The following is a 262694-nucleotide window of genomic DNA, read 5'->3' as shown; positions in this document are numbered from 1 at the left end:
AGGGTGCCAACGATGCTGTTCGTGCCTTGGGCACCGATCTTGCTCATCTGCGTAGCGCAGGTGCCGGAAGCGCTAGTCGCGGCCTTGGTGCTGCCGACGCCGCTGAAGCCACAAGGATTGCCCTTGCCGTTCTTGTTCTTCTCGTAGTAGTTGTTCATGGCCCAAGCCAGCTGCTGCTCCAGAGAGCACATGCTGTAGGCGCCGTACACACCCAGAGTTCCGTTGTGCGCGACACCAGACACGTACTTCGCATTATCAAGGCCATAGAGGTAGCCGATATTGTTGATCATCAACTTTTGCGAGGTACCCGACTTGGGCACACAGGTGAGGCTGTCGTACATGCACGAACACAAGTCCGCGTCAGGCATCGGCGGAAGGCCGGTGGGGTTAGCGAGCCAGTCGGAGTTCGTGGCGGGGCAGCTGGCGCCAACGGTGGTCGTGGCGGAGTAGTCGGCGCTGTTCACGCCAGTCGGAGTGGCCGACTTGATCTCTTGCGACAGATAGGTGTAGTCTGGCAGCTCGCTGACCTTTCCGTTCTCCACTTGAACGAGACCGTAGTTGTTGTCAGTCTGGTAATACATGTACACGATACCACCGCTCCACACGTTTTCCATTTCAGGACCGTATAGGGTCGGGATGTCATAGAAGTGACGCGGAGACGGGGTGTTGCAGCCGTATTCCGAGAAGAAGGCAGGGACGGGATAGTTCTTAAACTCCTCCGTACGGGCCTGGTAGCCAGACGTCTGGTAGGTCGAATGTCCGCACCACTCGTAGATATTGTAGCCGAACATGTCAATCGAGTCAGACGGGTCATCGCAGACAAGGTAATTGGCAACATAGTCGCGAATGGCCGAATTGTCATCAGTCGCGTAACCGATGGCCAAAGAGCTGCGGTAGCCCTGATCCTTAATGTAGGTCTTCATATCACGAACAGCAGCCTTGACGAAGGGCATGGAATCCGTGTTACCAGGGTTGTCAGCCACTTCGTTTCCGGCGAAGAAACCAATGACGTTGGTGTAGTTTGCGAAAGCATCGACCACCTGAGAGTAGCGCGTGAAGAGGTCGGTGGTCCACTGGGGGTTGCTCTGGTCGATCGACTGCGAGGGCGACGCCAGATCGGTGATCACGTAGATACCGGCGTCCGCCAGAGCCGACATGCATTCATCGTGGTTCTCATCGGGGTTGACGGCGTAGGTACGGACGACGTTGGTGCGCAGCGCGGTCAGGTAAGGGATGTCACGCTTGCAGCTCTCCACATCGGCCAGGGGATCGGTGTAGTCAGAGGAGCTGGAACTCTGGCCATTGCGGGCGCTGTAATCGGGCTGGTAGGCAACACCACGGATGTAGAACTCGGTGCCGTTGTTGGAGTAGAAAAGTTTCTTGCCCTTGATCACAATCTCGGGCACGTCGGCAAAGGCGGTCCCGGCCAAGGCGAGGCCGGCAAGGAGAGAATACTTCATTGTGGAATGGGACGCTCTAGATGAGCCAAGCGAATGTCACACAAACAAAAAAAAATCACAGAGAATGACTGGAGAAGAATTAACGAAGGATGAAGGAAAGAGAGAAGAGAGGAAGAGACGGAGGGAAGAAAGGAAGAAGAGGGAATTGAAGAGAGCCAGGGGAAGCGAGTAGCGTGATTGGGCCGAGGAGTGGGTGGTTCCCCTGGCACACCAATTGGTGCAACTGACGCATCATCAGCCAGGCTGTGCTCTACATTTGATTGGCATTGGCTCCACCGGGCCATTGGGTGGGCCCCTTTCTTCTGAGACAGACCCTCCACCGTGTATTCGCTAGTACTCGCCTGGACAGATCCAACCCCCGGCCGGTCCCTCACTGGCCAGGCGTCCCGGCTCCACTGCGGTCAATACGGCTTCAATTCTTTTTTTCGGTCGATGCCTCCTGGACTGCGCGTATGGCCCTCCCCCCTCCCAGTGCGCTTTCACAAAAAAGCTTGTCTCTTGCGCTAGCGACGATCATTATGATTCCTCCGATGATGCGTGTATTGCTCGCTAGCAGCATGCAGGCAGCAGCGACCTTGCTGATAAATACCCCCTCGGCCACTCGCTTTGGATTGCTTACTCTAAAGCGAGTCGCGTTGCTTGGGATTGACTATAGCGTCTCCGGCCTACGCCTCCTTTGGGTCCGTGCCCCGGATATTACGCCGTCTCAAACATCTCCTTAGACAGCAATGGGCGGTCGGGAACACGAAGTGAAACCCTTTGTTCCAGTTGACGGGTAGACAGGCAGAGACGTTTTATGCTTCAACCCTCCACAGCGGCTAGCCGACTCCACTTCGCGCAGACTGCTGTACTGGGTCTGTGCTGCGAGTCAAGATGGCAACCGTGACCGTAAATAGACGGGGCCTGACATGCGTGACGTGCCGGACCAAATAACTCATTGTAACGATGTCTCATCCAGCGCGACCCAGGGTTCAGGGGCTGCAAAAATAGATCACTGCAGTCCAGTCTGACCCCTAGCTATCAAAATACGTCAGAAAGGAATTGGATCGTCTCGAGTTTATTGATCTGGTTGGACAACGGGGGTGGGTAGTGTCCATCAATAATTTCCTGCCCGCGACCAAGCTTTTTAGACCGAGCGGGCAGATCTCTACTATTTTTCTCGATTTTTACCCCGTTATGGAGTTGGACCAACTCCTTTTATTCCGCTGTGGACCCTGGGCACTTCGCTAGCGATTTGGTTTTCATTGTCGCGCTGAATATGTCAAATCTCTCGTCTCTGCAGATGGCCCAGAGGTCACCATGAGATATTTGCGAGACGCTTTGAAATCGCAGTTGCGGTTTCTTCGGTTCCAGACCTGGCATCTTTCGAAAACTGTACCTTTCGGTGGGATTTTGTTCGGCAGCGAATGGATCAACTAACTCCTGCATCATTCTCCTGAAGCATTTCTGCTATCCTTGATCCCTTAGTTCCTCTCAAAATAACTACATTTCCCAGCTTACTGATCTGATGTCCGACAAAAGATGCCTTTCCTGCTATCCCGAATGTTCATACAGCCACGATCATGTGGCCAGAAGGTACATGACTATTGAATGTTGTGGCTAAGCAAGTTGCTTCCAGTGACAATCGACGGACGTGGGATCTTGAATTCTTTCGTGGCAGGGTGAAAGAAGTCTAGATAATTTAGAGCTCATAGTTGGACCCTATAGTGTACAGCACTGGGTAAAGCGAAATATTTAGAAATATATAACTACCAGTTGTGTTCTAGCCTTCAGAGATCACAAAAGCGGAGATAGCAGAAAAGCTGCTGCCTGGGAATATATATAGCCAACAGGAGGCGACAGTTATTCCTGCACAGACTTCGTGTTTACATTCGTGGCAGCTTTTGAACCACCCTAACCTCGCCCCCGTCGCTGGAACGCATGTACACAGCCAGCTTTAATGCTGTCCAAGGACTACGAGACTTCCCCCCAGGCAGCTACCCGCAGCTGATCCAGTCGGGATCTGATACCTGATCCACCGGCTACTCGCCGAATGACGGGCAACGGATAGCTACCAAAAACCACAGCAGAGATATCCCAACGGCTATGTGGCTGATCCATACAGCAATATTCGAAATCAGATATACCACCGTTCTCTCACGGAGTGTTTCCCGAACCCTACTCCGAAACACGCTAATCCCAATGTAGTATGGTAGTGAAATCGTGAACGAACTTCTAACGCACTCTGCTATTTAAAAATGGTCTAGGAAAGAAGTGAAAAGATTGGCTAGCCAAGAGGTTTGCTCCCCTTTTAGCATCAAGCGTGGGCCTGTGCATCCCCTAACACCATAAGACCCCCAGGTCTTGACATTATTGGGGCGTTTTCGGATTACTCAAATACCTCCCCATTCTTCAGTCATTTCAAAGTCTGGTCTTTCCAAATATCCGGCGACTTTCTGATAGAATCGCCATGTGTGATCCCGCATTCAATATCAAAATAGGCAATCTTTGTCTTTCGCATCTATTGTGGAACAACTTGGAACATTGCCAGTTTCTTGCAAAGCTAGAAAATACTCTAGGGGTCCCTAATAGCCGTCCTTACAAGGACAGCACTACACCGTTGGAGAGTGCTAAGGAGAAGCTCCATCATGCCTACTAAGTCAACTAGCGTGGAGAATATTGTAAGGGAATATACCTGATCTCTCTAAAGACCACATCAACAAGTCTATCTGCTTCTACGGGCCTCAAGAATGCTAGCCGCAATGATCAATAGGGTAGAACGGAGGAAGGCGCGGTGATGATCGGCTGTATCAGCCTAACCAATTGGAATCGTTAGATTCCAACTCCCTCCGTGGAATTATTCGTCTCTATATTACCAGAATACCAAGGCTAGGAGAAGGGCACAGAGGCAGCTCGTGCATTGTTACAGTTCGCCAAACAAAAGTACGGACTCACAGAAATTTGGGCATTTATTCATTCCGTTGGCTATATTAGGGCACCTCGAGCATTCATGGACAAAATTGGTCTACAAGATAAGGGGTAGGCCAGACGGTATGGCTTACCGGGGGTTGTTTATGCAACAAGTAAGATGAACAAGGAGACAATTATGGCAGAAGGCTCTCCTATTCAATATGATGAAAATCTAATGGACTTAGGTACATAAGTGAAGCGCTCCTAATTGAGCAGTACTAGTCTCACCGTAAAGTCACCGCCTTCTGCGACCAGTTTCCGAGACACTCCCATAAACTTTCCTCGGAAAGCTTCGTGTAATTTAGCGGTACATATAGGGAGAGCATTTCCGAGCTGGATCTTCCATTTTTAATTTCATTGTCGAGTCGTATGTAAGGAGGCGTATGGCGTCCGTAGACGCAGAAAGAGTGGGTCAGTTGGTGTACCACATCTAAGAAGCCGCGTTGGGCGCTGTTAAGGCCAAGTCTCGAGTCTAGAGAACAACAATGGAGCATCTTCAACCAGATGAAGAACTAGGACACGACACTCTCTTTGGAACACAACAAGTGGGGATTGGATTTCGCCTAGTTTTGCATAGAACCTTCTAGTCATGAGACTTGTATTTCTACTCAAAAGTACAATAGCATGTATCTTTACAATGTACGTACGAGGGCGATTATTTACGCCAAATTCATATTAGGCTGAGCGTATAATGTGACTAGGGTTTGAGTCGGTATCTCTATATCGCGATATGGAAGGCAGTAACGGCCGCCACTGTACCAAATGAACTACTGCAACACATTGCAAAGGACCTGGAATGCGTGGAGCATATAAATGCATTTACTCGAACAAATGCCCGCCTTCACAATCTCATAAACCCCTATCTTTATCGTTATGATGTTCAAGAACTCGGAAGTTCGGCATTATCGTGGGCTGCAAAACATGTGCAAGAAGTGACAGCCCAAAGATCGCTAGATCGAGGAGCTCATGCCGAAACTCTGTCTAGAGTTGATCAAACGCCGCTATTGTTAGCAGCACAGAATGGACATGTGGCGGTAGTCAAGCTCCTACTAGCTATTGAAGGCGTCAACCCATACTCCCAGGATTCTGACAGAGGAACGCCGTTGTCGTTAGCAGCACTGAATGGACATGAGGCGGTAATCAAGCTCCTACTCGCTACGGAAGGTGTCAACCCAGATTCCCAGGATAATTGGGGAAATAATCCGTGAGAGTATGGTGGTATATCTGATTTCGAATATTGCTGTACACGAGCCAGCGAACCATGACGTCGCGCTGAAGAAACAGCCACAGCATCTATCCGATACCTGTCTGTGCGTCTGACCCGTTTTCACGATGGCAAGCCACCGACGTGGCACCGATGTGCTGCCTAACCCCCGCCCTGTCCGAGCCTCATCTCGGTAGGGAGGAATATGGAGCAAAGGCTGCAGTCCAACCTGGCGACAACAATAATGAGATGCACCCTCATCTCTAGGCCTCTGTTAGCCCAACACGTGACCACATCCAGACGCGCCACCCCTGCGTGGCTTGTCGGAGATTGAAGGAGGGATGAAAAGGGGTGACGGATGCCAAGAGCGGGCTATAACGTATAGCCACCCAATAATGCGCGCCCCATTGCTGTTGATTCGATCGATCAATTGTTACCCGCCCGTGCTACCGTCAACACCACATCCATGATCCTAGACGTCAATCATGCGGTGTGACAATAACTAATCCAGGTCGGAGCGGACAAAGCGGACAGAGTTCATCGACGCCAAGAGATGATGATCATTTCTGTTCGGCAGTTTGAACCCCAACGAGAGGGATGGTGGTTTGATGATCTATGGTTGTTATTACCCCAACAGGAGAACAAAAAAAACCCCCAATAATAATGAACGGGACGCCTCGATTCCTTCTATGCCTTTCAAACCAACCAACCCCCTGCCAAACGCCCGTGTTTCTTTCGCGGCCTGCCAAGCTTATAGTACTCCACCCGCTATCGCGATCGGCCTGGGGAGAGTGGCTGTGCAAAAGTTTTGGTGGTCTCAATTGGACTTTGCGCTCTCGAAGAACTCACCTGCGGATACTCGTCATTCTCTCTCTTCACACTCTCACGTTTTCCTGTTTTCCGTCTCTTATTTTCCCACCGACAAAGAATTGCTGGATTCAGGGTTCATTCAACTCCATTCCTCTTCCTCCCTTGCTAGTCCTCGACCCCTTTTTGGTACATGAATCATCCCGGGTCTCGCAACGAAAACCCTCCTAGCTGCCTCACATCTGCGCCGTGCTCTGTGCTCGCAACTGCTCGTGTGGCTTAATTGAGGCTGACGCTCCGCCTCGAGTTCTTTCATCTCGTGTGTCGCATCGCTAACCACAACCGGAGAATCTCGTTTGAAACTCAACAGTTGTCTTACAGCGGCCTAATGTCGTACGTGTTCCTGCTCAATGGGATTGGGCGAGTCCCCGTGGCGTACTCCATCAGAGCGTCTACCCTGCCCAGCCGCTCGTCTCCCAAATCCGGTTTAAAACGTCGAGGAAATAAATACTCATGGATCTCCTACAGAAACGCATTTAATTGATATCACCACATTTCCACCCATTAACTCACTCACTCACCATGCGTAAGTCGCCGCAGCTGTCTTCTTGCACTTGTTTTGGGTTCCGCCATACTGAACGCACTACGAACTAGACATCTATCGGCGTCAGGCTCGCACGCTGGCATGGTACGACGAGGAAGGCGAGCAGCCGTCGCATAACCCGTTCAAAAAGATCCGCGCTCGCCGCCGTCTCAACCGTGCGCAACAGGCGGATTCCATCCCGCTCGAGGAACAGCCTCGCGAACGGGATCTGGGCGAGTCCAGCGCGTTCCCTCCCCCGTCTGCAGGCAGTGGGATCCCTCCGTCGGAATCGATGCGCAGCCAGGAACCTATCAACAATACCTCGCGTTCTCTGAACGGCGAATCCCCGGACTCCCAGCCGCGTAAGCGTGCCGGATTCCTGGGCAAATTTGGGCACCATGATAGTAAGGATGATGCCTCGTCTGAGGTGGATAAGCCTGCGCCTCAAAAGTATACTCTTGGGAGTCAGCTGAAGGCGACTGTCTTTAACTCCTGGATCAATGTCCTGTTTATCGCGGCGCCTGTTGGGAGTATGTTGCCTGCTTTCCGCTCTTTCGTGGTGTGTGGATGTGTGCTGACGGCCGGGCCTCGATAGTTGCGCTGCATTTCGTCAAAGTCAACCCCATCGCTGTCTTCGTGGTGAACTTTATTGCCATCATGTATGTCGAACCCCTGTGTTCTGGCTAAATCAACGGCTGACTTTTTACAAAGTCCCCTCGCAGCCATGCTTAGTTATGCGACAGAAGAGATTGCCATACGGTATGCTCGTCCTCAGTGCGACTCGACACATTCAGACAGACTAACTAATGATGGCTATAGCACCGGTGAAACGATCGGTGGTCTCCTGAACGCCTCATTCGGGTATGTCCCGCACACTCGGTCCTTCGCACTGCAGGAATCCTCACTAACTCTCGCAGTAACGCGGTCGAACTGATCGTCGCCATCATCGCCCTGGCCCACAATCAAGTCCTCATCGTCCAGACCTCTCTCATCGGCAGCATGCTCTCCAATCTGCTGCTGGTCATGGGCATGTGCTTCTTCTTCGGTGGTGTCAACCGTCTGGAACAGCACTTCAACCCCATCGTCGCGCAGACGGCCGCCAGTCTGCTGGCTCTGGCGGTAGCCAGTCTGATCATCCCAACCGCGTTCCACTGGTCCGCAAACTCGGCCAAAGATAAAGTCACTCCTCTCTCGCGAGGTATGTATTCTATTATTAGTGTCATTCAACCTCCAGGTTTGAGCAACGCTCACGCCCTGAAAATCATATAGGCACCGCCATCCTCCTCCTAATCGTCTACGGCTGTTACCTCTTCTTCCAGCTCAAATCCCACACCGAGATCTACAACCGCCCCAGTCCCAAGGTTGAGAAGCGCGGGAAACGCGTCAGCGAGGGCGACGCCACTCGCGGCATTGCGCAGATGGGCAAGATGAGCGCCACCATGGGCGGCCAGGAAGCGCAGAACATGGCACTGAACGATCCCGACGACGAGCAGGAGGAGCCGCAGCTTAGTGTGTTGACGGCCATTTTGACGCTGTGCATTGCTACTGCGTTTGTGGGCGTGTGCGCCGAGTTCATGGTGAGTACTTACCGAGCTGTCCTGTCCCTGTTTTCGGAGGTGATTTACAGGCGGCGTATGATATTAATGTCTTCTGATCTAGGTCGGTTCAATTAACGATTTGGTTAAAACGACTATCATTGGAGAAACCTTTGTTGGATTGATTCTGCTGCCTATTGTCGGTAATGCGGCGGAGCATGCCACCGCCGTGACAGTTGCTTGCAAGGACAAGATGGATCTCGCGATCGGCGTGGCAGTTGGGTCGAGCATGCAGATTGCGCTGCTGGTGCTGCCTCTGGTTGTTGTTCTCGGCTGGATTCTTGGTATGTCGTTCTTGTTCTTGTTCTTGCTCTTTCTGGTGCCGTGTGTGACAAGGGCTAACTGTTTCGTCTGCAGGCAAAGAGGCAATGGTACGCAGCGAGGGATTTCGAATTCGATGTGGACCATATCACTTAGCTAACTACTGTCACAGACTCTCCAATTCGATGCGTTCCAGGTGGTCCTGCTGTTCGTGTCTGTTCTTCTCGTCAACTACCTCATTTCCGACGGCAAGTCGCACTGGCTGGAGGGTGTCCTGCTGATGACCATGTATCTGATCATCGCCGTTGCTGGCTGGTAAGCCTATCACCCCTGATTTCATGTTTGTGTTGCCTCTGATTCTGATCGTCTGCTAGGTTCTACGAGTAATCGCCGGCTGGACGCGGTGCTGGGATTGACGACAGTTAACTCCGCTTGCACGGATCTCAAAAGCAGTGGGTGGCCTGTGATGGTTCGATTTTTTATTTGCGGCCTCTTTTCTCTGCTCTTATTCTCGGTCCCAATCCCCCAATCACTTTTCTCTTCTCGGCATTGTATTATTTCCTTTTGTTGCTGCTTTACTTGATGACTACCTATACCCCCCTTGATGTGGTTTGTGTTGTGCTGTGTTGCAGGTCGAATACATAACAAGATCCAGTAGTGTCCATAGTATATTCAGTTTCCATAAAATCTTTATTTTTAATATTATTTCACAAAACACAGATAGACCTGGCCGGTTATACCAGTGAATACTGTAGACATTGATCGCGAGGGTTTTCCGATCAGGCTAAATGCAAGCCAAGAGCCCCGACCGAAAGAAAACCCAGCCCAAAGACGCCGAAGATAGCCTCAAGTCGCAGGAGGAAACCTCGTTATATCATCAATACGGCCCATCAGAGAGGCCAGAGACAAAGGGCTAAATGGAACTCTCAGTTGAACGTGGCCCGAAATTTAGTAATTGCTCGCGCCCCAGCGAGCCCAATTCCGACCCGGTCTCGGGATCCCTAGCGATAACCTTTTAACCGAACCGATGTGGGGATGGGCTCCGGACGAATTTTGCTTCTTGGACCGGGCCATCCTCATCACCAGCGCCACTAGTTGTATAAATACGAGGACGGTCACTTGTTAAATGTGTCTAGTGTTCCAGCCGGGCTGGATGTTTTAGCCTAATGCTTTGCCAACTACTTGATTGGTGGACTGGTCACATCCCGTTGAATTTCGGTCGGCCCTCTTTCCGCGGCGCGGAGGGCAAGGCTCCGGGTGACCCTCGACCGAGAGATCCTGTGTGGTCGGGATTGGAGTTAGTATCCATACGGGAGGCCCGGAAAGTTGAATTGGTGACCCATCCACTTCTGTGTTGATTTGCCCGCGGATGGCTTCAGAACCAGACGGCCTGGATGCGCACAACACCGATTCGGTGATCCGGATCGCGGCACGGCAGCCGAATGGTGATTGATGTGATCGGGTAATGAGGCGCGCAAAGGGGATCGGACGGAAAGGGGGAAGGAGGAAGAGAAAGGTCCGTGAGAAGGGGCCGGCGTGTTGTCCTTTCAGATCCAGAGGGTCAGCTCTCGGGCGCCTTTCGCCCAGGCCCGGCTGTATTTAATATTAATCACCTGTCGACGAGTGGCTCGCTCCCAGGGGAAGGAGAGTTAAAAGCCAAGGCCCCCGAGATGACGCCGTCGCACTGGGAGGTGGTACGGGACTTGGAAACTCTGCTAGGGCTTCCCTTTTAAGCTTCTCCACATGGCACACTCGGCGTGGATGTCCCTTTTTTGCGCCGGATATCCACCGGCGACGACTCCACCGACCGTCTGACACGAGGCAAGGAATTGCCGTGAGATCTGGGGGCACATCAATCACATCAATTGTGGAAGAATGCCCTGCAATAGTCATAGGGTTCGTCCAATTGATTGCTGTAACTCCTCTGCTGCTGCTGTCCTGGCCTTGCGCTGTCGGAGCTGTGCTCTGACCAGCCACGGTACGGAATCGGGCGATTTACCTAACGAAAAGCGAATGCGGGGTTGGCCGTCGGTTCGCCTGTCTCGGAGCCCAATCAGGGCCTAAGTCGGACGGGGCCGAACGCCCAGACGGAATGCTGGGAGGAAGGAAAAACTCGGTGTGCGACTTTCCCGGGTGCATGTGCTGCTGGCTGTCCAGATTCGCTAACCGTTGGCTGGCTGGGCTGGACGGCCCGTTCGCGAATACAGGCCGGATCACGATAATGGGCAGGATGATCGAGAAGATTCACAATGCTTGGGGGACAGAGTATACGGATCTCTGTTCCCCCGCGGGGAGCCCCGGGGGGGCGCATTCAGGGCCCGGCGATTGGACCGATGGGCTGGCTGGTGGAATACCCGAGGCGCGCCCTCGCCCCATGTGCACCGGCGGACAGGTCCTCCTCCTTGCCTATTCGGGCGTTCCCGAGAGGATAAGAGATCGGGAGGGAGCCGACTGAGGGACGGGCCAGACTAGAACCGTCGTGTTGCGTGTGGGTAACACACCTGTAGAGGGAGAGAAAAGGGTAGGGGAGAAAGAAACCGTAGGTTACTTCCTTCCTGGCTGTAGCAGTCTCGGCACCCGGAACCCCCGTCACTCCCCACGCCCTCCGCACTTTTCACGCTCCCCAGCGGCTCTTTTGCTCGGCCTGCCACTTGCTCGGCGTCTGGCCACACTCCGTTCCTTCCCGACTACCCATCGCTCTGTCTCGTCGCTCGCCATTCCCGGTCCGGTACCCCCGTGTATTATTCTGTCTTCCCCCACACTTTCGCTCTTTCCTCCCTTTTTCCCTGGATTTGTTCTTCTTCTTTCCCCAGACTCTCTCCCCTCCTCTCTCTCTCCCTCCCCCCCCCCCCCCTCCACCCCTTCCTCTCCATCCATGCGATTCATCTTCCCGGTACGTTTCTTGGATCCTTTCGGCCCCATTCAGTGCCTGCAATCCTGACCTGCTCGGCTTTAGTCCCGAGCACCACCTGAACCCTCTCCTTCCTTCGCTGAACCCCGGCGACACGCAAGCGGTAGATGGGCTTTGCAGCGCGCTCCCAGCGAACGATCCGAACCTTCGCACTGAAGTAGTGCACGCCCGCGTCTGCCTAAACATTACACTTACACCCACGATGCGGTCCAGCATCGCCTGCGCCCGCTGCCGGCGCAGCAAGATCAAATGCGTCAATGCCGGCATCGACACCACCTGTCGCGCATGCGAGTCCTCAGGTCGAGACTGTGTTTACCCAACCCCGGCCATCGGTGTGAGCGGCGGCGCCAAACGGGACCTGGCGGCATTAGCAGACGGCGAGGACCGAAATGGCGAGTGGGATGGCCCGAAGCGACAGCGCTCGCGCAAGACGATCGGCATGTCGGGCGCCTCAGCGGGCTCCAAGGCCGGCCTGGATGCGCTGGACTCGTCCATTCTCACGACCAAGGTCTGGGAAGCCGTCTTTGATCTCTTCCAGTCGCATTTCGCTACACTTCTCCCTTTCCTTCACCCTGCGACGTTCCTCGGCCAGATTCGCCAGCTGTCTGCGCCAGCTCCCCTGCCCTCGGTCCCGGTGATCGATGGGCAAGACCCCTCGCGGATCGTAGGATCCAAGTCAGATCCTTCGGCTTCGTTGATTCCGTTGGGAGTGCTGGCGCTCACTGCGCGCTTTCACCCGCCGCTGGTTTCCTACCACTCGCCAGCATCACCTGGTCACCCCTCCAATCCTCTTGCCGCATCCGAGTATTATGCGACGGCATTGCGCAGCCGGCTGGCCGGCATTGATGGCGCAAGTCTTGCCATCACCGATCTTGCGCGCACGCAGGCTCTCTTGATGCTGGCGCTGCACGAATGGGGCATGTGCCGCGGTAAGAGCGCCTGGGTTTACGTAGGAATGGCCATCCGGGTGGCGCAGGCCATGGGTCTGCCTTTTGAATTGGAAAACGAACTCCCATCGCGTGATGCGCCGCGCTTCTCGCCAAGCCTCAAAGCCGACATCGACCACTTTGGTATGTCGCGGCGCGTTGAACCCAAAGAGCAAACATCCGACGACATCATTGCCTTGGAGACCAAGCGCCGCACTTTTTGGGCTTGTTTCCTACTTGACCGATGCCTCAGCAGCGGCAAGTACCGTCCACGCATGATCGAAGTCAAGGAACTAGGCATTCAACTCCCCAGCGACAACGCATTTGCCTTCGGTGAGCGTGTACGAACCGCCCGGCTCAATGAGCCGACCGTGCGCCGTCCCCAGAGCTTTGGATCTCAGGGTGTTCAGATTCCCAGCATCCGACAAAGTTTAGGATTTGGTGATGAGAAACTCCCCGTTGCGAACGGCACGCCTGATGGCAAGTCATGGTCTCCCATTTCCCGTCGCAAGGATTCGAGCGAGGACGAGGTTGACCGGTGGGAGGTCGGCGCCGAAGAGTCGGTGCTCAGTCGAGTGATCCGGATCATTCGCATTTGGGGTAGCATCACTAAGTGGTCCTGCGCTGGTGGCCGCCGGACCGAACAATACCCGCCCTGGCATCCCGAGTCCCGTTTTGCATCGATTCGCATGCAGTTGAATGAGTTCCAGGATGGCCTCTCCCGCAATCTGCAGTATTCGCTGCGGAATACTGACACGCACATCATGTACAAGACCACGCTGGCATCGTACACGGTCATGCATGTTGTCTACTTTCTGTGTGTGATTGTCCTCCATCGTGCCTACGTCCCGTTCCTGCCCCTCCGCTGCAACGAACCAGTCGGCCCATTGGATGACCCCCTGCTCCCAAATGACAAGATGAGCGGGGCACCCGAGGACTTTTGGCGGGACAGCGCGCGCGAGCTCTTCAAGGCGGCGCGCCAGATGATCGACCTGGTGACCACCTGCCAAAGCCGCGGCGCGCTCGTTGACACTCCCCTGGTTGGTTTTGCTATCTACAACGCTGCGTTCATCGGTGTTTATGGCACTCACTTCCCGAACCTGGACCCAGACGGCCTCATGGGAGCCAAGCCGCCCCCAGCGAACCATGACAGTCACCAACCCGGGGCCGCGCAGGTTCGCAAATCTCTAGATATCCTGCGAGAGATGCGCCCACGCTTGAAGATGGCCACAGGCTGGTTCCGCACCCTGAACCGCCTTAACAGCTACTTCTCGAAGGCGAAGCGTGATCTCCGTCGACACTCACGCAATCGGGGTGACAGCATGTCCGATGCGTCAGATCACCCTGTCACCAACGGGTTCCGACAAGGCGGTGGCGGACCAGAAGAATTCAAGCTGCTCGAAAAACTCTTCCTTGATTTTGGGACGATGGAAGATCAGCTGCCAGATTCTGGGTTTGATGAGGATGGCACTGCGGCGCTCGCAGCCGGGGAACCGATGCCGGATCGGACCAACAACCTCAGTGATGCTGGCAGCAATGCTGTCAAGAGCGAAACGGGGGAGGCTGGAGATCCAATGGATGGTGCTGGTGGACGTCGCGAGTCCTGGGTGCCAATCAACAGCCCAGGGATGCCTCCTCCAGGTCATGAAGGAGACCGTCGCCCAAGCCTGCCGCTTCCGACCAGCCGTCCCATGCCATCTCAATCCCCTTACTCGCTCCCATCATTACAGCAGCACCATCCCGATGGACCTCTGTATACCTCGTCTCCTGGTTTACCCTCGCTGTCCGCAACGAGTAACCGCCTACAACCTATCAACTCGTGGCTCCCTTCACGCCCACAGGCGCCGCCACCACCGTACTCCCAGGCACTGCCGCCCATCAATGCTGCCACCTCGCACAGCGGGCCTCTCCTCCCACCGCCAGGCTCTGTGACCCAACTCGCTCCCTCACCCCCTCTGACATCAATGGAGGGTCCTGACACCAGTGCGTGGTCAACCAGCCTTGGCGGAGACGATATCCTCGCCTTCTTGGATGCAGGTGACTGGACACAGTTATCCTCAAATCTGCCCTCGGAAGTCGGCATCCCCTCTGGCTGGCTGAGCATGGTGTGGACTGAATTCGGTCGATAAAAAACTCGAGCTGGGCCGGGTTGGGGTGGAGTGTCGCACGCTCCCTCCCTCCTGTGTATGATTATTCTCATCTTTTCTTGTTACCCCTCGTCCGCTACGTGCTTACGTACTGTACGACTATATATGGCCGCGGGCGACCACAAAAAAAGGGTGATTTTGGGTTGGGTTGAGGAGTGCCAGTGGATCTGGGACCGGACTGGTCTCGCTAGTCGACGGACCATGATACCAGCATCATTGCGTTGCATGTCTCTCACTCTCTCATTGTGTTGCTATCTTGTTGTTTGTTTATGCTTATCTGCCATCCGGCGCATTGGTCTTTGTTTCCGTCAATGAGTGTGTGTATCTTATCTTTTCCAGCGAGCGACTATGGGAATGGGTGGTATGGAATTATCTCTTCATTCGGGCTGGTGATATTTTTTGATTCTTTTTGATTCTGTTCCTGTTTCTTGTTCGAACGATGCGCTTACGACCGGCCATGGCGTTGCACTGACTGTCTGCCAATTATCTGTTTCTCCTTGTTATCAACTTATCAACCTAGGAAGCTATTTCTGACAATATTGATTCCTGCGTTTGGATATCTTCATCCTTCCATCCTTCTACCTAAAATAGGAATCCGAGCACTCTGATGAATTCATAAAGCTCATAGCTGACTACTTTCGACAAGGATATCAAGAGTTGGAGTCCTCGTCATTTGTTGCTTTACAGATTTTTTTAGCGTGAGGGGGAGTGACGATCGGGGGCGGATCCCGCCTACATAAAACGTGTGTGACCACTAGCTTAGCGCCCTCAACTCGCTTCGAGGTACGATCGTCTCTAATCCTTGCTCGCTACCAGCCATTGTGCAGTTCGCCCGGGTTCTTGAAATGAATGATTTATTTTCTCTGTTAGTTACATGACTAGTGTACTTACTGCCACTTTGTTTGTAAATGTATTACCAGAGCTGGCTAGCATGATGGTAGGCAACTAACTTGCTCAGCCGCAGCGCGGACAGTGCATATGTGCCGCAGCGAAGATGGCTGTGTAAAACAAAACGAATGAAAAGGTACATCTGCACCCGGGTGATTGAGGCTGATACGGTGACTATGTGTTGGCTCCGGTGGGTTTTAGGGATGAGGCTCTCAACATCACAAGAGAACCAATATGGCAATGAAAGAAGGGTTGGTTGTGAGGTCCGGGGACGGTTTGTAGCTTATTGTGAATCAATACAATAACTGAGAAGAGTACTTGATGATATTAAATATTAGACTGTTGGATTTTTGCGCGCGTAAATTGATATCTGGGCATTCATGCACTTCGCAACTTTCAAATAAACTACGTATGTTGGCATCCCACAGTTTATTGCCTCAAGACGTTACTTAGATTTATTGCGGCCTCGTCTTGGACCATCCAATGTATCTGATGCACGGGGCACATACAGCCTGTCTCGGCAATGGGGGCATTGGGAGATGTAAACTGCCACGGCTAGATAGAAGCCAAATCAGCACTTATTTCAAGATAGGAAGAGAATCTGGACGTGCACATACTTCCGGTAGTGGTAGTTGCGTCGAGTTTTCTAATGGCGATAGTTCTGTCTTCATCTGATACATGATAGCTGAGTTGATGTCCTGAAAGGAAGAGACAGTCGTCGAGCCCCCTGGGCTGTAGCAGATGTCCTGTATCTGGCCAGCAAGGGCAAGAGATGTTTGGTCCACTACCTCTGGAAAGGCATCGTTGGGCAAGGAAGCAGGTTGCACCTCAAAAGGTGAAATTCGGGCGTCATATACTGGAATATTCTCAGTGGCATAGATTTGATTATTGATCCATTCAGCAGTGGCAATGGTCGGCGCATCTGTTTCATTGCTCCTGTTCGTGGTAATCCTAGGATGTGACGTAGGTGGTAAAGACGCCGATTCAGACCGTTCTTCGGAATTGGTTTGGCTGGATTCCACATGAGGGGATGCTCTCATAGACTGGCTATCTAGAGATTCATGCTGACTGTAATCATTGTGAGATTGGTATGTGAGATGAGGATGCGAAGTTGGCGGGAATCACTTACCTCAGATGCTGTATCAAGCTCTGGGGGTGTTCGAAAGCGACCGTGCATCCGATATGGGTACAGTGATAGAGCTTCTTAGCCCTATGGCGCATCTCGTGTCGTCTTTTGTGTTCCGCTCTGGTAAAGACCTATACATAGGACGGTCAGAACGTTGGCCAAATGTGCGAGTGCTCAGAACTTGCCTTGTCGCAATCCGGATATTTGCATCGATGAACTCGCTTCCCTTTCTTTGCTATGCTGACGCGTCGAGTTCTGGGTGTGTAAGTGACAGAAAGGGAATTTTCACTCGAGTCTTCCCCGTCACACTCGTTCTCGCAGACTATCCGCGTCATGGTATCGTGTTGGAGTTACTAGGTGGAGGCAGAGTCTTGTGAGGATATTGTGTAAGAATCAGGTATGAAAGAATTTCCTTGGAAGACTGGCAAAGGTGGCCCCGTCACAAAATGGGACGAGATTCGAAGCTTGAAGAGGGAAACAAGTTCAAGTGATCTGGTCCCACCCTTTCTTATAGAAGCGCCTGAAAATTTACTTTCCCTGATAAAGGTCTAGCCCTGACCGCCCTGTTGGTAAGACTTGGTCAGATGCTGTTGGGAGATCGACCGCGCCTCTGACACCCAATGATTCCATTTTGACCGGGGTAGTTGCCCCGTGCCGCATCTTAAACCTGTAGACCCAAGATAAATCGATACAGATTACAACCCGAATGGGGCCATTTCGCTCTTGAGACAAGCATCTAGTATAACGCCCCGTACAGTGAAGGGCAGATCCACTCCCATCCAAGGTTATCGGCTAGCCATAAGAGGCGGTAGGTACAGAATACATCAAAACTTTGCAAGCACAATACACATGGCTTGCAGGGATAGTGAAACACTCTAACATACATTACGCAAGTAGCCAACTTGCAGATCGACCAGCCGCACACGATGGGAATCGATGGCGACAGCAGTTCCCTCAACAAATTATACGGATAAAGACTTGTAGATGGCCTGTAGACAGCACAAAAGATATAGCATACACTTGGCCGAAAAATGTTTAGCCGCTAGTGGGAAACACTCTGATTATAAAACTGCTGGAGAGTAACAAAATGCTTCGATGAACATGTTTGAGGCTAATCTCAAGAAAGGATGTCCTTGCCACGTGGGAAGTGACTGCTCTTGCCTACTTAGTATTGCGCTGAATGGGGGCGATTGGGGGCGAGTGGAATTGACTGCGCCGTATGCCGCTGCTAGTAAAATATTGTCCTCAAGGCAAATTAACTGGCGGTGATCACGAACACCTTGATGTCAGCGCACGTTAGTCTTCCTAAAGGGGGTTGGCTGTGCCTATCCCAGTCCGATGTTCAAGTTGAATGAATCATGATGGGATCTCCTCTCCTCAATGGCAATTTAAAACTGAGGCTTTTCTCCATTAGCTATGTTCATGGCCGCTTTTGATTCAGCCCTACTACATACGCAGTTGGAAACGAATCTTCTGACCGATTATGATTAGTGTCCTTGCGGGCCGGAGGATGAAGTGCCTTCTAACTCAGATAGGTACATGTAAGTAAATGTAAGATTCCTTATGTGGTATTCTCCTTAGTGAAATACGTCACGTAGAGAGCTTGTATTGAGGGTGAAGTGAGGAGTGACTGTGCCGCATTTTTATGCGCAGCCAATGAGGTCCAACTGACTTACACTAAGGCCGCGGGAAGATTGAGGCTTGCAGATCTAGCCCCATAACCTACTCCTGATAGGATCGGATACACTGCGTCTTCCGCTTAGTCTCTTTACCCTCCAATCACCCGAGGCTTAATTCCCAGACGCCATGCTTTGACCTCCAACACTGAGTGCGGCTAAGTCGTTCCTATCACAAGTTGCAACAGTCTGAAACATCCGGCTTCAAAGCAGGGATGAATATCTTTCTCAGATCCACCGCTAAAGTCGCCACGCCCGCGCAACATGCGAGGGCAAGGCGCCAATCGTCAATTCTTGTATCAGTACATGCCACGTGCCAGCAGGCCCTTGTGTGTAGGGCATGCCCCTAAGCCCCGGATCTCCTTGAGAATCACCTGGCGCTAGGCTTATTGAGCAAGACGGCACTGCCACCAGTGTATGATCAACGAGACGAAAAAGACGCATGGAGGTTCGATGGCTAAAACCAAGGTGCTATATCAAACTAACCTGATCAGGTGTTCCTATTTTGGGCGCAATTGTTTGTAGTGCAGAGAGCATAGAAGGCTGCAAATACAGAAAATATGAGACATACAACGTGGTTTTTTCCAAGTATATCCCTTATTTTCATGGGCTGTTCTATTGATGCAGCTTTACCCGCCCCGAATGAATGCTGGAACCCGGGGACAGACTCTCAGGTGAAGCTTTTTTTTGTGATCGAGAACTTACGGATTATGTTTCTTTTCCTGTAAACCTCTACACACCGATCCAGCCCATGTTCCGGACGAACACAGGCCGCAGCATGGCGTCGCGTGATGGGCCGGCGTGGTCCGCAACCCTGGATGGGAGTGATATTATGTGTGTTGTGCCGACGGTCAAAGTGCACACTCCGAAGCAGCTTGTCTTCGACGACACGCTGCAGCGGGTGGGTGTACTTCACAGAAGATCCGCGAAGGCTTCAGCCTGCATCGATATAATGGAAACACCTACGAGATCTTGGTTCAGAACTGGTCCCTAATGGAAGTTTGTACTCGGTGTTGCCAGATGACGGGATGAAGACCGAGCTGGCGAACAATGATGGGTGTTATACGGTGATCACCTTGGTTTAGATGGCTTGCATGTAGTAGATATAGACGAAAGAATTATTTATGTAGCTATATACTCTTAGCCGAGCTGCTGGCTGCCGACTGCCGAGCTATTGCTCGCTTAGAGAGCTGCATTAGATAGTCCTAACATTGCGGCCCACTATTGGTTCAGCTACATACTGCCTTATATTTATGGGAATTGTCTTTCCCAAGTTGTTGTTAAATGAATCTCACATGACATCGCGAGCCCTATCTGGCGGCAGCAATGCCCATCTTTGATGTGACTATTCTGCTAAACTATTCTAGCGTTCGTTCGCAAGTACTAACTAACTAAATAACCATTGTACAACAGTCCAACTCCACAACAAACAACCCCCTTGACTCCCAACCCCTCCCAGTCACTCCACCTCCTCTCCACAATGATGCAACGCGGGGGGTGATCCATTCCGCACCTCCTACGGGCACGGACCGAGTCGCGTTGCAAGCCAAGCAAGCCAAGCAAGCATGGAGACTCGAGCTGGCTGATCTGTATGTAACCATCGACCGCGTTGATCATCCCACTCAACAACGCGCCCAGACATAGCATTCATTTTTATCCTACCCACTCCGCACGAGTTAACCGCGGCCCCCCCCCCCCCCCCCCCCTTCCTACCTGACTTCGGTCTTATTCTCGTCTCTATCTCTGTCTGTAGCTAGATGCAACATTGTTATTGTTGAATCCCCCAACCCAATGCATCTCCTCAACCATCTGCTGTGGACTCTCTCTGCAGCAGCAATAACAACAACAGCAGCACTCGCAGCTCCATCCCACCTCTGGGCAACACACTACAACGGCAATGTCTACACGCTGACCCTCTCCGGGGATGCCTTCTCCGTCACCGACACCCGCAAAACCTGCGGCGACTTGCCAAGCTGGCTGACCTTCGACTCCCACACGCGCACGCTGTACTGCTCCGACGAGAGCGGCACGTCCGACCCCTCGACGCACGGCTCTCTCACGGCGTACCACGCAGCTGCGGATGGCGTTCTGCATGAGCTTGCTACGACGGAGACGATAGGGGGTGGTGTGAATAGTGTTATCTATGAAGGGGATAATAGGAAGAAGTTTATTGCGATTGCGCATTAGTATGTTTCTCTCTTCTTCACTTACACACACACTCCCTCTCCCCCTCTAGGACACTCTTTTGTTCTTGTCTGAGATGCATACATTATTCGTTGAAGAATTGTCCAGTACTAACTCCAACCAGCGAAGGCTCCGCTGTATCAACATTCGCCCTCCCCCTCCACGATAACGCATCCACGCAGCAAGCGTTCCACTTTCACATGAAACACCCGGGCGCAGTGTCCCAACAAGATGCGCCGCACCCACACGAAGTGTTCCTTGACCCAACAGGAACATTCCTGATCAGCCCGGATCTAGGCATGGACGTACTGCACGTGTATGCGATCAACAGCGCGACGGGCCATTTAAGCAGCTGCCCAAGCGTGAAGATACAATTCGGCAGCGGGCCGCGCCACGGCGTCTTCTGGACTGACGGCACGGGCAAGGAGCCGTGGTGGGTATCTGCGGGAGACGGCGATGCGCAGAGACACATGTGGGCGCCGGTTGGGAAGACGATGATGTATCTTGTCAATGAGATTGGGGGCACGATGATGGTGTTTGATGTTGCGTATTCGCGGTCTGGGTGTATCAGCTTTTACAAGAAACAGACGCTCGTGCCGTACACCAACGGTGAGATGCCGGAGGGTGCAACGCCGGCTGAGATCAGGGAGATCGGAAATGCGTTTTATGTTTCGATTCGGAGTGATGGTGGATTCCCTGGAAAGAATGACTCCATGGTCATGCTAGACCGCTCGCCGCGCAGTGGACTGGTATCACTGCGCAATAAAACGCCGGCGCACGGCAAGGTACCGCGTACGTTTGCGATCAACCGCGCGGGTGATCTGGTGGCTATTGGCAACCAGGCATCCGCGACGGTAGCGATTGTGCGGAGAGATCGGGAGTCTGGGATTCTGGGTGAGCAGGTTGCCATCCTACAAGTTGGTGAGCCTGGGAAGGTTGGTACAACGGAGGGACTGAGCAGTGTGATCTGGGATGAGTAGGTAGACAAGATTGAGAAATCAAGAACTCGGATTGTGTGTGTGCGCGTGTGTGCCATGCTCTCACTTCTATAATAACAGCAAGATGGAAGGAAACCCCCCAGTTGCAAATATACTTCGCGTCAAAATGGGGAAGCAATCAAATACATCCGGAATCTGCACGTAACTCATAACATAACCAAAAAAAAAAAAAAAAAAATAGACAAAAAACCCCCCCAAAATGCTGCCGCAAGAATAGGTAAGAAATATATAAGAACCCTCCAACGAAAGAAGACCGGCTTGTTTCGTGTGTTTTGGACTGTCGGAAACCTGCACCGAGAAATAAATGCATGGGTAAATTTCCTGCCGCAGCCATGTTGGGACCATTGATCATGCCATGTCGTCGAGATCGATGAATCAGAAAATAAAGAAAAGGAACGTATTTTTCTCGAACGTAAGTCGTAACATCCGTAAAGGCATAGTCCGTCTTGAATCGGAATTATTTAAAGTCCAGTTGGAAGGCTTTCCATTTGCCTCCTACCGTTCGACATCGCGGACACCCACGTGCACTTGGATAGCTGGTCGGACCGTGGGGTGGCATGCTGTTCACGCCATTCCCCGGACTTCGGAACGAAACAGGCGGACTCGAAATGAACATGTTGACGCAGTCTCGACAGACGCCGCAGATGCACTCCGTACATGCATAACACTCGTTCAATGCCCAAGGGCGCTTGCAATTTGCGCAGAAAATTTGGATTTCCCGGTTGTGGTAGGATGCTGGAGTCGGATTGGAGAATCGATGGTGCTGTCGCTGGTTGATGGGGGGAATTAAATTCAGCACCGGACTGGAATCGGAATTCGAGGACGGTGCGAGCCCAGACGTGAAATTCTTGCCGGACGCTGTAGACATGGAATCGAGTGACGATTCAATGGATGGGAATGGTTCCAAATCGCTATCACGGCCCCTCTCAAAAGGCGGCGGTGTCAATGATTTGTGCAGGGGCGAGGCGGCGTAAGAATGGGGAGGGAATGGTGGCCGATGTGAGCCAAGAGGCGGTAGCCCAGATGTCGGCTGGAAAGCCGGTGGGAGCGAGGACCGATTCTTCGGCGCTGATGTCACGTTGGCAAACAGCGGGGCAATTGTGGGTGAACGACCAGCCTTGCGGGAGTTACATTAACATTTTATGGATTACATGGAATTTGTGGACAAAAAGCTCACCTCTGAATGTCGCTCATCATCTACTTCGGTAGCCGAGGTCGCTGCTTCAATGAGGTCCTCCCAGCGCTTGCCTTGCGCCCACGCAGCCGTTTGCGGCTCTGCGGAGAGGGCTTTGCGATCGCCCAAGCTCGGTCGCCTGCCCAAATCCTTCGATCGGGGCCGTTCATGCTTTGGTTTCCGCGCCGATTGCGAGATGGACGACTTGCGCTGGCGCGAAACCTTTTCTTTCCGCTGGATGGGAGGCAGAGTGGATGAGCGACCGGGCGGGGAGTGATTCAAGATAGATGGAAGAAGCTCCCGCGGGCGAGACGAAGCAAATGGCGGCAGAGATTCCTGTTTGAAATGGTCGCGCAGAGACGGTAATTCAATCGACGAGTGCATGCCGGGTCGGGTCACGTCGGTATCGGAATGAGTATCCTGAAAATTTCCCACAGGTTAATGGACAAAGCAGCCTGCGCAGAGAAGAAAAAAAGAAACCAACCATATCGGTATCCCAGTCCGAGGCGAGCCGGTGGTGGTGCAATTCTGCCAGAGCAACAGCCGCCGTAGCTGCGGATGGGTGAGGTTCATCTAGAGCTCGAGGAGTGGCCGGGGAGCTGGCGTCCCGGACGTAGATGTCCCGCTCCACTTCTGTGGGTAGCCGTCAGTATCCGGATCCGATCTTCCAAGAACAAAGATTCAGAAGCACACTAACCATTTCGGCGTCGGGGCTGGGGTTGTTCTGGGGGGGAGAGCTGTGCGCGTTGTTCGGGAGGGGTGGTGACCATCAGCAGGAAGCTCTCTTCGGTAGCCGGGAGCTTCGGGATATAGTGGTTCGGGTGCGCACGTCGAATGTGCTCCTGCATGGACCGATAGCGCTTTTCCTGGAGGGGAGCCGAGTCAGTTCCTGTGGGGGTTTGGTCTCTCTCCCGTGGTGCTCGGGGCTTGATCGCCATGCGCCGTTGCAGGAGGAGGGGGCTTGGGCTGTCGCCCAGAAAGAGGGGGGGGGGCAATGGTAACTTACTCCCAGACATCGCTTGCGACAATTGGAGCCGTCGTTATTCTTCAAGGGACACACCACCTCATTATTGGCGTCGGTGACCGAAAAAGAGCCGGTCAGGGAGCTTCGGGGAGGCATGGTGTATAGAAGCCGGTCGGATCCCTGGGGGGCGGGGCGAGAGGAGGGGGGAGTGCTCGAAAAGAGAAAGAGAGGGAGAGAGGGAAGACCCAAGCTGGAAAGTCTGGATTAAAGCAAAGCACGAAAAAATCCAGAAAAGCCCATGCTTCGGAGGTGGGGGTTGGGAAAGGGAAGATCCAAGCCGGGGGGGTTGAGAGGATGTGAGAAGAGAGGAAGAAGAGAGGGCCATGAAGAACGACAAGTACTCGGCGCCATTGGACGATGTACGATGCGGGTATTACGCGGTAATTTTACAAGCTTAGCTGCCGGCCCAGCTCGAGACCTAGTGCTTATACTCTGTCCACCTGCGTGTGAACTCGGTTCGGGAATACAAATTCGTAGAGCATCCTCTCGAGACGTTTCTTTTCCAGATCCCGTCCGTCTGAAGGACACAGGGGAGAGTTGGATCACGGGTAAGGTATGGTCCCGTACCATTCTCCCCAGCGAAACTCTGGAGATAATTCCGAGGGCAGAACTACTAGGTCCAAGGACGGATTTATTTATTATAGAAACTATAGAGAAAGAGCTACATAAATCTTCCAGAAGCATTCGGTTTAGCCGACACTCCCAGCCGTGTAGGGCAGGCGAGCACTTGCCCAACGATAGGCGCTATCAGCGGCCCCTCCAAAGCTCTCCGCAGCTCCGAAGCTCTAAGGTCGAAGGAGGGGAGCTCCGGTGGCGAACGCCACGTTACGGTACAATACAATCGGCCGGAGAAAAATGAACCTGTGGAATGTGCCTCAGGAGGTAGGGGTCGATGCCCTACGGGAGTGAAATGCTGTCCATAGAAACTAGCTTTCACTCCACAAAGGCCAGGAGTCAAAACGGCGCACTCCGGAGGCCGAGATACCCGTGACGTCCATGAGTGAGAGCCCGTTCAGCTCAATGTAACGCCCGCGCCGGTTGTAATACCTGGTCATGACAAGGCATGGAGAGCAGCAGCAAAGTAGCCTGATTGGCCCAAGTGGAGACTCGGGTTTCAATTGTCCGCGTTGTCATTGGCGTAGCGGCTGGGCGGCAACGGCGCCTTGCCGGATAAGGAGAGTCGTGCAGAGCGTGAAAAAAGTCTGCCTGAGACGACAGGGAGGGCGAGTAGGTCCATATTAAGTTGTGTAGGTAGTAGAAGTAGGTATGTACGTGACAATGTAGTTGACCCCCAGACGTGAAGTAGGTAGACTTGCATGCCGGCGTCGTCACGGCCATGCAAGGTTTATGTTTCAGTCTCTTCCATTGGGAGAGAGACGTCCGGATTGGACCCCTGGGTAATGGGTCAGGAACCTTTGGTAACCCTAAGCCAGGTTCAACCGGTGGTCGGGACAGGATTATCGATCTAGGATGTATATCTTCTCAACCCATGACATGTTCTTCCAGCGGAGGTGTGATCAGACCACTAGTCTCAACATGTTGCCCTACTTGACCGTTGGAAACGATATCCTCGCCCGCAAAGAACAGTAGCACCGCCTCCGCCGCAGCCTTGGAGTCATCATCATCCTCCTTGCCAGGGACAAAGGCACGGGAAATCCGCTCCAGATAGGAAGCCACCAACTCTGCCGGCCAGTTAGCCCGCCGCCCAAACTCCTGGCACAGCTCGCTGTTGACAAAAGTATCAAACTCGAAATGGCCCTGGTACGTCAGGATGCGGCCGGGGCAGTACAGACCCTGAATCGGGCACTGGGCACTGCTGCCGATGTTCATCCACGGTGTGGGCAGGGACACTAGGGAGCTCGTTCCTCTGGCTATGGCCAACGCCTCAGGTGTAGGCACCACCTGGTCGCCATGGATGAGTTGGATGCGGAATGGGGACTGGGATGATGCCCGCGCAAGAGGTGGGAAGTGCGCAGTGAAAGACGGGTGTAGGGTGATTGGTTCGATGCCCATCTCGTATCCCGTCTGCGCGTGCTCCACGTGGAACGCAGAGGATGGAGTCGTCAGTTTGGCAGAGAGTAGCGCCTGAGCGATGATCTGGTGGCCGAAGCAAGAACCGAAGATCTTGACGTGCGGGAAATCCGTATACACCGTCTGAATGAAAGATTCCAGGCCATGAATCCAGGGCTGGTCTTCATACGCCGATGCCGCGGAGCCGGTGATCAAGATTGCATCGATATGTCCCAAGGGCCCGCCAGCATGATGTTCGTTGAAGGATCGTGGGCTCGCGCGCAAAGACTCGAGAGGTGGCAACGATCTTCCCCAGGCGTCAAAGGCCGTGACATGCACGGCAAGCGGTCCTTTCTGGAGCGGGCTGGCCGGATTCTGGTTCAGACGCTCGGCAGCAGTCTGGAGAAGATCGCGGAATTGAGAACTATAGAGTCCCCGAGCTTTGTAAACGGACAGACATGGGATATCGGCGTCTAGGACGGCAACATGGATCTTGTGTGGTGCCATATGCTTTTTTGGACGCTGCAACAACCGAAATGAGTGCTGATTAAAAAGGAGTGAGAAAGAGAAGCCCTTTGCAAAAAGAGAGAATGTAAGAAGAGATGCTGAACGCTACAGGTTGAGTCATTGATGGCAGAAAAGAAACTGCATCTTTGATGCCACTGATAGGGCGTGGGGCCGGATCCAAATGCCCGATAAGGATTTTCGTTAATAATGCGGTGGAGTTTGCGCCTCCCAGATCAGGCAGCTGAATCCTTGTCTGCGTGAAGCGGTTTGTTCTTTTCATATAACTGCTGAAGGAGTGTAGAAGATGTCGAAAACAGTATTTTAAAGGCTGTCATTTTCTGCGATTAGTGAGCGTCCCTTGTCATCTCTTGTATGGGACTCGATTCGAGAGTGTGCTCGAGAAAGTGACCCGAGGAGGCGCAATGCCTCCAACTCCATTAGAATTGTGATAAAGCAGTTAGTAGTACAGCAAGCGTTTGCTATTGAATCAATGTTCAGCTCGGTCCACGTGTGTGTTATAAAAGGCGAGAGAAGAGCCGATCCCGAGGCCTGTTCAACCCCAACGGGCAATGCGAGGATTATTGACCAAAGGTTGACAGGCCAGCAACCCGGCCGAGACAACGGCTTCTAAATGATTGACACCATATCGAATTGCCTCACTCAGATGAACAGATCTGCCTGGAGTATTGCTCTTTTGGGCTATAATGGATCCCCTCGTGGCGGTTACTTGATGCAGGACCGACAGGCCTAGAAGATCCCTACATCCTGGTCAAGATCCTGGAGAGATGGAGATGTGGAACTATCGGCCGAGTGAAGAACTATCTACGCTTAGGATGGAGCAATAATAAGCATGGCGCTGTCATGGCAGTGCAACCCCACGGCCGAATTGTAACTACCGATATACAAATAGGGTTACTGTAACCATTCCTCCACCCAAGTATGATTAACATGTTTTTCCCTCGATCCCATCGTGCATGCAATGGCATCACCCTGTACCCCAGAGAAAGATAATTAAAGATCTTGCAGTGACGCACCATTAATTGCGTTCATGGAGGGAAAAAAAGGCGCCAAGTTGCGATCGGCCTATGGGCGGCCATCACAACATCAACCCCCGCAAATTGCGCCATCCTAGCCCCGACCCCCCAATCAGCCCACAACAGGCGCTCAGAACTTCAGAATAAGCGATTGTCCGTGCCACGGCTTTCATTCCGCCCCTCTATGCCCCTCATTGAAACTCGGGTCGTCGCCAAACGACTGTTATCGCCTATAGGATTGCGAATCACGGTCCTCGCACGCCATTTAGCCCACTCGCTTCCTCACTCTGGATATCAGGCATTAGGACCTTCTTTTTTTTGTGCCGCACTGACGATCTTGGCTTTCCTCCTAAAACATAAATAGAGCCATGTAACCCAACTTTCGGATAGTGTTCAATTAAGCAAAAGTTTCTCCCATCTTGTTCTTATCTCGCACCTGTACACACACCATGGCCCCCGCACTCACCGATTCCGCTACTACCGCATCCCACAGGCTCGATGCGCCGCTGGAACTCTTCCCCGATGGTCTGAGGACCACCGGCCAGCACCCCCCGCTATACGACCAAATCCACCCCTTTGACCGCTTCCCGCGCCAGATCACCGGCCCTACCGTCTGGAAAGCCGAGGACTACCACGATAACCCGGAGAAGTGGACGCATGCCTTCACCCCATCCCAGGTTGAGGAACTTAGCGCGGCGTCGGATGCTTTCCTTGCGTCCAAGACCCCGCTGACCGGCATTTCCAAGGTGAGCTTTAAGCTAGTTTTGTTTCCACAGGCAGTACTAACCAGAAGCAGAGCAACTTCCCTCTCCCCACTCTAGCGCCGTTCCTGGAGACACTGCGCAAAGACTTGGTTGACGGCAAGGGCTTTATCCTCTTCAAGGGCTTCCCCGTCGAGAAATGGGGCAACCACAAGTGTGCTATTGCATACATGGGTCTGGGCACGTACCTGGGCTACTTCGTCAGCCAGAACAGCCGCGGCCACGTTCTGGGTCACGTCAAGGATCTCGGAGAGGATGCGGAGCAGATTGATAAAGTGCGCATCTACCGGACCAATGCTCGGTATGTTAATTGCCTTTTTCCTGCTCATAAAACAGAGCAACAAGCTAACGAAAGGAAAATCTACAGCCAATTCTTCCACTCCGACGACTCCGACATTGTCGGTCTTCTCTGCATCGCCAAGGCCCTCGAGGGCGGCGAGTCCGACCTCGTCTCCTCGCATCACGTCTACAACACCCTGGCCGTCGAGCGGCCCGATATCCTCAAGACCTTGACCGAGCCGATCTGGTACTTCGACCGCAAGGGCGAGACCAGCAAGGGCGAGGACGAGTACATCCGCACGAGCGTGGTGTACCTGGAGCGCGGCGAGAACGGACGCGTGTACACCAAATGGGATCCCTACTACGTGCGCTCGTTGAACCGCTTCTCTGACGCGGGCATCATCCCGCCCATGTCCGACGCGCAGCAGGAAGCCCTGAAAGTGCTGGAGGAGACCTGCGTCCGCCTCTCGCTGCACATGGTCCTGGACGTCGGCGACATCCAGTTCCTTGCCAACTCGCATATCTTCCACGCGCGCACTGCCTACACGGACCATGCGCCCCCTATGCCCCGCCGCCATCTGATGCGTCTGTGGCTTGCGACTCCGGAGCATGAGGGTGGCTGGAAGCTGCCTTTCTGGGATAGCAATGAGAAGAAGCGCGGTGGTATCCAGGTTGATGACCAGCCGCCTGTGGCGCCGCTGGATGCGGAGTAAAAACGTGCTTTCTGATAGAGTAATGAGCTTATGTGTAGATAGATATCCATATTTGTTTAGTTAAATGTTTTCGTTTGTTCTGCTCCTATATCAATGTTCTAGATCGAGTCTCAAGCAGCGTAGCCGAGGAGTTATCTGAGACAACATGACCACAAGGAGAAAGGACATGGTACGTAGCTTCTATGACCGGCACAAGCAGCCGATATGACTTTTTTTGCGATTGGTCAGGTTTGATGATGGGGCAGCCTCGGCTTGACAAGGGTCCGCTCTCAGAATCTTAGCGATACTTACATTTGCCGGGGTGCGTGTTCAGCCTTATGAGCTGAATTGTATTAATGATCTAGAATGCGTCTATCAGTGATTGCAACGCTCTAGGCATAGTCGTGCTGTGGATTGACGCCTTCTACTAGGTGCAGCATTATTCTGGTAGTCTGTGATTCTTTATTTCATTTGCATTTTTCTCGGGGCCATTGATGTATTCATCCATTCATTCATTAGTCGCACCAAAATGACAATATAATCAACCCAATGTAAGCCCTTGCGCTTGAATGCAGGGTTCAAAACAATCTGGCCTCGCTTGATCGCTCCAAATAATGCGTTTACCACTCACCCGCCGACTCAGAGCCGTGGTCCTCACCTAGTTCAAACAGACTCCATGGTCTTCCTTGTGGAGAAACTCATTGTTCTGGTGGAGGTATTTGATTCACCCAGCGCAGGGTTCCGGCTTGAGCTCGCAGCAACCTTGGCCTGGAGCGCGGCACGGATGTCCTCCTTGCTCCGGTTCTTCCACGCAGGATAGCCATCCTGGCTGAGCGGGAACAGAACCAGGTTTTCTGGGCGGGCCATGAAGTCGTCCACATTTGGGGGTGGGGTGGCTGTGATGATATCAAGCTCCTGGGCAATCTGGCGACAGTATGTGGTGAGTTGGAGATCGTTAACATCCTGGCCGAAGGGGTTCTCGATCTCGCTGCCAATGGCAAGCAGGCCGAGGATAATGTACGCGGCAACTATTGTTATCAGCGACATTGCTTCTTGGATTTGACGCTCCGGCGTGCCTACCCATAGAAGCTGGGATGGTAATCCAGTTCAAGAAACCATACAGCTGGAAGGGGAGGACCGTAACATAAATCCATGAAATCTGGGAAATGGCGATGCTATATGCGGCGGGGAGAGGAGTGTCAAGCACCCGCTCCGTCCCGGTCAAGATCTCGGTTAGCGAGGTCATCATATTCACTATAAGATCTAGTAAGCACAGCATCTCGGCCTCGAGTGACTTCTTTCACTTACTGGACTGAGCCTGATATTGGGCCAGAGAGAGCGTGCCATTCTTCACACACGAATCGACATAGGCAGATAAGTGGTGGAGGATCTCAAGTGGAAGATGTCCTAGCGGCTTCTTGGACCGCTTAACCAGCTTGCGCGGGTTGGACTTGGCGAACGAAATGCCTAGGTACTCTCCTACGGATTTCCAAGGAGTTTTCGACTGGGGATACATGGAGCCGTGGTCATGGGCGTCGAGGGCAAACGTATCTAGATGGGCGATGAGGCCCGCCAAGTCCTCGTATGCGACATCAGGCTCAAAGCGGAGTTTGTGTTTGAGAGCCACGGCAAATGCGAGGATCAGGTTCATGGCAGTCCTATGGCATGCTGTAATTAATCATGGATCTCGTATGATCTCGATAGGCTGACTGCACATACAGTTTTCTCAAAAGATCCACCTTGCCTTCCTCTCCTTCCCGTTCGCCGAAGTGCACCCAAATGATGCGGGCCAGATTGCGCGAGGTCTGAACCAGCGAGGCCCAGTACTTGCGTCCATCTGCCCATCTTGATTCATGTCAACTCTTGCGAGATACTACTCCGGTCATACTCCTTGCAAGCCGGGGGCCCTACCTTTCGTATGCAGTCGAACCGCGGAACGACAATGACAAGCCCACCACGAAACCCAGAACTGTAAGCAGTATGTTGTTGATACCAACTGTTCCGCCCCATAAGATGCATCTCGGTCAATCTGAGCTAGCGTCATACCCTCGGGAGGAGACTTACGGTTATGATAAAAGTGAGAAATGCAGGTAATGAGAGTCGCCCAGGCCCCCACGATCAATAGCGGTATGATCATTTGAGGCATTATACTTCCCTGAACTCGCATGACGATAGGCCATTTCGAGTGTCGGGTCATGTTGCGGGGCCCGTGCTATGAAGTTGTTGCCATATCCAGTCAGGAATCAACCATTACTTGCCATCTTCTATCTCAAGCTTCCTTCTCGAGGCTCACATACAAAGTACCGCTCCAGCTCGCTGCGATCTCGCACATGGAATTGTGACTCCCGCGAGTCCGCCAGATGCCCCATGAAGCTCGCCCGCCGCGATAACGGCTCGATAAAGTCCCGCTCCGGCAAGCTGGAGAGGGGTGGAGTCGGGCCCTTTTTCTCGTCATGATGGTATACATCGGCGGGGACGGGAATAGGACCGCTGTTATTGGCTACGGCGGCTGGAGATGCGCTATGGACCGAAGCGGGGGCCTCGTCGTCCGACATGGTCAGCGAAAAATGAGACAGCGAAAGAAGTAAATAGTGAGAACAAAAATGGAGAAGTACTTGATGGAGTAGAGTATTGAAACTACGTCACGCCAACTCCGTTTCGCCGTTTCTCTCGATCTACAGTCGCGTGTGTAGATTGTTTCGACTGCCAAGTAGAGCTACAGCGCCACTTGCCGTCTTGGGAAGCAGCCACGTCAAGAGACCTATTCTTAAAACGAAGACGGACATCTGACTGAAAGAATCACATATGTTCCGAACTGCCTCTTGATCTTCGTTTTGTGCTGACCTGTCGATTTAATTTAGCGATAACTAATGCAGTTGAAGTTCTATTGATGAACCATTTACAAGATTCAATATTCTGCCTAAACAGCTATGTAGTCTCCGTCAAGCACCATACTGTCTGGTTAAAAAACGTGCTCTTTATACACTCGCGGATTCTTGGGGTCGAGTATACTTCGCGTGGATACCCGGACGGGTGAAAGCCAAGGGCGGATTGTTCCGCTTGACGTTTGTCTTGTTTGCATTTGTACGCGGATGAACGTTAAGCTTATCACTACTAATATCCACTCCTGCTTCAGACATGTAAGAGCGAATGGCTGGTATGGATCTCCAAAAACGCAGCAGGCCGGTAGCCATTGCCCCGGTACCGCCCCACCGAACTGGCGCGATCGATGTTGCTCTCATGCCGTATGCGTGCCAGACCTGTGCCAAACGCAAAGTAAAATGCGACAAGGCATCGCCTACATGTTCAGGCTGCCGCAAGGGAAAACTCGAGTGTCTCTATCGAAAATCTCGACCCCAATACCGGAAACGAAAGTTGAGCGGCGACCTTTGCGAAAAGCTTGCTCGGTACGAGCACATTCTGCAGCAACACGGTTTGCTGGAGGCTGTTGCATCGCCATCCGCTGGAGAGACACCGCCGTCACAGGAACTAATATCTCTCCGATGGGCTGACCCAGAAACAGCGAGAAATGGCAAGCTTCTTGTTGGACAGGGCAAGTCGCGATATATCTACAGCAATTTCTGGCGTAATCTCGAAGATGATGAGCTGCAGCATGCTTCCGATGAAGAAGAAGAGGATAACCAAGCAGTCTCCCATGTTGCATCAGGCCCTTTGACAGGCGCATTTATGGGCTATCAACAGAGCCTTTTCACGTATCACCCAACCCACGTGCAAGCCATGATACTGTGGGAGAACCACATCGAAAACGTCGAACCTCTCTGCAAAATCATACACATTCCATCGACTCGCAAGATGATTCAGATGGCTTCGCAGCAGCCTGAAATTATATCGAAAACTGACGAGTACCTGCTGTTTGCCATATACCACTTTGCGGTCTTCTCCATGACGGAAGAGGACTGTGTCGAGAAATTGGGGCAGTCGCGTGCTACACTGTTGCAACGATATCATTTCGCGACGCGGCAAGCTCTGGTCAATGCGTCTTTTCTCAAAACCACCGAGATGTCGGTTCTGCAATCCCTCGTCCTCTTCATTCTACCGTGCCGGCACTTCTACGATTCGCACACTTACTGGATATTGACGGGAGTTGCGGTCCGCATAGCGCAACGTATGGGGCTCCATCGGGACGGAGAGAAGCTGGGCTTGTCACCGTTTGATGTACAAATGAGACGACGACTATTTTATCAACTTCTGCCGCTGGACGGCAATGCCAGCGTACTGTCCGGCACAGGAATATCTGTTATGCCAGACGCCTGGGACACCCAGCCGCCCCTCAATATAAATGACGACCAGATATGGCCAGGAATGACGGAGACGCCGCAAGAACAAAGCGGCGCAACCGATATGATCTTCTGCTTGTCGCGCGCCTGTATTGGGAGATTCTTTACTAAGGCGACAAGACCGGCGGACGATGCAGCGCCCTGGCAGTTCAAAGACTACCCCAATGCCGAGCTGGCTATCATGGATGCCGAACGCCAAGTCGAGGAGAAATATATTCGCTATTGTGACATTGTCAATCCATTACATTTTCTGACTATCGGCCTGGCTAGATCGGGGATCACGGCTATGCGCGTTCGAACCAAGCTCCCCAAAGTACGGAACCAGACCGCCACGGACGCTGAGATGAAGGAGCTGTTTTATCTAGCGCAGAAAATCATGGATACTGACGCGGCCACCTGCACTAATACAGGCCTCAGGAAGTACCGCTGGCATGTGCGACCGTTTTTCTTGTGGGGTTTGTGGGACTCGATGATTTTCGTTCTGACGAGCCTGTGGAAGAGACTCAGCCTGCTCTCACCTGCAGAAACCGAAATCGCCTGGTCTCAGGTAGAGCAAGTCTACAACAACCACGACGAGCTCCTCAATTCAAGGCGAGCGCTGCACGTGGCGTTTGGGCGCCTCACGGTGAAAGCCTGGGATACCCATCGTCTGCCGAGCAGGGGTGTGCTGGAGCCAGCTTTCATCACTACATTACGTTCCCAGCGGAAAAGGAAAAGTCTGAATAGCAGTGCGAGTCCTCTTGACAGGAACACGGATACAATGACTCCTCCAATCGAACCGTCCCCCGCAAGTGACGCGAATGCATCATCGGATACGCCCTCGGTTGGCGTGAACCTTGATATAGATAGTGATTTCAGTCTCGCAGCCGCAGACTGGATGTTCTGGGATCAGTTGATCCGGGATTATCAGACGCAAGATGATTCCTAGAATCGTTCTATACCAAAATAGTGTCTCTTGATTGGTCAAAAGCTCGGGTTCCCGATGACCGAGAGCTGGGCCAATCAACTCCCGGCATTCGGGAGTCGAAGGCCCGAAACCTATACTCTCTATATAATCGACCCTTTTTCTCGTGCTTTGAATCAGATTCAAATTTGGCTGGCGCATTTATCTTGCAAAAGACTCATACGATGTCCCAACTCAAGGTTCTCATTGTGGGCGCATCCATCGCAGGCCCAACGGCGGCTTACTGGTTCGCCAAAGCCGGAGCAAACGTCACGGTCATAGAGCGCTTCCCACAATTACGCAGCAATGGGCACAACGTCGACATTCGCAACGTTGGCGTCTCGGTCATGCGAAAGATTCCTGGGATGGAGGCGGCCGTGCAAGCCAAGACGGTGCCGATGGAAGGTATCAGCTTCGTCCGCACCGACGGGAGATCGTATGGAATCATCCGGGCCACTGGAAATCCAGATAGACAGTCACTTGTTTCTGAGTATGAGATCTTCCGCGGCGACTTGGCGCAGATTCTATTTGATTTGACGAAAGACAACGAGAATATCTGCTATATTTTCGGTGAGCAGGTCGCCTTGATGCGGCAGGACGAACCAGACGACAATGGACCGGTTACAGTTGAATTCGCGAATGGCTTCCCGACTTCGAGCTTTGATCTCGTTGTCGCTTGTGACGGCGCCACCTCGAGGACTCGAGCGATCGGTCTTGGACGCGGTGTCCGAGACGACATCCAATCCACGAACAGCTGGGTGGCGTACTGTTCCATGCCGCAAGATCTACTCGCTGGAAGCAAACTGGGACACGCATACAGCGCGCCCGGCGGGCGGTTCATCGCTGCAGGAGCCGATCCGTCTGGCATGACTCGGGTTGCATTCATGGGAATCCACCCACGCGACGACCACGACGCCGCGCGGCCGTTCCGCGAGGCCATGGAGCGCGGAGACGACGCACTCAAACAACTCGTTGCCCAGCACTACCGTGGAGCCGGATGGAAATGCGACGAAGCTGTCGAGGGTATGCTTGAGGCCGAGGATTTCTACGCCACCGAGATCGTCCAGGTTAAACCGTCCTGTTTGTACAACGGACGCTTCGTGCTGGTCGGTGATGCGGGGTATGCGCCTGGCCCGACTGGCGCGGGGACGAGTCTTGCTCTCGCTGGCGCGTATGTGCTGGCGGGCGAGGTCGGCAGCAGATGCAAGGGCGATCTGGCTGCGGGACTCCGGGGTTATGAGGAGCGCATGCGGCCGCTCATTGACGACTTGCAGAAGATTCCGCCAGGCGTCCTGACTTTCCTTGCGCCACAGACGGCGTGGGGGATATGGTTACGAAACACCGTTTTTGCGCTGATCTGCTGGACTAGAGTTATGGAGTTTGTCCAGTTAGTCTTTATCGGCTCGTTTTCTAACCCGGATAAGTACGCACTGCCGGATTATCAATGGGTTAAATAGGTAGTCTAAGACAGTATAGTATAGAGAGACGAATAGACTCCGCTCATATATAGAGCCTTATGGGCTCGGATAATAGCATTGATAATCAAAGGATCAAGTTCAGGACAGGGACTAACAACCCTCCCCTTGAATCTCAGGAACGGCAGAACAACCTTGAAAGCCCGTTGTCGCGGTCACCCCTTCCTTTTTTATTTTGTTGGTCTTTCTATTAGGGCCTATGCTATTAATATCTTTTTAAATCTTTCATTAACCGCCTAGCCATTTCACCTCGGGCGGGGCTCATATCAACCTTTCCCAAAGCGCAGCATTGTTAGAAGAATGATTACATTGCTTCTTCATTCAGACATTACTTCTCAATCCACAAATACGCTCTTCCAGATGGCTTCATAACCGTGTTTGATTATGAATCACCATTCTTTTGCCGTTCAACTATGTTTAGAGTGGCCAATGTCCTCCCCCACCTCTTAACGCGCTGGTTAGTGGTGCTTATTATAGAAATCTTTCCTATTGGTATAGTATCTGCCGCCCACCACGTCTTAGTCTTAGCAGAAGGCCAATCCCATATCCCATGTCTAATGTTGTGTACCATGTTTCGTGGCTACCTGGATTGGGGCTAAAATGGCCATTCCGCTTGGCAGTCGGACTCGCTTGGCAGTGGAGTCGCTTGGCCGCTGTAACCACAAGCACGGGGAAATGCACTAGCGGCAAATATGCAACTATTAATATTAGCCGCTACTGCATAACTGGACTGGGCATTGTTGGTGTTCCGCTCTTCCGTGGGGTCCATAGGCACGTGCACACTGCCGAGTTTGCTAGGTAGGTGCTAGAGTAGCCTAGCATATCGATCCTTAGCCCCAGATTACCATCGGGATAGACGTCAATGGCGGGTCTTTACCCTGGGTCGCTTCTTTCCGAATCCTTGCAAGCGTGGCCCTAGGGGGACTAGGGTTATTCAGACCCTTAGACGGCGTCATCGCCAACTGCTGGATGATCTCCTGGTCTAATGTTGGGAGTTTAAAAATTCATTCGGTTTGATTGGTTTCGACAAGTTTCAGCTTTGCCTTCTGCCTCTTTACATAGTACTCTACCCAGTCAACATGTCAAGCCACCCAACACGGAGATCGCCGATTAGATCTACGGCCCTATCACGAGGATCATCAACCATCGCAAGTATACCTAGCTAGCTAATTGTGAGGGTCAACAGATACATCATTACGTCTCTGCGGGTCCTATGTTAGGGCGGCTTTGCGATCCACGAATTGTGCTTCATGATGTTTCAGTCTCAAAGCCAGCGTCGCGTCAGATATAAAACCCCAGAGAATTCCACTTAACCACGAATATTTCATTAAAGACAAGACTTCACAAGATCTCTTTTAATCTGACTCTAAGAACAACGTTCCTTCTGCAAAATGTTTTTTTCAAAGACCATTCCCGCCGCCTCGCTCGTCCTCTTCGGCCTCGCTCGAGCAGACTTCTATCTCGGTACTGCCTCTGGTCTAAATGAAGATGGAGGCGGCAACACCCCCTCTCTTGAATCCTACACCACCTATATCCTCCAAGTCGGTGACCAGGATATCTGCGACTCGTCGACCGTTGGCGGTGATCCCAGCCAGCCCTCGACGGATCCTACTGCCCCTTGGGTCAATTTCTGTGGACAGACCTTTAGCAACAATGGGTGGAATGTGCAACTAAACTCGGACGATACTGTGAGTTTCTATAAAGCAAAATCTGGCATCCCCTACGAAGCACACTAATCTGATTTATCTATATATAGTGCGGCTCGAACATGGCAGGCAACGAAGACGTCCCTGCAGGCACGTTCTACGCGGACGTGATCGACCAGGATGCAGCATCCAGCGGCTCTGCTGTCGTCGTCGGCCGCTGCGTCAGCGAGTACTCGAGTACCACGGATTGTGCCTCGTGGGGATCGACAGAAGCCGTGACTTATATCCACTGCTACACAGACGCACTTTCGAGCCCGAGGACTTCCTCTACCGCGCCTTACATCCCGGACCCCCAGCCCTCGTACTCATCTACTCCGACACCTTCTTTGCGTCGTGTTAAGCGGAGCTTTTAATTGTCATGTTTGCGTTGGTGTATATTTGTGATGATATTGCAAGATGGGGGCATTGTCATGATGGGGAATGCAACGTGTTTGGTGGATTGTCTCTTATCTATACATCTGTACCATGAACTGCAACGCGTTGTGCAGCAGACATTTGTTTGTGTACATTAAGAATTGAGAAGCATATTTGTTCAAATACTTTACTTCATTTATCTGTCCATTTCTCTATAGCATCTAAGACCCCAAGTATATACCCAGAGTGGCAAAAGTTATCTAATAGACCGAACCACCACCCCGCCCCCAGTGCAGGATGAAACTTGTGCCGGAGGCTCCGATGAGCTAGTTAGTAGGCCGGCCAATGGGCATAGCGATGGGAGTCATGCAAGCCACAGTCATGGGAATTAATCCTTCTTCCACTCATCTACAACCCCGGAGACCCGGAAGGATTTTCTGAAATCAGGGTTACGTGTATCACAACTCATTCATTTCCTGGGGTATACATCGCACATGGGAAGTTCACAGTAACCTAACGCCCGCCTGCCTAGAAAAAAAGCTTCGCCAAAATGCACCCCTGTCTAACTATCTAATCAATGCACGATTTTGTAATTGCCACCACTCACAATCTCCAATTTCCCCCGAGAAACCATTCCAGCCAGGAACTCGCGCAGCTCCTCATTGCTGTATGGAAAGCCGCCGGGAACGACCACTTTCAGCATCATGACAATGCGCGGCAGAGGGAGCGCGCCCTGGTTCGTGAGCATGCCAACAATAAACTGCCAGTAGAGATTCATTTTCTCCATCGTGGCAGCTTCGGCGGACTCCTTCGCGGCGGCTGCTGCCGCTGCTGCTGCCGCGGCCGCGGCGTCGTCCGAGGAACTGCCTGCCCCTTCGGTACCGGGTGCGCCAGAGCCGCTGGGGTCGCCGGGCTGCTGCTCGTCTTCGGTGGGGAGGACTTCCAATACGCGGAAGGTGTCGCGGGGGGATTCTGCGAGGATGCGCTTGCTCACCCAGAACAAGCACGCGCTGCGGACCAGCGTGGCTGTCATTTGGAGTTGGTTGGAGAGATCTGTGACTGTTTTTGTGACTTCTGGCTCTGATTCGGCCTGGAAGGCGTAGATCACCGTGGCCTGCCACGTTGTCACTTCATCTACGAAGACTCGGTCTTCTAGATCTAGCTCGACGGTGACTTGACCCAATCCGTTCCGCCACGTGAGCTTACGAGATTGCTTAAGGGCCTCGAAACCGGCCGAGTATCGCTGTTGCAGAGATATGATATGGTCGGGGACGTTGAATTCTTGATCTTGGATCTCTGGCCAGAAGAACCTCGATAGGATCTTCGCGTGGATCTCGGGCACATTTTGTTTGATGGTTGCCTTGGCCGCCTTACGAGGCTTGGATGATAGGCCTTGGTCGTTTCGCACAACTTGGTCAACACGTCGTGAGTCGAAGATATCCCGGAGCATGACTTCGCATGCCTGTAATGCTGAATCGCCGAACCGCACCTTCAGAAGCTCCAGAACCGACATTTCCTGGTCAAAGTCGGTGCGTTTCTGGAGAAGGCGGTCCGCCAGTAGCGTCTGCATCTCCTTGACAAACGTCTCCTTGGAGTCGAAAAGACTGACCAGGCTGTCGATGACATCTGAGCTCTTGCATTTGCGGTAATCTGGCGCCGCATCGACGGGATCTGGTGCCCAGTTCATATCGTCCCAGTCGAGTTCACCCCGTTGGTTTCTCAGGGAATTCTGATGCGCCTTGTTCAGCTCCGCAGCCAGTTCCACCAAGGTGTCACTGCTAGAGACAACAGGCTCGCCGGGGGCGGGCGGCTCAGCAAGAAGCCCACTGACGATTGCCTTGACTGTATCGTCGCGGTCCTTGAGGTATCGCCGGATTGGCCGAGCAATGCGGTCAAGAAGAACACCCTTAGGGTCCAGGAGGTGAAAGGCTCGAATGATAGAAATATACAGCTGCAAAATTTGAACTGTCGAGGCACCGGGATGTAGAAGCCGTCTGTTCAGGGTATGGATGAACCACTGCGTGACATGGTTCCGCGCCGCGGGATGCGTCGTGAAGTGCCGTAGATCTTCCACAGCGCCAATGCTGGCAGGCCACTCCACGATCACATCGAAGAACTCACTCGTCCGAAGGCTCCCAAGACGTGCAATGCCCATCTCTTGCCACTTTTCCACATCGCCAAAGCTCACATCCATACTGCTAGCCCCTTGAGTCGTGGACGGAGTGTGGATGATAGCCAGTACCTGCACCGCGAGGCGTGCATAAACATTTTCAATCCACTGTCGCAAATGCTGCGGTGCCGATGTCGGTGCCTGCCACTGTTCCGTGTAAGCGGCACGGACGAATTCTGTCATCATGATATCCATCACGCTGGCAAACACCTTCTGTGCTTTCTCGCCGCCAAGCCCGACAAGCTGTAAACCATTGAGAAAAGCCAGCAGCCGATCCCGCGCCATCGTGACACTAGCATCCTCGCCCTCCGTCATGATCTGTGCCCGGGCTTCGTCGGAGTCCTCCATCCTCCAGTCATGGTAGGAGACGGAGTATTTCCGATCCACTTCCATGTCATCTTGGCTCGCCTCACTCGAATCGTCGGTTAGGGTGTCAATCCCCAAAATAACGAGTGCATCCCGCGCAAGCTCTGCCGTGAGAAGTGGCGAGATCTGCGACCACGGTAGGGAGTATGAAACCACCGTGTGGAAGTTCCGCTGCAATTGGGTCAGTACGCGCCCTTGCTCGGGTGTGGCGAGTAATGGTAGTAGATAATGCACAATAGGAGCCAGGTAGATTCGGCGGGCGAGTTGCAAGCAATCCACAATTTTTCGGAGCAGTCCGTCCTTCTCGGGGCTGTTCAGAAGCTGCGCAACTCATCAGCATTTGAGAATACTAGGTTCCACAGATCTATATCACACCTCGTATAGCCCTGTTCGAAGATTCGTCAAGAAATGCCTCCGTATCTCATCGCCGTACCAGCTAAACAGACCCCACGGAACAGCATCATCTCGGAAATTCTGGGCATCCGAAGATGTCAGGAACGCCAATGCTTCTGCAGTATCCTTCGCCGGAGGACTGAGTCGGTTCCATTGCTTCAATATTTCACTGCCGTCGGTCTCCCTGTAATTATAGATCGGCGCAAAGCCCCCATCCGGCACAGCCAAGAATGCCGTCACCGCGTGCCATGCTTGGTTCCAGGTCTCTTGGTCTGGGCGAGGTTCCGTTGATTGATGGGAGTGCGAAGGAGTCACCTTCGGAGTCTGGTCGCGGTCGAAGGTGGGATGCGGCGGAGGGTGGGCGTCGAGCAACACGGGAGAAAAGACAGAGCCGAAGATGCGTCGGCGTCCCACCGTGAGGGGGGCTGTAGAGATCATTGTGTCAGAGAGGGAGCATGGCGAGGTGTAACAATGATGTCTGCCACGACGAAGAAGAAGAGTCGTGTTTGGGCGTTGCTGCTTTAGGTTATCGCTATCGCGTGTTCACGTGACCTGGATCAATCTGACTGTGCCTATAAAAGAACTAACTAGACCGATGTAGGAGTATGTACGGGTCGTTGTTGTAGAAATAGTAGTAGTAGGGTGTGGTTGATTCATATCTGCTAGCAGCACAAAGAGCATCTACACACGATGGGGTATCCAAAAATCAAAACACATGTACGGTCTCGCCGACTCCCACAACCCTACCGACAAACCAAAGCATCCAACACGAATACACCCTCACGAGGCTTGGTTGTCCACCTTCTCCCACTCGCTATCCGTACTAGCATACTCTGAGCCATCACCCGGTGTTCCGGGGCGCTTTCGCCCATCACGCTCGGTGGGCAGTTGCAGATCCGCAGCGGCAACCTTGCTCCCCGTTGCCGATGCCGTCGCAGCGGGCACGGATTTAGGTTTGCGGCCAGCCGTGACGGATTCCGTTTCCGTCTCAGAGTCAGGATTATCGCCCCGGGCGTCAGACGCTTCTTTCTGTTGAGCCAGCTGCACGGCGCGCACCTCGGCAGCGAACCAGTTGATGGCCCACCACAGGCCCGCGCTGATGATGGACAAGATCACGAAGTGGATACTGGTGGTGGCCACGAGGAGGACGAGGAGGACGACCTGCAGGGCGGCGAAGGAGACGTTGGTTGCGATCAGTAGTGTCGGAGTGGGGCCGGGGGTGAAGACGCTGGACCATAGGTCCTGCATGAAGGAGGCCATGATGGTGTCTGTTCCCGGGCAGGAACAAGAACAGGGACCCGAACGAGGGACGAACAGACAACGGGTGGTGTTGTTGTTGGTGATGGTGGTGGTGGTGTCGGAAAGCGGAATCCGACCCGCCTGAAAAACAAATGCCGACTAACTTTGGAGGCGGTGGATTAGGGTTATTGGTGATGCTCCACTCAGCGCCGAAAGTATGAAGAAATGACCGGGAAACCCCATGGGGGGATGAGCGATCATAATAGACGTCCCTAGGCATATACACTCGGACTATCCCCGAGTGAAGTGTTCAATGTAACTCTGGTCTCCACCCCGATCGTCTCCCGATTTGCCCAACCGGCACAGCCCGTCATCCATGGCTTCCCGAGGCCAAACCCGGCGATGGAGCTCCCCCGCAAAAAAATCAGGCTGATCGTCGCTGTGTAATTGAGGCGCTATGTAACCCTTAAATATGACTAGCTCCCTCGCTCACTTTTCCATACTCTCATCAGCTGTCTAACTGAAAATGGACACTGGCGAGGACAAGCTCACCAAAGATGCCTCGCCCGACCCGTCCACGGTGCAGGGCTTCTCGCACCATGCCGAGAACATCACCACAGACCGCGAGCCCTACGGCCCGCCCGGCCTGCGAGGACTGCTGAGCAATCCATTCGTGTTCCTCTGCGCCGCATGTTCGACATTGGGCGGATTGATCTTCGGCTACGACCAGGGCGTGGTGTCGGTGATTCTAGTCATGAAGCAGTTCCTCGACCACTTCCCGCGCGTGGCGGAGAGTCATGCTGGGTCGGGTTTCTGGAAGGGCCTGATGACTGCGATGATCGAGTTGGGTGCGCTGATAGGCGCCTTGAATCAGGGCTGGATTGCGGATCGCATTTCCCGGCGGTACTCGATTCTTGTTGCGGTGGCGGTCTTCATACTCGGCTCGGTGCTGCAGACGGCTGCGGTGGATTACCCCATGTTAACCGTGGCCCGGCTGATCGGTGGTATGGGAATTGGCATGCTCTCCATGGTGGCACCGTTGTATATCTCCGAAATCAGTACGTTGATTCATTCTTCCGATCTCTACAGTCAAACTAACCAACCGGCCAGGCCCGCCCGAATGCCGCGGCACGCTTCTCGTCCTAGAAGAATTCTGCATCGTCCTCGGCATCGTGATCGCCTTCTGGATCACTTTTGGGACCCGGTACATGGCCGGCGAATGGGCATGGCGGCTGCCATTTCTCCTGCAAATGGTCCCGGCCTTCATCCTTGCAGGCGGAGTACTAGCACTCCCATTCTCGCCGCGGTGGCTTGCCTCCAAGGGCCGAAACGACGAGGCCCTCGAGAGTCTCTGCAAGCTGCGCCGGCTGCCCGCGTCGGATAAGCGTGTGCGCCAGGAGTTGATGGATATCCAGGCCGAAACGCGCTTCCACCAGGAAATGAACGCGGAAAAGCACCCGGGCCTCCAGGGCGGCGGGGGCAAGAACACGGTCCTGCTGGAGCTGGCCTCGTGGGCAGACTGCTTTAAGAGTGGGTGCTGGCGCCGGACACATATTGGGATTATGATTATGTTCTTCCAGCAGGTGAGTACCTCCATCTCTATATACCATGGATGAGAGGCACAGTTGCTAACGGCGGTCGATATAGTTCGTCGGGATTAATGCCCTAATCTACTACTCCCCAACGCTTTTCAAGACCATGGGCCTGGATTACGACTTGCAACTCATCATGTCCGGTATTCTCAACGTGCTGCAGCTGGTCGGGGTCATCACCTCCGTGTGGACCATGGATACTCTCGGCCGCCGCAAGCTGCTGCTGGGCGGATCGGTGCTGATGGCCGTGTCGCACATTATCATCGCCGTCCTAGTCGGCCTGTATCATAAGGACTGGCCTCAGCATCAAACGCAAGGCTGGGTTAGCGTGGCCTTCCTTCTGTTCTACATGATTTCCTTTGGTGCTTCGTGGGGTCCCGTTCCCTGGGCGATGCCATCAGGTATGATCCAGTCACTCGGAAGCAATAGACCAAAAAAAAAGCTAACGATCTACCCAGAAATCTTCCCCTCCTCCCTCCGCGCCAAAGGCGTCGCCCTCGCAACCTGTTCCAACTGGCTGAACAACTTCATCATCGTAAGTGTTCTCCGGAGTGGAGTGGCAATCCATCAACTCACACTTTTTTTTCGTTATTAGGGCCTGATTACACCACCGCTCGTCGAAAACACAAACTACGGCGCGTATGTCTTCTTCGCCGTCTTCTGTATCCTCTCCGGGGTATGGACCTACTTCTTCATTCCCGAGACGAAGGGACGCACGCTGGAACAGATGGATCATGTCTTCGGAGACAATTCGAGTGAGGAGGAGCAGGCGCGCAGGAATGCGATTGAGGCGGAGCTGTTGCATGCGCAGAGGGAGGGAGTTTGACTTTTTTTTTCAAATATATATCCCTGTTCTTCTGCTACGAGTTGTATACGATGGACATAGTCATGATTACTTCTTTACTGCTACTGCCTAAATGTGTTCTGTCTATAACCCGACAGCTGGCCCCGCCCCCATTCCCTATCTCTGATCTAGCGCTGTTGTTACTGGAGGCAGCCCCACACGGGAGCTAGTTACGGGTAGTTAGCTAAGCCGTGTGGGCTTATTTATAAGCCCCCACGATCCCACCCATCCTGTTTTGTCTCGATCATGAGCTGAATGATTCGCCCCGAAGCATTCAATCGCCAAAATGTCCACACCTTCAGCCATCCAGCAATTCCACTCCCCCTCAACCCCAGACCGCAGCATAACCTACGTGCACCTAAACCCAGGAGCCCGCCACACCCTGCTATACTGCTACGGCGCAGCACACACCTCCCTGGTCCTAAACTCCTACTCCAGATTCCTAGCGTCGCATCCCGACCTCTCACTACTATGCGTCGACCGCTGGACACAAGGACCCAGCACCGCGCGCACGGGACCAGCCCTATTATCCGAGTTAAGCGCTATAACGCTCGAGCTCCTGGACTTGCTCGAGATTGAGCAGTTCAGCATCGCCTGCCACTCCGCTGGTGTGTATCAGATGTTTGATCTGGCGCGGGCCGCGCCGACGAGAGTCGGCCATGTTTTCCCGATTTCGTCGCATATCCCCGTTTCGTATACCGGGTCCAAGATGTTGGAGGCTATGTGCTCGATGCCGGGGTTTATGTTTCGGGGTATTACGAAGCTGGATTCTAGTCTGGGTGAGTCAAAGGTTGGGAAGGCGCTTGTTGGGCTTGTGGCGAAGACGATGGATGGCGAGGGCGAGGGCGAGGGCGAGGGGGTGGGAGTACTTGTTGTGTCGCAGGCGGATAGGAAGAGAGTTGCACAGCAGATTGAGGAGGATAATAGTCAGAGCACAGACAGGGCGACGGCGAGGGCTGAGCAGCTGGATCTCGATTATCGGTTGGGATACCGGCGCATCGAGGGAATAGACGATGATGTGCTCGCTGACTTTTATCGGGACTGTACGGTCGATGTGACATGGTATACATCTGATGGGGATGTGTTCTTTGGACCGAAGAGCGCGGAGCGGATTGCCAAGGAGATGAATAAGGTCCGGTCGAAGCAAATTGTCAATGTGTCTGAGGCGACGCATGCGGATATTTATCTAAGGACGAGGGTTTGGGAGGGGATGTATGCTTTGACCACTGGGTCAAGGTGTACTGGAGATGTGGTGATATGATATCGTGACGATATCTGCTACGAATCTACACTAAATACACGACCACTACAATCCCCCGATCCTGATGAATGGATGACTGAATGCATGTATTGTTATTGCATAGTAAGAATATCGCTATCCTACAAGTAAATGTAGGCGTTCCAGGTTTGGTTTGGTATCGTGCAGACGTGGTGTAGTTGTAGAAGCAGCGGCAGCCGTTCCATTCAACACCAGAAAAAAGAAAAACACATTCGACGCCATCAAATGACATGCAGGAAGAAAAGGAAAGTCAGAGCACACCATGACGCGCTTTGAAAATTGATATCTTATCATCGTAAAACAGGATCTCTTGCAATCGGAACCGAACCCGCGAAGCATACTCATCAGGCTCTGTGCCGTCGTCAGACCAGGAGTTGTTATCGCTTGAGATGAGATCTGTGTCGGAGTAGTGGAACCCGGGGATGCTGTCTTCGTCATCGTCGCTGGGCCCGACGTGGTCTGCATCTCCGTCGCCGTCGAAATTCGAGAGCCCGTCGCCGGTGTTCTCACCTGAGTGAGCCTCGTCGACATCTAGGTCCGCCTCGCCGTGGCCTGCTTCGAGAATCTGGTAACATTTCGATTGCAGACCGACGTAGGAGATCTTGAGTTCTGGGCGGATGCTGACGATGTCAAGGATCTGGAGCGCGAGTTCCTTGAGCTCACGATGCATGGTGTGGCCGATATGTGGGAGGTAGAGAGCACGGAGCTGGGGCATGTTGGGTAGTCGTTGGAGGAAATAGTGCTGGGACGAGGTTAGCGTGAGACGGAAAGAGAGAGAGAAAAGGGTATATACCCAGTCCCGATAGTGCATGGCCATGCCGAGCTCTTTCAGCTGCGGCATTCGGCCACTCGTGACGAACGAGATCATCTCGTGGTTGAACATCCACTTGTGCCATCGTGTGCTGTGCATATCAGTCCCACCGGCCAGTCGTTCGGTCGCGTCCACGAGAACCTTTCGCAGACTCAGCCGATGTTTGCGAAGAATATGTCGGTAAATGGCCTCGACCTGGACCACCGACTCGTAGAGTGGGGCTTCATGCAAAAACACGCTTTCCAGCGTATTCGGAGCCAGTGCATCCTTGATGAAAAGCATCAGGTACGGCGAAACGTTATCCGTTCGCAGGTGTTTGATTTGGAGACAATAATCGAGAGAACTGGTGCTCAGTCGCCGAGGTTCTCCATCCTGGGCTCGCCTCACCGGAACTGCAGGGGGAGCGTACTTCCGACGAAGGGCCCGCCAGAGTTTCTCATGGTCCTGACAGCGCATAATGGAAAGGGTGGTAAGACGGGTCCAGTCAATTGCTGGCAATATCGTCGAGACAGACAGGGGGACCCGTTCTAGTTCAAGAAGTTCCAATTTAAGCAACTCTCGGTCGGGCTGGAAAGCTGGCATTGGCGATGAGATTTTACTAAGCGGCGAGCTGGAGGAGACTGATTGCGTGGACTTGCCGTTTGGCAGCTCGGCAGTCTGCGAAGAAGCTTCGCCTGCCGGAGCAGATGAATTGCTAGATTTGGAAGCCTTCTCAGTCTCTACCGAGCCCTCTGAAGGCACGGGCATTGCTGTTGTCGAGGTTACCGTGGGAGTATCGTCCTGTTGCTGAGTCGGTTGTTCGTCCGCAGGTGGATCGCGTCTCGAAAGGATTTCAAGTATACCACCAGGTCGAGGCCAGCCCGCTGAAGGGTCGACTGGGAGGTTGTAGTCCTTTTCGCAAAGCAGCCACTCGGACAGGTATGCCTTGGCGGCAATACCAATCCGCAGTTCAGTCAAGCGGTGACGTGATCGCTCAACCAAGACAGCCAGCTCCTCCACATACGCGGGTTCATCGACGTCGAGAACGGCTATGCTCTTGAGCGGTGGTAGTACAGACAACGAGGGATGTTCCACATGTTTGTACTTCTGGGGCAGGCGGGCTGAGGCCGTGGATGAGTTGCGCACAGAATTCTCAGAGTTGTCATGCCAGCGCACCCAGACACGTTCCAGTCGGCAGTGGTGTCCTGGTCGATCCGCCAGAGATGCAAGTGCAAGCCATATCTCGCGAACCACTCCCGTAGGCATGTCCCAAACGAATGCCTCAAGGTTCACCATACGAGCAACAGCCAGAGCAACCAAGGTCCCGAGCATTTTGCCAATCTCTTTGGTCACTGAATACTCTTGGACCCAATGCAACGGCCCATTCCCGATCGAGAACGTGCGCGTATATTGCGCGTAATAGTTTCCTCGGCGCGACCGGGACGCGGTGCCACTCTCCTGGAGGTGGGCGCTCGAGTGGTGACCACGGTCATCACAACCGCAATGCGAGCAGGCGTCTGTAGAGCGGTCCGATCGGGGCAGCGGCAGTTGGTGGAACACATCTTCTCCCATCACCAAAGTGGACAAGCCGTATGACAGTGCATCCACTCCTGAGCAGTCATCCGTCGCCGAGTTGAGGGATTCGGGCCAGATAATGTCGAATCGAGAGTACATTTGCGGGATCGTCAAGGAATGGAGAACGGAGCACGTCAACGCCAGCGAGGTAAGGTCACTCGTATGTGTGACCTATGACAGGTGGTAATAGTTAGCAGTCAGTTCGTCAACAGATCTTAGGTTCCGTGGAAAAGGACTCGCGTTACCTCTTTGATAATATCTTTCAGAACATCCAGCGGCAGTTCAAGCAGATGCAGCGGTTGCCGCACATCCGATGTCTGCCCGCTATCCGTTCCATTCGTGCCCGGAGTAAAGACCCGAGTACCGTTCGATAGATCGGACGTCGACTGCGTGAGCTGTAGTCTTCCCAACGCAGTCGAGAGATGTTTCTTCGCCAGCGCATCGGGCTCAACGGACGCTGTACTTTGGCTGGAGACAAAATCCTCCTCGTCCGACGAGAGCCCCGCGAGGTTGGAGGGTCTCTCCTCCCAGGCCAAGCTGGCGTCCGCCATGGAAATGGATCGGCAGTAGCCTGAGGCGTAATGGAGATTACGGTTGATAGAGCTGGTGTGGGGCGGGCGCAAGAAGTCAACAGGGACGGCGGGCGGAAGGTAACATCTCCAGCTGCGAACAGCTGGAGACGAGCTGGAGACGTGAAAGGCAGTCCGAGAGGGCGCCTTGAGTTTGGAAGAGCGGACTAATGCAGGTCTAACAGCGACACAGTAAGAAAGAAAAGACGACGCGAAGCTGATCCGGGGGTTCTTTACGGATGGGAACTAAAGCAAATGGAGCTGACAGACGGATCGACCCGCCGGCGGTGAATGTGGTTACGTAAGACACTCTATAGATCAATTTAGATCAAAGAAACAAGAAGAACTTCATAAATATAAGTACTGGCAGCAACAAAATAACCAGCTTTTTACTCGTCTTCACGGCCCAGCTTCTCCAGGTTAATGGCCGCACTGACACACGCCAGGTGACTGAACGCCTGGGGCGTATTGCCCATCTGTTCACCGGAAATGGCCACTTCTTCGGAGAACATGCCCAGGTGGTTGGAGTAGGACAGGATGTTGTCAAAGTGCGACAGGGCGAGCTTCCAGATGTTCGGAATAGGCACATCATACTTAGCCGCCTGCATCCCTTGTTAAGAATGTCGCACCATGATTTGGGAGGATACATACTCGGGCCATGGCTTCAACCAGCCAAAAGGTAACCATGATAAAGGCCCCTTCGCCGCCGCCCACACCTGTAGAACAAGGGCATCAGCACAGTCAGAAGGAATAAAAAGCGTCAGGTGGCACACACCGTCGTTGGCTTTCAGATGGTCGTAACGGAAGACCATCTTGGCGCTCGACAGCCCCTCCTTCTCCGGGCTTTCGAGGATCTTCTTCAGCGTTTTTATGAACCGCGGATCATTGGGCGCCACAAAGAAGACCAGGGGTGCGATCAGGATGGACGCATCCAAGACCTCGCGGCTTTCAAAGCTCTGGCAGAAATGGCCGCGTTCGGAGTTGTAGCCCTTGTCCATGATTTGGTCGTACAGCTCGTCCCGCGCCTGGATCCAACGGAAGCGATCGGGACACGGCAGACTGGTACGCTTCTCGGCTAGGCGGACGCCACGGTCAAGGGCAACCCATAGCATGATCTTCGAGTAGATGAAGTTCTGGATCTGGCCACGCGATTCCCAAATAGACATGTCCTTTTGCTGGATCACGCCGCAGACGTAGTTCACCATGCGGCGGATGGCCGACCACTGATCATAGGTGATGGGGTTTCCGTGCTTGTTGTACAGGTAGATGCTGTCCAGTAGTTCACCGTAAATGTCCAGCTGCGTGTGGAAGACGGCCGCATTGCCTACGCGAACGGGTTTGCTGCCCTTGTATCCATCGAGGTGTTCGAGTTCCACCTCGGGAATGTCGTACTCGCCGCGAATGGTGAACATGAGCGGCAGGAAAGGGCGCTTGCTGCCAGCCTCAATGTCCTGGGCCGCGTGGGGGAAGATCCGATCAAAGATAAAGTTGACATACGATTCCGCCTCGCGGCTGTACCCCAATTTGAGGAAAACGTACAACGTGAACGCCGTATCACGCACCCAGGAGTACCGATAGTCCCAGTTCCGGGAGCCGCCCACGTTTTCGGGGAGCGAAAAGGTAGGCGATGCGACGATGGCCCCTGTCGGTTTGTAAGTTAGCAGCTTCAGGATCAAGAGACTGCGCTCGACCGTCTCGCGATAGTGACCGCGAAACTCGCACTTGCGGGTCCAATCCGTCCAGTAGTCGGAGGTCTCCTCTTCCATTCGGCTCAGGTGTGCGGCGATCATGGCCAAGCTGGGGGCTGCTTTCTCGGGGCTGTGCACCACCAGATGAACCGTTTGGCCCTCACACAAGCGTAGCCAAGCTACCAGGCCCCGGCCCTTCATGCCGGATCGCTCTTTCATGTTCAACATCGCCTTGGGATAGCCAAGCTTGTCAGGCTCCCGCGAGTCGGCGAAGATCTCGACTTGAAGCCGCTCGGTCTCGCTCTCAAAATGGATCGTCTGAAGGCGATGCTTGCTCAAGTCGTCCTCCAGCTTCGCACGAGCCGTATGCGGATCGCGTGCGTAGTTAAAAGCCGGGAACAGCTCCACCTGCAGTTCCATCGAGCCACGGCTGCACTCCAGTTTTCGAATCAGGCTCGAGTGTCGCAGTCCCGACTTGAATCGGTTGGCACCGGGCTCATTGCAGGGGCAGAAGCCAGACAACAGCCGGGACGACTGCGGCATCTGCTTGGGCGAGACGGGGAAATAGTCCAACATGGTCACTACGCCATCTTCATTGGCCCACCGAGTCTCCAGCAGGTTGGAGTACGGGAGGTATCGCTGCTTGCTGTGAGGATCCACCACGGTGTTGTAGGGTCCCACAGAGAAGAATCCCCCTTCTTGTCGTCCAGCAGGCGACCGAACACGGTGGGCGAGTCAAAGACCGGCCAACACATATAGTCAAGACTACCGGCCTTGCTGATGAGGGCACACGTGTGCATGTCCCCGATGAGGCCATAGTCCTCAATGGCACTGTACCCATTCTCTGGCATAGTGGCGACAGTGTAGATAACCGATGGGAAAAGAAGCAGATGCAAGACCAAGCGGCAAAGCAGGCTCGTGTCGTGGTCTGGCAATGAGAGACAATCAGACGGGACAGCACAATTGGCAGAAGAAGAGACAAGAAGTGAGGGCGATGTCCATTGCATTTCCATCATACGTCTGCTCCGGGGCACATGTGAGCGCACACGCTGGCCGGAAGTGCCAGGGACCACGACATGATGATGATCGAGGATGGTCTGAGGTCATTCCTATGGTGCATAGAAGAGGATGTTGGTGGTCAACTGTCCTGGAAAGGACATCATCATGAGTAACGGGTGGGTTGGCAATCGACAACCACCATGATGTTCAGGTCATCTCTTCACATGTTCACTAGACAGATAGCTCCCGGGTCTTATCACTAGCGCCAAAGTCAGTTGTTGTGGTCAGGCCCGATCGATCGCGGGCGTGAGTTCGTATACAATAATCTGCATCATTCCTCACCGGCTTAGAGAGGAAGGGAATGTTAGCAGGACCGGAGCGACAACCCGGAAGATCCAACCCGCCAATCATCCCCGACTTGCTGGCTGACTTGACCCCGGATCGCCCAGACGAGGTTATCCACCCGGCTGACTGATCTGTTTTCTTCACCTGACCCGACTCTGACTAACGCACTCATCTTCCTTTCTTTTACACTTCGACCTAGTCTTTTTTGTCTTTGTCGCTCCCCTATCGCTCGTTTTGCATCACTCTCGCTTCATTCCCTGGCTGGCTCTTTCCCACCACGGTCCCTCCCCTTTTCTTCTCTCCTCCGGGCCTGTCTATTTTCCTACGCCAAGCCAAGACGTGATTTCGAACTCGGACCCTCATGGGGCCGACGGATCGTGTCCTCGCTGTTTTCCCCTTCTCAATCCGATCGTAAACCCCTCGGCGGTTCACGATGGGGTTGTCTGCTCCTGGAAGTCATCACCGCCGGCGAAGCTCCGCCCTCACCAACGCAGCGCGGTCGTTTTTGCCCGGAGAGTATGGGGATGGAGCACACAAAAGGGAAGAGCAGGAGCCTCTGACGGCGGAGGATGCAGAGGTCTCGGATGGCTCGACGGGGGCAGATACACCTCTAGAGATGGACCCAATGAGCTCGGACGATGATCATCATGACGACGAGGAGACCGGTCTCACGGCACAGGAGAGACGCCAGCGACGACGGCGACGACGGAGACAACGCAGGAAGCTGGATGCTCGAATTGCGGATGTGAAATCGACACGGGGAGATATTCTGAAGTTGCATTTGACGGATCGCAATGTCGTCAAGAAGCTGTGTATCAACGCGTCCTTGATTCTCATGTGGTACTTTTTTTCCTTGTCGATTTCAATTGTGAGTGTTTCCCCCTTATGCAGTTGAATTGTAGAGGATGACTGACATGGACCGTTTTAGTATAACAAATGGATGTTTTCCGACGAAGAACCCGTTTTCCCCTTTCCGCTCTTCACCACCAGCCTGCATATGGCCGTGCAGTTTACTTTCTCTGCTCTTCTATTGTGGCTCATTCCTTCCTTGCGACCAGGAAATCCGGCTGGATCCGCTTCGAATTCGCCTGTGGATGGCACGCCGGCCGAGCCCCAGCCGATCATGACAAAACTCTTCTACTTGACTCGTCTCGTCCCTTGCGGTACCGCAACATCCCTCGATGTCGGACTCGGCAATATGTCTTTAAAATTCATCTCTCTCACTTTCCTCACTATGTGCAAATCGTCTGCGCTGGCCTTCGTTCTCCTCTTCGCTTTCATCTTTGGCCTCGAGACTCTTTCCGTGCGATTGGTTGTCATCATCGCCGCGATGACAGTGGGTGTGGTGATGATGGTCGCCGGAGAGACCGCGTTCAATGCTCTCGGGTTCACCCTTGTGATTGCGTCGGCATTTTTCTCGGGATTCCGATGGGGTCTCACTCAAATCCTGCTGCTGCGTCATCCGGCCACATCAAACCCGTTCTCGACTCTGTTTTTCCTCACTCCTGTGATGTTTTTCTCTCTTATCGTCATTGCCCTGAGCGTGGAAGGTCCTGCCGAGATCGCTCAGGGTTTCAACAAGCTTGCCGAAGTCCACGGAAGCGTGTTTGGCATCTGTCTGTTGGTGTTCCCCGGTGTTCTTGCGTTCTGCATGATCTCTTCCGAGTTTGCGCTCTTGAAGCGCTCCTCTGTTGTTACATTGAGCATTTGCGGCATTTTCAAAGAAGTGGTGACTATTAGCGCTGCGGGTGTTGTGTTCCACGACAAACTGACGGTCATCAATGTGTCCGGGTTGGTCATCACCATCGGCAGCATTGCCGCCTATAATTACATGAAGATCTCGACGATGCGGAACGAGGCTCAGAGAAGCGCGTGGGACAACAGCCCTATCCCGGACTCGGACGACACGGAAGACAGCGAGTTGATTGAAGGAGAGAACGGAGAATATTCCCGGGTTGCCGACCTAGAGACTGCGGAGCATTCGGATGGTGACCTCCATGCGTCTTCCTCGACGCGTCCTTCGCGCCCATTCTACGTCCGTACCAACAGCGCAAGGCGTGGCCTCATGATCTCCACGTCCCCTATACCCGAAGACGAAGATTCTCCCATCCGGTCCGCTCCTCCACACATTACGTCTATGAACGAAGCTCTTTCGTCTCATCTCCATGCCTCAAATCGAGAGGCCAGCCCGGGCGTGCACTCAGCCTCATCCTTCTCGCCCGTTCGGTATCACACCCCGACCTAGTCTTTCGAGCTTTGCGTTCTCTCTGCCTCCCTCCCATCTCTTCTCCTTTGCATCTTTCAAGTATGGCGGGGTTATCTGCACAACATCCACATGTTCCTTCTGTGTTTGGTATTTGCGGAACAAGCAATTTGACGCTTGGTCTCTGGAAGACGTCGGCTTTTTGACTTCGCATCGCATGGTGGCTGCTGGATTTATACCACGGAGCGGCTTCTTACTTGATACCATCAATTAGAACTTTTCTTGATTCTGTTGCCATATGTAGTATCTGGATAGACCTACCTAGCGCTGTATTTAAAACTCCAATAATGAGTTCGATCGAAAGCTGCGTCGACTGAGCTCGGACGCGCTCGTTGTGACCGCCGAGAGGTCACGAACAGACACGGGCTAACCACCAACCCAACCCTAATTAACTATCTATCATCCCTCTTCACGCTTTCTCCGCAGCCCCGCTCTTCATCATATCCACCAAACTCTTCTGCTTCCCTTTCCCCTTGGTCTTTTTCTTCTCCTCAGCCTCCATCTTCCGCTCATACTGCTCCTGATGCTTCTCACGCACCACGCGCCCTTCCTCCGCAAGCTTCGCCTCTAGATCCTTGAACTCTTCGGATTCGGGATCCATCCCAATCAGGGATTCCAGGAGCTTGATCTCTCGCGCCCACACGCCGAAATTAGACTCCTCAATCGGCGTCTCAAGGATCATAGGCAGATCCTCGAAGCGCGGTTCGTTCATGACATTGTGGAATGCGCGCAGGCCGAGGAATCCGGTGCCAATATTTGCATGCAAATCGCGCTTGCTACCTCGTGGTGCTTTGGAGTCGTTTAGGTGCAGGGCACGAAGGAATTGGAGGCCGATCAGCTCGTCGAACTCGGAAAGGAATAATTTGAACCCCGCTGGTGAGGTGAGATCGTACCCTGCTGCGAAACTGTGGCAGGTGTCAACGCAAATCCCGATTCGAGGGTGATGCTCTTTCGGGATTAGAGCTAGGAGATCTCGGAATTCGGATAGTGAGCCGCCGATTGTGCTCCCGTGACCGCACATTGTCTCTAGCACGGGGACGACGGTTTTGGTGGCGGATAGGGCTTGGGTGAGTGTGCCGGCAAGGCGGGATAGTGCTTCTGGGAATGGTGTTTGGTTTGCGCTTCCCGGGCTAGAGACGAAATCAGTATGATGTGTTTACATTGCAGCGTGCGTGCATGTCTGGCTCACTGGAAATTGTAGAGCGTGATACCAAGAGCTTCGCACCGGCGAAGGTCTTCCACGAAAGAGTCATAGGCCTGCTTGGCCTTGTCCTTGTCATTTTGTGCCAGGTTGACAAGATATGATCCATGGGGGAGGATGTGTCTAATCATTCACTGTTAGTTGAATTTCGACTATCCCGCTACTGTTTGAGACTTACTTGGTCCCATCGTATTTGTTTTTTTCACAGAGCTGGCGGAATTGATCTCGATGATCATCTTGAAGAGCAGGGTTGTCCCACTTCCGCTGTGATTTTAGAAACAAGGCGAAAGCATTCCCACTGCGATTGATTAGAACAGAACAGATGAATAGAACATTAAGACCATACCCGATATGCACGCTATTAGTGATCGAGTTGAACACGCCTGTGAAGGAGGCATCAGTATCTGTTTCACTTGAAATGAACAAAATCCAACTCACCTTTTGCCGCGCTAACATGAGCGCCTACGAACATCCGCAAGCCTTGCGTCCGCGGTGCCAATGGCATGGCGTCAGATTCTTTGTCTCCCTGTGTCTTCTTCCCTCTTTTGGAAGGCTTCTTGTCAACACTAGACTCGGGCTCTTCTTTCTTGACCACAGTTTCTCTCTTCTTGCCGCGTTTAGGAGTTGGCACAGACTTCGCGTCTTCTTCAGCTTCGATCTTAACAGGAACTGATCTTTGGGCCTTCTTCGTCACTGTTAGCTCGGCCTCTTCCTTGACAGGCAAGCCGACGTCCTCGGCTTCGAGATCGGATGCGGAGGAAGAAGGCTCTTTCAAGTTGATGCTTGATCTCTGTCGTTTTGATCTTCGTGCTGGGGAGTTATCTGGTGTCCCATTGCTGAGCTGCCTTTTGTGGCTACCCTTGGGGTCTGGGGACTTGAACAGAGCGGTGCTCGCTCCGTCATGCGTTTCGTGAGGACACATCCCACTGTTCACAACTTCAGACTTGATGCCGCCGATAGGAATCAACTGCCTGAGACACGTTGAGTTACTGGATGTCAATACAGGCATTGTGCACGTGACCAGCACTTCCCCAAATTATGGTGCACGTGACTGTTGCCCAGACAACCGCACGTGACAACCCTTTTCGGTTGTCGATAAACCAAACAAAGCAAATCTATCTTCTATCCCTCAACTCGACACTTCCTCCAATCCCGCTACCGACATTGACAGGCTCTGCTGTCGCCACCATGGCAGCCTCCGAAGACCTGATTGACTTTGACATCATTGAAGCACAGAAGGAAAATGTTCAATCACTCCCAGGCGGCCGATCAGCAAGAGAGCTCGCGCGAATCTTCTCAGCGGGCAGCAACGGCGACAAGACAGCAGCACCATCACCAAACGACACGAGAACCCTGACCGACGGCATTCGCCAGGAATATGAGAGCGAGCTACAGGCAATAGGGGAGTCCGATGATCCTCTTGATGTGTATGACCGCTACGTGAAATGGACCCTGAACGCGTACCCATCAGCACAAGCCACGCCCGAGTCTGGTCTCCTACCATTACTCGAGCGCGCGACAAAATCTTTTTTATCTTCGCAGCACTACAGGAATGATCCTCGATATCTGCGCTTATGGCTCCATTACATCAGGCTTTTCTCGGATGCTCCGCGGGAAACGTTCGCGTTCCTCGCGCGCCACCATATCGGTGAGGGACTAGCTCTCTTCTACGAGGAGTTTGCCGGGTGGCTCGAGGGCGCTGGGCGCTGGACCCAGGCCGATGAAGTATACCGGCTCGGTATGGATTGCGAGGCACGGCCTGTCGAGCGGCTCGCGCGAAAATACGATGAATTCCAACAACGATACGAGCAACGACCACATGACGCCGGTCCTTCCTCACCTGCATTGCCAACCGTCCGTCCCGCGCTGGCCGCCAAGATGGATCCCTTTGCGCCCTCGGACGCTTCTGATGACCCCCAGGCCTCGCGGCCGTCTCCGAACATGGGCGGCGCCTCGAAGACCAAGTCCGGCAAACCGAAGATGTCAATCTTCTCCGACGCCGACTCCCCCTCGGCCGACCAACCCGCAACCAGTGGACAGACTAAGGGATGGGAGAGTATTGGATCAATCAAAGAACGCAAGAAGGAGAACGAGATGGAGGCCAAACCCTGGGTCGGCGAGACATTGAAAGCTGGGAAAAAATCCGGCCCGGCACAGAAAATGGCCATTTTCAGGGACGAGGTGAGTCGTCATTTCGGTTCCTTCATTCCCCTCAGACCTCCAAATATTTACGATCACAGGACTAATTGCTGGCATGAACCTATGTGGTGTTGCGTTTTTATGTATCCAGTCAAAATCAAATCTTCCTACCCAAGATCCATTGCAACAACAACAACAACCCAAGCAAGTACCGGAGCATCACGTAAGGGAAGCGGTCAACCCACGAACTGGCCGACGTGAACGGGTCTTCGTCGACCTCGAATCCGTATACCCCGACCCAAGCAACCCAGCGAATGAGGTCAGCTTTGAGGAACTGAGGGCTCTCAAGCGCGGGTGGGTGAACAAGAAGTGGAGTTCACAGAAGGGGCCGCTACAACAGATATCAGGCAACGCTGGTGGCGTTGATGTCCAGTCCGGAAAGCCCAAACCATCTCCTGTCGACGAGGAATTAGTGGTGCGGGACGACCGGCATTCCCAATCACACGACCAGGAAGGGCCCCATGAGAGCAAGTCAGGAAAATCCAGAAAATTGAAAGTCAAGGAAGTCAAGGGAGAGACACAGACGGGTAAGTTGTTCGCTCGATTCTGTTAAGTCATACATTAATCGAGTCTTGGCAGTCAAAATGAAGTTCGACTCTCCCACAGGCTCGAAAGTACGGCGGAAGAGCACCGCGGAACCAACAATGACCATCCATACTCGCGCTGCTACAGATGAAATCTATAGCATCTTCAACCAACCATTGAAGGCCGAAGCGGACGATGGAGCTGATAGCTTTTGCGGTAGTGACTATGAAGACGATGACTGCACAAGCACTGCAGATAGTACAGGGACCGGACGCATCTCAGTAGCCTCGAGCGACTTTGGTGACGAGGAGACGCAAACCTTCCACAAGTCCTTCGATGAGACCGACTTTGCCGACAACACAAGGGCTGAGAGCGTTGCAGGCAGCGATTGGTCCGAGTTCAGTGCGAGTCGAGATGTCCCGAACGTCGAGCTTGAGACGACTTCTCAATCCGTTTACAGTGAGGGTGCGCCGAGCAGTTCTTCTCATGGAACACCTGAGAGGGACCGGTTTGTCCCGGAAATGCCTGACGATTACCACCCGCCTTGTGGTCTATACCGGGATCCGGTCATCATGGCGCAAAACCGACTGCCTTTCATGACTCCTATTGTGGAACAGACCGAGTCCTCCATCCCCTCGATGACAGGTGCTCGGAGCATTGCCTCCAGTACGAAGACTCCCTCCAAGCCAAAAATGCCTCAGATGGGTGATCTCCTTCTCTCAAGTCCACTGGGGGCTGCAACGCCTTATCATGGAGACCACACTGTCTCTTCTGCGGTGGATGTCCCTTTCAGCCCAACGGCACTCAAGGCAAAGTCACGTCGGCGGGAAGTCATCATCAAGGACCGGCAATGCAATCCGACGGACAAAGGAATTCGCAATACGATTCTTAATTCTTTGGAAACACCGCTAGACATGTACATGGGCTACCACGCTCATGTTGGTGACAGCAACTATGCGTCTATGATCCAGAAATTTGTCAAGACTAATAGCAGAAAGTCCAAAGGCGAGGATGAAAACTTTGACACGCCAATTCTGGAATTCCCCGGAGCTGAGCGCAGCTACCTTATCCGTCGCGAGCTCGGAGCCGGCGCCTATGCCCCAGTCTATCTCGCAGAGAGCGTCGACAGTCTAGAGTCTTATGAATCCGGGTCCGATATCACAGACACCAAAGACCGTGATTTCCAACCCCGCAAAGCAAACCCGCACGATAGCGCGCGAGATGCATTCGAGGCCGTGAAAATCGAGAACGGACCGTCCAGCGCATGGGAGTTCTACATGATCCGAATGGCACATGAGCGTCTACGACAGTCGCCAGGTCTCTCACGCGCAGCAGACAGTATCGTGCGTGCCCATGAGTTGCATGTTCACCAGCGGGAAAGCTTCCTTGTAGAAGACTACCGCGGCCAAGGCACTTTGCTGGACCTGGTAAATCTTGTCCGCAGCGAGCCCATCACCTCCAACCACAATGCGGAAAGCGGGCTCGAGGAGGCCCTAGCCATGTTCTTCTCCATCGAGCTCTTCCGCACTGTCGAAGCACTACACGCCAGCGGAATCCTCCACGGCGACCTGAAAGCGGACAACTGCCTCGTCCGTCTGGACGAGCCCAACCCCAACAACTCCCCCGCCAAAGCACTCTTCCTCCTCGACCTCAACGCCGACGAACAGCCCCCCGATCCCAGCGACAGCATCCACTACTCGCCCATTGGGTCATACGGCTGGCGAAACAAGGGCCTGGCTCTTATCGACTTCGGCCGCAGCATCGACATGCACGCCTTCTCCCCAGCGGTCCAATTCATCGCCGACTGGGAAACAAGCTCACACGAGTGCAACGAGATCCGCGAGATGCGTCCCTGGACCCACCAGATTGATCTTTACGGTCTCGCCGGCACAATCCACGTCCTGTTATTCGGCAAGTATCTCGAGTCGACGCCCGTGCGGCCCAGCTCCGGTCCCGCGGACGCGGAAGCAAACCCCTCCACGGCTCGCACGTACCGCATCCGCGAATCTCTCAAGCGCTACTGGGACCGCGATCTGTGGGCTGATGTTTTCGATCTGCTTTTGAATCCTGGTTCGGAGCGCTGGACGCGCATGGAGCTTGAGGGTGGCGCAATGCCATCTTCTTCGCCTTCGACGCCTGTCCTGCCGGTACTCCATTCTATGCGGCATGTCCGCCAGAAAATGGAGGAGTGGCTCGTCGCAAACGCGGAGAAGAAAGGTCTTGCGAGCCAACTGCGCAAGATCGAAGCTCTTCTTGCTGAGCGGAAGAAGAAACTTGAGCGGTGATCTTGATCCTCCCTACTTGATACTCTACGATGCCTCTACGAAACTCCCATTTTCTTGCCCTCCGTTTCTTGCTCCTGCTATACACTTATACCCTCTGCATCATCTCTCTCCTTTTCCTGGTCGCACTCGTCATTGCTCGATTTTGTTCGTTGATTTCCTCTTTCAATTGTTTGTATTACTTGTTTAATATGTAGATAATATCTGAGTTGATTCCAAGCCTCATTTCCAAGAAACAGGAATCTATATCTCCTGCCAGGTCATCCATAGCACGTAGTAATGGTTTACATCGTGCTGGTTCAGACTTCGTCCCCGGATTCCTCGATTAAGTACGCTCGTCACCGACGGAAGCCGGCCACTGGCAGTCTCCCATCGACAATCCGACTGTAGTCCAATTATTAATAGTGGTAAGACACAGTTATCACAGTCGAAGGGATTTATACACTACATTAAAAGGCTGAAGGTGTATGTATACCGCGGATCTAGTGCTTTGGAGCCTGGAGATGTTTTTCACGCATAATAATTATGGCTAAATGTTATCGTATCGAAATTGGGTCGTTAAATTGGATCATCAAATGTATAAGTAATGGGGAAATACTGTCGTTCTCCATAGCATCCGGACGGATGTTTTATACAGGGTATATATTCCCCCCCGAGGTTTTGGGGGAGATAGGAAGATCTGTTGATCTGACTTCAAGCAACCATTACTCCCCCCCGCTTGACCCTTTTTCCTTTCCCCGGTCCCTGTCCCCCCCGCCCTTGGTCACGGGAGCCTCTCTCTCCGGCGGGGAAGCATCCACCTCTCCCGGAAAGGGTTTCCTCGCCCAGATCCGCTTCGCGTACTGATAAGCGTGGAAGCGCGGGTTCGTCAAGGCCTGCCGCATCGCCGCCACATAGACGAGGACTTCCTCCCTGGTCCACGGGGCGGGATCTCCGAATCTGGTGAGCAGGTACATGGAGTAGCCCTCCATGCCGGCCAGCCAGTGCTGGAGGTTGACGATGCCGGCCTCTTTGAGCACTTTCATCTTCGGCCAGGGGCCGATGGGCCACTTGGCGTTCTTCTCGTGCACGTCAATGAAGCCGGCGGCTTCGATCGATGCGCGCATCGTTTTCGTGACATCCAGCGGTTTGCCGAGCTTCTCGCCCGCGGCGAAGAATCGCGGGCCCCAGGTGAAGAGGATGTTATCCGGGGGGATAGAGCCGTCGTCGCACTCGCAGCAGATGTTCATTTCGAGCTGTTCGAACCAGCCGCCCGGTTCGAGATTGTCGTAGGATTGCTTATAGAGCCCGTCCCATTCGGACGGACTGAAGGCTCCGATGCCGTGGCGGATATGGATGAGGTCGAATTTCTGCCGCCACGTCCATTCCTCTAGCACGTCGTCCACTTCCAGAAAGCAGTTGGGCGGCACCCAGCTCACCGGCGGCGGGTAGAGGTCGACGCCGGAGACGACGGCGTTGGGGAAGATATCGGCCACGTCGATTGCCCAGGAGCCCCTCCCTGTCCCGATATCGAGGATATTCCGGGGCGCCTCCACCGGCGCGTAGTAGAGCGGGTTGGGCCGCTTGTCGCTCATCAAGAGACAGGCCAGGTGTCCCACTTCGTAGGTCTCGAACTGTTGCTCGTCCGAGGGGCTGAAATATTGAGATCCCCGTAGGCTGGCGTATCGTCTGCCATTTTCTAGAAACCCTTCATAGAGATTCGAGCCGATGGAGGTTGTTTCTGATTGCCAGTCGTCGGAGGAGTCGTAGTCTTCGTTTGAGGAGGTGTATGAATCTGCGGCGATCTCACTGTCGTCCATGGCGAATTCGGCGCGAGAATGGCGCCAGAGCGACACACACAGAGAGAGAGGGAAAGAGGGAGGGAGGGGGTTCGCGCATTCACGCAAGGCCAAAAGTGTTACCACAACCCCTTATGCGCCAATATAAGAGCACGCCAGACATGAAGGTATCCAAGCGGGGCAGGACCGAAGGACAGGAAGTCGAGTGGATGATGGGCAGGGGGGATAATCCTGACACCTAAACGTGACAGCGAGGTTTTTTTTTTTTTTTTTTTACGATTCTCGTCAGGCTGAGCGGGCAGGTCGCGGTGGGAAGCGGCCGGAGCCTTCTTGTAAAGGACCGCGACCCAGGGGAGTGGTAAGAGACCAAGCTCGAGGGCTAGATCGGGAGGGGTGATGCATGGACTGACCGACCGAGTGCAACGCGCACCAATAGCACTCCCGGCAGCCGGGACCGAAGTGCTGAATTTAGACAGTCGAGGAACCCGGGGGAACGGGCACAAATGAAGAAGCAACTTGCCTTCCGCCGCTCGCGCACTGGGTACCGAGCAGCGTGTTACGTGTATTGTACGGGCATATTTCGGGCAGAGTCCGAGACTCTGCTCCCACGTCCATATTCGGATTGTGGAAGCGACTGTGGAAAAAGATCATTCATTATACTTCAATCTAGGGCATGTAATCATAGCATTCCCACTTCTGCCAGGCTTGCTTCAGCGTGTCCCGCGATGATCTGACCGCCTCGCATGGGCCTCTCTCCGACGGGCGAGAGGTCCGTCTGGCGAATCGAGTTAACTAACGAATTAGTTAGATGCGGGGGAATGTGGTAAATAATAGAACTCGGCCCCATCCGCTGGCGAGCTCCATCGGATGACGATGGGCAAAGTACTAATGAGTTATGGTTGCAATCTAGCCTTCCGACCCTGCATAAGCTTCGCTCTATTCTGATCAAGTGAAGAGTAGGTAAAAGGATCAAATTCTTGAATGGAAATCATCATCATCATCACACAACATCCATCTAAGATAAAACAAGAAAGAAGAAAATAAAAAAAAAGAATAGAAAGAAAGATACTCTGAAACTGGCGAAGGAGAAGAAAACACACAGCAGCCATCACACATCATCGCAGTCATGAAAAGCAAGCAGCGAACAGCAACCCCAGCCATGATGCACACGCACATTGAACAGAAAACACTGGATCGTAACAACAGGAAAATCACATCACAGCGAGGATCAGAATCAGAGCAGCAAGAAATTTAAACAAGAAAAATAGGGCAAGTCAAGTCAAACGATCGAGATGGAGGCGTAGAGGAGAGAGAATCTTCACATGGCGGATACATGTCGATCGAGATGAGAGACGGATGCAAGAAAGATTTAAGGCAGAACAAGGCACGCTGGCAAATCTTGGAAGAAAACCAAACGCCACGCTTGCGTTTCTCAGTTAGGTCATTGGGTGGGAGCCAAGTGCAATTCATGGGGCGTCGTTTCGTTTCGGTTCGTCTATGTAACTGAACGCTCGGAAATTGGGATATGTATGGTCGTCTCTTTTTGGGGGGAAGGGGATGGGCGGCCTTTTGGTGCAAAGGCGCGGTCCGGGTCATCTCATAGTGTGACGGGTTGAATCGAAGAAGTAAAATGGTTCCAGTGTCGCGTGCATATCTTGACAGAGGGACAGCTGGGAAACCAAAATGAGATTGGAAAGAAGGACGTAGGGAGTGGATCGCAGTTGATAGCGAGCAGAAGTTGGTCATTTTGGGTTTTCGTGGCAGCTTTTTCAAATGTTTTTGTGGTTGCTTGTTGTGTTTTGTGTTTGGGGCCACGACGCCATGCCCCGACAACCAAGGAAAGAAATCAGTCGACAGTGTAAGGAGGGTGGGTGAACTCGGATTATCAACATGGTCCAAAGACAACAGAGAGGATCGAAAGGACCGCTGCAATCGGGATTCACAGCCCAGCCAGTGTTTGTCCGGAATGAAATGACAACCCAACAAGTTCAAGTTCGCCAGCAAAGGCAAAGAAAAGGCCCCAAATGGAAAATCGGCTGCCTGACACCGAAACAGGTGCATGACTTGAAAAAATAACGAAGTCAACCTATCAAAATTCGCGTTTTTCTTCGGTGTCCACAGAGTTTCATGTGAATGAATGGTTGCCGATAACCGCAGGGAAAAAGAAAAAAAAATAACCCATCACGACTTTCTTTATGGGGGAAGTCATTGTGTATTGCTTTTGTGGGGAAAGGGGGGGAAATGCAAATGCTCGTCGTATGCCAAGGGAAACCAGGCGCACGAGCATGTCTCTTTTCAACATATCGTTACAGTCGTAAGAAAAAAAAAGTGCGTTTCTGTCGTAAGAGCTTGCAGAGACGGTAAAGAAAAAAAAATGGCCCCGTCTGTATCTCGTTCAGGTCATTATGCAAAGCTTGGAAAATCGCGCGAAAATGAATCGATGGCACAAGTGGGAACAGAGGATTAGAATGGTCAACAGCGGAGGTATCACGCCCCGCCGCAGCAGCTATCTGCGCGTAAAAGGCATGTTCAGGATCTGCCGGCGGATTCGCTCCGCGTCAGAAAGACCCTCCTCGGTGGGGTCGTACGGCAGTGGGCTCGCAGCCTTCTGCTGTTCCTGAATTGGGGACGGGTCAAAGGCGGCGGAGTTCTGGTAGGAGGGGGGACCGCCGCTTGAGAAGGGGTCGGAGAGCGAGGATGCATGTTTAATGAATCGACTCGGGCCTTCACGACGCTTGAATCCACCTTCAATGCGGAAGGGCGAGCCCAGCCGTTTGATATTCTCCCCGCTGAGATTTAGCAAGGGGTTGGTGGGCGGCTTCGTCACAGGAGTGGTCTCTTCGGGCGGGCAGGAGTTGAGCGACGAGGGAGGAGAGAAAAGCTGATTGACATCCTTGGGGCTGACAGCGCCGGTAGTGGCCCCGCGGCTGCGGATGCGCATGCGGCCGTTGCCGATATCTGCAACCTTGTTCTCGCGCAGGTACATCTCCAGGCGGCGCCGGACTTCGTCATCAGAATCCTTATCCTCCGGAACGTGGATTTCCGGGAGAGGAATCTCGTAGCCATCTTGGTTGAGAACCTTCTGTCCACTGTGGGCGTTTGGTCGCGAGCGATGGCGAGGCAGATGGATAGTTTCGCGACGCGCGGAGGCAGCAAGCGCGTGCTCCTGGTTTTTCAAAGTCGAGGGACCCCAAGTGCTGTAAGCAAAGGGAGATCCCAGGCGCGGGATAGTGGACGCGCGTTCGACGTGAAGATTCTGGGTGGAAATTTCGTTGGCATCGCACTCGACAATATTGAACACTGGATTGTTGAATGATTCCTCCTTTGGCTCCTCTGGCGCAACAGTCTCCTCAGCCAGACGAGATAAGGGAGTGGGCTCGTAAGGAGCAACCAAAGAAACACCAAGATCACGAGTGCCGTATGGCATGCAGCCACCGTCGGCAAAGTCATGGATGTTGGATTCCGCGGGAGCAATGAATGACTGCGCAACAGGCTCGGGGCTGCGCGACTGCATCATACGCTGATAATGCGGGGAGATGGAAAACTTGCGACGACATAACTGCTTGAGGCGTCTGCGGGTCGTGGTATCAGATTTGGGCCACATCGACTTGACCCCGTTTTGAGCCCCCTTGGGGGTGGAGCTGCCGCTGCGGTCGGCCGACCTGCTGGGCCGCGATTCGGTAATGCGGTGTCGTTTCTTCTCCCAGGTTCTCTTGGCACGACGAGCAACCCGGTGGGTGATGCCCAGCGGCGGAATGCTGCCGGGGGTCATCTTGAAGGGAGTGATAGTGGGGTCCTGGAGGTAGAGCTGATAGGTGTTCCACAGGTGATTGTCCATGTCTCGAGACCAACATTTGTCGCTCTTGCTTGGGCGCTGTTGGAGTTGCTTCTTAGGCTGAGTCGGAGACTCCATCTCGGGTTCCTTGGCCACCTCCCAAGGGAAGTTCTCGAAGATGTCGCTCTCGGCGCTCGTGCAGCTTCCTCCGACCGAGGGGCGCGACGCAAATGTTTCAATGGATTCGATGGACGAGTCTGACATGTTGGAGCACGCCGAACCAGGGCGCGGAAACGTACTAGCCGGGGTCTGATCCCACGAGGGCCACGGGTGTCCCGTGTCGCAGGACTCAAAAGGCGTCCCCCGGATCTGCGCGGGGGGTGTCTTGAACAGCATGCGCGGGCGGGGCGGCGCAAGGAAGCGCCTATCGTCAGTCACAGAGTCATCAGAAAAGGGCGCCTCCAATTCAGCGCCTGACTGGGGGATTTCAATGGAAGGCAAAGGAACATCCGACAAGCCCTGGAGCCGGGAGAGATCCAAGTCCATGCGGGCGCACACGTCGGTGCCCGAGCGAACTCGGACCCGCGGCAGCCGGCAACTAGAGCTAGAGGGGCGTGGAGGCGGTGGGACATCGATATCGGTAGAAGAAAGGCGTTCGGGGGTCCTCGGCTCGTCGTTGAGCATAGAGGGGAAAGTGAAGTTCTTGGGCAGCGTCCGCGAGAGCTGACGTTGAGCCATGGTGGCGGGAGTTTGCGGTTTTCAGTCGCCACAAGAGTTGATCGACAACTGGGAAAGCGGAACTTGGGATCTGGTGGAATATCGCTACCTCGTTCTGGGGTGGGCAGCGTTGAGAAGGTCGAGGTAATGTCGTGAGTCGTCAGAGAGAGAGAAAGGAAAAAGAAGCAGGCGAGGCGTGGTCGTAGTATGTAGCAGTGATCAGGAGGAAGAGCGCCGTTGAGGAATGCGCCAACTGAGTAGTGAGGTTCGATCACCGGATCACATCTGCGGCTCCATCCCGGGCCGAAGGTCTAACTACCAGGCAACGGACGCTTCCGTCATCACCAAATACCAGAAACACACCCACGGGGAAAAGAGACGAGCAAACGGAAGGAACTCGTCGGGAGGGTGGGAGAGAGTTTGGGGGAAGTGTGGGTTAGGGAGCGAAAGAGAAATAGGTGGAGGGAGGAAGAGAAAGAAGAGAAAGCTCAGGGAAGAAGAGGAGGCGGGTGGTTGGGCGTGGACGGAGTACCCGGTACCTGAGTGTGGGCGGGCTCGTGGGTACTGGGGGCAGTACCGGGTACCTCAACGGCCCACTCAACTGATCCTGCTAGCGCGCGACACTAAAAACCTGACAGGAATGCGCACAAGTCGAGACTGCAGACTGGCTTTACAGGTCTTTACGTGGTGATATCCATGCCATTTCTCTCTTCTCTTTAATTCTCTTCTCCTGTCTACACCTGCAAGGAAAGAAACCAACATACGAAGCTGGTAGCAGAGCAAGCAAACTCGCTCACCGTCCATTTAGTGACTTCGGCTAAGCAGTTGCTAGTTCCCACCACCACGCCATCCTTCCCACTGCAAGGACTGTCTCGCGGGATGTTTCACTCTACGCACGAGGTCTCGGGAAGAGCACGTCAATAGATGTAAATACAGACCTAATCGCTCAATCATCATGCCCAAGAATGATCCCCAGCGCATCAGCGACACCGTCGATCATTCGCATCCTTCACCGTTAGGCCAGTCTGTCTTTTCGTTTGGGGGCCATGGTTGACGGTTGAATCGAATCTTGCCTGTTTCAGACGACGTGACGCGTGGAGGCGGGGGAGACGCGTGCGTGTATTCTTACAGCGGGTTTACCGTATTGTCATGCAGGCCAGATGCTAATTGGTCGAGTTCGAGTCCACCGGGCCCTCGCGATTTCAGATGTATAAGAGGACTATAGGAGTGTCCATGGATATATTGGCAATGCGCACAGCTAGAACTAGATCACACGGAGATAGTTCCCCCAATCACGCCCCCCCAAGACACTTGAGATCGATCTCCGGCGTCCTCGACCGGAACAGCAGCTCCACCGTCGGGTCCGTGATGGACTCCGTGCCAATTTCAAAGTTCTTGGGCCGCCCGCGGTCCTCCTTAAATTTCCAGTCAAACTTGAGCAGCAGATGAATCAACAGGATCTTCGACTCGTTCGCTGCAAAGAACCGGCCCGGACAGGCATGCACGCCGTGCCCAAACGCGAAGTGGTCGCGCGTCGTCGTCACCAACTGGAACCGGTGCTCGTTGCCGGGCTCCTGTCGCTTGTGGTAGAATCGGTAGCCGTCGTACGTGCTCGCTTGCGGGTAGATGCTCTCCTCGCCCATGACGTGGGTTGACACGGCGACCGTCGCGCCCTTGGGGATCACGGTTCCGTCAGAGAGGGGGATGTCGGCGGTGGCGAGGCGGTTCAACAGGACTGGAAGGATGATTGTTAACATGAAACGAACTGAAACATGAGAGAGAGGGCCGGGGCTAGCTAGACATACTCATGCCAACAGGGTTGACCCGCTGCGATTCCTTCATCACGCTGTCCATCAACTTCAACTTGAGCAGGCTGGTCTTCTTGAACTCGCCGTCCTCGGCCGCCACGGCACAGATCTCATCGCGCAGCGGCTGGATGTACTGCGGGTACGCGGCCAGATCGTACATGATATTCGTGAGCAAGTTGGACGTCGTGTGGATGGCGGCCAGAGACAACCCGACCTGCGTGCGGCCCACTTCTATCGGCGTGTCGTACTCCTGGGACAGCTCGCGCATCCAGTCCAGGGCGTCAGTATGCACGCGCGGCGGGTCATCGGGTGGCAATCTGCCATCCTGGATCATGGCGCGGTGCTCGACTTCCTGGTTGACGATCGACCGGGCCACGCGCAGATGCTGGCGGAGCTTCTGGGCCGATGGCAGGAACCAGTGCACCAGGGGTCGGAGGACCGACGGCCACATGCGCAGCTCGCGAGCTGCGGTGAATGCATCGATAGTGTAGTTGACCGATACATTGATCCACTCTTTGTCCCGGCAGATCTTCTGGCCTAGAAAAACCAGAGAGGAGATGCGAGCTACCATGTAGGGCACATGGTATGCAAAGTTATATGGCTTCCACTCTGAGGGAGGATTAGTGGTGGAACTCGGTGCCGCTGGGTGCAAGGACTTACCGTCCGATGGGGGGAAAGTGTCATGCACTGTCGCAGCTGTCTCCTTCGAGAGCGGAATGGTCAGGGACCCTAAGGCATTGGTCAGTATAGAGCATTTCTCGGCCGGGATGGGGGCAATGATACCCAGTGCCTGGGTCAACTTGATACGAACGAGATCAGTGACCAATTTACTCGTGTTCTTCTGGTGAAAGGCTTCAAACCCAGCGATGCGGTCCTCGAAGAAGTTCTGTGTACATCCCGTCAGCCATCGGCATTATAGGTAGGTGGTCCATTCAACGACATGCCTTGCGGTTAGCGCCCTCAAAGTCCAGATTTGGATGGCTCTTGATCTCGTCCATGTAGCGCGGGTGCAGAACAATCATCGGCCGCGTTGCGCCCATAATCTGGAAAGCATTTCGGCCCTAGCCAGTGTCAGCGTCCCTCTCCTATGTTTTTGCCGTCCGGGATCATACCCGCGAGAAACCCTCGGCGATCAGCGCGCGGGCGCTCTGCGAGAAACGCGCCTTGGCCTTTTTGTTCGTCAAGTCCGACCACCAATTCTTGCCGACCAAGGGGACGCGGCGGTAAGGGATCTCATCGCTCAAATCATCCCAGAAGCTCGTCACCAGGACTGCGAGCAGGGCGACAACGACGCCCTGGATGAAATAAGGGCTGTCGAGGACTTGGGCGAGGATAGCCATGGTGTGGTAATTATGACTATATGTGTTGTGAGAGGAACAAGAGAGAAGAAAAAAAAAGTATGCGAGACGACACGCATCAATCAATATAATAATCTAAAACCAGGCCATACCTCGAAAGGGGGGGTATGGGGCCACTAGAGCGATTCGGATGTGGCATGCCGGGTCTTACACGACGTATCAGTGATTCCGGGATGAGTTGGCTCCGGGCGTATTGAAGGAGATGGGGGATCCTTGCCTGAAGGGGCAGTTCAAGATGGAAGTGCTGAATCCACTCGGATCAGAGTGCAACCTCTACCCGCCTATGAGGGCGGTGCCTTTGGTCAGACCACCCATGATACTCTTTTGCGACTAGCGAACTAGTCAAGACTTGGTTATTATTATTGTTGTCGTTAAGCAAGTTGAAGGATCCATAACTAATACGTTGTGACTAATTACTATAATTAGTTAGTGGGCGCCACTCCGAAGCCTTATTTTAAGTAGAGACTCTCCTCTATCTCAGTTACCTACTCTACTACGAAATCAGTACTAGAGTTTTTCAGTGGCCATTGTTGATGAGGAACAAAGAGAAAGTAGGGGAAGAAAGTTTAGGGCGTCCCGTCTCCTGCCCAAAGTAGGCAAAGCATATCCATTGAGCCAGCACGGGCTGACAATTGGGGGCCAAATATCGAGTCGGAAAGAGAAGCATGCGAATCAGCGTGCGAATCGTTGCCACTGTCCATACCGGCAACCTCATTACAGGTTTATGTTCTTGGTTCCTACCATCCGCCTTTGGCGTAGAGCGGAGGCTCAACAAATCGTCTAGACAACCTTCTTAGAGGCGACGATGACGATGACATCCGCAATTCATGAAATGAAATTGGTATGCAGCGACTAATGGGTTGTTAGGCCAAGTTGAAAAATCAGTCTCGATTGTCTACACACGGTCGCGAGATTCTGTAGCGCTTGACCAAGCATGTCATGTATAAAGAACTGGGCGCCATGCCGGATGCGTCAAAAGATGTGACACCAACGATCGAGAGAAGACTAATGGAATCTGACTCTAACTGACTGGAATTTGTCCACTCTTATGGGCCAACCGCAACAAGTCAACACTATACCTCGATATAACTCGAATACATGGGTCATCTCCACGAGGCCTTCGAGGATCCGGTCGCGATCAATTTGGAGGGATATCATGTTACTCTAACGGCTTTGGGGTATTTTTTGATGCCAATGAGACTGAGTTTGTCAAGTTTGAATGTCCTAATGGGAATTTTGGCGGTCGAAGGTGGGCCAAACGACGTTGAATGATCCATGGAGAGGAGTCCCAGGGAGCAGACTTCGTGATTTGGGAAATGGGCCCGACATTGAACAGCTCCCTATGGGGCAGGGGAAACAAGAGCTGAGATAGAAAGGAAGAACATCTTAATAATCTTTTCATTGGTGTGCTTTCTACTTTTTGGAGGGGAGTCTGAGCATAGCTGGGTAAAGTATAGGCCTCTATATTGCACTCAACGGCGGACACCTATATATAACACACCCAGTGCCAAGCCCCCGCATGCGGGTGCCCCCCGCGTGACTTATCTCATCGGATCTTTTGGTCTCTTTTCTTCTTCCCTGTACGACTGGCTTGGTTACTCTATACTTCGTGCTCTCCTTCTATCCAACTGACAAATCTAATCATGGGCGACTACGGTCCCTCGGTGTCCACACGACCCATCACTGCCGGCATTCCGCCCCAACCCTCCACCGATGAGCACGAGATCTCCGTGCTCATCACCGGCTTTGGGGTTAGTTCTCTCTCCTCTACCTCTTTTCCCGGGATCCTAACAGACCAACAAACAGCCCTTCAAAACAAACAACGTTAATGCTTCTTATCTAATCGCCTCTTCGCTCCCCTCATCTTTCAGCTTCCCCTCACCCAAGGGCGACTCGGCATCCCGCCGCGTTTCACTGCATGTGTACCCAACCGCCATCCCAGTCTCCTACAGCACCGTGAGAGAACTCCTCCCGCAGATTCTAAGCGACTACTCCGCTGCACACGGCGGCCGGCGACCCGATCTGATTATCCACATCGGCATCGCCTCCCCAAGACCGTATTACTCAGTGGAGTCACTCGCCCACCGCGATGAGTACGTCATGACCGATATTGACGGCTGCACGGGCTACGAAGACGGTGAGAAGCGGTGGAAGGAGATGGGGTTGCCGGAGATTCTGAAACCAGGTCTTCCTCCTGCATCTGATTCGTCGTCCGGTGCCTCCAGTGTTCTGCCGTATCCGCCCGACGAGCATTTCCTGGATACCTGGAAACTGTTTGCGCCTGCGACGCTGGATCTGCGCATTTCGAAGGATGCGGGGCGGTATCTCTGCGATTTCATCTTCTATACGAGTATGTCGCTGGCGCTGCAGGAGGGCCGCGCCCGGAATGTGCTTTTCCTGCACGTTCCGAGTGCGAGTGAGGATGCGGATGTTGAGCGCGGAAGGACCATTGCCCTTGCTTTGGTGAAGGCCATGGTGAGGTGCTGGATTGATGAGAAGAGTGATGCATAATGGTGAAAGTTAGCTATTTATATTTCATACTACAGACCGGCGGCAGTGGGCATGTTTCTGGAGTGGGCTTGTTGTTGTTGGCATTTGCACCCGGTGTTAAACCAGATTTACCATATATATCTACGTCCCTGAATTAACTGTTGATTTCTATATTTTCATCCTGGATTCAGCCAACTGTATACTCCGAAGATCAAGGCGTCACCGCCTGGCAGAATGACTAGTTACCAATCGAACTGAGCAAGTACATGCGTCACCATCAATAAAACACAGCCGTCATGCTAGACCAGCATCTAACCCTCACCGCACTCGTCGTGGGTATCATCCTGCTAACCCCACTACTCTATACCATCCGTTTCAAAGGATGGATCCGCAACGCCCAGTCCAACACAGGACTGTTGTCACTGTTGCGACGGCGCCGCCCCACGCAATCCAGCGAGATCGTCTCGTTGCGCATGTACCCAATCAAATCCTGCCGCGGCTTCCAAGTGCAAGCCACCACTCTCCGGCAACACGGCTTGGATCTTGATAGACGCTGGATGCTGGTTGATGCGTCGTCGGGCGAGTTCCTGACCATCCGCCAAATCCCGGATATGACTCGTATCGGGACGGGATTAAGTGACGATGGACTGGAATTGGTAGTTACCATTCCGAGGAAATCAATTGAGGGAAGTGACAGGGGTCTGCCGCACACGGTCCGCATCCCAGCACACCCGTCTCAGGAATGGCTCGCCGCAAACACGACGCCGGCGCCGGTCAAGATCTGGGACACGGACACGGACGGGTATATCTACGGCGAGGAAGTGAACGCCGCATTCTCTGAGTTTCTGGGGAAGCCGGTCGCTCTCGCCTATAAAGGCCCCACGCCGCGTGTGCTGAAGGGGAACGGAAACCCGCGCATCCTGGGCCGAGTGCAGACGACCAACTTCCCAGACGTGCATCCCATCCTCATAGCGTCGGAGTCATCAATGACGGAACTAAACACCCGTCTGGGCCGAGTGGGAATCGATCCCATCACAGTGGAACGATTCCGGCCCAATATCGTCGTTCGCGGCGGAACGCCTTGGAGTGAGGATTCATGGAAGTCGGTGCGTATCCACAGCCGTAATCCCGAGAAGTCTGAGTCTGGTTCTGGGTCTGCGGTTTCTGCGCCTCTCGATCTTGATATCGTGGCGCGCTGCGCAAGATGCCAGGTGCCCAACGTCGACCCCGACACTGCAGTCAAGCACAAGAAACAGCCGTGGGATACGCTGGTCTCGTACCGGCGCGTCGACGAGGGCATCAAATATAAACCGTGCTTCGGGATGCTGAGCGCACCGCGCAATGAGGGCGTTGTCGAGGTGGGCATGCGGTTGGAGGTGCTGGAGGAGACGACGGAGCATCGGTATATCACTGGCTTTTGACGGATGGTCCACTGGTGGGTGGGAGCCTATCTTCCTTTATGTTTATTTATATTCCCTCGGAAGAAGTATGTTTTGCTTTGCTTCTCACTGGTTTGTTCTTTCTTGCCCCAACAGCAGTCGACAGATGATGAAAATTTATATGATGTATATAGCCAACGAGGTAACTAATTTTGATATGATATCCCATCTAAGTGAATACCTATCCGCACTCTTCGATAATATCTGTATAGATAAACAACCTCGGAACCCGCCACCCACACTCAGTTCTTCAACTGCTTACTCGCCGACACACACCAATTATTCCACTCCGAGAAAAACGCCGGCTGAACATGGCACTTGGTGCTGCACAGCTGGGCCTTCCTCGTCTCCGCATACGCATCCACCACGCCACCAATAGCCGCCTTATCATGCGCAACAAGAGCCTTGACCACGAGTAGACTCGCCTGGCTACAGGCACTCGCATGCGCCGGCGGGGCACTGTGCGCCGCCTCCTTGTGCACAGCGCGCAACAGCTCCCAGACATTTTGTTCTTCTTCGGCGTCCTCGATCTTCGGGACGGCGGTGCCCTTGCAGAGACGGGTGTACTCGCGCAGCACGGAGGTGGCCTTGTTGGCGATCTGCTTGACGGATGACCGGCGCGCGAGACGGAGGAGTGGGAGTAGGAGATCCAGCGCTAGTAGACGGGAGTGGCACTTCTTGATGAAGATCTCTACCAGGTCCAGGACGCGGTTTTTGAAGTTGACCATGTTCTCACGCGCGTCCTTTTTGTCCTTGTGTTGAGACGTTACCTCGCGGCGCGCGCGGAATACTTTGACTAGCTGCGCGTCTAGCTCCTCCATCTCGTCGTCGTTCATGTCCGCATCTGAGTCGGACTCGGCGGCTTGGAGGTCTTCGTCGGCACGGTGGGTGCCCAGCGCAGCGGCGAGTTTGGCTTCGAAATCTAGGACTTCCTGGGCGTCTTCTTCGTCTTCTTCCTCTTCTTCCTCTTCGTCTGAAGCCGAGGCATCGGATGCGCCGTCTGCATCGACGACCTCGACGTCGCTGTCGACTTCCTCGGCATTGACCATCTCCACGTCGTCGTCATCGTCGTCGTCGTCACTTCCATCTTCTTCCTCGCCGTCCTCGTCCTGTTCCTCGAACATCTCCTGTTGACCTGCCAGGCTCTCCTTGGCTTCCAGAATCTAGAGGGAATGTTAGTCTATAGACAGTCATGTAAATTCCAGGAAACATACCGAGATCAACGACTCCAGTCCATTCTCAGTGACCTGGTCCGCAAAAGCGCTGAATACCTGCTCGCTCATACGACGGAAGAGCTGCGACTGCTTCGACGCAAAGCTCAACAGGATTTCAACCAGCGCATCGGAGGCGTCAGACGTATCCCCCTTCTTTGTATCGCTGTCGCCCATGAACTTGGTGTAGCAGAACTCCAACTCATCCAGCATGGAGACGGCATCCGCGTCGCCACTGTAGACCTGGAGAATGGTCATGGAGTATAGAAGCTTGAATGCTGCGGTGCCAGAGGTCTCTCCTTTCTTCTCTTTGCTCGAGAGTTTCTTCAATGCCTTGAATGATGTCTTCACGGACTCCTGTAGTTTGTCGTCCATGACGATGGTGAATTTGCCGTGTTCCCCGGATTTGACCGCCTCGCGGATCTGGCGCACCACGGCATATGGCAGAGTTGCGGCGTATTTCCGTGTGACGATCAGACTGTTCAGGCAGGAATTGATGCGGTTACGAAAGAGTTCCTGCGTCGACTGAGCAAGCGCAGGCTCCGGGGTGGCTTTCCCTTCGCCGCTATCTAGGAAGTAGCCGAATCGCACGAAGATGGACAGGATCTGCTCCATGGTTCCCTGGTAGTCATCCTCGGAGGAAGCCTTTGATCGCACAATGGCAAGAAGCAGGCCAGCTAGGACCTGGCGATGGGACGCGGCGGTTTTATCGTCGGTTGTGCCTGGTCGCTGGATGAGTTGCTCGAACAGGGGGACAATCTCCTGCAAGGCAGTTTGGCTTGCTTCCGCCACGGTCTTTTCAATGGTCTTGGTCTTGGTGGCCTGGTCGAAGTTGATCGCTCCGCCCGTTCCCATCAGGCCATGCACAGCTGCGGCAGCGAACCCGGGCTCTTTCGACACACGGCCCTGGATTGCTTTCGAGGCCTTGACCGCCATGCGATTCAAGTACCGGTCCTCGACGGCAAGCTGGTTCATCAGGCAGCGTACGAGATTTTTGGTGAACACATGGGAGGCCTGCTGCGGTGTACCGTCGTTGAGCACTCTGACGAGGAGAAGGAAGCCCCAGTACTTGCGCTCATCTGACGAAGCGGAAGCAAATAACCCATCTATGGAAGGTTTAGTTTTGAGAAAATCACCAAAACACGGGGGAATACTCACTGTCAACAGCTTCGGTCCAGAATTCAACGAAACTCAGACGGGAAGACTTGGAATGCTTCGACTTGGAAGAAGAGGTATCACTAGCCCGCGACAAGACCGCATCCCAGGCAAAATGAAGCTTGGAATTCCATACGCCCGAGGACTTGGCGTTATTCGCTTTGCTGTCGCCCTCAGACTCTCCGCTAGAAGACTCTTTCATGATTTTGGAGAGATTGTTCCGCTCCTTCGTATCCAATGGATCATCATGTTTCCAGACCTTGCCGGGGAAATTGGCATTGGGAAACATGTCCTTCGTCGCCAGCCAGATGGCAATTCCCTCCGGTGACCGAGCTAGATCGTGCGAGCACAGACGCTCCAGCGCAGCATCCACAAACTTGCCATCCACCTGGCGCGCCGACAGATCGTAGACACACCGGTAGATAATCCAGCCGCATTCTTCGCGGATCCAAGGTTTTTTCTGTGCGAGATCAAAGACGAGGTCGAGGACCTTGGTCCATTCGGTAAAAGGCACGGAAGGCTGGAAGAGAACGGCGGATTTGATGATGGCTTCTGCGCCGAAGAGACGGCCGAAATGGTGGTCGCGTTGCTCCTATTGGGGAACGCAGTCAGTACCAGTTCCGCCATTGAGTTACGGGTCAGCCCAAACCTGTCCGGACTCGCCGCCCGTGGCATTCGACTGCACCTCCCACATCTTCAGCGCATCTGATAGACCAAACTGCGCGGCATCTCTGGTGGATGAGAAAATCTGCGTCAGGACCTCGGTCAAGGCGATCGAGAAGCCAATGCGCGCTGCTTTGCGACTACTGCAGAGACCGCGGAAGAGGCGCTGCAGCACTTTCTGGATCTGGTCGTCGGCCGGGTTCTTGTCGGGGGTGAACTGCGACACGAGGCCCTGGGCGGCTTTGAGGCGGATCTCATCTTTTTCGCTGGCGAGGTCCTCGTAGATCTCGACCAACTTTGTGTCGACGTTGCCGAGTTCGAGACGCCGCTTCTTGGACAAGGGAGCCATTATGAGTTTGTCTTCAACAATGAGAAGGTTGCTGGCTACTTTCTTTTCGGCGTCAGGAAAATTCTCGAGGCGGTGACTGGATCCGTGCTAGCGTGGATCTGATAAGCCGATAAGGATGTCGGGGGGAGGAGGAGACAAAAGTGCCATTGGTTCGATTGTACGGGGGATGGTAGAGTGACTCGGATATAGTCTGTCTAGGGCCGTGTGGGAGTGCCATTGGGTGTTGTAAGATCACTATCGGCGAAGGATATAGGCTGTACATATACATGCTGTATACTTGAAGCTATGGATATATATCTCTGAAGGAGAACATGCTTCTTGTCGCATCTGGTTATTTTGAATCACGACCAAGCCACGGAGTAAATATACAACGAGAAAGGGTAGCAAGTCTATTTGTTCATATCAAAAAACCCAATTTCCATCTGCTGGTCCTCGGGTTGTTGTGCGACCGCACGCCATTATTGTATGACACTTTCCACTACACCCGGATATTCGCCAAGTTGGCCGTACAGCAATACTGGGTACAGCAATTATTCAATTGATCGGAATTATGGTTTATTCTGTGCGACCATGACTACAGAAGTGATGTATCTAAACTAACTACGACACTAGACCACCACCGGAGGAGCCTCATGGACAGTGCGCAAAGCCACATTCATAGCACAACCGAGGGAAAGTGTAGTCCCGCGTGGGCCGTCATCATCGTGGATGGATCAATAGTTCAGTTAGTGGCCTATTGTTAGCATTTGGACTAATCACCGAGCCAGACAGACCGAGGGGACGGGTAATTCCAATACAGGCGATATTACGGGACTCGCGCGCGCATCGGTTTGTTTACAGGTTCGCGCAAGAGGGCACAACATCTGACATCAGCCAGGACACGAGATGTGATAGACCCCGCAGCGTGCGAACAGGTCAGCTCGGCTGCACGGGCGAGCTGACTGGTGGATTTGCCAAACACATGGCGGATGGATCACATCATCAGTGGAGACGATCGGGGCTGGCCGAGCGAGAGACCTTTGCGTGCAGTGCCCTGAAACGAGGCGATGCAGCCAGCGTCCCAAAGAGGAATTATCAAAACAGTCGGAGCACGCGTGGGGAGGAGGATTCCTTTGCGGACGACTCTTGGTTCCTTGGACGAGTCCAACGAGTCTAAAGGCGTCCAGCCCGCCGCACAGACGGCAGACAGCAACACGGTGATGCATTTCTGACGTAGCCCCACGGACCAGGACGCTCGATCAAGTTTTGGCCAGTTTCGACGCGTCCAAGATCAACAAACCAGTTCTGCGTGGATCGGGTTCCTGGTGTACCGGACCCGAAATCTTGTTGATGCCTCCAAGCCTCGGGGATATCAGACCAAGCCTGATCAACACAGCCCGCGTTTCATCTGATCGGGAGGGGTAATGGGGGCTCAGCAGTCGAGTTGTGGGGTGCATAAGCTGACCCGTCCACTATCATGGGTGCGATAGGTACTGGGAGTCTTTGTTTACCGAGGCCGCGGTGGACGATCAGGGATCAACAGGGCGCGGTCAACGAACGGTGGGTTTGTCGGAGTCTCCTCGATCGGGTCGGTCCATCCCTCATGATCATGGGCGCCGATGATGTTGGCCATCCGGTTCAATTGAATGAGGCTTTTTCTTGCTCGGTGACGTCGAGGCTCTAGATCAAACGCGGTGCCAAGGCTCCATTGTTGTGATGATTTGGCCCCCATCGTCAATACCAATCACACGGGAAGCCAGTGCTCAACCACGAGACCCTTATCCCGTCGACAAAAGACACGAAAGGCTGTGAACTGGTTCGGTTTCTCGCCTCGGGTCAGACCGAGACGACATGCTGAACCCCCCCCCCCTTTCTGTGCTCTGGAGATGGCAAGGAATTAATACCCGGTAAAACATCGACGACAGGGATGCTCCATCCCTTCCATCGCAAATAATGAGATAATGAAACGTGCCTTCCTTCCGCCCTTGATCCGCAGGAATGCAAGTAAGGGCAACGGCGCATTATTCTGCGATTGCGATCTCAAAAGAGCGGCCGGCTGGGCTTAGTACGCAAGAATGGATCGGAATCTATGCCTCGATGCTACGGAGTGCATTGTTAACGTGAACGACTAGATAGAAGACGGCGCTATTCTCTAGAAATGCTCCAGCTCCTTGAGATCATCATAATGAACAGAATGGATCTCAACGGAGTATGACTGACTTGTTCTTGCCGATGCAGAGATCCAGGAGGAATAGAACATGCCTTGCGGCCAATCAGTGGCGCCCCGGAGCGTGAACGAAAAATAGTCATTTTCCCCTTGGTCCTTATCGACCCCTCTACCGGCAGTCTTTTCCCCAAGGGAGGGATCGTCAGGTCCGAGTTGCTCTGTTCCATTCATTTTTTTCAATGGTTTCTGGCCCGATACCCGTTCGGGTGGACCGAGGATTGTGGTCTGGCTGTCTAGCCGGACCGTGCTTTTTCAATGAAGTGACGCTGCGGTGCAGCGACTACTGGACCCTGTCGCATGCTGTCATTTGCTCTGCTCGTAGCAGGACCTTGCATTGGCTGATCCCTTGAGTGACTCGCATGAGCAAAAAGACCGAGACCTCTGACGGAAACTTTTTTCTTTGGGCTGGATGGAGCCCCCAAGTGGAGAATCGGCTACTAGGCTCCGATCTGGGCGCTGTGTTTTTCAGCTGAGCTGGTGGCCGGTTCCTTTGGTGACGGCACGGGATGTTTGTGAAACGAGTCAAATTTTTTCTTTTGGGTGGATACGAGACCCAGCTCCGGAGCTGAGGCGGTGGATTTTTCTTTTTCTTTTCTTCTTTCTTTGTAACTATAGTTCGTGCGTGGTTACCATAATGTACTGTACGTACATACAGGATCCGGTAGGGCAGTTAGGGCTTGCAGACAGAAGTAGTCCCTCGCTGATTTCCCCAGAAATCGAGCAGCCAGGGATGGATGAAAGGGCCAGCGAGCACATGGCCAAGAAGGAAGGAATCCTCAGTCAGCCCGGACAAGAATGGCGAGCTCGGCCGCTGATAGGCTTTGCGTTGCTGCGCTGCGCGTAGTGTGAGCAACGGCGGCAAGGGAGTCCGGGCAACGGTGGGAGGGAGGGGGGAGGGCCGGCCACATCGTGGGCATTGCAACCCCTGGTGGAAGCGCGTGCACAATAGTCGAGACTGGCACTAGTCGGTCATCCATGCCTGGATCGGAGCTGGCAAGCAGGAGTGGTGGCAGGCAGGATTTAGGGCTAAGGTACTTGCTGCTCTACTACGCAAAGGCAGGCCGGGCAGGTACCTTCAATAGTACCACGACCGTGTACCACCATACCGGATCGTGACGATTGTATGTAATCTGGAGATCCTCCCCACTGGGCGTTGCCATTGCAACAGCCATCCCTTCAGCTTCACGACGTCTTTTCTCTTCCATGTTCTCCTCATTCTTCTCTTAACTATCCTCTTGCGGTGTTCCAAGTTCCTCGTTCTTCCTCCACCCTTTTTCCTCCACCACCAACTCTCCCTCCCACCCACCTCACCCTCCGCCTCCCGCCCACCTTCCTTGCTCTCGGCCCCCCCCGCGAGAGTGAGCGCCTGAGGAACCGGACCTTCCCCTCCTGTCACCAATCCCTGTTCTCCGCCCGGACCTGGCCATGATCCTTTAGACGTCACCTGGCGAGATCAAGACTCTTCGGTAGAAGGGTCTGGGACTTGGGGTTCGTTCTGGTCTACTTGGTGTCAGAAGAATTTGAGATTGGGACATACGCGGTCTTGTAGAACAGCGTTGGCTTGGTCATTGGGAGCGGTGATTCGCCCCCAACTGTATCTCCGACATCACCATGGAGCACTCGTCTCCGTTGGCGGCTATGCAGCCTCCCTCGGTCATGTTTGGACACTACTTTCGCACCGATAGTCCCACCTCGTACCCGTCGTTGGGAGGATTCGCCGCCAACAGCTTCAACTTCAAGGACCTGTCCATGAAGAAGTCTGGCCCGGATTACTTCAGCATGAAGCCCATTCGGGGGTCCTCTCCGACGGCCAGTTTGGCGGCGGACTTGTCCCAGAACTTCCACATTGATCAAAGGTGCGTGTGGCTGCCTGTGTTTCGTGGGATTGGGTGGACAATGGCTGATGCTATCTTTAGTCCTCAATTAGCGACGCCACGACGGTCTTTGTTCACTTCGAATATGCTTGGACAAGCCAATGGATGGGGTAAGCACATCTCTTTGATATGACTGCTAGGCAGCACATTGATTGAGGACGATAAATAGACAATGCCATGACCACTCCTCCGCTGCCATCTTCATCACCGGCTCCCGCTATGGACGTCATGGAAATGTCTCCGTTGCCGCACAAACCTGCCTACATCATCACTACAGAGATCGGACTGCAGTCGCCCACCCCGGAGTGCACCCCCATGGAGTCGCCGGTAACGTCGGCTGTGGCCAGTCCTCTGCTGGATTCGCCTATGGAAGCCCTGGAGCCTTTCGAGTAAGACATCCCCTTGATCAATAAGAGGATCCTTTGCCTAACTGTGCATAACCTACAGCCGAAAGCGTCCTACTTTCCCGCGGCCCAGCCTTGCCAGGAGCAAGGCCCAATCCTTCCAGCTGGGGATGAATGAGCCTTCGCCGGAGAGCAAGGCGCCCCCATTTCGATTTGGCACCGCGGCAGGCAAGACCTCGCTGAGCACGTCGACTTCGCTGGAGGACATGTTTGGCGACTCGCCTCCCCATGAAGGAGCGGCTTCTCGCAACCAGTCGTCTAGCTATCTGGCACCTCCACGGCTTCGGCCAGCATTTCAGCATGCTCGTAGTAGTGGCTCTCCCGCCCCCAACTCCATCCGCAAGCCTTCACACCCCTTGATGCGACCCCGCAAGCAGTGCCGGCGCTCGTTGAGCATGTTCGAGCACCCTGCGGACGTCATGGCAGAAAAACAGGCCAAGGTACCTACAAATGCACCCCTTCAGTCCATCAGTGACATCCAGAGTTCGCCCAGCTGCAAGCTGCCATACTTCATCCCCGAGGATAAGGCGGACTCCCTGCCTCGCATCGAAAAGGGTGTTCTGTTGGAGATTATGGAAGGAAAATTCAACGACCACTTCGACCACATCATGGTTATTGACTGTCGGTTTGAGTACGAATATGAGGGTGGCCACATCAATGGAGCGTTGAACTACAACGACAAGGAGAAGCTGGCCAGCGAGCTGTTCCAGGCCGCCAAGCCGCGGACGGCTTTAATCCTGCACTGCGAATACTCGGCGCATCGGGCACCCATCATGGCCAAGTTCATCCGTCACCATGACCGGGCTGTCAACGTGGACTCGTATCCCAATCTCACTTACCCGGATCTGTACATCTTGGATGGTGGCTACAGTGCGTTCTTTGCCGAGCACCGTGCTCTGTGCTTCCCGCAGAACTACGTCGAGATGAGCGCCAAGGAGCACGAATTCGCGTGCGAGCGTGGCCTCGGCAAGGTCAAGCAAAGATCCAAACTGAACCGCGCCCAGACATTTGCCTTTGGCCAGCACTCCCCTCAGATGGAGGATAGTCCGACTGGTCGCTGCCGATTGGGCAGTAATGAGCAAAACCGCTTCTTGGACTCTCCCTTTTCCGCAAGTCCTGTTCCCACTCGGTCTCCAGGCCGCCGGATGTTGTCTTATTAACCGGATACTCTGGTGACGTTGCTCTATGGCGCCTCGGAATCGTTTCTTTTTTTCTATCATGTTTTTGGAGCGGGTGTTTTGATTGTGGCATTTCCCCCCTTCTTCACTGGTGGGTGGATGTTTGATGCATCCGCATTTTTTTTTTCGCTTCTCATTCTAGACGAATTGACACCCCTAACCATTGGGAGTGATTGCCTTTGGCGTTAGCGCCGGCTTGCCCGCTTTCGCCCATCTCGCCTGGAGCTGCTCAGCGCGTGAAGTCCTCGCGCTTGGATTGACAGTGTCATACCTTTTTTTTTTCAACCTCTTTTGATATCCGACTTTGATATCGTTCGTTCCTTGACGACTTCATTTCCCTCTCATGCCGAGTACCAACGACCCGTTGACTCGATTGGGCCTGTGTCTTGTTTCTTTGCCTCTCTTCGCTTGGTGGCCATCATCGCCCTCGCCACATCTTCTGTTTGAATGACCGACAGCGGGACACACCCTTTTGATGACCCAGTTTCCGACCTCGAGACTTTTTCGTTTCCTATGTCTACGACCTTGTTTGATTCCGATTCCAAAACCCGCATGACTTTTCGGGCTTATTGCCCAGCGGCTCTTCTTTCCACTTCTCTTCTGGGCTTCGCCACGACCGAATCGCCCACGATGAATTCGAATAATTCCCCCCACATTCTGCCCTCGACTCTCTGGCATCTTCCTTTTCTCTCACTCTCACCCTCACCCCTGGGTTTCGCATTTACCGCCCTTTAATCCCACCGTTTTCGCCCTTCCCCTGTACAGACCACGTTACCCTGCCGCACGCTACTGTATTGCGCGGGGAACTACTACCATCACCAGCATGCTGCATTTGTCGCCTGTCGGCGTTAATGTTTGATTTGGACACTGGAGTCATTGAGGCATCCGGCCCGCCCGGAGGATGTAATTTGCATGCATCGCGACGGACATTTGCAGCTGTACATAAGCACACGAAGAAGGGAAGTTAGTTTAATGGGCTGAGCTGGACGGAGTGCAGACACGCTTCCCTTTGTGAGCAGAATGATACTTCTATTCTATCCAATCTGGTCCCTCGTATTTTCGTATACTTCTCACTCTCCAGCCGAAATGAAGATGGACACGGCACGTGACCCGCCCCTCCTGATAGGCCCCGTGTGTGGGCGCCCCCTCTGTGTTTCAGCTTCTTTTCTCTCCTGTCAACTCCCGAGTCGCAGCAGGGCTGGCCTGATTCTGCTTGTCTGCCTGCCTGATTTATTTGTGGTTCTTGTCTCTCGTTCTTCGCTCTGTCTTGTGGTTATTTCTGGCACCAGGCACTGCCTCGCTTTCCGACTCAGCCTTCCTAGTCCAAGAGTGGCTATCCTGCTGCCTGAGTCCGCCCAGCCTATCGGGATAAGCCGAGGTCTTGATACCGTACTTCTTTCGTTGAACCTCACTTGTCGTCGACTTTTTCAGTCCTTCATATTCTCCAGGAAATTTTTACTGTACACTCGTTTTCACCCCGTTCCCTCGCCTGCTGGATTGGTACGGGAAAGATTAGAACTTGTCGCGATCGTGAGGAAGGGATGTGAACCGCGGTGTCGCAAACCCTCTACGAATCTCTGCGAAAAATCTACACTTCCAATCAAGCTGCCACAATGAGTCCAACACTTCGGCCATTATGGGCCCGGGATATTTCCAGCGATTTCTCCTCGGTGTCCAGCTGGGACACGTGCATGTCCAAGACCTACTGCAAGTGGCCCGTCATCGTGGGCATCATCGTCGGCTCGGTGATTATTCTGTGCATCCTGGGCTGCGTGATCAATTGTCTCTGCTGTGGCTACCGATGCTGCACCGCCTGCTGCGGCTGCTGCTGTCCCTCCGGCCGGCGCAGAAACAAGCAGCCCAAATACTACGACGATGCTCCGCTGCATCAGCCTCCGCCGCCGAGCGCAAACCCGACCTACCAGCCCTCTCCTGCCCCGCCTGCGTACCGCGGCCAGGTGCAGACTGCGCGGTTCGATAGTTCCAAGCCGTCTGCGAGGGTCGATGAGGATTCTCTGCCCGCCATGCCGACTTGGGACAACGCCGTCGAGAAGCACGTGGAGGATCCCAACGCCAACGCTGATGAGGTCGAGATGGAGCCGTTGAACCCGCTGGGCCACGGTCCGGACCGTAAGGGCTCAGTGTCGCCTAGTGTCGCGTACGCGGATTTCCCGCCTCCCCTCGCCACCAACCCAGGCGAGTCGTCCGTCTACAGAGGATACGGCCCCAATGACCCCTACGGTCGCCGCTCGCCCGGCCCCGCAGCTGCATATGGCGGCCAGCAAGATCCCTACGGCCGTCGTTCGCCGGGAGTCATGTCTCCCCCCGCAGCCGTCGATCCATACGGACGACGCTCGCCCGGTTTGAATGGCGCATTCCCCGGACAGCAAGATCCCTATAGACGTCCCTCGCCTGGCCCGAATGCCGCATTCGGCGGGCAGCAAGATCCCTACAGACGTCCCTCGCCTGGCCCGAATGCCGCCTTCGGCGGGCAGCAAGATCCTTACGGACCCCGATCCCCAGGTGACATGCCATCGCCGGTCAATGGCGCCATGCACCGCAACCCTTACGACACCCAGCAGCAGCAACAGCAGTCGTACCACAACCAGCCGTACGACGACTACAATAACGGCGGTAATGACGGCCAATTCCACGCTATTACAGCCCCCCACGCCGTGTCCTCCCCCTCGCCCGTGGGCGCCTACAAACCACCAACAACATACAGCCCCGTGCCAATGTCCTACACGCCCTTCTCGGAGATGGGCGGCCCGGGACACACGGCTCCTCCGTCCATCGGCGGCGCGAGCCAGTACCCGCCCACCTACACCTCCCAGCCAGCAGCGCCGTACAGAGGCATGTCCCCCAATCTCCCTTCGCCTTCGCCGCCCCCGTCCGGCCCTCTGCCCTCTCCGCCCTCTCAGCAGTACACGGCGTATAATGCCGCCTCGACGGAGACCCCGCCGAACAGAACCCCGACTGTGCTGCAGAGTGGCCGGAATGCTCCACCGGGCTCATACCGCAATGTCTAATCTGAGATGTTTACTTCTGTTTTTTGAAATCCATGAGGGGCTCTTTGGACAAAGAGAGTAGTTTTATTTTTATTTCTGATACCATGATTTGACTTACCTTGTGTGTGTCTCTTACCATACATACTATCATCTTCTAGGCGCAGCTGAACTTTACTTGAGCAAGTCACTTTATCATTCATTTCTTGCGCCTTTATTCTTCCTTCTGTGATGATCCCCATCTGATGATGATCTATCTTTCTTGCCTTGTCCTTGTCCTTGTGTATAGTTAAATGGATTGTTGGGACTCTGCTGCATATGTCGATTTTCTTGAAGTCTTTCTTGGTAGAACTGAACATTGATTTTGACATGAATAGTGCCTTGCCTTGGTAGAATGGCCTTTATAGACCTGGTGATGCGCATTAGATTTTGCTTGTATAGTTTATACCTAAGCTAGAGGCATGTTTTGCGAGACGCCATTATCATATTGTCTCCTCTCTTTCTCACACATCGACCGGACTACCCAGAGCCACGCCCAAGTCCTCCCAAACTTGACCATTGATCCGAGTGACACTCATTCACTCCTCCAACGAGAAATCATACTTCTTAAACGACTCCTTGAAAACATTCGCATCCGTCTCCTCTTCCTCAACGGACTGTACATCATCGCGCCAATCCATCCGCTTCTCCAACTCCAGCAATTTAGCCATCACGCGGCGACCGAACTGGACATCGAAGCGTGTTTCCGGCGTCAATGGAAGGAGAAGAGTCTTTTCTGAACCTGGTGATGACGAAGACTCTTTTGATTCTTCTGCAGAAGAAGAGGACGAGGAGGGAGAAGAGGGACCCCAGATGCGGACGCGGAAGAAGTCGCCCGGTTCGTTTTCGGGGGCATCCGCTGACGCCTCGCCTTCGAAACTTGGGTAGCTTAGATTCTCAGCTTCGACCTTGAAGGCGGCTGCCACGAGTCCCCGCTGGATTAGGTCCACGGGCACGGGCATCCACTGCCAGAGTACGTGGATGCCGTGGGCGCGGCTGATTTCCCAGGTGACGGCGCCCAGGGAGCGGTCGCAGCGGTCGGAGATCATGGAGTGTAATGCGGTGCGGTAGCGCTGCATTTCGGTGTAGGTGTTGGAGCGGGACTCCGGGTCTGAGATGAGACCCAGGGTGGGCGTGTGCGTGAAGGGGATGATGAGCATGTGGCCTGGGAAGCCCAGAGATGGGAAAGTTTTGAGGGTAGGGAGGGGGCCCTTGGCCGTTGTGAGGTAACTTTCGTTGCCGATGGAGGTGATGAGGTGGGTTGCGATGCTGGGGTTGGAGAGGCAGAAGAAACATTGGTCCGGGCCTGGGGGCGGCTGTCGCTGCTGTCGTTTGCGGGGATGTCTGTTTTGATGCCGGCCATCTTCGGACGCGGCGAAGCGCTGGAATGACTCTTGCTGGTGTGGGAGCTGCTTGCGCTTGGTTTGCGCAGCTGATAGAGGCGAGGCCGTTGCGCCCGTGGGAACGGTGAATGACGGTGCAGCTTTGGGATCTAAGGTGAAGGCGTACATCCATTTTTGTTTCGAGGCATATGAGGCCATTCCGATAAAGCGGGTGAGTGGTTTAGCGTCGGGGTCGTCTTCTGTCGGCATGTGGAAGAAAGGTTCTCGCTCGTAGAAAAACCCGTCTGTTGGGGAGAGGTGGTAGCGGGGTTTTAGGGTTGAGCAAACATCCGCCACGCATTGGATTTCAGTTGGTAAGGCGCTCTTGTCCTCGGGAACGGCTACCTTGGAGCCCGCGCGGATGCCCTTGGGCCATTGATTTGTGATCAGGATGTCCGCGGTATGCGTACCGAAGAGAGCGCGCGCATCCGCTTCACCGTATGTGGGCTGGAACTTGCCGCTCGCATTGCTTTGCGGCTTGGTGTGAGCTTCTGTTTCTTCCAATCTGCCACCCAGTGCCGCAATCCGCACCCCCTCGGAGGTTTTGAGAACCCCGCGCTTGCCCAGGAAGTACAAGTTCGGGCACACCTCGTCATGCGCCTCGATCTGCTCGACTATCCGGGTGGGTAGTGCTCGATTGCCTAATGTGAAGTAGGTGGGAAGTGGTACGCTGATGTTGCCATGGAGTAAAGCGGTAATCTCGTCGAGCTCATCCTCTGTTGAGCAATCGCCGAACAGGTCGCCGACGACGATGGCGAACGAGAAGTTCTGCTTCACGTGGAGTTTGGCGAGCTTGGTGAATACTGCGCGCAAGTGACAGTCCGCGCTCCCAATAACCACACTGTCCCTCAAATTAGCATGCACAAGGGGGTAAAAGAATGCTCAGGGGGCACGTACATCTTGCACGACATGATCGATGGCTGAGATTCAATTGTCTCTGGCAGCCGATCACGAGATTAATATTCTCGAGGAGCTTGGGCCACAATCTACACGTGACAGAGACAGCCGAAGATGGTTTAGCGCCAACTGATACCGGAGCAACGTATGTCCGATCAACTTTTTTTGTATAGCGGGAGCCATTTGAAAAAGAGCAACACCTTCTTGCCCTCGGTGCTGCGCGTATATCACACCATGGTAGCGCCAGGTATGCGGGCTAAGCCCGTCAGGCGCCTGAAGAAGGGCACCGAAACTACCAAATCTCATCGATTCGAGGGCTTTTCCCAGCGCATCGCAAAGCTCAAGATCGACCCGATTCACCGCGTGCGCCGCGCCAGCTTCGGCGACGACGATGAAGAGACCTCCTCCTATTTCCGATCGGCGCTCGACCACTGGGCGGAAATGAACTTGTCCGACAACTTCTCCCAGTTCACACGCCGCGTCAACCCCCTCTCTGAAAGCCTTGCGCAGATTGTTCACCACGAAGAGAAGATTATGGGCCTGTTGGTGGAATATATCGAGAAGAGGGACCAGCTTTGCATGGAGCCACTGTTGAGTCTGCTCGCGCAGTTTGCCAGAGACCTCGGCGTTCGGTTCGAAAAACATTTCGCCGCAGCCGTGACCCTGGTGGCGTCCGTTGCAGCGACGCACCAGGACATCGAGGTGGTGGAGTGGAGTTTCAGTTGCCTTGCATGGATTTTCAAGTTTCTCTCACGCTTGTTGGTTCCCGACCTACGGCAACTGCTGGGTATAATGACTCCTTATCTGGGCAAGGAGCGCCAGAAGCCGTTCGTGGCTCGCTTTGCGGCCGAGTCGATGTCGTTTCTCATTCGGAAAGCCGGCCTTGTTTACTACAAGAACAAGGTGCCCCTCGAAAATGCCGTGACTTTTCTCTTTGACGATATCTCGAAATCGGCCGACGACTCCAAAGATGTTGAGGACTACCGGGAAGGCTTGATGGCTATGTTCGCCGATGCCATGAAGGGTGTCAACAATGGCCTTCACTCCAATGGGACTGATATTCTTCATTGCATTCTGGACAAGCTTCCACCCACCAAGGAACAGCACAGTGAACCTGCAGAGGTTGCTTATGGAGTGGTGATCGGCCTCATTCACCACACTACTCCCGACACATTTGGCCCTATCCTCAACACGATTACTGCCTATATCGAAGGCCGTTCCAAGGGCGGCAAGAACCCTAATCTTCCAGAGTGCTGCCGCTTGATTTTCTTATGCGTGGCAACTCGAAAGGGAGTCAGAGTAAGGGACTGGAAGTCCGTCCACGAGATTTTGGTGTCCCTGCTCCAACAGGTGTCGGTGTCGACTGAAACATACGCCGACACGATCCCCGGAATCCTCGCGACTGTTGCGTATGCATTGCAACTGTCCCCGATGGACGAGATGCTGCCATTTTTGCGTTCTCTCATGGACCTGGTGTCCACCGGCCCGCTCTCGGCGTACTTCTTGTTCTTTTGCAACACTTTCTCGGAGTGGGGATCGGAGCGATTTCAGAGCCTTCTTCTGCCGTACTTCCAGAAGTTCATCAATTCTTCGTGGCAATTAAGAGAATGGGAAACATGTCTGACCCTGCTTCGTTTGAGCCAAACCGGTTGCATCACCTCCGAAGCTTCGAAACCTGGGTACATTTCGTGCCCAAATGCCTTGAAGGGTCATATTCAGGACTCGCTGGATTACCCAATCACAAACGATTTCGTTCTGAATGCCTTGGTGAAGCTTCCAAAGGCTATCGGCTTATTCAAAGACCCAACTGCGTCGTCTGCCATGGTACACAAGTTGCATCAGAACGTTTCTTCTGCTTTCCAAGACGCTGCTTCCAGGAAGGAGACCAACGGTTTGAGATTCTACGTAGGTCAGGGATTCAAAACTTATGTTGAACTCGCTACACAATCTGGTCAACTGGACTCGAGTCTTTGGGAATCGATCCTCACCACTGCCATGACCTTTTCCCGTCTCCCTCTGTTTCTGGAGGGTGTTCTGGAATTCATCTCTTCTTGCCCGGAATCCACCAACCTGGAGAATCCCATGCTCGACGAATTCGCCCACAACTTGATAGTCAACTTGGCCAGCCCATCCCATAGGCTTCGGCTGGTCTCTCTCCGAATATTGCGCGAATTAATCAGCCGTGTCATCAAGGAAGATGCCTCTCCCATCGATCTGGCTATTGAGATTGAAGAGAGTCCGCTTACCCTGCAGAGCGCCAGAACCATTTCCATGCACATCCGGAAACTCGCACTCCTTTACCCGCAGATTGCCTCTCGCAAGTGGATGCCCCGTCTGATTCCTTACTTTTGTTTCGGCCTCTTCTCCAAGAAGTTGGGACCATTGTGGGACGACTCTGCTGCTGCCTTGAAGACCATCAGTGAACACGCAGAGGGTGAGAAGATCGTCTCAGACCTATCCATCCAGTGGCTTCAGGAGCGGGACTCGATCGCAACGAGTGACGAGACGGACGATGACAACGAGAACACCTTCGTCTCTAGCCACTTCCAATGCCACAATGTCGTCAAAGTTGAAAAAACCTTTTCTACCAACCTCAAGACAACTAAAGATCCTCAGGGCCTCTTGTCGCAACAGTTCAAGCAAGAACACTCCCTAGCAGATTTGCTTCCCGCTTCGCCTCGTTCTCATGCGTTGCGTGTCCTCATCGCCGCTCCGAGCGTAGCTGAAAAGCGATCCCGCCAAATTGTTCCCCTGTTCTTGTCGTGGGCATTGCGCGATGATCAGGACGACGTCCCACCCATTGGTGAAGATGCCGATTCAGATAACGCTCCAATCCGATGGGGGTTCCGTGATCGAGTGGCGATGCTTACTTTGTTCGGGCAATTCCTGAACCCCAGAGTTTTGTACAAAGCCTCTGAGGTTCACGATGCTGTGCTAGAGCTCCTGTGTCATGGAAACTCGGAGACCCAGAAAGCTGCGCTGAAGGCACTTTTCACCTGGAAATCCCCCCATATCCTCCCTTATCAAGAGAATCTTCTCAATATTTTGGATGAAGCCAGGTTTAAGGATGAGCTTGCGGTCTTCGTGCGTGTCGGCGAAGACAGTCTAATCGAACAAGAACACCGGCCCATTCTGCTGCCTGTACTTCTTCGCCTTCTGTACGGCCGGATGATTTCAAAAGCGAGCGCGGGCCAAGCTGGCCAATCTGGACGACGCAAGGCAATTCTTCGAACTCTATCGCATCTTTCTGAGGAGGAGTTTGGCCTTTTCATGCGACTCTCCTTTGGCCCTCTCGCGGATGTCCATGTCGTCAAGGATGACCAGACGGACTTGAGTGTCTTCTCTGAGGAATTGACTAGCCCTCGAAGGCAATTGGGTCTGCTCAAGATGATTGATACAGTCTTTGATACCCTCCAGACTCGCATGATACCATATGCGCCACAGACGATGGATGTTATCGTCTATTGTCTGGTGCGAGCTTGCCGAGCAATTTACGATGAGAACAGCCCGCTTTATGTGGATCGTCAAGATGAACGTCTTTTGACCGTCTACCAAAACATTCGCCAAGCCTGTATCCGCTGTCTCAACCTTGTCTTCTCCATTTCGACCGAGCGGGACTGGACACCCTTCGTTCGTATCCTTTTCGACGAGATGATTAGCGACAGACTCGAGCAATTCCCAATCGAGACAGCTCAAGGTGTATCAGGGCTTCATCGACTGTTCCATACCTGGGCTTCTGCTCCGAGGTCCGCCTGGTACCTGGTACAACATAACAACCAGGTCTTGACTAAGGTGATCGACTGCCTTGGAGTGGAGTCTGCTCGCGACGAAGTCAAGATTTACGTCCTGGATGAAATCCTCGTGCCGTTGATCGAACTGTCTACTGGCAAGAAATTGGAAGAAGAGGAGGAGATGCCCGATTTCTCACCCGAACAGATCCGATCTGAACTTCTCTCCCCTTACTTGGAAAATGCCCTCTCCCACCTTGGCCGTGTGCTCAAGAGAGGTCCGTCGAAGCCTGTTCTGTTTGCAGGAGTCAATGCCTTGTCTCTGATCGCACCATGCGTTGAGTCTTCTGGAGAGACGTCCAGCTTGATCAGCATAGCGACGTATCTACTTCGGCAGCCCCCAGACCGGGTCAGCCCAAGGACTAAATCTGGTCTGCTACGGATTCTCGAACACTTCTTGCCTTTGTACAAGCCGGAAGAGGATGCCCAGCTTTCTCAACAGGTCTTCGAAGCAGTATCTTCTATGTTCGACTATTTCAAGGACGACTCAAACAGGGAGGTGCTCGCAAGGGTCTTCTCTGCTCTTGCCGCTCACGACCAACAGCTGGCAGAAGTTGCTGAACTGTGCGCCGATCTGAACTCTCGTTCCAGCAAGAAGCTTGAGCCCGACTATGAGCGGCGCTTGCAGGCTTTCACGAAAATTAACGAAGATCTGGCTCAAACGTTAAGTGCGAAGCAGTGGCGACCTCTTTTGTACAACATGCTCTTCCATGTCAAGGATGAAGAAGAGCTTGCTGTCCGATCCAGCGCCTCTTTCAGCTTGAAACGCTTCATTGACAAGGCAGCCACCGAAACAGCGTCTGAAGACTTTGAGGCCCTTGTGAACAACGTCTTCCTTCCTTCACTGCAGTACGGCCTCCGGCAAAAATCCGAGCTTATTCGCTCCGAGTTCGTCTCTGTTCTGGGGTACTTTGTCAAGTCGAACCCTACCAGGCCGTCCGTCCAGGATATGCACGTGCTGCTTGTCGGGGATGATGATGAAGCCTCTTTCTTCAATAACATTCTCCACATTCAGCAGCATCGCCGGCTCCGAGCTTTGCGGCGTCTCGCTGGTGAGGTCACCAAGGGAGAGATCCAGTCTGCCAACTTGGGGTCCATCTTTATTCCCCTCGTTGAACATTTTGTATTTGATGAGGCCGAGGACGAGAACGCCCACAACTTGATTGCTGAAGCCGTTGCCACAATTGGTGCCCTTGCAGAATGGCTGGATTGGAATCAGTTCCGAGCCAATTTCCGGAGGTATCGCAGTTACATGCAGAGCAAGCCCGAAATGGAGAAGAACATTCTCAGACTTTTGGGTCGGATGTCTGACGCATTATCAAGCGCGATGGATCAAAAGAAGGTGGCAGAACCCCAGGCCGAGGGCGACGACACGGACAAGATGGAGGAGCTTTCCACGCCATCCATGTGCACCCTTGCCAGAACCATTCCATCCTTCACAAAGGTCATAACGGAGCTGACCACCAACTTCATCCCTTTCCTGACCAGCTTCATCCATCACAAGCAGGAGACTGAAATGAGCTTGCGTTTGCCTGCCGCAGTCACCACAATCAAGCTTCTCAAGATTCTGCCCGAGGCGGATATGACTATTCGCCTGCCTCCTGTTCTCCTGGATGTCTGCAGTATCCTCAAAAGTCGAGCACAAGACTCGCGAGACACGGCACGAAAAACACTCAACGACATTGCCATCCTACTGGGCCCGGAATACTTCGGCTACATCCTGAAAGAACTTCGGAATACCCTTGCTCGTGGATACCAGCTTCACGTTCTGTCTTTCACGATCCACTCCATGCTTGTAATGACTACCGATCACTTCAAGCAGGGTGATCTGGATTATTGCCTGGGAGATCTCGTCGCAGTCGTGATGGACGATATCTTCGGCACCGTCGGCCAGGAAAAGGACGCAGAAGGCTACGTCAGCAAGATGACGGAAGTGAAGAGCAGCAAGAGTTTCGACTCGATGGAGCTTCTTGCCAAGAACGCAACTGTCCAACATCTGGCAAATCTCGTCCGGCCGCTGCAAGCACTTCTGCGAGAGAAGCTCAACTCGAACATTGTAAAGAAACTCGATGAGCTCATGAGGCGAATTGGCATTGGTCTCCTGAGAAACCCTGGCGCCGAAAGCCGTGACCTGTTGATGTTCTGTTACGAAGTCATCAAGGAGTCTTACCGCGATCCTGCCGCGAGTAACAGTCAGGCCAAGCCGAAATCCGAGTCGGAGGAGCGGTTCTTGGTTAGGCTGCAGGGAGCAAAGAGAGGCGAGAAACGGGGCACGACCTCCTCTCACGCGTATAAGTTGACTCGATTCGGTCTCGATGTCCTGCGCGCGATCCTCAACAAGTTCAATTCTCTGTTGGTGGCAACAAACCTGTCGGGATTCATACCGATCATCGGCGATGCCCTTGTACAGGCCCAGGAAGAAGTTAAAATCTCTGCTCTGCGGCTACTATCTACAATCATCAAGCTCCCTCTGCCCGAGATCGACCAGAACTCTCACGTGTATTTCACCGAGGCAGTGAAAATGGTCAAGGAATCACCCAGCACGAACACCGAAGCAGCGCAAGCCTCACTGAAATTGATTTCATCCATGCTGCGCGAACGAAAGGACACAAAGCTTCGAGATGGGCACCTTGCATACCTTCTCCAGCGCCTGACATCGGACATTGAAGAACCAGACCGACAAGGTATAACATTCAATTTCATTCGAGCCGTAATGTCTCGCAAGCTCGTTGTGCCGGAGATGTATGAACTCGTGGACAACATCGCCACCATGATGGTCACCAACCAGACTCGTTCTGCACGAGATCTCGCGCGAGGCGTTTACATTCACTTCCTGATCGAGTACCCACAGGCCAAGAACCGATGGACGAAACAGCTTGGTTTCCTTGCCAAGAACCTTGATTACAAGCACCAGGAGGGACGCCAGTCGGTTTTGGAGGCCATCAACTTGCTTCTTTCAAAAACCGGCCCGGAGCTGGCCCAGGATATCATCAGCACCTTCTTCCTGCCTATCGTGCTCGCCATGGCCAATGACGAATCTTCAGAATGCCGTGAGCTGGCAGGAGCATTGCTTGGCCAGTTCTACAGCCGAGCAGATCAGGAGCAGATGAAGACTATTCTCACGCCTATCCGGTCATGGCTGGAGCAAACGGATAACCTGGCGCTGAGCAATGTTGGGCTGCAGGCCGTGCGAGTTTACTTTGAAGTTGAGGAAACCGTGAAAGAGAAGGAAGCTCGCTTTGTCGTCGGCATCCTCCCGAACCTGATGCAGCCGCTCCTCGAAGACCACGAATCAGGCAGCTGGGAGGCACTGTATTATGCCGCGCAGCTTTTCACGAAGCTCTGCAAAACAGTACCTGCGCTCGCTCTGAGCCCCGAGTGTGCCTCCATTTGGACTTTGATCCGGGAATGTCTCTTCTTCCCTCACGCATGGGTCAAGACCTGTGCTGCGAATCTCATCGGCATGTGGCTGGCCGACATCGCCAAGATGAACGCAGCCGAGGGATACAGCGCGATCCCTCTCACGGGAAGTTCGGGCTTGGTTCTGGACAAAGATGCAATGCTTCAGCTGCTCCGTGGCAGTCTTCGCTGTCTGCGCACTCCTGGTATCACCGAAGAGCTGGCGATGCAGAGCGTGCGCAACCTCGTCTTCCTGGGCCGATGCTGTGCACAGAACGGTCTCGACATTCCCAAGACGGAAACTGACGATGCCGACTCTGAAGCTGAGGAGGAGGATGCAGACGAGGGTGCCGACAGCGAAGCTGACGATGGGGCACCAACCAATGGCGAGAACAACGCTGTCTCAAGCAGCACCAGATCCGCCATCCACTACATTTTCCGCCAGATCTCCTCGCTCCTGCGCCGCGAAGTGTTTTCCAGACGGCCAGATGCTCTCATCCCTAAAACCGCATCGATTGCCCTCCTCGCCGCGCTGGTTCGCCACCTTGACGCAGAGCAGATCCACCCGTCTCTCACCGTCATCTTACTTCCACTGCAGCATCTGACCGACTCATCCATCCCTGCTCCACGATCATCAGACGAGTCCTTCCAGAACACATACAAGGGTCTTGTTTCCAACTGCCACGAAGCCCTGGATCTGTTGCAGAAGAAGCTCGGCACGACCGAGTACATCGCTCAGATGTCCCGCGTGCAGGAGACTATCAAGGAGCGCCGTGAAGGAAGACGTGTCAAGCGGCGCATTGAAGCCGTTGCTGATCCTGAGCGGTACGGCCGTGATAAGCAGAGAAGGAATGAACGGAAGAGGGACGTACGCCGCGAGAAAGGGCTGGAGCATCGGGGAAAGAGACGTGGATGGTAAGGAGCAAGAGTTTGGCATATTTATTTTTATCTGGAAGGCGTTTTGTTTTGGTGGACAAAATTTTATAGGTCATGTCATGCACTCATTGTATATAATTCCTGAAAGACCAATTTCGATTTCTATTGTACAGGCTTCCTTTCCGGTGCTGTTGTTACATATTATGTATGTTTGGTCAAGGCAAAGCGCCTGACCCAGATGGTACCCGTTCGTCTAACTCATCGATGCCACTGGATCCTGCCATATCGAGAGTGGAGAGTAGTGACAAGCCCCGAGACAGAGTCGATCGGATCAACCGACTGTATCTGCTACATCGGGACGAAACACCAATATCTATATATGCCAAGCCCAGCAAGGGTACTTAAGACGACTTTTGCTCATCCAAAGATGTCTTCTGCTCCGGATCCGACTCCGACCCCGACTCCAGAGACTGCGGAATCCCCTCCTCGTCAACCCTCTTCACCGTCCCATCCTCCCAGAACTCCATATTGCCATCTGTATGTCCGCGGGTGACCACCTGGCCCCTCTGCTGCAAGAGATCTTCCAGTGTGGTGCTCTGATCAAAGAAAATGCCCAAGTGATCGCTGATCACATGGCGCGATTCGCATGAGGGACACTGGATGAGCACCGTGCCGCGGTGGTAGCCCTGCTTGGACATGCGGTGCGAGGAGCGGTGGCTGCATGGCTTGCAAGTGAACACGATGCGGTAGGCTTCTTCCTCCTTGCGGCGATCCTCGTTGTTCTTTTCGCCCTCTGGGTCTTGGGCTTCGGGGCGATCAGTAAGAGGTTTTGACGGGGTGGTAGTTGAGTTTTGGCGGAGTGTTATTGAAGGTGTAAGGTTGCGCTTGTAGAGGGTAGGTATTTGTGAACGAGGAGAAGCGAAAAGCTGTGTTGAGGTGAGGCGCGAGGGCATGCGAGTTGTGTTTCGAGTGAGAGCAGTATGGGCAGGGCGCATGGCCTGCAATAGAGAACGCATGGAGAGCATTGTGGATGATGAATGTAGAAGGTTGTAGAGTTGAGGCGGAAAGAGAGAAAGACCAGCCGGGACGGAAAATGGGAAAGTCCGACTCCGCGGAGCTGTCCCTCTTGTTCATCCCACCAGACGCTGCGGTCTTGCAAGCACCATGGCCACAATGAGAGCGCGGCAAAAGATCCGAGCTCCTCGAAGGGTGCGTATTGCATAAACAGTCAGAGTGGACATCGTGAGGCTAACGCATGGTCACCAGGGCTTCGCTTCTGCACAGAAAACCGACGATTTCGACTCCATTTGGACGGTACTTTCCTCTTCACTCACCGAGATCAACACGAAAAATGCCTCAGCTCTCTCCTTCGAGGAACTTTATCGGAATGCCTACAAGATCGTGTTGATGATGCGGGGCGAGGAGCTTTATGAGAAGGTCAAGACCCTTGAGCAAGAGTGGCTGCAGAATGAGGTCCAGAAACGGATCACCGGTTCAATATCCTCGAGTCTCATTCGATCCCACAAGTCGGTGGACGTACAGGATCCAGCAAGTGAGCGGCGCGCGGCGGGGGAGAAGTTCCTGGCAGTGCTGAAGGGGGCCTGGGAGGATCACCAGCTCTGTATGGGCATGATCACGGATGTTTTGATGTATATGGTAAGGCAAGACAATGTTGGTGATGTTTATGTTTTGCTCACAGTTGATCATAGGACCGGATCGTCTCTGGAGACCACACGAAACCCTCGATCTATGTCGCAGCCATGGCGTTGTTCCGCGACCATGTGCTCCGAGCCGCTGTGTCCTCTGATACCCAGACGAACGTCGCAAACGTGCTCGAGTCCACCGTTCTATTTATGATCCAACTGGAACGGGCCGGCCATATGATCGAGCGGCCACTCATCCGACATTGCATCCAAATGCTCGAAGGCCTGTACGAAACCACCACGGAGGAGGAAAGCTCAAAGCTTTACCTCACTATCCTCGAGCCGGCGTTTCTCGAAACGAGCAAAGAATTCTATCAAGCCGAAGGGCAACGCTTGCTCGAGATTGCCGACGCCACTACATTTTGTCGTCTTGCCTCGCAACGGATAGCTGAAGAGCAAGAGCGATGCCGGTACACATTATCAACCATCACAGAACAAAAGATTCTGGACTTGGTGGATGAGGAGCTGATTCGTAAGAATATCGAGGAAGTCGTCAACTTGGAAGGGACGGGGGTTCGGTACATGCTGGATCACAACCAAATCGACGGGCTGCGGAACGTCTACGAGCTCAATGCGAGAGTCGACAAGAAGAAGGAGGCTTTGACAAAACAAGTGTATAGTCGGATCGTGGAACTTGGCAGGGAAATCAACGCTTCGACGACCCTGGCAGTTCAGGCGCCGGCTCTGTCGACCGGTGAAAAGGATGCCGCCAGTGGCGAGAAGAAGTCGGAGAAGGGCAAGGAGAAAGAAAAGCCTGCTGCGAACCAGCAAACTGTGATTGCCATTCGATGGGTTGACGACATTCTGGCCCTCAAGCGGCAATTCGACAACATCTGGGGAAAAGCCTTTCTGTCCGATCAGGGTTTACAGGGTTCGATCATGACCAGTTTCTCTGAATTCATCAATATGAATCCCCGTTGCTCGGAGTACCTCTCTCTTTTCTTCGACGAGAACCTGAAAAAGGGCATCAAGGGCAAAACGGAGAGCGAAGTGGATACACTCCTGGACAATGGCATCACGATGCTCCGATACATCAAAGACAAGGATCTGTTTGAAACTTACTATAAGAAACACCTGTCTCGTCGTCTTTTGATGAAACGGTCCGCCAGCATGGACGCCGAGCGCCAGATGATCTCCAAGATGAAGATGGAAGTTGGCAACCAGTTTACCCAGCGTATCGAAGCGATGTTCAAGGATATGACCATCTCTGGGGATTTGACCAACAGCTACAAGGAGCACATTGCGCGCAGCGGGGACCCAGACCAGAAGCGCGTGGATCTGGAGATTAACGTGCTCACCAGCACCATGTGGCCGATGGAGATCATGCCCGCCACCAAGGAGGGCACGGTGCAGCTGCCGTGCATCTTCCCGCGGGAGATTGATAGCCTCAAGCAGAGTTTCGAGAAATTCTATCTGGACAAACATAATGGGCGCAAGCTCTCCTGGCAGGCGAGCATGGGCACGGCGGATGTCCGCGCCTCCTTCCACCGATCCAATGGCAAGGTGCAGCGCTACGAGCTCAATGTCTCCACCCACGCGCTGATCATTTTGATGTTGTTCAATGACGTGCCGAGCAGCGAGTCTCTCACCTACGAGGAGATCCAGGTCCAGACGCGCATTCCCGATCACGACCTCATCCGCAACCTGCAGTCCCTGGCTGTCGCGCCCAAGACACGGGTGCTGAAGAAAGAACCCATGAGCAAGGACGTCAAGCCCACGGACCGATTCTTCTTCAACAACGAGTTCCAAAGCCCCTTCGTTAAAGTCCGCATCGGCGTTGTCAGCGGCGGCGCCAACAAAGTCGAAAGCCTCGACCAGCGGAAGGAAACGGAGAAGAAGATGAACGACGAGCGCGGCGGCAGCATCGAGGCTGCTATTGTCCGCATCATGAAGTAGGTTCTTTTTCGGACATCGAAAAATCAAAACTAAACTGACCCTCTTTCCTCTCCAGACAACGCAAAACCCTCATCCACTCCCAGCTCATGACGGAAGTGCTCTCCCAGCTATCGGCCCGTTTCGTTCCGGATGTCAACATGGTCAAGCGTCGTATCGAAAGTCTCATTGACCGCGAGTACCTCGAGCGTGTGTCCGAGGAACCTCCTACGTATGGCTACGTTGCGTGAGCGATTCAAACATGGCACAACAAACATCTACTCGGCGTCTTTCTTTGCATAGCCATGGCCATGGCCTCGTTCTTTTTCTTCCCGGTTTTATCTCTTCTGCTTAGCGCTTGGCGTCTTCCGGGTGGGTGGATGCGTGATGAAATGAAATGTTCATAGACGAATGCTCTTTTATGACGACAAGGCTTAGGGTTGTCCATGACTGGCTCAACCAATGAAATCAGAATCAATCATAAATTCATCAAATGTATACTCCGGCTTCTATATTCCGTCATATAAACAGAAGCAGTCCAGAACAACGCCTGCTAGATGTATCCCATGCCATGCCATCCATCCATGATCACCATATAAACGAAGATCTCAACACATCAGAGCAATTCCACCTCCCCCCGTTCCCACGCATCTCTAACACCCTCCCACCGCACAACCCACACATCGCCCATGCGCATCGTAACCCCAATATCAATCGCATCCTCCTCCGCCGCCGCCGCGGCAACAATAACAGGAACCTCACCACCGAGACACCTGACAAAAACGACTTCCCTATTCTCAGGACCCTGCACCATACTCGTCCCACCCGCATTGTCATCCAACCGTCTCAGATTCATTGGGAACGCACCCATAAACGAGCCGGCATAGTGCGACGCGAGCAGAGACTGGTGCGTGTGCAGGAATTGCGCCTCTGCCTCGGAGAGCGGGGAGAGGTCCGTTACGCTCGAGATGTCGGGGACTGAGTCTTCGGGTCTGGTGTTTGTTGCTGTTGAGGTGTCCATGCTTGATTGCGAGGGTTGTGTTTGGGATTGTGTGGCGGAGGGGTTTGTGGAGCGCGAGGAGAGGAGGACGAGGTAGTGCATGCTGTGTTTGGAGAGTTTGGCGAGTCGGGTGCGGAGCACGCTGCGGATGAGGAATTGCGTGCGCGCGAGGTCGGTTTGGAGGATTGAGAGGCGGAGGTTGAGTGTTGCGTTGTTCGATTTGGATGATGGGTCTGGCGCGTCGGAGGACGACGCGGCAAGGTCTTCGATTGTTTCAATCTGGAGATAGCTCAGTCAGTATGGGTGAATTGGATAGAGAGACAACCCGCGGTGTATATACCTGCCAGCGCACCCGGTCCATCATTCGCTCCATCAAGGCTGTCGGCCACGGGAGGACCTCCGACACGGCGCGCTCGGCGACCCAGAACCGCGTTAGGAGCTGGTGGTCGATTGCGGTGGAGGCCGAGCTGGCGCCTGCGCCGCGGTCGACGGAGGCCAGGATGTCGTCAATGTCCATGGCCTTTGCAATTCGTCACTGCTCGAGTGGTTAAGTAGGGAAAACAGAGCGGAGGGCGGGGCGGAGGGCGGAGACGAAGGAGGCTGATCTGCGTTGCCTGAGGCAGGAGTTTTTTTTTTTGATGATGATCTTGATGATCAATTTCAGGGAAGTGTCTCCTTACTTGATGTTATTATGGTTCTTGACCTCAATATGTAGCTATTTTGGCAATAATTGTTGTGGTTGCAGGGTTTATTATTCAAAGGTTGTTATAGTAATGTAGGAGTAGTTCATTAGTTAGATACTGTGCACAATACACGCGTCGAATCATTTCGCCCAAAAACAAGAAGAATTTATGCCCGAGCCATCTTTGTTCGGAGAATCTGCGGATTTGCATGTTGGAAGATGGCTGGATCTGAGACACACCAAGAAGAGACCGTGGAGACCACCCCGGTCATTTTGGAGATAACAGCCCCAAGAAAAGAATATTAACGCCGTAAATCCGTACCTTCCATTGCAAAAATGGATCATGGTTTATTTGTTTGCTTGTACGATCACAGATGATCATGATTATGCCTTACTCGGCGGCGGACCAGCAGGCGGCTCGTAAGGCTGGTCAGCGCGGTTCGCGTAAGCATGCGGCGGCGACTGCAGCTCGATGCCCTGCTGTTGTGGCTGCGATCCGAAGTAGCCATAGCTCTGTGGGTTGGCCTCGTACTGCGGCGGTGGCGCACCGCCGGTGGCTGGGTAGTAAGGGTCTCCGCCGTAGTAGGGCTGCTGGTAGCCGGGCTGGTCGGGGGGAGGAGGACCGGGGGGAGGAGCCATCCAAGCTGTGCCGGCGTAGGGACGCAGACCGTGTGTGCGGCGGCGACGGGCAGAGAAACACCTGAGAGAGAACGTCAGCGGAAACACTCGAGCAGAGCGGCAAGAGGAATACTCACATGAAAATGAAGAAGATCAGGAACGCGCAGCCGACGATGACGGCGAAGGCGACCCAGCGGCCCCAGGAGTCCCAGCTTGAGTAGCAGTAGCCATAGGAATCACTATAGTGGTGAGTAGACCGTCAGCGTCGTCGTCGCGAGAGAAGTTGCACGCGCCTCCCTAGATTGGGGCCGCAGGCATTCCAGAGAAGGGCTCTTACCAGTATCGCTTGTTAATAACTGCCATGATTGTGGGTAGTTGCCGGGTGCACTTCCCAGACTGATCACGACCGACGAAAATAAAAACCCAGAGGGAAGAGGATGAAGAAAAGAAGAAGAGAAAGTGGCTGGGGTAGCTGACCCGGGTACTTGGCACTAGGCTGCACTCTGGGGCACGTGACGGGATTATGGCACAGCCACTTGAAAAGCAAGTATTGGAACCAATCACAGGAGGGTGATGAGCACTGCCACTGAAGCCCTACGTAAGTGTCGTCGATTGCCGGCTGATCGGGATTGCCGGATCGGTGGATCTAGGCGGAGCCACACCGTTGCATCCTGCAGTATACTCCGATATCCTGGTCATTGCTAAGCAGCAACCGCTCCCCGAAAGTAAAAAGCAGGAGTTCCTAGAGAGCTCCTCTAACTCGTCGGGTATCAATAACAGCTGTGTTGGCATCAATATCACTGGTGAATGATACAGAATATCTAGCTGAAGATTCAAGATTCACTGGTCTAGCATAACTACACCTCCAGGCTGCTACACGATCCACATGACCGATCATTTGGGTCAGAGAAAATAATATACTCGCTAGATAATGTATATCCATGTTTGATCGTTAAATGCACGCTTTTGGAAGAAAAGATCACTCGAAACCAGGAACTTTGAAGTCCTTCGCGGCCCACTTCTCTGTCACCTTCCGCTTGGCCTTCCGGGCCTGCGTCACGGGCTTACGAGACTCGAGTTTGCCCTGCACAATCAGCGTGCGGAACCGGTCGTCCAGCAAGTTGCCCTCGGGTTTCAACAGACGCAACGAGTCCTGCAGTTCATCGGGCAGCACAAGCTCCAATGGTTTTTCCGGGGCGCTATAGTAGTGGTTAGTTTGAGACGCAGAAAAGAAAACACCGACAGAAGGACTTACGGATTCTTCCCCAGAGGCTTCCGTCGCAGAGCAGTATCATCGCCCTCCTCGGAGTCATCGGCATCCGACTGGTCCTGAATCTGACGCTCCAGCTCGTGTTGCTGGGCCCGCTCAGCAAGCTCCCGCACCTGCTCAACCTGCGCCTCTTTCTTCTTCAGCTGAGCCTCCCACTTGGCCTGCCGTTCCGCCTCCTTGCGCCGGTTGATCTTGTTGCGTTGCGTCTTGGTCTTTCTCTCGGGCCGCTTCTTGCTTAGCCACTCGGGTTTCTCGTACTCGCTTTCAAACCCTTCCCATGCGCTCTCGTCATCCGACTTGACTTCGCCGTCATCTTCATTGGCCTTGGCACGCAAGAGTTCTTTCTCCTGCTCTTTCTGCTCCTCTTCCAGGCGTTTCTTCTCTGTCTCCACGGCCTGCTTGCCGTGCTCCTCGATCAGATTGTCCCACTCTTCGAACACAGGGTTGTAGCTGGTCCCGCCATGAGGCATCCGAACCGACGGAACTGACTTCCCATTTGCGGCGAGAGAAATCGGTGCGTGTTTTAATGTAGATGGCGCAACTTTCGCTTTCGGCTTCTCCAAAAAATCAAATCGGGGATCTTCGATGGGAGCGGACTGGTCTTCTTCATCCTCCCAAGGGTCGTAAATCTCATCGCCCGCGGCCTTGGTGGCAGGGGTTGCATCCTTAGCAACCTGCTTCAAACGGAGCCATTCCTTGCGGCTGACCCAGTCGCTCTTATGCTTCTTGGTCTTTGGCTCAATGACTCCATCGGTCACATTGGAATTCACGCGTTTGCGCGAGTCCAGTGCTGGGATCGCCGAGCGCTGGGCCAGGATCTCGTCGGCCTTGAGTGCCTTGTGTTTCTTTGCATAGGATGTCCGCACATCCTCGTCACCCTTGGTATCGATGGTGAACAGTTCTTCCGAAGGCTTTTCCGCGAGGACACCACTAGTCGCACGTCAGAACTAGATTGGGGCAGTAGGGAAGAAAGTAGAGCTTACCCTTTGATCTCTTCGTCTTTCAGAAGACGCAGGCCCTCCTGCACTTCGGTAACGTCGACATTCTTGCGCCAGGCCTTCTTACCCTTGCGTGAGGGCTGCTTGTACTGCTGGGGGGCAGCCAGTGAGGTCGACATGGTTGACTGACAATAAGTGAACTTTTCTTATCGCAAAATCCAAAATTTGGAAAAAAATTCGGGATCTGCTGACATAAGCACCCGCGGGGGCGCCAAACGCGGCAAAGTCACGCATTGCGAAACTCATTTTCGACTCGCTTTTCCTCCTCATCATCGATCCCATCGTTTTGCTGCGCGCACATCTCCCGGGGCTGTCACTTACCCCCCATCATCCTTGGTCATTATCCTGTGCTCAGGAGACTCGACAGCCCGCTGAGTGCGGTCGCGCGTCATGCCTGTCGTTAAAGGAGGTGTCTGGTAAGAATCTCCCGTTGGATTACTAGCCTCCATGGCCTTGCTGCTAACACGCTTCCAGGACCAATATTGAGGATGAGGTGCTTCGGGCAGCTGTAAGTTGTTACCTTAACCGATAATCATTTGACAAATGAATCGGTGCTAATCTCATGCGCTTACAGGTCTCCAAATACGGTCTCAACCAATGGGCCCGAGTGTCCTCCCTTCTCGCCCGGAAGACACCGAAGCAATGCAAGGCACGCTGGGTAGAATGGCTGGATCCCGGCATCCGCAAGGTCGAATGGTCGCGCGAGGAGGATGAGAAGCTTTTGCACCTGGCCAAGTTGATGCCCACGCAATGGCGTACCATCGCCCCCATTGTCGGCCGCACCGCAACACAGTGTCTTGAACGCTACCAGAAACTTCTGGATGAGGCGGAATCCCGTGAAAATGACGAGTTGGGCTTGGGAGGGCCGGGTGTTGAGTCCGCAGCTCCCAATGCAGACGATGTTCGCCGCTTACGGTATGTTTTTTTTTCTTTCAATCAAATTGTTTGGGATCAAGCTAAGTCGTGCCTTCTAGCCCTGGAGAACTCGACCCCGATCCCGAATCTAAGCCAGCCCGTCCTGATACGATCGATTTGGATGAAGATGAGAAGGAAATGCTGAGCGAAGCACGAGCTCGTCTTGCCAACACACAGGGAAAGAAGGCAAAGCGGAAAGCACGGGAGCGCCAGCTGGAGGAATCTCGCCGCCTTGCCGTCCTGCAAAAGCGCCGTGAGCTCAAGCATGCCGGAATCAACGTCAAGGTTGTGACGCGGAAGCCCGGCCAAATGGATTACAACGCCGATATTCCATTCGAGAAGCCTGCTGCTCCGGGATTCTACGATACCATGGAAGAGCAAGACCGCAACGAGCGCCAGCGTGAAATGTTTGATCCGCGGAAGCAGCAGCTGGCCAACAAGCGCAAGGGTGATCAAGACGACGACGCGGAGCGAAAAAAGCAAAAGAACGACAAGAACAGCAACTCTGCTGCCTCTGCGGCCGCAGCGCGGGCTGGCCAAATGCAGAAAATCCGTGAAGCCGAGCAGAGCAGCAAGCGCCGAGCTCTCGTCCTTCCAACACCGCAGGTCAGCGAAGGTGAGATGGAGGACATTATCAAAATGGGAATGGCTGGGGATAAGGCTAGCAGGATGAGTGCCGATGAAGAAGGGACGCGCGGACTGATTGGGAACTATGGGTCTATTGTTGGAGGAACACCGATCCGAACTCCACGGGCTGCTCCGGAGGAGGATCACATCGCCAATGAGATCAAGAACATTCGCGCGTTGACTGAAACGCAGTCGTCCCTTCTTGGAGGTGAGAACACGCCCCTTCACGAGGGCGGCTCTTCGACCGGTTTCGATGGCATCGCTCCCCGTCGACAGGAGATTGTCACTCCTAACCCAATGGCGACGCCATTCCGACAGGCCAACGGTGTTGGCGCGACACCTATGCCTGGCGGGATCGGTCCTGGTGCCACACCACTGCGCACGCCGCGGGATCACTTCGCTCTGAATCGGGAGGGTGAGGGCCAGCAGCTCGTCGGCAGCACGCCCCGAGACATCAAGATGCACGAAAAGTTCACGCGGCAGCAGATGCGTAGCAAGCTGTCTTCGCTTCCCAGGCCCAAGGAGACAGAGTGGGAACTGGAAGAGCTTCCTTCGGAAACGGCGGAGCCCATGGCTGCTGTGGAGTTCACTGAGGAGGATTCTGCTGAGCGTGACCGCAGAGAACAGGAGGCACGGGCGCTGGCTGCTCAAGCCGAGTTCAAACGTCAGTCCCAGGTGTATCAGCGCGGCCTGCCTCGACCTGCTGTTCTTGACTTGAGCGCATTGATGAAGCGTGCTTCTCACGTCACTGACCCGATTGGCGGTCTGATTGCCCAAGAGGCCGCGGTCCTCATCGCACACGACTCCCGCAAACACCCTGTCCCTGGCAGCAAGGTTGAGGGTAAGGCGCCGCAGTTGGGTCAACTGGACGCCAGGTTTTTGGAGACGGCGCACACCGCCATTGCTGCCGAAATCGCCTCGACAGAAGCCCAGCAGCAACAGGAGGAGTGGCAGGGCAAGTTCGATGATGCATGGTCTTCGGTTCGCGTCAATGCCCTCCCCGGGTTGGAGAATTACGAGGACGAGGAGGACCCGTTCCAGGAAGAACAACGCATGATCGGGGCATTTGACAACGTCCAGGCCTCGTTGCTTGCTACAGCGGAGCGCGGGAACAAGCTGGAGAAGAAGCTGGCGCTTCACTACGGTGGATACCAGAACCGGGCCAAGACGCTGCGGTCGAAGATCCTCGAGGCCAGCACGGCGCTGCCCAAGGCCCAGGACGACCTCGACTCGTTCCGCACGCTCCAGATCTCCGAGGAGGCTGCCATCTCCCGGCGAATGGAGAAGCTTCGTGACCAAGTGTCGTTCGTCATGCGCCGAGAGCGCGAAGCCCAGGAGGTGTATAGGAGCCGGAAGGATGAGCTGGATGAACTCGTCGCTGGCACGGCAGCCGTGAATGGATGGCATTGAGGAAGTGGAATTGTATGGTTTGGTTATAATCTACATTGCGTGTATCATTAACAAATGCCTTCTGTTTTTTTTTCCCCAGCTGAACATATTCTCTCGTCGTCGTCATAGTTAGTAGATCCGCCCGTAAACAACGTCCCGATGCGGCCCAATTAAGGCGGTCTCCCTCGGCCCAGTCGCCCCTTCCCGCTTCCAACCCCCAGTCCATCCCCATCCCCCTTCCATCGCCCATTTCCATCCAGTTCATCTCTTCCATCACTTTTCATCGTCGAGTCCGCTCGAGAATCGCCAGCCGCGCACGATGGGCGTCCGCGATTCTGGCGAGGCGGCGACGGGGACGCCCGATCCCGTCGAGAGAGGGTTCGCCACCCTCAACACCATCCGGTGAGTCGCAGCCAGCGCAAAAGAAATATTCTTTTGGGACTTTGATCCCGACTTTCATCGGTCGCATGTACTGACCACCTCGATAGGATCGGCGTGAAGGCCATGGTGCAAAAGGTAGCAGATTCTGATGCCGCGTCACGTGACCCAATGGAACCTCGTAACTGACCCCGAAATTAGGACGGAGAGATACGGAAGGCCGAGATTTTGTCAATTCGGCAGCGGAAAGACGGGCCGTCGTTTTAGTATGTGTTTCTACTCTGAATGGGTGTGCTTGTACTTTGAGGCTGACCTAGATTCCACAGCGTGCACTATGTCGACTTTAACAAGCGTCTTGATGGTACGTTGATATACACATAATATCAACATTAATGCTAATATCTATGCATAGAATGGGTCAGCTCTGCGCGGATCGACCTCTCCCAAGAGGTCGAATGGCCTCAGCCTGAAAAGGCAGAGAAGAAGAAAGCCGCCGCTGCCAACAAGGCCGCGCCCAGCAAGAACATCAAAAACCAGCGCGCCCGCGCAGACAGCCGCGATGTATCGGGAACACCCGATGCACTGGGTGGCAAGAACCTGAACGTCGGTAAAGCGCCACGACCCTCCAAAGCCGGAGGTAAAGAGAATCGCGGTGCCGAGACGCCTGGCGGCGATACATCTCTCTTTGGCTCCGAGCGTGTCTCCGCCGTCGGGACACCCAAAGCTGCTGAATCTGAAGATGTAGACATGCCAGATGTAGACGGGAAGGAGGAAGATGTCCCCACCCCTGGGGGGGAGCTGATCACGCGCGAAGAAGAAATTGAGCGCCTGCGTACAGGCGGCAGCATGACCCAGAACCCGACGGAGATTCACCGCGTCCGCAATCTGACCAGGCTCCAGATGGGGAAGTATGATGTCGAGCCGTGGTATTTCTCACCGTACCCGGATTCCTTCTCGGAGGTGGATCTGGTGTACATCGACGAGTTCTGTTTGAGTTACTTCGATAACCAGCGTGCGTTCGAACGACACCGCGCAAAGTGCACGCTGGTCCATCCGCCCGGCAACGAGATCTACCGCGACGACTACGTCTCCTTCTTCGAAGTCGACGGCCGCCGTCAGCGCACCTGGTGCCGCAACCTCTGTCTTCTCAGCAAGCTGTTCCTGGACCACAAGACGCTGTACTACGACGTCGACCCCTTCCTGTTCTACTGCATGTGTACCCGCGACGAAACAGGCTGCCATCTCGTCGGGTATTTCTCCAAAGAAAAAGACTCCGCCGAGGGCTACAATCTCGCCTGTATCATGACTCTCCCGCAATATCAACGCCGCGGCTTCGGCCGTCTTCTCATCTCCTTCAGCTACGAGCTCAGCAAGCGAGAAGGCAAGCTCGGCTCCCCCGAGAAACCGCTCAGTGATCTGGGTCTATTGGGGTATCGACAGTACTGGCGTGAGACCCTCGTCGAGCTGCTTAGCGAGCCGGGAAGGGAAGCAATGAGCGAGAACGAGCTGGCTGTTTTGACCTCCATGACTGAGAAGGATGTGCACGAGACGCTGGTGGTCTGTAGCATGCTTCGCTATCACAAGGGAAACTGGGTCATTGTTCTCACGGACTATGTCGTCGAGGAACATAAGAAGCGTCTTGAGAAGGAGAAGGTCAAGGGCGCGCGCAAGATCGATCCTGCCAGGTTGCAGTGGAAGCCGCCTGTTTTTACGGCTTCCAGCCGAACCTGGAACTGGTGAGAGATGGGGGGGGTTTTTTTTTCTTGCTTCTATCGTATGGCGTTTATCTGGGCCTTTGCATTTTGGGTACAGCGGTGTTTGGGGAGGGAAAATATATGGATATGGATACGGATATGGGCTTGGCTGGGCTGGGCTGGGATGGGATGCCTCTTTTTTTCCCTCTGCTGTTTTGTTTCTGATACCTACTTCTACACTGTATATCCACTCATCTATCGCACTACCTGCCACTTTCACCCCTTCGGACTTGCTCGATGTGCTCCTTGAGGCTCGTATCTTGGCCATGGAATCAAGCTTCCCACGCTGGCAACGTAAGGCTCAGCCTACAAATGTACAAAGACCCAGAGAGTAAAAATTATTTTACCAGCGCTGGAATGGACCAGGCGCCTCGGTACAGACAGGCACAAGAGTACTACATGATATTGGAAGATCGAGGCAGAGCCAGCGGAGCGGCAGCAGCCATCTATGCATACATATATGCATGCATGCCGACAGTGAAAGCATGCCCCGAAGACCCGCGCGTTATTGATGACAAGAGGGTTGGGGAGAGGAGGAGGGATAGGATGGAGGGAGTAAAAAACAAGGAAGAAAAGAAGTGAAATTCAAAAGAGTACAAACATGAAGAAGATGAGCATGGTGCTGCACAGAGGAAAAATGGTGAGGGAGGAAAGAGGATGGACTCGATAGACGGAGAGATCAGGGTCGAGGGCGGAAGACAGAAGATACCGAGGGGAGAGAGCAAAGGAAGCTGCTCAGCGTTGCAAGACTTGGAGAACCGAAATCACATTCCAGTCAACCCGCTCTAACGAGAACTACTGACCGTGCGAGGACCCCACGACGCATTGCGGGACTGATGCCGCGGCGAAGAAGAGGGTGCGGTACTGCTCTGCTGGGAAGAAGAGGGTTTCCTAGTGCCCCCATTGCTTCCAGACGCACCGTCACGGGGCTTAGTAGTCTTGCGAGTCTTGAAGTTCGTCGAGCTGCGGTGCCGTGAACCCTGATGGCTGCCACCTTTCTTAGGAAGAGCAAAGGTCTTTGCGGCAATGGCCCCTGGGAAACGGATCGAGACGCACGGATTGCCTGACTGGTCTTTGTCATGCAATCCTACCAGGAACGGCTCAATGCTATGCACCTGCATAGGCTTCAGATTCTTCGCACGCAATCGAGAAACCGACGGCGACGGGGCAGCGATCCAGGCAGCTGGAGGAGCCATATTGGGCACGCGAACTGCAGGCAGAGAGCCCGGTTCACGATCCTCAAAGATCTCGTCTTGCTCCTCCATCTGCGTGACGGCAATATCACCATCCCCAATCGGTGCGCCATGCTCGGCAATGTGGGGAAGGGAGACAGAAACCGCAGCGACGGGGAGCTGGACATCTAGAGGCTCCTTTGATGCAGAGCTTATAGCCAACACGCCTTTCTTCTCAGGCGGTGTCTTCTTGGCGAACAGCCCGTTGATCTTCTCCTGCCAAGACATCGCCGAAGGCTGGGCCCGAGGAGCCGCTGCAGCCATAGACGCAAACGAGGGGGGAGGGGCCGGTCCAGCCAAACCTTTCGGTGGTAGTTTGACAACAGCCTTGGGTGTGGGAAGGTGGACCAGAGGTCGGCCCGGATCGCCAAAGTACACCGGGTGGCTTGACAATTCTTCCGGTGGTGGCGGCGAAGGGCTCCGCTGGTGATCTGTCTTCTCCATTGCCGGTCTCTTCGGCTGCTCGGTAGCATTAGGGAAGAAGCGTGAGCTGCGTGCTGGGACATTGGCTAGAGGGCGGGCATGGCTATCCGAGAATGGGAGACCATCCGCTGCAGGAGCATCGAGGCCAGTCAACGGATTCGAGGGCGAGTTGTTACCGGCCACGACATTCCGAGAAACGTTGACAATACGCCTTCCGCCAGCTTCTTCGCCGGGCCGAATCTGTTTCCAAGTTTCCTTGAAAGTCACGGCAGGGAGCGATCGATCGCGGCTCGTAATAAACTCTTGCCGGAACTTTTCGGATTGCTCTGCTTCACGCTGAGCCGCGACGGTATGGAAATTGTTCCACGAGGTTAGCCCACCCTGAGGTTGCTGTTGTTGCCATTGAGGTGCCTGCGAGCTCGGCGGTCCAATGGGGCCAGGGCGACCAATGGGGCTTAAAGGATCATACGATGCATGTCTGACTTCTGGAGAGGGCAGAGGTGATATTGCTGATGGCTCTTGCGGAGACCTGGCAGAACCCGGAAAGGCGACCTGTGGGGGCGCACTCATAGCCGATTGATCCAAACCAAGCTGGCTTCGGAGGGGCATATCTCGCGAGGGGAACCCGCCAAGGCCCTGTTCAAAGATGCCGTTACCCAGGGTCTTGTCGCTGCTCAGCGGCTTCCACGGATTCTTGACAGACGGTGATGTCGTGGCAAGGTTAGGGTTGGTCGTCCAGGGAGCGTAAGGACTGGTGACGTTCATGTTATCACGCCACTGAGCTCCATGCTCATCAACTTGTGCGTCATCCGGCCTGCCTTGGACTTGCGATTGAGGTTCAGCCTGCTGCTGCTTGGGTCCATTCGCTGCTGCGGCAAGTTCACGCTTGTGTTGATGAGGAGACGAGATACGTCGCGAGGCAGGCACGGTGGCTTTCTCAGTAGCCCTGTCTCTCTCATTTGCAGCAACAAGCTTCTTCACGGTGTCCGGATGGTGGACCTTCATCATCCCATACTGCTTGGGCTCGCCAGTCGGTTCCGGTACAGGAGGTTTGGGAGGAGAATTGACGATGGTTGCGGATGGTGCAATTGGCTGGGCTTCGGGCTTGCGCCCTTCCGAGGACTCTTTGCGCTTCGCTTTCTCTGGCGCTGGGCCAAGGGCTGCAAGCCTCTGCCGAATCCGTTCCTGCTTAGCAGCCTCTTCTTTCTGCTCCTGTTCAATTCTGCGTTGCCGGGCCTCCATGCGCTTTTCTTTCATTATGCGCTCCTGCACAGCGACAGGGTCCTCTTGAGGTGCTTCAGGGGCTGCCGGCGGTTGTGTCTCAGTAGGTGCTGCATCAGGCGCGGGTGGCCGGGCCTGCTGTCGAGATGGGGACATGTCACGGAAGGGACCTTCTTTGACGTGGGGCGGCTCACGACCCATGAGAGCTGGATCGACCATGCCATTCACCTGGGACCCTCTCCGGTTTTCGGTGTATCTTGGAGCAGCAGCATCAGGCCGGCCAATCGACATTCGGCGACCAAAACTGCCACTTCCTCCGCTCACATCTGAAGATGCCCGGCGTCGGCTCCAGCCCATACCATCTTGATTGCTTGATCTATGAGTCTGGAAAGCTGCAGACGGCTCTGCTGGCCCACCCTCGGCATGGGCTGGCCGTTGCAAGACAGCCGGCGCACGCGGGTGTTGATCGTGACGGTAAGAGCCTCGTCGCGTGTCAGAGACAGGCTCGTAGCGACCCGAACGGGAGTTGTACAGCTCACGCGGCGCACCCGGCTGGGTCTCTCTCCACGTCCGAGTGAAGTCATCAGCAGCAATTTCTTGAGGTGGCAGAGCTTGGTAGCCTTCATCTCTCTGCATCTGGTTAACAGGAACACGTGGGTGATGGGCCATCTGAGCCGATTGCATAACTGGAGAGGCTCTTTCCACTCGAGGCAAGGGCGCCCACGGGGACTTCGTTGGCGGAGCAGGACTCGTAGACCCGGACAGATCTCTGTCACCCGCTCCCTTGGATGCACCTGCAATCTTTGCTTGCCGTTCGGCGTTGGCCCCAAGTCTGAGCACGGTGGGATTCGGTCCCATGGATGTAGTTGGCTTCGGAGCCCTGAGAGGCTCTCTGACTGGAATAGGCTCTGGAGGAGGCGGCTGCTGCTGTAACTCATGACTCGCGTAGTCATCGTGACCGGATGGAGGTAAATGGTCGGTGTGGGTGAGTGTGACCTTCGTTCCATCGGTCCATTCAATGGTCTCCGGGGCCCAGTCATCTTCATCATCGTCAATGTCTGCCCATTTGGCCTCGGACCCGCCACCACCTCCACCGTCTTCCTGGATCCGAGAAGTCATGTGGATTCCGTATTGCTGTTTCAACTCTTCATCGGTCAAATGCTTCGACGGTGCTGTTTGGACAGCTGTGAACAAGAGCATATTAGCTTCAAGGGTTCGATAATTAGAGTAGAGAGAGCGCGAGAGGCATACGTCGATTCTTGTTCCAAACCTGATTAGTATCACCGGGTCCACCAGGCTTAGCTGCTCCTGTGCTGGTTTTTGAAAACGCATCGCGCATTCCCGCCGTAGTCTTTGCAACCAAACGCGGCCGCAAGCTTGACTGCGACGTACCGAGGGGTGTAGTGGAAGCTGATGAAGACGCTGAATCCGTTAGTCTGCTAGTTGCACGTTCTTATGAGGGAGCAAAAGTACTTTTCTCGGGTGCCTTTGGCGGTGCGGATGCCCCTGGCGCTTTCGGCACTGAGAATTTGGCAAACGACACCGGCTTGAATGTCGCTGGTCGCTTCGCGGAGCCGCTGCGCGCATGTAGGCCATCCGTTCGGCTCGCATCCGATTCCGAACCACCCTGTGATGCTGTATCGTCCCCGGCGTCGGACCCTGACGCCAGTCCGTTCAGTTCAAGGGCGCGAGTCGCGACCAGCCCAGTACCGCTCTTTGGAGAATCCTGCGCCACTGTTTAGCTACCACACAGCACGGACTCATGTTCCCCAGCCGCGCAGACTCACCATCGCAGGCGTCCCGGCATTCTTATCATCTCCAGTCCCTTCCACCGGCGAAGCACCCGAATTCGTCGTCTCGTCGGCGCGCGCTAGATCACTCGTTTGTAGGTTGGTTGGCGTGACTGTTGTTGTTGCGATATGTTTGGTCACCCCCAGATCCCCTCCAGCAGTTTGATTGTCGTTGGTGCTCGCAGGAACGTCGGAAGGCGAAGGCTCGCCGCCCGACAGGGTCTGATCTACCACATCGCGGCTGCTCTGCTCTGCCATAACAATACACGAATCTGCGAGGTTGGCCAGCAGCGCTGTCAGTTAGAGAGGGGCTTGCAAAAGTGATGAGAAGGTCAAAACGGAGGACGCGGCAAGGAACTGCGGACTCAAGATGACGTGCAGCACAAAGAGCGGCAGGAGAAAGCATACCTAGTGTCAAGGATCAAGAGTCGCCACGGTTGAACTGCTCGTTCGACTGGTTGCACCCTGGAGATCGGGATCCAACAACCAGAAAACCCGTAGAAGAAGTTGGCCGACCAACTTCCGAAGCTGATGGGGGAAAAGGCTGATCTTGAGGGGAGAGGAAGAGTAGGCTGGGTGGGAGGCTCGAGAGGCGCGGAGCAGTAGCGCAGCCCAAGAAATCCCAGCGAGGGAGGATGAGGTGAGAGGGAGGATGGGAGAGTCGGGGGGGGTCGATGATAGAGAGGAGATGGCCTTCCGAGCCGAGTTGAGTCGGTCGACGGGGTTGAAGCTGAGCGTGGCTGCTTTCGGTTAGTCATGGTAGCCTAAGGCACCACACAGTGTCTCACAGAGGGAACTATGTCTACATCCCTAGCCACACTACGGAAAGGCAATGATGAACTACGATTACCCGACACTTGACATAAGAAAACACTAGATTGTGCGCATCCTCTCTAATCCTCCATCGCGGACTGCGTCTAGGACAGAGGACACGGTATATACATCCATCCTCCGCCCACGGGCTGACAAAAGAAAAGTTTAGTGAGGGTGGTTCTTGTGGTGGCCTGTGCAAACGTGATTAGTGACCCTTCGAAGCATTACGATAAATGCCGTCCACTTACGCAGGTGGAAGTAGTACTCCATGCTGTAGCCCAGGATCAAGATCGCACCGATGGCGTGCACGATGGCTGTTCCAGATCAGTAAGATGTCCAGGTCCACACCATCATCGGGAATCACTTACGAACGCCAGACGGGTTCTTGCCAAAGTAGCGGGCCTGGTAGCGGCCGATCAGACCGGTGGCCTTGACCTCAGGAGCAGGGCCACGGGGGAGGCCGGCGTAGAAGTTCACAACACGCTGCATGCGAGCGGCATCCTGAGCGGCGCCGATGGCCTTGAAAAACACACAAATCAGTTATATGGTCCCAGAGCGCAGCATATGGCATCAGATGCGGTCGCAACGGTCGCACGAAAAGAACTCGGGATGGGGCGGGCGAGGCCTGGGGGTGCGAAGAGATGACCGGGGAGCGCATAAATGGCGACTTACATTGGGGGAAGCGATCTAGAGAGTGAATTAGCATCATTGGGAACGATTTAGAGTGGTGGGGGACATGAGCGAGCAGGGGTCCGGTCTTACCTTGGGGGGGATCAAGGTCGAGAGACCTCGGCGAACGACGTAGCTCATCTTGTCTGGAGGGGAAATGGCATCAGCAAATGGTTGTCCGGGACAGATACAGGCTCATTGACCAGATTGAGGAGCGACACTCACAGTAATTCGCGCTGGAAAAACACTTGACTGCGGAGATGATGGGGAGGTTGAGGAAGGAACGCAAAGCCAGCGGGAGGTCGGGTTCCCGTGACCGCGCTAAACCCCTTTCGGTTGCGCCCGTGACGACTCAACACCAAAGTCACTCGGTCTGGCTTCACCAACCACCATTAATGATTCTTCTTCCTGGTCCATCCCACCACCACCACATCCCCCCCTTCCACCAATGTCGCTCTTCAGAGTTGGGGGCACTGCCTGCCTTCGGGTGAGCCGATTGGCTGCTCCCGTCAATGCCCGCTTCGTCTCCAATGTCAAGACCACCCCGGCCGACCCTCCGAGCACGCCTCGGAAGGAGAGCGAGCTGATCAACAAGGAGACCCCTTCGGAGGCCATGTCCCGTCATCAGCCGGATTATGATGCCACCATTGATCACGGCACCTCGTATGGTCCCTCAATCGAGCTTCATGTCCGAGCCCTTTCACTAACTCGTTTTATCAAGACAATTCTCTCCAGTCCCCAAGCGGGTGATGGACGGCAGCGAACCCGGCGAGACCGTCCCCGCTGCTGTTCTCTCCGGCGCTCCGACCGATTTGCAGGCTCGTACTGTCAGGTAAGCCTCGAGGAATGCCAGTCCAACCTCGCAATGGTGAAATAACCCGTCTCGCAGAATCTACCGCCCCACGAAGCCCGCGACTCAGTCCGGAAATTGGCATGCGCACCACTGGCGGATGGACTGGGATATTTTGCAAAAGGGACACCGATGGGAGAACCCGCTGATGGGCTGGCAGTCGTCTGCCGATGGGATGCAGGGAACCAACCTGACCTTCAAGTCCAAGGAGGATGCGATTCTGTTTGCGCAGAAGCAGGGCTACGAGTACTTTGTTCAGGAGCCGAACGAGCGCCGCTTCGTGCCCAAGGCGTATGCGAACAACTTCCTGTTCGAATCGAGGAAGCTCAAGCATATCAAGACGAAATGATTGGGTCTGAGTGTATTATGTATATAACTGACTGGCGAGCTTTGCCATTCGAATTTCTTTTTTCTGAAGTCACTCATCGTCTTGGGTAGCCGAGTAGATGGTTCTCCGTAAACGACGGTTTGTTCACATCCAGCGGTGTATATGGCCCTTGATCTTTTAGAGCAAGGCGGCTAGAGAGAGAGATGGACATGGCTCAGTTCACCTCCCGAATGGGACGAACTTAAGTGTGACAATGGCCCTTGCCTAGCGATAACCATTCCGATATAGATGCATACTTCAGCCAACACCGTGATTGGGTTTTATATAGCAATTCAAATATATAAGGACTGACAATCAACTACCTTGCCGCCACACTGATCCTATTCTCATTGACAGAAACCCATCTTCCCGGATGGTGATCCTCCAATTCAGGTCCCACCACGCCATACTCTACACCAACAATCCAGCCAACACAGCACCCATCATAGCGATCTGGGTCGGCGCATTTATGGCAGCGCCATTGGTAGTAGTCGGGCTCGCCGCAGTGGACTGCGACGGCGACGCACCAGCGGAAGTGGCTCCACCCGATGCACTCGTTGCCGTCGTGCTCGAGACTTGGACCCCAGGGAAGAGCTCTCCGCGGCACAGAGAAGGCAAGCCAGCAGCATACTGTGACTGGTCGGCCGTAGGGCACTTCTTGATGCACTTGATCATGGGGCTTGTGTCTGTAAAACTTGCACAAGTGCATTCGGCAAGCGCTTTGCCTGTCTCGTTGCCATTGCACATCGAGATAACTGGGTGGTCGGTCTCGCAGGCCGTCACGCATTGGCTGTTTGCGGCCCAGGCCGATGGGGTCACGGCCAGGAAGGTGGCCGCGCCGAGGAGGAAGGTAGTAGCACGCATCTTGTGTGGGGTTGAAGAATGTATAGAAGGATTGATAGTATATATCTGGCTTGCAAGGTGACCTGCACAAAAGACAGGAAGACTGATGAGTGGAAATCTAGTAAAGGGGCATCCCGAGAACTCAAATATACCCTCTTACTTTATATACAGTTTCTATGCCTTGCGCAAATTCTCGCTAAGCGGCAAAGTTCAGGCTCTAAATGGCTGCTACAGTTCAGCTACATGTATCCTTCCTCGTATTCGCACGGGCCTTGTTGGATATTGTACAGATGCAGACTGGACCCTGGACCCTGGACCCTGGACCCTGGACCCTGGACCCTGAAAAAATGGCTGGCAATTTTAGCCGATGCTTCCTAGGCAGCACATTTGACATGACCGGAGATCTATCTTCAATGGGCAATAATACTATAACCCTGGTCTACGCGTGCCAGTAGAGCGGAAGGCACCTGCAAGCCACCGATCAGTACTTTTACCCGGGGAAGGTCAAATTGTGAATAACCACCCCCCGTGAGACTCTCTGCGCATCATCAATGACCTCAATCAATTAACATCCTTTATTCCCCTTATTGATGTTCTCCTTGATGTATAGAGGCACGTGACCTAACTACACGTGATATGACTAAGCGAGATCCTCGACCAGCGGAACCCGGTCTGGTGAGCCGGCACCCAATGCGGAGCCCCAGCCCGACTTCCTTCATCACAACTCACATGAGTCGCTTTCCCTCAGGAACTGACTATCCCCTACTGAGAGAGAGCGCCAGAGATCCCTCACTTGAATCCACCACATCCCTCCCTTCGTGCTCGCCATGGCTACGAACGGCGATGCAGGCCGAGGTGAGCGCCATCGACATCCGCCCTCAAACAATACCGTAGATCAATCGCTTATCGATCGGGATCATCGCTGACTTCTATTGGGGAACAGGCTCAGGAAGCTTGGTCGATGCGTCGGGGTACAAGTTCTCTGAGAAAGATACCAAGCCCGGCAAGATCAAGGTGAAGAAGACATCCAAGGCCTCGGCCAAGAAGAAAGCAGACGGTACGAACTTGACGAAATAGAATTCGGGGCCAAACTAATAATCTCCGAACGACACTCCAGATGCGAAAGATGGTCCCATCGACAACTCCCCGACAGACTCGCCTCTCCCCACGCTGGATGAGAAGTTGTTAGCTTCGTTCCCTACCGGCAAGCCGCGCGAGGAGGACCTTCTAGAGACAGTGATCTGCAAGCACTGCAAGCGACCCATCCTGAAACAAGTTGCCCCCGCGCACCTGCGCGACTGTTTGAAAGCGAAACAAGAGAAAGCGCGGAAGAAGAAAGAAGCCCGCGAGGCACGCGACCGCGAGAAGGCCGTTGGCAAGGATGGGGAGGACGACAAAGCCGACGCAGCCGATGACGCCATGAAAGGCCAGAAGAGCGCGAAGAAGAGCGCCGTCAAGGGTACGACCGAGGACGGCACGAAGAAAGGCAAGAAGCGCAAGGCCGATGCCGACGACGACAAGGACAGCAAGGAACCCAAGAAAAAGAAGAAGAAGGATGAGCCCAAGGCCAAGGCTGCTAAACCCAAAGGCCCTGTTGATGTCGAGAAACAGTGCGGTGTTACCCTCCCCAACGGAGCGCAGTGCGCTCGCTCTCTTACTTGCAAGAGCCATTCGATGGGCGCCAAGCGTGCGGTCCCCGGAAGATCGCTGCCGTATGATATGCTGCTTCAGCAGTATCAGAAGAAGAACCAGGCCCGACAGCAGAGTATGTCCCCTTTATTTCGTTCTACACGTTTAACCCATTCATGTCCCATTTCCGAGGACATTCTCGCCCCATATCTGGACCCCGAGGAAGCCCTCCGAGTATCCTCTCTTGTGGCCCGCACATCTCGTTTAAAACCTGCTTTCAACCTTACCCCCAAGGCCCTCCTTACTTTTCTCGTTTTGCCTGTTCTCCCCGTGCCAAACCTATTATTCCGGAGGAAGTCCTCTGGAGATCGTCTCATCCATCATCCAAAAACGCAAAACCCCGGAGCTGACATATTTGATTTGTGTTACTACAGAGGCTGCCATCGATGCCAATGCTCCGCTCCAAGAAGATCTCGAGACCAACGGCCCGGTCGACTCGGACGAAGAGAGAGATTCGGTCATGGCCGCGATTACTCGTTCAGCACCTCAACCCTTGGTCACCCACCACCTGATCACCACGAAGAAAAAGTACAAGTATGTACGAGTCAAAGAGCAGATGCTGCACGCCATGGGCGGCCGTGGCGGCGGCCTATTTTCAACAGACGACAGCCAACCCCTGCTGGGTGGGAATATCTTTCAACCTGTCGATGCCAGCATGACATCCTCGTCGCCGATGATGCCCACCAGTGACGAACCCGGCGCTCTTCCTGCGACTGCTGGTGACATGAACAAGAAGGGCCCCGTCCAAGCTGCTCGCAAGACTCCGATAGCGGCAGTATCATGATCCCCCAGCAGGTGATGATTCACGACCTTTTCTTCTTTTTTTCCCCTGTCTTTTTGGCAATGGCGTTTGAAGGCGCAACGCAACTTATATTACCCTTTTTTTTTTTTCTTCTCTCCAGGTGTGGGAACAGGCTGGTTCTGTTTGATTTTGCACCGTGACATGATACCCCTCGGGCTGCTGGCGTGATACATTTTGATCGATGGAAAGTAGATCGGAATGGACTTATTTCCTCGTCAATAATCTCTTCTTCCTGTAAATCCCAACTCTGTAGTTGTCGATTACGTGATGTGTGCCTGAGGCATCGGGCCATTCACCATTTCAACTCGGTCCGCCGATCTTGGGTCTTTCAAGCCCCGAATCGCAATGAGAAGCGCAGGCCTGCCCTTCTTTGTCGCTGGGTGACCCTTACACTCGCAAAAGATCAGTTGTTGTCTGCGTCGCCTGTCCCGCAGCCTGTCTCCTCTGCGTGGGCAAGCTCTCTTTCGCCAGTATCAATCGCATTGAGCGAGCTCCTCGCTCCCCCCTCCTCCTTCCGAGCATCACGCATCTTCTCTCAAACCATGTCCCACTCCGTTCCCGACCTAGATGCCATAGGCATCAAAGCCGAGCACCATCTGGCGGATAATTTTCGCCGCGAAGTCGCCAATCTGCTCGGCCGCAACAATACCAACTTCCCCGGCGCGCAACCCGTTAGCTTCTCGGCGCGACATCTCGAGGAGCTGCAGCAGGAAGACTACTACGTCTGTGAGAAGACGGATGGCATCCGGTGCCTCATGTACTTTGCTCGCGGGGATCCTGACTCCGAAATGCCTGAGATCCATTACCTGATTGACCGCAAAAACGAGTACCGCTACGTTCCCGGCTTGCACTTTCCTATGCCAGACGATGAGACCTTTCGATCATTTCACGTTGATACCCTGGTGGACGGTGAGCTGGTCCTCGACTCATACGAGGATGGGACGCAGCAGCTCAAGTACCTGGTGTTTGACTGTCTGGTGCTCGACGGACAAAGCTTGATGCACCGCACGCTCGACAAGCGCCTGGCATATTTCAAAGTCAAGGTGCTGGAGCCTTACAATGCCATGTACAAAAAGTTTCCCGAGGAAAAACAGCACCGCGCGTTTGTCATCGAGGACAAGTTAACGCAGTTCAGCTACGGCATTGAGATGATGTTCCGCGAGATCATTCCGAAGGTCAAGCGCATTCACGGGAATGACGGCCTCATCTTCACCTGCCGCAGCACGCCCTACCGAATCGGCACAGACGAGCACATCCTCAAGTGGAAACCTCCCTCCGAGAACACGGTCGACTTTCGCATGCGCCTGGAGTTCCCCGTCCTAGAACCCGACTCCGAAGACGAAGCCGACGGCATCACAGAGTCATACCAGGACTACGATGCGGTCCCCATCTGCCATCTATTCGTCATGCTCTCCTCCAACGAGTACCGCCATTGGGACAAGATGTACATCACCCCGTCAGAGTGGGAGGACCTCAAAGCCATGAACATCCCGCTCGACGATACCATTGTAGAGTGTTACAAAGACGAACAGGGCCGCTGGCGCTTCCACCGTCTTCGCGACGACAAAATGGATGCGAACCATATCTCCACGGTCGAGAAAGTACTCGAGAGTATCGAAGACCGGGTCACCGAGGACGATCTCATCCGCCTTGCCCCGCTCATCAAGACGGCCTGGAAGAAACGCCAGGCAACCCCGACCTCGGAGAGCAGACCGCCCCGGCCCGCGCCACCTACTATGAATGGGAATGGCGTCAAGCGGAAATTCGAAGAGTGATCTTCTTTCTCTTTATGGATTTCGTCATGCAAGGCGTTAGGCGTTTGTTGGGTTTCACTCTCATAGCGTGACTATGATTGAAGGAGGCAGGCTGGGGTTTCTTTTGGTACTCTATACAGGCACTTCCGGGGAGTTGGCATGAATCTGGATGGAATATATTACACGCAATCTATTATAATTCTTCTTAACGACCTTGTACTTTTATCCCTCCCTTTCACAGCAGTAAATGCAAAATACCAAGTTGCTATAGTACCTCGGTAAAAGACTCCAGCACTACACAAGGTTCCTTACTATAAACATCTACGAAGGAAACTATTGCAAATCCCAGGGGTGATGGGTTGATTTCTCGCACTTTGCAGGAAATTTACAACTAAACAAACAGAAAAACAAATATTTCATTCATCCCAATGATGCAAGCAGTTTAGCGCTTCTTGATGCTGATGTCAATCTTTCCAATCAACCACGCCGCGACAAAGACCGACAGCACACCCGCGAACATCGTGGCGGGCTTACGCAGGGAGTCTACCAGCGAGTGCTCGTAGGTGATCTATTATTTTCACTTTATCAGCATCCACTCTTTCAAACTTGAAGATTCATTACGTACCACCAGCTGCGAGTTGCGCGCTTCATCGGTCAGACTATCAACCTCCAGAGTCAGCGTGGTGCGACCCAGAGTGTCCATATAAGTCTTGAGCGAGGACAAATGCGAAGTAATGTGGTTTGCGCCGGGGAGACCGTTGCTGGCAGTGCCATCAACAGTCTGGAAACGGACATTGTGTGCGCCCTCGGGCAGAACCACACGCACGACCACGCGCTCATACTGAACGCCCTCGGGAACCTTGGGCCCCTCAAGGAACGGTACCTTGAGCACGTACGAGTCAGAACCACCGACCGCACGGCGCAGATACCGCGTCAGATCCTGGTTCCAGCCCACGCGGAAGCTGTAGTTCCAGCCACCGAAGATCGGGTACCGGGGCTTCAGCTCCAAGTGCGCGGGGGTCTTGGCCGTACCGGGACGGAAGCGGCTGGTCGAGACGTTGCCGATATCGTCGGTGAAGTACGGATCGACCGAGCCGGGTTGCAGCGGGTACACGATCTCGCGCACCGCGGATGAGGGTAGTTTCTGGTAGTTGGCGAGCGTCCACTCGACGCGCGAGAAGTGATTGATCAGCTGCGACCCGTTGTTCCGCAGCCAGTATCGCTCCTCTGTGGCCAGATTACCGCCCCAATGCGACACTTCCAGGTCGCGTTCCAGAAGGTGGGCGGTGATCACGGGGTTGGTGAACTCGTACCGCACAGTGATCGGGTGCTCGGTGCCGGGGGCCACCTTGGCGGTGTTGTAGGGCCCGTATGTGTAGGTCGTGCCCTTGCGTTCCGGGTCCTCGCCTGAATCAGTCTTGATGCCGGAAGTGGTTGTGTAGTCGGGCACCTTGGTGCTGGGAAACTTCAGTTTGGTCTTTTGCGTGACGGTCTGGTAGGCTGAAGGCACATAGGCTGAGAAGGTGTAGCTCAGGTACTGCTGGTCGGCCTGGTTGATGGTCGCCGGACGCGGGTGGAGAGAAGACAGGATTGAGTACGAGATCCCCAGAGTGATTTCGGCCTTCGGGGCTAGGGGCTCTGAGAGGTGTACCACGAAGTATTGGTTGCCGCTGTTGATATTTGTTAGTCAATTGGTTACCTGCTGGGACGATTGGTACTTACCTCGACGGATCAACCTCCGTAGCATCTACCTCGAAGCGGCCCTTCTCTGGAGCTTTCTTGTCCCGGACCTCGAAACCTCCAACGCGACCAAATATCTTTGACGGGAAAGGGATGTAGTAATCGCTCTGCGACTGCTTGTCGACATTCTCCACGACAACATTGACAGTCTCCCGTACGTAAGCCTTCTCCAGGTTGGTGTTGCGCACGAGATTGGTGTTCTTGAAGACCTGCGGCACCTTGAAGTCGGCGGGCAGCTTCACGAGAGACGGGTTGGCGGCAATGCACAGGCTGGGTGCAAGCAGCCCGAGCAAGGCAGTGTATAGCCTCATTGTGTGAGGCTGGAGAACAGGCAATTGTTCACCGGAATAGCAAAGTTGGCGTGGGGGTGATGCAATTGATGGAGGCCACGAAAGCTGATGAGGTGTCCCCATACAACTGCTACGGCACGCGCGGCGGCCACAGTGCGCAGCCCGCTTATCGCGATAACGGCAGCTCTTCTACTGCTTCTTTCTTTCTGCTGTACACACCCCCACACGCAACTGGGCCATATGGGTGTGGTTCTGCTAGCTGCCTGATATCTATTATCGCCTGATCTACCCTCCCTCACGATGTTTTTCTGGCGGGCTGCAGCACGCCCCAGCTGTCTCCGAGCTGCGGCGTCACGACCATCGCGTCTGCGCAGCTACCATGAGCTGCCCCCGAGCAGGTTCCTGCAGGTCTCAGAAGAAGTCCGCGATGCAGTGGCCACGGGGAAACCGGTCGTTGCCCTTGAGACGACAATTTATACACACGGTAAGTGTCTCTCGGTTCAATTCCAGGCGAAACAGTCCCCTCCTTCCAAATGCGGGGAAGGCTAATACAGGCGTAGGCTTTCCTTACCCGGACAACGTGGCGCTTGCGTCGCTCCTGGAGTCCGTCGTTCGAACGAATGGCGGTGTTCCCGCGACTGTGGGCATCTTGGGCGGCGTTGCGCGGGTTGGTCTGAGTGCGGACGAGCTGATCGAGGTGGCCGCAACGGCGGAAACGAAGAGCGCACTGAAAGTGTCTCGTAGAGATCTAGGATATATCTGTGGCCTAGTGAGTTGTAACAAAGAACGACAAGAATGCATGAGCTGATATGGGGCAGGGAATGGCGGGAAAACGCATCCACGGCGGCACGACCATTTCTGGCACGATGGTGCTGTCACATCTTGCGGGTATCAAGATCTTTGGCACTGGCGGCTTAGGTATGTTGGTAATGATTCGTCGCAAGAATTTTCTCTAACTGCCTCTAGGCGGTGTTCATCGTGGAGGCGAGACGTCCATGGATATATCTGGTAAGGAGGAGATAAACACAAACAATTTCAGCTGCTAATGGCTTTCTTCAGCCGACCTGACTGAGCTGGGACGCACTCCCGTGACGGTCATCAGCTCAGGATGCAAGAGCTTTTTGGATATCCCTCGGACTCTTGAGTATCTCGAGACGGAGGGAGTCTGCGTCGGCACGTTTGCAGATGGCAGAGAGGGCCCCGTCGACTTCCCTGGTTTCTTCACGCGAGAGAGTGGAGTGCGTAGTCCTCGAGTCATTCAAGATGAAGCAGAAGCGGCTGCCATCGTTTGTAAGTGTGTTGGCTTCTCTCGATGTCTTCGTATTAACTATAATGCAGATGCCCAGTCAAAATTGCAGTTATCTTCGGGGATTCACTTTGCCAACCCGGTCCCATTGGAATACTCTATCCCCAAGGCCGATATGGATCGCATCATTGAAGAAGCCCTCCGTCTTGCCGATGCAGAAGGCTATCGTGGCAGTGACAATACCCCCTTTGTCCTGGCCAAGATCAAGGAATTGAGCGGCGGCAGCAGCTTACCGGCTAATCGTGCCTTGGTGGAGTCGAACGTCAAGCGTGCAACCAAGGTGGCCGTGGAGTTGGCGAAACTAGAACAGTCGGACCGAAGCGCAGGGGTTCGGTGAGTTGCGGTCAGATATGTCAAATAGAATCAAATGCTAAGTTGGGAGATCTTCTACATAGACACATGCCAGCTGTTTCGGGTGTTGCTCAAGCAGCAGAAAAGAAACCAGAAATCTCGACTGCATTTATTGAACCGGTTGCCAAAACAGATATCCTGGTTGCAGGCTCCCTCGCTATCGACCTTTCCTGTGACTACTCCCCGTTCGGCGACGAGCGTGCCCAAGTGGCGCCTATACCGCACACATCGAACGCAGCCGTCATCGGCCAAAGCCTGGGAGGCGTAGGCCACAACGTCGCCTTGGCTGCCAGCTATATCGGTAGTAATGTGCTCTTCTGCAGCGTTGTCGCCGATGACCTCAGCGGCCGCGCCGCGCTCTCAGGCCTCGAAAAGGAAGGTCTCAGTACAGCAGGCATCCAGGTCATTCCCGCCACACCTGGCACACGCACTGCACAATACATAGCCGTCAATGACGCCAACAAAGATCTGCTAGTCGCCATGGCCGACATGGGCATTTTCGAGTTCCCAGAGAATCAGCTTGATTTTGACGGCTTCTGGGAGCCCCTGATGCAGCGTACTCAGCCACGCTGGGTCGTCGTCGACGCCAACTGGCGGGCCGAACTGCTGGCTAAGTGGGCCACGCTAGCCCGGAAGTACGGCGCCCGTGTAGCCTTTGAGCCCGTGGCAAACGCCAAATCCAGGCGTCTGTTTGGTAGGGATTCCAGCGGCGCCGGTGCTACTATCCGCCCTGAGCACACACTGCCCAACCACGCTATTAACCTCGCCTGTCCGAACCGCCTCGAGCTCGCGGCCATGCACGGTGCTGCTCGAGATGCTTCCCTGTTTGACTCTCCGGGCTGGTGGCGCCTCATCGATGCGATGGGTCTATCACCGGCTGGCTCGCGGGATCGTCTCGTCGCTTTGACATCACCTGCTCTCGTTGATGAAGGCCTCCCCCAGCAATCTCTCCAGCTTCTCCCCTTTATTCCTTGCATTCTCACCAAGCTCGGCTCGGCTGGCGCTTTTCTCGCTCAACTTCTTCCCCCCGGTGATTCCCGACTTACAGACCCGGATGCTGCACCGTATATCCTGGCGCGCACTTCTCCCTCAGCAGACGTGCCCTTCGGCGGGGTGTACATGCGTCTGTTTCCACCTGAGGCTGTTGTCCAACCCTCGGATGTCGTCAGCGTCAATGGCGCGGGCGATACCCTGTTGGGTGTTTTGATTGCTGGTCTCGCGAGGAGTGAGTCGGCTCGAGTTGAGGATCTCCTCCCCGTAGCCCAAGAGGCGAGCCGGAGGACGTTGGCAAGCCCTGGTGGTGTGAGTGCTGATTTGGTTGGGCTACGCCCGTCGCTGGTGTAATAGAACAGGACCGGGCACTATGGCGTTTTTGCTCTACTAGCGCTTCTTGTATAATATAAACACTTGCATCATTATACATAGTTCATTACAATCAATTCATCCCGGACACCAAACCCCCATCCAACAACCCAACCTGCAAAAGCACACTCGCCTGATCCCAATACACCTTCTGGCTCGCAATGCTACCAGCACAGAAACTCGCCACAACGACAATCACTATCTGCACATCGCGATTCGTCGGCGTCACGCCTGGTAGCAGCCAGGGTATTTCTGCGGTGTGGCAGAATGCAACCTGCACCTCGTCAACAATCCGGCCGGGGCCTACTGTTCGGGACAGAAGCCGAATATGCTGACTTGCCGGGCCAGCTGGGATGAATGGGTGAGTGAAGAAGGTTTCGAGGGTTGGGGCGTTGGTTTCTGGAATTGATCAGCCATCCTTCTATACCAACAATGTAAGAAAAAATAAGACTAAACTCACCAGCAGCAGGAGCTCGTTCCACCCCCAAGTCCTCCGCGCACCCCCCATGCCTCTCATCCGCAAGCAAGCCCATCGCCGACTGCTCTTTTTCAAAATTGTTCTGTCTACTCCATAGTCTCGTCCAATACGCCTCCCAAACAATCTCAATCCCCTCAACCGGCCAATGGGCACCTACCCCAAACGAACGCCGTAGACAGCCCAGCATCCGGCTCCACGCCAGCCGTGAGCGAATCGCGTCGTTTTCCAAGCCATTGCCATGGTCTAATGCAGGCCCTAGTTCTGCTTCCGGGTAGTCAAATACATAGCATCGATGCCGCTTTTTATAGGTGACGTCTCCTTCAAAAGGACTTGCGCTTATCCACGGCCATGAACACCCCCCGTTGTTGAATTCTGGATGACGGCGGCCCGCGAGGTGGATCTGGATGGGGAGGTAGGTCGCTTTTGTTTCGGGGGAGAATATCGTGTCTGTTTTCATGCAGGCTGGTTGATTATCTTCCTCTTCGTCGTCTTCCTTATCGTCTTGGAATTGGAATTGGCTTGTTTCATGTCCATGACCGTCCATGTCTCTAGCAGTGGAATTGGATTTGGGTTTTAGGAGAGGATAATAGGCAATCAGCGCACACAGTCGAGGAAACGGATTCGTATTGCTGGTACTCAGATGGTGCGATGCCAGGAGGAGGTATGCAGGACGGTGATATGCTTTTTCATTGTCAACCACCTGCATTTTCCATGAATATGTAGAAGAACATACCAACAATCGCATACCTCTCCCCCGCCTCCAACTCATCCTCTCTCTCATTCACAAGATTCTCCAACGTCTTGCGATCCCGCTCGAGATCACCGCTTCCCCCAAACGGGACGTGCGTGACGTCGAATCCCTCGGCCTGGAAGGTGTGGACGAGGTGCGGGCTGACGGTTGGCGAGTCTGTGACGAGGATTAGATGGCGGGATGTGCGTTCTTCGGCGGTGCGGTCGTGGTGTCGTTTGGTGGAGCTTGCGCTGGTTGTTCGGTGAATATGGGGGGGTGCATTATTGTCGGCTGAGTTGGGTGCGGCCGTCGCGGCGGAGGAGTTGGCCTTCGAGCTCGGGTGGATTAGACGGTCCAGGAATTTCATTTCTGATCTTGTTCTATGGCGGATTTCTGGAGTTGTGGAAAAAGAGGTCGGTGTCTTGGTGTGACGTCGACGAGACTATACTTCCGATAAGATAGAGGGGAGCTGATTTCCGCTTTGGGAGCTACAGTGCGTCCCGAAACTGGTGCAACCACCTACACTCTTCGATTGATTCTGGAGGACCAAGGTTTTGCGATGTGCGACTAAAATAGGGCTCCTAGTGGGGGTGATGGGAGGAGATCCAACTATCTGGATTGTTCCACCGTCCTCTTCCACTTTCATCTCCGCAGCCTTCGTCCACATCTACATCTTACATGGCGAAAGTCTGATACTGCCCGTAGAGAGATAATGCCGGTAGGCCAACATGGTTCTCATCCTTTTGCTTTTCACAGGATCTTATGGCTAAATAAGTTATATATCTATGACTAGTTACTCTTGGCCTTCGGCCAACCACTGCTGCAATTTTACCAGCGCCTTGTACCCATGGGAGATCAAGTTCTGGTCGAGGTCTATTAGTATCAGAGTGTCTGCGATGTTACCCATTAAGACAGGAACCAGGCAGCGTGCAAGATCTTACCTTCTCCTCCTGCTTCATCTCAGCAAACGTGGCTCTTCCATCATACTCAAAGATAGGGTCCCAGCCTAGGAAGAATCATCAGTTGTCAATCACGTTTCTGCAAGCCAAGGTTAAATATCAGTTTACCAAAGCCCGTTGGGCCTCGTGGCCGCACAATGGCACCCTGTACAAAGGCAGTCAGATTCGAGTAAAGAAGACAATGCTGTGTCATTTTCACCCTTGTTTTTCCTTGGAATAGGATAGGCTTAGCCCCGGGTCCCCGGCAGAACGCAAACGTGCATACAGCTTCGGCTGTCCTGTCCTCAAATCCATCGAGCATCTTGTTTAAGCCTTCGAGGCCTAAAGAATCGAGGAAATATTTTCTTGACGTTCGTTATGACTCGTTTGGATCCGAGGGAAGGATTTCTACTAGGAGACATACATGTAGGGTCCAGGGAGACCCTTGAGTGCACTGAATTCGAGCGCACTGTCTTCGACTAGGACAGGTCCATTTATCTATTCCACCGTGAGCTAATGATTACCCACAACACTTGGATCAGGGTAATTGGGGAAGAGATTACCACCTCAGCTGCCCGCCTCGCTTTTTCTTCAGCGATCTCCTCGATTGTCCCCTGGATCTCAGAGATATCGACTGCCTGGTTGTCTACCTCAACAACGTTACCAAGGATAGCCCGGACGTCGGCCAGCTTATTTTGGTTTCCAGTGATGAAGTTGAGTTTTGTCAAGGTCATTGTGAGTCTCTGGCTTCAGACCATATCACAGATGGAGTATACCTTTGAATGTAGTAGCCTTGGTGTCAAACTGTGTAGATCCGCTTTAGCTCCCCTTTGGCAATTTTCGAGACAGTGGTAGAGTGATGATCCCTGGACCTGGGGAGCCGACAGGCAGGTGCTGGACAAGACAAAGTAACGTATTATGAGTAGAGCAAGCCACTGTCGATACCGATACGGGGATATTAATCATCCGTCTTGGCGGTGGGGCTGGAGAATCAATCCAAGAGTGTGGGACTCACGGTAACTCCATAGATCGATAGTATAGGAGTTGGTCTAATATGCCCCAAGATAATACTGGTTCTATTCTAAAATGAAACCAACCACTTCCTCTCCTCCTCACCCTTCGCAGCCACTGTCCCCTCTTCCCCAAGATAACACCGGTATGCCTCGCGCATTAGACTCTGCCGCGCTACCTCGCAGTCCACCCGGATATCCTCCACCAGTGCTTCCAGCGACACATAGTCGTACTCGGGCCGGATGTACCCCAGGAGCAGGAGATGCAGCGGCGTACCGTAGAAGTCCGGCAGCTGCTGGAACTTGGTTTGGCCTTCTGCTGTGGGGGAGGGTTGTGTGAGGGGGGGCATGATGTGGATTTCCTGGAATCATCTTAGTTAGAAAGGGAAATAGGAGAGAGGGAATTGCTCTTGTGTATATATATGTGTGTGTGTAGTAATGGTGGTAAAAGGTGGGAGGAGGCGGGACATACAACGGAGCGAACGGTGTTTTTATAAAATGGGTTATATCCAATACTCAGCACAGCCGGGAGAATAGTTGGTTTCTCTGATTCTTGGCCTTCATACTTGAACTTGGCCGGGTCCAGAGCCACGACGCCGTAGTAGACGCCCGTCGCGAGGTCGGGGTATCTCTCGGAAAGATCGTCGGCGGGGATGTTGGCTGTGGGAATGCCGAGCTGTGCAGCAGCAATTGAGGTTAGCTTGGCTTTTCCAGTCTAGATTTTCTTCTTTGTGGAAGATGCAGGGATGCATGCGACTGCAGCAGCAGCGGCACAACGCATAGGATAGACAGCAGCGACCAAATCGTACATCTTTACTCCCGCGGCCGAATCCCTTGATCACCGGTCCGGACAATCGGATGGGAAATGGGTCTTCTGGGCCGGTTCCAGGGCCGGCGACGGGGTCGCGCGGTTTGTCGGGGCGCATGTTGGAGTTGGTGTGCGGGTGTGCGGGCGAGCAAGTTCCTGAGGCGGGGGCGTTGGACAAGGATGAGGCGAACGTAGGATGTGTGCTGGGCGGACAATGAATCGTAGGTCAGATCGGACAAGTAGAATAGCAGTTCCAGCAGTCCCTCTAAATCTGGAGAGAGCGGAAGAATGGGAATAATAGGATGATCAAGAAGAAGTGAAGTGGGGTTGGGATTATCGACGATAAGCCCGCCTGAGGCATCGCTCGACTGGGACTATGGATTCGATTGTATAGTGACTCTACTTCACGCAGACAGTAAATAAACAGACAATTGCAATTGCACTCAAGTTATTATCTCATACATCCAATAAGCCGTGGAAGATATCGTGGTATGGTTTTTTCAGTGGTCCCTTTTTTTTGAGCGCCCGGAAAAGCAGATCAGAAGACATATCGACAGGACCAACACGAAAACACCACAAAATATGTGCAAGACAGAAACAACAAAAGACGCGGAAGACACGGAACTAGAACGAAAAGAAAATCAAAAACGAAAACAGTGGGGGGAATCATACAGTCCCAAAATCGAACATGTACACCAGAATAAAAAGAAAAGAAGAGACAAGGGTTTGGAAAAAGCTTGTCAAGGGTATGGGAATAGAAAAGAATAGAGAAGACGAAGAACACAGAAAGAAAAAATCAAATGCACGGCAAGAACTGTAGATGAGGTTAGCAACACGATATCGCCCTCCTCCCGGGGAGACAAAACTCACATTCATCACAATGAGCATAGGAATGTCGAATACATCACGCTTTACCGTCCAGCAGTACGAGCATTCGACCTTTCCATCCTTGAATCCAAGCTGATTCATACCCGCCTCGCCGGCGATGCCGCCCTTGCGCAGGTGATTATTCCACTTGCCCTCATCCGACTGTGCCAGTTCCATGTCCTCCTTGGTCTTGTACTTGAGCAGCTTGCAGCGCGTCATCACGCTTCCTCGCGAATCACCAAACGCGAGCCGGGCAAAATCCTCGTAGAACTCGACCACGCTGTCGTCATCCAACAGTTCGGCTAAGAAGACCGGTTGGGGGCGTCCGCTGCCAGTCGAATTCTCGAGCGTCGAGCTTCGCGGTGTGAAACTGCCGCGTGATGTCGTGCCGGATTGTGGCATTGATGATCCGCCAGTATTGACGTTAAGGTCCGGTTCTTTCCCGAGCAACACGTCTTTCTTCCAGCCGGTCAGGATACTGAATTCCTTGCCCACGGCTGCGATCTCGCCGGTACGACGACAGACGATCGTCGGAGTGCCGCACGCATTAATGAAGTCCTCATATTCCCACAGCGTCCGCTGGAAGCACTTCTCCATGAACACGAGATCATCGCGATTCAATGTCTTGGTGGTCGCAATGAACGACGGCCGAATAGATGCCAGCGCTTTGGCAATGCGCACCGTCTTTTGCGGTGAAAACCGTCGTTGGATGAAGGCAGTCAGACTGTGGAACCCGGCGGTGTAGGCGTACGGCTCTTTCACACTCTCATAGATCGACGACGGGTTGCGATGACGCCGTTTCGGCCCCACTTGGAGGCTCTGATGCTTCAAGCTGGGTGTTGAGATCAGCGGCCGCTGCCCATTGGGCGCCAGGCTATTCGACTTGGCGGTGACCACATTATTGAAGGAAGGATCCTCAATCCCAGCGGTCGGGACATGCGGACTGGTGGCTGAGGCGGGGCTCGTGAAATTCGCTGGGCCACTCTCGATTGCAAAAGCATGAGGCGCATCAGGTTTCATGTGGCCCGGGAGCATGCCGTTCTGGCCATACACTCCGCTGACGTTCACATGGCCCGAGGCCTGTCCGCTCGACCAATCGTTGAGCATGGGATCACCAAACATGAAAGGCTGATTGTTCGGGCTTTCTCCAAACCCAGGAGCTGGCGTGGAGAACTGGGCTGACCCACTGCGGCCGATCGACCCGCGCTGCGTTGCAGAATCGCTGGGGGAATCTCCAGCTCCCGTGGCCATGTGACCAAGCATGCCAAACTCCAGAGCACCGTATCGATTCTCAAAGTTCATGCTGGACAAGTCAAAATTGAACAGCGCTGGGTCACTGGGATCGAAGAATGGCCCGGCCAATGTATTTTGGCCCTGACTAGTGTCCCCGGAGAGCGCGTTGCTGGCCGTGGGCTGGTTCACGGTCGAAGACAGACTGGCATTCCGGCTGTTCGTGGTATTCTTCATGTTGAACGTGGGCGACATAGGAGACTGGGTCGCAAAGGGACTCTGGCCCATCGAGGGTTCCTGAAAGACGTTGTAAGACGCCGCCTGCGACTGCGCCTGCTGCGGCGTGGGATAGAAATTGCCATTGGTCGCGGCATTCGGTGTTTGTTGCTGCGCGCTCGTGTTAATCGCAGTGGCGCCATTTCTGGGCATGTTGTTGCGCCCAGAGGGTTTGTTGTCGTAAAAGTTGTTGCTACCGACTCCGGGCATCAAGGCTCCGTCCGGGGCATCGTGCAGATACTTTGCCTTTTTGCGTACACCATCATGGCAAGCATCCTGGAGGCCGCGCTTGATACATCGCTGACATGGCCGCTCGTCACCTACATACACATAGTCAGTCAGCGGTCCTCAGAAAGAAAGAATTAAATGTTACGCGTACCGCAAGTCAAATGGGCGCGCTGGCAGGCAAAGCAGGCACGCCGGGCCTTCTTCCGACGCGGCCGCGAAGGGTCCTTCGCGTTCGCCTTGGTCATTTTACCATTTTTCGGATTCTGCTCTGAGTGTTCGGTGATATCAGGCGAGTCACGGTCTCCGCTACTGGGATCCGCCGAAGGGGCCGGAGAGTAGTGTTTGACCACCGCGCTCATTTCGGCATATGTTTCTGAGGGTCTGACACTACTCGGTCACGATCTGTGCCTTGTCACTTGGGTCTGAAACACGCGGCTTGGTGGCGACGGGACCCTCCGCGCACTCGATCTCTCGGGTGTGCGCGAACGCGACAGTCTTTTCTCTTTCGGTAACTGATCGTGAATTGACCGGTGGATTTGGTTCTGGAATCCTCTCAGAGGCCGGTCTTCAATCGTAATATTGCGCGTTCGCGACCAACGCTGGCGGGGGAGGCCGAGTCGTGGGTATAACGGGGAACAATCGACTCGATGCACGGCGGGACCAGGGTGAAATGACGCATTGAAGGGACTGCACGGCGAGCTCGGATATGAGGAGATCGACGCAGCGCTGAGGTGAGGCGCAAAAAGCCGAGCGGAATGAACGACGGCGGGCCGCGAATTGGAGTGGAGAGGGATATGGGCAGAGAAGACTGCGGGGAGAAAGCAGAAAGATCGACGATGCTGGATGAAGTCGAATCAAGTTCCGGGTCAAGCCAAGTCGGGCAGGCGGGGAGGGTAGACGGAGGAAAGGAAGAGAAGATCAGGCGCGGGGAAGAAGAACAAGTAGAAGTCCACTGGATGGGGTGCACTCCAACGGAACGTTCCCGTGACTCTCTCTCTACGTTCAGTCCAGTTGCAAAGAAGAGGAAGGAAGCTGACAGATGAATGACTCTGGATCTAACTTTCTGTTCTCCATACTTTTACCATTCCCGAGCTGGGTTTACCTAATTAAATTCGCGCAATTTGAACTCGGTACTAACTGGCTCTTTAGGCAACCCACGGATTCTCCCTCTATGAACTACCTAGTACCCACTAGTACTCCTGGAACTCCTAAAACATGTCCATCTCCATTATGAATCGTATCTCCCCCGGAGTGAGCTGTTTAGACAGTGTAACGCGTCATTTCCGCTGCGACTACCGCTGATTGGAAGCAGGCGTGTTAAACCGTATTGGCGCTGTGTCCCCGTCTCTCCCCCCGCCGGTGGCACGTGTGTATAGTAATTGAGTGAGGCATCGCGTTCCTGAAATATTTCACGGTTATTAGTTAGTTAGTGAAAGCATTATGATTCCCCGCTTTCCGGCCATCCTGAGTGGTGAGGGTGAGGCTCTTCCCGAAAAATCCCTCTTCCGGTTTGTCCCGAGGTGTCCTGTTCTTCGCCCCCTCGTGCCTCGGTTGGCTTCCGGGTAAAAGGGTCGCGACCAAGCGAGCTACAGTTGATGATTTCATCTTGGACTGGACTGTATGTGCGTGTGGATGGCCATCCATCCCCGGTTTCTGACAGGTAGCTAGCTATGGCGGAGCATGGTCTCTATTGCGATTAAATATTACACAGGGAGGATGCTGATGGAAAGGACAAGAACAGTAGAGCCGGCACGAGACCTGTTGCCTATTGCATTCCATTCTCGACTGCCCTGGTCCTGCACGCTGACTCTTTCATTGCCCGGGTCATGTGGTTGAGCTGGGATCTGCAGTTTGGGCCATATCCAATGCGACCATCCTGAAATAGCGACTTTCCATGCATTGCGCTCAGGTCTGCGACGTGGCAAACCGACTCTTCTTGCGGATGCGACTTCCATATCGGAAGAAAATGTACCTGCCAGAGGAAATGGAGATCAGTATATGACAGGAGCAATATGTAGTGTCTGGCGGGCTGCGAGAGACCCATGCACTCTGCGCAGTGCATGCAATCCACTGTGAGGATGCAGGGGCAATGCAAAATCCATGGGTCATAGCGCAGTGGGTATCAGCACTTACGGGAAAGGCATCATGACCAGAGTCAAGAAGCCTAGCAAGGTGGTTGCCCAGTGGAAGCCAAGGTTATTATACACTGCACGGCCGTTAGCAACGATGCCCACAACAAAAGAGTCTCCACGCTCTCGGGGCCAAGTAAAAAGAAGCAGACCAGCCCGGTTTGACAGCAAAATGTATACTGCATGGCCGCACAGAAAGATGCCCAGCCCCCGGTCCGTGGGATGAAAATAGCAACAGACAAGACAAACTTACTTTGGATACCGAATAGGGGGAAGATTCCTCCAAAGCTTGACCGCGAAAAGCTATTGGCGGCCAGTGCACTGGCGGCAAATGTTGGGTATGCATCTACCAGGAAGGTGAAGACGCCCGAGTAGACCAGGATGGTGCTATGATGGTCAGCCAGGATCGTCCCCACAAGAACCATGACGAAGTTGACAGGTAGATCTTACCCTGCACCGAACACGGCACTGCCAATGATAGGCGCAATCCAATGCACATCTGGGTAGACCGTCCATGCAAAGATGAAGAGCCCAATAGTGACCAGGGGTCCACCCAGGATCGCTGAGACAATTAGAAACGGGTTGTTGACTAGTCCCAAATTGAACACTCACCTGGTGGAAGCCGCCACTCCGGCTGAAAGTCATCGGTCTTTTGTGTGGCCTTTTCATGGTTGCGTTCCAAACGCTGGTAATTGCGGCGCCAGAACGGATCTGACAGGATCGCGAAGACCATGCCGACAAAGAGACCGAGGAAACACAGTCCACGCTGCCAGAGCACCATCCCATAGACCTCGTCAAAGACTAATTGGAAGGCACCGAAAAACAGATACAGAATGCCCAGCAGGATTGCCGAGAAAATACACAGATTGAGGCACATAGGCTCCAGGGCCAGAAGGAGTAATGGCCGGTACATGGAGCGTAGAACGGTTTGCGCCACCGAACGACTCAGTTTCTCGATCGGAGCTTTCCACCGGTCTTCTCCGGTTTCCTTGCGCAGTTTTTGCGCCTTGCGTCTGAGAAGCCTGAAGGGCACAGGATTAGTATATTGAACGTGATTTTGGTTTCATCACATACACTGGGTGGTATGTTTCGGGAACCAGGAAAACCATCGAAATCAGCAAAACCCCGGTCCATATCAACAGCACATAGAACGTCCAGCGCCTATTAAAACCATGAGTCCTGGTCAATTTCAAAGCATTCAATTCGAACATACCATGTCGTAAACTGATTGATGAATCCGCCCACTCTGTTGATCATCAGGTCAATCATCCCGAGGCAAACCGCGGTTGGGGACGGGAAGCAAGCTTACAGGGGACCGACTTCAGGCCCGACAAACGGACTCGCCGTATAGAGCATCATGGGAAAGGCTAGTTCATGTCGATCGAACAAGTCACCCACAGTACCACCAGCCACGCTCAGAAACGCGCTGCCGGCCAGTCCGTTGAAGAAGCGGCACACGAGCATCGTTTGGATATTCTGCGCCACCGCGCATGGAATCAACCAGATGAGAAATAGACTGAATGAGACGAGATAAATGTTCCGGCGGCCATAGAACTGAATTACCGTTAATTACTCTTTCTTTCTGAGGGTGGTGGGATCTGGAACATACCTCGGACAAGGGACTGAGAAATAGTGGGCCAATTCCTGATCGAACGAGAGTGTCAATAGCCGATCCAACGAGAATCACAGAAAAACGAACCAAGACCCCAAATAAAGAACGATAGTCCCAGAGTTGCAACCTCCTGGGAGCAGTTGAAATCCTTCATCAATTGGTCGTAGGTGGTGGTGTACATAGAGGACGTGCAAGTCCTACACCCGTCAGCATCCGCGATTGACCTCACAACTTACCAGGTATAGACCAAGCACTTACACACAGAGGGATCCCATGGAAACAATAATAACAATCAACCACTTCCTCGCCTTGCTCATATTCCTCGGATTCATGGCGTCATTCTCGTCCCAGCCAACCGTAAAGTGCTGCTCTTCATCTGTCCCGGCAGTTCCAGCCTCACCACCTTCTTCGTTTTGCAGCTGACCACCGCTGATACTCACACCGTCGTTTAGAGACCAATTGCGTTCGAGGGACCGCGATGACTGCGAGCGCAACTTGCGCAGTGGCGCCTCGCGCCGTTGTTCTTCGTCGTCGCCATCAGGGCCGTGAATTGGGGCAAAGACTCCTTCTTCGGATTTGGCATCCTCAAGCTCGTCATCGTGACTCTTTTCTGAGCCCGGTGCGGGGTCCATTGTAGTATGTCCGCAGAGCGTGAAACTCGTGTACGAGGAGAAACTCGGCTTCAACGCATGCGTGTGAGAATATGAAAGATTGACATCCGGGCAGGGCTTTATATACTGATGCGATTTATTTCGGTGTACCGCGCTCGCAAAAAAAAAAAAAAAAGAGAAGAAAAAAAAGTCCTGGGTGATTAGTTAGCAACCAACCTGGCTAACCAACTAGTAAACGAACTAGTTCCCTTCCCCCCATGTGACTTGACGACTTCTTCGGGGTTACTGCAAGGATGCGGAGATTACGGCCTTGTGCTGTAGTAGTCTAACCGGGAAGAAAGAAGGTACGTACTTGCTCTGGCATCGGTAAAATTGATTTGTCAGGGGCGAGCATCCTGATGGATTTCGAGGAATCCACTTTTTCGGCATTTGTGACACCGCGCAAACGGCCCAGTGATATCATCCCGGCTGGGCCAATCGGGCCGAACGCCGATATGGGCACTCGTGTTGACGGGGAGAGGTCTAGTAGTTACTGTGTATGTAGCACTGCCAAGGCATCGGTAAAGCTTGGCCGATCCCCATGTAGTAGACGGACGTATGTTCAATTAACTGGCTACGCGCTAACTACCAAGCTAGTCCACTGGAAAGCAATAACAACCAAACAAAGCCCTTTTCTCCAAGCCCAGCAGCACCCATAACTCCTTACAGTCACCGCAATGGGCCACTGTTTCCAGACAGGAAGATTACCCAATTAACCAAAAAAAAACCCCAATTCCAATCACAGCTCCAACGCAACCAACACTGTACATGAATATCAACAAGCCATCTACAGCGCCTGCACCAGCTGGCTAGCCGGCACGCCGTCGGCATTCTCCTCTGCCCAGGATCCCCACAGTGCGGGCTTGCCGCGGATCTTGAGGGGGCCGCCAATGGACTTGGAACCTTGCTCGGCCTGGACCGCATCCTTTGTGGCCAGCACCAAGACTTCGAAGAACATCTTGGTCGCGTCCGCCTTGCTGGCTCGCTTCTCGGGCAGCAGGTCCTGGAACAGAACGCTCTTCTTCTGCTCCGGCTCACCTAGACGCTCTCGCAGGATGTGCACGGCGTGCTGGGTGCCCATCGAGACGGGGCCGCTGTCCAGGGGACGCGTAGGATCAAAGTCATCCAACGGCTGTTGCATGCCATCATCGTCGGTCATATGCAGTTCCTGGTTATCCTCGTCGCCAGGGAACTCAATCTCCGACTGCGGAAGAGTGGTATCGAGACCAATCCCTTCGTCCACCGCCACAATCGCTTCTTCATCGCCAAGCTCCAAGGCCGGCACGTCGGCAGCCACATCCATGTCGGAGATACCGCTGTCGCGCTTCCGCTTGAGTTCACCGGCCTTCTTGACCGAGTCCAACGACAGCAGTCCACGAAGTTCGGGAGCCCAGCCACGACCACGCCCCTCGCCAAAGACGCTTGACACGAAGTCACCGTTCTGTTGCCGAGTCATCAACGTGAGCAAAACAGGATCGCGAGGCAGAAACGTGGCCGGCTTCAGAATCTGGGAACGATCTTTCTGGAGGGCCTTGACCACGTTGGAGGACATGGTGGGTTCCTTGTCCATTTCCATAAGCTTCTGGCGCTTCATACGCTGGCCATGCTGGGCAGCGTGCTCTTCTTGGTTCAATTCTTCTTCGAGTTGGTGCATCTGCACCGATCCGGCATCCGAGAGCGGGCTCCCCGATTCACGGTGGAATCGATGCTCTTCCGCACGAGGAGTCAGCGCACCGAAACCGTCATCGTTGTCAAAGTCCAGGCCCAGGTCATTCAAGTTGTCGTGAGGACCATCGTCATCCAAATTCATCTTGTCCGACTGAGCATCGTCATCACCAATATCCAATTCCAGGTTAACGTCGTCGTTGAGCTTCCCAGCGTCACTGATCATATCTTCTTCCATGGGGCGCGCCGGTGGCGCGTCACGACCAACTTCGATGGTCGTGTCATCATCGCCGATGTCAAGATCAACCAGAGAGGGATCTTCAAGTCGCAGAGGCTCCTGAGAGACAGATCGTCGGAAAGTGCTGTCAGGAAGGAACTGGCTTCCAAAGTCCAGCTCGCCGGGGCGCTTGCCCCCAGATGACTCAAGGTTCAGACCCTGGGGAAACAGTAGAGAGGTATCGAGATTTGTAAACAGGTCAGACTCGGTGAGAACGTCGGGAAGAGTAATGCCACCCGGCGCGACGACGGTACTCGTCAAATCATTGTTATTTGTTAAGCGGAAGGCCTGCGAGGTGCACATGGTTAGCTAAAACATTGGAACGCAACAGAGAACGGACGTACCATCTTAATTTTCATCAAGGCTTCGTTGCAGTCGTCGAGGAGGTAACGCGCTTTCCGACTGTAAATGCGGACGACACCCAGCAACAGCTGACCGCTCAGACGCAGAGCCATGGGCGCCTGGCCCTGGTCAACGATGGCACTGACACTACTCTCAATGTCGGACTGGAGAATGTGCGACTTGGACAGTTTGCGCTCAATGTTGGCCGACAGCCAGACGCGGGCCAGCGGCCCCGTCTTGGACAGGAGGGTCTCCGAGTAAAACATGGTGGACAAACAGGAATACACAAAGTGAATCCCAGGTAGTCCCTCCCAGCGTGGGATCGGGGCGTGGAGAGACTCGAGTCACCAAATGAGACGACGCGCTTGAAACCAGGAAAACAAAAACGAGGCGACCCCTATGTTGGTTTCGCGCACAGCAATAGAGAAAACCAAGCGTTGCAATCAGAGGATGGATTCAACACAAATAGACGCGTTCAGACCAAACCATCGAGGCGGATGGGATTTGGGGGGGTTGGGGAAGGAGGGGAGTACCGCGACAGGAGGGTTGAGTTGGCAGAGAAACCAGCGAGGAACGAGAGATGCGCGTCGGCATTCCAGCTGACCTAATGGAGGGGGCTGGGTGGTGGTCACGTGATCTCCACCGGTCCAAGAAGTATACGGGAGTAAGATGGGGCATCCAAACAATGGCTAAGACATAAACCTTGACAGATTCGTCTGAAAAACGTTACGTCGAGCTGGTTTCAAGGCGGCACGCCTACTCAACCGCGAATTCTAGGAATGGAAGACCCCTTCAGGGGAGCTCGCAAGTATCCCAGTTCGCGAACCCAGGCTCAGGATCTATCATCGTTTTTCCCATTCACTCCTCCCTAATTGTATCCGTTATGCTCCCAATTAGCCTCTGCCAAAACGTGTTTCATCAACGAACTCATGTAATAATAATGGTTCCCTGAATTGGCTTCTCTCTTAAGGCGTACAGTACGTATTGATGCCCCAGAGAGCGCACGTGATGTAGCACACTAGCCCCCCCTGAGCAGTCCGGACTAATAGCTCTTCCGGGGTCACCAAATGGGTAAAGCATCCACATCCTGTTGGCCTCTTCGCCCTTTCACTCGCCAGCTCTCCGTCGGCTATACGTCGTCTTCTTTTCTTTGTTTTTGGCCCTTCTCTCGTTCGCTTGATATTCCCCCTTCGCCTACTTACTCCTCGACTTGTCAATCTTAGGCGACCCCTGATTCTCCCTCTTCCCCCGGATTCAGATTCCAGCTTGACCCCCCGTCCAGTCCCACCAGTCTAGGCCCCGTGGATACTCCGGCCAGGTTGCATCTCCGAACAGTGTCTCCTTGCAGCATAACCAATTCGAATCAGGACGGGATGGTAATTGCTCTGTAATCGATCTGACGCGTGGTTCCCTTTCTTTTCTTTTTTCCGTTTCTTGTCTGCCAAAGCATGAGAAATGTCAAGGTCGACGACACCTGCGCTGCCTCTGCATAATGCGCAGATCCCCGACTCATCTCGAGGCGGGACACCTCTAGGAGCGAGACCAGAGGCTCCGTCGTCGGTAAGTCACTTGACAATTCGGGGCAATCAAATTCTAAGCCTCTGTGTTCTCCCAGATATCAACCTCAACCTACTCGTGGTTGGAGCCCCAAGAAACCGCCGAACGATTACGTACCTCCCTTTTACATGGCTTGACCCCTTCAGAGGCCGAGATCCGCCTAGCACGCGATGGATCGAATGAGCTACCCCATGAGGAACCCGAGCCCCTGTGGCTACGGTTCGTCAAGCAGTTTAAGGAACCGCTGATCCTTCTCCTTCTTGCCTCGGCTGGCATCTCGTTCATCATGGGCAACTACGATGACGCACTCAGCATTACCCTCGCGGTGACAATTGTCGTAACTGTTGGATTTGTTCAGGAATATCGGTCGGAGAAGTCCTTGGAAGCCCTGAGCCGTCTTGTCCCTCACTACGCTCATCTGATCCGTGACATTATGCCCCAGGCAGCGGGAGCTGACGGTAATATTCCTGTTCCACGAAATCTCGCGGATATGCAAGACCCTCGGAGCAAGAGTCCCAACTCAGTGTCCGCGGCAATCAAGGCCTCGACTACCGTCCCGGCAGCCGAGCTGGTGCCTGGAGATTTGATATTGTTCCACACTGGAGACCGCATCCCCGCCGATATCCGGATCACCGCTGCAACTCATCTCAGTATCGACGAATCCAACTTGACCGGAGAGAACGAACCCGTTGTAAAATTTGCAGCAGCGCTTCGGAGTACACGCGGAGGAGCCGTTGAAGCGCTGAAGACTGCCACTCCACCTCGATCGCCTTTTTACGACGCGCCTGCCACCGGAGCCGTTGGAGCCGATATTCGATTGAACGAGCAGCACAACATTGCATTTATGGGAACCTTGGTTCGTTCTGGCTACGGCCAGGGCATTGTCATCGCTACTGGTGCCAAGACGGAGTTTGGTAGCATCTCGGCATCTCTACAAGAAATCGAAAGTCCGCGGACTCCCCTGCAGCTATCCATGGACCGGTTGGGCCAGGAACTGAGCTATATCTCCTTTGGTGTGATCGGGTTGATTGTGGTGATTGGGCTCCTCCAGGGACGTAATCTCCTTGAGATGTTCACTATTGGCGTTTCCCTTGCGGTTGCGGCAATTCCAGAGGGGTTGCCCATTATTGTCACGGTCACCCTCGCTTTGGGCGTGCTACGCATGGCCAAAAGAGGCGCGATCATGCGGAGACTGCCTAGCGTTGAGACACTTGGGTCGGTCAATGTGGTGTGCAGCGACAAGACCGGTACGCTCACGCTCAACCACATGACTGTGACCAAGATGTGGCATTTCGACACCATCGAGCCGTTCGAGGTTCAACGGGACATGGCATCCGTGCTGTCTCCCGGTCCTGCGGCTCGCACTGTACTTCGGGTTGGTAACATTGCCAATAATTCCCGGCTGTCACGAGTCAGTGCCAACTCCCCAGCCAGCGCATCATCAGCGGCAGTACTATCGTCGACCGTCGACAGAGATGCGAGCTCCGTGAAGAGCCGATGGGTTGGTCAACCTACCGATGTGGCTATTTTGGATCTTTTGGATACGTTGGGGGAGGACGATGTACGCGATCGGATCAGTCCTCGCGTGTCCGAGACCCCTTTCAGTTCGGAGCGAAAATGGATGGGCGTCATCATTGGCAGCGGCACAGATGTCGCCCACGGTAGCTCCGATGTTGCCTACATCAAGGGTGCTCTTGAACAGGTTCTGTTACGATCCGATACCTACCTGACCAAGGATGGCCGAGAGGTTATCCTGGACGAGACGCGACGCAAGGTGATTCGCGAGGCAGGCGAGAACATGGCGGCAGAGGGTCTCCGGGTCCTTGCTTTCGCTAGCGGGCCCGTCTCCAAGGGCGGCAGGGCTTTGGGTAGCCGATCGGGAACGCCTGTTCTGGGATCCGGCGGTCAGCCCGATGATGATGATCGTTATAAAGGTTTGGTGTTCGCCGGGCTGGTCGGTATGAACGACCCGCCACGCAAGGATGTACACAAGTCTATTCGGCGTCTGATGGCTGGAGGTGTGCGCATGATCATGATTACCGGCGATGCCGAGACAACTGCTGTGGCAATCGCAAAGAAACTTGGCATGCCGATCAATGAGTCGTCCGGTTCGCGGTCCGTCCTCCGGGGCGACGAACTGGACCACATGAGCACCGCGGAGCTCGCTCAGGCCATTTCCACCACCTCGATCTTCGCGCGTACCAGTCCTGACCACAAGATGAAGATTGTGCGCGCGCTCCAGTCTCGCGGGGACGTGGTTGCCATGACGGGCGACGGTGTCAATGATGCACCGGCGCTTAAGAAAGCGGATATCGGCATCTCGATGGGCAAGCTTGGCACGGACGTCGCCAAGGAAGCCGCCGACATGATCTTGACGGATGACGATTTCTCGACCATCCTACGTGCGATCGAGCAGGGCAAAGGCATCTTCTATAACATCCAGAACTTCATCACCTTTCAACTCAGCACCAGTGTGGCGGCTCTCAGTCTCGTGCTCCTGAGCACTATGTTCGGGTTCAAGAATCCACTGAATGCCATGCAAATCTTGTGGATTAGTGAGTATTTGGTCTCGGGTCCCCATCAGGCACCTTTCCTCTAACTGCTTTTTCATCCAGATATTCTCATGGACGGACCCCCGGCTCAGTCCCTCGGCGTCGAGCCCGTGGACCCCTCGATCATGAACCGGCCCCCCCGACCCAAGACGGCGCGAGTCCTGACGAAACCGCTCATTCAGCGAGTCCTCACCTCGGCGATGGTGATCATGCTCGGCACCCTGGCCATCTACGTGCACGAGATGGGTGACGTCGACGACGGTCAGCCTCTGGGCAAGCGTTCTCGGGTGGTGACGGCGCACGACACCACCATGACCTTCACGTGCTTTGTATTGTTCGACATGTTTAACGCGCTGACCTGCCGCAGCGAGGGCAAGTCCGTGCTCCGCGGCGAGCTGCCGCTGTTCGGCAACAAGATGTTCAACTATGCGGTGCTAGGCTCGTTGGCCGGCCAGGCCTGCGTGATCTATCTGCCGTTCCTGCAGCGCATCTTCCAGACGGAACCGCTGGGGCTCGGGTCGCTGGTCAAGCTGCTGTGCATTGCCAGCTCGGTGTTCTGGGTCGATGAGGGCCGCAAGTACCTCCATGCGCTCCGGCGGCGGCGCGGCGTGGGGGCCGGTTATAGTGTGAATGTGTAGTTAATGCATGGGCGCCCGTTGTCGCTACCGATGTTGCGGTTGGATGAGTCCCTTATACATAATAGATGATCGGTCATGTGCCAAAATATATTCTCCGTTAATCATGTCTCGATGGCAAGCAAAAGAGACCGACGCAGGGGGTCGACTAAGCTCTGGATCGTAGGCTATACTTGGTATGAAAAAGAAAGGAGAGAAACCAGACCGACTCCATCCAGGAAGCAGGTAGATCGTGCCAACAGGGTCATGTGACCATGGCCTTCCTAACTACTCCCAAAAAAAAAACACCCCAAAAAAGAGTCACGAAATGACCGACGCAGGGGTCGAACCTGCAATCTCTTGATTCGTAGTCAAGCGCCTTGCCATTGGGCCAGCCGGCCGTGATGAGAGGATTGGCGCCATTTGTATTCTATTAGCCAGAGCACCGGACTCATGTCGATCTTCCTTGACGGAACCCGGTTGGTCGCACCATGTGTATTCACTCCCTCTGCTCTCTGTCCTACGCGCGGGCATTTCCAAATCGCACTGTAGGGTCTTCCACCCCGGTCCATTCTCCCGCTTACCCCATCCGTGCTCTGTCTGTCGGCGAGAGATACCAACCGACCCGGCCATAAGATTGAGTCACCCATTCGGGAGAACACGGCGTAGCTTATCTGGAGCCAATCGACGGTGCCCGGTCTATCGCCTCACTAGTCCGAATCCGGTGCGATCGCGATCAGTGGCAACGGGCGACTTTATCTGGCGCCAATCAGAGCAGCGGGAATTCGCCCAATCACCGGCCCCAGATAACCTCTTGATAACGGCACGCTGACCAGCACTTCCTTGTATAGACACGCAGGCAGACAGAGCGCGCAGGAATCATATCTGGCCGAGATAACACGCTCTGTTATCTCGGTCCTGCTCGTTGCGATCGAGCAGTATATATACCAGGCATCACACCCCCTGTTCTGGGCATGGCCGTCCGACCATCATTCACCCGTTGAGGCAATCGTGCAGGAGACCCATGGGCGTGGAACCGTTCCTCGTCGTCGCCACTGCGGATAAGGTGACCCTGCGGCCCTCGGAGCCGAAGACGGATGATGAGAGAGGGAATTCATCATGATCGCATGGCGCGGGTATCGATGGATTGTGTTGTTATACTTCTAGACTAAAACAAAAAAGAAAGAAACTTGTTGTTCGTTTATCATCCGCTTATCCCATTGCTGTTGTCATCGATTATCGACCCGCTGCAGCGCCCGATTTTCTTTTTCTCCCCCTCGACACCGGTCTCGGTGGAGCTGTCGATCCAACTTACTTCCTGCCAGCTTCTCTTTTCCCTATAACCATTCCGGTTCCTCCCCAGTGGCGATTGTTCGTTCTCCACAGTGCACTTCTTCTCTTCTCTCTCTCTTTCTTCTCCTCACCATTCTCCTTCTCTTTCTCTCCCTCCCTTCACCCCTGTCTTCCTTCCAATTGACCGGTATTCCTCCCGCTCCGCCCTCAAATCCTCTCGCGTGAGGTCCTCCGCGCACCATGGTGTTCAACGGGAAGGCCCCGTACGCCCCGGACTATGCCTCCTACAACTGGATTGGCGCGCCCTCCGATTACAGTCTGACCACCAACGACCTAGGCGGTGATTCTCGTATGAACTGCTCTATCTAGCTTTTTTTTTTTTTTTTTTTCCCCGTCTCGGTCTAATATCGGGTCTTGCAGGAACCGAAAATGTCAACAAATGGTTTCAATCCGGCGACCAGGCCTACATCATCGTGGCCTCCGCCATGGTCCTCGTCATGGTCCCCGGTCTGGGGTTCTTGTATTCGGGTCTGGCTCGCCGGAAGTCTGCGCTCAGCATGATCTGGGCCTGTATGGCTTCCATGTCGGTCGTCACGTTCCAATGGTACTTCTGGGGCTACTCATTAGCTTTCTCGCCGACCGCAACCAATGGCTATATCGGCAACCTGCGCAATTTTGGTTTGATGAAGACCCTGGCGAACCCCAGTCCGGGTTCGCCGCTGATTCCGGACCTGCTCTTTTCGTTTTATGAGGTATGAATGACAAGAGGGTTGTGAGAGGAGGTTGCTAACATTCGGTCTCTCCGCAGATGCAATTCTGCGCCGTCACCGCTGCCATCATCATGGGCGCCGTTGCTGAGCGTGGTCGACTCCTTCCCGCCATGATTTTCGTCTTCCTCTGGGCCACAATCGTCTACTGCCCGCTAGCCTGCTGGGCCTGGAATCCCAACGGCTGGGCGTACAAGTATGGTGTCATGGACTACGCGGGCGGCGGGCCCGTCGAGATCGGGTCCGGGTTCACGGCTCTGGCCTACTCCATGGTGCTCGGCCGCCGGCAGGAGCGCATGATGCTCAACTTCCGGCCCCACAACGTCTCTCTCATCCTCCTCGGCACGGTCTTTCTGTGGTTCGGCTGGCTCGGTTTCAACGGTGGCTCGGCTTTCGGTGCTAATCTTCGGGCGACGATGGCTTCCTGGAATACGAACTTGACTGCCGCGTTCGGTGCCATCACGTGGGTTCTGCTCGATTGGCGCCTGGCTCGGAAGTGGTCGATGGTCGGCTGGTGTTCGGGAACGATCTCGGGATTGGTGGCTGCTACTCCCGCGTCGGGATTTATCACTCCGTGGGCTAGTGTGATCCTGGGTATTGTGACCGGCATTGTTTGCAATTATTCCACCAAGAGTGAGTCTCGTCTTCGTCGTGGATGCATTATTCCCTTACTGACATGTTTTGCCACACAGTCAAATACTGGGTCCGCATCGACGACTCTATGGATGTGTTGGCTGAACACGGCGTGGCAGGAATCATCGGCCTGATCTTCAACGCTTTCTTCGGCGACAACGCCATCATCGGCCTCGACGGTGTCAACACCGGCACCACCGACGGCGGCTGGGTCATCCACAACTGGAAGCAGCTGTACGTGCAGATTGCATACATCGTCGCCACATCAGCCTACTCGTTCGTCGTATCCGCCATTATCGCCTACGCCATCAACGCCATCCCGGGCCTGAACCTGCGCGCCTCCGAAGAAGCCGAGCTGCTCGGCATGGACGATGACCAGCTGGGCGAATTCGCGTATGACTACGTCGAGGTTCGTCGGGATTATCTTGCTTGGACACCGCAGAAGCAGGATCAACTGGAAGACGGGCATGAGATTCCGGCTGCGGAGCGATACGGCATCGGCGAGCACAGCGAGATGATGCTCGAGGGCCAGGTGCCGAGTGGCGATATCAGCCAGAGCAGTCGCGGAGGCAGTGAGGGTGATATGGCCATTCGGGAAGTGAAACTAGCACCTGCGCCGCGCCAGGTCGCTGAGCAGCATCCGCCTGATACGGGCGAGGCAATGGGCGGGACGCATGCGAACTTGAGGCCCGTTGACGAGAAGACGGAGAATTAGTCGGTCTTCTCGATCTGCATAGCCACCCGACTTCCTTGCATCCGGCTTTTTCTTCTGCCTATCCAGCGCCCTCTTCGCACCTCGCATTCGCCTCATTTTCTCGCCATCCGATCGATATCCCTCTGAGCGCCTCATTGATTCTGTTTTCCTCCTCGCGTCTACCTCCCAAAAGAAAAAAAGCCTGGCGCTTTTTCTCTGTTTCTCTTCTCTTCACCTATGTATATCTACCTACTTTCTCGACCTGAACTACTTCACCACCGCCGCCACCACCTCTATACCTCTCTCTCGTCCACCCCTTCCACCAAATCATCATCAACCGCATCCTCCGCCCATCCATCGACCCTGCATACACAATACAATACCTTTTGACTTTGTCAAGAAAAGAACCTCCTTATTTGTCTGATTCTGGTCCTTCTCCGGGCCTGGCGTTCACTCGTGTTTGTTCTTGGGGATCTTGGTTGTAAATATTCACTGGGTGTTCTTTTTTCCCCCTCTATGTTTCCTTCTATTTACTACGCTTGCTATTTTGAGCCTGGCGATGGAGTTGTTCGAGGATACCAGATGTTTTTTTCTCTCTGTTCCTGTGCTATTGAATGCAAAACTGCAGCATCATAGACCAGACAAGACTATGTTGACTTTTATTTCACTCTGCTTCTTCCCTCTTCTGTAGATGATTCCCTAGGTGGCGACTAGTTATTTGTATGTGCATCGGGATTCATTTTTTAGTACCTTTTTATAGATCAGAACGGTAATTATATGTACAGTCCCCAGTTTAATCTCTTCTCACCATCCCACGGATACGCACCCTCTCCTCCCGACTCAACTTCTCCACCACCTCCGCCGCTTCGCCTCCCTGCAAGGCTTCATCCCACTCATCCTCATCCATTCCCATAACAAGAGTCATCTGCACACAGCGCGCGAATGCCTCACGGTGCTTGTATCGACCGGGAGCACCAGCAGTATAACCCACATCAACAGCAGCGCTAACCAGGCCGGCAACATCTCGTTCCAGTCGTGCAGCGCCGAGCGGGTTCACCCGCCCATGGTACGACCAGAGTCTCTTCTCCAGGAGACGCGCTAGGTACGCCACTGTCGCGGTGAGGAGGCGGTCGAAGGAGGCCGGGGTCAGGATTCGGGCGATGGGGGCAAGCAGGTCGGACCAGCCGGCTGCAAAGCGCGGGCGGACGAGCTCTTTGCTGCCGCGGCGGGTGGTGCCGTCGGCGTTTTCGTCGGAGTGCAAGTCGTGCTCGCCGCCGTCGGAGTCGGGGTTGGGCTGGTACTCGATATCGCGGAATGCATCTGCGAGGATGGGCCGGAGACGGTTCTTGACGACGTTGTTGAAGACGACTTGGATGCCGTCGGACAGCAGATCGTTGACCTTGGCTTCGAAGCTTGTGGCTAGGGAGTAGAGGGTCTGCGCGACGCTCATGGCTGCCGCTGGGGCTGCGAAGAGAGAGCGGAGGTGCTCAGTGGCCATGGGCTGGCTGCCTTCCGCAAGGGACTGTTTCGAGCCCGTATTGTTCTGGACAATGCGGCGGATGTAGTCGATTGCGATGTCGAGGTTGTTGATCTGCACCAGGAATGCAATTACGATCTGCTCTGGGGGTTGTGCCCCCTGGACCGCGGCGCGGGGATAGCACTCGTCGCGCATCTTGCGCTGGGTCATCCCGATGAAATCCGATCCCAGTACGCGGGACAGTGTCGGCACCACGTTGGTCACCACCGCTACTTGCGAGGTGGCCAGTGATTGCTGGATGACCTTGTTGACGATGTACATGATATCGTCGACCGCCGAGGTGATATGAGGCGGATGCGCCTTCAGTGGACGTTGCGGGTTCAGCGTCAAGCCTGAGGGCGACTCGTCTAGTTGGAATGCCTTTTCGACAGACCGGCGGAAGAAAAAGGTCGTCATCGCGTTAAACGGCGCCACTAGCCGGTCATTGACCTTGCGGAACAAGGATGACTCCTGCAAAAAGTCCGGAAGGTTGTGTTTTCGGTCCTCATCCTCGTTTCCATCCTCATCCGCAGGAGACTCGAGATTGTGTCAGTAAGAAAGAAAAAAGAAAGAAAAAAGGGACATGGGCGACCTACATTGTACGTATCCGCCAGGAATCGACAGTAGAGAGACCACCGACCCAGCATAATAGCCATTTCATTCAAAATTCCGTCGATTTCCTTCATATCCACGCCCTCATCCTCCGGGGCTGCGATCGTTCCGGGAGCCGGGGAGTTCGTGCGCTGCGGCCCTGTACGCTGGGTAGGCAAAAAGCTTTGCACAAGGAACGTAAAAGCATAGGACTTGATATCCATCAGCTTGCGATCCACGTGCCGCTCATCGCTCCAGGTGTCGAGGATGATGCCGCCCTGCACGTCCGCCTCGATTTGCAGTCGTTCAGTGACCCGCCCCATCTTGCGCGGACCGTAGTGGCGCTCGACCAGCCCTCCATGCCCATCGATGATCTGCGCGATATGCTCAAAGAGCTTGGTGAGCGCATTGGCATAGAAGAACCCGTCTTTGGCCTGAGTACCGGTGCTCGCGTTGAGGTTGGTGCGTGCCCGCGTGGCCACTCCCTGACAGACGTAGCGTCCATAGACATCCAGACCAACCTCTGAACGGCCAATCAGAGGGAACAGTTTGAAAAAGCGAGTGATCTTGGCTCCGTCGTTCTCCTTGACGGCCTTGTCGAACTCGCGCAGGAACAGACCACACAAGGACTCGGCCGCGCTGTCCAGCGTCACGCTTGGTGGATCTGGAACCTCTGCAGTTGGTACCATCTCAGCGGCAAAGCCCCCATGTATCACCGCCGGAGGGATCTGGGATGCCCGGTGCAAGTAGCTGGCGGCGTTCTCCCAATCTTGAGGAGCCCCCATTGACCCCGCCACGCCTAACGCACACGCTTTCAGCTCTGCCACCTGCTCGACCACCTCCAGAGTGGCCTTCACCCGGGCTTGCTCGAGGTCTAGTCGGCGCACCGCGCTAGAGATGCGCTCAGCCGTTCCCGCAGCCTCGGAGAGCATTCCATGGCTAATGTTGCGTGTCGTACTGGCTTGCGACCCAATGTGAGCGCGCATCAAGTCGAGCCGACCCAGTTCCCGAGATAGGTCTTTCTGTGAGGACACCAGGGCATCAAGGCGGGCGGTAACTGAGGCTTCCTGGGTGTGGAGGTGGGACAGCGTGGCTTTGATCTCGGCGACGGAACTGGCGTTGAAGACGTCGGGGGACGCAGCAGCATCGGACGCAGCCAATGGTTCCACCGGGAAGGGAGGGGAAGTGTGGCCATTTAAGGCCGGAGACGCGAGAGCCATCTGTGGCAGCGAGAGTGCGACAGAGGTGTGTGTACACAACAACGTGGCTCCGTAGGCGTGGTCTTGCCGTGTTGGGCCAGGGCGGTGAGGGCGTTAGGTCCAGACTTGAGACCATACTGACGATACTGACAACTCACGACGATTCTCACTTCTACATATCCTCCTGCTGGACCCCGCCTCATCGGCTCACTCTCTACCATCGGACGCCGTCGCAGACCCCGGCATCAACGCCCACGGCGCTCTCGTGCCACAATGGGCAACGAAGAGTCGACCGTCGTGGACGAGTCCACTCGCCCCTCGGTGCTGGAAGCACGCAGTATCGAGGCAGTGGCCAAGTACATCCAGGAGAACAAGGTGCGGCGCATCGTGGTGATGGTTGGTGCGGGCATCAGCACCTCGGCCGGCATCCCGGACTTCCGCTCGCCAGACACCGGCATCTACGCCAATCTTGACTTTCTAGACCTACCGGATCCCGAGGCCGTATTCGACATCAGCTTCTTTCGCGACAACCCAAAACCCTTCTACGCGCTGGCCAAAGAGCTGTACCCGGGCCGTTATCGCCCGACAATTGCACACTCGTTCATTAGGCTGCTCTTCACCAAAGGCCGGTTGCTGAAGCTCTTTACCCAGAACATCGACTGTCTCGAGCGCCAGGCCGGTGTGCCCGGGGAGATGATCGTTGAGGCTCATGGCAGTTTTGCCACCCAGCGCTGCGTTGACTGCAAGACCCTGTACCCGGATGACAAGATGCAGACGGTGATCGATCAGGGCGAGGTGCCCTACTGTTCCGAGTGTGGTGGAATTGTCAAGCCAGACATTGTCTTCTTTGGGGAGAGTTTGCCTGAATCCTTTTTCCTCAACAACCGACTGCCCGCTGCCGCCGACTTGTGCATTGTCATGGGGACCAGTTTGTCGGTGCAGCCGTTTGCCAGCCTGCCCTCGATGTGCTCCCAGGGCACCCCGCGCGTACTGATTAACATGGAGCGTGTTGGCGGCTTGGGATCTCGACCAGACGATGTCCTGCTATTGGGGGATTGTGACGCGGGCGTGCGCAAGTTCGCTCGGGCGCTGGGTTGGGAGGAGGAGCTGGAGGCGCTCTGGAGGGAGACCAATCCGGACCCCAAAGCCCGGGAGGAAGAAGACCAACCGCCGCTGACCCGGGACGAACGCCTCCAGGATGAGGTTGATCGCCTGACGGAGGAAGTTGACAAAACGCTGGGATTGACGGATGCATACCAGCAGCGGGTGCGCGCACGACTTGACCAGAATAATAATCCACACCGCCAGTTGCAGCAGGAACGAGTCGGACCGGGTCTCGCCCATGTGTTCCCGCATCTGGCGCGGGAGGCGTGAAGACGCGAGTGTACGATTGATGATGACCTGGGAATCATGAGTTATGGTGATGAATAGATCATATGTTACGAAGAAAGAATCCAACGGATTATTCAATAGTAGGGTTCCCTCGGTGGTGTGATTCTTGTAGTTGGGACCGTGTATAGTTCGCCTCTAGCCCTAACTGCCCCGATAGACACCGCATCCGGATACAGCGATCGCCCGCCCCACGTCCCCAGCGTCATCCGCATCCGTCCTTGTTTTGTTTCTCTCTTTCCCTTTTCCTCTTCTTTCTCATCTTCCCTCTTCCTTTTTCCCCAGATACACACTCCCACATTCACTATGGTCGGAATTGGCCCCAAGCAACCTCCCTCCCGCAAGGGTGAGTCCCGTATCCTCCTCTCCCGATTGCTGCCGTCATACTCACCACCATGTCTCCCCAGGATCCATTGACGGTCTGCCCCAGAACCTGCTGCAGCCGATCAAGGACTTTGAGGACCAGTTCACCGTGGACACCACCAAGCTCAAGGAGGTCGTCGACCACTTCGTCAAGGAGCTCGAGAAAGGTAGGTCTTCCCGCCCCGCATCGCAACAATGGCTGATCTCCGATAAGGTCTCACCGTCAAGGGTGGCAACATTGTGAGCTCCCCCTCCCCCCCTCCAACGCAATTAATGAGGGTATCCCCAACTAACGATGCCATCAGCCTATGAATGTCACCTGGGTCATGGGGTTCCCCGATGGAGACGAACAAGGAACCTTCCTGGCCCTCGACATGGGCGGTACCAACCTGCGTGTTTGCGAGATCACCCTGACCGACGAGAAGGGCGCCTTCGAAATCACGCAGTCTAAATACAAGATGCCCGAGGAGCTCAAGACCGGCACCGCGGAAGAGATGTGGGAATACATCGCCGACTGTCTGCAGCAGTTCATCGAGTTCCACCACGAGGGCGAGAACCTGGCCAAATTGCCCCTCGGTTTCACCTTCTCCTACCCGGCCACCCAGGAATACATTGACCATGGTGTCCTGCAACGGTGGACCAAAGGATTCGACATTGAGGGAGTGGAGGGCCAGGACGTTGTGCCTCCGCTGGAGAAGATTCTGAAGAAGAGGGTCTGTCTATTTCAATTGGTATCTGGCTTTCTGATTCTGACAAGAAAATGCAGGGCCTGCCTATCAAAGTCGCCGCACTGATCAACGACACCACCGGAACCCTCATCGCCTCGTCATACACCGACTCCGAGATGAAGATCGGCTGCATCTTCGGCACCGGTGTCAACGCCGCCTACATGGAGGACGTGGGCTCGTGTCCCAAGATCGCCCACATGGGTCTGCCCGCCGACACACCCATCGCCATCAACTGCGAGTACGGCGCCTTTGACAACGAGCACGTCGTGCTTCCACTGACCAAATACGACCACATCATCGACCGCGACTCGCCACGGCCCGGCCAGCAAGCCTTCGAGAAGATGACCGCCGGTCTGTATCTGGGCGAGATCTTCCGCCTGGCTCTGCTGGACGTTCTGGAGTCGCGACCCGGTTGCATCTTCAACGGTCAGGACACCTCCAAGCTGCAAAAGCCCTATCTGCTGGACGCGTCCTTCCTCGCCGCGATCGAAGAGGATCCCTACGAGAACCTGTCGGAGACGCTGGATCTCTTCGAGCGCCAGCTGAACATCCGTCCCACCCAACCCGAGCTGGAGATGGCCCGTCGTCTCGCCGAGCTGATCGGAACCCGCGCCGCGCGTCTGTCCGCCTGCGGTGTGGCTGCCATCTGCAAGAAGAAAAATATCCAGTCCTGCCACGTCGGCGCGGACGGCTCCGTCTTCACCAAGTACCCGCACTTCAAGGCCCGTGGGGCGCAGGCCCTGCGCGAGATTCTGGACTGGGCGCCCAATGAAAAGGACAAGGTTTCTATCATGGCTGCAGAGGATGGGTCCGGTGTTGGCGCTGCCCTGATTGCTGCTCTGACGCTGAAGCGTGTTAAGGCCGGTAACCTGGCCGGTATCCGTAACATGGATGACATGAAGACACTGCTGTAGGTGGATAGATACGGAGGGAGAATATTTTGGTCATTTTAGATTGGTCTGTTTGCCTCCAAAAATGGGTTGGAATTGGATTGGCGATGGGATTTGTGATTTTCGTTTGTCTGTCTGCATGTTGACAACCTGGTTGATTGAGTCAATATACTGGCGTGTTTTTTTGGTAGTACATACCAATGAAATTGTTCTACATATTCTTTTCTTCCCATCTGTCGATACTCTAAATTTGTGAAATGCAAAATTGTATATGTATGATAGGCATGGTAGTAGGTACATCTACATGACAACTCTCAGCCGTAATAGACAAGAGCAACAGATCAACCCCGAATCTCCCACATCCGGATCTTCCCCTGCTCATTAGCCACAGCCAACTGCTCCGAGTTGGGAGAGATGGCCACGGAGGAGATGCGGCCTAGCGGCGTGTTGGAGGTCGGCCAGTTGCGATACACTGTACATGACGGAAGGTGAACTATATATATAGTATATGTGGTTAGCAAGTGATCCTCAGAAAGAAAGATAAAAGAAAAGGACATACCAAGTCGCAGAGCGTCCCGCTTCCATCGACTCGCCATAACCATCATCTGCCCGTCTGGCGCAAAGGCCAAATGACTGATCGGAGTAGTGAGCTGGTCCAAAGCGCGTACGGGAGTTGGGTTGCGTGGGATCCCAGACTGCTTCTGCTGGTCATCTTTGTCCGGAGCAGCATATGCAGCAGCCCATTCGCGGCGGTCGTAGACGTTGACGATCCCGCTCGAACTGCCAATTGCCACCCATCGATCACCACCAAGCTGTGTCCGGCCGGAGCGACCTCCCAGGCTGAGTACAGTGGTGCCCACCGCACCGGCGTCCTGCCAACGAGCCACAACCCGCCGCAATCGGCCATCCCATTCGGATACCTCGCCGTTTTTGCTAGCTACCGTCAGACCCTCGCCGTCAGACCACCATGCAAAATCCGCGACACCGCCGCGTCCATCAACGCGCACTTGTGCGATCCATTGTGCGGTCCCCGCGTCCAGGACATTGATGAGACCGCCCCCTTTGCGCGAGGTACCAACCAGGCCAACGTACCGTCCGCAGGGGGATAGCTTGAATCGCTCCATGGATTTTTGCTCTTCTTTCCGGTCTGCCGAGCCATTGACTTTGTCGACTTTGCCCGAGTCCAGGTCCCAGATGTGGAAGTAACGCCGACGACCGGAGGCAAAGATCTTGTTGCCGGTCGGAGGCGCAAAGGCGGAAGTGTGGATCGGTGTGCGTTTGATGTGCAGGGAGGTTAGGAGCGGGTTTGGTGCTGGTGCTTGTGGGGAGATGTGGTGCAGGAACAGGGTTGATGCAGGTCCGGAAGATAGCAAGAGGGGGTAGTGCGGGTGGAATGTCAATGAGTCGATGGAGGACTAGATTTTACAAATTAGTTATGACTCCGTCAGAAGCAAAAACAGGGAGGCATTCTTACCGGCTGGGTCTTACCCACATCTTTCAGGCGTTGGATATCAATAACCTCCTGGCGCAGCTTCCGCTTGCCGCCTGCGTGGGTACTGTCCTCGATCCGGGTGAGATCAAAGGCATTCCGGAGCAACTTAGCCAGAGGCTGCATGGACAATTGCTCCTCATCATCGTCGGTATCCATCTCTACCCCGCTGCCAACGTCGGAATCATCTGAATCGGTCTTGCGACGCCTCGCCGCCAGCTCGGGATTCGCCCACTCCGGCATCGGGTGCAGGCGCTCAAATTGTCTGCGCAGTCGCCGGACATATTCCCTGCCGCTAACAATATCTTCTGACTCCGTCACCCGCAGTTTCCGCAGTCTGGATTGGCTCGTGAGCGAGACTGCGAGTCGCTCGTCGTCGCTATCGTGCCAGACAGCCGGAATGGTTTCTTCTTCATCTTCTTCCTCTGCATCGGACGGTGTTTCGGGGGAGGGAATGATATCGGCGGAAACAGGTGCAGTGCCCGAGTCGAGGAAAAAGAGCTAAAATCAAGGTCAGCCATATGCAAAAATTCGGAGAATCAATGTCATGTAACGAACGTCTGCATCGGCCATATCTTCCAGACCAACCTCCTCTCCATCTGCTGCCTCTTCATCGCCGCTTTCGCTCTCGGCATCGCTCTTCAAGGTAAGAGCCATGGCATCCGCCCGATCCTGCTGGCTCTTCAATGCGCCCATGAACCCCTCGTCGTCGCCAAAGATCATGCGCTCGAGCTTCCTCTCGGCTTCATCCGCTTCAGGAATATCTGATTCATCCGAGCTGGTCTCATCATCCATGTCCATGTCTTCGTCTTCCGCGTGATGCTGCGTGACGGTGGGTTCGAAGGGAGACCGAGTGGTCGTCCGCTTCGTTTTTGTCTTCATCGCAGTTTTCGGCATGGTGATAGCTGCGCAAATTTGACAGCAACAAGGCCTGCACAGCACAGAGTACTGTTGCGATTGTTGGTCTGTAGGCGGAGTTCAGAATAATTTTCTTTGGAAATTTGCAAAGACGGCAGATTGAGGCGGTGTGGTAGGCGGTCTAGACCAACATATACTGATTGTGCCATCTACTCACAAGGGACGAAAGATAGAGATTCAAAAGGAAGGAGGAGCCACCGCGGCGACCGAGCAATGGACAGCGCCTTTAAATCAATGTTAAGGGAGAGGCGGCTTCCTGGAATAGCTGGATTACGCAAGTCCGAAGCACCCATTTCCATGACACTCTATAATCATTTCGGATATCTGGGTCAGAAAAAGAGAACAACAGTATTCACTGGAAAATATCATATACACATTCCGAATTTCATCAGTTCGTTCCCACGGGAAAAGAAAGAGTTTCCAAACACCCAAACACCCAAACGCTCATACCCCTAAATAGCTTGTTCAATGATGATGTGTAGCGTCGGCTTCATCACTGTATTTGAAATTGCTACCGCTCGAGTTGGGAGGCTCATACGGTGGAACTGGAGAATGGTCCTCGGTGAGCTGGCCCTCAGCATCTTGGATCGCGTGCGTAGTCAGTTTCGGCTGTGTGGTTGTCTCAGCCGATTTCCCCGGCATCTCATCACCAGAATCATCAGACGAATAGTCTTCGTCAATACCAGCGAGCAGAGCACTTTGTTGGGGATCGTCCTCGGCGGGATCCTGCTCATCATCCTCGGCATACAGGTCGTAAGAAAGAGGCTTTTTGATGAAGATGTCGATGAGGTAATACTGGATGGCGTTCATGATCACCGGGAAAAGCAGCATCACGAAGAAGATCTGAACGGCGGTGTTTCCTTCCGTCCACCGCAAGGCCCAGTCGCCAACCTTGATGATCCACGGTAGCAACTGAATCAGGAAGAAGACGCAGATCTTCATGCCGAGCAGTCCCAGGAAGTAGATGATGGACTGCTTGAACCACCACCATGCACGCGGCGGGTGGCCATAGTTCCCGGACTCGATTGACTCGGGAGGGTTGGCGAGAGGCGTGTAGAATGCGAGGAAGTTGAGTACATGGAGAATCGCAATCAATATCACGATCCCGAGGGTGGTCTACTCCGGTCAATCAATCAGTCATCGGCCAGCAAGAATGGTTGTAAGTGCACTTACATCGATACCCAGATTTAAAAGATAGAACGAACAGGGATTTGGTTTGAAATGCGTCTGGAGCTCCAGCTGCCCCGCCGAGAACATGGACATGAGCAGGTTGGCCAGATGAAGCATCGCCGAGCCAAAAACCTGCTTCGAGACATCAAATGCCCACACTTTGACCGGTCGCTGGGGCCGTTCTCGCCACCGCTTAAATACCAGCGATAACAGCGCTAATGCACCGAGGGCAACCTGGACGAAGAGAGAGAATGGCCCGAGCAGCCTGCATTCTCCGCTTTCGTCTCCATCTTGTCCTTGGGATCCATCTGAATTTGAGCCATGCAGGAAGATCTTGTGGGGTTGGGATGAGGGTGATGAGGGTGATGAGGTGGTAGTGGCCGCGAGGAGGGTGGTCATCGCGACGGCGGCTAGCGACGAGGCGGGTGCAGTCGCGTCCATCATCGGGTTGAGATAGGGTACGCGACCTGGATGATTGGAAGGACCCGTGGTAGGTCAAATCAGAGATGGGGTGGGCGTCATGAACCAGGGAGGTGGATGGTCACCTGCTCGAGAATGATCAGTCATGGAGGGGAAATGGAGGAGTCGAATGATGTTGCCCCGGGGGCGGTGTCGTCCCCGCGGGGCTGACTGGGCTAGGCAAAACGAAGTATAGAACAGCGGTTTTAAGGTTATCGTCATTATTGATTATCTAGCAAATTCTCACTCTCTTCCCCAGAATAATATCTGCAGACAGTGGATCTGTCCACGTCCCACTGGCCGGCATACGGTGTATATATAGTATCGGTAGGAGATCGTGCGATCGGAGAGACTGACGGTCGAGCAAGTGGAGGGTCCATTGACCATATCAATACTAGAATATCCATACGAGAATAGAAAAGAAGAAAAGAACGTGACAACGAAGGAAGGGCTGTCTCATCCGCTTCCTGGATCAAGACCAGATCCGTCAAACCCTCCACCCATCCAGAAGAACAAAACCCATGGGAATAATCAGAACGCCAAAAAACCCCTCAACCCACCCAGAGAACAGGAGAGTCGTTGCAACACCATGCGCAGCTAATATGCTAGCAGAGGGCATCATCACAAAGCAAGAAAAAGGTCGTCATGTCATTCTATCCCGTGCTGCTGTTTGAGCCGTTCCAGGTTTTCTTGTCTTTCCGCCAGGTCCTCTTTTGAACGTGCCATTTTCTCCGGCTGATGATACAATACTGGATGGAGTTAGTACGGACTCGGATTTTCTTTTTCTTTTCTCTGGCGCAAAACATACCGACCAGGTATCTGTTCTGGAAATTGAAGCCGTTGAGCTTATCGCATGCCTGTTTGGCGTCGTGGACGTCTTCGTAGACAACAAATGCAGTGCCCTTGGAGTTGTTGGCAATACCCTGGCGGATTTGGCTGGGGAGAGTCAGACAGGTCAGATTCCATGATGATGATAGTGGCAGACGTACCGAATGGGCCCGAATTTGCCAAACAGGTCGAACAGTTGGTCCGCGGTCACGTTATAGCTGGGGAGGGAAATGTTAGCGGATTGTACGTGGTCGTAGATGGGATGCTGTCAGGTCCGCGTCCTCTGGGGACTGGTGACTGGTGACTCGGAGTGGGTGAAGACGAACTTGAGGTTCTTGACGAAGAGAATCCTGTAGCGGGAAAGATACGGATGTCAGCGGGTTGATCGGCAGAACAACAGAGATGGGTTCTTCATCAAATCCATCCCACCGCCGATGGTCTTCGGTTGATGATATGGTTGCCGAAGTCGGGAGGGGCATGGGAAAAGAAATCAGTAACGTACCGATTGGCTTCGGGGGCGAGCTTCCGGCTCATTCTCAGGGGGAACAAAAATGCGCAGGGTGATGAAGAATGGGCGAGCAGATTGCGTTGGATACCCAGGGTATCGGGGGGGCGTTGTGTTGTGGTGGAGGATGAGGACAGACCGAGAGAAGCACGACAGCACAAGAACCGAGAGTTTCGCCCCGAGTCACGTGACCGCGTCATGACTGTGCCATTTCCGTTCAATGGTGGTATGGTACGTACGGCCGGACGACCCAACTCGAAGACGGAGAACAGCACATTGAAGGCAGAGCAGAGCCCAGCAGACTCAATGCGACATGCCAGAGTATCCTAGCAGCTCGTAGTCTCTCTTCGATCAAAGGAGGGAGGATACCGACTTCCATCGTAGGTTTGGTGCCGCGTCCATACATACTTGCTGCGGCGCTCAACTCCCTCTCTCCCTCTCCCTCACACACCTGCCTACCTCTTCACCCTCGCATCCCTCCCCCCACCACTTCGAATCGCCTTTTCGCACGCGCTCTGTCCCATCATCAGAGGCCGTCTGAATCTCTCGCCTGGATTCTATTCGGCCTCTCTCCCTTCTGCTCCCCCGGTGGGTTGCGGCGCGCTCCCTCGGCGCCATTGTGCTCCCGCCGCTCGACTCAACCCCCTCAACCCACTTCCGCGACCATCGACTTCCCTCGACCTCCCGTGCCAGCTTCCATCGAAATCTACACGCTCGGTCTCTCGGTCCATCGTGCGCATGCCCTTTTGCCAGGGATGACCGTTTCTTCACCTGCGCCGGCCTTTCGCTAGCCCGTGTGGTCCAGCATCCCCCCGCTTTGCACCGCCTGCGGCCAGCGCACCTTTTCGCATCCCCCCAACACGTCCCTTTCGTTCCCCTTTGCTCGATACCGTGAAAAATGATGAGCGCAGCATCTTTTCAACCCCCTTTCGGCGGTCGTCCGCCACAGTACCGTACCCCATCGCCGCCGCGACGCGCCGTCGAGCCCATCACACCCTCGACAGCCGAATTCCACACCACATGGATCGAGCGCGGCGGCCCTCGAGCTGCCAGCGTGGATGGCGACCAACGTGTATCAACGAATGCTCGGACCGGCGCAAGCGGTAGCTCGCATCATCGTTCGGGTCATGGCCGCTCGAGCTCGACCATTGACACGCTTGCAACCATCGCCCTCGCGACCAGCCCTACCTTCACACCTCTCCAACCGCAACTCCCCTCGCCTAATCTCGGGTCAGCGATGCCCTTGTTTCCCACCGAATCGACAGACGCAGAACGCCCCACCAAACGAGCACGGTCGGAGAGGGACGTGTCGCCGTACCGCATCCGACCGAACATACCCTCGAACCCACCCCATTCCATCCTTCTCGACAGCATGAAAACCGACGCGGAGCTTCTGCTGAACCTTGCACGCCCCACCAATTTCCAGCCCGGGCATACGAAGGGAGTCAGTATCGACGAATCCTACCACTACAGAAACGACGCTGTGCGTCACACTCGAGTTGGCTTTTCCAGCGGTGGATACGGGAGCCATGATGATATGAAACCGATCTATGAAGACAATGTTCCGCCATCTCGCATGAGATCTCGCTCGGATGGGTCAGCTTTCATGTCGCGCCCGGTGATCCGCGGTGACCGTCCCACCACCAGCTCCGGCTCCCTCCCGCCCATTGTCTGGGAGGATGAGAACGAAGACAATTCGTGGCATGCACCACCAGGCGCGCCTGAATACCCGAGCTACGGCGACCACCGAAGCGCCGAGTTCCAGACCCCTAAATCCATGGGCCCGCCACCGAAGGTCGAAGAGGAAGTGGAGAATGATACGGGCCAAGCAAGCTGCGCGTCGTGTCACATGGTGCGAATCCCGGTTGAGACCGAGGAACAGGAAGAAGACACATGGATTAGCTGCGATGGTTGCAAACAATGGTTTCACATAGTCTGTGCTGGTTTCAAGAACGACCGGGAGGTTCGCACGGTCGACAAATTTATCTGCCGTGGGTGCCGCCCCATCTATGGCCAAACGACTTTCGTGCGCAAGTCATCGCGAGCCCGCACGGCCATCGACTACGGCAGTCTCAACCAGGGCCTGGTCAAGGCGGCTACCGACTCCTTGGAACACCACTATCTCGAACCTATTCGCCAAGGCAAGATTCGATTCAATGAGGAGAACTTTCCTCGAATGATGCCGGAGCTGGTCACGGCGGAATATTTTGAACGAGGCAATGGATGGACAGTACCAATTGTCATTCCTGCCTGCTGGAACACCCGCGAGTCAGTTCCCGAGATGGATTCCAAGTTTGATGATCTTGTCCAGGAGGCTTCCTCTCAGGATGTGTTTGATGAACTTCTCGAGAATCTGCCTGAGCAGGAGACTAGCGTCGAAGACACCGTTGACTGTGGTCAGGATTTGCTAGACATGGTCATTCCTCAGGGGCTCACCGTCCGAGCTGTCGCCGAGCTCTACGGCCCTGAAGAAAGGGTTGAGGTTATTGACGTCAAGTCTCAGCAGGGAGAGGATAAGAGGTGGAACATGCAGAAATGGGCCGACTACTACGAAAGCACCGAATCCAACAAGCCGGTCCGAAACGTCATCAGCTTGGAAGTGTCACAGAGCAGACTGGGCAGGCTCATCAAGCGTCCTAAGGTTGTGCGAGACCTTGATCTGCAGGATGCTGTTTGGCCTGAGGAGCTCAAGGCGGTTGGTGATTTCCCAAAGGTCCAGTTCTATTGCCTCATGTCTGTCGCCGATTGCTATACCGACTTTCACATCGATTTTGGTGGTTCCTCCGTCTACTACCACATACTGAAGGGCAAGAAGACCTTTTTCTTCATTCCTCCAAAGGATAAGCACCTGAAGAAGTATGAAGAATGGTGCAACTCCCCTGCCCAGGACTCGATTTTCCTCGGAAACCAAACCAAGGAATGTTATCGCGTGGATCTATCGGAGGGTGATACCATGTTGATTCCGTCTGGATGGATCCACGCTGTGTGGACACCGGAAAACAGCTTGGTGATTGGCGGCAACTTCCTCACACGCCTGAACTACGGCATGCAAATCAAGGTGCTCAACATCGAAAAGGAGACCAAGGTGCCCAAGAAGTTTCGGTATCCCTTCTTCCAAAAGATTCAGTGGTACACAGCATTGAAGTATCTGGAGGACGATCCAGTTCCTCAGAACGTGCTGGAGGCATTCTTGCAGGATGACAACTATCGCTTCCACCGGAATTATCCCCTCTACTATGAGTTCGGAGAGCGTTCCAACCAGGATTTTGCGGGTTCCCCGTACTATAATGCTCGTTTCTACTCACAGGCAGAGCTGGAGGGTCTGCCTGAGTTGACCAAGTATCTTCTTCGGACAGCACTCATCGCTTCCTCCTACCTCATCGAAGGTGTGACCATGGAGGTCCGTAATGCAGTCAAGCGCTCCATTCCGAAGAGTGTCGGAGACCCAGTCGAAACGATCAGAAAGTTCGGCATGTGGGTCGCGTGGAAGCGTGGCAACGAGAAAGCTCCGCTGTGGACTCGACCGGGTGTTATCGAAAGCAATCCCAAGGTCTCTCTCAACGAGAAGAAGTCGGCAGGGCGACCTAGTCGCCGCTCCGAGCGTAATGTGGATCACCAACAGACCTATGCTGAAAGACAGGCCGTTCAACGCCCCTCCGAGGAAGCTTCTGAGACGCTCAGCCTTCCACCCCATAGCAGTGCCTATGTGCCCTCGGGCAGTGCGACTCCTGTCCCGGTTCAGTTCACTTACGATGTCGGTATCAACGAGAGCACACCCAAGCCGCGTACTGTTCAGCGGAGTTCTGGCCTTGGCCCGAAACGAGTTGCCTGTGACGCCTGTCGCAAACGACGCATTCGCTGTCGCCACAAGGATGAACAGAACGAGGTGTTGTTGGGCAAGCAAATGGCAATTAATACGTTCACGCCCGGATCCGGTCTGAGCACTCCATCCTCTCTGGCGCAAGATGCCGTCTCGGCATTAAATTCCCTTGCAGCAATTGCGTCTCAGGCTGGATTTCAGAACAGCAGCCATCTGGTCGGACTGGATCGGTACGATGGCTCGGGGAAGTTTCATTCGACGGCCATCGGAACTTCCACGGCAGACGCCAGCCAGCTCAACGAGGGCAGTCCTGACGGGCTTAATGGTGGAAAGAAGGGACGAAACAAGGCTTGCGAAGATTGCCGCAAGAGCAAGCGCCGTTGCATCCACGATGAATATGGCCGGATTGACCCGATCAAAGCCCAGGAGCGGTCGAAGCCTCGTGCTACTGCTTCTACAAAGCGGGTTCGACCTGCTGATGAAGATGGCACCCCTGTCACTTCGAAGAAAACGAAGCAGGAGAGCATTTCACCCACGTCACGTCCAGCATTCTTTGGTCAGGGCGAGCGAAAGGACTCGGTGACGCAGGCCGTCCCAACGGGTGTTCATGATAACGAGCCTGTCAACCACACTGCCAGCATCTTGTCGGCACAACCGAAGGCGACCACCAACCACGTCTCGTACGTCTCACCACCTGCTTTCCAAACCGACTCGGTTGAAACCGAGGACAAGGACGCCATGCCTATGTCATCCCAGCCGACTGCATCACTAGTATCACCGCCCACGTCGCTGGCCGACGAGATGGACGTAGTCCATGACGGTGATCTCATGGCATCTGTGGAGGGCGAGGTATCCACCGCGCTTCACACGCCAAACTCCAGCTCTCGCCATTCGTCTCGTCAGCCCCGATATGTCGACCGATATGCGCCAGCAGCTTCCACAACCCGGGTCTCAAAACCCGCGAGTCGCCCAACCACCGCCCGCAGAACCACTCCTGCTCCGCCAGCTTCGTCAAAGAAACCTTCGTCTCGCCCGTCATCGTCCCACGCTAAGAAGAGCTCTCCGATGGTTGAGAGGCGGTTCGATCGTCATTTCGCTTCGTCGCTATCTCCGCGCCAATCGATCAAGCCTGCCAAAGCCGGCAACATAGAAGAAGACCCAGAGGAGAAGAGTTTGCGTCTGATTCGGGAACTCCAGGAGCAAGATTTTGGTCTGCGGAAACGCTCGACGCGAGTCTAGATTTCTGCAATGTTTTATGATTATGGAAGGGAATGGGAGGGAATTGTTTGGGATTATCAAGTCTTTTTCAGGGTGTGCTGGAATCCGGAGAAAATCGGTGTTTTGTGTGTTTCTTTTCTTTGTCTCATTATGGGTTTCATTTCTATTTCTTTTCTTCCTGGGTCGGGAGCTTTCGGATGGAGGAGTTAGTTCTTTTTCTTTTTGCATTGAACTTGATTGACTCTGTTGTCTTCTCTCTGCCTCACTCTCACTATCAGTCTCATTTCCTACTTGTTTATTTGACTTCAATTTTTTCCCACTTCTTAATCGGCCCATCCTCTGCTATCCTTATTGCCTCTCCTTTCTTTCCTTTCCCCTTTTCTTACATAGAATGACTGACTCTGAACCGACTCACCCCCTCACTAATGACTTTTCCTCTTCTTCTCGTTTGTATCGTTCTGTCTCTAGCATCCATTGCCTTTCCTATCACTGTTCTTGAATTACCCTCTACCGCTTGTGTTTTTCAGCTTTGCTTTGCTTGCTTTGCACATGGGGTGGCGTTGTGTTGTGCTCTTGATTTGTGATGTTTGTTTGACTGTTTGTGTGTTTTACGTTTCTCACTTGTTTGCTTTACGTTTTGATCATGCTATGAACTAGGTCTATCATTGATTTTCATGTTATATCTATTCCTCTATCAAGTAATCGACTAACTATCAGTTCTGTGCACATTCTTTATACGTGTTCGGTAGATGGCCATGGCAGTTCCAACTTCCCTCTCAGGAAGAGAGTACGTATCTGCGCCTTACTAGGCACTAGGGTGGTTACCTACCTAGGGAATTTCTTCTTGCCACTTCTGAGGTAGGATCGAGAGGCGGTGATGGAGGAAAATCTGGGAGGAAATGGAATACGTATTCGAGGATATAGCGACCCCAGCTTCGGCTTTGGAGGAAATTTAAGGTGGTGGGATTCAACCTCACAGATAGGGGTACTCTTATCATTGTTTCAAGGTCTCGCAAATGAAAGAATAAGACATGGTCAACAGTCACGAGATAAGCAAAGGTAGGACAAAAGGAAAGCCCAAAGCGCCAGCGACACAAGATCACGCCGCGTCCAGATGCGCTTTCAAGTATAAGATAAATATATCAAAATCAGCTCATAATCTCATTCAACCGTTGGATCTAATAATTGCGCGTTCTTGCAGGATGGAATGCTTCAACTTTGAACTCCGAGGTTGTTTCTATAGAGGTGTAGGGGAAAAGGGGATGGGGTATAGGCGTCAAATCATGCTCACACAAACAAGCAAGCGGGAGCGGGAGTAAATGGAAGAGGTCAATACCAAGGGTACGTTACTCTCCTGGACCGACAGATTTCCATCGAGGAGCACGTTCGCCCTGTTGGATCCAGTCTCTGATCACGCAGGGGGCTTTGTCGGGGCCCTGACACACTTTCTTGCGGTTGAGGTGCTTGAATCGGGGCCCGAGGGGCCCGTTCACGAAGTGATACTGACCGGCAAAGCGATACTGGCGGGAATCGCCCAGCGGATAAAACTTGTCACCCCAGTGGCCTCTGTAATAGAACCATTCCGTTGGCGAGCTAGGACTGACTGCCGATGCGCGGAGAGTGTCGTTGTCAAAGTCGTAGGTGTAGGAGTGTGAGTTGAGTAGAGGGTCCCACAGCGGGCCTCGATCGGTCACATCGTGCAACAGTCCCCACGGCAAGACATACTCGTGCACTCCCGCTGAGGCATACATGGCATGGCTGCCTTCGGCAGAGTAGATCACAGGCTGCCAACGAATTAGTATGAGCTAGGACAGGGAAGAAGTGTAAAACCCACCCGTTGTCCGATCTTCTCCACTGCTTCGTAGCTGTAGGCCTCACCGGCGGAGTGGGCGCTGAAGAACAGTGCTTTGGGCTTTCCGTTGTAGAACCGCACCAGGCAATGCTCCCAGTCGCCCACATGGTTGCCAAATCGCACGTTGACTACCGTGTTGCCCAGGTTGAAACTGTAGAAGTAGAACCAAAAGGCGTCGACAATACCGTTGCCCTTGTCCATCACCAGCAGGATCGCCGGGGCATCGCTGCGACCCCCACCCACCGCTTGGGCGTGAATCTCTTCGCCGCCATATCGTTTGCGGAGTTCCTCGATGATATGTCCCGGCAGGGGCTGTTGATCTTCTGTGTTTTCCGGACGGTGATCCAGGTCGAACCACTGGGCCCGATCATCTTCGGAGACCTCATCATCTACTCGATCATCCCAGTCTGCCCACAACTCCTCTACATCTTCCCCTTCTGTCTGAGGTATATTCTTCTCGCCTTCCAGCCAAGGCGGACGGGTCTGCACATCATCATTGCTGGTCAGGAACACATACCGACCCTTTTCCCACTGGTTCAACGTATCCAAATTACTCAAGGTCGGATGGTCCCATTTCGCTTGGATCGGAGTGTAATTCAACGTCGGAGTGGTGTGGTAGACGTGTTCTGCAATATCACCGGGCCAGAACTGTTCCCCAGAATAAAGGTGGACGAGTGGGGCATAGTCGAAAACATAGTCGGGGATCTGCCGCCGCGCCCGCTCCTCGGCGTCCCACGCGCGCGACTGATTGGCCCCACTGGTCCAAAAGGCTCGCCAGGACGGCGACCCGGTATCATTGGATGCAGGCCATCCCGTGGCGGGATCGCGGTGTCCGAAAGGGCCATCAGCAGGATGGAAATGGGCCACGCCGCAGAGACTGAGCCAGCGACAGGCCTTGCGGTCAAGCCACGAGCCCGAGCTGGCGATCCAGCTCGGATCGTCGCGGTCCTCCTCGTACCAGATGAAGGCAGTCGGATTGAGCGCACGGGCTACACTGTTGATCGACACATATGCGATTAGGCTCGCCAGAACCGCAATGGTCGTCTTGACCTTCCGGGCCATCTGCTGCAGCGAGTTGACATAGACGGTCAAGTCTGTCGGGCGCGAGGCAGCAGCACAGGGCTCACGAACGACGAGCTCTGCAGTGGTGGTTCCGGTCGAGGCCGAGCAGTCAATGGAGGGTTCAGCTGGCAAGGTTGCGGCCGTTGCGCATTCTGTAGGATCTAGAAGGGTAGGACGAGCGACCACGAGAACGAGCACAACGCACAGCAGGAGTGCGGGTGGCAGGCCTATAAGAAGCCATTGGTAAGACTAAGGTTTCCGAATCCAGCCAGCCCATCCCGTGAGCATCAGAAAAATCAAAAAAAGGGTTCGACAGGAATCCTCCAGAGCAAGTCAGGCACTGAGGCCGGGAACGTGCGGAAGTCGGAGGGCGACCAGAGATGCCGAGCCGGATGCGATCAGCGCTCCCTTGCAGTCATGGACATCCGTACAGAGCCGGAGGGGCAGACACGAGCAAAGAAAAGGAACACTAGGACTTACCGGATGGCCTCATGGCGACGGAGGGATGACTGATTGTTTGTTGTGATCTGATGGACCGTTGTGTTGGTGGGAAGTGAGCTAGCCGTGACTGCACCGGGACAGGAAAGGCCCTCCGTCAGCCGGCCAGGGCTCACCGCAGGGATTCCACGGCCGACTCGGTGCCTGAGAAATCCGAAGGTTACGGAGTACCGATCAGGGTGACATCATGACGGCTAGACCGGGAACCATGACTAGGAGTCGATTCTTATTGACATCTTTCTACTTTATGATGTTTATTGTCGGCCAGAGCGAACTACCGGGGGCGCTGGATAGTGAGCACCGCATGCGGGGCTGACTCAGCTATCTTATCGCTCCAATGTTGGATTGTTTGTTGGTGACGAAGTCCATGTTCCATCCCTTCCACCGCCACCATGGACGACAGTGACGAGTTCGAGTACGAGTACCACGACTCCGAGACAGAGGTACGCGTGCATTCTTGCTCATCCCGAGCTTCACTGACCTCCCCAGACCTTCTATCTCAACCTCGACCTCTCCTCCCACCACGGCCCTCTCCGCGCGCCTCGGCGCCGCAAGCCCGCGTCCTCCTCGAACGATGCTCCCCTTCCGGATGAAAGCAACCCTGCCTCGGCCAATAATGACCTCACCCCCCTCGACAGCGCTGAGACAGAGCCCCTGCCGACCGAGCAGCTCCAGATTCTCGGTCTCCACACCAGCAATCCCATTGTCTCATACCATAATCAAGTGTTTACCTGCGCCTGGGCCGACCAGATTGGCACCGAACTCGTCTTCTCTCATCCAGATCCGGATGCCGACCACCACACGGCACCTTTGCGAACAGGCGAGTCGTTTGAACTGCTCGCCGCCAACAGCGTGAAAATCCTCGGTCGCAAAGCGAACCTCACCTCCAGCTCGGGAGTAACAGGCGAACAACAGAATCTTGAATCCAACCTCTCGACATCCGAGTCTACCCCACGGCTACTGCCCCGCCGAGGCGCTGCGCCAACGAACCAGACCCAATTCCTGGAGAGACTGCAAAACATCAAAGCAGCCCGAGGCGAGACCGACACTGTTCGCACGGTCATGAGCACGCGACGCAACATGAACCTGGGAGAGCGGCTCAAGGGCTGGGCCCGGACCGAAGAGCAAGTGTCGGAGATCCAACGCCTCAATGAAAAAGCGAACGCTGGTGACCTCGACGCCACAGCTGCTCTCGAGAATTTGTGGATGCAGCTGCAGATCAACCAGCCCGAACCCGAGGCGGCCGAGGAAAGCGCATCGTAAGCTGCGCCCGCTAGGATCTGAGGGGATAAAGCCCCACCTCCGATTCTAACCTTCTCTGGCTCAACGGCTCGCGGTTCAAGTGCGCTCGAAGGATCGTTCCTCGAAAGATTCCTCGGCTACTCGCATCGCACTTGAATGACGAAAGTGCCAACCACCTCCCTGGCTGTCATAGTACTGGACCGGAAAGACCTCGGTCTAGAACCATTTCCGTTCTACCGACAGTCCACGCACCGCGGATGTTGATCGAGCTATTGATCAACTTACCGAGTGCCATCATGTCGGTTTCGAGGACACAAACAATAGCAGAACAGTTCGTGTTCCAACGCTCACGCGCGCATTTTCCTAGCGAAAGGCCCCTGAGCGCCACCTTCTCCGCCAGGATTGTTGGCTGACTCTGCCCCACACCCAATGGCCCTTCATTGTTTGGGTGCATGTCTAATCAAATGGGGTTATCCAAGGTACCCATACTACTTGCGGTACTGATAATAGTAATGTCTTGATTCTCACCTGAAGAACGGGAGAGAGAATTAAACGGTCACATATTCGAGACTTTTGTATTATTCAAATCCATAAAGTAGAAAATCAAGGAAATGAAAGCCTTGCAAAAAAGACACACACGAGGCTGAAACAATGCACACGTCGCCATGCTCGCTAATCAAGTAACGCCAGAACAACAATCAACAAAAAAAATAAAATAAAATACACCATCCATAATCTATCCCATGTGTTAAACAGAAAAGGCAGGGCAGAGCAATGGGATTTAGTGTATGCTTGGTGTCCCATCGGGGAAAAAACCAGCCGAAGTAGAGACCCAACCAGACAGGAAGAAGTGTTGTTACAAGCAATAGCATACATGTATCGGATAGAGTCAAGAATGCCCAGTGGACTGGCTCTGCTCGTCATCCATGTCCAGATGGCGATGCTTATCGTTGCTCGCCAGGTCGATGTACGAGGGCGGCGGTGAGGCAGGAAGCTTGATCTTTTCGACGACGTTGTAGTAAGGCGAGACGTAATAGATCTCGGTCGACTCGCCCAGTCCTTTTCTGCTGGACTGGAGCGGGAACTGCGAGAAGTCATCGTCCATCTTAGGGACAGCGTTGATGGGTGTGCCGGGACGGCTGGCGACTGGCGTAGGGAGTTGGCGGGCCATTTTTGGATAATTTCGGAGTAGAGAGAAGAGGGAGAATTGTCTGTTGATTTATGGTCAGTTGGTGTTCTCAAGGGTGTGGAGTCGAGTGTACGCTTCTTCACGGACCTCGGCTCGAATTTGTTGATCGATTGCAGGTGTTTCTGGAAGATCCGATTGATTCACAGACCGCTGGCTCTGTGCATTGAATCGTCAGTGCTTGTTCGGTGCATGCTTGCGAGGCATATGTCCTTAAACTTCGTTTCCGAAGTTGCCCGAGTGCGAGCTTCGGCGGTATACGGGGGTGGGGACCAGGTATGATGTAACGAGCTGAAGACGTTCGGAGAAGAGGAGCTTCGGGTAGGAGATACTCACATGGAAACGCGGCTTTGGGGGATGAGATGCAGAGAGAATGGGTTTGGATGTGTGGGCGGAGAGAAGGAGAGAAAGAGGGAGAAGAGAGGTAGATAGATGAGCAGGTTGGTTGTCCAGCAACGAACAATATCCTCAATAACAATAGTAGATGCAAGATCTAGTTGCAGGGGGCAACAGCGTGCGAGCAGGAGATCGATAGATGCAAAGAGAAAATAGTCGGCAAGGTGCACGGGGCGGAATATAAGGGCCTGGCTCCAAGGTGCTGCTAACGGCCTAACTACGACATCCCGGGTTCCGCAATCTCCTAGGCGATCTGCATTGCTGCCCCAGGGTAGGTAGGAGAGAGTCAGGTCCACATCAGGCGGAACCCCATCAACATGGCGAGAGAGCGAGGGATCAGTTCTTCTCCGCTCCAAGGGTAGGGTCAAGGGGGCCGGGGAAAGGATGCCGGGGCTAGCGTGGAATCATCCTGTGCTTCTAGGGGCATCCACAGGCCCAGTCTGGCGGGTCTACTGCATTGAGTTTCTTTCGTCGGCCGTTGCCGTTGCTACCCCCTATCATCCCCGGATTCATGATTCAAGGGGCTCTCCCTAGTCTGGCCCAACTATTGAAATCGAGAACACATTCCTGCGGAGGCCGGGGAGTTCGGGGCTCCGCATATCTCACATTCTTCGGGGAACTTCTTCAGATCCCGCCAGTGCAGAGGTCCAGGCCGGCGCGATCGGCCATCCCTGTCTGGGGAGGAGGACAGGGGAGTGGCGGTCAAGAACTGCTCATCGACAGGACAATGGTTATTGATTGTTTGCCGTCTACCTGAAACCGGGCTTGGGTAGCAGACCCGTAGATAAGCATCCAAGTACCAGGATGACTATAAGCTACCTCAGGAATATATATTATGATTCCAGGAACCTGAATAATAGACGAGCATACCCTCTTATTACGGAGATATATAAATAGATCGGCTACCATACTGCGAGCAGTCTCCTGTGAGCTTCAGCCACCTATACAGCATTCCCACATCCCTATTTGATATACAAAGATCGGCGATTCGCCATTCAATTAACAAGGTATAATAAATCATATATTTACAGGGCACCCCGATGCAGACTTATCCGAACAGATACTCCTTCCAGCTCATTTTCCAGGGCTTCCAAGTCCCGCCGAAGCGATGATTGATACATGCCTGTGTGCTCTCAAAGCTCTCGGCTCCGCTATGCCGCTGGCCATTGCCCCAGGAATTAATCGGGAGCACACACAATCCACCAAACTCCCCCCCGGGCAGGGCCGCCGAAGCACCGACGCACAGCGGCTCTTGGATCCCGTGGAAAGGCGCCCACGTTACGCGCTCCAACTTGGTCCGTGATCTGGGAAGGACCAGGTCTCCGAGGCCTGCATCGGCCTTGACCGATTCGGAGATTAACGGATGGCTGGCGGGCAAGGTCCGGGACATCACATCGAGAATGGCATCGGTGAAGACGCCCGGCCCTGTGACCTCCAGAGTGGTCATCTCATTATACCGCCCCCCAAACCAGCTGTCGTCGATATGGCGCTTCGTATGCGACAGGACCCGGGTCACCACTTCTCGTAACAACGGGCTAAATCGCCGAGGCGCGTACATGGTATATTGGAGGAAGCCATATCGTCGGGCCCAGCGCCAGTACCTCATTTCTTGGTCCGACGCAAACGGCTCGTCTATCTCGACACCAACCACAAGGGAGACATCGGGGTTGTCAATGTCAAAAATCGAGTGGCGCAGCGACGGGCATTCTTTAATGGGGCGTTTGGGGAAGACATCGATGTCTGAGTAGTAGCCACCGTAATACCAGAGGATCAGGTAGCGCAAGAGATCGCCGCGTTGGACGTAATGAGGATAGGAGTGGTATAGGGTGGCCAACCCCGGGATGGACGCGAGGGTGACGGTGATGAACTCTTCGGCCCATTCGTGGGAGACTAGCTATGATGTTCGGAGCACGGTTAGCCCCGAGTTCGCGGGCGGGATCGATGCGATTGCTTGTACCTTGTATGCCCACTCATCATTCCGCTTCTCCAATTTGAACGAATCATCCCCGCGATGCTCAGGGTGAGCCAGAAGAATTTGCCAGATCGTATTCGGGGCTCCACCCGCGCCGTCCCGGGCCAGTTCTTGGGTCTCGAGATCGCGGAACGCGTTGGTCAGCGACAGTTCGTAGTCGGTGTCTGGGTTTGCGCGGAAGGAGGCGCGATGCCAGTATCGAGGACGGTCTGCCGGGTAATCACGATCCCCGTGCAGCATGTTATTCAGCTCCGGGAGACAGTGGATCAGCATGAACACGATTTGGATTGCCAGCAGAGTGGCAAATTGAAATCGGCGAGGAAACCATAATAACGGCATAGATGATCCCCTCAGCATGGTGAGGAAGGTGAGCCATGCTAGGAGAAAACTGGGATGGAAAACCAACCAGCCGTTTATGTGCAGGCAGCCGAGCACGTCTGACTGGCCCCTAAGGGAAAGGCTGTGTTGGCGGGTTTGAACCCTTGGCAATCGGCGTGCGACCACTTAGAGGAGAGTCCCAGCTACACACGGAGTACTCCGCAGCCATCTCCTAGTTCGTCCGTAACTTACCGAAATGGCTCTGTACAGTCTGTACTCGACTAGTCTCGAAGGATACCATCGATCCCCGACGCGCGTGCCCCATATGGGAGTAAGCTTCTTATGTGTGAGTCCGGAGCGATCCCGATACGGATTGGGTAAAAGCTGCTCAATGGGCAGATTCGATGATTCGTGTTCTCTCGTCTCCCTGCCCAGGATCTGAATTGTGCGGCTGAATGCCAAGTTTGGGGGCCGGTTCAGAACTAGTGCTTACGAGTCCTCGGCTATTGGTAAAAGGGGTGAAAAACCGAAACCCAGCTTCAAACCACGGACTGCTGGAGTCGGTGATTATTATTCCTGGCTTGGGTACCTTGACCCCGGACTGGTGTTCTGATCGACAGTCCACTTGTGACCCAAACCAGCTACCCAGGACACAGCTCAGCGACTACCCGGCCAAACTGAGAAAAGATCCCACTAGTGACCGACGTTAATTACGTGCGTGACGCTCGGTAAGCTTGGCGCATGGCGCTCGAAAAACGAGGACCCTGAACCGTACCGGGTGTACTGAATAGGGGTCCATAGTGGGTGAAATGACTGATGCCCATATACGATCCACCAGGTCACCGTCTCATTCATCTCCATGTGGCCCGATCCTAAATCCTGTCTTCTCCCGCAGTGGTGAGTCGAGGGTTCAGAATAGGGACACAGCGAGGCTTGTCGTGTCTTGTTTTTGTTCTTGGCGCATCCGGAACTCGGGTTAGCGAGCCCTAGCCCGCTCTTTCCAATTGGAGACCAACCCGTTCCAGGGCTGCATCTTAGCTACCAACTTCACACCCAAGTGAAATCACACCCAAGTAAATTGCTTAGTGTCTTGACTGAGATGCCAACCTGGCGCTAGCCCTGATCACGATCTAGAGACAGATTTGAAACGAGCGACTTGGTTAAATTTAGGGTTAACAAACAAAGCAATCACTAAAAAGGCACTCAAAAAAGGTAACGATGTTGAATCGTGTGGCGACTTGTTGAACCATCTCCGGACTGGAGGTTCCCATCCTAAAATGCGGATATGACTCCGAACACAGTAGTTGTCAAGTGTAATCATAAAGACGCAGAATTTCCCTTCTGCCACCGAAAACGAAACAACTCCCTAGAACCTCTGCTGGCCTTTGGCCATAAAGCCAGCAGGGGTACCTAATGAGTTGTTTCGTGTTCCATCGCAAAAGGGCTATAGAGCTTCTTTATCAGCACACGTAATAGCAACTGTAGGCAGACGAATATCCGAACATCCTGTCAGGAAGTGAGGAAGCCTCCTATCGTCCAATTAGCATTTGATTCCATGTCAAGGTCGCACGGTAGAAAGGAGACCCACGTGAGCGTACAGACTAAGAATCCTCAAGGATACCAAGCATCACAAGAACGAGTTTGACAATGGAGATATTCCAATCGCTGTCAATGAAAACAGCCCCGATTATGGCTTCCACAGTGGTAGCCATGACCTTATCAGAGACCTGACCCCATTGGCTTGGGTTCACATGGATATATTTGTCTAGGCCTCTGGAGCGCCCAATCAGTGTAAGATTGGTGTTCCTCGCATTCATGTCATGGAAAACGGAGGTGGTTCCTATCATCCGTTCACCGTTAACAAAAATGATCCAGAAATCAGAATCTATGATTACCTCGAGAGCCATTACGAGTGTAACCATCTAGATGGAAAACAACTCTGATAACAGGATCTCCAACGTGAGCGAGATCCCTGTTGTCGCCTGGGCCCGAGGTGGCACCTGCAGATTCCATTGCTTTGTCCAGCAGTCTTTTGTTCTTGAAAGTATATCCAAAGTTGCTCTCCAGAGCTTGGATTTGGTGTGGCGTGAGATAAAGCGCCATTGTACTCAGGGTGATGAGGGCGTAGATTCAAAAAGAGTTCAGTGTTCAAGATATGGGGAATCAGCTATGGCGGATGATGAACCACGGAATCATGGATGGTGTCGCATCTGCTGTATTTATATAGTCGACTCCTCTCACCACTTGTCAAAGCAAACATCGTCCTTGGGCAGTCGAATCTGTCGGAGACACGTCAGCAGGCAGCAGTGCAGCCGCAAGAATCGAATGAATGGTCATATCACCAACTCGGCAATGCCTCACTCCGCCACCAAAAAATGAGGCTGAAAATGGCCAACAGACCAACGCGGCGTGGTGATGGTTGGCTGACGGCGGCCAAGCTGAAGCGCCAATTGCTCTTGCCCATCCAACCATCGAAAGAAAAGACTACCTTGTGACCGACGAAGACAGTGGAATCATCACCGCCAAAAAACCATCACGAAATAGGTCCACCCCCATACATCACCGAAGCGCATTCTGCCACAGTAGACCGCCTTCTCTCTCTCTCTTTCTTCAGAGACCGAGATCTAGTTACTTCCACCCTATTATTCTTGCCACCGTCGAAGGTTCTGTTGCTTGTTGTCAAACTTTTCCTCCGGGGCCCACTACTATGGCATGAGGCGCAGGCAGTGGCTGTCTGGCCAGGGCAACGTCATGCGGACCATCCGTTCTCCAACCCTTCGCCGTGTCGGAAGTGTCTTCCAATCCCCGTTGCGCCGAGATCCACACATCACGTAACCCCCCGCTGGGCGAAACAACAGAGAGACCGGCCACGAAAACTGACGGTCCAATAACTTCCCCGCGTGAGTCGATCCAGGAACCAAAACCGGACTACTCCAACCGGAGGGGCAGGGCCAGAACCGGGCCGGGCTGATCACGACAAACGCAAAACCAGAATCGTCCAGAGTCACGAAACCCGTGATCCATCGCATTCTTCCCATCAGCTGATTCTGAAGAGGAACCGAGACTAGCCTTGGACTCCGGTGGCCGAACTATAGCCCACCACCTATAATTAGCATTCGAATGATTGTACGCTCTCTCACCATCCAGGGCACCCTCTCGTAGAAAACCAAATAAATGAGGCAATTATTCTTCTTCGGCCCGCATGACGCGGGATTTTTCCCTCGAGGGGCGCAGAGCCAATCCCAGACCAGAGCAGCGCCGGCCGTTAGGTAAGGCCGTGGGGCTGGGCCAGACTCTCGTTGCTCCCGCCTACCGTCGGGCAAAGACCAAGAATAGCATTATAAAATCTTCGTCGCTCCCCCGGATTTGGGTGGAAGATCATTCTGATTATTCCCTCCCAAGTCCATGGCGACTATCGTGTCTCAGTGAGTTCCCCCCTCCAAGTCCTCCCCTTGCATGGTCTTATCGCTCGCTCGGCAATGGCCCTCCGGAACAGGGATCCGATAAGAGCTCGCTTGTGTCGCCTGCTAATCCTTTTCTCTTTGTCTAGTTGTCTCGGTATCTTCTGTTAGAAATCTCCTTCATTCTCGCCTCTCCTCCTCCCCCTTCTTCTCATTATGGCGTCTCCCGCCCCGTCCTCGAACGCCTCCGAGAACGGCACCACGCTGCCCTCGAGGCCGCAGCCGAAGCTGTTCGCCAGCCAGGACGGCAGCTCTGGCCCGGGGACCCCAATTGGCTTCCAGCGCTATCCGCACAACAAGCACCTCGACCATGTCGTCGGCGCAGCTCTGCGAAATCCCTCCCCCCAGCCCACTCACCTGGGCATCCCCGGCAGCCCGTCCCCGCGCGTGCTGTCGGAGGAGGATCCCGGCTACATCGCGGCCAAATTTGAGGGCAAGCAGAAGCAGATGGAACAAGTCATGGACCAATTGGAGGAAAAGGGCTTCTTTCCCAGTGACTTTGTCATCTCCGAGACCACCTGGTTCTACAACATGCTGGGCATCGACGACACCTACTTCCAGACCGAGTCGGTAGAAAACATTGTCACCCAGATCCTGTCTCTCTATGCCGCCAAGGTCGCCGCCTATGCGCGGGATGACAAGCAGCTCGAGATCCGCCTGGACAAGGAGGCCGAGGACCATGCCGTCTACATCGACACCAGCAAGCCCGGTATCTCCTCGGTGGATGGGCCCCGGTACGAGGAGCGTATCGATGCCAAGTACATCAACACCTCCAAGGGTGCCAACAGCTACCGAGTGGAGACCTTCCGCTCCCCCACCACGCTACCCGGGGACAGCGAGCAGCAGCTGCGCTGCTACTTCGTGTACAAATGCCAATACGCCAACCCCAACCCTTCCCCCAACGAGACCAACATCGACATCATTGGTGAAAAGCGATTTCTCCAAAAGGCCACGGAAAACACCAAGGCCATCTACCAGGAGATCATCGCCAATGCCGTCAGCCGGTCCGGTCCCGTCATCGAGATGTTCGAGATCGAGGGCAGCCGGGAGAAACGCCTGGTGATTGCCTACCGGCAAGGTTCGGCCATGGGTCTATTCAGTGCCCTGTCCGATCTGTACCACTACTACCGCTTGACCAGCTCGCGTAAATACCTGGAGAACTTCTCCAACGGCATCACCGTCATCTCGCTCTACCTCCGGCCATCGGACAAGCCCGAGATTGCGGCCAAGTACCCTCCCATCGAGGCGGCGATCCACCAAATCATGAAGGAAGCCTCGCTTCTGTACTGCATTCCGCAGAACCGCTTCCAACATCACTTTGCCACGGGCCGTCTGAGTCTGCAGGAGACCATCTACGCCCACTGTGCGTGGGTGTTTGTGCAGCAGTTCCTGAACCGCCTGGGTTCGGAGTATACCTCGCTGGCTGCTCTGCTGGATACCAACAACAGCGTGCACGCAGAACTGCTGTCGAAGATTAAGAAGCGTCTGCGCACCGAGACCTTCACTGCGGACTACATTTTTGAGATCATCAACAAATATCCCGAGTTGATCCACCAGCTCTACCTGGACTTTGCCAGCACCCACTACGTGCAGACCCAGGGTCCCTCCGGGGACGATTTCCTGCCCACCCTCAGTTACCTGCGTATCCAGGTGGACGAGGTCATGGATGGCGCGAAGCTCAAGCAGCTGATCCGTGGCACGGCGCACAACGAGCACGACGAGATGGTCATGACCTCGTTCCGCGTGTTCAACTCGTCGATTCTCAAGACCAACTTCTTCACCCCGACCAAGGTGGCCCTCAGCTTCCGCTTGAACCCGGATTTCTTGCCGGGACATGAATACCCGCAGCCGCTTTACGGCATGTTCCTGGTCATCAGCTCTGAATTCCGTGGCTTCCACCTCCGCTTCCGGGACATTGCCCGTGGAGGCATTCGGATTGTCAAGAGCCGAAACAAGGAGGCATACAGCATCAATGCCCGGTCACTGTTTGATGAAAATTACAACTTGGCCAACACGCAGCAACGCAAGAACAAGGATATTCCCGAAGGCGGCGCCAAGGGTGTTATCCTCCTGGATGTGGACCACCAGGACAAGGCGCGGGTCGCCTTCGAGAAGTACATCGACAGTATCCTCGATCTGCTGCTACCTCCCGTCAGCCCCGGCATCAAAGACCCAATTGTCGATCTGCACGGCAAGGACGAGATCCTGTTCATGGGTCCCGACGAGAACACTGCCGAGCTGGTCGACTGGGCCACGGAGCATGCCCGTAACCGTGGTGCCCCCTGGTGGAAGTCCTTCTTCACCGGCAAGAGCCCCAAGCTGGGCGGTATCCCGCACGACGCGTACGGCATGACCACGCTTTCGGTGCGTGAGTACGTGCTTGGCATCTACCGCAAGCTGAACATCGACCCCTCTACGATGCGCAAGCTGCAAACCGGTGGTCCGGATGGTGACCTGGGATCTAATGAAATCCTGCTTGCCAACGAGAAGTATTCCGCGATCGTTGATGGCTCTGGTGTGATCGTCGACCCGCAAGGTCTGGACCTTCCGGAACTCGTCCGCCTGGCCAAGGCGCGCGTGATGATCTCCGAGTATGACATATCGAAACTGTCGCCCGAGGGTTACCGCGTGCTAGTCGATGAAAAGAACGTCAAGCTGCCCAGTGGCGAGACAGTTCACAACGGCATGATCTTCCGCAACACCTTCCACCTGCGCCACCACGAGCGCTTCGACGTGTTCGTGCCGTGCGGTGGTCGCCCCGAATCCATTGATCTGTCCACCGTGGGCAAGCTGATCGAGGATGGCAAGTGCATCGTTCCTTACATCGTCGAAGGCGCCAACTTGTTCATCACGCAGGACGCCAAGCTGCGCCTGGAAAAGGCCGGCTGCGTTCTGTTCAAGGATGCTTCTGCCAACAAGGGCGGCGTGACTTCATCCTCCCTGGAGGTGCTGGCCTCGCTGTCCTTCAACGACCCGGAGTTCGTCGAGCACATGTGCATTCGCGAGGATGGCACCGTGCCCGCCTTCTACGGTGAGTACGTCAAGGAGGTCCAGGAGATCATCAAGCAGAACGCCCGACTGGAGTTTGAGGCCATCTGGCGCGAGCACGAGCAGACCGGCGTGCTGCGCAGCGTCCTGAGCGACCGTCTCAGCGTTGCCATCACCAAGCTCGACGAGGAGCTCCAGCAGACCGAGCTGTGGGATAACGTCGCCCTGCGCCGCTCTGTGCTTTCGGATGCCCTGCCCCATCTGCTCTTGGACAAGATCGGCCTTGAGAAGATCCTCGAGCGCGTCCCGGAGAACTACCTGCGCGCCATCTTCGGTAGCCACCTGGCAAGCCGCTTCGTGTACCAGTACGGCAACCAGCCGAGCCAGTTTTCCTTCTTTGATTTGTGAGACCCCCTTCCTTCTCTTTACGAATGACACATACTCACGCCCGTTTTAGCATGACCAACCGCCTGTCGAAGCTGCAGTCATGATCGACCGTCTGTCGTCACTTGTTCGTTTCTTCTTTTTGTTCTTCTGCGCACCTCGGAATTTTTGATTCGTTGGTCCACCACCACCACCGAAAATCCACCCGGCACGACTGATGGTATACCTTTAATCCGGGAAACACTTTCCCCTTGACGAATGTATGGTTTAGAAAAAGTTCTTGAATTGTGTTTTGTTGGCATGTCTGCATTGGCCCATTGGGGTTTGTTTCTGAAAGAGTTCTTTCTATTAGTGGCCCAAAAATAAATTTGGGGATTGTTTCATGTACCTATGCAGGGATGTCGAATGGCCCGACCCGATCCACCGTCGTCATTCTGCTGTAGCACCACGCGAGGGGGGAAGAGTCTTGCGTCCATCGAGATGGTTGGTATACTACTGACAGGAGTAGTCATATATCATACCATATATCGTATCATAATACTAGCGGTCTATTATCTGTCTATCTACCTACTATAACTCATTCGGTAGTATATACACTTTAACTTCGGTAATTGAGTTTCCCCAGCCGGAACTCGGCGGAAACTAAAGTTCTTAGCGCCTCACGGAGAAGCTTGTCTGCCGTGCGTCACACTTCTTTCCCCGTCTTTTCTCCTCAGCGGTTGAACTCGGCCTTTTCGCTTGTTGCAAGGGGAGGCACTACCTTGACACATAATAATGTTCCACGGATCTGCCCAGGTACGTCGGTTTCTCGCCCGTGGCCGTGGCGGTCAACCAGACTTGGATTGGCTAGTGGCCAGCGTGGGTCTAGTCCATGCGGAGGCCGTTTCGGCCTGGCGCGTCAAGTGAGAGAAAGAAAAAAATACTACTGGTCTGTTCCTTCCCGCCTCCCTCCATCCATCGTGCTTTCTTCTTCTTTCCTTCCCCCGGACTATGAAGTGCCGCTCTTTGTGGGGTACCACCGTTCGTCCCCCGACTGCGTAACTGTTCATTGCTTTCCTGATTCTATTCTTCTTCTTCTTCTTCTTCTTCTTCTCCTCTTGCATTATTTTTTGCCTTGGTACCTCGCCCACCATGCCCGATCAGTCTCCAGACGAGAGCCCCATGTCCAATGGCGCTGGTGACAGCCCGAGCCCCAAAGCGGATCCCCTTTGTCGAAACGAACCCAGCGAGAAGCAAACGATTACCAGCAGCGGCAGCAGGTTCGTTCCGGAACGCTGGAGAACCGCGAGTCAAAGGATCCGCCATCGGACGGCTACGTTAGCCGAGAAGCTGGGTCGACCCCACGAGGGAGGGGAGGATGGCTTGGACGGCGGCATCTCGCCGGAATACTATGGTGCGACGGATGATATGCGGGGGTTTAAGGCTCGCCAGGCCAAGGATGAAGAGAGCCATTTGCCCGATATGGATCATGACTCTCAGGCTCGGAGGATAGTGCAGCAGCTGGGTCTGCATCCGCAGAGACCCCGTGCTCGGAGGAAGGCTCAGGAGCCTCGCTCTGGCGCGGTGACTCCGGATAGTGGCACCTCAACGCCCGTTGGTCCCAATGGAGGAATGCTGTCGCAGTTGCTACGGATCTATGCGAACAGTATGGATACGAACAGGCTCAGTGCGGCTTCGGCGGTTTCAGACTCGGACCCTGATGAGCCGGACTCGACTAGCGCCAGTCCACCGGGAACTGGAAGTGGCACTGGCACTACAACCCCAACGGGCAAGAAAGACAAGGTGAAATGGTACGCAAACAAGGACGAAAAGAAATCGAATCACGGCTATACCTCGTCCCTGATCCATGCCTCTATGGACATGGGCCGAGTTGGTGTGCCGGTTGCACAAGGACCGGTGCCCCCCATGAACCCCAAGGAACGGAAGAAAAAGCGCAAGAGCGAGAAGAACGTGAAGCTGACCGTGCACATTGCCGGTCTCCTGGCACGGCAGCAGTATATCATGCAGATCTGTCGTGCGCTGATGATGTACGGGGCTCCCACCCATCGACTGGAGGAGTACATGACAATGACCGCCAACGTGCTGGAGGTCAACGCGCAGTTTTTGTATATTCCGGGCTGTATGTTAATGTCCTTCGACGACCCTCTCACCCGCACCGCTGAGGTGAAGATCATCCGCGTTGTCCAGGGCCTGGATCTGTCCCGTCTGGCGGAGACACACAACGTCTACAAAAATGTGGTGCACGACATTATCGATGCAAAGGAAGGTACCAGTCAACTCGACCTGATCATGCAGCGCCAGCCGCGCTACAGCCCGTGGCTCAAGGTCCTTTTTCACGGGCTGGCCAGCGTCGCCGTCGGCCCTTATGCCTTTTCCGCGCGCCCTATCGATCTCCCCATCATTTTCTTCCTCGGCAGTCTTGTCGGGTTCATGCAGCACATCCTCGCACCGGCCTCGGCCACGTACGCCAACGTGCTGGAAGTCTCTGCCGCCATCCTAACCTCATTCATTGCGCGTGCCTTTGCAAGCATCAAGCACGATGGCCAGTGGCTGTTTTGTTTCCCTGCCCTGGCCGAGTCGGCCATTGCCATGATTCTGCCCGGCTTCGCCGTGCTCAGCAGCAGTCTCGAGCTGCAGTCGCACCAGATGATTGCCGGGTCCATCCGCTTGGTCTATACCATTATCTACTCGCTCTTCCTCGGCTACGGCGTCACAGTCGGTACGACGATCTACGGGTTGATGGACCGCAACGCCACTACCCAATCGACGTGCCCGGCCGACACCCCGGAAAAGTGGGGCAACGAGTATATCCAACATTTTCCCTTTGTCGCGCTGTTCTGTCTGTTTGCCGCCTTGATCAACCAGGCCAAGTTCAAGCAACTGCCCGTCACGATATTCATGGGCGTGGCCGGATACGTGTCCAATTACTTCGTCACCCAAAAGATGGGGTCCAACCAGGTTGCCAACACCGTTGGCGCGTTTACAATTGGTATGCTAGCCAACTTGTACAGCCGCTTGTGGCACGGCCACGCCGCTGCCGCGATCATCCCGGGCATCTTTACGCTCGTGCCGTCTGGCCTCGCATCTTCGGGTTCTATTATCCAGGGCCTGACTTATGCCGAGGAAGTCGCTAATCACACGGCTAATTCCACTACCAGCACGATGTCGGGTAGCTCCCTGACTGCGCTGGGCTTTGGTATGATCCAAACGGCTATTGGCATTTCGGTGGGATTGTTTATTGCTGCGTTGATTGTATATCCGCATGGCAAGAAGCGCAGTGGAATCTTCAGTTTGTAAATCTGACGATACCTATTGAGCGATGTTTTTTGAAATGTTTCATTTAATCATGATTTCCCTTGTTGTTATTGCTGCCTTCTTGTTCCATACTTGAGGATGTTTTTAGAGAGCGATGCATGATGTGCGGACAGGCCATTATTCACCTGAGCAATTTAAACTATCGGTTCGAACAACACATATATAGACCTATAGACAGTACAGATTATAATACAAGATGGGCTCTACACCCTGACATCATCCACAATACCCTCAAACCGCATCTCCCCTTCCTGTTCAGTACATGGCAACTCCGCCAACCGCGCCCATTGCTCCGGATACTTCTTCTGGGCCCACTCCACCACCTGGTCCTTCCAGTAGTCGAACGGGATGGCATTGTAAAAAAGCCCAATTCTATGAATTGTTAGTGAGACAAAGCCATGAAGAGGGATATAACCGGGTACTTACGTATCGCGCATAGGCACCTGCCCGATCTCCTCCTCCATGCGATCAATGGCCTCGGTTGCCTGATCGAATTCGTATTGCGCCGCCAGAGCCTGGATATACGCATGATACAGCGGCCGGTCGACGGTGATCTCCAGCTTCTTGATCTTATCCATCATCTTCATGGCTTCGTGCGCACCGTTGCGGTGTTTCTCACAGACCTTGAAAAAGCAAACGAGGGTCTTGTTGGACGGCCCTTCTTCCGACTGTAGCACCTCCCGGAACACCTCCATGCTGGTCTCTGTTTGGTCGCAGGCAGCGTAGGCGAGCATGAGACCGTTTAAGATGCGAGTGGTCATAACGACCTCTAGATCCAGCCTCAGCATGTTATGGACTAACTCCAGGTTGCTCTCGTCGCCCGTCTGTGCAATGCCCTGCAAGCAACGTGCATACGTATCTGGCTTGGGCCGCTGGAGAAGATTTTCTGCTTGGCGCATGTGCCCAAATACCAAAACGGCGAGGTCGTTGCGCTTTCGTTTGAACAAACTGGTCATGATCTCGGTTCGCACACTCACACCCGTCTCGGGGAATGCGACCTTCAGCAGTTCATACACATCCCACACATCGGTATCGCTTTGGCTTAGATCGAGAATAAAGTCGGTAAGCGCTTTACGAACTTTGGATTTCTCTTCCGAATCATAAGTGCCCAGTCGTGGACGCAGCAGCTCCGAGACCGCGTCCCAGTCGTGGCGATGGAGAAGCATTCGCGTTAATGCCGCAACCGTGTCGGCCTCCAAGCGCACGTTTTCTTGGAACAGCGGGTCGAGAAGGGACGAAATCTGCTGGAACATGGCATCCCTTTTCTCGGACAGACACAGCATCGTGATGAGTCGGTTGACAAGCGGCAGGTTCTCCTGGGGTAACGTGCTAGGGTCAATTCGCTCTTGTAAAAACTGAAGCGTCTGCTCGACGTCACCAGACTGAACTAGGGACTCGAATTGCAGCATATGGCTTCGTTCGGTTGGAGCAATACCCCATTTTTCCGCAAGCTGGGACAATTCGGCCGCCAATTGCGGATTCTCGGTGGCGTTGGCATATTCAAGAAGATGGTTCAGGGTAGCCGGAACGATGGCCTTCTTGTAGCGAGGATCCTTTGCAATCAATGAGTCAAGCTTCTCCTTTAGAGCAACAGCACCACTGCCGTGGGCTGCGTCCCAAAGTAAGCTGATGTACACAGTATCTGGGGTTTGCGGAAGAGACTCGAAGATGGGGCTCGCCCATTCGACCTTGGACTTCAAGATCGCATATTTGATGACAGCTTTCATGGTAGACAGGGAAGGCTTGAGGCTATCGAAGATCGGGCACTCGTAGACGGTCTGAACCGCCTTGAATTGGTCTTGGTCAATGAGCATCTGAACCAGCTCTTCATAAGACGCTTGGTCAAAGTTCATGCCATGCTCTTTCAACTCATCAACTACTCTCTTCAGCTGACGTTTATCCTCTTTGATCGCGAACCCCTTCAACACTGCAAGCCACGGCGATGGTCTGGTCTTGCGCAGACGGTCCCAAAACTTGACCACCACGGCGCGCGCCTCTTCAGAATTATCATTTGCGCACAGAAGATTGACGTAGAGAGTCAGAGCCGGTCGACTGATCTCATTGGGACCAAAGCCATGATCGACACAGAGTTCGAGGTAGGCGTAGCGTGCCAAATTCTGGAGGATGGCGCGAGAGTTAGGCAGACACTGTGCTTCTGAGAAGACAAAAAGCATCTTCTCGAGGTTCTCAGTTGAGAACACGTTCTGCCAGTCTCGCTCCTCCAGCTCGCTCTGTAGCCCCTTCAAGTGTTTCCATGTCACGATGAGCAATTTGGCCTGATAGCCAGTAATCACTCCCGGAGTTTCGACTCGTGTCGCAAAAAAGGTCTGGAACGCTTTGGCAAGAACTTCACTGGGAGGAGGTCTGGCTTTGTCTATGAGTGACTTTGAGAGATCCGTCATTGGCTTCAGGCCTCGCTCCGAGGGCAGCGTCGTCGGTCGCGCCTCGGTAGTGGGTGCCGCATTGAAGGCGAAGAGACTCCGTCGCGTCACATCCTGAAGGCTCGGTAGGCTCAGACGCACGCGTGCGGGAGGAATTGTATGCAGCAGGCGATGTCGGCGACAGGCGGAAAAGGAGAGCGGCTCATTGTTGATGAGGGCCCTGAAGACTCGACGGGAGAGGTGGGACTGCATGTTGGGCACCTTGAGCAGCCCGATCAGGATACAGCTGAGCTAATACCAGGTCAGGTCAGGTCAGGCCAGGGTGGTTGTGAATTCAGGAAGTTGTTGTTGCGATGTTTGGCGGGAAAGGAAAAACTGGCAGAAAAAAAGCGCACCAGGCTAATCGACATCCTTCCTCCTGACAACCCCCGGACCATCCGTCCAATCGAGCACCATGTCACTCAATATCTTCTCGTCCTCATTCCTGCGCACAGCGCCGGGGCTCTCGAGCTGCCGCTGGAGTTCAACAAGCGCCTTGCATCAGCGACTGGGGTTAGGCCAGAAGCAACCGCCGAGTATGTGTCTACCTTCCTAGACTGACTATCCGGCTGGACTTGAACTGACGCAGTGTCATAGAGCCGAAAGTGCAGCACTCGCGACGGCTGCCCAGTCGCCAGAAGATCATTGCGGAGCAAAAAGCACAAGGAGAGAGCAGAGCCCTGGAGAGATTCCACACGCGCGACTGGAAGGCCGGAGACGTCTATGCCCCCCACGACCTCAGTCCACAGGAAATGAAGAAATGGTCGAGGCGGCAGAGCCCGTCGAAGGATGCCTTTGATGCGTTGAATCTGAATCCATTGGATCTTTACAAGGTATGCTATGCGTCTTTGGGGGTGGATTAGGGACCCGCTGCTAACAAACTTGTTTGTATACACAGAACTTCTCCATCATGTCCGAATACATCTCACCATTGGGCCGCATCAAGCACCGCAGCGAGACGGGACTGCGGCCAGTCAACCAGCGCAAGATTGCCAAGGCGATTCGAAGAGCGAGAGGGTTGGGGCTCATGCCCAGCGTGCACAAGCACCCAGAGATCCTGTCGAACGATTCACGGAATCGGGGTGGCGCTGATGGGTTTTGACCTGTTGATGTATTATTTATTTATCCCTGTCAGCCTCTTTGCTCCAACTGTACAATTTTATTTTCCTCTATATTTCCTATCCGTCGTCCCTTGTAGATTGTTGCCTCGCCCCGCCTTGAGGATCAACAACACCGCCTTGTCCCTTCGTCTTCTTCCTCTTTTTCTCTCCTTCCCCCTTTCCAGCTTTGTGCAACACCGCCATGTCAGTCACTAACGGCATGTCTTGAATCACCCCTGCCTCCCTGAATTCCTGGCTAACTTTCCCCTAGAATCCATCTGGGCCGCCAGCCCCTCCACCACCCGTGGGCAGCCCACCCAGCTGTCGTCGGACGCCAAAGGCGAACGACTGGCCTACGCCGTACGTCTTATAGCCCACCATCAAGCTTGCCATTGCAAGGTCTATGACCATTCATGCTAACATCCATTCGTGCAGGCCAACAAATCTATCTTCCTGCGCTCGATCGACGACCCCGCCGTTGCCAAGCAGTATACCGAACACAAGGTCCAGACTACCGTTGCCCGCTTCTCGCCCTCTGGGTTCTACGTCGCCAGCGGCGATGTCGCGGGTCTCGTGAGAGTGTGGGATTGCGTCGGTGACGGGATCCTCAAGGGCGAATACAGCATTATCAACGGCCGCATCAACGATCTGGCCTGGGATGGTGACTCCCAGCGCATCATCGCCGTGGGTGACGGTAAGCAGCGGTATGGGCACTGCATCACCTGGGACAGTGGCAACACAGTTGGAGAGATCTACGGCCACACCCAACAGATCAATTCCGTGGCGATCAGACAGCAGCGCCCTCTGCGCGCAGCGACTGCGGGCGACGACAAGAAGCTGGTCTTCTACCACGGCGCACCGTTCAAGTTCAACATGGGAATCGGTGATAAGCATTCCAACTATATCTACGGTGTGGGCTTCAGCCCGGATGGTTCGACCTTGGCCAGCGTGGGCGCGGATCGGAAGATCTGGCTGTACGACGGAAAGACGGGGGAGACCAAAGGTCAGATTGGCGAGGGGGAACACACAGGCAGTATATTTGGTCTCTCCTGGTCCAAAGACTCCAAGAAGTTTGTGACTGCCAGCGCCGATCGAACGGTCAAGATCTGGGATGTCGAGGCCGGCAAGGCCGCCCAGAGCTGGACCCTAGGCGAGGAGGGCGCCATGGCCGTCCGAGACCAGCAAGTAGGCGTGGTTTGGCCTCCGGGTAGAAGTGATAACCTGCTCATTAGTTTGTCCCTCAGTGGAGACCTGAACTACTTAGTCGAGGGAACTCCTAAACCTCGGCAAGTCGTCCAAGGTCACCAAAAGAACATCACCTCCATGACTCAGTCCGTGACCGGCGACAAAGAGACCCTGTGGACAGGCAGCTTTGAGGGGCGGGTCTGCAGCTGGGATGTTGCCTCTGGAACTGCCGAGGAGATCGAGGGTGATAGCCACTCGGGGTACATCGCCGGACTGGCACCGACTTCGGAAGGCGCAGGTCGGATTTACAGTGTCGGCTGGGACGATACGATCCGCTCAGTTGATGTCGCCGCGAAGACATACACCGGCGGCACGACGAAGCTCACAGGACAGCCCAAGGGCATTGCAGCTGGCGACTCGACAGTGCTGATTGGTGCCGCCGAAGCGGTCGAGATCTTCAACGATGGCAAGAAGACGGGAGAGTACAAGACCAAGTTCGCCGTCACTACTGTCGCCGCGCATGGTGCCATCGCGGCCGTTGGCGGCGAGGATGGCTCCGTGGAGATTTGTGACGTGGCCAGCTCCAGCTTATCATCGCGTACTTCGATCAAGGCCTCGCGCAACCAAATATCAACCATTTGCTTCTCCCCGGATGCCTCGCTGCTGGCTATCGGCGACCTGCGGGGACGTGTGCTGGTGCACAAGGTGACCGACGGCACTCTGGTCACGGATCGGTGGACGGCGCATAATGCCCGCATCACGTCGCTGGCTTGGAACAAGGCCGGCTCCCATGTTGTCAGTGGGTCTTTGGATACCAATATCTTTGTCTGGAGCCTGGCCAACCCCGGCGACTGGTTAGAGGTCAAGAACGCGCACAAGGAGGGCGTCAATGGCGTTGCATGGATCGAGGACAGCGCTAAGATCGCATCGGCCGGCGCGGATGCTGCGGTGAAGGTATGGAAGGTGGAGGGTTTGAAATGAGTGAGGTAGTTATACATATCAAGTATGGCCGGAGTAGTACATCACAATAGATATCTTAGCGTAGCGTCTCAAACCCACCTCCTAGAGAGCATTAACCAAAGACCTCGCTATATAACAAGAAGCCCCGATCGAAACGCGTCTGGATACCCAGTTTCTGAGTCGGATAGACGAAGCATAGCGACTCGACCCTCAGCTAGGCCCTACAGGATAATAAAAACCGTGATTGATACACTAAATCGAATTCAATTCAATGTATCAAACCACTTAGGCCATCCATACCACTACTATATTTCTTTTCTTTTTCCTCTTCTTTTTTTTTTAGATAAAAATGTCTGCTAGGTCATATTGTTCCCAAAAGAAAGCTATACTATACACTGCACTGCAGGGCCATATTGGCCGGGGGCAAACAAAGAAAAAGAACATAAAAAAGAGAGAGAACAAAAGACATATCTTCACAGACAAACTCCAGACCCAGATGCAAAAATGTGCCGTCAAAGTTGTGACAGCCCCTTTGGTAGTTCCCAGACGCCATCCCTCTCCTATCCAGACCAACAGTATAACATAAAAAGAGCGGTAGTGAGATTGCCCGCTGAAAGAAGCATGTTTGCAACAGACCAGATCTAGCTCTCATGCAGCCATGGATAAACATTCGTCCAGTAGAGAGCTCAGCTGCTCCCGGTCAGCAGCAGCGCCTCCCTCCCAATCAGACATGTCGGCCTCGTCGTCGTCGTCGATATCCATTGCGTCAACTGGGGGCTTGACCTCGTCATGAGGCTCAACACCGTTCTCCAGACGATCTGGAATTTCGTACTCGTCGTCGAGATAGCCGCCCATGATCTGGTCCATGATCAGAGGCATGTGGCCAAGGACACTGCTGCCGAGCTCGAGTGCCAATCGAAGGTCTCTAACTCCTAATGGCCTCCGAGTGCTGGCCTCTTTGGCTTCGATCGGAAGAAGACCGGTTGCGCCATCCTTGCTGATTTCACCGCGGGTGTAGGCAAGCTCCTCAAGTTCGAGTTGTTGTCGGTATTTCCGCATCATCATGCCGTTGATAGTACCCGACGGACCATTCGACCGAGTGCGCGAGAAGACAGCGGACAGGACTTCCTTGACAAAGGTCTCCGTCGCAATTGCCATGAATTCTGCACACGGCAGCCCAGCACCGCTGGGAAGGGATTCTTCATAGCAAATGGGGACCATGCGCGCGTGAATCGATTCTGCATCGGGGAATTCGCCCGTTTCGGCGCCGAGGGGTTGTGCGTAACGTTTCCGAATCTCTAGTTCCCAGTCTGTATTTTTTTTAAACAAAAGTGTTAGGTCTTCCTTGGTTTCTTTGGGGGTGCGAAAAGAGTTCATGGCTGGGTTCGCCGAGAGGACTGTGGTGTCTTACTTGTCTTGTTCAAACCACCTGCACTTGCGGGGACTTGACTAGGCAGTTTGATCTGCTTCGCCTGATGATATTCCTCCAATTCGTTAGGTGTCGCTTCGTTGGGGTCGCGCTGGAGAGCAGGCAATTAGTATTCTCGTCTCATATTCATTCCATTACATCGTGTCCCCTGGCCACATACCTCTGGGACGCCTTTGATGCGCCGACGATCCCTCGGAGGCAGTTGCATAACCTCCGTCTTCAATCTCTGTTCTGCGGCATCTCCCGAGATGGGTTTGGAGACCACTGAGGGCTTATCGTTCGCGGATACCCAGCTCGCCACGCCATGGTCGGGGAGGTCTCGCGTGAGGTTCCCGATAAGCGCGCAGACGAAATTGTTATGGAGATGCTCGGTTTTCGTATCGGCGCAGATGATGTGGTCGACTCGCGCCGAGAACTCGTTTTGGTTTAAATGTCCTAAAGCGGACAAGAAATCAGGAGGTTAGCACGCGATACATCTCAACCGCCTAAGATTCACAGCAATGGCCCTGGGATCAAGTCGCAACGAAATGTATGTTATGCAGTATTCTCGTACCTAGTAAGAAGAGAGCGGTGGACTCCTTGTACTCGGCCCACTTGCCCCCGACCGCGGCTTTCAGTTCCGTGTAGGCATGTTCTAGGTCCAATCGCGGCACGGAGATTAGGGCTCGGGAGGACTTCTGTGTCGCTGCGGCACTGGTCGCGGTGCTTTTGGAAGCGGCCCCTGAGTTGGACGCAGCGTCTGTCCGACTCAGGGCCGCCGGGTCGATCTGCATGATGGCGGGAATCGCAGGAGCGCGACGGACGAAGCCGAAGGGCGCGGGAGGGAAGGGGAGGCACCTAGGCCTTCATGAAGGGAGGGAGAGTCGACTAGACCAGATGAGAAGATGGAAGAAGAGGAGACATGGATGGATTAGGATGGATTTGGGCGATGGCGGGAAGATGGATGGAGGAAGACTGACGATGATGGATGGGCGGTGGAAGGGAGACCAGGAGTCCGTCCCCACTATGGAGTTCATTCACTAACTATAGCATTTACTGTGGTTGTTCACTTCTACGCCAGCGCCACCACATCTTCACTCAGCACTCCGAGTAACTGCCCAATTACGCCGATAATGGCCATGATTTCGCTTGACAACTGTCCAGTCACCAAAACTGCGCCCCCAAGTCAGCGACAGCAAAAACTCCGAACGGTTTGGGGCTACTCACTATATGCATAGAGGAGAGCGCAGTCCTCATCCGTGGTCTTTTGAGACGCTTCCCGGTCCTGCCGGTAGCGATAGATGCGAGCAAGTAGCCGGTCGCGCGCATGGTCGATGCTGGGGAGCACGTCGTTCAGTGGATACTCGAGTTTCATCGACGAAGCCATGACTAACTTAGTTAGTACGCGCGAACCCTAAGGATCAATCATAAACAAAACTGACCCGAGAGAAGATGGCTGATGCGGCCAGAAAGTTGCTGCCGTTCAGCCGCGGTATAGCGAAGCAAGTTGATCTCGCCTTCGGTGGCAGTGACGTTCTTGACAAGCTCCAGATTCATCGCATGGAACGCATTTACCATGCTCCGGGTGCGACGGATGATATTGCCATATTCTGCGTCCGGAAAAACACTCCTCAGCTCGAATTCGGAGCACGCAGAGGCCTGCAAGGTCTCCAGCTTGGCCAGAAACCGTTCGATCTCTAGCTTCTCCCGAGGATTCATGTATCCGACAGTGGTGCTGCCTTGGACCATCGAGGACAGCGGATCCCGCTTCCAGATGAGACTCAGATGCAGCCAGAGGAGACTGAGATTGCTCTTCAATCTGCTGCGTGCACTAATGGGCCAGAACACTCGGGTGACGATGATACCCCAAATGCAGCCAGATAGGACAGCCATCACCCGATGCAATACGATCTCCGTGATGACCGGGTGCGTTCCCCCTTCGTCCTCATCGTCTTCAGCGTCATTCTGCGTCAATGAATAGGCGTACAGCACGGATAAGTTGTAAGTGAGCATGATAAACCGTCCCATAGGCCCATTACCCTTGACTATGGTGAGATACGCGGGCCAGAGCGCCATTAGCCACCCCAGAAACGCGAGGCCAAAGACATTGCCCGCCGTCAGATACCAGGCCACCACGGCACAGAGTGCTCCGAGGATTGTTCCAATAAACCGTGCATATCCCGTGGTGTTGGAGGCACCGATTGTCATGGAACAGACCAACATGTATGACACCAGGCCCCATTCCCCCCTCCAGTGCTGGTAGAAAGGTCGGGTGGAAGGAATAAATGATGGCAATGCATACAAAGCGGCCCCAGTGCCCACCTTGATGGCGTATTTGGTGTCATCCCGACGAAAAAATTCCAGGGATTTCCAGACGCGGTAACCGAGTCTTCTCTTTGCGTATACTGTGGCAGATGGCTCTCTGTGAATAGTTCGATTGTCCCTTGGGGGATTTTCATCGATCCCAAGACCAACGGAAGGTGAGTCTGAGACTCGATCAGTTACTCGATCAGTTCCAATATCTACTGGATATATTCCGGTGTATACGTACCTATAGTGAAGTTTCCAATTGTATCTGCTTCTGTTCTCTTCGACCACGTCCAAAATTTCAACCAGTTCCAGGATCTCCCATTGGGTCGCTCTTCGACTTCCAGTTGCAATTCATCTAGAATCAACAGCAAGTCGTGTAGCTGCTCTCCAAACTCCAATAGTGAGAAACTGAAGTGAGCACAGCTGGCCGATACTTCTTCCAGATCGGCGGCGGCGTCAGGGCTCTGCAGATTCATGACTTCTTTCTGCTGATACAGCACTGTAAGCGTCCTCTCCCGCGATTCTCGGTAAAGTTCGAGAGCGCGATTGAGGCTTGTCTGGAGCCGACTATCGACCGAGACTTTGTAGTCCGGTGCCAGGCCGAAGGGAATTTCATTAAATATTTCCTTGAGGGTAAATGCCAGTGATCGCTGTAAATCGGTCAGTCTCGATGTATGAGGCCGGGATGGTCACAGTTGTCATTACCATAGAAGGGCCCAAATGGCCAATAAAGATGGTGAACACCTCTGCTGGAAGGAGAGCAGCGGGTCTAGGGCTGTGTATGAAGCTTCCATTTGGTGACAGGTCTTCCTCCGGCCGTTCCTCGATGGGCTCTAGAAAAGACCCCTCGGCAAAAGACCATGACCGCTCCACAGGCGAAAACAGGCGGATGCTAGACGGTGTCGGTTGGTCATCCAGCCCGTACTCGCGCGCGATTGTCTCTTTGATCAGACTGAACTGCAGTCCAGCGGCGCTGCGCAATCCGCCCATGTTATGAGTGATGTCTTGCACCCAGCGCACGAGCTTCTTCTCCAATCGATACTCCGTCTCAGTGCCTACCACATAGTGCTCCAGCTTGGCCTCTCGGACCAGCTTATCCAGCTGGTTGTAGGCCTTTTTATGTTTTGTTTCCGCGTCCCAGAACTCGGTCGACTTCAATTCTTCCTCAGACCCGCTGAGAAAGCCCTCGGTGATCGCAGCCAGCATCACGGCCAGCGTGTCCGTTACGGTGGTCAAATTTGCGCGCAGCTTTTTCCGCGCCGAGATGGGGGAAACCACGAAAGAGACGGTCATGGCGACTAGGACACCCATCACGACCATCTTCAAGACCTGGGAGATCTTGGCGAACGACAAGTCGCCGCTCTGCACGGCGCCCTCCTTGGTCAGGACCGTGATGGTAGACAGGGAGGTGAGGGAACACGCCACATTGACGAGGGGATCGCCCAGGCGCTGTTTGGTCCATCCCACGAAGCCCAGTCCGCCGCCACAGAAGACGATGAGCACCAAGCCATGGCCGAGGGACGGCAGGTGCAGGGTGTCCTGGAAGAAGATTTGAACCATCATGCTGGTAATAGAGAGAAATGCGGAATAGCAAAAGGCCAGCAACGCACAGACCAGCGCCTTGTACATGCTTCCCTGGGATCTGGCGGGATGGAAGTAGACGGTGATCGTGGCCACCATGTGCTTGCCATCCTGATGGCCTAGAAACGCGGAGATCGGGGGGATGAAGGTCGCGAGAGAGCCGAGAAAATAGGCCAGACTGCACTTGACGACTCCGATGCCCGGCTCGGAGGTGAGGAACTGATGCGCCTGCGTCCACACGCCTCGCGACCAGCTCAAGATTACGGATTGACGGTCGATTTGGCCGGACAGCAGACCGCGCCGTTCGTCATGATCGGTCGTTGAGTCTGGTCGCTGCGTGGGGTTGCGCAGGCTCACGAGTCCCTTCAAGCGCTGGCCCGTTCGTGGGAGGACAAAAGTGGCCTGCCGCAGCTGCGAAAGAAGGTTGGTTAGTCGGACGGGATGAAGCGGAGTCGCACACCCACCTTGGGGCGCGAGATGCTTCCCGAGGGCATCGTGGCGAGATATCTAGGCTGGTCGCATGGTCGCCCGAATGGTTGTTCATGGTTTGTTTTGGGCAGCGAAATAAATCAGTCCAGACCGCCGCGGCCATCCCTGCACAGACATCAAATATTCATGAATCGCTGACTACTACGTAGGTCTCTATAAATTGGTCTATGAGATCAAGGGATCAACTCACTCTTGGCCCCAAGCCAACAACATTACGAGAACGAGGAATAGGAAGACGGAGAGAACACAAGACTACTGGCTATGAGACATGGAGCATCCTGTCTGCTTTGCTTGACGTTATAGTTAGTCTCAGGCAAATCAAGAAACACTCGTTAGGACAGGAGTAGAAAGTCAAGTGCTATACACACGGATAACCCATGAATTAGATTTATTCTCCATTATGTTCATCATTGGGTGTACCCGGATGGTGGTCCAGAAAAACGCCGGCTAAGAATACATCTAAAAGGCGACCGACTAGTTGACGGTCTCCGCTACGAGCTTGAGGACATCCTCGGTCGACTTGTGCGCATGAGCCGGGTCTTTGGCAATCGACTGCCAGACCTCGCCATGCTTCGGCTCCGTCGACATGCACTTCGAGATGACATCGGATCGTTTTTCCTGTAAACGAATTAGCTTCGGATGACGGCAACAGGAGTAGAACAGGCCACCAACCTCAGTCCCATGCTGCATCAAGAATTTATAGTACCAGGCCCAGCCATCACCATAATCACTGTCAGCCACAATGGCTTTCTCAAACCAAGTCATCGCCTTCTCCAGACGTCGTTCGCCCCAGAAGATGCGCGCGACGGTGATGAAGAGGATCGGGTCGTTGTCAACCTTTTTGATCGCCTCTAGGCTGCGCGCCTTACGCTGCGCCCGCGGCTCGAGGTGCCAGATGCTCTCGCTCCAGAGCAAGCCAGATGTCGGGACTTCTTGTAACGCCCTGGCCATGAGCACCTTGGCCTGCGCGAGGTTGTTGGCACGGCGCTCAACCCGCACGCTTTCAGTCCAGAGCTCGGCGCTCTTGGGAACAGCCAATCGAGCTCGATCCAGGACGGAACGTGCTCGGACCACGGCACCGGCTTTTTCTTCTAGCCGTGAAGCGAGAAGCCAGAGTGCAATAGATTTGGAGCAGGCGCGAGTGCCGGTACCGTATGCCTCGCGTGCTTGAGGGAACTTGTTTTGCGCCTCGTATATTTGGCCCTTCATCATCCACAGCTTGTCAGCTTTGGGATAGAGCTGCAGCCCCTGGTTGACGAGGTCCAGCGCGTCGTCGATATTGCCTAGTTGCCGCTCAAAGGCAACACTCTTGATCCATACACGGTCGGTGCCAGCCTCGCGGCGAGCCGTGGCAAGAAGCTCCCTGGCCTGGTCTGTCTGGTTGGCGTCGGCTTCCAGCTTGACAGCGGCAAGCCATATATCTTCGTTGTTGGGATTCTGGTTGAAGGCACGGCCGAGAACGCGCCGAGCGTCATCGACCTCTCCTGCCTGCCACTTCTCTTTGGCAAGCTGCAGCCAGATCTCTTCACTCTGGGGACAGGCCTCAACAGCCTTCTCGAGGACTTGCCACAAGGCTTCTTTGCTCCCGTGATGGCGTTCCAAATCCGCTGCGGCGAGCCAGATCGACCGGCGGTTAACGAATACCCGCAGCGCGTAGGCGTAGATAGCCCGCGCCGTTTCGTATTTCCCACGGGCAATACTCGACTTGGCATCATCCATCCAGACATCTTTCCGGTCGTCATCCTCGTCTAGACCCCATCCGAGTGTCTCACGAATAATTGCGCCGCAGGTAAGGATAGCGCCTTCTTCTTCGCACCGCTCGGCCTCGGCAATCCACTCCTCTCTCTTCAGCATGGCGTTCTCTCGGACAAGAGACTGGATTGCACGCCTCATGACATTGACCCTTTCAAAAGTGCCCATCTGCTCCTGAAGACGAGCGGCAGCAATCCAAATCTCATGGCTTGCTGGAACCGCCTTGCGGGCGGCATTCAAGACCTTTTGCGCATTTTCTGGCGTTTCAAGGCGTGCAAGGGCCAGCCAAAGCTCCACGGAGAGAGGAATCATTTCGACAGCCTTGGCCAGAAGTAGCCGCGCGTCAGCTGGATCCTCTTCCAGGTTCACGGCCTCTTTCCAAATCTGCACTGATTGGGGAATATGCAGAATGGCTTGTCGGAGAACGTTCTTTTTGGCTCGAGTGTCAGTTTCCAATTTCATTGCCTCCGTCCAAAGTCTCGTTGAGCGATCATTGTTCTTGATGGCATTTGCCGCAATGACTTTGGCGTTGTGGCCTTCATTGACACGGATGTTTTCCAACCATGCATCTTCACTCTTCGGACAGAGCTCACAGCCTTTGGCTATAATGTTTCGGGCCGTCACAATCCGACCAGCCAGCTCCTCGAGACGGGCGAGAGCAATCCAGCCCGGTGCATGCTTGGGATTCGTTTTTGTGACGGATTCCAGGAGAACGCGAACTCGCTTGATATCACCCACTTCGACCTCACCAGCCTTGAGCTCCGACTGGGTCAGGCTGGTCAGATAGCCCTTGGGGTCGATGTTGGTCGCGCTCCCCGACGCGGTGTCGGCAGACGAACCCAGCGCAGCCTGATCCAGCCTGACTTTCAAAACCTTATCACGCGCCGCACCGATATCTGCGAAGTTCGTCATGCTGCCATCCTCCTCGGAAGCTTCAGTTTGGGTGCCATCTTCGGCGATCGTCGTGTCGAACTGGGCTGAATCGCGGGCACCGGCAATGACGCTATCGGGAACCGCATAGAAACGCTGCCGTAGGTTCTGCTTCTGACGTCGATTTTTGCCCGTGAGATCGCCGACCTCGGGCAGGTTGGCCCAGTCTTCTTCGGATACTGCGGCGAGAGTCCGCTTCACATCGGCAAACTGCTGCTGGATCTTGGGGTTCTGTCGTTCGTAGTCTTCGCGTTCTTGTTGCTCTCGGATTTCCCTATAGGTGGCGAACGATTCCAGTCGGTACTCTGTCCAAACAACGGGGGATGGCCCATGAACAGATTGTCTTGACCGCAGTGGGGGAGTTACTAACCTGCGTGCTTTCCGCCGCCTGTCCATCTTCTCATCTACCTCTCGGTAGACGCGATCCGCCTCGTCGTCCTCTTGGTCGAACTGTCCGTACGCGAACAGCCCAGTCTCGTTGTCGGGGTCCTGGAACCGCTCATCGTCCTCCTCTTTTTCCTCTTCTTTCCCTCCTTTCTCACGACTGCCCCCGTATGCTGTTGGCTCGGGGGCTCCTAGGGTCCGTGCTCGCTGTTGCAGCGCAGCCTGGATCTGTTCGGGCGTAGGACCTTCGCGCGCCGGGCCCAGGTCGGAGCGGGTGGTGAAGCCCGTGGCACCACGACCCAGACCGGCGACGTAGTTCTCTGGCGCATGTTGGCTCAGGAAATCCTTGCGCCCGGACGCCATGATGGAAGGGGGGAGGTGATTAGAATAGTTAACTAGTTCGTTCGCAGTGGCAGAGAGAAGAGAAAGAGTCCCGCAGAAAAGTAGGACCGACGACGCCTTATCTTATCGCCATAAAAAAAAAAGAGCAGCCATTTCTTCCATCGATCTGTAAATTCATCCCACAACCATCCCCAATAACAATGCCCAAGACCAAACACAAGAAGCGCAACAGCGCTTCACCCGCCAATCCCTATGCGGACGCGGCGGCCAAAACCCAGGCAGCCCACAGCATCTTCAAGATGAACACCGACATCGGCCAGCACGTTCTGAAGAACCCTGGCATCGCCGAGCAGATCGTCAACAAGGCCGACCTCAAGCAGAGCGATGTAAGTGTACTTTACTTTCTCTTCAAGGAAGATAGCGCTAATCTAATGGGGTCCAGATCGTCCTCGAAATCGGTCCCGGAACGGGCAACCTGACAGCCAAGATCCTTGAGCAGGCGAAGAAATGCATTGCCGTCGAGTTGGACCCTCGAATGGCGGCCGAAGTCACCAAGCGCTTCCAATCAACGCCTGCACAGAAGCGTCTGGAGGTCATTTTGGGTGATGTGATGAAGACTGAGCTGCCGTATTTCGATGTCTGCATCAGCAACACGCCTTACCAGATATCCTCCCCTTTGACCTTTAAGTTGCTGGCTACATCCCCGGCGCCTCGTGTCTGCATTCTCATGTTGGCCTCCACATAATTGCACGCTTCATTGATTGGAAACTAACAGGATCTGATTCCAGGTTTCAACGAGAATTTGCGCTGCGTCTATTTGCCAAACCTGGCGATAAACTATACAGTCGACTCTCCGTCAATGCCCAAATGTGGGCCAAGATCGATCACATCATGAAGGTCGGCAAGAACAACTTCAAGCCTCCACCCATGGTCGAGTCCAGCGTGATCCGCATGGTTCCCAAGAATCCGCGACCACAGATTAACTACGAGGAGTGGGATGGCCTGTTGCGGATTGCATTCGTCCGGAAGAACAAGACCCTACGGGCCAGTTTTATCGGCACAGCCAGCATCATGAACATGTTGGAAGCGAACTACCGCACTTGGTGTGCACAGAACGACATTCCCGTCGAAGATGGGCCGGCGGATGCGGATGGCGATGCAATGGATATGGGCAACGAGCCGGAAGAAATGGAGACCGAGGAGGCCATGGAGGTGGACGAAGACGATGACGTGCCCGATTTCTTCAAGGAGGAGACCAACGCCCGCCTTCAAGCCGCGCTCAAGAACCAGCCAGCGCGCAAGAAGCGTGGCAAGGTTGCGGAATTGGTGCGTGAAAAGGTCCGCCAGGTCTTGGAGGATGAAACAGGTCTGGCCGACAAACGCGCGCGGATGTGTGATGAGAATGAGTTCTTAAAGATGCTGTGGGCGTTCAACCAGAAAGGGATCCATTTCAACTGAGGACCAAATCAACACCAGGGCACTGTCCGGCATGCCAGAAAGAAGGCCGAAGGTGGCTCGTCATGAATTATGATTACTATCAATAAAAGATACCATTTTCCGGTGGCTCGCCCGCAGACCGAAGATGAGCGCGCGAGTCCTGGAAAAGGCTCTGCCAGATGAACGCTTCGCTCAGCAAGAGTTCAATGTCTTTCTCTGTCCAATCCTTTGTAGGCAATGCTTGCAGAAACATCATAACTTCCTACAAGATGGATCAGCTGGAGGTCGTAATTGAGCACGGGGGACATTTACCTGAAAATCCATCTTCACTAATTGGTCGGTCCACTTGACCAAAAACGCAGCACAGACGTAGAGATGAAAGCGTGAGAAGCCCTGCTCCTCGGCCTGGATAGATGGTCAGTCTCAATCAGCCAACTCCAGAAGAGACAGACAAACCATATATGTGTCCCACATGCGAATTGTGTTCTTGATGCTCATTTCCCGCATGAGCAAGCAGTTCATCCATCGGAAACTGAATTGCATAAATTCGACCCCTTCTTTTTCCAGGTGCTTCGCAAGGGTAGAGTCAATGCGCATCGTCAAATCGCGCAAGGCTCGGACCTGGCGGTGTATTCCCGGCTGGGCGTAGATATAGTTATCCTGGATGCCATCCAGGAGTTTCGTGAGACACCAAAAAGTGTCCGCCTCCACTGCATCCAATACACTTTTCGGTAACTGGCCCGGGTCCATCCCTTCTTCAACATTCAAATCGGTGATGTATACGCCCAGGAAAACTTGCCAAAATGGTGTCACCAGGTCGTTGATGCCTTGTACATAGCCACTCGCGGGGTGTCGAATAGCCCAAACGTAAAGGATTCGCTCCAAGGACCGCTGCGTGGCTTCGTAGCCGTAGAGAGGGAGATGAGGGCTTGTGCGCGGAACATCGATGCTGATCTGGTGCCAAATGGCTTCATCCAGACCTCTACCACGCCCAGAGTTCGATGCAGGAGGATTGCTTGAGCTTGCTCCGCTGCCTCGTTCAAAGGCTTGTCGGACCCCGTCCAGATACTCCTTGCGTTTTCGCTCCAGCGTGGATATGCGTCTTTCGCTGTTCGTGGGGAGATATCCCAGCAAAAGCTGCCAGGTCATGGGTCGGACTTCCTCTGGGACTCCAGACCAAGCCAGGTCTCGTAATTCGCTTAGAGACACGGTGCTAGCTTGCAGGATGCGCTTGAATTTATTGATCCGTGAGATGCGACTCGAATGTACCTCCCTTTCTTTAGCAGAAGCATTTGTAGGTGGTGGGAAGTGATTGATCAGGTTCAGGGCGTTTGCAGGGTCTGAATTCATGTCAGCACAGCTCTTCTTTGCGTTCGCCTTCAGATCCCACCTTGTAAAATGTCTTTGAATTGCGGCCGAAGAATCTTTCCTTCGCCCATGCGGGCTGCGGGATACATCGCAGCACTCCGTTCCTCGGCAATATCGGAACTGTTCGCCCGTGGTCTGTTGCTGGCCACTATCCCGAATCCAAACTTCGACGAATATCCTCCATTTCCGCCGCCCGGGTCAATATTCTTGGGTTTCACGGGGTTCGCCTTCTTCCTCCTCATGCTAGCAAGACTGGGCAGTCCAAACTCATCTTCATCGTCATCGTAGACAATCTCATCATCCTCGTCGTCGTCGTCGTCCTCCTGGGAGGGTTCCCGACTCCACTCATCGACACCGTCAGGCATAATCCCGGCGTATGGCTCGCGGGGAGGTGAAGCAACCGAGGTTCCAGATCGGCTTGCCAGATGCGATGCAACGTATGGGGCATTCGCTGATGGCGGTGTTCTCGGTCGTCCGTGGGGCGATACCCCTCTATACCAGGAAGGAAACACTTGTCAGTTGGCACTTTCCCGCGGACCCAATTGAAGCAGGCTTCTCGAAGTTGAGAGGGAACAGACTTTAGGATATTCGCGTGCGAGTATGAAGCGCCCACCACGGTGTTCTGACCATAGATCTTCGAGGACCCTGGATTCATGGATGTGGTCCTGCTGGGCCAGAAAGGAGACTCTGCGCGTCTTTTGAAGGAAACCCATCAGCATTGCACATCAATCAGAGATCCGGGGGGTTGGGCTTACTCGGAACTGTCTGTCGAGCGGGAAGATTTCAAGCATGAGCTATGTCATAACCCTGGAGGGGGGGCGGGATCAGATGCAAGGGGACGCGGTACTAACCAACCTGGACCATTTCCTGGCGACAGTGTCAGCGACGAGGTGATGAGAATAGGATCGAAAACACGCACCTGCGCCTTCTTGCTAGCCATAGCGGACGGTGGCTGATCTCATCGGCGAATCGACGGCCCAAGCCTACACCAGCCAGGCGTGCCGGGGTGGGGAGCGGATGGCGTGGTGGAATCGAAGAGAGAGATCAGATCATGCCATCAATCCAGACATACAATAATAACCAAAAGAGAGGGAGAGAGAATGTGTGTGCGTGTGCGTGTGTGTACAGTAGATAGTAAAGAGAGGGAAGCAAGTAACTACAAACGACTGGCCTCAGTCATCCGCACCCGTACGTAATCCACTTTCTTTCCGCCCTTGTTCTTCTTCACTTCTGCTTTTTCCACCTCCCACTCACCCAACCATCTTCCCTTAACTCCCATCGCTTGACATCATGACTGAACCAGGGGATGAGGACGATCTCTTTGCGGATCTGTATGTCTTGTACTATCATCATCTCTCAAGAGGATTGGCTCACCGGTCTTGCTCTATTCTAGGTACGACGCGGATGAATCGACGAATCGCACAACTGCTGCAGTGGACGTTCCAAGACAGGACGACTCAGCTTCCCTGGGCCCAGCTGCGCAGCCTCCGGTCAATTCAGGCTTCGACGCCGCTCCCGAGCCGCTAGCTGTACAAGACCCTTACCAGACATCTGGGTTTGACCAAGGCTACCAGAATGGTTCCGGGGGTTTCGACGCTGGCTCTGTCCCTAACATGGCTGCCACTACGGATAATGAACCCCAGGCAGGGACAGGAATCAAAGAAGACGGGTAAGTCAACTAATTATGCCCCTGTATGCTCCCTCGCGTCTCCAGATTCTGTACCCTCGGTCGCAAGTGTTCGTTTGGTATGTGTCTGGGTGGTGTGTGTTGCTATTCACGGTACAACTGGCTGGTGGGTGGTGGGATCAGACGCGCCTTAGCTATGATATAGCTACCGCGAGCGTTGAGGGCCATGGATCTGATGGGAAGCGAGTCGTCCGATGGTGTGGGCTATGAATAGCCAGGGTCATCAAACGCTAGTCCATGTGTCCGTCTGAACGGAGGGCCTCAGGAGCTATCGGCGCTCATTCAGATCATTGATATATCAGCCAGCCGAGAGGGCAGTGGCAAGCAGAGAAGAACAGGGCTCAAACTCCGGAATGGGCTCAATTGAGTGAAACAACAAACATCACGAGTGACCGAAGGCTCTGTCCGCGAACCATTGCCAGCCACCAGATATAGTACAGCCGATACTATATAGCTTCTTGTCGATATTCGTTGATAGAGCAGAGCAAGAAGTAGCAACCGTGCTGTCTCCTCGGAGACCGCAAGAGACAGTGTCAATTCACTTATTTCGCCTGACTTCCTGCTTCCGCTCGTCCCGCTGAAGATCTCATCGGCTCCTGTAGAGCGATGCTCATGGTCATTATCGGCTCTTTTTCTTGGTGGCTGCTGAATTGGGGACATATCTGCTACGCGGCGGCCAGCATTGGACAAGGGGAACTATACAGCCCAGCATTAGCATGCTGTACTCGTGAATAGCAGCTTTAGCACCACCAGCTTCGCATTAGCCAGGACACATGCATTCTGACATTCATTCTGTTGCTTGTATTCGACTTGGAACTGACAGTATGGGATGCTAATGATGATCATGGATAGGAAAATGTTTATCGGTGGTTTGAACTGGGAGACTACAGATCGTATGCACCATGTCCAACTGGAATATTCTGTTTGTATCTAACCTCGGACCACAGAATCTCTGAGAGACTACTTCTCTCAGTTCGGCGAGGTCCAGGAGTGCACTGTTATGCGAGACAGCGCTACTGGCCGCTCGCGTGGCTTTGGATTCCTCACTTTCCGAGACCCAAAAACAGTCAATACGGTTATGGTCAAGGAGCACTACCTGGATGGCAAGATTGTAAGAAAGCTTCAACAAATACATGGGAAGTGTGAGCTAACACGCCGTAAAGATTGATCCTAAGCGGGCAATCCCTCGCGACGAACAAGAGAAAACCAGCAAGATCTTCGTCGGTGGTGTAAGCCAGGAAGCGACGGAGCAGGACTTCAAACAGTTTTTCATGCAATTCGGCCGGGTCGTCGATGCCACCCTCATGATCGACAAGGACACCGGGCGTCCCCGCGGGTTCGGGTTTGTCACATTTGACAGCGAGGCTGCCGTCGAGGCAGCCCTTTCACAGCCTCTGGATATACTCGGTAAGCCAATCGAGGTGAAGAAGGCCCAACCGCGTGGCAATCTTCGTGATCAAGAGAGCCAGCGCGGCCGCGGCCGGGATTTCAACCGCGACATGGGTCAGGACGGCGGCCAGCAGCAAGGCGCGCAGGGACAAGGGATGGGTGGCATGACGCCCCAGGTGATGGCGCAGTACTGGCAACGAATGCAGCAGTATTTCGCAATGATGCAGCAGCAGATGGCCATGGCCAACTCCCAGGGCCAAGGAATGGGTGGTGGCATGGGTATGGGAGGCATGAACCCTGCTATGATGCAGCAAATGCAACAGATGCAGCAGATGCAGATGAAGCAGCAACAGGGCAGTGGCGGTATGAGTCCCAACCCCCAGAGCCCCGGTTCCCAGCAAGGTATGCAGAACATGATGAACCCGGCTATGATGCAGCAGATGCAGCAGAACCAGGGTCAGGGACAGATGAGCAGTGGCGGCAATGGTGGTGCTAGCCCCGGCCCCAATGCTGCGTACAACTCCCAGGCAGCAGCTGCCGGCGGCCCTGGATACAACGCACAGGAACAGATCGCCTTCGAACAGCAAAAGTATGAGCAGCAGCAACAGACTCGCCGCGGCGTGGACAACCGCGCATTTTCGCCCTACCAGCAGGGCGGCCCAACTTCGTGGGAGGGCATGTACGATGAAGTACCTCAGCCCAACATTCCTACGGGGCCTCAAGGTATGGCTCGTGGTGGCAGTATGGGACGCGGTATGGCAGCCCCTTCACCCTTTGCATTCCCATCATTGCTAATGACAGGAATTATTGCAGGTGCAACACCACAACCGCAAAGCACAGCGCCCGCCAACGCCCCAACGGGACCCCGAAACGCTGGCAAGCCTGGCGCCAATTACCGCGGCGGTGGTCGTGGAGGACATCGGGGTTTCCACCCTTATTCTCGCGGCTAGACAGTTATGAGCCGCATCAACCATATGTTTCCTTTCTCATGTTGTCTAGTATCTTCTTTTTCTGTCCTTGCTTCCTTTCTTCTTTCCCTGATAACCTGGGTCGGGTCTGGTTTCTCATGAAGCACCCGGATGGCGAATCTCATGGTGCGTGGTCTTTTTGATTTCTGCAGGGGAGAGGGCAAAACCAGAGCGAAAGGCTGGGTACGGTTGTTTCAATAGTTTCAAATGGTCTTCAGGCTCCAAAGAAAAGCCCATCGATTAAAAAGCCTATTTGAGTAAAAGAGTAATAATAGTAGTAAAACTGGCTACGTGGTGGTTGACAGCGTCAACTCCATCTGCAGTCAAGGGCAGGTCAAGAGATTCCAATGGCTGGTTTTCACAAAAATCTATGAACATGCAAACAACTCCCACCAAACACGCTGAACGGCCAAGAAAGGCTGGATGGGCCAATAATCAACAAAGAAAACGGAAAATGCAGGACAGTAGAGTTGCAAAAGAGACATGGGAAAGGAAAGGTGAATCTGTCAGTAGAAAAAACAGGAAATGATATCACACAAATCCCAGAATGGATGGACCAGGATGATCAACAGATCAAACACGTTTGAAATCTCAAAAAACAGATAGTAATGCTCGATCACAGGAGAAGAGAGGTGTGAGAGAGATAGGAAGGAAGCAACCGAACGTATAACAGGTTTAATATGCCATGCCGTAACCAGGGGTAGTAGGGTTGCGGCCTTCGATACTATGACGAGAGTGGTGACTCTCGTGGCTGTCGGTACGGTCATGCCCCATGTCGGAATAGTCGGCGTACACCAGGCGATCGCGATCGCTGCTGCCGGTTGAACCGGGACGGCGAGGCTGGTCTCGGTATTGCTCGTACGGTCCTGTGAAGTTGAACTTGCTCATTCCCGCATATTCGTGCTTTTGTGGGTGCTCGATCAGGAGGGACTCTCGTGCATCCAAAGGAGTAAGGTCGTCCATGTCACGGCTCAGTTTGGCTGGGTGAGAAAAAAGGGTTAGTCGAGGTTCAAGAGTTGGGAGAAACAGACGGTCCAACTCACCTTCTTCCTTTCTCTTTCTGGCGTGGGGGTTCTCCCGGCAGCATGAAATGATGGCATTGATTGCAATGAGAATAGCAAGGACGCCCGTCAAAGCGGATTGGAGGACAATGAGAACAATGCCAGTGACAGTCTTGGTGGTTTGGGACAGGCCCAGCTCCTCGACAAAGACCAGCACACAAGCAACCGACAAGACTCGGACAATCTGGATGGTGATGTTGATTCCCAGGCAGGACTTGGTGGCGTATGGACGGTTCCACACCAGTAGGATCAACAAGAGAGACTCGACAACCAGCTGACCCGCACTCTGGACCAGGCCGTGACCTTGCGCACCAGCAATGATACATCCCTTGGCGAACATGTAGATAATAATAGGGACGAATAGCCACCAAAAGTCCTTCTTATAGTTGTCATAGAACAGGCTGTACTTGCGCCATGTTTCCTTGTCCTCGTACAAGCCAGAGATGTCACCTTCGGCTTTCTTGTACTTGCGAGCCATGTAAAAGATGCGAGCACCAAAGCCGAGGAGGATCGCCGTGAATGTGGCAAGAGTAACAGCTGCAAGAAGTTTGGCCGCCCATGAATCACCGTTCTTGAGCTGGTAAACACAGTATAGCACCCAGATACTATAGAGAACAAGAATCAAGTTGGTGATCGTCCGCGCCATCAGGCCCCAGTAGTCCGTGCGAAACGTGGAGAGTTTCTTGGGGAACGAGCCATACAGCCCCCAGATTTCCAGAACGACCTTAACGAGGAGAATGCCCACAACGATGGCAGCAATGACAATGGCGAAGATCATGAGGACGGTCATGAACGTATTGGCTGCAGGAATCATCAGCTCCTCCGCAACGCCTTTGACTCCATCGATCACCTGATGGAGGCCACTTCCGTCATTGCTCGAGGAGGAGCTATTCTTTGTACTGGCATCGAACGAGGTATCGATGGAACGAGAGACCAAGTCCGCAACTTGGACAACCTGGTCAAAGGCCCGCCTTCTAAGCCACGACGAGCCGCCGGATGATGAGCTCGTGTTCTTCAAGTACTGGAAATTGGCGTCTGTCAGGTTGCCGCCAGTCATTTTGCGAAAGTTGTCAATGGAGTTCTGCATGTCCGACCACGGGATCAGGCCCGTACTCCAGGCAAAGTTCTGGCTGAAGCTCTTGTAGACTGCGGGATAGCTAACACTCAACATGCCATTGGTGGCCATGGTGTGGAACCAACCCATCACATCACCGAACCCTGGGCTAGCGGAAGACGCACCGGGATGACCCGCCGCGCCCATGGCAGACAGTCCGCTGAGTGCAAGGGCACCGGCTGCGATACCGGCCGAAACATAGGTCACCGCAGGGATCTTGGTGGTCTTGCCGTTGGATAACTGGGAGTCCACGCAGGCGACGTCTTGGTCACTGTCCTTGGATTTGAGCACCAGCTTTGCCTGACCATCCAAATCAGGAATGGAGAAGGCAATGGAGGGAATCTGGCTTGCATATTCGGATGGAATGGCGAGTTTTCCCTGGGCCGAAAAGGAGCCGGACGGAACTGCCGCCAGCCAGGTCAGATAATTGAGAAGAGAAGCAAGACCGAGTCCAACTTACCAGGACATAATCTGGCAACGTGCACCTCGTCGCTGCATGGATTAAAGGACTTGGTGTAAACCTGCTTGCCGTACGCCGTGACGGTTATGGTAGCCGTGACATTCTGCTCCTTGTCGTTGGTGCCGGCCACATCGAAAACCACTTCGTTGTTCGAGCGCGTGTAGGACACATCCAGCTTCTGCACTTTAATGTCGGAGTCCGCCATGCACAGACCGAATCCGGCCGTAGTTAACGTATCGGAGGCTACGGCTGCGGCGGGCAAGAGGCCCAGGAGAGCACCCCAGAGAATATGAGTTCTCATGGTGGCCCAAGTCTCCTCCGCGTGGCGTCGGGCTAGATCCAAATATTATTGCCCGGTCGGACGGGATTCCGCACGATAAATGTTCAAGAGGCGCGAGTTATTTCGATTCGGCAAGGATGGATCAATCCCAACGAGAGGAAGGATAAGGCAGGGTCAACCTGCAGAAGAAGAGAAGTAAAGCAAGAAAGAAAAACACCGGAGCGGGTCGCTGAGACAGAGCGCCCTGGATGGTGGGCGGGAGCGAATGTGTGGAAAGAAAGAGCGGCAGAGAGCAAAAGACAGGCGAGAGCGAAAGAATGGGTTGGTTATTGGAGGAGAGAAAGAAAGGAAGAACAAAGGAAGCGAGGATGTGAAGGAGTAACGAGTGAGTGTGTGTAAGGAGTGTTTTGACCCCCTGATATGATGGGCGTTTCAAGTCTAGACGGGTACAACGGGACAGGTACCTCTCCGCTATGGACACTAGGAGAGGTACTTCCCACCGGGTACTACAATAGGCTCCCGCCAGTCAAGAATGGTCCATGGATCAGCTCGTCTCAGATGCTCCACTCGGTCTGGGCCTTTCGATATCCGCCAGCGACTCCGTGAACAAGTCCTAGTCGATTTATGATTACTATTATTGTTACTATTATTGTTTTTCTTCTAGACTAGCCACAACTCCGGGGTGGGCCTGGCAGATTTTGATTTCTTCTTCTCCCGCTCCGTATGTACTGACAGGATATGGGTTGGGGCGCGACTTAATCAATGTGAGACACCTCCATCCTTCCATCCAATATAAAGTTAAATCATCGCTTCGTCTGTGACTCGCGCATGGCCGCCCGTGCGCTTCGACTGCCCCCAAGCTTAGGCCCTTTGGGCGCCTCCGTCGCGCTCGTCGGTTTCGTCGTGCGCACCCGGCGCCGTGATTGGATTGCGTCCAGGAAATCTCGCCGGAACTGCTCTGCAATCCGATCGTCCGCCGCCTGGTCATCCCCCAATCCCTCTTCGTGCGGCTCGTCATAAACATCCACTGTTCGAGGTTAGCACGCATTCGTTTTTTTCTTTCAAATGAATATCAACATACGTTTGCTCTCGCGCAACACCTCTTCCACAAGTCGATCTCGCTCGATGTCGGCGCTTGTTCGTCGCTTGCGATGCCGCCACCGCTTACTCTCATGGTCTGCCTGTTGCACCTCGGTCGCGGCAATATCGTCATCACCCGCGAGTCTTCGTGTCGCAGCTTCGGTTCGCGCGATGTTCTGCAACTTGATCTCCTGGCCTAGGTCGATCTCATGTAGTTTGCCTAACGATGCTGGCTCGCGGCGCTGCTGTTCCGGGATTGTTCCGCCGGCGCTTCCTTCTGCAATCGGTTGACCGGCTGTGGAGGAGTCTGGGTCTGGCTTTCGTTGGGAGCGCTTAGCCAGTTCGGACTCTATATAAGCCATCCTTATCTCGTTAGTCCACATCTCGCGAGCACCAAGAGCTATGGTGAAGGACGGTTCGTACATGTGCTTATCAACATCGACTGTCTGGCCGGTGTAGCCCGTAAATCGGTCACCCATAGCCTGAAGGCGCTCATTCTCCGGATCTTCAACGGAAACTAGCCCGGTCTGGCGGCTCCGGTCTGCGCCGGGGCGTGCGGTGGAGAACTCGATCCCGCCTTTTCGAGGTCGTGGTCGACGAAGAGGACCGGATGTCTGTTGTTCTGAGTAGTCGGCTTTCGACGGGGACTCTGGCGCGCGATCATCGTCGACGGCGGGAGAGTGGCCGGCAATATCGTCGGATTCGTGGTCAGGGCGCCGCCGAGCGAACTTGCGTCGCTTCATGGGACGGAAGAGAGGTTCAGAGGTGACATCAGCATCCATTGAAGCTAGTTGTGTTCGAAGATCAGTATGTAGTTGGAGGTGTAACTGTGTAAAGTCAGAAAAGTGCAGGGGCAAATAATCGTCCGCCCCCGTCACCGCCCGCGCAAACCACCTAGCACTCCCTCACTCACCAGCCTTTCCTTCTTGTCTCCCTCTGCACCCGCGCAATCCTCACCATGAATTCCTCCAACCCTCCTCAGGCTGCCGAATATGGTGGAGGTACGTCCCCCAATTTCTTATTACCCCCTTCTCACTTGCACTTGTCCCAGTCCCTGTCCCATCCCACTTCTCCAAATACTGATTGCTCGCGCCGGTAGATGAGGTTTCTGCCATTGTCCTAGACCCAGGATATTCCACCACTCGCGCTGGCTTTGCCGGTGAAGACGCGCCCAAGTCGCTGATTCCCACATACTATGGCAAATATAACGCCAACGGTCAAGAGAAGCTGATCTTCGGTGATGATGTGTTCGTCACCCCACGACCTGGCCTATCGGTCCACAATCCAATCGGCAAGGATGGCATTGTTGAAGACTGGGATCTGGCAGAGAAAGTGTGGGAATACTCGTTTACTTCGCGATTGACTGGCGGCAAGCCCGGTAACCCTTTTCAAAATGGCTTGAACGACATCCCTCACGAGGAGCTCCCAACAGAGATGGAGGTGGAGACGCATGAGAAACCCCTGGCCGACAGCCCTCTGCTCATGACCGAGTCTGGATGGAATCCAGCCAAGGCGCGTGAGAAAACGATTGAGGTCGCCATGGAGAACTGGGGCTCCCCGGCTTACTACCAGGCACGCACGGGTGTCCTTGCCGCGTATGTCTTTCTTCTCACTGCCATATTCTCTGTACAACACTGACAACTTGGCTGGTTTTAGTTTTGCCTCCGGAAAAGCTTCCGCCCTCGTGGTTGACATTGGCGCTTCCAACATCTCCATTACGCCGGTTCACGACGGAATGATTCTCAAGCGAGGCGTACAGCATTCTCCGCTGGGAGGCGACTACATCTCGTCGCAGATCCGCGCTTTGTTCAAATCCAACTCCCCCCAACCCATCACGATCACACCGCACTACCTGATCAGCTCGAAGACTGCCGTCGAGGCCGGCCAGCCGCCCCAAGCGAAGTACAAGACCTTCCCTCCCGAGAAGGCGCCGGATGCATCCTACCGCTCGCTCCTCGAGGACCGCACCCTGTCCGAGTTCAAGGAATGCGTGGTTCAGGTGTGGCCCGGGCCGAACAAGCTCGCTGCCACCGGTCCCACGGGTGTCTCCAATGAGGAGATGGCCCGAACCACCCCCGGCCGGCCTTTTGAGTTCCCTGATGGGTACAACCAAGTCTTCGGTGCTGATCGTTTCCGTGTGGTGGAATCGCTCTTTGATGCCAAGGCCGCCCTTCCAGACCCAGACTCACCTTTCCCGGCCCCGACACAAGCCCAGACCGTCCCGGAGCTCATCAAGGCCTCCCTCGGCGGCGTGGATGTCGACATTCGGCCTCATCTGCTGGCGAATGTGGTGGTAACGGGTGCATCGAGCTTGCTCTATGGCTTCACGGATCGTCTCAACCACGAACTGATGCAGCTCTTCCCCGGACCGAGAGTGCGTATTTCCGCGCCCGGTAATACTGCCGAACGACGCTTCGCCTCCTGGATCGGAGGCAGCATTTTAGCCAGCCTGGGTACTTTCCACCAGATGTGGATCTCCAAGAAGGAGTATGAGGAGCATGGCCCAAACATTGTCGAGAAGCGCTGCAAGTGAAACTTCTTTTTTTAAAAAAAAACCCCCCCCTTTGATTTGGGTTCTTTTATGGCAGTATAATGAAGTGTGTTCCTTGCTGTTGTTGTTGGCTTCTGTGTTCTCATTCCGGGGCGTTTGTGTTTTCTGCGCTGTTTTTAGGGCGCTTGGGGAAATAAATATCTGAGCCAGTCCGCGTTTAGGCCGTGGCAGCGAGGGCCTGACGAAAAAAACAGATTCTAGACGTTTTTTGTACGAATAATACCATTTGCCTTGCGGGTTGTCTTATGTTCGAATTGTTCAGCTTGTTTTATGCAGAGGTGGCCAAGCTGACCACTATGTAAAAGTAGAGGTATAAAAACAGGGTATCCTGGGTAATCCTTTCCAACCAAAGAAACTTCTTGCGAAAGAGTGTGCGACGACATGGGGAAATGCCCCTTCAAGCTTGGGCACAGTCGACAGCGCGAGGTTTATTCTCAGCAGTGGCCGGCCGACTTACTGGGAAAAACGGCGAACTGGGTGTCGGAGGCGGCACTGTTGGAAGCGCAGTGATTATTGAGCTCGCTTCATCGGCTACATCGCCGGCTTTATCCTTTTCACTGTATCGACCCAGTTCTTCGTCTAGGTTCGTTTGAACTGATAGCACATGGATTCGAGGGGCCGTTTCGAGTCTTGATCTGAACGAGTAGGTGTTCAGAAGCTCAGGCGCGTGCACCCATGACATCTGCCGCTCTAATTGGGCCTTGGTCAGAGTCGGATTTTGGTTGTCTCGACGAGCTCGTGTGTTTTTCGTGGATTTCGCTCGGAATATGCTGCGGGGCCAGTCCTTGGTTTTTGGCGGTGAATTTGGATAGTATGCAGACTTCTTAGCCATGTTGTCCCATGCCTCCACCACGCGATCCGCTTTCAGGTAATGCGAAATATGCTCCTTCATGGTATTCCCCCGGCCAAGAGGCGGTGTCTGGGTCTGTTGCTGGCCAGACTGTAAGGACCGCTTCACCGCGGACTGTTGCGTGCGCGGGCGTCCACTCGTGTAAAGAGCCTTCAGATGCTCTACTGAGACGCTGCGTGAGGGTCGAAGCGTCCTCGAAGGGGCTGTTGCGGGTCGATTCTCTGTCGTATTGAGTCTTTCACTGACGGATCTTTTTGGCAGGAAAGATCTGGAAAACTTTCTGGCAAGTCTGCCTGGCGTTCGAGGGGGGCATGATGACACGGGTTCAGGGACCTCGGCTACTACTCCCAATGCACTGCAGGATTTCGCACGATTCAAAGCCTTGGGTTGAGATTCAACGTCCGTCATACCATTGGCGCTATTGGGGTCCGGTGCGCCTTTATCTGTAGGGGCTGCAAGGTCGGTCTTCTTTGGATTCGCCGGCGTGGACTCCGGTTGAATCATGCCAGGGGCCTGTGGAAGAGGTTTGTTCGAAACGAGCTGAGATGATAGTGTAGCGGACCTTTTTTCAAAGAGCTTTTGCCTGACAGACCTGCGACGGACTGGGTCTCGATTGGGTACTTGGATGGAGGATCGCAAAGGCTTCCTGCTGGCCACACCCACTCGTCGTTGCATCTCGGTCACTGCCAGATTGAGATCGCTCAGTGCTTTGTGAAGAGACGTGGCTTGTCGACGAAGTTTCGAGAAAGCATCCATCCAGCCTTCCATGTTGTCTGTCATGGCCCGATAGAAAGCATCAAGACTCTCTGACTCAAAACAGCCTTCATCCGCGAGCTGCCGCAAATAGTGCCATAGGGCACGCATAGCCTCTTTTCCTTTGCGAATGTCCTTGAGAGAATCGGTAATGGCAACCGTGAATCGTTCAATCGCGTGCTCAATCTGGTCATTGTAGGAGATAAGGGACAATCGGAAGTTACGGTCATCCAGCATTTCATCAAACGCCTCTAGGTTTCCGAGGGGCAGACTCAGATACTGGATTCTAGTGTAGACATCCAGGCGGATTATCAAGAAATCCTCCGTCGTCCTCTCCAGAAATCCGTCCATCTCATCCACATGAGTCTGTAGGATTTTCATGACCTCTGCCTCTGATTTCGCCTGCCGCTTTGCTAGGAGATGCACGCCAAAGACCATCTGAGCCGTCAATTTCCAGAACGGATGGTATCTTTCGCCTTCTCTTTGACGCCATTTCCGGCCACACAGCCGTTCATACTCGTCGTTCTCTAGTAGATCTCGGCGGCGCGACTGCGCATCCATCTCGACCACCCATTCGCTTTCTGGGCCACCCTTCGTCTCCACGATAGATTCCTCGAATGGAGCCTGCAGTTGGGAGATTGGATGGGCCGGATAATCAGCTCGATGTTCCTCCAGAGCCGCCAGGGCTGTTGGGTTTTCCATGGCTTCTGCCCTGAGAGTTGGCCTGGAAGCCATAGGTATGCACAGTATGTGTGTTGCGGGTGTATAGAGCGGGGTCGCCTATAGATCACGTCTCGGGAGACACCCTTCGGAGGGGGGGGATCTCTTGTGATGCCGCAGCGCGCAGCGTACTGCTCAGATGCATCCGTCCGGGGACAGTCGAGAATCAAATCACGATCCGAATTGAGGGTCTGGCGCCGATCGGAATTAACGCGAAAATGTAGAATCGGCCATCACTCGATCGCGCCGTATATATTGTGGGAGTGTTGAAAATCACACTAGAGGGGCATTCGCCGCGAGTGAAAGCAAGAAGCGAGTTCTTTGATCTGCGACAGTCTTTGTGTCAGGGGTCCCCGGGGGACATTCCCGAGGCGACAGGCGGTACTCGTTGACAAAAAGGATGTGGAGATCCACTGACACTTGATTCGAACCAGGGAATTGGAATTCTCCCCCGAAACAGGCTAGCCCACGGCGGATCTCTTTGTTGTGCGCACGAGTGAAGAGCCCGATCGGGCGGGCTCCACCGGGGTTCTTTGTCAAAAATAATATTATGATCCAGACTCGCGATCTCGTAGGGATGGGGATCGGCAAATGGGTGTGCAAAAGCCCACGAATCAGCCCTCTGGTGGTTTTCTATTTCGGTCGGTCGGTTTCACTCTCTGCATCATTGTTGTGGGTCCTACTCTGCTCCCTCCTCCATGAAGATGGGATCCCAGAAGTTCGTCGGCAGGGATAGATCGAAGAACTCGCCAAAGAGCATGTCAATGTCCGTAAACCCTTGCAGAGGCGCCTCCAGATCGGTGAGTCCGGTATCGAAGGATTCCGCCACATCGGGGGCGGGTAGCACGGCCGAGGAGCGCTCCTCCGGGGCGGCAGCTTCGGAGCTACTATTGTCCTTCAGGGGGCCAGAAAAAGCTGGGACCCCTGACTCTGCCGAAGCTGCATGGCCGGGGTAGGGTACATGATGATGTGATGGCTCGTGTGGCTGGCCGGAGTGGGCGGGTTGGAGGCCTTCAATCTGATGCACCGCTTTGCGCCCCAGCCGAGCCATCGCTTCAGCCCAGGACCAATAGAGGCTCAGTGCTTCCAACAGAGAGCACGACGCCTCTAGGCTCCCCTTGGCTCGGTCAATGTGCGTGATCAACTTACTCGAACGCAACTGACGGTAAGAGACACCCATTGATAAAGCGATCGCGTACGGCACAAGGGGAAGAGGGGGCAATTCGTCAGCGCATTCAGATGCGACAATGGAGTGAATCCGGACGGCCGCAAGTCCCTGCCGAACGGATGAGAGCTTGGAGCTATCGAGGTGTTCGGCGACCTTATGCCGGCATGACAGGATGGCAACGGCATGATAGTAAAGTTCCAAGAAGCCTGCGCCGATTTTAGTTCCGGTTGGATATGGGGGGGGGAAGCCCAAATTGCGTGGGGATGAAACGCACCAAGAGTAGCAAAGTCCAGATCTTCTTGAGTACTCTCTCCCACAATATCCTCGAAGGCTGGGAACCCTTCCTCCCATCCACTGGTGGTGGTGTCAGCCGAGGGTCGATAGAACGAGATAACTGTCGCTAGCAGATCGGAGATGGCAAGCCACACTGCAAAAGCTCCCCGCGACTGGCGGTCGTTGAAATTGGGTTTCTCGATCCCGATGTCACGGTCGGCTAAGAGAACTGGTCGGCCCCCAATACATGCATGCATCTTGTCCAACGTCCACAGGCACCAAAAAAGCTTAGTGTGAGGGTCGGTTGATGTGCGGCCTGGCCGGTCAAGATGCAGACCAATGGTTTGGGACTGGTGAATAGCCTGACACAAGTGCATGGATGCCGCTTCCGCGCCTTCGTATCCCTCGCAGTGTAGAGACATCAATGCAAGCACGCGGATGCGTGTCAGGCGATCTGGCTCGATTTCGGCATCCATGGCAGCGAGGAGTCCCTTGTAGATTTCGGAACAGAATTGACGCGGCGCCACAGTGGCACCATCCGCCGTCAGGCGTAGATGAGGACCAGCGGCACGATGTTTGGCTGCCACGAGGCATATTGCTCTTTCAAGAAACACACTAGCAGAGCCCTCTACTTGTGACCGAAGAAATGTCTCCTTCTCAAGGAGTGGGACGATATCGTTGACCTTGGTGAAATATATATCTGTCAGATAGTGCCGGGTCGCAGCTGGAAGCCGCTCGCATGCCTGCATGGCACTGAAATAACGTTCATGTAACAGGGATGCAACCGAATGGCCTGCCAGTGGTATCGGAGAAGGGAGAATTGATCGAGCTGCATCCACCCTCGGACCGTGATGTTGGTCGGCGTGGGAGTCGTCCCTTTGGGCAGCAGAACTAATCCAAAGCCCAATGCGGTCTCGCAGAGGGGTTCCTATCGACTCGTCCAATCTTTCTCGAATTACCGATTCCGGATTGAGATCTCCGACAAACCGATCCGTTGCCGAGAAAGAGGCCGAAACTCGGCCGGCTGGCGTGGATTTCGCCGGGCCGAGGAATGAGCCTGTCGGAGCATCCCTGCCCACCGACAATTCATGAGCACTCGACTCTGCCAGCCGGGAATTCGGGGCCAGATGTCGACAGCGTTTCTTCGGATTGATCAGCCCTCGAGCTCGACGGAGCTTGGATGTCTGGCACACACACCTTTCGTCGCTGGCAACTGGGACAAGCGCGCAGGGCTCGAGCCCGACTGCGCGACTGGGGAGTATCGGCGAGCCAGGTAAGCTCCATGGCCGGGACAGTAATACACTCAGCTGCCTGTCCACACTCCTGTCTATGCCTCGAGTTCGTTGTTGAACGGAGCGTTGTGTAGTTAACTCACAACGTAGGAATCGGAAGTGACTAAGCATGGAACTACCTTGTAACTCTGTATAACTAGGTGGCTATCGAAGTAGGTAACCAACTCATCACATCCATCCTTCTACAATTGTCGTGTCACGGCAAGGAATGTCGGAAAACAATGAACATGGATATTGATTCGCCTGAAATCTCCGGGTACTCCATAAACACCAATCAACAGGAGAAAGTCAGAAGAAGTAACAGCTACTCGTCCTCCGCAGCAATCAGGGCCTCCAGAGCATCCGCACCATCAAATTCATCATCCACCGGCACATCCTCATTTTGCTTCAGAGGCTGGTCCTCAGACACCGGTTTAGCAGTGGACGTCTGATCAGCTCGGGTAGCATTCTCTTTATTCGAGGATGGAGACGGCATTGCTTTCTTCTTGGTCGGCCCTAGGCTCCAGTCGATGATCCCGTCGGCCCCGTAGCGCGTAGCAAGCCAGTCGTTGCATTTCTTAAAATGACCGTTCTCAAACTGCATCCACTTGCATTAGCGCTTCATATGTGATGTATGTGATAGGGGAAAAAGGTCCACTCACAAATCCTCGATGTGCACTCAGTGGACTCGGGTGCACGGATTGCAACACGCAGTGCTTCTGTCGATTGATGCCGGCAACGCGCTTGCCAGCAGGGGTGCCCCAGGCGAGAAAGACCACCCCACGCGTTCGGACTTTGGCAACCAGGTCAATTGCCTTCTGAGTAAGTCTCTCCCAGCCCTTATTCGAATGGCTGTTGGCGTTATGCGCACGAACAGTGAGACACGTATTCAACATCAGGACACCTCGATCCGCCCATGGTGTGAGGAGTCCACCTTTGTCCGGCGGCGCTTGGAAATCCGGGTAATTTTTCTTAATGCCTGCGTAGATGTTGACCAGCGACGGTGGAGCCCGGGTCGGCGGCCGGACCGAAAATGCTAGACCGTGTGCCTGGTTGTGGTTGTGGTACGGGTCCTGGCCGATGATGACGACCTTGACGTTGTGCAGAGGGGTATGTCGGGACCTAGGTGGTGGTCAGGGTGCGCGCGGATCAGGAAGTCCATTTCAGGTGCCTTACCAAGAGTACACATCTTCCTCTGGGGGGAAGATTTTGGCCCCCGAGTCTTTCTCTTTCTTGAGAAAACGCTTCAATGCGAGGAACTCGGGAGTGACGCACTCGTCCTTGAGATGAGCCAGCCAACTTTCGTCCAAGGTGTCAATCTCCAATTTCAGTAGTTCCTTCTGCTCCGGGGTCAATGTCGCCACCCATTTGTCCTTGTTGAAATTGCTCGGGCGTGCTGGAGCGGGTGCTGGATTCGTCGCTTGTGTCGTCAACGGCTTTGCCTTAGGGGGCCCGAAGAAGGACACGATGCTGGCGTTGGCCTTGGGCTTCTTTGACTCCGACCCGGGGGTGGAGAGATGGTCCGCGTTGCGCTTCAGGGCAGCCGGGCTCGACATGGCGACGAAACGCAAAGGGCGAGAGATACGGGAGAAGTGAAGCAGATAGAGCATGCACGGATGCTGGATTATGGTAATCTAGACATTCGAGTCGGAAGGGGAAGCAGTCCATTGACCGCGTCGCGCGTGGATGACTCAGCACCGAGCCTCAGTTGGCCGCTCGAGGGACTCACCTCTATGTACAATACAAGTACACTACTGCTCGTGGTGTGCGGAGCAATACCATTCATTGACGGAATTACAATAGGCTATATTGATAGTACATTGCGTGCCAGCCCTCGTTTACAGCTCGTCATGGTCGGCATCGGCAGGAGCAGGAGTCTCCGCTGCCGGCGGCACGGTGACATCGCCTCCCTCCTGGGGCTTGCTCTCACCACTGGCCACGCCCTCGGCCTTGTATTTGCCGTTCTCCTTGATAAAAGTGGCCAGGTCCTCCACGGTGCGAGACCCAGAATACTCAATGGGCTCGCCCTTGGAACCAGCCGGGTAGAGCTTGATGGTAGGGAAGCCAGTGATCGGATCCGGGACGTCGTTGGCGGTGGCGTCGATCTTGGCAATGGTGACCTTCTCGGCCAGATCACCAGAGTACATCTCGGCGAGCTCGTCGTATTTGGGCGCAAGAGACTTGCAGTGACCGCACCACGGGGCATAGAACTCCAGCAGGACATCCTTGTCATTGTCGATGACGAGCTCCTGGTAGCTCTTGCCGACAACAACGGTGACCGGGCCCTCCTGGGTCTCGGGGATGGGCTCGGACTTGACACTAGGCTCGATCTTGCCCTCCAGAACATCCTGGATGAACTTGCCAACGGCCTTGGCCTCGATCTTTTTGGTCTGGTCGAAGGGGTACTTGACGTTCTTTGTGGTGTCCTGGATGGCAAAGGCTGGGAACGTCTCTGGCTCCAGATTAAGGTTGCCAGCGTGGGCACCAAACAGCTTGGCATCCAAGGTGACAATGTTGATGGCACCGCGGTGCTTCTCGGCGATCGGCTTGAACTCGTTGGTGAAGGCCTCGCGCTCCTCCGCGGTCTCCGCGAAGATGTACGCCAGCGGAATACCAGCCTGTGGATTATAAGATCAGTCATGAAATCGGACTGAGAAGAAAGGGCCACACATCTGACGTACCGTGATATACTTGGAGTAGGTCTCAGGACCCAGCTCACCAACAAGCGGAGTGCTGGCGGTGTTGACCCATTCCAGAATGGCCTCGTTCTCGAGCTTGCCGTCGAACACGGCCTTTTTCTCATCGAAATCCTTGTAGAGAACAATTGAGGGCTGCTTGACACCCTCCGCCTTGGCGAGAGCGGCATCGTTGGATGCAGCGAACAGGTAGTTGTCTCGTTGCGACTCAGCGAACGCGGTGAAGCTCTTGCTGGAAGCCTTGTCATCCGACGCGATGTAGCCGATGATCACAATCTTGTCCATGGTCTTGAATTCCTCCAAGTTCTCTTCGGTCACGCTCGACACCGCCGGGAACGACTGCTTGGTCATGTATGAGACGATCCTATCAACAATCAGTTAGCTTGTGGTCGATCGAGCCCAAGAATGTTTAGGCACCACGCACGATTCGGTCTGACGGGCACCACCGTATGGCTTAGGGTCTTCCGCTCCACGGAACACCTTCAAAGTCGGATATCCATCAACCTCGTAGGTCCGGCACAGTTCCTCCTCGGCAGTGCAGTCGACCTGGACCAAGGGGATATCTTTGGCCTTCAGCTCCTGAGCTGCTTCCTCATACTTGGGGGCCAGCGCCTTGCAGTGACCGCACCACGGAGCGTAGAACTCGGCCAGGACCAAGGGGTGCTCCTTCACGAAGCTGTCAAAGGTATCCTTGGTCAACGAGATGACCGTGGAGTCAGCAGCAGCGTCAGCTGCCGGGTCCGAGGCCGAGACTGCGACCGTGACGCCGAGAAGGCTCACGGCCAAAGAAGCGAAAGATCGCATGATGTGTATGTACGGGCGCGAGTGAGTGAGAAATCACGACAGTTGAGAATACCCGTCTCCCAGTGCTGGTGGTAGTCTGAAGAGAGATGTATCTACCAGGGTCAGATAGATGGGTTAAAGAGGAGGAGGAAGAAGACCAGGGAAGAAGGAGGATGCTTACCCAAACCGAGGGGGGAACTGGAGAAGTATGTATTTAAGTGGTTTGTTTGGGGGCGAGTTGAGGACAGACTGTTCTTTGGGGCGGTGGAACAGCGCGGCGTTGTGACTGGCGGAGGTATGCAGGGCCCGCAAGGAAGGAGGCCAGGGCTAGAGGAACCAAGGTACATAGGCACAAAGGTCCCTAGGGTGTAGCAGGCCCATTCGGATTCAGCGACGGGGTTACACGGTGGGAGTAATATTGATGTGAAGAAGTAGAATCATCGTTTTTGCATTTCTACGACGGTACCCCAGGATCCCCTCCTGCGCCATTAGGATGCGCCTCCCGGATGCTCCCATACCCCGTCGCCTCTGGAATGTCATCGAGCTCAGCCCTCAACGCCAAGGCATCCTGTTTTCCCCGCTCGACATCGACAAGGAGCATGAGGGGGAGCGGCAAGAAAATGAGGACGGCGAGAAAAGCAAACGCCGGTCTGATCTCTCCGTACCGGTCCGTGATAGCGCCCACAATGGCGGGCCCGAAGATACTCGATCCTTTGTCGGTGATCGCAAAGAGCGCGTAGAATGCCGCCTCGTATCCCGGCGGAATCAGCTCGCCGAAGAAGCTTCGACAATACGAAGAGAGACCACCCATGACCAGGCCATAGACAGCACCCAGCGGGTACATCTCCCACGGTCGTTGGAGCCCAAAGCCCGCGCGCTGCACGGCGGGAATGAAGCCGAGCAAGCCGTAAATCGGGATGAGCTCAAAGAGCAGAATACAGGCAATAATGGTTTGCGATGCCCGCAGATTCAACAGCCGTGAAAGATAGCCCCAGGAAAATGCCCCAAACACCCCAGCCAGCATGGCGATCACGTTGATCAGCCCCAGCGCAGCGGGCCGCATGTGGAGTTGAGTTTTGGCAAACAGCACGGCTGTGCCGCTGACGGTTGCAATTCCATCGCTGAGAAGGAACCATGCGGCCAGAAAAATCACAAGATCCTTGAGATGACGTGCTCGCATCGCGGTCTTTCCCAGGGACATCCAGGCATATATCATGTATCCGATCCAGGTGTGATGCTGCTTCCCATCATTGGGAGCGATCAAAGGCGGACCAGGACGAGGGCGTAGCCAGAGGGCCGCGGGGATAGTAAAGATACACCACCACAATCCAATGAAAAAAAGCACCAGACGCAGCGAGAATGTCGTCTGGTGAGTGATCATGACTACGAATATCGCGATGATCTGCATGGCCACTGCTCCTATATAACCGATGCCAATACCATAGGACGAGATCTGGGTGGAGAGCTGAAGCTCTAGCGAGGTGAGCGAGGCAGAAAGATCCGAAGTCGCGCTCCTCGACGCGAGCAATGGTTGAGATGCATCAGGGGCTGCCTCGGGAGTGTCTTCGGGTACCAGCCCATCGGTTGGTGAAGATACTTCTTCGCCTGCCTCGAGGATAACAGGGTGGTGGCGGACCAGGACAGGGAGAAAAGAATTCAACAGCACAAAAGATGCACCGAAACAGGTATTTCCAATGATCGCCAGTAGGCCGCCGAGCAAATAGATTCTTGGAACCACGGTGAGAAATAACATCGTCGAAACAGAGCCGAGAAATGCAAAAGTGACCAAAAGGGTCTTGCGGTAACTTCCATGGTCGGCCGCGCCAGACATGGATACAATGAGGAGTGCTTGGATCAGTACGCTGACGGAAAAGGTGTATAGAGCAAAGCTGGCAGTGTTAATCTCAGCTCCGAGGAAGTAAATAATGCACTGGTTGTCTTCCGGCGCACGGCCTACCCCCGAATGAGCTGGCGTCTGCCAGGTTGCGCTACATGGTGTTGTCTTGTCCGACAGAAGAAAGCCTCGATCTCGAGCCATCTGCTCCAGGGTGATCGGGAGGAATGAACCTATCCGATATCAGATTCAGGACTAGGGTGATGAAAACGTCAAGAGAATCAGGCTTTACATACCCATTGCGCACACGGTGAACACCTCGGCGGCCCAGCCATAGCCATACCAGCCCGCCAGCTCCTTCTTACTGGTCGGGCGGGTATCATCCCCGGGATACTGGGGCTGCAACGAGCAAGGCCCGCCCTCCTCTTCATGCACGCTCATGGTTTGATGGGTGATGGCATGGCCAGGGACAGTGGTTCGGTCGGGCGAGAAGACCTCGAAAGAGGACGAAGAGGATGAATGAGTGACGCAGTCATGTGGACGGATGGACGCCTCAGGCAGAGAGCAAACAGGCCCCAGGCATCAACGCACTCAGGCACTCAGGCACCCAAATGCCACGGTCCCGTGCTTGCGCATCGCGCCGCCCATCCATCGTTTCATCGATCTTTCTCAGCCCGAGTCAGTCTCATCCCTCTCTCTCATCCCTCCAGCTCTGATCCATCCTCACTCCCGGCTGGCCACCCGCCTTTCTCCAGACCTGGATACGCTTTCCATCCTTCCCTCTCAGCCTCACTAAGCCGTCGATTCGCTCCTTCGAACGATCCCTTCTATTTGGCTCCGTTAGTCCTCATCTCTTTGCGACAACTCACGACCACCTGCGATCCCTCGGAGCTTGCGCCGTGATTCTTGTCGTCTCTAAACACAAAGCTACATTCAATTGAAGAGCGCTCTGGTGTACGGTCCTTCTCCACGGTCCATTGTGTTGCCGTTTCGACACTTCGCCGATACAGGCCCCCAACTTGACTCGGGACGCTACGCGCGCAACTACGTCGATTATGAACGTGGTGATCTGCGTGTACCACGGCCAGTGAGACGCATGGCACTTGGCTGAGCCTTTGCTCCTGGCCTATTCTTGAGTCTTGGCTTTCCTTCCTCATCCCCGAACGCCGGCTGTCTCAAGCTCAGAACGGCGCCTAGACTGGGCTGCTCGCTTGGTGCGGTGCAGAGGCCTAAGGAGGGAGAGGTACGGAAGGACAAACTACAGCTAGGCTGTCTGTTTAGAGATGCCCGGCGTCATCATGGACAATGCCAACATCGATGGACCTATCCAGCGCCCTGACATCGCTGATGCTATGAATGGTGCATCGGCCTCAACTGAGAAAACGGGCAATTTTTCCAACTCCATTAATGGACCGGTTCACGTCAACGGGGCCTCAATCGATCGTTCAAATCGGCAATCGAAAGCGCCGGCGGGCCAAATGGCTGGATTGACACCGGCAGAGCCCTTTGAAATACCACACATCACCCAAGGGTTTTTCTCATTTGGGATATTGGTCAATCGAGCGACGCAGCAATGCTGGAATGACTTGTCCGAATTGATAACAGAGTTGGCTGCCGTTCAAGTGCCCCCCCAAGAATTTTCAACCTCTCTGGCTACTACCAATGGCAAATCTCCAGGGAATCAGTCGTCGGATAATCTACACAAGAAACTACGAGTTTTGGACTTCGCTCATGCCAAGAGAGCCGAGTTTATCAAACTCCTTGTTCTCTCGCAATGGAGCCGACAGGCCGTAGATGTCAGTCGACTCATTGACCTCCAGGGCTTTATTCGAACTCGACATCAAGCATATGCTGCTGCTGTCCAATATGTGGGTGAAATGAAACGGGACCTAGTCCGAGCGCAAGTGGCCAATCCAGATCTGAAAACCGCCTTGGAAGTTCTCTCGAAAGGCCAAGTCAAATCCTTACCAGATGTGAGTTTTGGATCACCTTCTAGCAATATCTCTTTCCTAACTACTGTTTCAGCTTGGCTATAAGCCTCCGAAGCCGCTGACGGCACGTGTCACGCTTAAAAAGCTGCAAAAAATCAATCGAATTATCAGCATACGCCTAGCATTGCATGATGAAGTCCCGATCCCTCTGCGAAACTATCGAGTCCACGATGGTCGAGTTACTTTCACTGTTTTCGGGGAGTATGAGCTCGACCTCTCAGTTGCAGAGGAATCGAAAAGCTCCCAGTTTTTCTTCGTTGACATCCGCTTTCTGTTCTCACCATCATCCCCAATTCCAAAAGGGCGGATTTTCAACGAGCTGGATGCCAAAATTAATGATGTTCTCCGAGACGACGGTTTGATCGGATGCTTTGAGATCCTACACGGCCTTGTGCTCACAAACAAAGTCAGCATCCTTTTCAGACAAGCAAAAGACCTTGCTCGCGGCCTTTGGTCGGATATCCTGCGCATTGAACTTCTCCATCGAACGCTTGTCGTCCAATACTGGTCACTGAAACCGGGGCCTAAAAGCTGGATTGAGCTCGGGGTCCGGAGAGGTCACCGCAGCAACGATGTTAACCGTCGGGATTGCAGGATATCGCATATTGGTTTGCGCTGGATGCGAGATGGCCAGCAAGCAAACAGTGATGACATCCAGTTCGATCTGGAGCTTCTTTCCATGGAGCGTATTTTGCGCGGCGTGATCGCACAACATACAGCCCACTTGCTTTCTACCGCATACGCCACACTCAGAAAAAACCTTCTTTTCTCGAATCATTTCCTTACCTTACGGGCTCAGCTATCTCAATCAGAGCCTGGAGATTGCCATCTCGATGTCCAACTTACAACTTCTCGCCATCTCCGAGTCTCTATGGAGCCCATGTCGGGCGCCATCACATTCTCCGGGACACCTAATGTTATGGAGCGGCTTGAAACCGATCGGAGTCCGAATAGGTCCTCAGCTGATGAGATCGTATCTCGGATCTCAAGGCTTCGTTGCGTTGCCGCTGTCGAAGAAATCGAAGCCGGCACAAAAGCGCTTGGTCTGGAGACTGTCAGTCAAAGAGGTCTGGGAGTTGACCCGCGCCGGGTATTTCCTTCAAACATTTTGCGATCTACCTTCTTCACACACCACCTCTGGGATCGTCGTTGGGTTGCCGCTGCTACAAGTAGCATGGATGGTGATCACTGGTGGTTGGTTCAGGTTCGGCCAGGTAGGACAGTGAAAACTGCACCACCTTCCGGCACTGTTGGCCACAACGCTTCGAGTCTCGAGTCGGTCCACAGGGTCAGCAACACTTTGGTCTCTGAGGGGCGACTTGACTACGCTGCGCTTGCAGATCTAGTGCATGCTCTGACAGGAATGCTTTCAATCTACGCCAATGCACGCTGTCTAGCAAATTTGCCGGGTATGGACTTTCATCCATCTTTGGAAAATCTGCACCTTGGGACTCAATTCGAAGTGCCGGATCTCTTCTTTCGGTACAACGTGTCACAGCTTCCTTCTGCTTTCCGGATAGCATTGCCTGCAGGGCTGGAGAGGAAATCCTATGTACAGGACACTGTTCGTCTGGCATTCCATGGAACTGATCGCCATAATCGAGCTGTTCTTCTAGTGGCATACGGCACTCTGAGAGGCCGCATCAAGGCCATTGTTCCACTTATCTCAAAGATGGATCCTTCAATCATTACACAAGACAATGGTGGTGGTTTTGCACTTCGTCTACTTGTTCCTGCCGGCCACTCAGTGATCGCTGGGCTTCTTGAACGCCTACAAAGACTGGAATGCGTACTCTCGATTCTGCAGCCTCTTATACAGAGAGGAATGGAGCCTCGTTCCTTGTCCTTGTCAAGGATTGCATTTGCCTATGGGCCAGCAGGAAAACTTAATGCGCGCTTTGATATTAACGTCTCAGGCCCCTCGTTATCCAAGCAAATTGATGTCACGGAAGCGTTGTCCAAAGCCCAATCCCTCTTTCATCTACGCCTGGGTATCCATTTTGACGGCCCCAGCCCTCATCGGCGGATCCAGGAGTCTCTTACTGTCTCTTTGAACCATGATTTCGCAAAAACGGGCGTGGTCCCGATTCTGAAACTCATGTCTGTTACACTTCCTCTGTTAAATGCCTTGGATCAAATTACCTCGACTGGCCAACCAGGTTCTCCGGTGGTGCACGTCATTGTGCGCAGTCCGAGCACATTTCAAATTCGCTATCCTCGGCTCAAGGCTCGGTTCCAGCTGTTTCCTCACCTGAATCGTGGTCGTCTGAAATGGGGGTTGAGAGATGCGAATCGATCAAAACCGGCTGATGATAATCCAGTCGCAAGCATGATCCGTGAGAAGATTTATAATTCCAAGGGCGATGGCTGGAATGGTCTTGGCGATGGTGCGGTGGCAGACATGGGTAAAGTGGGAGTTCTTCTTGTGGAGCTCAACAATGTTGTTCGCCAACTTGAGCTCAGCGGGGCATCGCTAGAGGAAGGTGCTAAGGACCAGTCAAGCATTGCACATCAGAACGCAAAAGAGCAACACCCCACTAAGGACAGCGTGGGAGCTCGTGCTCCTGGAAAGGCGCCTGGTGCGCATGCCAACCAGGATCCTAAGCTCAACGTTGGCGGAATGGGAAGCGCCGACATCATCACGATTGATTAGACGAGGCATTGCGATGACAGGCAGCTGGGGCTGGTGCTTCAAAGGGAAGACGATTTCTACGACGTCTCGATATTCGTTCTCCGACCCGGCAGCGAGGTCGGCTCTATTCTCACGACTGTATTCCTAGACCTCATATAGCGTAAGCTATTCATCACCTGGAAAGTTCCAATAATGTAATCTCTGTCATACTGGCAATGCCTGTGCTCATTCATTCTTTTTATACCTGAGATGTAGACACGCGATGCATCATTAGGTACATTCATTGATTCATTCATCTATAGAAGAGGACATTGAGCACATCTAAACCGAGGAATCACCTAATACCGCTCCTCTCTCACTTTACCGCGGTTCCTCAATACATCATACTCGACCCATCTCACTATGGGAATATCGCCCTCCGGAGTCAACCGTCCAGGGTTCATGACATGACAGCCTTCGTAAGTCATGCAAAACGGAGACGCCTCGGCATCTGCCAGAATGAGGGCCGTCGGCAGCGGATATAACTGCAAGGCAGACCCATGATCCCAAAGGACTGGTCGCAAGGGAAGTGGAAACGGGGAGATTGTCCCTTGGTCCAAGATGGTCTTGACAAGCTTGCGCGCCATAGAGGTAGCGGCTCCTGTTCCAAGCTTAGTGGCGTTAGACTGGGCTACCGGGTCGATCTCTTCCTCAGGTGCAATGGAAACCGCGTTATCCGTAGGGCCATCGAGTGCTTCATGCATTGTGATATCATGCTCGTCATCGGGCTTGGTGTCCACTGCTGTGCGTCGCAATCTCCCTGAGATATCATCCCGGAAGATGGCAATATCGTGTACTGGTCCAAACCACGTCAGATGTGTTGGGTTCGACGTCCATAGAGCTTCTCCCACGGGTTCAGGTGAATTTGACCGCCCAAGCTCCGAGTTGGCAGCTGTGAATGCACGCTTGATTCGGGAGGTGAACAGTTCGGGGACGGGCTGGCGAGGTATTGTGGACGCGGCACCAGCTGAGAATGCCGAAGCCCATGGGTCATTGTCGCCGGGGACAAAAACAAAAGTGGAATATTGCAACAATGCCGGGAAGTCCGACAACACCACCGCAAGCGAGTCAAAGTATTCCTTGTATTCGATACTTCCAGCCCGACCACCGCCACTGATGATGGCCTTTTGCACAAAGTTGCCCATCATGACGAAGACCTGGGGGCGCTCAGCGCGAGAAAGATCATTGTAGACACCAAAGACCTTTTTCAAAGCGTCCAAGGTTCTCATGTTATCGAGGTTAACCTCGCTCAACACCGCAACCTTAAGCCGAGACTTTGGCTCTGTCATATCCAGGTCGCCTCGGAGGCACTTTTCTTGGATCCTTCTCATGCGGACGCCCTGTGCACGTTCGCTCCCAAGCCCTAGGAAGTCGACCCATCCAAACCCTCCACTCGAGCTGATCTCTCCTCCACCTCGACGATTGCCGGTCCCTAGTGAGATGTCTCTTCGCTCACACGGCGGACCACAAATCGATACTCCAACAAAATGACCGCCAATAGCCCCCCCAACCCCCGTATTGCCACCAAGGACGGACCCCTTGACCATTTCTTCCTCTTCGTAGACACCATCAACGAGCACAATCATCCCTGGAGCAAACCAGGCGCCATCTTCAGGTATCATCCGTGCATGGCTGAGATCTAGGGCTACACTTCCCGTTAAATCCACAAGAGACAAATCCCCAGTCGGGGAAATAGAAAGCAAGCCGAGGAGCAGATGTGAAGTGCCGTTCCTGCCGAGTAAATTGGCAATTGGGGTGAGCTTGTAGCTCTGCTGGGTCGCCAGGTTAGATGATGAACGCTGCAGCAAAGGAACACCAGTGATCCCCGAGGAAGTTTGGAAAGACTCGTTGCGAAGGAGGCGCTGGTAAACAAGGTTGTATCGATCTCTGAACAGAGCTGTTTTGTGGGATGGTGGTGGAAACAACGTGGGCTTCGACTTGGTAGCCTCGAAATACTTTTTGTCGACATTATACGTTAGGCGCGGAACATCAAAAGCTGCAATAACCTTGAGCCAGGTTCTGGGGTAAAGTGACAGCTGCGAATCATCTTCGTCACCGTCTCCTGGGGCAGTAGTAATGGAGCCGTTCGTATGACCGGTGAGCGACTCAATTCTTGTGCCGTCTCCGTTCCTGCTCGTCTTGATGGACCCATCGTGAGGATTCAGCCGCCCAGCGAGAACTCTCCCACCACTCATGCTCCCCTCCAGGCTCTGCAGTATGGCCTTCAATGACGCGCCTTTTCCTTCTTCGACAATGACTCCTCCGCCGGCTCTCTTCCAGATCTTGGCCACCTCATCGAGGACGCGCTCTGCCAGACCTTCTTCGCGCCAGCCTGAGCCACAATTCTTGCCAACAAAAGCCGCCAATGTTTGTAGGGCCGAAGACGAGATTGTCAGGTTGTGTTTGCGGGTAAAGGTACGAAAAGCGACCGGTCGAAGCGTGGACGGAGGAAGTAGAATTGGCAATATCGAGGTTTTTGGTGGAGGCGCATTCGCCTTGGGGATTCGAAAAGGCCGCGCCGGGGTACCAAATGCCGGTGATGACGAGGGAATGGGGTCTGCGGTGGCCATGACCAGGCGATGTGGGTGAGGCGTTGTAGGTGTTGACGTATCCATGGTCAGCTCAGATCTGCCAGGGGACAGGGCAGGCACAGCTTCTGGCACTTTACAGCGGCACCATGAACAACAAGAACGAAGAATATTGAGTCAATAATCAGCAGCTTGGGGAAAGTATGTGGAAGGAAGTGGTTGGGTGGGTGGGTGAGGAAACAGAATCCAGGACGCGTGACCGACGCGCCCGCGAGCCTGGCTTATCGATTAGCTGACTCTTCTATGCTTGCTTCCTTCCTTCATTCACCCGTCTCGTCCTTCCTTCCCCCATTCATCCCTATTCCCTTCCCTCCTCTTATCAATTTGTCAATTTCGCATCTCTCCCTCTGCTCTTCCTCTCCCTCTCCCTCTCCCTCTCCCAACCATGGCCGAGTCGTCCGAGCCGACAACCCAGCAAGATACCAAGACCCGTCTCGATGACCTGATTGCACGCGCCGCTGCAAAAGATGCAACCAAAGATTACAATTCCGCCTCGGAGCTCTATTCGCAAGCGACCGAGTTGCAGGCCGAGCTGAATGGGGAACTCTCGGCAGAGAACGCCGCTCTCCTCTACGCCTACGGCAAGTCGCTCTACAATGTGGCCGTGAGCAAAAGTGATGTCCTTGGATCCAAGGTGGCCGGAGAACCTCAATCGCAACCCAGCAAGTCGCCGCCTGCCAATACAAAATCTGCTGGGTCGACATCCGTCGGTGAGAACATTGTTCAAGACGCGATTACAAATGCCATGTCCAAGAATGCGGCCAGCACCAAGGGTGAAAGCACCGAATCGGATGCGGCGCAATCCAAGCCGTACTTCCAGTTTACTGGCGATGAGAATTTCGTAGATTCCGACTCGGAGGACGAGGATAATGAAGGTCAGGCCGGTGGTGAGGAGGATGAGGACGACTTTGCCAATGCTTTTGAGGTCCTCGATCTGGCCCGCATTCTCTATCTCAAGAAACTAGCCACGGTGGAGGAGGGCCAAGATGGCAAAGGGAAGTCGACTGAAATGCCTGCGGACGTGAAACACATCAAGGAGCGGCTTGCGGAAACATACGATCTCCAAGCCGAGATCTCCCTGGAGGCGGAGAGATTCAAGGATGCGGTTACCGATCTGAGAACGGCCCTTGACCTGCGGTACGCGCTATATCCGTTTGAGGACGCCTCGGTGGCCGAGTGTCATTACAAGCTCTCGCTCGCACTTGAATTTGCATCAGTTCAGCAAGATGAAGGGGAAGAAAAGGCCGCCAAGGTGGATGAGGAGATGAGATCGGAGGCTGTGACCCAGATGGAACGCGCCATTGAGAGCTGCAAGGCCCGGATGGTTCAAGAGGGAAAGAAACTGGACACCGAAAAGAATTTGGATGAGGACAAGGCCACGGCAACAAGGCGGAAAATCGCCAATGTAAAGGAGATCATCGGCGACATGGAACAAAGAGTAACCACCCCCGAATATGTCCAATTGGCTGTTGCAGACTGCTGGCTAACACGGTGCAGCTCGTTGATCTCCGCCGGGCACCGGTCTCGATTGAACAGAACGATCGGGAGAACGAAGCCATGCTCAAGGGCATCCTCGGTCAGATCGTCGGCCAGCCCGAAACGGATCAGATAGCACGCCTCGATGCGGTCAGCAAAGAAGCCACCGACCTGTCAGCGTTTGTCCGGCGAAAGCCTGCCAAGCCCTCTCAGCCCTCGGCCTCTTCCACCGCCTCCAAAAGACCTCCAGAGGATTCAGCCACAGAGAATGACTCCAAACGCGCGCGAGTTGAGGACGCTCCTCCGGCCAGTTAGACTGGCCAGGTCTGCTTTGCCTCGTTCTTCTACACTCCACAAAAATTCCCATCAGCTTACCTGAGTACCCATGAATACTCTAAGAACCGATAAGCCGCCTTACAGTGTCTCCATCTGGATGATGAGCAAGCGTCTTGCTGGTAGATTCACATATTCAATAGGATTAGGACTAGTAGTAGTTAAGTAGTACGGGTATCATCAATCATATCATGATCGGTCACGACGAAGTCGTCCAAAGACAGATCTCCCAAATCTTATGACATTCCAAACATCCCCGGCCGCTCAATTTTGCGGCTTCGTCGGCGGGTGGCCAAACCTGGGGTCCAGATGCCGGCGAACAGGTCCTCGCACTCATCCTCATCTTGGCTGTCAAACTCCATGCCAGCCTCCAAACCGGATTCGGTCTCTTCCAGCACCTCTGCAGGAGCGTTGGCGTTTGGCGGTGACTCCCAGCAGGAGGACGCGGTGATCTTCTTGGTTTCCAGGATGAACTTGCCGACCTTGTACCGCTGGGATTCCTCCTCCGCGGCCACATACTTCCAGCCCAGCACGCTCCCGCAGAACGCACAGCTGACATCGCTCACTGTATGAGCGCCCGTGACGAGCTGGCGCGGCACTGGGCGCTGGAGCACGGTGTTGGGAAGCGACGCGGTCGGGGACGATGACGCGCTGATAGATACCGCGCTAGCCACGGGCTCTGCTGACACCAGGTACGCACGACCATGGCGACCCGTAAAGCCCTTGCTGATAATCTGAGAGGTCAGGCAAAGATGAGCTGCACAGTTCGAGCAGCGAAGGTATGAGACATGGCCATCCAGGAATTTGGGGTCCGGGGTGGACTTCGGAAGCTTCGGGCGAGCGAACCAGCTGTTTGGGTTGGTGCGGAAGGGGGAAGAAGAGATTAGGAACTTGGGAAAAGGGAAGACCTTGACAGACTGATCTTGGGGCATGATCAGAGTGAGGGAGGGAGGGAGAAAGGTGAAGAAGAAGCTGAAGAAACCAATGAATGATTGAAGGTATGAAGGGAATCTATGTCACCATAGTTGACCCCGCCTGAGCTGCTTATCTTATCGGGTGGATCTAACTATACCGGAGTGGATTCAATCATTACTATAATTGTTGGTATTGTATGAGGCAAAGCGAGCGAAAGAAGTACATGGCAAAGAAGGTCCAGAGGATGTAGGTAGGTAGGTAGGTAGGTAGGTAGTTATACCTCGGCTCCCAAGAAAAGCCACTTGCTGCTGACATCGGCCCCGGTGGTCCAGGGCTCCAGCGTCGTCAGGCTGAACCCGCACCATCCCAGGTTCCGGACCAGCTCCATTTCGGTTGCATGTTCTGAACGACTGACGCAGGCGACAATTTGGGAGCACCCAAAGCTCGACATTCCCGCCAGTTCAAAGAGCGCGATCAGCCCCGACTTGAGGCCCTGCCCCAGTGCATTCTCCTCCAGGAATACGAATAGCGTCCTCTCGCCATCCGTTCCGGTCACGAATCCCCGAAAGATCGCATCCGCAAAGTAGTCCCATACTTCAATCCATTTCAGGACCCGGTCATGATGCTGGATGCCGTTAAACGCATCCATCCCCAGTGACTCCTGTCGCGCGAAACTCCCCTCACCAAGGAATGTCGCGGTCAGTTTGTCACAGAAGAGCCTCTCACACTCTTCCGGGATGGTATACGCTGCCTCCCCTTTGGACCCTGGCCAGTGGTTGCGAGGCCAGCTGCTCTCCGCGCCGGAGGCGGGGAGCTCAAGGGGAGGTCTTCGAAGCGGTGATTTAGACCCTGAGGGGACCTCAGGGATACCACTGTACTCCTGTATTTAAGGCATGAGTACACAGGAGACAGAGAGAGAGAGAGAGAGAGAGAACATGTGTGTGTGGTGCTTACCGGCCCCCAGCGTAGTGCAGTAGTGGAAGCCGTGGACCTTGGTGGTTGACGGCTCCACGGTGTAGCAGCTGGCAAGAATGCTAGTCTGAGAGTCCTGCTCGAGGGATCGATGCAGTTGATGATTACTACTGTGATTACTGATGTAATTCGCCATGGTGGTCAACGGGTGCCGGGAAACTCTTCTTGACGGGTAGTGGAAAAGATGGGCTTTAGTGATGAGCAGTAACTTGAGAAAGCGGGTTCGGTCACAGTTGTTGGAGATGTGGGCAGTTGGGACGATGGAGAGAGATGCTGAGAGGGAGACGGAGGAGGCGGAGGAGGAAAGCGTCTCTTTCTGCGGGAAGTCACCTGACTCCACACGTGCACCCGAAATAACTAAAGGAAAAGGGAACTACGTCCATTTATGCGAGTACGTACCCACGGGGTCTACAGGTGGAGGAAGAATAATTCTATAGCAGTCACATTGCGAGCGGCTCTATTACAAATACATATAATGCTTTCTTCCTTTCTTCCGGGTCCGAGAAATCCTTGCCGAAGAGAGCTCAAGAAAAGAGAAGAGACCAGAGATAGATGCATCATCGAAGGGCAGAATCATTCACAGCTCGCGATAGTCACTGGGCCGCACTCTTCGATTCCGAGCCTGGTGGCGCTGTGGATTCACAGGCTGGCGGAAGTAGGGTGAGTCATCTTCCCGAGAATATGGACCCCCAAAGGCCGTCCGTTGTTGGTTGGAGAAATTATTGACGCCCGGTCCCTGAAAGCCGGGATTGGGGGCCATCGCACCGGGTCCCTGCGCCATCGGAAACATCGGCATCGACCCGTCGCCATTGTACATGTTGGGAAATCCATTCGGCATGGAGCCATCGCCAAACATCCCGGCCGGAAGGGGATTAAAGGGCATGTTCATCGGGTTCCACCCGGGGGCCATGCCATTGGCAAACATCGGGTTCATGAATCCCATCGCATCATTCCCAAACCCTGGTCCGGAAAAGGGTACAGGGGGCATGCCTTGCATTCCCATGGGACCAAACGGCATCTGGGGATTGAAGGGCATCTGAGCAGCATTTGTGGCTCCCTCTGGTACCGAAGCATCAGCATTCGGCGCATCAGGTTCTCCATCTCCGGCCTTCTGCTTCTTGGCCACGTTTCCGGGGCTCGACCTTCCCGTATCACGCTGGGCTGGCTCATCCTCTGCTGGTCTCTTCTTCGATTGGGTCGGCGCACTTTCAGAGGCTTGGGTGGGCGGTGGCTCTCTGGATACTGGGGACCCTTGGGCCGCAGCGTCAGGGCCTTCGTTGGCTAACAAGCCATCCTGGCCAGCAGACTGCTTTTCCTTCTCTTTCTTTGCATCGGCCTTCTCAGCTTCGAACGCCTTGATGTTGGAGACGGCCTCGTCATCCGGGGTGAGATTATCGAGGAGGACACCTTCCGTTCCACACCCCGGGCAAACAAAGTCACTTTCAATCAAGGCATTTGTGATACAATCATTGCAATAGGTCCTCTGGCAGCATGGTGTTTTTGTCGGCTCTAAGAACATCCTCTTGTCAATGGGACACTCCAGACCTCGCGCCTGCAGTGCCTTGCTTTCCTCCGCTGCAGCCGCCTCCGCTGCCGCCGCCGCAGATGCCTTGGCCTTTTCCTGGTACAGTTCCCAAGCGGCCTTATCCGGTCTTGCAACGACAAAATCCCCATCGGCATTGACCATGACCCCCGTGTTCCTCGAGTCATCAGCGGAGCCATCCGGGGCCAATGATTCTGGTTTCTCGACTTTGGTTTGAAGTGAGCGCGGGATACCTGTGGAGCGCTTGACTCGGTATTTGCCGTCGAACTTGGGGTCGTTGTTGGTCGGGCATGCTTGAATCCAATGACCTGATTGATTCCCGCGGTTAGTGACCTGCTGTCTTTCAACCACGAGAGATCCAACGTACCTTTTTCTCTGCACCGGTAGCAAAGATACCCGGGAGGTGGAGGGTGATCTGGGATATTGACTGGTTTGCCTCTGCCACGCCCAAATGGTACTGGAGTCGCACTAGGATTCAATGTTAGTATCTAACGAGGTTTGACCCATCGAGTGAGGTGCTCATACTTGGCCATTTCCTGTTGCTGCTCTTTCCATTGACTGGCCTGCAGGTTGAAAAGGGCATTGATTTTCTCTTCTTCCGTCTGTGCATTGTTGAGTTCCAGCACGTTGTTGCTGACGCCGCCACCACCCGAGGCCGATCGTCCAACCGCGGACGGTTCATTGCGGGCATTGCGAGCATTGACAGGCATTTTGCCCGAGACATAACGAGCAGCGCCACCCTTGCCCGGACGCGCGGCAGGCAGCCGGCGGGCGATCACGGACGTCGACCGAGGGATAATGGTGGTGTCGTCGTCGTACTCTAGAAGGGAGACAGTGGTCAGTCGTTTTCCAGCCGGAGGAAGAACAGGTAGAGACATACCCTCCCCAGTGTCCTCATTGTAGATGGACAGCTCAAAGTCAGATCCATCGCCCAATCTACTCTGGCTGATGATCTCTCTTTTGAGCTCAAAGACCGAAATACCAGTGCCATCGAACGTGACTCTTGAGGGTTCCTTTTGGGATTTGAATTTGAAATGAACAGATGATGACATTGTATTCAACTGTGTGTGTGATGGGATGCCCAGGAGGGGATGCAATTAGACCAAGACTTGGGAACACCACAGTGACAGAAATACAAGCAGTAATCAAGGTAGGGAAGACAAGAAAGAGAAAGAGAAGGGGAGAAAATGGCTGATTGCCCGGGGATCACAGAAGGGAAGTCAGAAAATCCGACCAATCAGTCGGACTTGCTCAGGGGCGGGTTTGAGGAAAGACGAAAAAGGGACAAGGGGAATTGATAGTGGTGTCTCTATCGACGCGGATGCTCGAGATCATAGATTGAAAATTATCTTTCTTTCTCTGTTTGTTTTCCTCTTGGAGTGTTGAACGGCCGAGTGTTCAAATCACTGCATACACAAATGAAGATCAAGGAGTAACGAGCACAACTGTCGAAAGAAGTGCGGCCGTCACAAGGAGAAGAGACCTGTTGTAGTCCGATCGTTCGACTTTTTCGCTTTGGAGAGCCTCCTCACACCCTGACCAGCAACTACACCAGATCGGAACGACCCTTGCCGAGACTGTACCGACCGACCACGCGGGTCGTGGGGAGGAGGGGGGGGGGGGGGGGAGATGAGAGACCGGGAGATGAAACCGGGGGATGAAACCGGGAGATGAGAGACCAAAGGAGGTCACGTCGGGCTCGTCAAGTTTCTGAATGACAACAGTCAGTGATGACTGTGATAGGACCGGGATGCGACAAAGGGGCTGTGGTTAGCGAGCAGGCCTTGGGGGTTGGGGAGAGTAAGAAGATGAGGAGGGAAAGAGAGAAGAAGTGGCGGGAAGGAAGAGAGCGGAACGCTGAGTCAAGCCTCCACCGCCTACCCTACCGCCTGGTTGTCTATGCAAAATGAACGATCTATCTCTACCTGGGTACCTTTCTATCTAACTACCTGTACACTCCACGTTCGCTCTCACTGGTCAGCCTCAAATTGACGAACCAGGAACCCATCCGCCTGAAGATAATCCTTAACCTGGCTCACGGTATACTCTCCTCGGTGAAACTGGCAAGTGGTCAATAACGATCGTCCATTTCAAGACCTTGGGTTGAGAGATCACTTACCATACCTGCCCCCAGGGCTGCGTCCGTCGTTGTCTTCCGGAACACCTCGGCAAAGTGCCCGGGGTTCCCTGCCCCGCTGGAAGCAATGACGGGGATCTTGATCGCGGCCTTGACGTCGTTGATCAATTCTAGGTCGAACCCACTGTTGCTCCCGTCCTTGTCAATGCAGTTCAGCAGAATTTCTCCGGCTCCCATGGCCTCAACCGCCTGCACCAGCTGTCGCACGTCCATGTCGCGGGTTTCCCGTCCGCCCTTTACCGTGCACTGGTACCAGCAATAGCTTTGCCCCGCAGCATTGGGATGCACGGTTTTGAGGGTATGATGGTGGGTGTGCTCGGGTCGGTCCACGTAGACCCGTTTCGGATCGACACTCACCACCACGGCCTGCTTTCCATAGGCGTTGGAGATCGTCTCAATCGCTGTTTGGCCGCTGAGCTTTTCGCCGGCGCTGTAGTAATCTTCGGCAGCAAAAACCGCGTCCGAGCCAATGCTGACCTTGTCAGCACCGGACTTGAAATACATGGTGGCCACATCCAGAGCGGAGACGTGAGTACCATCCGTATCCACGGCGTCTTTGATTCCTCCACCAATCGTCAGGGGCACGAAGACGGTCTCCGATGTCCTCCGCAGGATTTCCAACATGGGCGTGTCGGCGAGTGGGCAGTTGCGGAAAGAGGTTATGTTCAGGAAAGTGACCTCGTCCGCTCCTTGCTCGTAATACTTCTTGGCCATGTCGACGGGCTTTCCCAGATTTCGGACCTGGCCACCAGCGTCCATTTCACTCTTCTCACGCACATCGTATTGGTCACCTTTGGTGACGACCAGATCGCCCGAGTCATTCGTTCGTACATCAAGACAGGCAATAACTCTGCGAGTCAGCCCGTCCTCTCCTTTGCCCACAACCATGTCCGGAGAGAGCAAATGGTCTTTATCGCTGTTTAAGAATGCACGGATGACACGCAGCCCAGCCTGGCCGCTCTTCTCGGGGTGGAATTGTGTTGCGAAGATATTGTCTCGGGCAATGGCGCCGATGAACTCCTCCTCGCCGTAAGTGGCCGTGGCGACCGACCATCCATCACTCTCAAGACTGCCCGATTCGTAGAGAGCTGCGTAAGAATGAACGTAGTAGTATTTGCTTGTCGGCCGCAATCCATAGAAACTCCGCTCCGTTGAACCTCCGAAGTGGGTGTTCATGGCCGAGTTCCAACCAATGTGTGGCACGCTCTTGGTGCTATCATTAAACTGCCGCATGCGCGTCGGAATCAAGCCCAGTCCGGGGACATCGGTGTCTTCCTCTGAGCCTTGGAAGAGCGCCTGTAGGCCAACGCAAATACCCATGAAGGGTTTTCCCGCATCGATATGCTGTCGGATTGGTTCCAAATACCCTCCTTTGTTGAGCTGCGAAAGACAATGGCCGAAGTGACCGACGCCGGGGAGGATCAGTTTCTACAAGGGACGATTTTAGCAGCAGCGACCTAGGATTCGGATATGGGGGAGTTACTCACCTCGGCATTCTTCACGTCATCGGGAGATTTAATCCATTCGACTTCGTAGCCGACCTGATTGATGGCATTGACCAAGGAACGGATGTTCCCGGCCACGTAGTCGAGCAAGTGCACGGTAGGCATGGCGACAGACAGTCAAGCTTGCGAGGACAAAGAAAGAAGAATGAGTGATTGAGTGATTGCGACAAGGGCCCCGCCAACGCTGAGTCATTCCGATCTATAACTATGCCTTTTTTTTTTTTCCTGCTGGGCAGGCTACACGGGAGGAAAGAAAATTTATCCATTATTTGTTCTAGTTGATGGTCTTCTCTCCAGTATCCTGTAAATAGATGAGTCCGTTGGAGGGCTGCCAGTTGTCAAATTAGCAGAGCATCGAGCAGCGGTTAGTGGGAGATAGCTACCGGACTGAACTGTCGCAGGCGGACACCGGCAGCTTCGAGAATCGCGGCACTCTAGACCACGAGATTAGCGGATGGAATAAATGGATATATATATAGGAATCTCGTGGCGCGTACATCTCGGTCCATATTGTAGCTTTGAGAGTAAACCACCTCGGAGATGCCCACTTGGGCGAGCTTGACGGTGCAGGTCAAACAGGGACATCTAGGGCGGAAAGATCAGTCAGGCATGGAACGCATGGCAGCTGGAACAGCAGGACAGACGTGTCACAATATAGAATGGCTCCCTCCCGAATCCGTTCGCGACCCGCCTCGAGCAGCGCGTTCTCCTCGGCGTGGATACACAGACAGGTCGACAGGCCCACGCCGCCTCCATCTCCGCGGTTGCACCTCGGACCTGCAAGTAATATGATGAGACAAAAGAATAGGGCCAAGGGTCATTGTTTCGTACATCCACCCTCATTGCAGTTCGTGAGGTGTCGCGGAGTCCCATTATATCCGGTGCTGATCACTCGCCGTTCCCGAACCAGCACACAGCCGACCCGTCTTTTCATGCAATTGCTCCGTTGGGCCGCCAAAGAGGCCAGCTGCATGAAATATTGATCCCAGTTTGGACGCAGTCGTTGCTCATCGGCGAGTTCGAGGGCCTGGAGGGCGTGGTGCAGTTCCTGGAGGGAGGATGAGGAATTGAACAGACGTACCTGGGCTCGATCGGTAAGATAGACCCGGCCGATGTCCCTCGCGTACAGGTGACGGTCGTTCCAGATCACAAACTTTTCCAGGTCGGGTGGATCCAGCTGTCTTCTTCGGCAGCGGTCGGCGAAGCGCTTCCACCGCAGGCTCACGGGAGCGTCGACACTCACGAGGAGAAAGAAGGGACGTAGAAGGAAGCGGTCGAGGGTGTTGCCATCGGCAATATCGGTGGTGACCCAGCGTTCCTGCCATCGCTTGGTCGCGAATTCAAGCAGGGTATCGGCGTCTTCGAAGACCAGGTCTGCGGATTGGGCATCGCTCCTCTTGCGGATCTGCGAGGCCTGTAGGCGGAGGTCATCGTCGGGCTCGTCGGCGATGCGATGGTGGCGTTTGGAGGCGAGCTCAAGGAGCTGAAAGCCTTGGACCTGAATCAAGTATTCGGCAATGGCATGTTTGCCGGCGCAGATACCGCCACATAAGCCAATGAGCATGGTGCAGTCTGTAGGTAGGTTGTGAGGGAGAGAAAACGCGGACGACGCGTCGGTGGATCTAGGTGGGGGTGATAAGCAGATAACCGAGAGAAGTAGGTACTATTCGGCACTATTAGGCTAGTATGTAGGTCCATCGGAACTGTTATAGGGAATAAAATAGTACTGGGTATACCCTGGTAGTATACTAGGTAAAGTCCCTGGTGTATCCTAACCATGTAGGTAAGTCCTAGATCTGGTGATAGGCCACACGCTCAGCTGATCGGCCCTTCTGACATCACCTCTTCTTCTTCTCTTCTTCTCTCCTTGTCTCCTTCTCTCCCATCACCACTCCCGCGCCCACCAGAATGCAGTACGCACCCTTTGCCTCCGATATCGAGCTCCCTTTTTACACGGCCCTCGCTTCCCACAAGATCAACCATGACAAGCTAGACGATTCTGCCCGCACCCTGCGGGGTCTCTATGAGATCCGCTCCACGGACCCCGCCAATGCTTCATGTCGCATGCAGATCCATGGAAATTCTCTGACCAGCGACGAGTAAGTGTCATGTCCTCTGCGCGGTCCCCCGCTGACACTCGAGATATAGCGTGCCCGCGGGCTGCTACCGGGCCGAGGGCATGATCCGAAATGTCAACACCGTCGAGGAGTATCGGAACATGGACAAGTCGCAGATGCTACATCAGGCTGGCCAGACGGTAGACACCCCTTCCCCCGTACCTCGGACTGGCCTGCTGACACAGGGATGCAACAGATTTGGGATGCCATCAACGATGCGACAATCTACTCTTGCCCCTCCCTGCTATCGTCATTTGTGATCCTGTCATTCGCCGACCTCAAAAGCTACAAATTTCACTACTGGTTTGCGTTTCCGGCAATCCATTCAGATCCCCCGTGGGTTCCCATCGAATCCACGCTTTCCCAGGCGGGCCCGTCACGCCAAGGCACGGAAACAAGCCTCACCACTGGAACGTATCTGTCTTCACAGGAGAGTGCATCCCTGGTAGATGCCGTTCAGACCTGGTGCTATGGAGTCGATGCCCGGCAGCAAGGTTTTTTCCTAGCACGAAGGCGGAAGAGCTCCGCCTCAGGAACCAAGGCGACACAAGGAGACGCCTCTCCAGCAGATTGCACCTGGGCGATAGCGGCACTGTCGGAGTACGAAAATCATTTCTTTACCGGCGCTAAATTTGAGGACAGCTATGTGTGCTTTGCGGACCCATCAAATTATGAGAATGCACCCGGGTGGATGCTGCGGAACCTTCTGGTTGTCGTCCAACATCGGTGGAAGTTGAAAAAAGTGCAAATCTTACGGTACCGCGATGTGCAGTCAAAGCGGGACCAGGGCCGCAGCATCGTCTTACAACTGGAATCCCGTTCGGAGCCAGGCACCGACGATGCGAAGCCCACGCAGAGCACGGGGCCGTTGCCGAAGGTGACAGGCTGGGAGCGTAATCCCGCTGGCAAATTGTCCGGGAGAATGGTCAATCTGACGGAATACATGGATCCAAAAAGGTACGGGCCTAAAATGGATGCAACTAACTGCAATAGTGATTGCTGACTCTGTTTGTGTCCATCTCCAGGCTGGCTGATCAATCGGTCGATCTGAACCTGAAGCTCATGAAATGGCGAATCAGCCCGGCGCTGGATCTAGACAAGATCAAGCATACTAAATGCCTCTTACTCGGGGCTGGCACCCTCGGTAGCTACGTCGCTCGGAATCTAATGGTATGAGAACTAGAATTCGGCTGGGCTTATCATCGGGAGCGCTAACAATCGAGTCTCCAGGGCTGGGGTGTAAAGAAAATCACATTTGTGGACAAAGGAACCGTGTCATTTTCCAATCCCGTTCGACAACCACTCTTCAATTTTGACGACTGCTTGAACGGTGGCGCGCAGAAGGCGCATCGAGCATCCCAGGCCCTGACAGAGATCTACCCCGGGGTAGATACCGTGGGGCATGTCCTCTCCGTGCCTATGGCTGGTCATCCGATAGTAGATGAAGGCGAGACGCGCGCAAATTTCGACACCCTCAAAAGCCTGGTCGAGGAGCACGATGCCATCTTCCTGCTCATGGATACCCGAGAGTCACGCTGGTTACCCACTGTGATGGGCAGAGCAGCCGGGAAGATCGTGATGAATGCGGCATTGGGATTTGATTCTTTTGTCGTGATGCGGCATGGCATCGGCGGAGGTGAGGGTGAGATCGCCGACCTCGGTTGCTATTTCTGCAACGACGTCGTGGCTCCAGTCAATGTGAGGCCTCCCCAAAGATGTTCATTGAGTAGTGCATGATTGACAGAAGGCAAAAACAGTCGATTAAGGACCAGACGCTTGATCAGCAGTGTACCGTCACCCGTCCTGGCGTGGCTGCCATAGCATCTGCGTTGCTGGTCGAATTGCTCGTGTCGGTCCTGCAGCACCCCAAAGGGCCTGCGGCGCCGGCCACCTCAACCTCGAAGGACGAAGTCGAGAGTCACCCTCTTGGGCTTGTGCCTCATCAAATACGAGGATTCCTCTCCACATTTGAGAACATGTCGGTCACTGGCAGGAGTTACAGTAGCTGCAGCGCCTGCTCCGACAAGATCATCAATGCATATAGGGAGCACGGTTGGGACTTCGTGAAAAATGCCCTCAACGAACCCGGCTATGTGGAGGAACTAAGCGGGCTTAAGGAGGTATATAAACCTCGATTCCTGACCATTTCTCAAATACTGACAAATGTTGAAAGGTTCATGAGAAAGCGGAAGCCGCGCTAGCCAACGTTGAGTGGGACGAAGAGTCTGAGAATGAGGGCGTTGAGATTCTGTAGGCACCATTGTGTCGATTCCCAGTCTTGCGTGACGATGCTGTCGGTCTTTGGGTGGGTGTACTTGCTGATGGTTCCCAAGGGTGCTTGTGTCTTGTTTTATTGCTTTTAGGATTTTCGCTCCAGGCCCACGAAATACGCCTCCTTTGATTCCTGCTGACCACTTTAGCCATGATCATCCGGTGGAATAGAGCAAGCAAGGCACATACACTGCGAGAGGACTCGGGCTTGAGCCGATGGACCCTTTGGAACAGTTCCCGCAGCTGCTTCTCCAATTCCTTGTCTTCTCCCCCTTGGTAAAACTTGCAGACAAAATGTCCGCCCGTCCTCAAGACATCCGAGCTGAAGCGTAAGGCAGCATGGCAGAGGTCCTTCTCGAGTCAGCAAATGCAGAGTCGCGACAGGCAATTGGAAGCTTACCATACTCCCAGCATGATCCCTGAAACTCACGCCGCTGGTATTCATCATCCTATAGGGATTACTTAGACTTCGTTTCCAGAAACCAGAAGTCTGGTGCCAGGGAGCAGACATATCGCTGAGAACCACATCCACCGGTCTTTCCAGGGTGGGAGTCTCTTGTATTGTATCTCCTTCCGCCTGTCCTGATTCTGCCGTGGTGAAGGCTGAGAATTCCGAACCTCCTGTGTCCTCCAAGCTGTTTCGCGGGCGCGGCCGGCCCCTGGTAGGGCTACGCAAGAAGTCCCGAATATACTCCTGCACCTCGGGGGAAAGAAAGTTGCCTTGTATTGTCGATACGCCCTTGGGAGGTTGGGCCGGGATGATGTCGACCCCAAGAACTCGGCCGTGCGGTTGAGTGCGATTCACGGCCACCTGGCCGACCTTTCAGCAATCTTTGCTTTTGTTTTTAGCGGAATATTAAACACACCTGAGACCAAGACCCTGGCGCATAGCCCTGCAGAATGTTTTAGTGAGATGGAGACTCCATAGCGACGTCTCTCATACCAAGTCCACCACTGTCTGCCCCCCTCGGAAGATCCGGTATTTCTCGTCAATCTATTGCAAAGACGATGTCAAAACAGGCGTATTGCTGTGAGGGATGGATCAGTGGTTAATACCTGCAGCAGTTTGAATGCAGCGCGACTTTTCAGGCCTTGCACTGCGGCCTCTTTCGTAAAGCGATCCTGCTGCTGACGAGCCTGCCAGCGCTTGGACGAGGAATGCCTAGCCTGGATCGGGAGCCAGAGGCGACATGCATTCCAGCCGGGGGGACGAATTGGAGGCGGCAGCAGCAGCATCGAGGGTCGTCAAGAGGGAGTTGACGGAGTGATTGAGGAGGAAGAGTTTCTGCCGGCAGAATAGTGAGTGACTTACTAACTGAACTAAATGTCTGTACCATGCACGACGTGGGATTCATATTATTATTACTATTCTTCTTCTCATCGTTTCCGGTCTCGTTTCAACGGCGAAAACCCCACCGGTGCGCCAAATCCAAGCCCTCGAGACCCGCTGGTCGCAGGGACCACCGATGTCCCCAGGGCGAGCTTGCGCCCAGGCTTTCGGGTCTCGAGCTCGTCCTCCTCCTCGTCACCAAACAGACTCCGATCTCGTTGAGCGCCCAACTTGCGCTTCTTGAGTTTCACCACCCCATTTTCCGTCGGCGGATCGGGGAGCTCGTCGTTGAAATCTCGGGTCTGCACCGGACCACCCGCGCGGCTGGTCGGTTTCTTTGCTTCCTTGCGAGATGCGGTCAGTATATACTTGCCTTCGTCGGCCGCGGATCTTTGCTCCAGATTCTTGGTGGAGGTAACGGGGGCTGCGGCGCGCTTTTGACGCGGGCTGCTCGCATGATCTTTGGCAATTGATATCTGCGATTCATCTGCAGATAGGTGGATCTCGTCCGCCTCGGCTACAGAACTGTTTGGAGAACCTGACGGTGCCCCAGTGCGGTTGAGAAATGGAGTAATGGAAAATGCGGATTTGTCGCCCGGCAACACCAGGGGTCTCTTCACTTTTTCTTGTACCCGAACCGCTCCGGGGGTGGCAATGGTCATGGCAGCAGGGTAATCTGGGGCAGCCCGCTGCAGGGGCATTGTCCGAGATCGCGAATCGGAGGCGTCCTCCGCCTCCATTCTCATGCTGCGCCGGTGCTGCAAGTCTTCCTGGGCCTCTTGTAACTTGGTCTTGGTCGACCGCAACTGTCTCTTCAGGCTCTCAATTTTGCCTTCTAGTACTGCTCGCTGACTCTCCCACCCTTGCTGGCGGCTATCTCGATCCTGCTGATGTTGAGCACGCGCTCCGACTGCCAGCTCGCTGCGCAATTCCTCGGCGCGTGTGGAGACATTGGCAAGCTCCTCTGCTTGCTGGGATGCCTTAGTCTGCGTGCGCCCGTGGGCATGCCTTTCTTTTTCGAGTTCGACTTCGAGTGAATTGAACTGTCGCTCCAGTTCGCGTTTTTCCGCAACGAGGGCTTGATAGGATGAGTTCTGCACCTGCAGCCGTTCGACTTCGGCCCGAAGCGCGGCCGCCTCTCGTAACAGACGCTGTTTCTCTGAGAGAGCTGTACTATAGCCTGTCGAATTGTGGTTGAGGTTTGAGATCTCTCTCTGTTGGGGGTCAGAAACGTGGACGTTGCACTGGGTGAGCCACTTACTTGAAGTCTTTCTATCTCCGTGGACGAGGCTTGCATGTGATGATCGAGTCGTTCAATTTCCATGCACGCTTCACCGAGCTGCTGGCAGGTGTCGGACTCTGCCTTGGCCAGCCGGAGAGCCTGTTCATTGGCCTGGTCCAACTGCGAGCGCAGGGCGTCCCGCTCGAACTGAAGCAACAAATGCTCCATGCGCCGCACGCGATCTCGCTCGGCATCCAGCAGACGCGCCGATGCTGCGGCGGCCTTTTCGTAGTCTCTCTCCAGACCGGCACTCTGGAGGGCCATCTGGTGTAGCTGGTCAATGATGGACATGGTTGGTTGTTGTTCCCTCATTGATTGGTTCCGCGTCGCGTCCAGACATAGTTACAGCTTGGGGTGGTTACATAAGCGATGCTACGTAATCCCGACTGGACACCTGGCACAGATCACTCAAGTGCACTTCCTTCCACCACTACTTCCTTCTTCCCTCCTTCTCGCAATTGACCCCCCGGCTGTCACCATGAAGCTCTGGACAGCGTGGCTCTTTCTTCTCTCCATCGTGTCTGTGGTCGCCCAGTCCTCCTCCGATGCCAAATTGGAGAAATTCCAGGCCCTGTCTCACTCCGGTCCCGTCGAATTGGACGCCGCTGCCTTTGACGAACTGACGTCCAAGCCTCGCGATTACTATGCCGCCGTTATTTTGACCGCGCGGGATGTCCGCTATGGCTGTGCTATGTGTCGTGAATTCCAGCCCGAATGGGAGTTGATCTCCCGAAGCTGGAATCGAGGCGACAAGCCCGATGGTCTGAACGTGGTCTTTGGGACCCTGGATTTCGATCAGGGTAGGATGGTTTTCCAGAAGGTGCGCACAGAGACTCGGTCCCTCCCCTTCTTCTCTCGCTAACGAGAGCAGCTCATGCTTCAATCGGCGCCCGTCCTCCTCTTGTTTCCTCCCACCAGCGGTCCTTTCGCCAAGGTTGAGGAGGGTCCCCTCCGATTCGACTTCACTGGGTACGTTTGTCTCCTGAATCGGTAGTCTTCAAGTTATCCCGCTCACCCATTCTCTTCCCTTTCCACAGTCCTCTCACCGCCGACCAGTTGTACTCGTGGATCAACCGTCACCTTCCAGAAGGACCCAAGCCACCATTGGTTCGGCCCGTCAATTACATGCGAATTGTCTCTGCTGTCACCATCCTAATGGGAGTAGTTACTTTGTTCACGGTGCTCTCACCGTACGTGCTACCAGTGGTTCAGAACCGGAATCTGTGGGCGGCCGTCAGTTTGATCGCTATTCTGCTGTTCACCAGTGGCCAGATGTTCAATCATATCCGGAAGGTGCCTTATGTCGCAGGCGATGGCCGAGGCGGCATCAGCTATTTTGCTGGTGGATTTCAGAACCAGTACGGCATGGAAACCCAAATCGTGGCTGCAATGTGTAAGTGGATTCTCTCTCTTGTCAATTGGTCGCGTTGCTGACAATGAATGTCGACGTAGACGCCGTTCTGTCCTTTGCTACCATTGCGCTGGCCGTGAAGGTGCCGCAGATGGAGGATGTCAAGGGGCAACAGTTGGCCGTGTTGATCTGGGGAGGCGTGCTGTTTGGGATGTATAGCTTCCTACTCAGCGTGTTCAAGACCAAGAACGGCGGCTACCCGTTCTTCCTGCCTCCGTTCTAGGCTCCGCTGACATGGTTGCTGGGCCGCTCTGCTTGGCTTGATAGAACCCTCGGTCGGAGCTGTGACGAGACTACAATGCATGGATGGATGTTCCTTGATCTGCCGTAAAGAGAGAGAGAGAGAGAGAAGGGGAGATCTATATATCCCCGTAGCGAGTAGAGTAATCGGTCTGTGAATCTAGAGATCTCTAGATCTACACATACTACATGTGTAGACGGGACATACTTCTGGGCCCACACCCACATCTGTCCTTTTCTGCCCCTCGCTCGTCCTCTCGCTAAACCAACCCAATAAATAAACAAAACCAACGCTTTCCAGGCCATGTCTGGCCCAGGCGAAGTGGGCCAGGTCCTGGCATCGTCCGCCACCGGCACTACCTTTTTGGTTATGATCCAACTGGCGTCGAGAATCTTCACCTTCGCCTCCAACCAGGTGATCTTGCGAACCCTACCACCAGCCGTGCTGGGCATCGCAGCTCAACTGGAGCTCTACCAGCTGTCCATTCTGTATTTTTCGCGGGAAAGCATCCGCTTGGCCATTCAAAGACAGCCCCTGGCTGAGTGGTTGCCACCCAACCAGCCAATCTCTGCTCAACGCGTCAACAGAGCAGCAACGCCATCCACCAAACAGTCGGATGCCTCCCAGTCCGTGGTGAACGTGTCTTACTTGAGCATCGCTCTCGGAATACCGTCATGTCTCGCGCTTACGATGCTCTATCGGCATTTTGGATCCATGGAGGTCTCCCAGACACCCTTCTTCTATCCTAGTGTGCTCATCACCGGGGTTGCATCGTTCATGGAACTCGGCGTAGAGCCATTCTTCGCCGTGGTACAGCAGCGCATGCTGTATGAGAAAAGAGCCGCCGTCGAAATGCCAGCAGCTTTCATCAAGAGTCTCGTCGTCTGCTCGGCTTTTATCTATGCTGGGCAAGTCAATTGTGATGTCGGGGTCTTGCCCTTTGCCCTTGGCTATTTGGTTTATTCAATGGCCCTTATCTGCGGCTATTCTCTGGCCATGTTCAAAGAAGCGAACGAGGGCCAGTTTTCATTTCTTCTCACTCGTGTAAAATCCGGGTATGTGGGATGGTGGACGTACATGTGTATGCTCAAGACGTGGGAGGACCGTGCTGACTATAAATAGAGATCCATCGAAGTATTACCTGCGTCGGTTTTCTCGCCAGCTCACATCGCTAGCCGCCAGCGTGTTCTTCCAGTCACTTGTCAAGCACCTCCTGACGCAGGGTGATTCGATGATACTTGCAGCCATGTCTAATCTGGAGGACCAAGGCATATATGCGTTTGCGTCCAACTATGGCGGTCTCGTTGCCCGGATTATATTCCAACCACTGGAGGAAAGCAGCCGAAACCTGTTCTCGACCCTCCTCACCAACGATGACACCGGAACCCGAAGAGTGACCCACGTCCGTGCTGCCAAAGTTCACCTCTTAGACATTCTTTACGTGTATCAGCTGTTGTCAATCGTGCTCTTTCCTCTAGGTCCAGTGATGGTCCCACAGTTGCTTCGCTTCGTGGGAGGCCGTCAATGGACGTCATCCAAGGTCGGGGATTTGCTTTCCCTTTTCTGTTACTATATCCCCTTCGTGGCATTCAACGGAATCACAGAAGCATTTGTGTCCTCTGCGGCCAACTCCCGGGAGATCCGGAAACAAACAGCCTGGATGGGTGCCTTTTCTGCCTGTTATGCCGTGGCGGCCTACATTTTCCTAGAGATGGGTGATCTGGGAGCGTATGGCCTGGTCCTAGCCAACATTGTGAACATGGCGGTCCGGACACTGTGGAGCTACCTCTTCATCAAGTCCTATCTCGAACGAAATGGCGATGGCCTGCATCTCAAGGAAGCTGGCATTCAGCCGGGCTGTTACATCGTCGCGGTCACAGCGATGGCCATATCGGCCCAACAGAGACTGTCGAGACCGGAAAGCGGATTCATCCAGGCAACTGCATTCAGTGGTATATATGCGCTTCTAGTGTAAGTCAAGTCTATCAGACAGTTTCTTTGGCTAGTACCTGACCATACAGCAGGATCTATATAGAAAGGCGATATGTGATGAGGCAGGTGAGGAGATTACGCCAGATCCTGACGTCGCGAGCAAAAGGCAGTAAGAGAGAATAATAGACAAGCAGAAATCAATCCTCAAAAACAATCTTCGTGGCTGTTTTGTCCGTGTCAACGTCCTTGAAGAATGCACCGTAGGCATCATGTTGCTTCTTCTTCACAGTGGTCCCGAACTTGAGCAAGGCTTCGGGTACCTCTTGCTTGGCGGCCTTGAGGACATTGATCAAACTGTTCACTCGTCAGCCTTCGATCGAAAGAGAAGGGAAGTTTAAAAAAAAGGAGCCACTCACCCGCCAGACAGTGCCTTGTCAGTTTCAGTGAACAACGTGATCGCATGGCCTTCTGCGCCAGCACGCCCGGTTCTTCCAAAAAATCAGCACAAAGCGTCTACAAAGCTTATACAAGGAAGACATACCTTCCAATCCGGTGAACATAGTCCTCGACCGTGAGAGGAAAAGTCACATTGACCACCAACTTCACGGCGGGAATGTCAAGACCGCGCGCCGCGACATCGGTTGCAACGAGCACGGTGGCAGCCCCGGTTTTAAATGCGTCCAGATTTCGAAAGCGCTCCCCTTGGCCCAGATCCCCGTGGATCCCTGCGACCTTGAACCCCTTGGCTTTGACGAGCCGCTCCACTCTCATGGCCTCTTTCTTGTACAGACAGAAGACCAGCACCTTTTCAGGAGAATTACTACCTCTCTGGGACCGATTCAGAATTTGGATCAGCCGATTCTCCTTATCATGGTGATTGACGACTTCGACCTCTTGCTTGATCCTCGTATTCGCGCGGGGGTCGGCGGAAGGATCTCCGCCGATGGTAACGGTCACCGGCGAGGACATGAAACCTGCCGCGAGGTCCCGAACTGACCGAGGCCAAGTGGCTGTAAACATGACAGTCTGCCTTCTCGAGACAGGCATGGGCTGGATGATATCCTTGATGTCCTGCTCGAACCCTTTATCAAGCATGCGATCGGCCTCGTCCAGAACAAGGTATTTGACCTTCCCAAGACTAAGAGAGCCATCACTTTGAAGGTCCTTTAAACGTCCAGGAGTGGCAACTACGATGGCCGCTGATTTGAGAGCTTCGCGCTGTTCATCCTTCCTGACGCCGCCGTATACACACGCCACGCCAGCCTGGGCGGGCTCAGCAAACTTGACAAGCTGGTCATAAATTTGCATGGCAAGCTCACGAGTAGGAGATATGATCACCGCGGTCGGCTGGTAGGGGTTTTTGCTTCGTTTCGAGTCCGAAATTTTCTTGAGACACGGCAAACCGAATGCCAGGGTCTTGCCGCTGCCAGTCTCGGCAATACCGATCACATCACGACCGGCAAAGAGTAGGGGCCAGGTGGTAGACTGAATGGGAGTTGGCGACTTGAACGACTTCAATGGGCCGTATAGATCGCTGTCGCAGGCGGGCAGGTATTCGAACGAAGTGATTGGGCGAAGGTTTAGGGCCTCGGGCAATGGATCGGTCACTTTGATCGTATGTTGCGCATGGAATTGGTCAATCTCGGACTGTGCAATCGCACTGAGCGCCGGCGCTTGTTCGTACGATGCAGAAACCACATTTCCTTCCGGGGCGTCTTTCTTGGAAGATTTCGAATGCTTCTCTGACTTTGACTTCTTCTTGGGTCGCGAGTCCGTGGACTCGACGTGATGAGATCGCTTAGCCATGACCACCGATCAACCGAAGAGAGGAAGGAACAAATTATTACTCGCGGCGGATGGACGTTTTTTGGAAGGCGAGGGGGGCAAAACAAAAAAAAAAAAAAGGGAAAAAGGACCCGCGATACTGCCTAGTCTCACCGCTCTCACCTAGGCTACGAAGTCCCCAGGTAGGGAACACAATAATGCATAACGATAATCAAGAGAGAATCAATCGTCTACGTCTCTCATCTCAGTCATGAAGTATTCATTGCTTGGTGATATCAAAAGAATGCATTGAACATCAATGTCGGGTGCAATAGGACTCCTCAACACAGTCAAACAGACACTCCGAAATCCACCTTCTCAATCTACTCCAAACCGTAGGAACTGATCATGTCGGCCAGGCGCGAGGCCTCTTCCGAGTAGTTGATAGCTTTGGCTGAGGAGACTTGATATCGAACACTACACGCAGGTCAGTATTCCACACTTGATGCATCAGGAGATTTTTGCCTACCGTTGCTGTTCGCCAAAGGTGTCGATCTTGGCTCGGCATCGGAAATTCCACGTGCGGCAGTTGGCTTCTTTGAAGAATTCTCCGAAAGCTGGGCTTTCCTCTTGGCGGAGTTCCATCAGATGGTCGGCTGAAGTGCCCATGATCATCCTCCCCACCTCGTCAAAGCAGCTGAGAAAGAGCTGGCCGGTGTGGTCACTCACGCTGATGGGCATGATGTAGCGATATTCGGGTCGAGGATGCGCCTTCTCGCACATCTCACAACGCCACTGGCCGGGATCGAGCTCAGTCACCTTCTTGTTGCAGCCTTCGGAAAGGCAAGCGGGGTAGCACCAAGTACTATCTTGCTTGATGTAGATCACGGTGGCTTTCAGCGAGAAGTAATCCACTTGGTCAGACATGCCCAGCTGTTCCTCACGGACTTGTGCAATTGTCTTGAAGTGATCAGGCCGGGCCGAGGAGTTCGATGCATTGGAGACGGACGCATGGGAGGTGAAGTTCTCTGCTCGGCCCTGGGCATCATACCACCCTTTGAGTCGGTGGGCCTCTTCAATGTCCGGGTCCACGGTCATGGACCCCGAGCTCAGCAGGCTGAGGCTCCTTCCTCCAAAATCGGAGACCTTGACGCCTTTGAAGGCAACGACAGACTCAGGTGGCGTGCTGAAGTTGTTTGCCGTTGCACCCCATACCGTCAAACGAACAGAAAAGCCCGTGTTGTCCACCAGGGTCAGCTCGCGCTTGTCATAGGGTTTTTTGGTCGACTTGGACGTGATCTGCGTGGTCTCCGCAACATCCTTCAAGACTCCGATGACATCCGTAGTCGTATCCTTTTCAACGGATTGAAGATCGCCGATTGTGGTGAAGTTAAACCGGATCTGCGGAACATCGTTCTGCTCCTCCGCCTAAGGTAAACTGTTAATAACATATCACCGAGCCCTGCAACAAGGATGAGTCTTACCTTCTCGACAATGGTGTCTCTCTCGAAGGTGAGTTCATAGTCATTGTTGAGGTTGGTGAACTGCTTCTTGGCAATCTGCACACGGCAGGGGCTAGAAATGTAATAAACGCTGCCTTCCTGGAAGAGATCGAAAAGCATATCGCACTGGTCATTGAAACCAGTCGCGCGTATTTCACCACTGTCATCCAGGAGATTGACACTGAACAGTTTACCCTCGCCGTTCTTGTTGTGCCATGTTTTGATATTTGATTTGCTCGTGCAACGAGCCTTGATCGTCCATTTATTTGAGTATGGGGAAATAGCCTCGATGGGGTAGATGGTTGCGTGGGCCGATGCGGACGGGCCTCGCATAGGCTGCTCTCGAGCCGTTGGCTGTGCTTGTGCGCCTGAAATGCGGGAGCCATAAAACCCATTCGTGGAGATGGTGGTCGGCTGGGCCTTGGCCTCCTCCTCGGCCTTGGTCTCGAGAGGCTTGGGATCTCCAATCTTCTCCATCTCGCCGAGTTCCTTGAGAACCTCGAAGTCCAAGATAATGAGGATTCTGCATGACATGAGCTTGGTGGGCAGTGATTCAGTGGGATAATACTGACCTCTTGCCTTTGACCTGATTGGACTGGAAGGATTTGAGTCGGACAAAGCATCCCTTACGAAGGGTTCCATCCGCCACGAGGGGGTTCACTTCTGTTCGTACTGTCAACACAATCAATCCACCTTTACACCAGCCAGATCTCCTGACATACGGGTGGCGAGCATAGTCTGGATGTAGTTCGCGATGTCGCTAAAGACGGCCCTGTAGCGCTCCTGGTTTTGCTGCGGAGGCAACGGCTTGACCTGGACACATTGGACAATCGGCTCGTGAACCTGAGGCTGGGATTCGTCGAAAATCGCGCTGTGTGCAAGCGGTCAGCCGATGGCTCTTCTCGATCTTGATGGGGGGGAAACCAACGCCAGAGCACCCACGGTGATGTGGGATGCGGCGTCTGAAGCCATGATGGGGAAGGGTATAGAATCCTGGGGAAGAGTTGAACAGTCAAGACCCGCAGACGACGACAAGAGGTGGAGGGGAGGGGAGAGAAGGAGCGGGTTGGAGAGAAAACAGCACGACGCGTGTGTCGCGTTAAGTGCTGACTGAGGTTGGTGCCTGAGGCCGAGACAGTCGGTTCCCCACTACTGATAACTACAGTTGTTGCTCATTCCTTTCTTCTCTTCACCTACCACCCCCACCTCCCGAATAATCATCCAACATGGCTTCGTGTGCCCATGCTGGCGCTGCCGGTTCGTAAACTCTTTTTCATTCAATCTTTCCAGTCAGCCCCATTCACTGACTTGCTGGCCAGATCTAAATCCACCGGGGCCCTCCCAGGCAGTGTACCGAGAGGACTGTACCCAATGTTTCGACTCCATTGTACGTTCCCCTGTGCACTGTGCTTGCTTCATCTGTCTGACCTGCATATCCTCAAGGATGACGAGTCCGGTTTGAATGTGTGTCTCCATTGTTTCAATGGTGGGTGTGCTGGGGATAGGGACCATGCTCTTCTTCATTATCAACGTTCGGGTCACACTCTGGCGTTCAACATCCGAAGAACACCAAAGAAAGTCAAGGTATGGCAACCGTGCGATTCGAGGGCGATCATTGACATAACTACCTTCACAGCGGGATGAGCCACCACCAAAGATCTCGAAGCTTGCAATCGCCGCGGAGACGGAGGAGGATCGATATGACATCGTGACATCTGTAGTGTGCTATTCATGCCCCCAGAAAGATGTCGACAAGACGAGTGGTAAACTCCCCGTCGTTATTGAGGGGGTCATGAACGCGATGACCTTCTCGAAGAGAGAAGAGGTCAAAGCCTGGGAGCAGGAGTTTGTGCCTTGTGAACATACCCTTTGCCTGGTCCAACAGGACATCGAGGATCCTGACGCCAAAGGTATCACTAGCTATTATATCGGCATGGAGACAGTGACTGACATCCGTATGCTGCAGATTCCAGTCATTGCTCGACGTGCGACTTAGCAGAAAATCTCTGGCTGTGTCTCGAATGTGGGAACGTAGGCTGTGGCCGAAGCCAGTTTGGTGGTAGTCAGGGCAACTCACACGCTCTTTCACATGCAGACGCGACTCATCATGCCGTTGCTGTCAAACTCGGATCGATCACTGCAGAAGGCTCGGCTGATATATTTTGCTATCAATGCAACGAGGAGAGGATTGATCCAGAACTCGCAGCGCATCTTGCCCATTGGGGAATCTATCTAGCAGGCCGGGAGAAAACCGAGAAAAGCCTAATGGAAATGCAAGTGGAACACAACTTACAGTGGGAATTTTCTATGACTACTGATGACGGCCGCGAGCTTGTCCCAGTCTTTGGGCCTGGTTTTACAGGACTACGCAACCTTGGTAACAGCTGTTATTTGTCCAGTATCGTGCAATGCGTGTTGTCAGTTTCAGGATTCCAGGAGCGATACTATCGCCCCACTGAGGAACCGCCTGTCAGTCAGACCCCGGCACATGACCTGGAAACACAAATGAGGAAGCTCGCGGACGGCATTCTCTCGGGTCGGTACTCTCACCCCGATTCACGTGTTGTTGCGTCGCCAGATTCGCCTGAGGTTCCTCACCAAAAAGGCCTAGCACCAACTATGTTCAAGTATCTCGTTGGCCAGGGTCACGAAGAGTTTGCCACAATGAGACAGCAGGATGCGTTTGAGTTTCTTCTCCATTTATTCAAAGCAGTCAGCATGTCCAAACATCCTGCTGGACTTGTCAATCCAGTGCAGCATTTTCGCTTCGAGGTGGAACAACGACTTCAATGTTTGGCGTGCAAGAAGGTCCGATATAAAATCGATGAACAAGACAACCTTTCTATTGCGGTGCCCGCGCGTCGTATCTCTCCTTCCAATGAAATGAATCAATTCGAATCTGTGACTTTGGCCGAGTGTCTCGAAATCTTCACCGCAGAAGAAATCGTTGAGCTCAGCTGTCCTGGATGTGGTAGCCAGGATGGGTTTTCTAAACGATCTTCCTTCAAATCGTTGCCGCAAGAACTGGCAGTCAACGCTCGTCGCTTTGAGCTGGTCAATTGGGTTCCCACCAAACTGGATATTCCTGTTCTAGTGGATGATGAGCCATTGGATTTTGGGCCCTACCTTGCTAGTGAGCGTGATGCAAGTGAGGAGCTATTGCCGGATGTCACGGAATCGGCAGCATTTGTCCCTGATTCTGCCATTCTTGAGCAACTCTTGGCTATGGGGTTCCCTTCTGTGAGGTGCGAGAAGGCTCTGCACGCGACCGGCAATTGTGATTCCGATGCTGCCATGAATTGGCTCTTTGCGCATATGGAGGATCCGGACATCGACGAGCCGCAGGCCCTGGGCAACCCATCCGGTGGGTTTACCGAGCCAGATATGGCAAAAATTGCCCAGTTGGGGGAAATGGGCATTGAGGCACCTCATGCTCGAAAAGCATTGGCAGCGACAGATGGCGATGTCAATAGGGCACTGGATTGGGTTTTCAGTCATCCCGATGATGCGATGGAAGACAACATCGAGGGTAGTGGTGGTGATGACTCTCATCATATTACGACTGGGTATGACACCATACCAGCTCGCTATCGTTTGCAGTCGATAGTATGCCACAAAGGGACATCTGTTCATGCAGGGTGAGTTTCCTTCGGCCTGCTTTTTCTCCTTTCTGTCTATGCTAACATTGATCAGGCATTATGTGGCCTTCATTCGGAAATCATTTCCAGGTCAAAGTGAACTTTCGTGGGTGTTGTTCAACGATGAAAAGGTCGTGAAGTACGAGGGCATAGACGACATGAAGAAAACTGCCTATATGTACTTCTTCACGCGAGTCTAGGATATTGTGGGGGATCCTTTGTGCTCCTATTGGGGGGAGGCCGGGTCTTACTAGCTACGAAGCTAAGGAGGCTAACTCCATAGGGAGAGAATTAGAGCTTTAATAGACTAGTTTAGACGATCAAATGGCTCCCTACTCTTATAAGACGCAAATCCCTCTGCTTAAGCAACCCGCTTCGTAGCTTTAGCGCTTTTGCTTTTGCTTTTTTTTTTTTTTTTTTTTTTTTCCCTATAGGTTACAAACTATTACAAACTACGAATTTCCTAGCGAAGAAGTGCTACGTTATATATTGCCAGTTTAGATCCTTTAATAAGCCAGTCGGATGCTCTCTTATAATTGTTCAATCAATTTAGATACAGCCGCTATGTGGGAGTGCTGTCAGGCAGGCCTGACAGCCGAGGGAATGACTCCCAGAGCCCAAAGAAGTAATCCCGTAGTGCCTGGTTTGAACCAGAGCACGTGACCACAGTAGAATAAAATAATGATGACAAAGGAAAACAAAAGGAGAGAGGTGACCGTCTTCCCCCGATCCCCACGATCCAACTGCCCACAAGTCCTCGCCTTATTATTGTTCATTAATTATAAAGGTCCTAGACTCTAGGTAGTTTTTGATTAATTAAGCTTATCAATCTAAATATCTCGGATTTACTAGCGCTCTGGGGCTTTATATGCTTATATTACGCTTTAAAGAAATCTACCCTAGATTATATAGGACTAAACTAGCTACTATAAAAGCATTATAAATAGTTGATAGTCTAAAAACTTCTTTATATATCGCTAGTTATATAAAATTACCTAATTTACCTAATTACCTTTAAATATGTATCTCGATCTATATGAAAGATATTTTAGCTCTAAACTCTATAAATCAATTAAGCTTCTAGTTTTAAAATCTTTTTTTTAAGTCTCTAAATAGGTATAAATAAATTTAAACTAGGCGACTATGCCTCTGGAGGCTATTTAATAATACAAATACTATCATAGGAGTTTAAAACTACGCTTTGATATAATTTTATAGTATATCTACTATGAGGCGAGTTAGTATCCTACTCTATAACAATTAAGTTTAGACGACTACTAACCTAAATTTTAACCTAAACTATTTATAAATTATCTAGTTAATAGAATTAGTTAAAAGTTAAGCTAAACATTTGTTTAGGAATATTGAATATTATATTTAGTAATTCCCTATATCTCCCCTAAATTTAAGCGGATTACTTAATTATATTTCTTTTAGCATCGTTTTACCTTAGAATTTAATAAAGTCTTATAATATAGTTTTCTGGGTATATTTATAGATAGCCTATCCCCTCGTCCGTCCGCACCAGTCTAATTAGTGTGGTTTTTTAGCGTTATGTAACTACTATAGTAACGACGCATTCTTATTAGTTAATCTCGTTAGATTCTAGTAATTAGACTTATTAGCAAAATTAATAATTAATTCGAACTATGAAATTCATCTTAACATCGAACTTTCAAACATAGCGCTATATTACTACATTGTGCGCACCTAGATCTAGATTATGCTACTTATAGACCCTTTATTTCAGCCTTATTTCTCTTATACTAATACTATAAATAAGTTTATCGCCTATTTTAGCTAAATTCGCTAGTGATTTTGCCCTAGATGTAGCCTTAGTAGGCCTATATCTTCTACTTCTATTAAGGCAAAGAGTTCCTTATAGAGCTTCTTACGAAAGCCTAGCTAACTAGGCAGTCCAGCGCTTCCCTACTACTACTTAGAAACATACTAAATTCTAAAAGCATTAATAATTATAGCGTTAAGAAAGAAGTAAAGAAGGGGAAACTAATTGCGATCGCCTTTACGATAGATTTCATAGGAAGACCTATATTGATTTATAATATCAATACTACCTATATAATAATTACAGTCATTAATAGTAATAGTGATTTCTAATTTTTCCCTAGCTTTAATCCTAAAAGGCGTATACGATATAGTAGTATTTTTAGAGGTTTCTAACGTAATTCCTAGGCGAATAGGCCACCTACCTGATTACAAGTATTTCAAATCAATTTATTAGACCACCAACGCCATTAATTTCAAATTTCTACCTATCAGACCTATCAGGGTAATGCGTTCTTGTATGCCTAACTTGATTATAGTCGCTACATCGTGGGGGGGGGGGGGGGGGGGATTTAGCATTTATTAGCCTAGTTTAGACTATTAAATGCCTCCCTACCCTTATTTATAACTTCTAAATCCGCCTAATTAGGTAATACGCTTTTTTGATTTAAGCACTATAAATAAGAAAAAAACTAAAAAAAACTAAAAAGCGCTAGAAATCATAGACTTACTCATAAAGAATTACTATACTATATATCGAAAATTAGGTTGCTTTAATAATCTAATCGATTTACCTCTCTATAGGGCTCAATCTACCTTATAATTAATAAGTAATTAGGCTTTTAATTAATAAAGCTTAGTAATCTAATTTCTTAGGATTCGCTAGTATTTTAGGGCTCTATACGCTTAATTAACTACCTAGTCGACTACCTAGGTAGGTAGGTATCTAAAGTTGAATATTAAGCTTTAAAATAGCCCTATCTAGATTATATAGTACTAAACTAACTACTTTAAAAGTACTTCAAATTATTAATAGTTTAAATACTTCTATATAAGCCTATAGGAAAACTTTAAGGAAGTTAAGCTTAATAATATAGTTAATATTATAATACGCTTTAGCCTTAGTTAGCTCCCTATATATATACTTTAAGGGGATAAAATAGCCTATATCTAAGGGCTATAATAGATATAACGAATATAGAGGTATATAAATTATAATAATATCGTTTTTAGTATATAATTTATTAAAATTAGCTACTAAATAACTACTATAGCTATCTATAATAGGTAGTTAATATTTATCCTTTATATAATTAGTACTTATAGGGATAAATTATTTTCATAGCTATTAAAGCATAATTTAGTCTATAGTCTAACTATTATTACTAATTTCGATTCTCTAATCGCTAGGTAGGTTATTATACTAAGCCTTATAACTATTATCTTTAAAGCTAAAACCTACTACTATAAGGAGTATAAATCCTATTATATTTATAAATTTAATTAATATAACCTATTCGTAATTCCCTAGCTATTTTATAGACCTCTAACTATAGCAATTAGCTCTTATAATAACCCTAGTAGTTATAATTAGGCCTATTATAAAGCCTATTTCGTTAAAATTATAGATATCCTTAGGTTAAATACTATTTTCGTTAATTATATATTTTATATACTTAAAGTAATATATAGTAATATATAGATCATAGATGTTATACGGCGTTAGCGCATAGTATTTACTACTTATAATAGGGAAGATAGAAGCTAAAAAGACTAGCCGCCGATTTATAAGTATCTAGAAGTAGGCCGCCTACTTAATTAGAGGCGCGTTTAGAATAAGCTTAGCTAAAGCGCTAAACGTAGAGCTTTACCACCTACTAATTAGTATCTAAATAGACTATATCGTATAAGAAATAGTATTATAACTACGTATAGGACTAGTATATACGATCCCTAAAACTATACTCTAATAGAGACTATAAGAATAACGTAATAAAGGCGGATAGATACTAATAGAGGCGTAAGCCTAGTAAAAGGGCGGATATCTTATAACTCCCCTAGATACTATAGTAGGTAAGTAGGAGAGTTAGAAGGTATTCGTCTAGGTACTATAGTAAGTAGTACTAGTAGTATTTATTAACTATTATAAAACTATAGTTAAGAAGTACCTTAACATTTAGATAAAACTACTAGAGGAGACCCTACTTATCATTTATATAGATAGTAGTAGAATTAAAGGTAGAATTAGAGTAGTAGCCCTTATAGACGTAATAGGTAAGTATCGATAGAGCTAGATAGGCACTAATAAGATCTCTATAGTATACTTTATAGAACTATATAGAATAGAAATAGTACTTAAACTAGTAGTAGAGCTAAAGTATAACGACTATATAAAGAATAGTATAGTAGTCTTCTCTAATAGCTAAGTAGTACTTAAGGCGCTTTACTAACTACGAATACTATTAGGATAGGTATACCTTAAGGGTTATATTAAGCGCCTCTAGTACCTCCTAAACGTCGAATTTCGCTAGATTCTAGCGTATAAGGGTATTATAGGGAATAAGATAGTCGATAGTTATACTAAGGAAGTAGTAGTATAAAGCGAACTCTCTAGCCCTTATAATTAGTATGTTTGCCTTACCTTAACTACGAAGTAGGGTATTTAGTTAATAGCGAAAATCGTATAGGAGAGGGCGTAGGAAAAGGAGAAGAGTAGGAAAGTAATAAAGCGAATATTACTAACCCTAATAAGGAAGGTCCTTAAGTTCTAGTAAGGCTAAAGAAAAGTATTAGCCTTAATTATAATATAGATATAACTAAATATTATTAGCCTAAACTAATACCTTTAGAGGATTAAGAAGGCTAACTTACTATACTATACTTATAACGTAGGGTAATAGACCCTAAAGTACGTACTACTTAAATATCCCCTCTTTAAGGAAGAGCGTAGGACTATACGCTAGGCCCTTACTAAAGTAGGGATATTACTAGCCCTTTAGTATAACGACTTACTCTAATAGAAGGTAGCTATACCTATAATTACGAAATTCATAGAGTATATACGGCTTCTTAGCTAATTCTACTTTATTAACCCTAGTATAATAAGAGTAGAAGAGATAGGCGTAGAATAATAATAATTATAACTAATAAGGATAGTATAATAGTAGAAGACGAAATATGAACGACGTAGGTATATAGGGCTAGGTCCCCTACGTTCCCTTAAGAGGTAACGAATTTATAAGCGGTAGGGCTAATAGTAAGAGTAGGCTAGCTTATATCTAGGGATACTCTATATAGGGAAGGGGCGTAGCGAACTTAGTAATATAAGGACTTTATAATTTAGGGAGGCCTTACGATAGTACGTAATTAGCGAACTTAGTAACTTAAGACCTTAGTAAATTAGGGAAGCTAGATAGGGGATAGTATTAAAGGTAGCTAGAGTAGTAGGCGTAGCTAGCGTAAGGGATCTTAAGGGAGTTTAGTATAGTAATAGTATATCGCTAATAATATAGGCTACTAGGACTAATAATATAGGATTAGGATACAACTATACTAATAGGGCGGAGATCTAACTTTTATTACTATTTTTCCTTTATTATATAACCTCTACCTACTCCTAGGGTTTTCCTTATTATTTTGCTAGTTTTGTCTATACTATTATATTCATCCTATAGGCGATCTATATTATAGAGAGCCCGCTAGGCTCTCCGTATATAGATACGCCTAGGTACTATATACTATTCTCGCTATCGGGTAGGCCTGATTATACTCCTATAAAGCGGCTATATATAAGGCAAGCTATATTAGGTAAATGACTACTACTACTACTACTACTAGTAATATATAGATCTTCGTATAATACCCTTTTATAATTATATTAATAAGAAAAGTATAATTTTAGCTGTAGATAGTACTTTATATAGTCAGTAACCTAATTCTTACTAATAGTCTAATTATAGCGCTCCTATAATAGAATATTAGCTATTTCCCCTACTATTAATAGTCTAAGGGTAGATCTATATAAATCTATAGATAGAATCTATTATAAGAGTAATTACTATTTTTTAGGAGTTAATTTATAACTATTTATATATATATCTTTATAAAATTATTAGCTATTAATCTAACGTTAGAGGGTAGAGCGAAGGATTTTAAATATATATATAGCTTTATAAATAGTTAGAATTTCGCTTTTCTAGGAGGCTTTAATTATAAGTTAAATTCTCCCCTCTTAAATAATAGAATTTAGGGAATTTTAGTTACGAATAGGGGGTATAGTAGATGGTTGAAATAAAGAAGTTAATACGTTAGGGCGTAATTTGTATTCCCTAGCCTACTCGTTTAGGTAGCCTACTCGCCTAGGAATTACGTTAGAGTCTTTATATACTATATATAACCTAGTTAAGATAGCCTCTATTAATTTAATAGGGGAGAGCTAGTTCTACTATAAGTACTGCTTAAAATTATATAAAAAGTATTGAAAAGACAGATATATATATAGTCTTACTACCCTAATCATCCTAATATAGCTACTACATTACTAACTAATTAATCTTAAAATATATTGTAACTAAAGGCTAAAATATAACTATCAAATATACTAACTATAGCGAAGGATATTATCTACTTAGTAATAGTTATCTAGTAAAGTAGGAAGTAGTGTAATCTTCTAAAGCCTTTCAAAGATAACTCTATATACCTCTATAAACGAATGATAGTAGACTTTTAGAAAGGTAGTAAGAGAGATTTCTAGCTGGCTAAGCTATACTAGCTAGTAGTACTCCTTAAT

At 53.5% G+C, this 262694-nt stretch overlaps 99 protein-coding genes and 1 non-coding gene across 100 annotated transcripts in view; 42 read left to right on the top strand and 58 right to left on the bottom strand.

Moving 5' to 3' along the window:
- The window catches only part of PFLUO_LOCUS9297 (1 3-beta-glucanosyltransferase gel4), a gene marked incomplete at both ends in the record, with an annotated part of 1632 nt that extends 172 nt beyond the window's left edge, over positions 1 to 1460 (bottom strand). The window contains one exon of the mRNA XM_073787109.1: positions 1 to 1460. This exon is cut by the window's left edge and continues 172 nt beyond it. Within this exon, the coding sequence (XP_073643298.1) occupies positions 1 to 1460 (1460 nt within the window).
- A 5542-nt stretch (positions 1461 to 7002) lies between these two features.
- PFLUO_LOCUS9296 (uncharacterized protein) lies at positions 7003 to 9246 on the top strand (the record flags this gene model as incomplete). The annotated part of the gene is made up of 11 exons (XM_073787108.1): positions 7003 to 7006; positions 7075 to 7533; positions 7599 to 7662; positions 7715 to 7762; positions 7823 to 7864; positions 7921 to 8201; positions 8273 to 8580; positions 8663 to 8882; positions 8956 to 8969; positions 9032 to 9174; positions 9234 to 9246. 11 exons carry the CDS (start codon positions 7003 to 7005, stop codon positions 9244 to 9246), a joined length of 1596 nt encoding a protein of 531 aa, XP_073643297.1.
- A 2726-nt stretch (positions 9247 to 11972) lies between these two features.
- Positions 11973 to 14825, top strand: PFLUO_LOCUS9295 (uncharacterized protein; the record flags this gene model as incomplete). Its single annotated transcript, XM_073787107.1, has 1 exon — positions 11973 to 14825. One exon carries the CDS (start codon positions 11973 to 11975, stop codon positions 14823 to 14825), a length of 2853 nt encoding a protein of 950 aa, XP_073643296.1.
- A 5499-nt stretch (positions 14826 to 20324) lies between these two features.
- Positions 20325 to 21697, top strand: PFLUO_LOCUS9294 (uncharacterized protein; the record flags this gene model as incomplete). Its single annotated transcript, XM_073787106.1, has 2 exons — positions 20325 to 20719; positions 20842 to 21697. 2 exons carry the CDS (start codon positions 20325 to 20327, stop codon positions 21695 to 21697), a joined length of 1251 nt encoding a protein of 416 aa, XP_073643295.1.
- A 475-nt stretch (positions 21698 to 22172) lies between these two features.
- PFLUO_LOCUS9293 (uncharacterized protein) lies at positions 22173 to 24009 on the bottom strand (the record flags this gene model as incomplete). The annotated part of the gene is made up of 5 exons (XM_073787105.1): positions 22173 to 22832; positions 22893 to 23309; positions 23374 to 23522; positions 23587 to 23755; positions 23896 to 24009. 5 exons carry the CDS (start codon positions 24007 to 24009, stop codon positions 22173 to 22175), a joined length of 1509 nt encoding a protein of 502 aa, XP_073643294.1.
- Positions 24010 to 25395: 1386 nt separating this feature from the next.
- On the bottom strand, positions 25396 to 26430 carry PFLUO_LOCUS9292 (uncharacterized protein; the record flags this gene model as incomplete). Its single annotated transcript, XM_073787104.1, has 1 exon — positions 25396 to 26430. One exon carries the CDS (start codon positions 26428 to 26430, stop codon positions 25396 to 25398), a length of 1035 nt encoding a protein of 344 aa, XP_073643293.1.
- A 1483-nt stretch (positions 26431 to 27913) lies between these two features.
- Positions 27914 to 29217, top strand: PFLUO_LOCUS9291 (uncharacterized protein; the record flags this gene model as incomplete). The annotated part of the gene is made up of 3 exons (XM_073787103.1): positions 27914 to 28210; positions 28261 to 28526; positions 28593 to 29217. 3 exons carry the CDS (start codon positions 27914 to 27916, stop codon positions 29215 to 29217), a joined length of 1188 nt encoding a protein of 395 aa, XP_073643292.1.
- A 642-nt stretch (positions 29218 to 29859) lies between these two features.
- On the bottom strand, positions 29860 to 31751 carry PFLUO_LOCUS9290 (uncharacterized protein; the record flags this gene model as incomplete). The annotated part of the gene is made up of 5 exons (XM_073787102.1): positions 29860 to 30224; positions 30277 to 30450; positions 30505 to 30854; positions 30916 to 31033; positions 31490 to 31751. The coding sequence occupies 5 exons, from the start codon at positions 31749 to 31751 to the stop codon at positions 29860 to 29862; spliced, it is 1269 nt and encodes a 422-aa protein (XP_073643291.1).
- A 595-nt stretch (positions 31752 to 32346) lies between these two features.
- Positions 32347 to 34422, top strand: PFLUO_LOCUS9289 (uncharacterized protein; the record flags this gene model as incomplete). The annotated part of the gene is made up of 1 exon (XM_073787101.1): positions 32347 to 34422. One exon carries the CDS (start codon positions 32347 to 32349, stop codon positions 34420 to 34422), a length of 2076 nt encoding a protein of 691 aa, XP_073643290.1.
- Positions 34423 to 34622: 200 nt separating this feature from the next.
- PFLUO_LOCUS9288 (uncharacterized protein) lies at positions 34623 to 35894 on the top strand (the record flags this gene model as incomplete). The annotated part of the gene is made up of 1 exon (XM_073787100.1): positions 34623 to 35894. One exon carries the CDS (start codon positions 34623 to 34625, stop codon positions 35892 to 35894), a length of 1272 nt encoding a protein of 423 aa, XP_073643289.1.
- Positions 35895 to 37303: 1409 nt separating this feature from the next.
- On the top strand, positions 37304 to 37971 carry PFLUO_LOCUS9287 (uncharacterized protein; the record flags this gene model as incomplete). Its single annotated transcript, XM_073787098.1, has 2 exons — positions 37304 to 37600; positions 37669 to 37971. The coding sequence occupies 2 exons, from the start codon at positions 37304 to 37306 to the stop codon at positions 37969 to 37971; spliced, it is 600 nt and encodes a 199-aa protein (XP_073643288.1).
- Positions 37972 to 38546: 575 nt separating this feature from the next.
- On the bottom strand, positions 38547 to 41339 carry PFLUO_LOCUS9286 (uncharacterized protein; the record flags this gene model as incomplete). The annotated part of the gene is made up of 2 exons (XM_073787097.1): positions 38547 to 40829; positions 40884 to 41339. 2 exons carry the CDS (start codon positions 41337 to 41339, stop codon positions 38547 to 38549), a joined length of 2739 nt encoding a protein of 912 aa, XP_073643287.1.
- Positions 41340 to 41681: 342 nt separating this feature from the next.
- PFLUO_LOCUS9285 (SMK killer toxin resistance protein) lies at positions 41682 to 42161 on the bottom strand (the record flags this gene model as incomplete). The annotated part of the gene is made up of 1 exon (XM_073787096.1): positions 41682 to 42161. One exon carries the CDS (start codon positions 42159 to 42161, stop codon positions 41682 to 41684), a length of 480 nt encoding a protein of 159 aa, XP_073643286.1.
- A 505-nt stretch (positions 42162 to 42666) lies between these two features.
- On the top strand, positions 42667 to 44558 carry PFLUO_LOCUS9284 (uncharacterized protein; the record flags this gene model as incomplete). Its single annotated transcript, XM_073787095.1, has 5 exons — positions 42667 to 43198; positions 43251 to 43723; positions 43788 to 44133; positions 44191 to 44267; positions 44328 to 44558. The coding sequence occupies 5 exons, from the start codon at positions 42667 to 42669 to the stop codon at positions 44556 to 44558; spliced, it is 1659 nt and encodes a 552-aa protein (XP_073643285.1).
- Positions 44559 to 44862: 304 nt separating this feature from the next.
- On the top strand, positions 44863 to 45837 carry PFLUO_LOCUS9283 (uncharacterized protein; the record flags this gene model as incomplete). Its single annotated transcript, XM_073787094.1, has 1 exon — positions 44863 to 45837. One exon carries the CDS (start codon positions 44863 to 44865, stop codon positions 45835 to 45837), a length of 975 nt encoding a protein of 324 aa, XP_073643284.1.
- A 268-nt stretch (positions 45838 to 46105) lies between these two features.
- PFLUO_LOCUS9282 (uncharacterized protein) lies at positions 46106 to 48771 on the bottom strand (the record flags this gene model as incomplete). The annotated part of the gene is made up of 3 exons (XM_073787093.1): positions 46106 to 46597; positions 46649 to 48391; positions 48466 to 48771. 3 exons carry the CDS (start codon positions 48769 to 48771, stop codon positions 46106 to 46108), a joined length of 2541 nt encoding a protein of 846 aa, XP_073643283.1.
- Positions 48772 to 49178: 407 nt separating this feature from the next.
- Positions 49179 to 51328, bottom strand: PFLUO_LOCUS9281 (uncharacterized protein; the record flags this gene model as incomplete). The annotated part of the gene is made up of 4 exons (XM_073787092.1): positions 49179 to 49391; positions 49441 to 49505; positions 49565 to 51123; positions 51159 to 51328. The coding sequence occupies 4 exons, from the start codon at positions 51326 to 51328 to the stop codon at positions 49179 to 49181; spliced, it is 2007 nt and encodes a 668-aa protein (XP_073643282.1).
- Positions 51329 to 52254: 926 nt separating this feature from the next.
- Positions 52255 to 54066, top strand: PFLUO_LOCUS9280 (uncharacterized protein; the record flags this gene model as incomplete). Its single annotated transcript, XM_073787091.1, has 2 exons — positions 52255 to 52689; positions 52750 to 54066. The coding sequence occupies 2 exons, from the start codon at positions 52255 to 52257 to the stop codon at positions 54064 to 54066; spliced, it is 1752 nt and encodes a 583-aa protein (XP_073643281.1).
- A 427-nt stretch (positions 54067 to 54493) lies between these two features.
- On the bottom strand, positions 54494 to 56294 carry PFLUO_LOCUS9279 (DNA-(apurinic or apyrimidinic site) lyase; the record flags this gene model as incomplete). The annotated part of the gene is made up of 5 exons (XM_073787090.1): positions 54494 to 55214; positions 55274 to 55408; positions 55464 to 55583; positions 55632 to 55668; positions 55724 to 56294. 5 exons carry the CDS (start codon positions 56292 to 56294, stop codon positions 54494 to 54496), a joined length of 1584 nt encoding a protein of 527 aa, XP_073643280.1.
- Positions 56295 to 56473: 179 nt separating this feature from the next.
- PFLUO_LOCUS9278 (protein kinase) lies at positions 56474 to 60294 on the top strand (the record flags this gene model as incomplete). The annotated part of the gene is made up of 3 exons (XM_073787089.1): positions 56474 to 57466; positions 57576 to 58011; positions 58064 to 60294. 3 exons carry the CDS (start codon positions 56474 to 56476, stop codon positions 60292 to 60294), a joined length of 3660 nt encoding a protein of 1219 aa, XP_073643279.1.
- A 701-nt stretch (positions 60295 to 60995) lies between these two features.
- PFLUO_LOCUS9277 (uncharacterized protein) lies at positions 60996 to 62090 on the bottom strand (the record flags this gene model as incomplete). Its single annotated transcript, XM_073787087.1, has 1 exon — positions 60996 to 62090. One exon carries the CDS (start codon positions 62088 to 62090, stop codon positions 60996 to 60998), a length of 1095 nt encoding a protein of 364 aa, XP_073643278.1.
- A 2485-nt stretch (positions 62091 to 64575) lies between these two features.
- On the bottom strand, positions 64576 to 66582 carry PFLUO_LOCUS9276 (uncharacterized protein; the record flags this gene model as incomplete). Its single annotated transcript, XM_073787086.1, has 1 exon — positions 64576 to 66582. One exon carries the CDS (start codon positions 66580 to 66582, stop codon positions 64576 to 64578), a length of 2007 nt encoding a protein of 668 aa, XP_073643277.1.
- Positions 66583 to 67853: 1271 nt separating this feature from the next.
- PFLUO_LOCUS9275 (uncharacterized protein) lies at positions 67854 to 69709 on the bottom strand (the record flags this gene model as incomplete). The annotated part of the gene is made up of 5 exons (XM_073787085.1): positions 67854 to 68296; positions 68367 to 68978; positions 69030 to 69098; positions 69153 to 69255; positions 69482 to 69709. The coding sequence occupies 5 exons, from the start codon at positions 69707 to 69709 to the stop codon at positions 67854 to 67856; spliced, it is 1455 nt and encodes a 484-aa protein (XP_073643276.1).
- A 1661-nt stretch (positions 69710 to 71370) lies between these two features.
- PFLUO_LOCUS9274 (uncharacterized protein) lies at positions 71371 to 72238 on the top strand (the record flags this gene model as incomplete). Its single annotated transcript, XM_073787084.1, has 2 exons — positions 71371 to 71478; positions 71534 to 72238. The coding sequence occupies 2 exons, from the start codon at positions 71371 to 71373 to the stop codon at positions 72236 to 72238; spliced, it is 813 nt and encodes a 270-aa protein (XP_073643275.1).
- Positions 72239 to 72513: 275 nt separating this feature from the next.
- Positions 72514 to 73638, top strand: PFLUO_LOCUS9273 (uncharacterized protein; the record flags this gene model as incomplete). Its single annotated transcript, XM_073787083.1, has 1 exon — positions 72514 to 73638. The coding sequence occupies one exon, from the start codon at positions 72514 to 72516 to the stop codon at positions 73636 to 73638; it is 1125 nt and encodes a 374-aa protein (XP_073643274.1).
- Positions 73639 to 73898: 260 nt separating this feature from the next.
- Positions 73899 to 77034, bottom strand: PFLUO_LOCUS9272 (DNA-directed DNA polymerase; the record flags this gene model as incomplete). The annotated part of the gene is made up of 4 exons (XM_073787082.1): positions 73899 to 74819; positions 74871 to 75973; positions 76026 to 76614; positions 76672 to 77034. The coding sequence occupies 4 exons, from the start codon at positions 77032 to 77034 to the stop codon at positions 73899 to 73901; spliced, it is 2976 nt and encodes a 991-aa protein (XP_073643273.1).
- A 3817-nt stretch (positions 77035 to 80851) lies between these two features.
- On the top strand, positions 80852 to 82678 carry PFLUO_LOCUS9271 (m-phase inducer phosphatase; the record flags this gene model as incomplete). Its single annotated transcript, XM_073787081.1, has 4 exons — positions 80852 to 81096; positions 81157 to 81224; positions 81284 to 81503; positions 81562 to 82678. 4 exons carry the CDS (start codon positions 80852 to 80854, stop codon positions 82676 to 82678), a joined length of 1650 nt encoding a protein of 549 aa, XP_073643272.1.
- A 1631-nt stretch (positions 82679 to 84309) lies between these two features.
- On the top strand, positions 84310 to 85725 carry PFLUO_LOCUS9270 (uncharacterized protein; the record flags this gene model as incomplete). The annotated part of the gene is made up of 1 exon (XM_073787080.1): positions 84310 to 85725. The coding sequence occupies one exon, from the start codon at positions 84310 to 84312 to the stop codon at positions 85723 to 85725; it is 1416 nt and encodes a 471-aa protein (XP_073643271.1).
- Positions 85726 to 86279: 554 nt separating this feature from the next.
- PFLUO_LOCUS9269 (uncharacterized protein) lies at positions 86280 to 88033 on the bottom strand (the record flags this gene model as incomplete). The annotated part of the gene is made up of 2 exons (XM_073787079.1): positions 86280 to 87963; positions 88020 to 88033. The coding sequence occupies 2 exons, from the start codon at positions 88031 to 88033 to the stop codon at positions 86280 to 86282; spliced, it is 1698 nt and encodes a 565-aa protein (XP_073643270.1).
- A 220-nt stretch (positions 88034 to 88253) lies between these two features.
- On the top strand, positions 88254 to 96125 carry PFLUO_LOCUS9268 (U3 snoRNP protein; the record flags this gene model as incomplete). The annotated part of the gene is made up of 1 exon (XM_073787078.1): positions 88254 to 96125. One exon carries the CDS (start codon positions 88254 to 88256, stop codon positions 96123 to 96125), a length of 7872 nt encoding a protein of 2623 aa, XP_073643269.1.
- A 358-nt stretch (positions 96126 to 96483) lies between these two features.
- On the bottom strand, positions 96484 to 97107 carry PFLUO_LOCUS9267 (uncharacterized protein; the record flags this gene model as incomplete). The annotated part of the gene is made up of 1 exon (XM_073787076.1): positions 96484 to 97107. The coding sequence occupies one exon, from the start codon at positions 97105 to 97107 to the stop codon at positions 96484 to 96486; it is 624 nt and encodes a 207-aa protein (XP_073643268.1).
- A 139-nt stretch (positions 97108 to 97246) lies between these two features.
- Positions 97247 to 99908, top strand: PFLUO_LOCUS9266 (uncharacterized protein; the record flags this gene model as incomplete). The annotated part of the gene is made up of 4 exons (XM_073787075.1): positions 97247 to 97291; positions 97349 to 97738; positions 97792 to 99677; positions 99737 to 99908. The coding sequence occupies 4 exons, from the start codon at positions 97247 to 97249 to the stop codon at positions 99906 to 99908; spliced, it is 2493 nt and encodes an 830-aa protein (XP_073643267.1).
- Positions 99909 to 100273: 365 nt separating this feature from the next.
- PFLUO_LOCUS9265 (GINS complex subunit) lies at positions 100274 to 101174 on the bottom strand (the record flags this gene model as incomplete). Its single annotated transcript, XM_073787074.1, has 2 exons — positions 100274 to 100936; positions 100998 to 101174. The coding sequence occupies 2 exons, from the start codon at positions 101172 to 101174 to the stop codon at positions 100274 to 100276; spliced, it is 840 nt and encodes a 279-aa protein (XP_073643266.1).
- A 549-nt stretch (positions 101175 to 101723) lies between these two features.
- On the bottom strand, positions 101724 to 102320 carry PFLUO_LOCUS9264 (uncharacterized protein; the record flags this gene model as incomplete). The annotated part of the gene is made up of 3 exons (XM_073787073.1): positions 101724 to 102039; positions 102095 to 102196; positions 102295 to 102320. 3 exons carry the CDS (start codon positions 102318 to 102320, stop codon positions 101724 to 101726), a joined length of 444 nt encoding a protein of 147 aa, XP_073643265.1.
- Positions 102321 to 102936: 616 nt separating this feature from the next.
- On the bottom strand, positions 102937 to 104344 carry PFLUO_LOCUS9263 (uncharacterized protein; the record flags this gene model as incomplete). Its single annotated transcript, XM_073787072.1, has 3 exons — positions 102937 to 103156; positions 103213 to 104157; positions 104211 to 104344. 3 exons carry the CDS (start codon positions 104342 to 104344, stop codon positions 102937 to 102939), a joined length of 1299 nt encoding a protein of 432 aa, XP_073643264.1.
- Positions 104345 to 104615: 271 nt separating this feature from the next.
- Positions 104616 to 107177, top strand: PFLUO_LOCUS9262 (Pre-mRNA-splicing factor cef1; the record flags this gene model as incomplete). Its single annotated transcript, XM_073787071.1, has 4 exons — positions 104616 to 104641; positions 104700 to 104733; positions 104800 to 105140; positions 105200 to 107177. The coding sequence occupies 4 exons, from the start codon at positions 104616 to 104618 to the stop codon at positions 107175 to 107177; spliced, it is 2379 nt and encodes a 792-aa protein (XP_073643263.1).
- A 298-nt stretch (positions 107178 to 107475) lies between these two features.
- On the top strand, positions 107476 to 109274 carry PFLUO_LOCUS9261 (Histone acetyltransferase; the record flags this gene model as incomplete). The annotated part of the gene is made up of 5 exons (XM_073787070.1): positions 107476 to 107558; positions 107645 to 107672; positions 107736 to 107800; positions 107861 to 107895; positions 107947 to 109274. The coding sequence occupies 5 exons, from the start codon at positions 107476 to 107478 to the stop codon at positions 109272 to 109274; spliced, it is 1539 nt and encodes a 512-aa protein (XP_073643262.1).
- Positions 109275 to 110073: 799 nt separating this feature from the next.
- PFLUO_LOCUS9260 (uncharacterized protein) lies at positions 110074 to 114212 on the bottom strand (the record flags this gene model as incomplete). Its single annotated transcript, XM_073787069.1, has 4 exons — positions 110074 to 113348; positions 113416 to 113586; positions 113638 to 113890; positions 113952 to 114212. The coding sequence occupies 4 exons, from the start codon at positions 114210 to 114212 to the stop codon at positions 110074 to 110076; spliced, it is 3960 nt and encodes a 1319-aa protein (XP_073643261.1).
- A 720-nt stretch (positions 114213 to 114932) lies between these two features.
- Positions 114933 to 115577, bottom strand: PFLUO_LOCUS9259 (mitochondrial precursor; the record flags this gene model as incomplete). Its single annotated transcript, XM_073787068.1, has 5 exons — positions 114933 to 114958; positions 115016 to 115081; positions 115136 to 115286; positions 115440 to 115454; positions 115530 to 115577. 5 exons carry the CDS (start codon positions 115575 to 115577, stop codon positions 114933 to 114935), a joined length of 306 nt encoding a protein of 101 aa, XP_073643260.1.
- Positions 115578 to 115884: 307 nt separating this feature from the next.
- Positions 115885 to 116635, top strand: PFLUO_LOCUS9258 (ndufs4 NADH dehydrogenase Fe-S protein subunit; the record flags this gene model as incomplete). Its single annotated transcript, XM_073787067.1, has 3 exons — positions 115885 to 116099; positions 116158 to 116268; positions 116326 to 116635. 3 exons carry the CDS (start codon positions 115885 to 115887, stop codon positions 116633 to 116635), a joined length of 636 nt encoding a protein of 211 aa, XP_073643259.1.
- A 429-nt stretch (positions 116636 to 117064) lies between these two features.
- PFLUO_LOCUS9257 (uncharacterized protein) lies at positions 117065 to 117517 on the bottom strand (the record flags this gene model as incomplete). The annotated part of the gene is made up of 1 exon (XM_073787065.1): positions 117065 to 117517. One exon carries the CDS (start codon positions 117515 to 117517, stop codon positions 117065 to 117067), a length of 453 nt encoding a protein of 150 aa, XP_073643258.1.
- An 806-nt stretch (positions 117518 to 118323) lies between these two features.
- Positions 118324 to 119969, top strand: PFLUO_LOCUS9256 (SAGA complex subunit Sgf73; the record flags this gene model as incomplete). Its single annotated transcript, XM_073787064.1, has 4 exons — positions 118324 to 118351; positions 118440 to 118553; positions 118614 to 119261; positions 119560 to 119969. 4 exons carry the CDS (start codon positions 118324 to 118326, stop codon positions 119967 to 119969), a joined length of 1200 nt encoding a protein of 399 aa, XP_073643257.1.
- A 560-nt stretch (positions 119970 to 120529) lies between these two features.
- On the top strand, positions 120530 to 121762 carry PFLUO_LOCUS9255 (Dcp1p-Dcp2p decapping enzyme complex alpha subunit; the record flags this gene model as incomplete). Its single annotated transcript, XM_073787063.1, has 1 exon — positions 120530 to 121762. One exon carries the CDS (start codon positions 120530 to 120532, stop codon positions 121760 to 121762), a length of 1233 nt encoding a protein of 410 aa, XP_073643256.1.
- A 421-nt stretch (positions 121763 to 122183) lies between these two features.
- On the bottom strand, positions 122184 to 123792 carry PFLUO_LOCUS9254 (dolichyl-diphosphooligosaccharide--protein glycosyltransferase subunit 1; the record flags this gene model as incomplete). Its single annotated transcript, XM_073787062.1, has 3 exons — positions 122184 to 122309; positions 122367 to 123411; positions 123464 to 123792. 3 exons carry the CDS (start codon positions 123790 to 123792, stop codon positions 122184 to 122186), a joined length of 1500 nt encoding a protein of 499 aa, XP_073643255.1.
- Positions 123793 to 124071: 279 nt separating this feature from the next.
- On the top strand, positions 124072 to 126772 carry PFLUO_LOCUS9253 (uncharacterized protein; the record flags this gene model as incomplete). Its single annotated transcript, XM_073787061.1, has 7 exons — positions 124072 to 124255; positions 124332 to 124540; positions 124590 to 124689; positions 124738 to 124779; positions 124831 to 125061; positions 125110 to 125410; positions 125473 to 126772. The coding sequence occupies 7 exons, from the start codon at positions 124072 to 124074 to the stop codon at positions 126770 to 126772; spliced, it is 2367 nt and encodes a 788-aa protein (XP_073643254.1).
- Positions 126773 to 126863: 91 nt separating this feature from the next.
- Positions 126864 to 128365, bottom strand: PFLUO_LOCUS9252 (uncharacterized protein; the record flags this gene model as incomplete). The annotated part of the gene is made up of 3 exons (XM_073787060.1): positions 126864 to 127189; positions 127251 to 127949; positions 128002 to 128365. The coding sequence occupies 3 exons, from the start codon at positions 128363 to 128365 to the stop codon at positions 126864 to 126866; spliced, it is 1389 nt and encodes a 462-aa protein (XP_073643253.1).
- A 426-nt stretch (positions 128366 to 128791) lies between these two features.
- PFLUO_LOCUS9251 (nucleoside triphosphate pyrophosphohydrolase ham1) lies at positions 128792 to 129670 on the bottom strand (the record flags this gene model as incomplete). The annotated part of the gene is made up of 6 exons (XM_073787059.1): positions 128792 to 128860; positions 128940 to 129004; positions 129066 to 129102; positions 129223 to 129301; positions 129361 to 129434; positions 129500 to 129670. The coding sequence occupies 6 exons, from the start codon at positions 129668 to 129670 to the stop codon at positions 128792 to 128794; spliced, it is 495 nt and encodes a 164-aa protein (XP_073643252.1).
- A 347-nt stretch (positions 129671 to 130017) lies between these two features.
- On the bottom strand, positions 130018 to 130872 carry PFLUO_LOCUS9250 (riboflavin kinase; the record flags this gene model as incomplete). The annotated part of the gene is made up of 3 exons (XM_073787058.1): positions 130018 to 130308; positions 130419 to 130622; positions 130756 to 130872. The coding sequence occupies 3 exons, from the start codon at positions 130870 to 130872 to the stop codon at positions 130018 to 130020; spliced, it is 612 nt and encodes a 203-aa protein (XP_073643251.1).
- A 678-nt stretch (positions 130873 to 131550) lies between these two features.
- PFLUO_LOCUS9249 (Transcriptional regulator of nonfermentable carbon utilization) lies at positions 131551 to 133714 on the bottom strand (the record flags this gene model as incomplete). The annotated part of the gene is made up of 3 exons (XM_073787057.1): positions 131551 to 131568; positions 131625 to 133447; positions 133507 to 133714. The coding sequence occupies 3 exons, from the start codon at positions 133712 to 133714 to the stop codon at positions 131551 to 131553; spliced, it is 2049 nt and encodes a 682-aa protein (XP_073643250.1).
- Positions 133715 to 135260: 1546 nt separating this feature from the next.
- PFLUO_LOCUS9248 (uncharacterized protein) lies at positions 135261 to 137728 on the bottom strand (the record flags this gene model as incomplete). Its single annotated transcript, XM_073787056.1, has 11 exons — positions 135261 to 135327; positions 135489 to 135561; positions 135738 to 135871; positions 135935 to 136046; positions 136097 to 136506; positions 136559 to 136645; positions 136698 to 136730; positions 136794 to 137038; positions 137094 to 137128; positions 137184 to 137293; positions 137355 to 137728. 11 exons carry the CDS (start codon positions 137726 to 137728, stop codon positions 135261 to 135263), a joined length of 1680 nt encoding a protein of 559 aa, XP_073643249.1.
- Positions 137729 to 138533: 805 nt separating this feature from the next.
- Positions 138534 to 140296, bottom strand: PFLUO_LOCUS9247 (sister chromatid cohesion protein 1; the record flags this gene model as incomplete). The annotated part of the gene is made up of 2 exons (XM_073787054.1): positions 138534 to 139976; positions 140033 to 140296. The coding sequence occupies 2 exons, from the start codon at positions 140294 to 140296 to the stop codon at positions 138534 to 138536; spliced, it is 1707 nt and encodes a 568-aa protein (XP_073643248.1).
- A 1189-nt stretch (positions 140297 to 141485) lies between these two features.
- On the top strand, positions 141486 to 144777 carry PFLUO_LOCUS9246 (High affinity Ca2+/Mn2+ P-type ATPase-like protein; the record flags this gene model as incomplete). Its single annotated transcript, XM_073787053.1, has 3 exons — positions 141486 to 141590; positions 141646 to 144142; positions 144203 to 144777. The coding sequence occupies 3 exons, from the start codon at positions 141486 to 141488 to the stop codon at positions 144775 to 144777; spliced, it is 3177 nt and encodes a 1058-aa protein (XP_073643247.1).
- Positions 144778 to 145082: 305 nt separating this feature from the next.
- PFLUO_LOCUS9245 lies at positions 145083 to 145154 on the bottom strand. Its single transcript has one exon. It is a non-coding gene; the product is annotated as a tRNA-Arg (tRNA).
- Positions 145155 to 146286: 1132 nt separating this feature from the next.
- PFLUO_LOCUS9244 (low affinity high capacity ammonium permease) lies at positions 146287 to 148161 on the top strand (the record flags this gene model as incomplete). The annotated part of the gene is made up of 4 exons (XM_073787052.1): positions 146287 to 146395; positions 146467 to 146798; positions 146855 to 147446; positions 147506 to 148161. The coding sequence occupies 4 exons, from the start codon at positions 146287 to 146289 to the stop codon at positions 148159 to 148161; spliced, it is 1689 nt and encodes a 562-aa protein (XP_073643246.1).
- Positions 148162 to 148933: 772 nt separating this feature from the next.
- On the bottom strand, positions 148934 to 151467 carry PFLUO_LOCUS9243 (Golgi transport complex subunit 4; the record flags this gene model as incomplete). Its single annotated transcript, XM_073787051.1, has 2 exons — positions 148934 to 150193; positions 150253 to 151467. The coding sequence occupies 2 exons, from the start codon at positions 151465 to 151467 to the stop codon at positions 148934 to 148936; spliced, it is 2475 nt and encodes an 824-aa protein (XP_073643245.1).
- A 252-nt stretch (positions 151468 to 151719) lies between these two features.
- Positions 151720 to 152820, top strand: PFLUO_LOCUS9242 (Sir2 histone deacetylase Hst2; the record flags this gene model as incomplete). Its single annotated transcript, XM_073787050.1, has 1 exon — positions 151720 to 152820. The coding sequence occupies one exon, from the start codon at positions 151720 to 151722 to the stop codon at positions 152818 to 152820; it is 1101 nt and encodes a 366-aa protein (XP_073643244.1).
- A 321-nt stretch (positions 152821 to 153141) lies between these two features.
- On the top strand, positions 153142 to 154840 carry PFLUO_LOCUS9241 (hexokinase; the record flags this gene model as incomplete). The annotated part of the gene is made up of 5 exons (XM_073787049.1): positions 153142 to 153181; positions 153243 to 153365; positions 153413 to 153438; positions 153504 to 153911; positions 153965 to 154840. The coding sequence occupies 5 exons, from the start codon at positions 153142 to 153144 to the stop codon at positions 154838 to 154840; spliced, it is 1473 nt and encodes a 490-aa protein (XP_073643243.1).
- A 317-nt stretch (positions 154841 to 155157) lies between these two features.
- On the bottom strand, positions 155158 to 157202 carry PFLUO_LOCUS9240 (U3 snoRNP protein; the record flags this gene model as incomplete). The annotated part of the gene is made up of 4 exons (XM_073787048.1): positions 155158 to 155288; positions 155376 to 156231; positions 156291 to 156806; positions 156864 to 157202. The coding sequence occupies 4 exons, from the start codon at positions 157200 to 157202 to the stop codon at positions 155158 to 155160; spliced, it is 1842 nt and encodes a 613-aa protein (XP_073643242.1).
- Positions 157203 to 157688: 486 nt separating this feature from the next.
- PFLUO_LOCUS9239 (uncharacterized protein) lies at positions 157689 to 158834 on the bottom strand (the record flags this gene model as incomplete). Its single annotated transcript, XM_073787047.1, has 2 exons — positions 157689 to 158339; positions 158397 to 158834. The coding sequence occupies 2 exons, from the start codon at positions 158832 to 158834 to the stop codon at positions 157689 to 157691; spliced, it is 1089 nt and encodes a 362-aa protein (XP_073643241.1).
- Positions 158835 to 159500: 666 nt separating this feature from the next.
- On the bottom strand, positions 159501 to 160214 carry PFLUO_LOCUS9238 (uncharacterized protein; the record flags this gene model as incomplete). Its single annotated transcript, XM_073787046.1, has 5 exons — positions 159501 to 159601; positions 159661 to 159788; positions 159842 to 159898; positions 160007 to 160030; positions 160183 to 160214. The coding sequence occupies 5 exons, from the start codon at positions 160212 to 160214 to the stop codon at positions 159501 to 159503; spliced, it is 342 nt and encodes a 113-aa protein (XP_073643240.1).
- Positions 160215 to 161086: 872 nt separating this feature from the next.
- Positions 161087 to 165244, top strand: PFLUO_LOCUS9237 (JmjC domain-containing histone demethylation protein 1; the record flags this gene model as incomplete). Its single annotated transcript, XM_073787045.1, has 1 exon — positions 161087 to 165244. One exon carries the CDS (start codon positions 161087 to 161089, stop codon positions 165242 to 165244), a length of 4158 nt encoding a protein of 1385 aa, XP_073643239.1.
- A 1325-nt stretch (positions 165245 to 166569) lies between these two features.
- PFLUO_LOCUS9236 (Vacuolar protein sorting-associated protein 62) lies at positions 166570 to 168630 on the bottom strand (the record flags this gene model as incomplete). Its single annotated transcript, XM_073787043.1, has 3 exons — positions 166570 to 167007; positions 167058 to 168364; positions 168618 to 168630. The coding sequence occupies 3 exons, from the start codon at positions 168628 to 168630 to the stop codon at positions 166570 to 166572; spliced, it is 1758 nt and encodes a 585-aa protein (XP_073643238.1).
- A 397-nt stretch (positions 168631 to 169027) lies between these two features.
- Positions 169028 to 169898, top strand: PFLUO_LOCUS9235 (uncharacterized protein; the record flags this gene model as incomplete). The annotated part of the gene is made up of 2 exons (XM_073787042.1): positions 169028 to 169078; positions 169125 to 169898. 2 exons carry the CDS (start codon positions 169028 to 169030, stop codon positions 169896 to 169898), a joined length of 825 nt encoding a protein of 274 aa, XP_073643237.1.
- An 868-nt stretch (positions 169899 to 170766) lies between these two features.
- On the bottom strand, positions 170767 to 171048 carry PFLUO_LOCUS9234 (uncharacterized protein; the record flags this gene model as incomplete). Its single annotated transcript, XM_073787041.1, has 1 exon — positions 170767 to 171048. One exon carries the CDS (start codon positions 171046 to 171048, stop codon positions 170767 to 170769), a length of 282 nt encoding a protein of 93 aa, XP_073643236.1.
- Positions 171049 to 172507: 1459 nt separating this feature from the next.
- Positions 172508 to 173788, bottom strand: PFLUO_LOCUS9233 (uncharacterized protein; the record flags this gene model as incomplete). Its single annotated transcript, XM_073787040.1, has 2 exons — positions 172508 to 173353; positions 173417 to 173788. The coding sequence occupies 2 exons, from the start codon at positions 173786 to 173788 to the stop codon at positions 172508 to 172510; spliced, it is 1218 nt and encodes a 405-aa protein (XP_073643235.1).
- A 1562-nt stretch (positions 173789 to 175350) lies between these two features.
- PFLUO_LOCUS9232 (uncharacterized protein) lies at positions 175351 to 175852 on the bottom strand (the record flags this gene model as incomplete). The annotated part of the gene is made up of 2 exons (XM_073787039.1): positions 175351 to 175589; positions 175645 to 175852. 2 exons carry the CDS (start codon positions 175850 to 175852, stop codon positions 175351 to 175353), a joined length of 447 nt encoding a protein of 148 aa, XP_073643234.1.
- A 1514-nt stretch (positions 175853 to 177366) lies between these two features.
- Positions 177367 to 180606, top strand: PFLUO_LOCUS9231 (NAD-dependent glutamate dehydrogenase; the record flags this gene model as incomplete). Its single annotated transcript, XM_073787038.1, has 1 exon — positions 177367 to 180606. The coding sequence occupies one exon, from the start codon at positions 177367 to 177369 to the stop codon at positions 180604 to 180606; it is 3240 nt and encodes a 1079-aa protein (XP_073643233.1).
- A 1107-nt stretch (positions 180607 to 181713) lies between these two features.
- On the top strand, positions 181714 to 183879 carry PFLUO_LOCUS9230 (uncharacterized protein; the record flags this gene model as incomplete). Its single annotated transcript, XM_073787037.1, has 1 exon — positions 181714 to 183879. One exon carries the CDS (start codon positions 181714 to 181716, stop codon positions 183877 to 183879), a length of 2166 nt encoding a protein of 721 aa, XP_073643232.1.
- A 221-nt stretch (positions 183880 to 184100) lies between these two features.
- On the bottom strand, positions 184101 to 186530 carry PFLUO_LOCUS9229 (uncharacterized protein; the record flags this gene model as incomplete). The annotated part of the gene is made up of 2 exons (XM_073787036.1): positions 184101 to 184269; positions 184324 to 186530. 2 exons carry the CDS (start codon positions 186528 to 186530, stop codon positions 184101 to 184103), a joined length of 2376 nt encoding a protein of 791 aa, XP_073643231.1.
- Positions 186531 to 186732: 202 nt separating this feature from the next.
- On the top strand, positions 186733 to 187419 carry PFLUO_LOCUS9228 (uncharacterized protein; the record flags this gene model as incomplete). Its single annotated transcript, XM_073787035.1, has 3 exons — positions 186733 to 186853; positions 186915 to 187150; positions 187216 to 187419. 3 exons carry the CDS (start codon positions 186733 to 186735, stop codon positions 187417 to 187419), a joined length of 561 nt encoding a protein of 186 aa, XP_073643230.1.
- Positions 187420 to 187619: 200 nt separating this feature from the next.
- On the top strand, positions 187620 to 189583 carry PFLUO_LOCUS9227 (uncharacterized protein; the record flags this gene model as incomplete). The annotated part of the gene is made up of 3 exons (XM_073787034.1): positions 187620 to 187635; positions 187689 to 187777; positions 187853 to 189583. The coding sequence occupies 3 exons, from the start codon at positions 187620 to 187622 to the stop codon at positions 189581 to 189583; spliced, it is 1836 nt and encodes a 611-aa protein (XP_073643229.1).
- A 627-nt stretch (positions 189584 to 190210) lies between these two features.
- On the bottom strand, positions 190211 to 191764 carry PFLUO_LOCUS9226 (uncharacterized protein; the record flags this gene model as incomplete). Its single annotated transcript, XM_073787032.1, has 4 exons — positions 190211 to 190872; positions 190974 to 191082; positions 191152 to 191426; positions 191545 to 191764. 4 exons carry the CDS (start codon positions 191762 to 191764, stop codon positions 190211 to 190213), a joined length of 1266 nt encoding a protein of 421 aa, XP_073643228.1.
- A 278-nt stretch (positions 191765 to 192042) lies between these two features.
- PFLUO_LOCUS9225 (uncharacterized protein) lies at positions 192043 to 195355 on the bottom strand (the record flags this gene model as incomplete). The annotated part of the gene is made up of 6 exons (XM_073787031.1): positions 192043 to 192143; positions 192198 to 192359; positions 192413 to 193456; positions 193522 to 193930; positions 193986 to 195272; positions 195326 to 195355. 6 exons carry the CDS (start codon positions 195353 to 195355, stop codon positions 192043 to 192045), a joined length of 3033 nt encoding a protein of 1010 aa, XP_073643227.1.
- A 469-nt stretch (positions 195356 to 195824) lies between these two features.
- Positions 195825 to 198779, bottom strand: PFLUO_LOCUS9224 (U4/U6 x U5 tri-snRNP complex subunit Prp1; the record flags this gene model as incomplete). Its single annotated transcript, XM_073787030.1, has 2 exons — positions 195825 to 195968; positions 196023 to 198779. 2 exons carry the CDS (start codon positions 198777 to 198779, stop codon positions 195825 to 195827), a joined length of 2901 nt encoding a protein of 966 aa, XP_073643226.1.
- A 179-nt stretch (positions 198780 to 198958) lies between these two features.
- PFLUO_LOCUS9223 (Dimethyladenosine transferase) lies at positions 198959 to 200216 on the top strand (the record flags this gene model as incomplete). The annotated part of the gene is made up of 3 exons (XM_073787029.1): positions 198959 to 199144; positions 199201 to 199487; positions 199547 to 200216. 3 exons carry the CDS (start codon positions 198959 to 198961, stop codon positions 200214 to 200216), a joined length of 1143 nt encoding a protein of 380 aa, XP_073643225.1.
- A 79-nt stretch (positions 200217 to 200295) lies between these two features.
- PFLUO_LOCUS9222 (GTPase-activating protein) lies at positions 200296 to 202427 on the bottom strand (the record flags this gene model as incomplete). Its single annotated transcript, XM_073787028.1, has 7 exons — positions 200296 to 200457; positions 200508 to 200600; positions 200652 to 201535; positions 201586 to 202014; positions 202062 to 202208; positions 202319 to 202328; positions 202419 to 202427. 7 exons carry the CDS (start codon positions 202425 to 202427, stop codon positions 200296 to 200298), a joined length of 1734 nt encoding a protein of 577 aa, XP_073643224.1.
- A 426-nt stretch (positions 202428 to 202853) lies between these two features.
- Positions 202854 to 205589, top strand: PFLUO_LOCUS9221 (uncharacterized protein; the record flags this gene model as incomplete). Its single annotated transcript, XM_073787027.1, has 6 exons — positions 202854 to 202894; positions 202957 to 203232; positions 204103 to 204143; positions 204198 to 204361; positions 204414 to 205392; positions 205453 to 205589. 6 exons carry the CDS (start codon positions 202854 to 202856, stop codon positions 205587 to 205589), a joined length of 1638 nt encoding a protein of 545 aa, XP_073643223.1.
- Positions 205590 to 206282: 693 nt separating this feature from the next.
- Positions 206283 to 208543, bottom strand: PFLUO_LOCUS9220 (uncharacterized protein; the record flags this gene model as incomplete). Its single annotated transcript, XM_073787026.1, has 3 exons — positions 206283 to 206587; positions 206651 to 208186; positions 208243 to 208543. The coding sequence occupies 3 exons, from the start codon at positions 208541 to 208543 to the stop codon at positions 206283 to 206285; spliced, it is 2142 nt and encodes a 713-aa protein (XP_073643222.1).
- Positions 208544 to 209325: 782 nt separating this feature from the next.
- Positions 209326 to 210384, bottom strand: PFLUO_LOCUS9219 (uncharacterized protein; the record flags this gene model as incomplete). The annotated part of the gene is made up of 2 exons (XM_073787025.1): positions 209326 to 209549; positions 209604 to 210384. 2 exons carry the CDS (start codon positions 210382 to 210384, stop codon positions 209326 to 209328), a joined length of 1005 nt encoding a protein of 334 aa, XP_073643221.1.
- A 176-nt stretch (positions 210385 to 210560) lies between these two features.
- Positions 210561 to 212135, top strand: PFLUO_LOCUS9218 (NuA4 histone acetyltransferase subunit; the record flags this gene model as incomplete). Its single annotated transcript, XM_073787024.1, has 3 exons — positions 210561 to 210603; positions 210702 to 211197; positions 211259 to 212135. The coding sequence occupies 3 exons, from the start codon at positions 210561 to 210563 to the stop codon at positions 212133 to 212135; spliced, it is 1416 nt and encodes a 471-aa protein (XP_073643220.1).
- A 415-nt stretch (positions 212136 to 212550) lies between these two features.
- PFLUO_LOCUS9217 (uncharacterized protein) lies at positions 212551 to 214458 on the bottom strand (the record flags this gene model as incomplete). The annotated part of the gene is made up of 1 exon (XM_073787023.1): positions 212551 to 214458. One exon carries the CDS (start codon positions 214456 to 214458, stop codon positions 212551 to 212553), a length of 1908 nt encoding a protein of 635 aa, XP_073643219.1.
- Positions 214459 to 215155: 697 nt separating this feature from the next.
- Positions 215156 to 216666, bottom strand: PFLUO_LOCUS9216 (uncharacterized protein; the record flags this gene model as incomplete). The annotated part of the gene is made up of 2 exons (XM_073787021.1): positions 215156 to 215850; positions 215919 to 216666. The coding sequence occupies 2 exons, from the start codon at positions 216664 to 216666 to the stop codon at positions 215156 to 215158; spliced, it is 1443 nt and encodes a 480-aa protein (XP_073643218.1).
- An 847-nt stretch (positions 216667 to 217513) lies between these two features.
- PFLUO_LOCUS9215 (uracil DNA glycosylase) lies at positions 217514 to 218744 on the bottom strand (the record flags this gene model as incomplete). The annotated part of the gene is made up of 3 exons (XM_073787020.1): positions 217514 to 217786; positions 217851 to 218310; positions 218365 to 218744. The coding sequence occupies 3 exons, from the start codon at positions 218742 to 218744 to the stop codon at positions 217514 to 217516; spliced, it is 1113 nt and encodes a 370-aa protein (XP_073643217.1).
- Positions 218745 to 219026: 282 nt separating this feature from the next.
- On the bottom strand, positions 219027 to 220688 carry PFLUO_LOCUS9214 (protein disulfide-isomerase precursor; the record flags this gene model as incomplete). Its single annotated transcript, XM_073787019.1, has 3 exons — positions 219027 to 219806; positions 219870 to 220248; positions 220309 to 220688. The coding sequence occupies 3 exons, from the start codon at positions 220686 to 220688 to the stop codon at positions 219027 to 219029; spliced, it is 1539 nt and encodes a 512-aa protein (XP_073643216.1).
- Positions 220689 to 221121: 433 nt separating this feature from the next.
- Positions 221122 to 222942, bottom strand: PFLUO_LOCUS9213 (Autophagy protein 22; the record flags this gene model as incomplete). The annotated part of the gene is made up of 2 exons (XM_073787018.1): positions 221122 to 222734; positions 222798 to 222942. The coding sequence occupies 2 exons, from the start codon at positions 222940 to 222942 to the stop codon at positions 221122 to 221124; spliced, it is 1758 nt and encodes a 585-aa protein (XP_073643215.1).
- Positions 222943 to 223799: 857 nt separating this feature from the next.
- Positions 223800 to 227145, top strand: PFLUO_LOCUS9212 (mediator complex subunit; the record flags this gene model as incomplete). The annotated part of the gene is made up of 2 exons (XM_073787017.1): positions 223800 to 224474; positions 224527 to 227145. 2 exons carry the CDS (start codon positions 223800 to 223802, stop codon positions 227143 to 227145), a joined length of 3294 nt encoding a protein of 1097 aa, XP_073643214.1.
- Positions 227146 to 227462: 317 nt separating this feature from the next.
- Positions 227463 to 229778, bottom strand: PFLUO_LOCUS9211 (subunit B; the record flags this gene model as incomplete). The annotated part of the gene is made up of 1 exon (XM_073787016.1): positions 227463 to 229778. The coding sequence occupies one exon, from the start codon at positions 229776 to 229778 to the stop codon at positions 227463 to 227465; it is 2316 nt and encodes a 771-aa protein (XP_073643213.1).
- A 358-nt stretch (positions 229779 to 230136) lies between these two features.
- PFLUO_LOCUS9210 (uncharacterized protein) lies at positions 230137 to 231542 on the top strand (the record flags this gene model as incomplete). Its single annotated transcript, XM_073787015.1, has 2 exons — positions 230137 to 231189; positions 231249 to 231542. The coding sequence occupies 2 exons, from the start codon at positions 230137 to 230139 to the stop codon at positions 231540 to 231542; spliced, it is 1347 nt and encodes a 448-aa protein (XP_073643212.1).
- A 254-nt stretch (positions 231543 to 231796) lies between these two features.
- PFLUO_LOCUS9209 (uncharacterized protein) lies at positions 231797 to 232492 on the bottom strand (the record flags this gene model as incomplete). The annotated part of the gene is made up of 1 exon (XM_073787014.1): positions 231797 to 232492. The coding sequence occupies one exon, from the start codon at positions 232490 to 232492 to the stop codon at positions 231797 to 231799; it is 696 nt and encodes a 231-aa protein (XP_073643211.1).
- Positions 232493 to 232749: 257 nt separating this feature from the next.
- Positions 232750 to 233583, bottom strand: PFLUO_LOCUS9208 (uncharacterized protein; the record flags this gene model as incomplete). The annotated part of the gene is made up of 2 exons (XM_073787013.1): positions 232750 to 233324; positions 233430 to 233583. The coding sequence occupies 2 exons, from the start codon at positions 233581 to 233583 to the stop codon at positions 232750 to 232752; spliced, it is 729 nt and encodes a 242-aa protein (XP_073643210.1).
- Positions 233584 to 234024: 441 nt separating this feature from the next.
- Positions 234025 to 236042, bottom strand: PFLUO_LOCUS9207 (Protein mpe1; the record flags this gene model as incomplete). The annotated part of the gene is made up of 4 exons (XM_073787012.1): positions 234025 to 235298; positions 235358 to 235458; positions 235516 to 235810; positions 235871 to 236042. 4 exons carry the CDS (start codon positions 236040 to 236042, stop codon positions 234025 to 234027), a joined length of 1842 nt encoding a protein of 613 aa, XP_073643209.1.
- Positions 236043 to 236960: 918 nt separating this feature from the next.
- On the bottom strand, positions 236961 to 238737 carry PFLUO_LOCUS9206 (Histidine biosynthesis bifunctional protein hisB; the record flags this gene model as incomplete). The annotated part of the gene is made up of 3 exons (XM_073787010.1): positions 236961 to 237050; positions 237110 to 238555; positions 238615 to 238737. 3 exons carry the CDS (start codon positions 238735 to 238737, stop codon positions 236961 to 236963), a joined length of 1659 nt encoding a protein of 552 aa, XP_073643208.1.
- Positions 238738 to 238906: 169 nt separating this feature from the next.
- Positions 238907 to 240196, bottom strand: PFLUO_LOCUS9205 (Deoxycytidine monophosphate (dCMP) deaminase; the record flags this gene model as incomplete). Its single annotated transcript, XM_073787009.1, has 5 exons — positions 238907 to 238960; positions 239016 to 239066; positions 239130 to 239217; positions 239277 to 239409; positions 239464 to 240196. The coding sequence occupies 5 exons, from the start codon at positions 240194 to 240196 to the stop codon at positions 238907 to 238909; spliced, it is 1059 nt and encodes a 352-aa protein (XP_073643207.1).
- Positions 240197 to 240540: 344 nt separating this feature from the next.
- On the top strand, positions 240541 to 243003 carry PFLUO_LOCUS9204 (Autophagy protein 7; the record flags this gene model as incomplete). Its single annotated transcript, XM_073787008.1, has 7 exons — positions 240541 to 240731; positions 240781 to 240889; positions 240946 to 241706; positions 241775 to 241919; positions 241980 to 242447; positions 242507 to 242869; positions 242923 to 243003. 7 exons carry the CDS (start codon positions 240541 to 240543, stop codon positions 243001 to 243003), a joined length of 2118 nt encoding a protein of 705 aa, XP_073643206.1.
- A 1394-nt stretch (positions 243004 to 244397) lies between these two features.
- On the bottom strand, positions 244398 to 245923 carry PFLUO_LOCUS9203 (uncharacterized protein; the record flags this gene model as incomplete). Its single annotated transcript, XM_073787007.1, has 2 exons — positions 244398 to 245564; positions 245612 to 245923. 2 exons carry the CDS (start codon positions 245921 to 245923, stop codon positions 244398 to 244400), a joined length of 1479 nt encoding a protein of 492 aa, XP_073643205.1.
- A 187-nt stretch (positions 245924 to 246110) lies between these two features.
- Positions 246111 to 247266, top strand: PFLUO_LOCUS9202 (oligosaccharyl transferase subunit ost3/OST6; the record flags this gene model as incomplete). Its single annotated transcript, XM_073787006.1, has 4 exons — positions 246111 to 246452; positions 246504 to 246601; positions 246670 to 247025; positions 247085 to 247266. 4 exons carry the CDS (start codon positions 246111 to 246113, stop codon positions 247264 to 247266), a joined length of 978 nt encoding a protein of 325 aa, XP_073643204.1.
- A 321-nt stretch (positions 247267 to 247587) lies between these two features.
- PFLUO_LOCUS9201 (Oligosaccharide translocation protein rft1) lies at positions 247588 to 249259 on the top strand (the record flags this gene model as incomplete). The annotated part of the gene is made up of 2 exons (XM_073787005.1): positions 247588 to 248339; positions 248407 to 249259. The coding sequence occupies 2 exons, from the start codon at positions 247588 to 247590 to the stop codon at positions 249257 to 249259; spliced, it is 1605 nt and encodes a 534-aa protein (XP_073643203.1).
- Positions 249260 to 249413: 154 nt separating this feature from the next.
- PFLUO_LOCUS9200 (RNA-dependent ATPase) lies at positions 249414 to 251022 on the bottom strand (the record flags this gene model as incomplete). The annotated part of the gene is made up of 3 exons (XM_073787004.1): positions 249414 to 249570; positions 249633 to 249704; positions 249758 to 251022. The coding sequence occupies 3 exons, from the start codon at positions 251020 to 251022 to the stop codon at positions 249414 to 249416; spliced, it is 1494 nt and encodes a 497-aa protein (XP_073643202.1).
- Positions 251023 to 251363: 341 nt separating this feature from the next.
- PFLUO_LOCUS9199 (Replication factor A protein 1) lies at positions 251364 to 253454 on the bottom strand (the record flags this gene model as incomplete). Its single annotated transcript, XM_073787003.1, has 6 exons — positions 251364 to 251457; positions 251510 to 252408; positions 252465 to 253005; positions 253055 to 253145; positions 253205 to 253353; positions 253411 to 253454. 6 exons carry the CDS (start codon positions 253452 to 253454, stop codon positions 251364 to 251366), a joined length of 1818 nt encoding a protein of 605 aa, XP_073643201.1.
- Positions 253455 to 253965: 511 nt separating this feature from the next.
- PFLUO_LOCUS9198 (ubiquitin C-terminal hydrolase Ubp14) lies at positions 253966 to 256320 on the top strand (the record flags this gene model as incomplete). The annotated part of the gene is made up of 4 exons (XM_073787002.1): positions 253966 to 253968; positions 254119 to 254392; positions 254911 to 256120; positions 256176 to 256320. 4 exons carry the CDS (start codon positions 253966 to 253968, stop codon positions 256318 to 256320), a joined length of 1632 nt encoding a protein of 543 aa, XP_073643200.1.
- Positions 256321 to 262694: the final 6374 nt, after the last annotated feature.

Source organism: Penicillium psychrofluorescens (genome assembly GCF_964197705.1).
Source record: "Penicillium psychrofluorescens genome assembly, chromosome: 6".
In the NCBI taxonomy this organism is placed as follows: domain Eukaryota; kingdom Fungi; phylum Ascomycota; class Eurotiomycetes; order Eurotiales; family Aspergillaceae; genus Penicillium; species Penicillium psychrofluorescens.
Note: the sequence above shows the minus strand (reverse complement) of the source record. Positions and strands in the feature narration are given on the sequence as shown.